The sequence below is a fragment of the Lampetra fluviatilis genome, chromosome 32 (assembly GCF_964198595.1).
Source record: "Lampetra fluviatilis chromosome 32, kcLamFluv1.1, whole genome shotgun sequence".
In the NCBI taxonomy this organism is placed as follows: Eukaryota; Metazoa; Chordata; class Hyperoartia; order Petromyzontiformes; family Petromyzontidae; genus Lampetra; species Lampetra fluviatilis.
This window is the reverse complement of record NC_136306.1, coordinates 10,783,933-11,072,290: the sequence shown is the minus strand read 5'-3', so window position 1 is coordinate 11,072,290 and position 288,358 is coordinate 10,783,933. Positions and strand designations below refer to the sequence as shown.

Here is a 288,358-nt window from a genome sequence, read left to right as displayed (position 1 = left end):
CTTGTACAGAATAACAACAATATTTTCTATATAGTTTCTTGGCAAATATACCACGCAATAAAAAAAAATCCACATTATTTGCCAATTTTTTTTATCAGGTTTCATATTTCTGAGCGAAACCTCAAGGTCAACCACCTGCTTTCACAGTGGCGTCTGTTTAACATCTGTGATGAAAAATGTGCATCTTATTCCTCAAAATCAGACAGCATATACCTAATTTTGTGTTCTCGTAGAGCTGCACAGTATATAGTGTACACCACTGCATATCTAACCGTCACGTGTCCACCCTGACCATCTAGCTGCTGTCACCTGTGCATGGTGTTAACTAAATTTGTCTCAGGATATTGACAACATCCGACCGTTACGTAAAGTCCACTGGTGCCTTCGTTGAATACGTAGTAGGCTTTCGTGACCAATATTATCCACAAAAGTTTTTTGGGGTGAGATCGCGTAAATATAAATGCGTCGTTAAACCCGCCACCACCCGACACAGCCACTCAGTAAGTGTCTCACGTAAACAAAACGTGCCAATTAGTTACAAGTTCAGCACACCGCTTGTGTGTTGGAGAGTAAACCTTTATGCACCAGTGAGTTGGATATGCGACGTACTGTAGATGTTAATATTATTGTACTGTATTTCACAGATATCGCCCTGTAAAGTCCTCAATGTGGTTTACACAGCAGCAATCGACGCTCTCCCGACTGGCAGACTAATGCCCCACAGGACACTCTTGAAAATGAAACTTTCCTCGTCGCTTTGAGTTCTTACCTGGTTCAAAAACAAAAAGTACCAAAGTAACTTCACAATCAAACGCAAATAAATAAATGAACTTACAACATTTGCCGCGTCAATGTTGAACGTGGTGAGTTGCTTTTTGCTTCATCCATTTAAAATGTCCTTCAATCGCTGTACTTGTTTGAAAAAGGTTTTGATGCCTACTTCTTTGGAATGCCATTTTTTTCTTTCTAATGCACATTAGGTACAGCTATGCCGCATTAAAATGCGCCGCACTGTTGTGCGCATTCCTTTCAATTACACACGCGCGCTCTCAGGCCTTGCGGGATCCCTCGCTTATATGGCCTCGTTTCTCTCCTCCAAGACTCATTCTCAACGCGGTGCCAGAGAAAAAGCCACCCATCGTCTGGAGCCTTCATCACATCTCCTGCCCAATTAAAAACACAAATAAAGGCATCTCTGTTGCGTGCGCGTGACCTGCGCGTGTTGCACGCGCACAGTGCTGGTTTTGTCGACGTGAATGGCACGGTGAAAATTGGCCTCGCAGGAGTCACTGTGGAAACTTGTGGCCAGAATGTGAGCAACATCAATGACGGAATTCAGCATCGAATGGTGAAACTCGAGTGTGGTGAAGGTGGAGCAACTACACCAGGGGGCCCATGGGTCGGAGCGGATACGAAGAGGGGAGGAAATTGGACAGGGGGCACCATTTTACTCTTTGCACGAGGGCCCATGCCAGCCACACTACACCACAAGTCTCAATGCACAATCTGCACATTGCCTTTGTTGATAGGGATTTTTGTCATTCTATGATTCGACATTTAAACATTAATTTGAACATTTTCAAAAATTAACCAAAATATATAAAATATTGAAAAGGTACTCAATTCTGCAGTATCGTGAACACATATTCTTGGTTCTTTCCCTTCTACGTGACTATTCCGAAAGAACCAAGAATATGAATCCCAGCAGTCACAAAAGCTTTAAATCGTAATTTTATCGTGAACACGTCTGCTAATGCTGAAACAACAACAATCTTCAGGAATAAATATGCTTAAAGTGTTGTTTTAAAGCTGGGTAAAGAATTCCGTCATCTCAATCCAATGGGACTGGATTCCACAGATGTGGCCCTACAATTCAAAGGCACTGGAGGCACAACGCAAGCCCTTGGGACACTGTGTGAGCTTCGCCAGTTCCAAAAACAGTGCTTATATTTAAGAACTTGCATCTTGGAATCCCTGTCTCACTTGATACAGCAAATCTGGCTGTGACGGTCCCACCTGATGACGGAGACTTGTGTTGCCTCCGAAACGTCGTAATTTTTTTATTATTATTTTTTTATTAATTTTAATTTCATTTTTTTTACCTACGTGACTTTACCGAAAAAACTAAGAGTAGTAGTGCTACGGTGAACAACTTAGTCCAAGTTATGGAAGCCAGATATTCTAGAACTGTGTGGAGAGCTCAGAAGCTGCTGTTGGGTCTTAAACTGGCCACGACTGGTGATCAATCCTGAAAAGCCACAATCACATCGCTCTCATCATCAACCAATAATTTTAAAAAAAATTACATCCTTTTTTACTCCACTGCTGGATTAAGTGTGTTGCTTGTAAAAATGGAAGGAACCGAAAATCGAGGAAGACCTAACGGAGCATGGCTTGACGACGACATAAGAGATCAGTATAGAAAGTTGTAGCACTACTTGGGCATATTGGCACAAGACAGAGGAAAGTGGAATCAAATGACGAAATGTGCAGTGGACATCTGCGGGATATCTGCCAATGGATCGTGATGATGATGATGATGCCAGATGAATGCCTCCAAAAGCTATGGCAAACAAGTGCCAAAATAGCCGACCATGCTTCACCAAATTGTTCAGTCCAGGTTGAGGGAACCCAGGACCAGTTCAGATGTCACTCAACACTGATGTTAGCCACGGCAGGAAATCGAACTCAGGTCACCATGGTGTTTGTGTACTGCATTAACCACTGTGCCACTTCTGCCATATATGATTAAAAAAAAAGCGTGTCTATGTGTAAGCTCGACTCCAATCGAGAGAACAGAAAATTGAGAATGTGCTCTTGTGAAGCAAAACAGAATGCCTGCTGAGAGGTTATCAGACAAAGATTACAAGAAAGCCATGAAGTATGCTCATACAAGGGTCATGATGTTATGTCAAGCCATGGATTGGAATTCCTTCTTCATTAACCACTTGATCTCCCTCATAGCTAAAGTTGCCATGCTCAGACGGGCGTCTTACTCTATTCTGTGCTGTATATAGAACGGCACACATTGATTATTATTTTAAATGTTGCGTCACGCGCTCGAGAAGACAATGATATGTGGCCAGTGGGTGCGTGATTTGCAATTAATTGAGGTTGAATGGCACCTTTTTAATTAGACTCTCGGCTAATTAAAACCAGAAACCACACTTTTCCTGAGCACAAAAGGGCATATTGAGACCTCGCTGCTCCCCACCCGAGCAGACTGCTCGTATGGCGAGTTGCCAGACCGGCAGGGCTGTCGCCACTGCTACGACTATCAACCTGGGATCGGGTGTTTTGGCACTTGCCTTGCCAAATGAACCAGCCCGTTTGTGAAGTACACACACACACATTCCATAGTCTCCGTTGAGACTGTAGCCTAGAACCAGGGAATGGCAACTCCGGGATTCTGGGGTCGAGTAGAGCTCATCTTCCCATGTCTCCCGATCGACATGCATTAGTAATGGTCGATGCTTTGTGTTTGCAAGTGAATGGAGAAGAGTGAGTGACATGGGAAATATGAACTGTGGTCCTCACTGCCTGGAATGGTCCTCTAAGCCTTTTCTGTATTAATACTTTATGAATGTATATATGTAGAGTACACTCTTTACTCAACCATCTGACGACCCATTGAGATCCATTCCCAATTCATCAAGGGGAGTTTATGGTTACATAAGTTTAGCGACGTTTGCGAGAAGTTGTTGACTATGGGCACTACCACGACTCACGGAAACTTCATCGAATCAATGATGAAGGTAAAGTCTCTATCACCAACTTTATATTTCACGTTTTGTTTTAAGATTACAATGCTCCCATGCTGTATTTTATTTAATACCAGGTCTGCCTTAAAAAAGAGAGAGACACAGAGACAACAGTTTTAGTCTCAACAGACTCGTACTTTCTCATAAATGAAGGGCCTAAATACCAAGCAACTAGCAACAACCAGCACCATTGAAGGTGCAAAAGGTAACACGAAACACAATTCCTGAATTGAGCAACGTTGTAAGAACTTGGAGAAAGAGACGATGGGAAGGAATTCCAAAGTGGAGCGGTGAGAGGAAAGCGGCAAGACACACACGAGTGGAGGAGACCTGGCAGACAAAGTCCTCAACTCAAGTGGAGAAATCACCAAGTGAAGTTGTTGCGAACGGCAACCCTCTTAGTCGTGATAAGAAGTGGGAAAGGGAGGCGACTCATTTCTTGACAAGTTGCCATGCAGCTGTAGTGGTAATCGAACCACTGACTCTGCTAAAAATGGTTTTAGTGGCAGGTGAGCTCACCACATGCATTCCCAGAATATACATCATCACCCATGGTCAATCCACTGCCCAGAATATTAAAACTATATATACCCCATAGTTGTGTGTATATATACACGCACACAATTGACGTGTACATATATATGGATTGAAGACTGGCTTGTTGTGAGTATGCCAGCCGGTTTTACGTACGCAGCAATCACATTCCATTTATACGAAGAAAAACAGATTCTTTGAACGTTCGTCTTAGCTTTACAATGTAGTGGAATGCACATGAAAGTAATGAAAACTACATTATACACATACATAAAGCAGTGGATAGATCATGTCTGGTGATTCTTTGAGCACAATATGTACATTAGATATATGCCTCTGCAATAGCGGCAGGCATATGCAGTGTGTATGTGTATGACAGTCTTGCAATTATACAACACACTACGGTACTTTACACAGTATGTATATTCATATACTGTGTGTCGATTATGGCATGTTTTGATATATATGTGATTGTTGCAATAAATTCATCGACATACATTATCTCACACGTCTGCTATTCATATGTGCGTGCCTTTTGAAGTTCACTTAAGTCTTAACCATACCCTGCAGCATAATAACTGCAGGGCTACAAACAACATCCCATCACTGTGAGCGTTATCCACGCTGAGATTGCCACCGTCTTAAACGTGCGTGGCAAGATTTGTTTGTAGGCGTTCTGTAATCAGGAATCCCACTCACCGATGATTGCCGAGCTGACGTGCGCGCGTCCGCGTTCTCTGCCTTGTCGTCCAGTTCTGTTGAGAGAGGAGAGGCTGGCTGTTGTAGAGGCGAGAGGCTGGGGGGGGGGTGGCAATGCGGGGAGGAGACGGTGGGAGGAGGTGTGTGGGAGGAAGTGGGTGAGTTTGTAGCCTTGAGCGTATAGTCTGGGAGTTTGTGGACCCTAAGATCCCAACACAGATACGACTCCCATCATCAGCAGCAGCAGCCTTCCCTCAATGGTAGGTCACTCTTTCCTGGCCGCTCCCATTGTCCATCGATCTCGAGCTGTGCATACCAATGGCTGTATCTATGTATGCCCGAACTAAATGTATGTTTTTGCTGTCACCCATGACTATGCATTTGTTATTGAGTAACGTCCTCCAACAACCTTGATTTTAATCTTTGTGAACTCATTACACATTTCAAAAGCCATGCTACCTTCCAAAATAGATTTGCTCTTCGTAATTCAGCTGCTATTACAATAATGGCAACCCCTTTAAATTATATATACAGTATATATATAATGTAATGTTTTTTTATTATTACATTTACAGCATTTTGTGTTTATGCGCACTAGTTTGTCTATTTACTCTTTAATATACTGTATTACTGGCTAAATATTTAATTTACGATATGTCATAGAGTATTAAACTTGTAAACGATATCGTTTACGTGACTTAAATGGTCAATCTAAACGTGAGTAAGTCTTACAATATATATAGTACCATTGTTTTACATACGATACTGTAGTAGATGTACCAAATTATTTAGATAAAAAAGGCACTGGAGGCACAACGCAAGCCCTTGGGACACTGTGTGAGCTTCGCCAGTTCCAAAAACAGTGCTTATATTTAAGAACTTGCATCTTGGAATCCCTGTCTCACTTGATACAGCAAATCTGGCTGTGACGGTCCCACCTGATGACGGAGACTTGTGTTGCCTCCGAAACGTCGTAATTTTTTTATTATTATTTTTTTATTAATTTTAATTTCATTTTTTTTACCTACGTGACTTTACCGAAAAAACTAAGAGTAGTAGTGCTACGGTGAACAACTTAGTCCAAGTTATGGAAGCCAGATATTCTAGAACTGTGTGGAGAGCTCAGAAGCTGCTGTTGGGTCTTAAACTGGCCACGACTGGTGATCAATCCTGAAAAGCCACAATCACATCGCTCTCATCATCAACCAATAATTTTAAAAAAAATTACATCCTTTTTTACTCCACTGCTGGATTAAGTGTGTTGCTTGTAAAAATGGAAGGAACCGAAAATCGAGGAAGACCTAACGGAGCATGGCTTGACGACGACATAAGAGATCAGTATAGAAAGTTGTAGCACTACTTGGGCATATTGGCACAAGACAGAGGAAAGTGGAATCAAATGACGAAATGTGCAGTGGACATCTGCGGGATATCTGCCAATGGATCGTGATGATGATGATGATGCCAGATGAATGCCTCCAAAAGCTATGGCAAACAAGTGCCAAAATAGCCGACCATGCTTCACCAAATTGTTCAGTCCAGGTTGAGGGAACCCAGGACCAGTTCAGATGTCACTCAACACTGATGTTAGCCACGGCAGGAAATCGAACTCAGGTCACCATGGTGTTTGTGTACTGCATTAACCACTGTGCCACTTCTGCCATATATGATTAAAAAAAAAGCGTGTCTATGTGTAAGCTCGACTCCAATCGAGAGAACAGAAAATTGAGAATGTGCTCTTGTGAAGCAAAACAGAATGCCTGCTGAGAGGTTATCAGACAAAGATTACAAGAAAGCCATGAAGTATGCTCATACAAGGGTCATGATGTTATGTCAAGCCATGGATTGGAATTCCTTCTTCATTAACCACTTGATCTCCCTCATAGCTAAAGTTGCCATGCTCAGACGGGCGTCTTACTCTATTCTGTGCTGTATATAGAACGGCACACATTGATTATTATTTTAAATGTTGCGTCACGCGCTCGAGAAGACAATGATATGTGGCCAGTGGGTGCGTGATTTGCAATTAATTGAGGTTGAATGGCACCTTTTTAATTAGACTCTCGGCTAATTAAAACCAGAAACCACACTTTTCCTGAGCACAAAAGGGCATATTGAGACCTCGCTGCTCCCCACCCGAGCAGACTGCTCGTATGGCGAGTTGCCAGACCGGCAGGGCTGTCGCCACTGCTACGACTATCAACCTGGGATCGGGTGTTTTGGCACTTGCCTTGCCAAATGAACCAGCCCGTTTGTGAAGTACACACACACACATTCCATAGTCTCCGTTGAGACTGTAGCCTAGAACCAGGGAATGGCAACTCCGGGATTCTGGGGTCGAGTAGAGCTCATCTTCCCATGTCTCCCGATCGACATGCATTAGTAATGGTCGATGCTTTGTGTTTGCAAGTGAATGGAGAAGAGTGAGTGACATGGGAAATATGAACTGTGGTCCTCACTGCCTGGAATGGTCCTCTAAGCCTTTTCTGTATTAATACTTTATGAATGTATATATGTAGAGTACACTCTTTACTCAACCATCTGACGACCCATTGAGATCCATTCCCAATTCATCAAGGGGAGTTTATGGTTACATAAGTTTAGCGACGTTTGCGAGAAGTTGTTGACTATGGGCACTACCACGACTCACGGAAACTTCATCGAATCAATGATGAAGGTAAAGTCTCTATCACCAACTTTATATTTCACGTTTTGTTTTAAGATTACAATGCTCCCATGCTGTATTTTATTTAATACCAGGTCTGCCTTAAAAAAGAGAGAGACACAGAGACAACAGTTTTAGTCTCAACAGACTCGTACTTTCTCATAAATGAAGGGCCTAAATACCAAGCAACTAGCAACAACCAGCACCATTGAAGGTGCAAAAGGTAACACGAAACACAATTCCTGAATTGAGCAACGTTGTAAGAACTTGGAGAAAGAGACGATGGGAAGGAATTCCAAAGTGGAGCGGTGAGAGGAAAGCGGCAAGACACACACGAGTGGAGGAGACCTGGCAGACAAAGTCCTCAACTCAAGTGGAGAAATCACCAAGTGAAGTTGTTGCGAACGGCAACCCTCTTAGTCGTGATAAGAAGTGGGAAAGGGAGGCGACTCATTTCTTGACAAGTTGCCATGCAGCTGTAGTGGTAATCGAACCACTGACTCTGCTAAAAATGGTTTTAGTGGCAGGTGAGCTCACCACATGCATTCCCAGAATATACATCATCACCCATGGTCAATCCACTGCCCAGAATATTAAAACTATATATACCCCATAGTTGTGTGTATATATACACGCACACAATTGACGTGTACATATATATGGATTGAAGACTGGCTTGTTGTGAGTATGCCAGCCGGTTTTACGTACGCAGCAATCACATTCCATTTATACGAAGAAAAACAGATTCTTTGAACGTTCGTCTTAGCTTTACAATGTAGTGGAATGCACATGAAAGTAATGAAAACTACATTATACACATACATAAAGCAGTGGATAGATCATGTCTGGTGATTCTTTGAGCACAATATGTACATTAGATATATGCCTCTGCAATAGCGGCAGGCATATGCAGTGTGTATGTGTATGACAGTCTTGCAATTATACAACACACTACGGTACTTTACACAGTATGTATATTCATATACTGTGTGTCGATTATGGCATGTTTTGATATATATGTGATTGTTGCAATAAATTCATCGACATACATTATCTCACACGTCTGCTATTCATATGTGCGTGCCTTTTGAAGTTCACTTAAGTCTTAACCATACCCTGCAGCATAATAACTGCAGGGCTACAAACAACATCCCATCACTGTGAGCGTTATCCACGCTGAGATTGCCACCGTCTTAAACGTGCGTGGCAAGATTTGTTTGTAGGCGTTCTGTAATCAGGAATCCCACTCACCGATGATTGCCGAGCTGACGTGCGCGCGTCCGCGTTCTCTGCCTTGTCGTCCAGTTCTGTTGAGAGAGGAGAGGCTGGCTGTTGTAGAGGCGAGAGGCTGGGGGGGGGGTGGCAATGCGGGGAGGAGACGGTGGGAGGAGGTGTGTGGGAGGAAGTGGGTGAGTTTGTAGCCTTGAGCGTATAGTCTGGGAGTTTGTGGACCCTAAGATCCCAACACAGATACGACTCCCATCATCAGCAGCAGCAGCCTTCCCTCAATGGTAGGTCACTCTTTCCTGGCCGCTCCCATTGTCCATCGATCTCGAGCTGTGCATACCAATGGCTGTATCTATGTATGCCCGAACTAAATGTATGTTTTTGCTGTCACCCATGACTATGCATTTGTTATTGAGTAACGTCCTCCAACAACCTTGATTTTAATCTTTGTGAACTCATTACACATTTCAAAAGCCATGCTACCTTCCAAAATAGATTTGCTCTTCGTAATTCAGCTGCTATTACAATAATGGCAACCCCTTTAAATTATATATACAGTATATATATAATGTAATGTTTTTTTATTATTACATTTACAGCATTTTGTGTTTATGCGCACTAGTTTGTCTATTTACTCTTTAATATACTGTATTACTGGCTAAATATTTAATTTACGATATGTCATAGAGTATTAAACTTGTAAACGATATCGTTTACGTGACTTAAATGGTCAATCTAAACGTGAGTAAGTCTTACAATATATATAGTACCATTGTTTTACATACGATACTGTAGTAGATGTACCAAATTATTTAGATAAAAAAACGTTTCAGAAAATAAAACACACCCCAGGCTTGTGCCCAGTGTCAATAAAGTTATCCACAAGTTGTCAAACACACACACACCTCGCAGACTATCAGACGCATCCACAACTTCTGCTTTACATATCGGAGGAAATGTGTAGAGTATTTTGTTCAGGTATTCTTTAGAACATGTTTTGTTCACTCAGAGGGCTGTCATCAAATTTAAATACGTAAAATGAACGTTTTCACCGACCTCACCCCTTTGTCTGTCCACGTAAATGCCTCCTGCTGAAGAGGGCATCCAGTGGCTGGGTCTCTCCAGGGGTCACTGCACTCCCCACTTACAACCACTTTCCACGGAGTTGCGAGTTAGATTCCCATCACTGGCCCCTATTCATTGCCGATGGAAATGACAAACATTTACCATTGCGTAAAATAAAGAAAAAACGGTACTGTACATATATTGCAAATGTCTGTCATTCCTCCCTACGCCATGACCATACTTCACCACGCTGGTCAGTACATGTTAGGAAAAGTTGTTGGAGGTAAGGACTGGCGCTGAAATCACTCACCACTGATGTTAGCGGTGGCCGGGAATCAACCTCGGATTGCCGGGTTCATAGCGGCAGCACGCTCACCGCTCCACCGTAGTATAAACTCGACACCGCTGGACATTAATTACAGATGCCGTGGCATTCTTTTCGTGACATTATTTACAAAAGCAAAGTATGTTGTGCCAGTGACATATCTCCCCCCCCCCCCGTCGCAAATTTTAGAATTACTGGCTAGCAACACATAAAATAAAAATTAGCAACCAAGACTGTGACTGAAGAAAGAGATTACAGATTCTGTTACATCGCCATTAGATATACGATCATTTATTTATATACATCCCAAAGAGGACCTCCTATCTGCTTAAATAAAGGACAACATCAAGTCACATTTATTTTACATTAGTCTGCTCTTATCAATTATAATCACCGTGCTCTCAAACGGTAAAAAATTAATCTGTAAAAACAAAGTTTTCACTATAAATCCTTTATATGCGTGACGGCTAGAGTCCTCTCGTCCTCTGGCTTGAGATGGCTACCACCTATGGGTCAGATGATTGCTTGCCACCATTAAGCAATTGGTAATTACATATAATTTTTTTTTCCTAAAAAGTGTAAAATTTTGGGGGGAAAAAATTCACGAAAATTAATTGTCACGCACAACGAGTCTGTGTGCAAAATGTCAGCTCGATAGGATCACGGGAAGTGGGTAAAAAAACGACCGAAAGATTTGCACGGTCGTAAGCGCGCAAGCAAATAAGCAAGTGAACTTATAATATAAAGGATTTAAAAATGGAATGTCGGAAGACATCCGTCGCAATGGAATCTCACCTGCTTAAATTAAGGGTGTCACATCAAGTTAGGCGCAAGGCATTTGTAGTTTTAACACCGGTGCCAAAGCTATGCTCTTGACAACTTTGAGAAATTAAAATTTTTACTCCATGTCTGTGCAGACGCTATATGTACCTTACATTGTTGCGCAAGATCACGTGGGTGGAAACGGGACCGTAAAAATGATTTATATGTGCTTAAATAAAACAAGGCAGCCACATTGCACACAGATTAAAGCCATGAAGGACATTTACGACTGGCACCTGCATGGGGCGTGGTTCTGTGTTTCTAAAGGTAAATTATTAATACAACTTGAATGACAATCCTAGAGATAAATAATAACATTCATGTATATTTTATTTTACGTTAAGCACTGAGAATCCTTTATTTATGCAAATAAGGATATATTTCGATTTGAAGCTTTCGTGACTGCAGGGATTCATCTTCTTGGTTCTTTCGGTAAAGTCATGTAGAAGTGAAGTAATAAAATAATAAAAATAAAACATAATGAAACAATTTATTATTTTATTACTTCCCTTCTACGTGACTTTACCGAAAGAACCAAGAAGAAGGATATATTTGTTGATATATTACTGCACTTATTAATCGGTGTCACAATTAAAAATGATCTTCGCGTGTTGAAATGAGCAGTGGGGGCAGTGATCTTCTCTATTGGTGGGTCCGTGGCCACTGGATTCAAATTTCACATGGTGGATGTCTGTCCCTTCATGACGACTGTTGATATCTACACACTGTCATTTGTGTTATCAAGCCTGTGGGCGGTGGGGATGGGGGTGGCCTTAGATGACCGTGAAATGTATTTGATTTCACAGCCTAGAGATGGTGTGATTCTTAACTTACTCTGGAAATCCTCACCGAATCCCATTGCTATATTTTTCTAGGCGGGAAGTTTGGCCATTTTCCAATTGAGTATTATTTTTTTCACGTGCAGAGCAAACTTAAGTGCCTTTTAAAATATCCCCGTAAAACAAGGTTGCATCCCGCATTATCCTGAATATTGTGCACAAGTCTGTTCCCAAGACAACCTGCGATGATTTAACACAACTTGTGACGCCCATCTCTTACCCACCTGGCACTCACTCACTCTCTCCCTCTCTATCTGCGCACCTGCATCGGTGAAAATGCCTCCGTGTGGAGACACGGAGCTGACAGCCCTCGGAGGGAGGGAGGGGGGGCTCTCGTGTGGGATTACGTACTCCCGACTGAACTCTCCCACATCCAAGCGGCGGCGATTTCAATCATCCGTGCCCTCTATTTACAATCTCGTTCCACCCTAGCACACGAACGTCGCGGTTGAAAAGATCGCAGTGCACTCGCATCGTGTCGCGTGTGGCAGGTGCCTCGTTATTTACCGCTGCTGCATTCTCTCTCCCAGCCTTGTGGTCAAGACGTCTGAAAAACGTGGAATGTGCCCCGTCCAGGTGTTCCACTCGGCAACGATCTCACTCTCTCTCTCTCGGGCTTTATGGAAGGGTCGTTGCTTTAACGGGCAGGTGAGAAAGGAATAGTTTTCGTGTCCAAAAAATGATTTACTGTTCATCTCCATGTTGTGTATGTTACTTAAGATGCAGAGGTTCAATTAGATATCCCAGCAGTATGCAACAGTGGTGCAAGTTTTATAAATACCACCCACCTCCCCCGCCTCTGTATGGATACACCACAACCAATTGGCAGGCCGCGTGAGGTGGGGCAAAGTGTGGGTTCACCGACCTCGTCCAAGACATCTGGCCAGTGTGGAAGAGTAGGCCAAATATTCCCAAGAGGGACTCTCGAGAGCAGGGGTCGGCAACCAAAATAACAAGAAGAGCCATTTCTTTCCAATTTGGTACAAAATTCAGTATTTCAAGAGCCGCAGTGCATCTGAGTACATACTGTACATACGTACATATCGTCAAGAAGCAGCCCGTAAAGAGCCGCATGCGGCTCCGGAGCCGTAGGTTGCCGACCCCTGCTCTAGAGCTTTCTCGAGTGGAGGCCCTTCTCCAAGCAGTGGCGTGACCAAGGAATTGCAGGGCTGCACCTGTACCTATTTTTTGCTTGTTCAGCATAACACAGTGCTACCGTGGTGGTCGTGTGGAGGAGGGTGCTGCACACATGCTGGATGACTGCTCTGTACGTGCCGGACTCCCCGGCGTTCTTCTCAAGCTGAGCACTGCTGTATCCACTGCTGGATGAGTTCTTCTTAAGCCGATCACAAGTTGGCTCCGAGGCCGCTCAATGGCTCGAGACGATGTGCCCCTATTTTGGTGTTCATGAGCCTCATTTTGTTTGTCTTGTCCACGTGCATGACGCCCGGTGGGTCAGTGGTGCAGTGGTTAGCATGATGCGCGATGAACCCACCCCTCCAAACCACGACGCCTGAACCAACCCGCATTGCCTTGCGTGGTGAAGTGTGGTCAGACAGCCACATTCACTCACGTGGCGTGGCTCAGCCTTCGTCCAGCAGTGTATTGACCAAAGACTCGAACAATGCATGACACGGAGAGGAAATGTGACAAATTGCTCTCGTGTCCAGGATGGAATACTTGTTTCTGGGAATGGTGTGGCGTGGTCAGGACAGTACGAACCTGGCTCATGTTCATAACCGCACTGCACAATACCTAATTTTAGGCTGAATATATCTAGGGGAGGGCCAAGCCAGGTTCCGATAACGAATGCCACTCGTGATGTAAGTCATGAACTGGATTCCAGTCTGGGTTGGGGAGACTGTAGCACAGTGTGCCGACACCACAATACCACCACTGCTCATAGACCAGAGAACATGTGCAGCCCGCTCATCGCTCCACTGCTGGATGAGGACCTCCCCACGCCATGAGGGTCGGGGGGACTATTTGACCATACTTCACCACACTGGTCAGTGTGGGTTAATGAAGGTGGGGAGTATAGGCATGGGAATATAGAAGTACAGTACAGCAGTGGATTTTACTGAACTGCCCACAATGTTGCCCCGCAGCAGCCTATAGCCTGGTAGCAGTGGTAGTGGTAACGGTGGTGGTGGTAGCGGTGGTGGTGGTAACGGTGGTGGTGGTAACGGTGGTGGTGGTAACGGTGGTGGTGGTAGCGGTGGTGGTGGTAGCGGTGGTGGTGGTAACGGTGGTGGTGGTAACGGTGGTGGTGGTGGTAGCAGTGGTGGTGGTAGCGGTGGTGGTGGTGGCGGTGGTAGCGGTGGTGGTGGTAGCGGTGGTGGTGGTGGCGGTGGTAGCGGTGGTAGCGGTGGTGGTGGTGGCGGTGGTAGCGGTGGTGGTGGTGGTGGCGGTGGTAGCGGTGGTAGCGGTGGTGGTGGTGGTGGTGGTAGCGGTGGTGGTGGTAGCGGTGGTGGTGGCGGTGGTAGCGGTGGTAGCAGTGGTGGTGGTGGTGGTGGCGGTGGTAGCGGTGGTAGCGGTGGCGGTGGTGGCGGTGGTAGCGGTGGTGGTGGTAGCGGTGGTGGTGGCGGTGGTAGCGGTGGTAGCGGTGGTAGTGGTGGTGGTGGTGGCGGTGGTAGCGGTGGTGGTAGTGGTGGTGGTGGTGGCGGTGGTAGCGGTGGTAGCGGTGGTAGCGGTGGTAGCGGTGGTGGTGGTGGCGGTGGTAGCGGTAGTAGCAGTGGTGGTGGTCGCGGCGGTGGTGGTAGCAGTGGTGGTGGTAGCGGTGGTGGTGGTAGCGGTGGTGGTGGTAGCGGTGGTGGTGGTAACGGTGGTGGTGGTAACGGTGGTGGTGGTAACGGTGGTGGTGGTAGCGGTGGTGGTGGTAGCGGTGGTGGTGGTAACGGTGGTGGTGGTAACGGTGGTGGTGGTGGTAGCAGTGGTGGTGGTAGCGGTGGTGGTGGTGGCGGTGGTAGCGGTGGTGGTGGTAGCGGTGGTGGTGGTGGCGGTGGTAGCGGTGGTAGCGGTGGTGGTGGTGGCGGTGGTAGCGGTGGTGGTGGTGGTGGCGGTGGTAGCGGTGGTAGCGGTGGTGGTGGTGGTGGTGGTAGCGGTGGTGGTGGTAGCGGTGGTGGTGGCGGTGGTAGCGGTGGTAGCAGTGGTGGTGGTGGTGGTGGCGGTGGTAGCGGTGGTAGCGGTGGCGGTGGTGGCGGTGGTAGCGGTGGTGGTGGTAGCGGTGGTGGTGGCGGTGGTAGCGGTGGTAGCGGTGGTAGTGGTGGTGGTGGTGGCGGTGGTAGCGGTGGTGGTAGTGGTGGTGGTGGTGGCGGTGGTAGCGGTGGTAGCGGTGGTAGCGGTGGTAGCGGTGGTGGTGGTGGCGGTGGTAGCGGTAGTAGCAGTGGTGGTGGTCGCGGCGGTGGTGGTAGCAGTGGTGGTGGTAGCGGTGGTGGTGGTAGCGGTGGTGGTGGTAGCGGTGGTGGTGGTCGCGGCGATGGTGGTGGTAGCAGTGGTGGTAGTAGCGGTGGTGGTGGTAGCGGTGGTGGTGGTGGGTGTCGAGGAGGTGTCATCCACTGGCTCGCCAGGAGAAGGCGGTACAGCAAGTCGACTTATCGCCATCTGTTTCATCGGTACGGGGGATACAGCGGTGCCCCCTCACGCGCGTGGATTGTCTCTGGGAGCTCCGGTTTCCTCCCACCGCTTTGTGTAGACGCAACTCATCATTAATTGGCTAACAACATCTTACAATAAAACCCAATGTAGCAGCGAGACCCTCCTGGATAAGAGTCCAAAGACTCAGTGTGACCTTCCTGGACAAATATGCAAGGTGAGCATCCATCCAAACACTACTTAGGCTCAAACCTCCTTATCGTCTGAGATCTGACAAGATTGGGAACATTCCTCGTGATTTGGTCAGCCTACAGTGGTGTGTGTATATACGCATGGTATTTGAATCCCTAAAACAACATCCTTTACACAGAGCCTACTTTCAAAAATGTGCCGTGTGAGTGTCAGTCCACATCATTGCCGGATGAACACTGCTCTGCCACATACTTAAACAGGACCTTTACCCAGCGGGTATCAGCACAAGTTAGTGGGCTTGCAGTAAAGAGCCAGTCTCGGTAACAGCGTGGTCATTAACGATGCCTTCGAATTGATCACACACATAGTCTGCGGTGCTATCACACGATGACTAACCCAAGCCATGTAAGTATATTACTAACTATGTCACTAACTATATCACTAACCCAAGCCATATAACTATTGAACCACTCTAATTGAATAAGTCATGAGACTATCACTTAACACTAGCCCTGACCTCAATTCTAGCCCTGTCCCTTGCTCCAGAACAATCGCTAAAATAACACAAATAATATAATCATAATCCCCATGCTGATTTAAGGTCTCCCCATACTGTGTGAGTTATGGGGGTTATTTGACTATACTTTACCACACTGATCAGTGTGGGTTAGTGCAGGTAGGAGGGTGCTTAATAAAGGTTCAAATAACACTTCCTACTATGTTAGAAATGGCCTGGAATCAAACTGAGGTCGCGAGTCCTAACCATGACGCTTACACATTGGCACCAACATCAACCCTAGCACGAACCTGAACTCCAACATCAACGATATCCACAGCACTAACTATAGCCCTCGGAATAACCCAATAACTAAACCTTATTCCTAATCATAGCGCCAACGCTAACTCTCGCCACTCACCTTTGACCTAACCCTAACCATCATTACTTGGTTACACCAGAATTCCTCAGCCTGTGAATCAATGACCTATCTTAAGAAATGCAGAATCGGCTCCCATGGTAAAGGAAACAGGGCAATCATTTACATCGCATCTCCGCGCTGTACGTCCCCGTGACAGAGCCCTTACGATTGACAGCCACTTCTGCTGAACAGTGTGCGTCTGCGTAGCCCGGGGGCATCTCCGTGGCGTGGCCAAGGGAGAAAAAGCGTTGGTCTGAGTAACCCCCAGCCGGTGAGCTTTCCTGCCACTTCAATGCGCTCCTGCTCACGCCGTTTTAATGGATGAGCTCTTTACATCTTAAAAGCCCTCGTCGCTGCTTTACTGCGGCTATAAAAGCCACGATGTTAGACACTTCAAAGGAGGTATTTCCTTTTTTGTATCAGTCGTCTGAGACTTGCCTGCAATATATTATATTTGTTAATGTTGTAGCCTTCTGGAACACACGCCGTGGGATGTTATAGTAGCATTGCAAAGGGATACATTAACTACACAATCCTATCGTCTAATCCTGATTGAGATTGATCTGCCTTTTTGGCCAGATTCCAGGTTCCATGAGGATAAACCTAATTTATGAAAATGATGTATATATGTATTCTACTGGAAAACTATGATTAACCTAATGTTAAGCTTATATCACTCTAATCTCAATCATAGAGTTAAAAAACCTCGTCTCATTCATTGCTTAATAGAATAGAATATGCGTATTCATTTTAGCGGTGATTGATGAATTATTCTGTAAGTTTACGAGTCTACTCACTCATTTAAAGCCCACCATTACATGTTTTATTCATGTTTTCTCATATACACTATACCATATATAAAACATTTAAATACAGTATCTCTCTGCTCACAAAGGCATTTGGGGCAATGCTTATACCATCGGGGCCCCGAAGCAGCCCTGGAAATTACATATTCTCATGCTGAGGCCAGCCTCTCTACGGATGGCCGCTGTAGACTTTCTGCAAGCGGTATGAATTGTATTGACCCTGGAAAGATGATTGGCTTGAGCAGTGAACTCACGACCCACCATTTGTGAGTTGAGTGCTCGAATCACAATGCCGCCCATTTGGATATTTACACGAATCTATTGGAGGCTAAAGGCAAAGGTGGAACCTTGCAATTGCGTGCGCATGCCACTGCCGGTGAAAGAGCCTCCATGAGAGGGGAGCTCTAGAGAGCCCCTCGAGTAGGTATTAGGTCTACTCTTCCTCACTGGCCAAACATCTTCAAAGAGTTGGGCGCACTCACACTGAACCCCCACCGCATTCGACCTGCCGACTGTATCTGCGGTGTGCCCATTCACACTGCTGGGTGGACAGACACGGTGGCATTTAAACAAAACGCGTCCATTGTCTCCCTGGCATGCCGGGAGATTGAACTGACGACCTCAGGAAGACCACCAGTCTGCTCGCCATTACGCCCTTGCAACGTTTCAGACAAAGATCCCGGGTTCGTGGCGGAGAGCGCGAACCGCTGCACTACCAGCTTCCCGCAGCATCTCGCAACATACTGGGGGCCTTAACATTGGCATTATAACATCGCACTGTACGCCACTGTGCACGAATGCGAGGGTGAATGACATGCACGCCTGCGGTGCAAAACGCTGCGCATTGGTCAGATGGGGCTCCATTTAGCCCCGTGCGGCGAGGGCTTCGCTCGCCCAAATAACTGCGACCAGCGATTCGCTAAGCAGGCCGCTCTGTGAGCGGGCACCTGTCATGGGGAATGTTGCACGCAGTGGGAATTCAAGACCGAGGGCGTCAATGCAGCCCTGTGTGGAGCACAGGGCTCGATGGAAATCCTATTGGACACAGGACCCAGATTTGTGTGAGTCAGTCAATGTTCCGCATCTTGAAAATTTGCTCCATTTTTTGGTAACCCAAAAATGTTTTCAAGATGCGGTGTTCTTTTTTGCCATTTCACGTGAATCTGGAACACAAGGCTGCTGTGAGGTGGCCTGGATGTAAAGTATCAGTACAGCAAAAGATGCTTAAATCGAATTGTTGTGCCAAGCTGTTATCGTTACCCACGTACATGTACAGTATTTGTTTTCTTTGAGTATATTGATTGCCTCAAATGTGCATAAACTTGTTAATATAAGATTGGCCAAATATACAAATACAGGAGGACCCTTCTGATATAAGAGGCTTGAGACTCAGTTAGGCAATCCTAATCAAATGTGATTTTAAATATATATCAGTGCTCTTTTGAGCATTTGACACTAATAGTTCCAAATCAATCGTGTATATTCCACATTTGTATGTGGGTGACAGTGATTGTTGATAATGTATGTTGAACTTGTATGTACGTATGTTGAACTTCTTTTGCACCACACGTAGCCAACCATGCTACTCGGAGGTGGGGGTAAGGACAACAAACTAAACATAAAACGCAATTCTAAAGAAATTAGTTTGTCAATCTAGATTATTTAAAAGTGCACAGCTCCAGTGGTTTCCTAATATCAGAAGGAAGAGCGTTCCAGACGGCTGCATAACTGCACCTGAAAGCGCGTGATGCAGTGACCGTTTTTGTTCAATGATTAGCCAAAAGCCACTGCGAGGATGACCGGAGTTTGTGTGATGATTCATGCTCCCTGACGAGATCAGATCAGCAAGGTGTTGTGGTTCATTTGTGGCAAGCACTTTGTGTGTGGCTACCTTGACCAGGATCTTAACTCAAAATCAGGAGTCCAGAAATCTACAGAGTAACGTGTACTTCTCCGTATATACAGCAGCTGCACCCTACTGTTACATATACCGGCATGTTTAATTTAAAAATGGATTAACGACCCCTAGCAAAGTCATGTCAGCATAAATTAGAGCTTTTTTGTATTATTTAAATGGTATCTGGATAATCCCTTGAGATGGGACATCTCGATTGCAAGGGTGTGCAAGGTGTCAGATGACAAATGCATAGCAAACACGTGGACCTCATATGTTGGTCTATTTGTGGATTGTACAGCAGAATATGAATGGGGACGTTATACGAACATTACGCTTAGATGGTTTATTAGCTTTAACGAATTTCTGCTTACAATTCAAAAACACAAATGACATATCTCGATTCAGGTTTAACTTGAATTAGTTCATCTCCCATGACCAGTTTCGTCGTATATGTCGCTTGGGGCCATGTTGGCCGCTCTGGTCATGATCCCCCTCCACCCTTGTTCAGGCCTCAACTTCAGGGATCACAGCTGATTGTGGCTTAAGCCCGTCCAATCTGTGATAAATGTGAAAAAAGAGCTGCATAGCTCATCGGATTTCTCCAGTCCAAATAAATATTCTGATGTCAATTCAATCTGCGAAGTTCAGAATCCCAGCCTTCCTTGGTGGTGAACATGCAAACAAAAACATGCTCTGCTAATATATGGCATTGTCTTTGAAACGGATTTGTCTACACCAGACAGACTTCCTTATGGCCTAGTCTCACCAGTGTCAGAACAGAGAACGCCAAAAGGCAAACAGACTTTTCAGGGCATGTTGTTTTTGTTTGCATGCTCACTACAAGTACGTGTGGTTAATGCAGACATGATTCCTTGCAAAAAGTTTCTGTGTGCTGTTTGAACCTCTTAACACCTGCTGTTTCATTGCCAGAAAGGGTAAACCCTATTCTTATTTTTTCATACTTTGATACTGGCAAAAAAGGGTCTCATGTTTTGGATGGATGTATTCATCGTGTCCATGTACGCCACTTATTGTCAATCTACCGCAAGGCGAGGGCCTCACCTTACGCCTTGTGAAGCGTGTTGGGGGTTTTTTGACCATACTTCACCACGCCGGTCAAGGCGGGTTGGTGAAGTCGTGGAGCAAAGACGTGGGGACATCGAAGTAAACGAACACATTTATTTTGCTGCACTGCCCTCTGTTGCCCACAGCATAGCACCGCAGCCACCTTCAGTCCTGGTGGGTATCCATCCAGTACTCGACCCAGCATCACCCCCCTTAGATTTCCGAGATCGAACGAAATCAGGCGCAGTTTCAGGTAATTTGGTCATCTCTTGAGTGTTAATGCATCATATTGTATGTATCATATTGTGATCAGCCATGGTCAATCGACTGCTGGATGAATGCTTCCTCAAGTTGTCTCTGTCTTGCGATGTAGTAATCCAATGAAGCGCCTGCATACGAATTTATTTAATTGCTCCATCTCCAAGGTAGACGTGTGCTCAGATGTGTTCCATTCCTTTCTCTGCCACATTTGAAACTACTGGACATCTGTAAAAAAAAAAGAGCTTTATAGCTTATCGGATTCCTCCAGTAAAAATAAATATTCTCATTCTGTAATTGTTTTTTACCATCGACCATCATCACTATGAATTATACCGTACACGTATGTCATGTGTGTCATGTATGCCATCGGACAGCGGGTATAAAGAGAACATACGTAAGAATCTTCTTGGTTCTTTCGGTAAAGTCACTTTGAAGGGAAATAATAAAATAATAATAATAAGCAGCCTTGCGTTGTGGCCGAAACGTCGTGAGAATTATTTTATTATTTGTTATTTTTTTTATTTTATTATTTCCCTTCTACGTGACTTTACCGAAAAAACCAATAAGATGAATCCCTGCAGTCACGAAAGCTATACATCGAAAAATACGTAAGAATGATTACAGAAATACTGAATAGATTTCTGGGACGTAATCAGAAAACAAGAGACTGAATATAACGTTTTGTCTGGGAAAAGTATAGGTCTAAGAAGCAGTGGAAGACAGTAAATTAAGTTCACAATAGTGTTTTGGGTTAGATCTCGTAAATATAATTGTGTCGTTTACCCACCACCACCCGACACGGCCAATGAAGTAAGGTTTGACACGTGAACAAAACGTGCTAATTAGTTACTACTACTACAGCTCATCGGTGTGATGGCGAGTAACGACACATTTATATTTTACGCGATCCAACCCAAAAAAGACCTTTACAATTAATAATATTGGTCGCGATGCATACGCGTTAAAGTCAATTAAGTTACATAGGCAACGTGATTGCTACCGGGGATATCTAATGCAACGTTCTTGAGTAATTATCATGGACAGATCTAAACGGACGGCCACGATTTCCGGAGTCTTTGGGAAAGGACGTGGCCACTCGTGAGAGGGGGATTGTCATTCCAGATACAGTCCACAGGTTCAACCTAGCCGTACAATAGTTCATCTTTATTAACCGGGTGGCCATAGATACGCACTTTGGCCTCTCTGCAGTGTCACAATCGGGAAACAGTGCAATGTCAACAATCGAGAATTGTAGGATCATGATTACCAGCAGATGGCAGACCTAGATGGAAAAAAATGATCAGTTGCTACCAGAGGGCGTAATGACAGCCATGATTCGAATAGTCAATCGAATACGGTGCTGTAAGAATACTAATTGTGTGTGGATCTGGGTGAAATCACTCGATTGCTGTTATTACTAAAAGATTGCCAAGCTACGAGCGGCTGCGCACAATCTCTTTGGACGCTGTGGCCTGGACCGTGAGTGAAGACACGCTGACAACGTCAACAACAGTACTGCAGTGTGGCATTATGCCCTCTAGTGGCAGCGTTTCAATTAATTCGATCCATACAGTATTTGATTTTGGTCGAGGCCACAAGGCAGAGAGCCACTTAAATATTTTGCGTTTGTCTCCGACGTGGCAAGAATAGTGACAGCCAAGGTATGGAACTAATCCGAGAGGATGTCCTCCAAAGATCGAGTGATTCAATCAGCCCGTGTGCGGGTGTTCATCCATCCAGCAGTGGATCGATCATGCCCGATAATGATCATGATCTCTCCCCACGGTCTCTCATGTTCACCTTGAGACGCTGGACCGTGTCTCAGCCATGGTCTTACCAATTTGCCGGGCCACCCCGAGGTCGACTTAGCCTAAGATTACAATACAGTATCTACTTAGGGAACGGAGAGGATGCACTTGATGCTCTGGCCACATTACCGCACGTCGTTCTATCCCAGTCTTGCTCATAGGTGTTCTCTCACAGAACTTGCCTTGATAGTCTATAATGGGGATATCTAAATACATTTAAGGTTAACGTCTTGTCGGTTTACCAATTTGTATTTCCTATGAGGCGTTAATGATGCCATGAGCAGAGGAACCCGTTGGGAAATCTTGCACAGCATCTGGACGCCTGTGAAAAAGAGCTTGATAGCTCATCGGATTCCTCCAGTATCGACAGTATCGATACTATTCCGATTCTGAGAGCAGTACGGACACCCGTGTGGAAGTCATTCTTCACACTTCAGCCCTTGATGGGTGTTGAAACAATGGTACTGTATTGTAATATAAATCAGCACCCTCTAAGTCACGTGGGACGTGTTTAGCAATCATCAGCCACGTGCAGCGTTTAAATGTTTAATTTGTATACGAAGGGATGTAAATTGGTAGGCGGGGGGTGAGGAGAGGTGTGCAGTTCTGTGATGGGTCAAGGGGAATGGGCGTTTAGGAAACTCGATTGTTATGTTGGTCTCAATTAGTCAATTACAATTTAATCATATACAATGATAACGACAACATGAACACCCTATGTATAGTAAAGTATAATTAAGCGGTCTGTGTGTGTGTGCGCGCGCACGTACACTGATCAGCCACAGATGCACAATTGTCTTTGGGTATTGATTTAAGACAATAAGAACGGTTTTCGTACCAGGGAACTCGGCAATAGACTACTGAAATTTGTATTTTCCAGAATGGTTTTTTTTCCTGGTGATTCCTACTACTGTAGTTGTACAATAGTCCTTAAGGGCTCTGTACTCATTCTCTGCATTCATTAGGTTTTTGTATTTGTTTCAGCTGTGCTAAAACGCACCACGAATCTCCGTTGTAAAATAGCCGGGAAACTGGTTGGACGGGTTAATCTGTGCAACAAATCTAAATAAACTTACAATTCAAAACAAACACATGCTGAACTTATTTCGCACCGTACGTTGCCAACGTTTTGTGGGGGAAGGGCAACGAAGTCTCAAAGTGTGTGTGTGGCCAGATTGAAACAAGGGTTCGGATGATCCTCTTCTCTGTTGGCAGTTCTTATCCGATGGTGGAAACTCCACATTCCTTCGTGGAACAACTCGTGCCGATGTTCCACAAGACGGCCCATCGCTCATTGCTTCCTAGGAATTGTGAGCTGGGATCAACTTTCGCCTGGGATTTGAAACCTCCCCTCCATCCCATCCAGCGTCTTCACATAACAGCTCTCTCGCTTTGTATTACAGATCCTGGGCCATCGCGAAGGAGTGTTTAATCCAGCGTTATCCTTGTCTTGCACAATTACGTGTTTACTACATTTATATCATGAAATGCAGTTGAAGTCCATGCCCAAGACGGTGTATAAAACAAATTAAGGGCTTCTTTTTCAGTCCGAGCTGTCTGGAACTAAGCTCCATCTCCATAAAGGGGTTTGTTACCCCATCCCTCTTTCTTTTGAGAGATTAAGAGAAAATGAATAATCCTCTAATGATGCACATCAGTCTATTGATTTCACCCTGTCAAGTGATGTCAGGGCAATGCTGCCTTACTTGCCTGCCCGGTAAACGAGCAAAACAACATTAATCTCTGTCCAGGAATTTCAAAAAAAACAACCTTTAGAAACCACTAAAAGGTTGGCAAGGGGTTAGAATCGGGCCACGTGTGCATTTTTACATTTTTATTGGCAAACCACGTCTGTGGGTTATTTGACCATACTTCACCATTTTGGTCGGTGAATGTGGGGAGCAGTGATACGAACATGGTAAAACAATACTGTACTGTAATTGATTTTGCTTCACTGGTCACAAAACTGCAATCGTGAACAATCGTGGTCGCTAGAGTTCCCACCTGGTAAATCAAAATAAGCCTGAACTAAACCTTAATTTGGTCATGACTGGAACATGCGTGTTTTCTGATTTTAGCGAATGTGTGTCCCGTGTGAATGTGTGTAGTGTGTGAATGTTCGTCCTGTGTGATTGTGCGTCCTGTGTATTCTGTCCTGTGTACATGTGTGTCCTGTGTGATTATGTGTGTAGTGTGAATGTGTGTACTGTATGTACTGTTGAATGTATGTAGTGTGTGAATGTATCTCCTGTGTCAATGTGTGTACTGTGTGTTGTGTGTGTCCTGTGTCAATGTGTGTACTGTGTCGTGTGTGTCCTATATTTACTGTGAATGTGTCATTTGTGTAGTGTTCCCTGTGTCAATGTGTGTACTGTGTCAATGTGTGTCCTGTAAGTACTGTGAATGTGTGTAGTGTATGTGTCCTGTATGTACTGTGTGAATTTGTCACCCGAGTTCGATTCCAGCTCACGGCCACCAACACCAGTGGCGATTATCTGAACCGGTCCTGGCCCTCCTCCCCTAGGTCGACTCAGCCTCAAGCGATTACCTGGTGCGGTGTGTAAAAACATCGCCACTGGGGAGACAAAGGCGGCCGGGCGTGGTGCTGGCCACCCAACCCCCTAATGTGCCGTACCGACCTTCATAGGTGCTCACTAAAAGCACTTGCCCCAACAGTCTGTTACAGACTATATAGGGGATCTTTGTCTTTGTGTTGTTTGAACATTTGTGCTGTGACTGTGTTAATGTGTGACTGTGTTAATGTGTTGACGACGTGTGCTGCGTGAGTGAGTGTTGACTGTGAACGTTGTGAATGTTTGCCGACTCTGCATCGTGCGTGGTGTGTTGTGTTTTGACTGCTCACCGTGTGAAATGTGCTACGTTGGAGGTGTGTGTGTGTTTGAAGTGTGCTACGTTGGAGGTGTGTGTGTGTGCTACGTTGAAGATGTGTGTGTGTGTGCTATGTTGAAGATGTGTGTGTGAAGTGTGCTACGTTGGAGGTGTGTGTGTGTGCTACGTTGGAGGTGTGTGTGTGTGCTACGTTGGAGGTGTGTGTGTGTTCCGTTGGAGGTGTGTGTGTACTACGTTGAAGGTACGTGTGTGTGAAATGTGGTACGTTGGAGGTGTGTGTGTGTGAAATGTGGTACGTTGGAGGTGTGTGTGTGTGTGAAATGTGCTACGTTGGAGGTGTGTGTGAAATGTCCTACGTTGGAGGTGTGTGTGTGTGCTACGTTGGAGGTGTGTGTGTGTGCTACGTTGGAGGAGTGTGTGTGTGAAATGTGGTACGTTGGAGGTGTGTGTGTGTGTGTGCTACGTTGGAGGTGTATGTGTGTGTGCTACGTTGGAGGTGTGTGTGTGTGAAATGTCCTACGTTGGAGCTGTGTGTGTGTGCTACGTTGGAGGAGTGTGTGTGTGTGTGAAATGTGGTACGTTGGAGGTGTGTGTGTGTGTTGTGCTACGTTGAAAGTGTGTGTGTGTAATGTGGCACGTTGAAGGTGTGTGTGAGAAATCTGTTACGTTGGAGGTGTGTGTGTGTGCTACGTTGGAGGTGTGTGTTTGTGCTACGTTGAAGGTGTGTGTGTGTGTGAAATGTGCTACGTTGGAGGTGTGTGTGTGAAATGTGCTGCGTTGAAGGTGTGTGTGTGAAGTGTGCTACGTTGGAGGTGTGTGTGTGTGAGAAATCTGTTACGTTAGAGGTGTGTTTGTGCTACGTTGGAGGTGTGTGTTTGTGCTACGTTGGAGGTGTGTGTGTGCTACGTTGAAAGTGTGTGTGTGCTACGTTGAATGTTGCCGTGTGGCAGTTCACCCACGGCACGAGGGTGGCTGACTACGCCCCTGGGGCAAGCCTCGGCACGTTTCACGACAACAGCCGACGTCGTGTTCGTGGGTCGTCTTTCATTGCCTTCCTCACAGTCTATGGCCACATGTTTAACAAGTGCCGAACGTCAAACAGTTCCAAGTGCAGCGCTGTACGATCCACTCACACCGCACACTATTACAGCATCACAAACGTGCCAAAAGTCGATTTTATTCAAAGATAATTGTAAAAGATGTCCACCCCCATTGGGCCATCCCTCCTGGTAGACGGAGGCCTCCTCCAACACGGCATGGCGGTCAGGGGCGAGAATGTTCGACCGTACAGTGCTGTGCCATACTTCACCACGCTGGTCACTGCGGGGTGAATGTGGAGACCCACGCCCGATGCTTGGATGTCTACAATCGGCCACGGATGACGGCTGTGGATGATTGTAGACCGTGCAAGTGATCGATTTGTCGCTGTTGTATATTGAAAGGAAGAAAACTGTCCATACCCAATCTAGTATAGCGTCTCAACTATCTTGTTTGCTACACCAACCTCCCCTGCCCCCATTGACTTGTCGGCAACCTTAACTCGGGTACACGGCGATTGAATTCCCGAGAGGAAGTGTAAATGGGGCTCCACGCGTGAGTGGACTTTTGCGGTTGAGGAATGTGACGCCATCTCGTCACTGGCCGTGGTTGGTGGTGGGTGTATGTGGTGGTGGTGGGTGGTGATGGGTGGTGGTGATGGTGGGTGGTGATGGGTGTGTGTGGTGATGGTGGTTGGTGGCGGTGATGGGTGGTGGTGATGGTGGGTGGTGATGGGTGTGTGTGGTGGTTGGTGATGGTGGGTGGATGGTGGTGGCGCTGTTCTTGTTGTTGCTGCTGCTGCCTGTGCCTGTAATGGAGCCCCGGGTCTCGTGATGCAACGTCGCACCAACTTCGTTCGTGTGAAACGTAAAAAACCTTTCACGCGAACACATACCTCTCATTCCCCAATCAGTGCCTAACCTTATTACAGACTAATGCAAAACTTATTTGTCGCCCCGTGCCCTTATAAATCTCAAAGTTCATCCTATGAAGTCCCATCAAGGGAGATACATCTTTGCCCGTATTGAAACGGCTGCACGCCATTTGGACATGAAAACTGTTTAATTCGGGGTATACATCGTATGGGTTGACGTGGTATGCGAACACCCTGGTGAATTTTAACTTCCCCACGGACCATGTTTAACACGGGCAGAATCGGCGAGTACAATTCCTCGTTACATCGGGACGTGTTATTGCCGATGTACATTTAACTTTTCAAGAAAAACGGCAACGTCCAAGACGTGAATGTACCGCTGTAACATCTTTTGCCACTATGTAGCCAACCGAGCTAATCCGATCATTTGGTTACGATTCAGATCTTCGAGTTCACATTTCCTGGAATGGTTTTCATGTCAACAATTGGCTACACGAGTTGGCAAATGGTCTACCGTTTGTTTTCTATCGAATATTTATACCATTTGATTTTTAGGCAGCCTACGTGGCATACCAACGTACCTGTGCTTCATTGTAGGTCTCCCAAACTCATAAAAACAAATCGATTCAAGTTATTGCACGCTCAAAACCAATGCCACGAACTTAAGCCACTTAAACTGGACAAGACATTACAGGAACAAAATAATTTATTCAGTTAAATCAACCGCAGCGGTGAATTCACAACACAAACCATCCACGTTCCAATTGCACGCGTTTATGTACAAGCGGCCCATGACCACTCTGGGCCTCGCTTGAGCAAAATCAAAACCTTGTTTTTACAAAAGTGCACAGGACAAGAGACTCCCCCCGCGTTTTGAAGCCACCACGAGTGTTGCACGGTTTTATTACAAGGACGGGCACACACCTCGCCATCACAAACACGGTGGCCGCGAAAGCCGAAGTCGTCCGGAACGCGACAAATGAACAAGAGCCCCTCAACATTCGCCCGTCGGAAGCTTTGTACAGCCAAGTGCAACAACCACACAAGTGTATCACACACAGCTCTCATCATGGGGAGGGAGGGGGGACATGGAATTAACATCACAAGTTAAATAAAAACGACAACATACGGGTGGGAGGTGGAGACCATTCAACAATTTCCAAAAAGATGACAATTCAAGCCTTGCATCAAAAACACACAGCCACTCTCCCGCAGCAGCAGCACACGGCGCGTGGAGCAGTCTGCATCGCCAGGTCCATCACCACCCGCAACAGGGGGGGTCCATCACCACCATCAGGGGGGTGTGCGGCCACCATCAAGGGGGGTGCGCGGCCACTGCATGTCCCTACTGTGGCAGTACCGCCACTGTCCGCCCCCAGCGTCTCTCCCCTCGGCCTCACGCATACCCCGCTTCTCTGTACACAGCTGCGAAGTCGCGCTCCATGAAGTCCTCGGTGCGCGACCAATTATCGTCATCGTCATCCGCGGGCTCGTATCTCGCCTCCGCCAAGCCGGGACTGTCCCCCCCCGCGGCTCCTCTCGAGCCCCAGTCTCCGGGCACGCAGATGGGCACCACGAGGCCGCCCCCCCAGGCACCGCCGCGGGCTCGTTCCAGCGCCCGCGAGTAGCCGTCCAGGTCGCCCGCATCGCGGGGGGCCGCGGGTCCCGTGAGGTCGGCGCGGAGGCGCTCCCGCCTGTACTCGTCGCACATGAGGAACTGCGTGGTGTTGTGCGGTGCTCGCAGCCCGGCCACCAGGCACCCGTTCACGTTACGCGGACGAAGCTGCCGCTGCTTCTGCAGTCTCTGCTGTTGCGACAACCGCTGGCTCCGGGGGGTGGGAAGACACAGCAGCAGTGGCTGCTGCTGCTGCTGCAGCTGCCGTGGCTCCCTGCGCCCCCTGGGGCGGCGCCCGGGCACTTGGAGCCGACGCCAACGTCGCCCGCGGGCGGCCACCGCCACCGCCGCCGCCGCCTTCCCGTCTAACCTGCCCATGGGGGGCGCACACGCGGCCGTTACAGCGGGGTGGGCGGCTCGCACGCACGCAGGGGACGGGGGGGGCAGGCAGCACGGGGAGGGAGGCGGGATTATGTAGAGTGCCGCGGGAGGCTCGGCCCCCGCGGGAGGTGAAGTAGGCAGCGGCTGCTGCTGCTGCCGCCGCCACACGCGGCGCCGCTCAGGGAGCGGGGGTAAGAGAATCATGGAACACACGAGGATTAGGTTGGGGGGAGGGGATGTAGGAGTCGCGAATGCAACAACCAGGTTGAGGGAAGGGGGGGGGTGGAGAGGGACGGTATGGAAGGGGGAACTTGTGAAAACTTCCAAAATCGTGGACAGACGAATCGTCGCTACACTGTACGTACAGTGTGTATATACACAACACGGTGTCGTGCTGGTTTAAGACGAGGGCGAAAAAAATAAAAAAAGTTTTAAAAAAATAATAAAAAGTAGAGAAAACGTCACTGGCGCCAATTCAAAACATTAACCAAACTTGTCTTTGCGATGTAAGCAAGTTAAAGTTATTCGAGTCGGCTAACGTATGAGATTCACCAGAGGGACCCATACACACCTTCTGTCGACGAGCTCCCCGCGAAGGAAATGGCGGCGTGTCACTTTGCTGCAGGTCCTTATGTACTCGTCGCTCGGTCACGTGACGCAGTTCGGCTGCTCGACAATTTACGGAAACATTCGGCCGACTCCGTTGGCCAATCACCGGTCGGTATCGCCAGGGCGGGGAGGGGTAGGGGGCGGGGCCATTCCGTTCGGTAGCCAATCGAGTCTTTCCGAGGCGTTCGGTAATCTTCGGCGTTTTCCGGAAATGTGCGACGTTGCTTGTTTCGTTTGAGTGCTGTTACTGTGGCGGGCGACAAGCGATTCGTCGATTCAATTGGAGTATAGTGTGTTAGAATCGATTATCGTTGTTTGAGATATATTTCATCTAGTCGTTCCCATAACAACGTATATGTTGTAATGATTTATGTAAGTCGTACGTTAAGGTTAGTATCAAGCACTAGAACTAACGTGAAAGCAACAAAATCAAGAGAGAAAAATAACAATAGAGATTTGAATCGAATCGTTACCCGGAATCGGTTTGAAAGCGATCGTGGAATGGTGAATCGATAGATGCATACAGCTTCATTGAACGATTAATAATTGATTACTTGATTACAATTATCGCATGATTTCAATGTTACGATGCAGTGAATCGCGTTTTTGGAATCTACTGTCGATCCGTCCGTCTTTGTACCGTCAATGAGTCGAATCGACCCTCGCAGCCGCTAGAGGCCGCTACATTCACAATGTCATAAACAATCGATACCTTTTATCGATTGATTATACGGCCTCGGTCAAATCTTTACTTCTGTAACAGTTATCGTAGAATATGTTTGTGTGTGTTTTTTAACCCCCTAACACGTTTCGTCAATAGCATCGTTATTATATAATTATCAGGCAGTGAAATCGACGAATATTGTCGACTAATTAATCTTAGTCCGCGGTGCTTATCCGCGAGTTTAACTCCGCTTAAAATCGCTGATAATTGGGAGGGTATGGAGGAATGGTGTAAGGAGTTGTATTGTTCATTTGCACAAAAACAAGCGAAAGATAAAATGCAAATAATGGGTAAAATAAAAGGTTAGGTTGGAAACGCAATAGGGCTTCTATGAAAACCACACCAAAAAAGAACAATGTCATAAAACATAAATTGATCAATCGAATCGAAGAATGCTAATTACAATTAAACATGTTTAACTCGGTACGGAAAAAAAATAAGAATAGCTTTTTATTCTTTCTGGCAACAAAATAGGCGTCAAGACGTCCAAACACCAAACAGAAACATTTTTAATCTCGATTTGAAGTTTTCGTGACTGCAGGGATCCATACTCTTTGGTTCTTTCGGTAAAGTCTCGTAGGTAGAAACTAAAATCAATAAAATCACACTTTATACCGTCGTGACTTTACTGAAATAACCAAAGAGTATAGAAACATTTTTGCAAGGAATCAAATACTGCATTAACCACACACAGTGATGAACATGCAAACACACATGCCTCTGTTTAACACGTCGGCTTTCGCGACCAATATTATTCATAATCAAGTTTTTGGGTTAGATCGCGTTATTTCTAAATGTGTCGTAACCCTCCACCACCCGACACGGCCAATCAGTAAAAAGTGTCACGTTGACAAAAGACAAATAGTTCACTACTTTAGTTCACACAAATAGTTCACTACTTTAGCCCACCGGTGTGTTGAAGCGTGAAACCACAACATTTACAATTTTTTAAAGTGACACGAACTACAAGCAATGTACTGATATCGCCAAAGGAAACGCTTGTTAAAGTGTCGACTTATATTATCCCGTGGGACGAAAATTCAATTAACAATGGGAGTGGAGTGGCACAAAAGGAGGGAAATCATCGGAGAGGACGTTCCCTGCGGAGATGGAGCGATGAAATCCGGATTATTAATTACATGGCAGGATCGTGAGTGATGGATAAGGGTTTGGGAGGCATACATCCAGCAGTGGCTTGATCATGGCTGATTTAGTTTTATTCGATTAAACTGAAAAATCCAATACTCTGCGTATACTGGTTAGAGTTTCAGGTTTTTCGTGTGGCTACCGGTAAACAACTACAGAATTGTGTAATAACTGTGCGATGAAACCCCCGTTTACTCAATGTACAAGTATTAAGACTTTACATCACACCGCAATAATACGATGCTGAGCTATCATTTGTTGACCAATCATGTGCGGCCAGGTCTGTATGTGTGCTGAACTTCTTTCGCACCGTACGTAGCCAACCATGCTCATCTGAGGTTTGTTTGTGGGCCTTGCCAGGTAGAACAAAAAACGTTTCGTCGTAATAGTTTCAAGCAGTACTTTTACCAGGAAAGCCTCGCCTGAGCCTGAAGGCATTTTTGCAAACCTAGAGAGTAAAAACGAGACAAAAAAGCCAATTACTGAGTGGAAACGTGGCCTGAAATTGTGAAAATTCTTGGAATTGCTGGTGGGATGATGGGGGCGGTGAGTTAATCTATTGTTGCCCAAGATGAGCAAGTCACGGACTCCAAAACCACCGTATCATGGTCACCGCATATTTGACATTGCAATGGTTTTTGAGCGATGTTTATCAACCTCAAAACATTCGCCAATGGCACTCGCGTAAAGGGAAATATGTTAAGTGATGGCTCGGGTAAGTGACCCTCCTTCACAAAACATCGATATTTTTAATCCAATAAGTTTGCGTCGAGTCTTTCTACCATGTACAGTCTGAGAAAGGAGGAAACGACAATGTTTCTCGCCATGGTTACCAAACAAATGAGTTTGCAATCGCCAAACAAAAAGGGGTTTAAACGCGTCCTTCATCGCATGGATGTAAGCTGATGCTGTTACTTTTGAGCACTTGACAAACTACGTTAAATTCTCTCCCGCCGTGATCGTGATGAGAGATTATACCGGCTAGAATAAAAACAATCGGGGACGATGTTATTCTTGAGAAACAAATGCCGTACAGTATTCCACCTCGACTCCCCATGAATACTGTATAATTAAAGCCACAGTTCTGCCCATATTTCATTATTGCTACGCCACCTACCGCCTAGCTTCTGTATCCACATGCAAACGTCTCATTCCATTATACCCACTTTATTGGGGGTGATATTGGCACGAAAAAACAGGTCCCTGCGGGGTGGGCTGGTAGGAACGAACAAATGAATGGCTATAATAAAATGAAATGGCGGGGGTACGATACGAAGGGAGAGTTTGAGGCCTAGTTCTAGGCTTTAGGCCTAGCTGTAGGCTTTAGGCCGCTGTGAGTTAATTTTTAATTTAAATGTTTTAATTAAAAACTATCTCAGAGAATTATAAGAGAATGTTACACTTGTTTAGCCAGGAAAGCGTCACCGAGTCTAAAGGTTTTTGTAGGGTCCTGCCAAGTGTTTGCAGTAGGGGGCGATGTTGCTACACCTAATCGGACATCGGACGGACGGACGATATACTCCATTGTAGGCTGGTTCACTTCATTCCTACCAGTATAAAGGTCATCTTAAACAGCTCCGCCAATTAAATCAAGGACCAATTAGTTCATATCACTCCCGACTATAGCCTCAGAAGTAAACTAAACTATATTTACACTATGAGACCTCCTTTACCAGTGGCAAAATATAGTAATAGGTTTTTACCCTTTCAACTGGTACAAAAACTGACACCTTTATACAAGACGTCATGTTTGCAATAACCACAACACAAGCAGTCAAAATGCAAACAAAAAGAGACAACTCTGATAATGATATGCACTGTCCTTGAAAGTGATTGGTCCACACCCGAGACGGCTTTTCTTAGAGCCTAGTCTCCACTGGTGTTGGACCAGATGACGCACTGATCAGACATCTCAGAAGAGGTGTTGAGTGTGAACAAATAGGAACAGGTTTTACCCTTTCTGGCAATAAAACAGGTGTTAAGATGTTCGAACACCAAATAGAAACATTTTGAAAGGAATCAAGTCTACATTAGCCACATGTACTTGTGGTGAACATGCTAACAAAAAACATGCTCTGATAATAATTATATATGGCATTGTCTTTGAAAGTGATTAGGGGCCGTCCATAAATGACGTCACGCACCTAGGGGGGGCAGACATTTGTGACGATGTGTGACGAGGGGGGGGGGTGAGAAATGTGACGTCACGTGCAACTTTAAATAAATATAGAATTGTTATAACAACACTCCTACAACATCAGAGTGCAGCGCCACATTAAATACCCACTACAATTACAATAGTTTAAAGCGATTTGAAGCATGTTTTATTTTCAAAATGGAAATATGGTTTTGGGGGGGGGGCAGAGCTTTGTGACGTCTTATTTGAGGGGGTGTCTGACTTTTTGTGACGTCGTGTAACGAGGGGAGGGGTCAAAATCGTCCAAAATCGCGTGACGTCATTTATGGACGACCCCTTGGTCTACACCAGAGACATCCTTCTTTAGGGCCTAGTCTCACCAGTGTGAGACCAGAGAACGCCAAAAGGCGAACAGGTGTTGAGTACCCACACTTTACCCCAATACACACAACGATCACTCATTGTGATTAACCTATTTGTACTGCTGGGTGGACAGGAAATTAAGGGCTTCAGGGAATCAGCTCAGTGTTTAATTACGTCATATAATGGGTAGCAATTCATCCTAATTCACTTTCACGCCGTTTGAGTGATCATTTAATTGTTCAGCTGTGTCTGCTAATTAGAAAAAAAATACTGTCTTTTAATGTATGAGTTTTGCACCATTTCAGAGATAGATACATTTGTTATGTTTTTTTAAGGAATACATTTTTAAGTATCAACAATATGAAATGTAAACACAAAACTACTCTTATTTACAAAAAATATCACATTTTTATTGGTTGTGTGGAGAAATGAGGCTGCAAGGGGATGATTTACTTCATTGGTGTCAATCATTCACTCACTCATCATTACCTCCTTCCTTATGCTAGGCTTCCAGAATAAAATAAAGTTGACAACTGACTGAAAAATATCACTCGTGCAGTATTCCACATAGGACTGGATATCACATTGTATAACGTATACAGCACAGTAATGAGTGGTGATCTGGCCTGGCAGTAGTGAGTTCGCCCCCTGCCACATAATAACCATGATGATAACAACTACGCGACGTCTGCTTCACAGCGAAGGCTAAATACACATCCCTTGACGTCATTCGCAAGGGTAGGCCACATTTGTCAATTCAAGAGGACCCATAAATCACTCCGTCTGGATTATACATAGCAATCATCGGTACTGACAGACTTATGCCCCAGGGTTCGTCTTGCAAACGAGACTATCCTGGTCTATTTAGTTTCACACCTGGTAAAAATATAATAAACGTGTACATCTACAACCCTTTTGTCAATCCACTGCTGGATGAGGGTCTTCCCTAGTATGAGTATTTCACCACGGCTCATCATACTGGTGAGTTGGTGAAGGCATCAAGCATATGCACATATATTGGAACATAGATCTACAATACAATAATGCATTTTACTGCACTGCAGTCTGCTGACACGCAGCACTGCAGCAACCTAGAGCATCTGGCTGGATGAAGGCTTCCCCCATTTCACATTGGTGGGTATTGTACTAATGGGTAACCAGACAATGATTCCGTATTGTTAGTTACATGTAGTCCTCCCCTATTCCAGCATTATGAGATACATTATTTTGCTTCCCATGATATGCCTTGGTTGTGAGCAAGGCCGTAATTATAATAGAAATTGGGGGGGACACCCCCCCCTCCCCCAATATTCAAATGTCCTTAAAATGTCCCCCCCAATATATTGCTATAAAATATATTTCTGTTTATATGATTGTGGTTATGGTTGTACTTCATTCATTCCTAATCTCTGCCATTACATACAATGAAACAAGAAAAGGTAAAAAAGAAAAAACTGAGCAATGTAATACAATACACTATTAGACATGATTGTAAAAAAAAAAGTCCATCCTATGTGTTAGTGCATTGTTTTATATTTTAGGCAGGAAATGGCAGGAAATGAGTTTTCAAATTTAGATCTTTTTTTCTGGGGGTGGTCCCCCCCAATGTTGACTCCATGGCTACGGCCTTGGTCGTGAGGACCTCAGAGGCCCCAACCCGATCCCTGGCTGCCTGCGAGCCTCGTTGTGGACTTGCCACGGTCTGTTCGTGCCGGTTGGGGGCAGTGTTGTACCTTTGTAAATTAGTTTGTGACGCGGTCTCCCCACATGAACACGAAGCGCCCACTGAGCCACAACTGGCGAAACGTCCGTTCGTTCGCGAGTTGTGGCCCCAGAGAGAACGAGGAGAAACGAGATCAGGTCACTGCTTTGTCTAAATTATTCACTCAGGTGTGGACACTGTGTCCTCCCAGTGTCTGCACCCACGTATCCTTTTACGCGAGGGATGATCCCTGACCAAAGTGACCGACGGTGAAATTAACGTGGCCTCCCTGAACTGGACCACCGGTCGAACAGTGTCGGATTAAGCTGGTGCGGGGCCTGTAACATGTGATAAAAGGGCCCTAAATAAAAATACAAATATTAAAACACATTTTTTTTTACTTGCATAGTAAAGTCATTGCATTTTTTCATTTGCTATACAGCCAGATAATATGACAAATCGCTAACCTTAAACACCCATAAGAGGGTTTTTTGGGTTAGATCGCGTAAATATATAGATGTGTCGTTAAAACCCGCCACCACCCGACATGGCCAACTAGTAAGGGTTGTCACGTAAACAGAACATGCCAATTCGTCACTAGTACAGCACACCGGTGTGTTGGAGAGCTAAGCCACAACATCTACAAACTGAGTACGACGTTTCGCCAGTAATTACAACTAGCTTCATCAGGCGACAGCCAGATTTGTGGAGAAGTCCACCTGTTTCGTTCCTTGTATAGAGGCGTAGATGTGTTGACCACCCGTCTGCGCTCTTGCACATTGTGGGGGGGGGGGGTTACTGAAGCAACGTACATTATGCAGTGACGAATTGGCATGTTTTGTTTACGTGACAACCCATACTAGTTGGCTGTGTCGGGTGGTGGCGGGTTTTAACGACACATATTTACGCGATCTAACCCAAAAAACCCTTTATTATGGATGATGTTGGTCGCGAAAGCCTACGTGTTAAACTTAAACACCCAGTCGTTCATAAAAGTTGAAGGCAGTATAGCACGATAGCAATAGCGCAAGTGCAGAATCGCTGAACCGGAATTGATAGCTTGAAAATATTTAGCGTGGGGCCCTTGAAAGTGCGGGCCCCGTAGCTACATATGTAGCGACTTTTGCTACTAGGATAATCCGGCACTGACCGGTTGAACAGTCGTATTGCACCTGACCGATTTCATACAAACTCATCGTGAGGAATGTCATCCAGCAAGATTTGTTTTAAGCAGTTAAATCCTGGACCGGTTTCCACAGTCCAGGACCTCATCAGCAGAGTCAAGTTTGTTCAACCAATGTTGCTGGGTTACCAGATGATCTTGGGAAGATCACTCTGTCTTAACAACAGTGACTCTGTTCAACAGCATTCTGTTGCATATAATTGCGTGTGTTTTGCTAAAATAATCCTCAAGGAAGGAAACATTAATTCCAGGCTTTCATTCCTGACTTTCATTCCTATATAAGTTCACGTCGGACCCAGCCAGCTAATCATCTGCCCTGTAACACAATTGTTATTTGCAGTATTAAATCAGATGAACACATTCATAGTGTGGCATGCAATACCAAGCAGTGCCATAACGGGATTCAAATTGTGAATGAACGACCAGTGTTTTATTTTAGTTAAGAGTCAAGTGTCTCCCTAGCACACGTACAACCGCAGTGGCTAATCTGTCAAAGAGCAATTATAGTTTTAACACAGCCGTTAAATGGAGGTTATAGTCAAGCTGAATATGTATATTTTCACGATAGATTTTAGTTTTTCGTGCAGATTCTCACTGACATGTCTGATGTGGTATAAACATAAAGTATGTTAAGGTATTTGACTCTTTGTACAGTACTCTTTGACTTAAAATTTTCGTGACTGCAGGAATTCATATTCTCTGGTTCTTTCTGTAAAGAAACGTCGATAGAAAAAACAATAAAAATAAAGTGATTAAAACATCACGACGTTTGCGATAGAAACGCAACACAAGCAATAGTACAGGGTGTCTCAAACAGATGGACCCGATTTGAAATCGCTATATCTTTGAAATTGGGTCCATCTTTTTGAAACACCCTGTATTATTGGTAAACTTTATTGTTTTATTAATTGATATACACGTTAATCTTAGCTGTACATCCCTTGTGTGTTGTCGGGTCCCTTCTGTATTGGAGTGCATTTCAATTACCATTCTAAGTGGGGCAAAGGTGTGCATTTCGCACAAGACGCAGGGAAAACGGGTTTCTTGTTAGATTCAATTCGACTGAAAGCTTTCTGTAAGGAAGCGCCTAGTTAGCAAGGTAGACAGACACAGAGGCGGTACATTTGCTTCTGTTAAAGGCAGGCTGGGGCATGAGCTCGTATTGCACGGTGATTATCTAAATTAATGAATGCAGTGGTGTCAGCGTAAAGGTTGCGTCTTTGTCTCTTTAGACTCAGGGGTGGGGAACCTTTTCCTTGCCGAGGGCTGACTTTGGGCAGATGAATACATTTGGCAGGCCAACACATTGCTTGTAGTTGTCGCTTAAACGTTGCATTGATTTGTGTGGTCACAATCACTTGGGAGACAAGTGACTGAGCCTGGTAAAATTAGAAAGTGTTACCGTATTTAGAATACTTTTCTCTGGTTAGTACCTGATTAGTGCAGCCAAGATGCTTGCAGTGACCTCATGTGGCTGTGCGAAATGAAGTCATGGTTCGTATCTGGCTGACAGCTGTTGGCTCTGCACCCATGCTTCAGAGAGCAGCGGTGCTGACCTAATGCAGTTGCTGGAGATGGATGCCTCATCGATATCGTCAGGGTTTTTTTACAATCATTGTATCGTATCTAATTGTGGTACATTCCAGTGGTGAATGTTGGTGGGCGGTGGGGGGGCAACTCCATGATTGTGAGCTGTCGTTTCGAAGAGACTTTAATACCAACTTGGTGGCCCTACTGGCTTGCATTGTGTGCATCAGTCGGAACAATAAACTGCTCACTTTAATCAGAGTTAGCAAACACAAGGGTCTCCTAGTTCACCGTATATAGAGCTACATTGAGTAAATAGAGCTATGTACTGTATCTGTCATAGGGTTGTTGACCGATAACCGCCAAAACCAGTGACCGTTTTCAGAATCGATTGACATTTCGAAGGTCCGGACCCCGGTAATCATTTTCAGTGCAATCTTATTAATGAATGCACTGATGGACGTACACGAACGTTCAAGCGGCATGCCGCCCTAAGTCACCGTACGGCTCCATTATTTTTCCCCTCATATGTTAAAAGGTAAAAGCGCAGCCCCTGCAATTGCTTTTGCTCACGCCACTGCTCGCTAAAGGCCCTGAACTAGAGAGCTCTAGAGGGCATTTCAAGTTTACTTTTACAGGCTAACCGGATGGGGTTTTTTTGGAAGAGGCGAGTGTACTATACCCACAACTATTATATTATCCAACCACACGTGACTTGCCTGCCCATCGAGGTATTGGGGTGCACCAATTGTAGACTCCTACGTGAAATGAAAGGGGAGGATGTACGAAACTTGCCCCATTGTTTCAGTTGCTGCCCTGGGAGAGCGAATCGACCTGGAGACCCCTGGCTTGCACATCCGGTGCACGAACCCATTACATCATGGCAACGGCCTTCGTATGTCACTTAAAAAGGTAAAAAAAGAAAATTTATGGGAATTTCTGCACATGCTGAAAATCAATAGCCATTTTTGTTTTGCGTGGCGGGTACCATAGGGCAAAACAAATATTTTATTCACCCCAATCTATCGTATAATTCACAAGAATAAAACTGAGAAAATAAGCATATTATTCAAACAAAACATTTTTATTGAATCGTGTTATCAGTTATTTCCCAATAGTGTTATTGAACTTGTGTGACGATGTGAAGCAACAACCTTTCTGGAACGCTCTCGATCCACAGAGTCCAGCGTCGTTTTCAGGGAATGGAGCTGTAAAGTGACACCGCAGAGCAACTTGTGGTGTCACGTCCATTCGGCTCTCTTACTCAACTCTAAAGCTAAACAACACTCGCTCATGCTCTACAAAAAAGTTATTCATCATGTGTCAATCTTCCTGAACAGCATCTTAAAACTACAGCCAGTCATCATCCAGATATTTGAACCTTATACGCCTTTTACACCGCGCCCCCCTTGTTACGGTGGCTGGGTTTAGAAGCAGTCTGGCTTATCCTGAGTAGCGTGAACTGGTAACTCACTCTCTGATGTGTTTTCGAGTTTTACCAAGCGTTGTCCGGCTATTATGTCCTGAAGAAGCTCCCAGCACATGCAGCGAAACGTCGGGCCTTGTGGTTAACCAACACGCGGTACAAGGATGCTGTTGAACTCGTGAGTTAACACGGAGCTTTTCGAAGCCATTATTATGGATTTTTTTTCTGACTTCCTGGATCTTGCCCTGAAGATGCTTGAAGTAGTGTCAAGTGAAACGTATCTAATTGCTGCTAAATTTGTTTGTGAGAATTGCTCTTCAACTAACCGGTGTGAGCTGAAACAACGCAAATTGACGCCTGAAAGACTTGCAAGCTTGACGAATTGATTTGTTTCGCTATGTCGGGTGGTTGAGGTTCTTGACGACACAACTTTGACCGGATCATTAACGTGGCCTAACCCAACATTCATTTGTGGATGGTGGGATCTTCGAGGCATTTCTTTAGAACAAGACGGAACTTCCGAACTCAGCAACAACAAACACATTCCTCCTGCGGAGGGAGCTGGTAGGAACGTTGGGTCGCTCGGTCAATGGCCAGGGTCAACGGCGGCGTGGTGTATTCCGCAAATATGCCCGACTGTGAGGGCGGGCACAAGCCGGTGTGAGTAGGTTAAACGTTGAGATTTATAAGGGCACCACGGGGTGACCAGCCCCTCCCCACCCAGCCCCACCCCTCCCACCCCCCACCCAGCCCCTCCCCACCCAGCCCCACCCCTCCCACCCCCCACCCAGCCCCACCCTACCCTCCCCACCCAGCCCCTCCCCACCCTCCCCTCCCCACCAGCCCCTCCCTCCCCACCCAGCCCCTCCCTGCACGACGGACGGACGGACACAATAATCCCCTGTGGGCTGGTGTAACTAGGAGGTTCCTACCAGTATAATTTTGGTTGAAATTCAGCGGACGACATGGGGGGTGGGGGGGGCATGAGTCGCTCGTAAATAATGCACGACTGCCGGGGCGGTCGCCGATTCACTCATTAAGTCACGTAAATATTTTCGCTAAATAACTTGGGCTGCTTTTGAGAGAGTCAACGAGGCCCATCACGCGTCGTGGCAGTGTCGCCTTACAGCGTCGTCATGCACTCGTAATGCCGCGCTCACCGCCACCAGGGCTCGAGCTCATGCGAGCCATCTTCACGGCTCTCATCAAGCTCAGTGGCCCAACAGCCACCTGCCATCGCAAAGTCACCAATCACACTCCTACTCTCTTTTGCAATGGAGACCTTAGGTACAAATGCAAGTGCAGTACTGACAAACGAGAGAACTATGAAATGTACCAATATCAATACGTATATTAGAAACACTATTAAAATGTAACTATTAAGCTTTTTTTATTTACCAGGTAAGGCCCACTGAGCCATGTAGCCCTTTTTCAGAAGAGACCTGGCCTAAAATGATAGCTCAACGAAGTGGCTTATCATGTGGAAAATGTATTGCGAGGAAAATCCTCTAAAAGCATGTTGATTCTAAATATGAAAAATCCATATGCTCACCCCTGCTCCGGTTAGCCTCGTGGTACAGTACAACGTCGCATATCCGACCGTCACTGATTTGCCCTGACTCATTAAGCACCACAGCCAGTGCAGTATCTGTGCAACAGCGCAACTGTTATTTTCTGTACAAGTTCACAATTAATCATTTTCACATATCTTCAGATATCTCATTCCCCAACGAGGTTGTGCTGTAAACACATTTTTCATGAGCTGAGTCGTGTAGCAAATTCGTTCTATTTTTACTCGCGTTCATCCACGAGCAAGAAGTGCCCCTGGAATTGGTCACCACAGACTATTAGCATCGGGACTTATTCCCACAGATAAGAGGAGTCATGCAGGGAGCTGATTCTATACGCCACATTTCCGCGACTAAAATTGTCGCTGCAGTCACTAAATCATCCCTATTATTCACACCTTTCACCGGATAAGAGGAGCTCCCCAGAAGTTGTGCCGAATTCATACTGTTATTCATATTTATCTAGAGATGATGAAGGTGATGTGGAAAGAATAGGTATTTTCTCATGGAAAAACAGGGTTTGCCAATAGTGTTCTCCATTAATCATTCTACTGTTTAAAATAATCTGGGCCTCGAGTTTGCTGGCTGGCTGGGCTCCTCTCTACCCCAACAGTAGCTCTGTTGTTAGTGGTTGTTGGCCGTTGCCACCGAAGCTAGCTGGGTAACTGGCTACAGGGGATTTTCCATGTAACAAACATTGAATTGAATTGGCAGAAGGAGTTCAGAAGACATAGTAGCGAAACACCGATGAAGTGGCAGTAATGACCCAAGAATATGAATACAGAAGACTGGCACGGTTCATTTATAATAAACGTTTTTGGGTTTAGATCGCGTTATTTATAAATGTGTCATAACCCTCCACCACCCGACACGGCCAATCAGCAAAAAAGTGTCACGTTGACAAAAGACAAATAGTTCACTGCTTTAGCCCACCGGTGTGTTGAAGCGTGAAAGTCTACGTGTTAAATTGGCACGGTTCATTTAAATTACTCTAACATTTCAAATTGTGCTCCTATTAATGGAATTATTTCACCAGAAAATTCTTGAAATCCTAGAGAATAAAAAAAAGATCTCACCATAAGTATTATCTTGGCATTTTTTGCATAAAAGAGCAGATTACTTTCAGTGCTCCGAATAATGTATTTTGAGAAAAGTATGAAAATGACAGCTGTGTCTTATTTTGCATGGCAGAACCACGGGGGCTCTCTACGAGTGGAGATAAAGAGAGTTATGTTCCACTGTAAGATAGCCAAAAATATATAACATGCAGGTCAAGAATCGTAAACCGTAACGGACTACAAAAGAGTAATAACCCATTGTGTAAACACGTACAACTTAAATTTTGATTTAAAGCTTTCATGACTGCAGGGATTCATATTATTGGTTCTTTCTGTAAAGTCACGTAAAAGGGGAATAATAAAATAATAAAAATATAAAACAAAACAAAAATTTTAACCGAAATAACCAATAATACGTACAACTTAATTGCAAAGTAATGTATGCCTGCCTATAACTCTATTTATCCGTTTAAAAAAGGACCGTAACGTTTTTTTCACAGAGTCAGTTGAATTATTTACTTTTTAATTATGTTACTTTGCACTGCAATTGTACCACTCACTCACTATTCTGTGCACTCTTTCACGTTCATTTGTTTAGCTATTTTTTGTACTGCATTTTTGGACTGCGAATTATACCGTTTCCTCCTCCTGCTCGTATTTGTAGCCCTGTAATCACCTTGCGCGAGAAGTTGGCTCATAAGACTCTCGCTTGGTTTCAAAAATATTTATAACAACATCAAAAGTTATGGGGGGGAAATATATATTGTGTGCACTGCTTATATTAATCGCCGCGTATTAACTGAACATTTCACCTTTCCACAGAACAATTGATATGGAGATGAACAAACTTAATTTATTGATAATGTAAGCAATCGGAATGGTTTTTTTCTCGGCATACATTTCCAAACTTGAGATTACGCTCATGGTGGAAAATGACACGTTGCGTTTTTTTATTTTATGACTATTATGATACAGCAATGAAAGGCAGACATTGGCACCTAGATTATGGTTCCATTGACATAGTGTGCACTGGTCTGTGGTTTATGTTTATTTTATATGGGCAATGAGACCAAAAACATGGCAACCGATCCGGACTTTGCTTGTTTTGAATATTGCTGAAATCATTCACTCCCAGAAGGCCGTGTGGTTGAATGAGTTGTGTGAGGAATACTTTATTTTTGCCGGGAAACAGACATATGAAGAAGACATTGTCTGCCTTGGTGTAAGCAGGTGTGGGGCTCGCAATACAGAATTCGCCGGTGGAGCGGTTGAAATTTATTCTAGATTTGAAGCTTTCATGACTGCAAGGATTCATACTCTTAGGTTTTTTCGGTAAAGTCATTAAAGAGCTCTTTACTTGATACAGCAATAGTGCTGTGACGGTTCCACCTGAAGACGGAAGCTAGTATTGCCTCCGAAACGTCGTGATTTATTATTTTATTTCTATTGTTTCTTCTATTATTTTTATTATTTATTTTTCACCTATGTGACTTTACCGAAAAAACCTAAGAGTACGGTTAAAATTATTTGTTTAAATCCCCCCGTCTCTGTCCACCCAGCAGTGCCAATGGGTACAACACAGTTATTCGATCGGCAGGTTGTGTACGGTGAGGCAAAGTGCGGCTATTCCAACACCTTCCAAAGGATTCAGGCCAGAGTAGGCTCAAATAATGTGGAGCGCTCTCTAGTGGAGGTCCTTTCACCAATTGTGGTGTGAGCCATCAAGACATTTCAGGGGCGAACGTTTTATCTTTTTATGATGCATAATTGCATGTGCTTGGCATTCTTCAGGGAATTCAGGGTATAATGGTTATTCTAGCAGCGTGTATGCAGACTTTGTTCTCTTGAGCAATGGCAATTTCTATTGGTAAAGTTTATTGTTTAACACACATCGGTGAGTGTCAAGCGTTTGATGGATTTGTTGCAATGTCATCAGTAAGTCAAAGTGGTACTCGTCTGCACTTGAAACAGCGACATTGGGTCGCATTGACCCTCAGCAGGAATTTTAAATGGGAACTTTCAAATTGTCCGTTCTGCAACTATGTGTGGAGGTCAACAATGCAATTGTTGCCCCATGGGGAGGAGAGAACCTGAGGTAGCTAAGACTCGTCACGAATGTGGGGACGCCACGCCATTCGATGTAAAGCAAAGCATCGCAGAAAGGCATTTTTTTCTGTGATCGCAAGCCGTTCCTGAGCACAAACTCTTGCCAACTGTTGGCAGCTAGACGCTGGCACACTTGGTGGTGCACGAGAGGTGAGTGGCGTGTGTGATTACATCCAGCGACGGAGGTCATGGCGGCATTGAAATAACTGGCGCAGGTCTAAAACTAAACTATATTTATATTACCAGGTAAGGCCCACTGATGCTATAAAGCTCCTTTTCAGAAGCGACCTGGCTACACATGATTGCTCAACAAAGTGAAGCCCAATACTCAAAATGCATGTCTCTAAATGTGGAGGGAAAAATCGGAGGACCCGATAAACTATTCACGCGACCACGGGGAGAACATGCAAACTCCAAATATACAAGCGCCAGGGTCAGAATGGAACCCACGACCTCCTGTACACCAGGCGAGGTAGTTAACATCTCGCCACGGTGGCACCCACAGTGGAGGCCGATGGAGAGACACTCGTTTGCCCGCGACTCGACCACCACCACCACCACTGCCATCGCTCATTGTCGTCAGACGATGCATTCATTATTCAGAAGAGGACGAAATTGCCCTCGCGCTGGCTCGAGTGGCAGGGAGAGGGACAGCTGGGACACCTCTCACTTGACAGCTCTTGTCGTCGCCACGGCCCGGCAGAAGTCCGCAGAAGCTGGCAGAAATCTGTGGAAAGGGAAATTATTTGCAGTGCTACAAATTGGCCATTTTGTTTTACCCGATAATTGTTTTGTTGTGAGGTAATAAGGCATCGCATGAATCTGAGAAGTTTGACCGTCGCAGAGATGGAACAAGATCCCGTTCGTGTGCAGGAAGCAGCGCTGCACCGAGAGGGATGGCGACGTTGTGGGGATAAACTTCTTCCAGCAGCGGATTGATAATGGCTGGCAACAAAAATTAACCCGTAAAAACAAAGTTTTTCACTCTAAATCCTTTATATGCGTGGCGGCTAGAGTCCTCTCGTCCTCTGGCTTGAGATGGCTGCCACCTATGGGTCAGATGATTGTCTGCCAGCATTAAGCAATTGGTAATTAAATATTTTAAAACATTTCCCTAAACAGTGTAAAATTTAGGAATTTTTTTTTTCACGAAAATTAATTGTCACGCACAACGAGTCTGTGTGGAAAATGTCAGCTCGATTGGATCACGGGAAGTGGGTTAAAAAACGACCGAAAGATTTGCACGGTCGTAAGCAAGCAAGCAAGCACGCAAGCACGCAAGCAAGCAAGTGAAGTTAATATAAAGGATTTAATAAAGGAACAGCCCTCTGAGTCACAAGGGTTCTTCACAAACGTCCTGATTAAAAATGACATGGGAACCCATGCCAGTTTATCGTGTGGAAGGCACGTCGCCTTTTGCCGAGGACAATGCGTGTAACATTTTAGAATGTGTTGCATATGTGTTCTACTTGTCTTTGGTAGTCTAAAAAATACACACTCAAACAGGTGACAACAACCTCTGTTCATGGTGATGACCATGGAGCTTGTGCCAGGCTAGGTGCACTTAACGATCTTATGAAATTTCATGGTTTGCTGGTAGATCACAATACACACCCTGGTCTTATGGATAAATCAGAAGATGTTTTTATACGACAGGAATCCGATGAGCGAAAACACTCTTTTTCATAGATGTCCAGTAGAGACCAGAGTAATTGGTAATGCAATGCAGATACAAATGACCATTTAACCGTGCCACGTGTAATTTAGGCATGAATAAATAATTACTTTGAAGTACGTAATTTAGATACCAATTACGAATAGAATTTCATTACATAATGCCCATTAGATAATGCCCCATCTCTACACTGTGCCACCTCACTCTGCTCATTGTTGCGAGTGCTGCACACACAACAACATGGCACTGTGGAAAATCGCTAAACTCAACATTGATCGCGGTGGTTGATTCAGCCCATCGTCATTCCATAATGAATACAATTGTGTACTATGTTGTTGTTGTCCTACAGAGAGACTGGCCTCTACAGTAGCGAGGTAGAATTCCCAATTCTCATTCAGGCCGCCAATGGGTATTAGTAGCACCCAGTGCCACCGTGGGTGCCATGGTGACAATGCGTTAACTACCTCGCCTGGCATACAGTAGGTCGTAGGTTCGATCCCAACCCTGACGCCTGTATATTTGGAGTTTGCAGTGTCTCTCTCTCTCCGTGGTGGTCGCGTGGATTTTTATCCGGGCCCTCCAGTTTTTCCCTCCACATTTAGAAACGTGCGTTTCGAGTATTTGGCTGCTTTCAATTTCCACGTGATAAGCCACTTCGTTGAGCTTTCATTTGTGGCCGGATCGCTTCTGAAAAAGAGATATAGAGCTCAGTGGGCCTTACCTGGTCAAATAATAAATTGTTTAGTTTGCACGGAAACACTTTCACATCCTTGGGTCAATGCGTTTGCTCAAGGCGAGTCAAATGCATGCCTCGTTCCATGTTGATAAAACACTGCAATCGTGGGGTGGCTGGTTGACTCATAGGTCAGAGTGCTAACCTGGCACGGCTGAGATCCGGGGTTCACATCTCGGCAACTTCTCAAAGTCTCTTCCCGGTCACCACGTTAAATTTGTTTCTGAAATTATGATTCTCCTAAGTCCACGTGAGACTTTTTTACTCTCAGTCATAGAGCCTTTGGGAAAGTGCTGCCTCCTACTTTTGTGAAGCAAAGGTGACTTGAGGATATCTCTGCGATACCCATCTCTGCAGGCGCTTCTCTGTCACGAATGTTCGCGCTGCTCTTTGAAAGATCCGATTCGATACTTCGTCTCGTGATGTAACATCGACAAATAAAATATTGCGCAATCGGGATACAAGAAAGACGATGCGAACGGTGCACTGAAGCGATGCAAATAGTCACGTACGTGTTATTGAAGTTTCTCCTATTTTGCTCTGCGCATCCAGTGGCGTTGTGCCCACCAGGGAACTCCTGTGAGGCGCACTCACCGTGCCTGGCATCGCCTTTCGCATTGCGATCAGCACCTGGCCCCTATCCCATGCCGCCACGTGTCGCCAGCTGACGCACAGCGACGGGCCGAGCAAAAGGAGCCAGAAGCAAGAGACTTGATCACCGACATGATACGTCGGTGTACTCGAGTTGTGGGGAAATAAATCATACCAACTCAAGTCAACTCAAGTCAACTCAGGTTCATCTTCTTGGTTCTTTCGGTAAAGTCACGTAGAAGGAAAATAATAAAATAATAAAAATAAAACATAATAAAATAATTCTCACGACGTTTCGGCCACAACGCAAGCAGCCGTCTTCAGGTGGAGAACAGGTCTGTCCTTCTACGTGACTTTACCGAAAGAACCAAGAAGATGAATCCCTGCAGTCACGAAAGCTTTAAATCGAAATTCAACTCAGGTTGTCTGTCCCATGAGCTCCACCTGATGAGGCTTGGTCATTGGTTTGGATGGCAGCATTGCTTGCATTGAGAGTGGTCACCACCGTTGGAATTTAAAATCTCCACCAATGGTTCAGGTTCAGCAGGGGAGCAAGCGGCTCGCAATTGGCAAGTTGCGAGTTAAATTCTTGGTTGGCAGTTGACTCAACCCATCATCCTTTCAGGGATGATACAATAGGTACCACTTTGTAGGGAAGTCAAGAGGGGTTGCCTTATGGATACATTCGTCCCCGCCATAGTAACGTGGAATTTCTACCACCGGCTCAAGGTTGTAAACAGAGGAGCACTACCCCAATGCTTATTCGAGCACGAAATAACTTTGTTGGTTTCGGACCTCATGAAGATACGCAACAATTAACGTGTTAAACAGTTAAAGCATCAGTGAACAGTATGGAACATGTACATTGCTTAATACAGCACCGTATTTATACATGGATATATACTGTCTTTTTATTCTACAATTGTATCGCCTTTTGTCATACCACTGCTGGATGAAGGCCTCCCCATGCCACAATATTCGGGTTGGTAACTGCACGCTGCTCAGCGTGGGTTGGTGAAGGATGTGCCGAGGAGCAGTTCACATATCACTCGCCACTGATGTTAGCCGTGGCCAGGAGTCAAACTCGCGTTTTTAGGTTCACCGTGCAGAGCACTTGGCAGTGGTCGCTGCTCTCCCCCAAAAGAAGTATACAATGTTTGTCGTTAGAAATACATTTCTGACTACATTTTTGCCAGTATCAAAGTATTAAAAATATATAAAAATGAAGACTAACTTATTGTTATGTTTTCATGTCTCCTGTTATTGTAATGTGGTTAAATTTTTACAAAAATGTACCCGATTGAAATGGATACACAGTAAATGATTCAACAGATGAGTGTACACATCTAGATAAACATTAACAAGGGTTGACCGTAACGTGCCCATTCTGGAAAATTGTGGTTGAGTCCAGACACCTCCCGCGAGCAATAAACATCGACCAGATAATAAAATGTCATTCCTGAGGTCGGTTCCCATGGGATCACAGAGTCCAAAGAGCAATAGGGGAGTGTAAACAGTTAACTTTTGTGTACAAAAAAATGGTGGCCAATTCCAATGCACATCCACACGTGTACATTGTTTAAGAGTGTAAAGATACAGTCCTGCTAATTTGTTGCTAGTGCCACTATTGGAGGAAGGGTCTCCACCAGAGGGAGCTCTAGAGAGCCCCTCTACAGAGTATTTGACCTACCGGACTGGCCAGATGTATGTTGAACTTCTTTCTCACCGTACGCAGCCAACCGTGCTAATTGGAAGAGGTTGGGACGAGGGGGAGATATTTAGGTAGCTTGCCCCATTTCAAGTGCCGTACAATGATATTGCACCGCAACCTCTGGTTTACATGTCCAGTGCAATAACCGCCACACCACGGCAACATGCCATATACAGGGTGCATCTATTTACTGCCGCCAGATAGTACCGCGGTTAAAGTACTCAACTCGCGATTTGAAAGGTTGTAAGTTCAAATCTGTTGTCGGTTGAATTAGTTCTTTTGAACATTACAATGTAAGGAAATCAACATTGCTGTGAATGTGCCCATTGTCATCGTGTCTTGGAAGCCAAGTGGAGTTGAGCCTGGCTAGTGCTTGGACAGGAGACCTTGGGGGAATACTCGGCCTTTTAAACTCGGGCTGCAATGTAGCCCGGAGATGGTGGTTCAACAATGCATTGAACTCATCTGTGCGGAGTTTTTGAGTGAGTTTTATCGCTGGTTTCCTCCCACATGCTGAATACCCATTCATGGAGTGAGCCAAACACCCCAAAGCAGAACTTTCCTAAAACAAAATCAAGTATTGAAACTCAGTGAGGATGATCTTCTGCGTGAAGGACATTAATGTTGTCATGCTATGCAGAGATTGGCCCCCCAACACGCAAATGTGAAGTTGACACCACGGGCTCAAGGATGCAAGTCACATGATTATCAAACACTCGAGTAAAACAAACAGGGAGAGACTTGCACTTAACGATTGCCTCTTGAGTGCCTGCCCAGTTTTGTCCCTCCAACTACCATTCTATTCTTTATGACAGTTATTGTTCATAACTTTACTTTAATCATTTACGTATAATTTTTCCCAATGTTGCGGCGTTTTACTTTGATGGTTGTTTCAATGACTATGTCCACAGAAAATATCAGATACAGTAGTTAATACATTTGTATTGCTTATTTCACCAGTTTTTTCGTTTCTGTAGGGGTATGATTTGTATTCTGTCGCTAACTTTGTGTAATGTTTCACCTCCAATTAGCACGGCTGGCGACGTACGGCGCGAAGGAAGTTCAACGTACATAATGTTACAGAAGTGGTTGCTTACTTGTACATTATTATGGTATTTTGTAATATATCTTTTTGTAAAGGATTTTGTTTGTGAGAGCTTGGAGCGAGTTTACAGTCGGAACTGATTGAAATGTCTGTTATGTATACAGAAAATATGTGGGTATACCTAGGGCAGTTGTTGAAGGTGGATCAAGGGCAAAGTGATTATATGAAATGGTGAACTAGAGCAGGAAGGGGTGACTCTGGAAATCTGTAATTGATAATGATAAGCAACATACTATTGTGGTCTAAGAAGATCGCTTTTATTCCGTGGTAGATAACCCACGAAGACATGGATAAGAAACGTGAACATTGACAAATTAAATGGCCTTCATACAGAAAACCCCTAAACATCACAAATATTTACATTAATTTTAGATTAGTGTTTCTGCATATATTGCATTGTTTTGCTGTGTAAAATTTAAAACGAAATTTTTAAAAATTAATTTGCTTCTAAACCATGGGGAAACGTTCAGTGGCCCCAAATAATAATGATTAAATACAGCCTTGGTCAAATCACTGCTGGATGAAGGCCTTCCAGCGACGTGTGAGTCATTCGAGTTGTCTGCGCCACGTTTGTCAGTGTGGGTTGGTGAAGGGAGGGGGCAGGACCAGTTCGGATGTCGCTCGCTGCTGTTGTCAGCCATGATCGGGAATCAAGCTCAGTTCGCCGGATTCACAATTCAGTGTGCGGGACTGCTGCTTCAGCGCCCCACCACAGACATTCAAATGCTCGGGTAAATATCTTAATGCTCTTAGGTTTTTTTTCGGTAAAGTCATGTAGGTAAAAAAATAAAAAAAATTAGAAATAATAATCATCATAATAATTATTTGTATCTTCTTTTATTTATGTTATTTTATTATTTATTTTTATTTTTTACCTACGTGACTTTACCGAAAAAACATAAGAGTATGACATCCTTGCAGTCACGAAAGCTTCAAATCTAGAATTAATATCTTAATAGTGGCAAAAGTATAACTAAAATTGTTTCATGTTGTGCCTATTCAGTGTGAAACCTTTATCCAAGGATCCAGTCGATGAGCGGGGTTGTTCCCCCCCCCTTCCCTCCATCATGAAGCGAAATGTGAAGGGAGTGTTGCGTGTGGGCGCTGTGGCTCAAGGCAAACAAACGCCCCGAGCAACAGGAGGGGCACAGCCGTCCAAAGTCCGGGCCCTTACAATGGCCCAGCGGGGCAGGCCACCCTGTGTGGACCGGGGGGGGGGGCACGCAAATCCTTGAGTCTCCTCTCACTCCACTGCTTTTTGAGACATTTTTGCTGCCCTTCGCTGCGAGGATTTTTTTTCTTTCTTTCTTTCTCTTTCCCTCGCGACCAAACGCGCACAGCAACATCGATCGTCCATTGCGGCACTTGGTCGATTGTAGGCGAATTGTAGGCAAGCTCGGTGTATAAATGCGACTGTTCTACGGGTGAGTTGGTAACACGCCTCTGCGTTGGCAGTGGAGCGCAAGCACAGGGTAACCCCCCACCGAAAAAAACCTCAGCACATGCATCAATGCACACTGCCGAGAAATAGTAGATTACAGAGAGACGTTTTTGGGCCATGGCCCTTCACGTCACATCGAGAGACTCTGCCTCTCTCTGAGTGCTGTGAAGAAGGGCCATTACCCGAAACGTCGACTGTTATTTATTGATTACGGCCACAGTATTATTGACGATTTTGTTGAGTTTTTGTTTTACTACGGACACGTTTCCTTCTCCGGAGCTGTGGTATATATCAGCCGCATTCTGTCGGTGGCATCGCTTGCGAGCGTTGCCGATTGTGTGCCCGCTTGCCAGGGTCATGGTGACAAGAATCGTCATTAATAATGTCCACGTGTCTGATTTTCCTCCTCAATTCTGCAGTGCTCACGAGTCGCATTAGAGATGACGAGCAAATGAGGCCACGCTGCCACGGGGCAATATTTGGAACGTGAGCGCTGATGATACACGTGCTCGATCCTGCAGGCGCGTAACGCTCTGCACACATGCCTAACGTTAACTTAAACCAAGTTTGGTCTCTGGCACATCAATAATTAACGCGTTCATATACTTTTACGGCACGTCAATAATGCATGGTGTGTGTGGGGGGGGGGGGGTCGCGACGACGAGTAGTCATGCCGACCGGCTGACCCCCCCCCCCCCCAAAAATAAAAAGGGGGGCCCCATTTCCTTCATTTCTTAACGCCGGTGCCACGTGTGGCGAGGTTTGCAATGTGCAGAGAGCGAGAGAGAGAGGCGGGTGAGGGCTTTAGGAAGTGACGTGAGGTGGTTAGAGACAGGTCTGTGTGTGTGTGCGTCTGTGTGTGTGTGGCTCAGAGAGAGAGAGAGGAGGAGGTTGAAACCATCGCAGAAGCCAGGTGTCACCTGGACTTGCATTTAGGTGGATTTTGTTTTGATTCGGCGTTTTTTGTTGTTGCTATGTCTCATCAAACGGGTATTCAAGGTAAGTGCTGTGTGTGCGCTCATGTGTGTGTGGTGCTCGCTAACAGCACTTGCACCAACATTCTGTTAAGGCTATATGGGGAATCTTTGTCTTTGTGTGTGCTTAAAGTGGTTTATTCATTTCAGGAAAAGAAAATAAATCTTAAGAGAATAGGTAACGTCTGGACTGAACACTGTCAATGCAATCAATAGGTATTATCACATATTTGTGTTGCGTGCGATAGCTTAAGATTTCAGAAAAATCCTGAGATAGTTCACATAATAACGTTCAAACATAATGACCGAATAAAGGGGACGTCGTGTGGTTATTGTCTGACCGTGTAAGTGAGCACACCGACCAGTGGACGAGTGTGGCTCGCTTTCACATCACGTTTCCTTTTCTCACGCGAGGGGTTTATTATTTCGCCCTCCCAGAACGACTCTTATTTTACTGCAGCCAGATTTTGTTAAGTTACTTTGGCTTTTCTACTCTGTGTGTGTGTCTCTGCTCAAAGTCGTCACTTTGTAATGAGTTCCCAACTTGCCGGGCAAACGTGCTGGAGCACAACGTGAGAATAACGACAAAGGGACATTTTAGATTTGTTAAATACTTACCTCTTCGTCATTACCATCATCATCATTAGCAGCAGCATCCATGGTTCATCCACTGCTGGATGAAAGCCTAAGCACGCCCTCGCCATCCCCTGCAATGTAACAATCCACGCAGCACCTGCACACGAGCTGATTTCATTGCTCCATCTCCCTGGCAGACGTCTAGTCAGACACGTTCCAATCCTTGGGACACCATTTTTGTCACTATTCACGGTTAGCCAAAGAATGACATACAGATTACTGCTCAAGCTAAATTTGGTGTCTGAAATATTTTTTGGAATCACCCCAAAGTTAAAATGCCAGAGTGGTTGCATACTCAGACGAGCATGAATGATGCTCATTTGCGTTAACGTCCCTAAGACTGGTGGAAATGCCACGCGCCTACGGCAGGGAGAAATGAACACGATACAATCATCGATAAATCCTGAGCTACGTTTGTACTTTATTTAAAAATTACTCGTGCTCAAATTAGACGGAAGGTCAAGCATTTAACACGTTGCTGTATTCATAACAGAAATGTTGGCTATTGTTAATATTGTTTTCCTTAGTTATGGTATTGTTAGTTTAGCGGTAATTAAAGTAAAACTACTAAATTACTTTTCAAGATCCTTCTAGTCATGCGACATGTTGCGACCTTCCTTGACACGGAACAATACCTTCGTATTTTATTCGATATTCATAATTATTTGTGAAAAGTCCAAAGAGTAATATTTAGATGTGCTAACTTAAATTTAAATGTAAGTGTGTGTGTGTGTATGCTAGCCTATTACTTTGTTGTGCGCGTTGTAAATACATTGCATGTTTTTACTAAATACTCGTGAGTTTTATTGGTGATTTTTATTTTCTCGCCGTATGCTTGTAGCTGTTAAACTAAAAATATACTGTAGCCGGCGTATTGTGTGTAGCCGTGTATTGTTTAAACAGTGCAGTTTCTGTGGCCACTGTTTACAATAAAGTGTAGATCTCAATAGACGTATGTTTATAAAGTCTAAGGTGTGGCATGTAATATTATACCTTTTAACAAAAGAAGCATCCATCATTACGCCGCCTATACTATCTACTTATCCTCTTTCAAAGAAGGAAACGCATATCTAATTTCGTGCCGGGATACACTGTTAGTCAACAGGTGATGTGTATTATGTTCAAAGGTGAAAAGTCAGTGTGAATCAGCTGAAGCAAACGACACTAGTAAAAACAAAAAAATTTGATCCAGATCAGACCCACTGAGCTCTATAGTTTTTTTTTCATAAGCAACCTGGCCACAATTAATAGCCAAATAAAGCGGCTTGCATGTAGAAATTTATTGCAGCCAAATACGTAACTCTAAACGCGTGTTTCTAGCTCAGTCCTCTGCATGGATGGCCTCTGTTGACTTCTCGTTTGAACACGGTTTTGTCATTTCCCCACAATGTTATCCCGATGGTGATATCAGTGTCATGAGACTGAGTATCCATGTGGACCTCTCGCAAAGCGGTGAGACCATGTGTGTTAGAGAATGGACTCACTGAAGCCGATATCACAGAACTACCGCTGAGAATCGTTCAAGTGACTTTTGTTCCATACATAAAGGGCCCAGGACTTTAAAATCATCTCTGGCGTCTGCGAGTAATGTTCATCGCATGACAGTCAAACTGATTTTTACTTCTCAAAGCTGCAATTTAGCTAAACAATGCACGGGACCAAAGTTAACGTCATTTTTTTTTGCCTAATCATTGGTGACCGGCTGAGACCATGAACTTACTGCACTCGAGAACATGGTTTAATCACAGACGGCTGCCTGGATTCGAACCCAGGCTCTTAGCAGTCGGCGCTCAACGTTCTAAGCATCTGAGCCACTCGGCCACCTCCAGGCTGGGATAATTGTATCCAACCAGGGATGGATTATGTGCCGAAGTTGACTCCCCAAATTGCGATTTGAATTCGTAGCCTTCTGATTGAGAGTCAAGGATTCTAATCTCGGTGCCACCTGGCCGGACAAACTGGCACTCTTCATACGACTGTGGAATTTCCACCAGAGCCACGAACTCATGCTACTCTTTTGAAAATTACACTTGTAGCTGACCTGGGACGTGTTGTTGTTGTTGTTATATAGCACGCTTGCTGTATGTGGGAGAGCGATATCTGCGGCACGCACACTCGAATTGTTGGTGCGAAGGTCGAACTGAAGACCTCGCGAGCTGTAAAGAAGGCCGGGAACGCACCATAGATGCAACCTTGTGAACAGGCCCGCACTAAAAAGAGAGATGAACGCTATTTGAAAGCTTTCGAAGACCTAAGAGGTTCGTGCGACGTTTAGTAACGGTTGATTATTGTGAATTAATGATCGTTTTTAAGTTTACGGCTTGATCCTCATTTAGGCAAAATGAAATCCGCGGTGCTCCGTAAGCACAGCGACAACAAAAATAAAAACCTCAACAATGCAGAGAACAAGTACGGGGTCTGGAAGGAATATTGAGCAACTAATAAACACGGGTATTTGACGGCCGTAAATACAAAAAAAACTGTGCATTGAAATTACACAACGTTTGAAGTGATGCAGTACAGTCCCAAGGGATGCTGCTGTGGTGTAATGATTTAAGTTCGCACGCTGGACTTTAGCGCGGTGAGATTTAGGGGTCGTCGGTTCAATTCGATCTCCCCGTGCGAGACGTATAAAAACAAAATTCCAAGTTTCTAAATATTCCACCGTCTTTACCAGCCAGCCACAACCTCAGCCAGCCGATTGGCACAGAATAAAATTGTGCAGAGCACTGGTGAAGACTAGGGTGGCATATGACCAAAATCTTTTAGAGTCTAACGCAGGCACTCTGCATCGGGTGCTCACTTTAGGCTGAGTAAACCTAGGGGAGAGTGGTGGCAGTGGTAACACAGTGCGCTATGAACCTCTGAGTCCTGAATTTGATTCTGAGCCACAGCTGACACCAGTGGCGATGGACACCTGAACCTCTCCCCCACACTCCCCTTTCACCAACTTGCGCTGACCAGCGTGAAGTCAACAACCAGTGAGGTATGGTGAAGTATGGTCAATCAAGCCCCGTGACCAACACAATGTTGGGAGTCCTTCCTAGGGACGACTGGGTGAAGATTACGCACCAAGGGGCGCTGGTATCATCGCAACGGCTTGAATGACACAAAGACAAAGGATCCCCATATAGACTTACAGACTGTTGGGGCAAGTGCAGTTAGCGAGCACCTATGAAGACTGGCACGGCGCTTGAGGAGGTGGTGTGCGCAGAACGACTCCAAGCTGCCTTTGTCTTCCCACTGGTGACGTTTACACGTCGTACCAGATAGTCAATTACGGCCGAGTTGACCTAGGGGAGGCCCAGAACGGGTTTATATATTATTATTATTCGCCACTGACGTTAACCATTGGCAGGAGTCCATCTCAGGTCGCCGGTTCTGTAGTGCAGCGCGCGAACCGCCGGGTGACCGCTCCTCACTCTAAACACACAGAACGCGTATAGAGGCATACATTCAACGTGCTGTGTGTTTTATCCAACATCAACAGACCCTAAAAATATCAATCCACGGACAACGTCAAACACCCGGCTTGGCACGATGCCGCACCCATGTGTTTTGAAAGAGTTTATTTTCACGGATCCCAGCTCCCGTCTGGCTGACATCTCCTATCGCAGACCTCTCTCCTGCCGCGGACTTTCACATTCGCCAAATGCCAAACGCCACAGCGCCGTAAACACAGGGCAAAGGTTTTAACCGGTGCATTTTACTGGACAAGAAGATCATTATGACCGTTTGCCACGAAGCCCTGTGCAACTTACGGTCTCTGTGTGCACTGGACAAACCCTTTTGTCGATTCACTGCTGCAGAACGAGGGCCTCAATTTTGCTGTGCAGGTGTTGGCCATTATTTGACCATACTTCACCACGCTGGTCAGTGCACGTTGATGAAGGTGGGAATAGAAAAAAACACATCTTGAGGCTCAGTGTGGCTTCTTCCTTGGATGTACCGTAAAGGACATTATTATTCATCAGCAATTACTGTGGCTCATTTCAACTTTTTGATTTGGGCTGTGATACTGACACCCACCAATGCTCCTCTTAAGAATGATGTCACAGAATCTTCGATGGTCACTTTTGCAACAGAACAGACAGGAATTCTACAGAATTTACCAAGTGGCTGTATTGGTGAGAATGAAACCAATCAACTCCGACAACTGGCTAAGCCTCGGACATTGGAATCATTCGCAATCCCCATCATTAGTGAACCGTGTAATTCACCTCCCGTGCAGTGTGATTCTAAATGTCAACAGAAGGTGGACAGAGTTTCCTCTGGGTTACCGGTATATACGGCATGTGGACATCAGTTGATCATCATCCAATGTCACGAAAGCTGCGTTTGAAATGTGCTGAGAATTAAATTTTGGCCGTCTGCCTGCAAGTCTACCAGTCTGTGTGTCTGCTTGCCAGTCTGCCTGCTCTGCATGCATGTCTATCTCTGTCTGTCTGCCTGTCTCTCCCGAGCAATGATTTATTAAACAACAGTACCATGGTCACACAACACTAAGAATTTCAATGTGTTCGTTGCTTCTGTTTCTCTCGCGATATGTACATGACACGGTCACAGATTTGTATCGCACAACTGCATTTATACTCGCACGGTCATTATAACAAGTTGAGAGGATAAATATATAGCAGCAGCGCAACTGCAGCAGCAGCAACTGCAGCAGCAGCAACTGCAGCAGCAGCAACTGCAGCAGCAGCAGCAACTGCAGAAACTGCAGCAGCAGCAACTGCAGCAGCAGCAACTGCAGCAGCAGCAGCAACTGCAGCAACTGCAGCAGCAGCAACAGCAGCAGCAACTGCAGCAACTGCAGCAGCAGCAACTGCAGCTCCCTTTGATGCTGTTAATCCTGCATAATGCACATGCATATGTAGTACTAATCACATTCCTGCATTTCCCATAAATATGCTAAATTCCTCTTGATATGCAAATTCACTCATTGATATGCTATTTTTTTCTCTAACCCCCCTCCCTCTCTCTGCGTCCGCCCTCCTCTGTCTATTTAAGGCCACCCCACAGAGACGATCACCTCTCTCTGTTACCTGTGTTGCTCTCTCTATGTATCTTGGTGATATCTGTCTGCTAATATGTCTGTTTATAGTTTTCTGGTTAGATTTTATGTCGCTATTTCATTATACCTGATGATGATTGCTTGTGTTGCAATCGAAACGTCGTATTCTATTATTTAATTTAATTTATTATTTTATCTTTAGACGTGACTTAACCGAAAGAACCAAATAATAATTCCTGCAGTCACGACAGTTCTAAAATTAAGATGCAAATTCATTTGTCAAGGCGCCCAGCTTATATATATGCTCAAAGCTCGTGTGCTGTTTCATTCAGACTGTCGCCTCGACGGACCTGGTTTTCACCTGAGGACAGCTGCTTGCGTTGTGGCCGAAACGTCGTGAGAATTATTTTATTTGTTTTATTTTTATTATTTTATTATTTCCCTTCTACGTGACTTTACCGAAAGAACCAAGAAGAAGATATCGGGTATAGTCTGAGGCTGGACCGGGGCTTGTTTACGAGACATCGGATTGGGCATCTACATTACTCAACGGGTGGGAACAGCGCGGTAATCGCGTGCCCTCCGCAATGGAGCGCTGTGTGTGTGTGTAACTACAGCATTGTGCAGTGGCACAATAAGAAACATAACTTCGCTTTAAAAAAAAATACTCTAAACGCGTGTTGATTCTAAACGTGTAGGGAAAAATCAGAGAACCCGGAGAAAAATCCACACGACCACCACGGGGAGAACATGCAAACTCTAAATATACAGCAGGCGTCAGGGTCAGGATCGAACCCACGACCTCTTGCACACCAGGCGAGGGCGTTAACATCTCCTAGCCACCGTGGCGTGATGCAGTCACAGGCAGGCAGTGACACAATGAACTTCACTCATTACTCAATTGGGACTATGCATAAACAACCATTGCCCGCTACTGGCAGACTAATGCCCCAGCTCAATTTTGAAACTGAGACGACTCTTGATATCTCGACTGGTTAAACAAAATAAACCGTGAAACTCATCGATTCCGCCACACACGTTGATGACTCAATTGTACCGGGTTGTCTGTGCGTCCAATCACCACACAGCAGGTCAACACATTTCTCATGTTGCTTTTTTCCTGCTCAGTGACTTTGAAATTCTCTCCCATCGTCTCTTTCCCCAAGCTGACAATAACGTTGCTCAATTAAAAAAAAGTGGTAAACTCTTAACTATTACAACTCCGATCGTGCTGTTGATTGCTAGCCGCTTGCTCTTTTGAGCCTTTGATGTCCTGTGCTCAGCAAACATGTTTATATACAAAAAGGGACAGTTACAAAATAAGGAAACACAGAGAGAAGCTCCGAACACGTGGAGTGAAACGTCAGGCATCGTGCCGAACGACACGCGGTAGACATCACAGAGTTCCGACGAACTTCAGTCGGACAGAGATCTGATTCACCATCACCGACACCTTCAAAGAGTATTTAGGACTCTCCTTCTGGAAACCTCAGTAGTTTCACAGATAGCCAACCACGTGGGCGAATTGTCGAGATCTGCCTGTCCTCCCCGTGGCAGTATAAACAGCTTTATATTATAAAAAAAAACATAATAATTAACCCGTTATCTTCCTGTGCTACACTCGCTCCATTGTGCGCAGTGTTGTTCTGCACACTTTACCATCGGTACAAAGTGGTTTCACTGTTGACATTGTTGAGAAATGGTGTTGTTTGTCTGTAATCGAGCACTTTTGGAGGCGCAGGGTTGATAGTGGCACAGTGATTGTCATGTGTACAAGCTGCGCGCCTTGTAACTCTCAATGGCCACTTACCTGTTTAAACGAAGGATGGCCAAACGGTGAATCAAATCGGTGTGCTTGAGGTCTGAACGTTCAGTTAAGTTCATTTATTAGGTGTAGCCCTGTGAGCCATGCGGCTCTTGACTCGGGTGCAACCGCAACAAACAAAAACATGAACGAAGAACATCTTAAAGTGACTACACGCAACAGAAAAATCCAGGAAAAAACAGCAAAAGTCTTCCAAAAAAACCCACCGTATATCAATGCTGTGTGCAAAAATCCCAGTGGGATGCAAGTCAAACAATAACAACCATAAGACATCTTCTTAGGTTTTTTCGGTAAAATCACGTAGAAAGTAAAATAAAATAAAAACAAAAATCACGACGTTTCAGAGGCAACACAAGTCTCCGTCATCAGGTGGGACCGTCACAGCCAGATTAGCTGTATCAAGGTACAGCTTTCTACGTGACTTTACCGAAAAAACCTTTAAAAAAAAAAAACTTTACCGAAAAAACCTAAGAAGATGATTCCTTGCAGTCACGAAAGCTTCAAATCTAGAACCATAAGACAATTTAGATTAAAGTTATCAGGCTAACTCTGTACTTCAACAAACAAACATGGCTTAACCATACGTTTTCGAAATCACCAAAATAAAGCTATAAAAACAATGTAACAGTGATCATAGGAACTGTGATTCAAATGTAACAATAAACGATATACATAACATGCACGAAGCAAGGATGTTAAAGTTTGTTAAAATAACTCAATTTAGAAATGAAAGGACATGTTTTCCAGCCTTCATGCTCGCCACCCTGCTGATAACTAAAGACGCCACGTATCTACGTAGTAGGTTGCCGATCGGGAACTGCAAGAGTTGAGTCTTCATGCCAGTGGAGGGATAGAGTATGTTTGTAACAAAGTAAGTGGCTGCGTATTAATTCATCACTCTGGCTCGTGGTGGATTTTGCCCAAGCCCGCTCCTTTGTATTAACCGTGAATACGATGTCTCAGAATTGTGTTTGTTTCCTGATCCACGTGATCTCCCTTCTCTCTCTCCCGTGTAATTGCAGGCATGCGCCTCTCCCTTGCTTCTCTGCGCTCTTTTTAGCTTTTGTTCCATTTCCCTTTGTGAGTGGTCACGTTTCTAAGCCCAGGTCATAGTTGGTAGTACACATGGAAAGAACTCTTTCCTCTTCGGCCACAACGGTGCGTGGCTGTTCGCCGTCAGGGAAACCTCACTGGGTGTTCCAAGACTCATCTCCAGGAGGCTACTGCATTAACGGGATGTTTAATCATTTATGTTTAAGAGATGTCTCGCATATGAGAGGGAACCGGAGTGCCCAAAGAGAAGACACATGCACACGATGGCACACTCAAAGGTCCGCACGGCTGGGTCGATGATCCCACTTGCTGTGCTGCCATCTCCCGGCGACCTCGCAGCCCGGCGAGTTTGGGAGTTTCACGAACTCTTGCCTCCCCCGGACGGTGCTTAAATAGATGAGCACCACCACACTAGGCGTGTAGTAGTAGTATCCATAATAGAGGTTTTTTTGCGTTAGATTGCGTAAATAAATTAATGTGTCGTTAAAACCCACCACCACCCGACACAACCAACTAGTAAGGGTTGTCACGTAAACAGAACGTGGCCAATTCGTCACTAGTACAGCACTAACCGGTGTGTTGGAGAGCCAAGCCACAACATTTACAATCTGAGTACGACGTTTCGCGATCTAACCCATGGATGATATTGGTCGCGAAAGCCTACGTGTTAAGCCAGTAGTAGCATTATTATCATCATATGATATTATTTCAGCCCTTTGTCAGTCCGCTGCTGGATGACGCTGGTCAATGTGGGTTGGTGAAGAAGGGCGCTCAGGATCGGTTCAGATATTGCTCACCGACTGATCTAAACCATGGCAGACGCTTTCCATCTTTTGCGGAATTCATCGCCTCTCATGGAGAGACCCCTTCCAGATTAGTGTAACGCGTGGGCGGCTTCCCCGACCAAAATCATCCAAAATACAGGGGCGGGGGGGGGGGTTTCTTCCAGGTCCTCACATTGTCCCACCAGCTGATCCGTTTCCCACCAGCGCTTTCCATTGCGCAATCACCTTCGTTATAATTCCAGCTGACCCTCTGAGGACGCGTATGCCACCTTCCTTCTAATCAGACTTCTTAGTCATTCCTGCTTGTGGCCATTCCCTCTGAGCACCTCTTCAATTGTCTTTGTATCACACCAGCTCCCTCTTTCCATGCTTCGGTAATATTTCTCGACCACGCTGCAGTGTTAATATCGAAGGTTGGTGAATCGTTTACGTGTGGTGCTTTGGGCACTGGCTTGTCAGCGGGGTTAATTTGTATGTGCAAAGAAGACCTTGTTATTACAATCCACGCCGTGTGTTTACGTGAAGGATATTGCCGCTGGGATCGCTCCGTCACGAACCACCACTCAGATTTATCTCACCAGAGGTTATTCCTGAAACTGGCATCTGTACAGAATGAAGAGTGTCACTCGACAATATGAAAATATTTCAGGGATGGCAGCGAGAGCGACACATTTATTTGTTTATTCAGTACAATTCACGTTTAAACAGTCCCTTATTCAAACAAAGTCACACACACACACGTTCATTAATTTGCTTTATTACAAACCTTCACCGGTCTGTATTTGTCATACAATCTCACTCTCGCAATGGAAACTTGGACATGTGATATTTAATCAGCGATGTAAGCAAGTTAAAATTAATTTGCCCCAGACAGATACATAATTTCGACGTTACATAATCAAAAACGCACAACTCGTGATTTGATAACCTGGGTTATACGATTTGCGCGTTTATAAATGTAGTGACTTCCCTACTCGAGGTAAATATTTTACTAACACGAGGATCGGAAGCATGGCTGTGAGTGAAATATGCATCTCAACATCAAGTTTGTACAAGCCCAGTCACGCAAATTGCGTGGAGACTAACTCGGGACGAATGTTTTCGATGCAAAGTTGTTGCTTGAAGCGGCATCAACAGCTGGATCTGTCAGACGGGCAGAAAATCAATCCCCGAAAAAAACATCAACAGCTGGAAAGTGTTTTTAGACCAAAGCCAAAAATAAATCTCCAGAAGCACCACGTTAATTTCTGTGTAGACGTTTCCCAATTTTGGCAGATTCGTTTTTTATGCTGAACTTTAATATTCTACATGCAATTGAATAGGCTACGAAACAGGCAGAGGGTACACTTCCATCGTGGGATAGACACATTTTATTTAAGCTAAAGGATCATTCCTAAGGACTTTCTTTTCTTGCCCTGGATTACTACCGTCATTATTTACACGTAACGTATACACGACCAGCCTACGTACGTCATCGGAAAGTCACCGAGAGCTGCACCAGACACTCACAGAATCAACAAAGCCATTTCACGAGGCAGACTCCTTTTTCGGACTTGGAAACGCAGCCTCGAAAAGCAGTGAAACGCCAGGCTTCACGCCACACCGTCTGCTACTCACAATACTTACAATCACCCACATTCCATAACCGCTTGTGGATATTTCTGCTTAGACCTTGTCACAAGACCTTGTCGTCTGGCCTGCGGTCCGCACGGAGTGGGTTATATTTAGTCCATGATAGCATGCGCCTGAGCCGGCGATACATAAAGCGTCTTCAATCCGGCCGCCGTTATATATTTAGCCTGTTGTCCCAGTGTGGCTACGCAAACGCTGTCCCCCCTCGGCAGGCCACCCAGAGACCCCCGGCTGGAGACTTCCACGTCCACGCGCGCACAGAGAGCACCGCAGCTTAGGGGGCCCGTGCACACCTCAGCTTGGCAGGCGGACGACATCCGACTCGAGCCAACGACGCGGCAGCTGGAGGCCCTGCGAGTGGCACGCGCTCCACCGTCGCGCGTCGTTTTTTTTGTTTGTTGCTGCGTGTGGCTGCTTGTGCGACTCTTTTGACTGCGACGGGCAACCTCCAAGTTCGTGGCTTCTCAGCGGAGGGTGTCTGAGCCCGGCTGAGCCCCAGCCAGGGCCTCTATATCTCCCCCACCGCCTCCCCACCAACACCACCTCCGATTAGCACGGTTGGCTTGGTACGGTGCGAAAGAAATTCAACGTACGTGAGGTGGGTCTGCTCGCTGCGAGGTTCGTCTAACGCGGCTGGCGGCATGTATCTGGTGCTCGTAGCGTCCACGGAGCTCAAGGAGGTGTTCTCCAAGGCGCGTGATGGAGAGATTCGCCTCATCAAGGTCTCCATCAAGGATGGTGAGGGCACAGCGCACCGTGGCACACCGCAGCAGCTTCTGTTGAAAGCCGCGACAAAAGTGATGTTTCCCAAGCGTGGTACAGATGTCTTGTGACTCCGCATTTAATTATCCAAATCTTCATTGACTTTTTTAAAGTAATGCTTATTTCCAACAGAAATGATTGTGCAACGGAAAAAAAATGCGAGGGGTCAATTAATTTGGGGTCACGAGACATCTGGACCACCGTGTAGATGACGAGCGCTTTGGTCCATCCTATTGTTGGATGAGGGCTTCTCCACGCCACGTGAGTTTGAAACATCACCACGCTGATTTCGCGCAGGGTTGTAAAAACGGGGACTCATAAATGTGGGAGCATAGAAGTATGGCGCAACAATTGATATTGTTGCCCAGCTGTCTGCTCCTCACCACGGGAGTGGAGGAGCTACGACATTGTCGAGAGAGTGGGTGTCTCCCCATACTCATTTGTGCCTTGGGCTCTGCTCAACTCCATTGGTGGTCCTCCTGGCCCGGGGGTCGGCAACCTGCGGCTCTTTAAGGACCGCTTCCTGAATATATTGATGAAAGACCACCGTCACGTATTCACCGTGTGCATTGCGGCCCTCGAAACATTGAGTTTGTTCCTGAATTCTAAGGGGAAAAAGTGGCCCTTCTTGCTCTGTTGGTTGCCGAACCCTGTCCTGGCCAGCCGTGGGAATTCCGCACTTATATGGTGGGGACATGTCTCACCATGGGACAGAATTTAATTCTGCTCGTATTTGCTTTAACCCATAAAGTAATTAAGGTCTCCCGGTCGTAGAGCACAAAGCAAACCATTAAGTTGCTAAGTGTTTTTTAACAGCCTGAAACAGTGGCAGTTCGTTCACATGTGAGCTGAATTAATGTTCTCACGCGGGTGATCTAAGGCACTGTTTTATAACAACCCGGGCACAAGGTGTAACCAGAGGGTCAAGTCTTATTGCGTCGTCCGTGTTGACGCAGCCTTCACACAATTGCCGGGATTTTCAAAGAAGAGAAAACGTTGCTACTTGATCACCGCGTTCCACCGATATGTGAAGAACAAAATAAACAAGCGGACAATAGCTCTACAATACAACTGAAAATAACTGGGACCCCCATAACGTGAAGGGCGGGCCTTACCTGTAAGAGTGGAAGTTCACCAGCGTTGATTCAAGCAGGCCTGCCCCTGCCGACGAGGTATTGTGTCAAACCGAGTGCAGAGTTTGCTTTTTTCGAAACAACGGTGATGAAACTGTGCACTCCCAGAAGGCCGTGCGGCTGGTGGGTTGTGTAAGAAGTATAAATATACATATATTGAACTCTTGACTTTTGGATCGTGAGTTGCGAGACCTCTAACCGCGAGCACTACTCAGCTGGACTTTGATAGAAGTGCAGCAGAATCCATGCCCGTAGAGAAACACAGCAATGTTATCGGTTTACTCTCCTACACACCGGTGTGCTGAGCTGGTAATCAATTGCATGTTTTGTTTACGTGACAAACCTTACTAATTGGCCGTGTCGGGTGGTGTTATGTTTAACGACACATTTATATTTACGCGATCTAACCCAACAACAAACACAGCAGATGGAATGTTAATTCAATCACTTTGTGCCAGATAAATTACATCTGGTCAGCATTTCGCTCAATAAATAAGCTATAATTCAAATGTGAAAGCTATTCTGCGCAAAGGTGTTAATCACTCGTTGCTATAGCCCAAATGACGGCTAATCTAAAATACGTTCACAGTCACACAATTATTGTAAACAACAATTAAGATGCTTTGGTGACAAAATCCACTCGAGGCAGCCCCCGAGGACATTTTGCGTCTGCAGTAGCTGCAGCCGACAGATGCGAGCCAATGCGGACTGCTGCCAAAGCCGTCGTGCCCAGACTCTGCGACCAGGAGAGGAGAGGTGGCGGATTTAGAGTGTGAACCAGTGGTGATGCCATACACTTGAGCTGTCTGCTAGTGGCATCTGTGGCCACTCGTTTAACAAAAACCTTGACGTCTGGGAGGACTGAATTCGAATGTGCTCCGGTGGAATACGATCATTATTGTTGATTATTTCCAGTAGTCAATGTACGTCCTCTCTAAAATAACGATTAACGGTGCTCACTCTAATTGGTTGTCCTCAATCAGTGATGGAAATTCCACACTCCCAAGGCAGCGCCATTGCACACATAGGACAACCGCTATTTACTTGTTACAAAGTGGTACACAATTGTGTGGACTGTAGACAGATAATGAGTGACCCCCCCCCCATAACACTGACCAGGACTTGAACTCGGTTATGGGAATGTCGTCGTCACGTACAAATCGAGTACTCATGTGGAAAACAAACCCACGTCGTTAATTAAAACATTCACGAGCAGTATCGCAGGCGCTTGGCTTCAGCTGATCGGCTCTCGGCGTGCCTTGCGTGACTGACTGCGTCTAATTTAGACCGTTAGGTAATGGACTGGCGAGTCGCACGGCCCGGCAGAGTGACCGTCAACAAACACCGAGTCGCTTAGCGACAACGAAAGTCGCTCGCGCATTCGGTGAGCCCCGCTCACTTCATGGCTTCGCCGGCAGTGCAGCTTTATCAAGGGGTCACCACAACCCACCACTTTGTTCTCTACCCTGCAAGTACGACACCACAGGTGGGGGAACTCGGTCCTAGAGAGCTCTTCGATCCTGCAAGCGTTCATGAAAGCTCAACACATTCGCCAATGATTCCCATTACCTGATTCGTCACCTGTTATACAGTACATTTATTCCTTTTGAGTTTTAGTTTTTTTGTGCTTGCGAAGCACTGTCAATTCAGTAGATACTCACTTCATCACTACATGATGCAAATAGCACAATTGAGACATGAATGGTAATGAAACACAATAAGATACTGTAGCGTCAAAATAAAATATACGCTTTTGAATCTTTCCATTGGTAACCTACATAACTTAATTTCAGACCAGAAATGCGTATTTATATCTGGATTTTGGAATGTTTTGTGGACTGTATATTATGTTTATGTCCTTGGACAATAAATGATAATTAACATTTTTAATCACTTGGTTTCAGCCATTGACGGAGCCATGGAAAGAGCAGGTGGACAGACAGATGTACTTAATATTACATACAATTAATGATGATTTACTTAATCATCCAGGAAAGCCACATTGACTCATCCAACTCTTTTACATCGGGCTTTTATAATAGAAGATGTTGTGAGCCAAATAATGATGAGTTGTGTTCATACAAAGCGGTGGGAGGAAACCGGAGCTCCCAGAGAAAACCCACACGCGCAAGGGGACAACGCTCTATCCCCGTACCGATGGAAACAGATGCCGATAAGTCCACTTGCTGTACCGCCTTCTCCTGGCGAGCCAGGGTATGGCACCTTCTCGATGCCCACGGGTAGAAGGGAGTTTCACAACGACATCTGTGCGACGATCCGCCAACCCTCGCTGCTACCTAAGCAGCGCTGGGTTAGAGACCGAGTGCAGCAGCAGAGCCACCGCCGCCCGGCTCAGATGAACGGGGACGAACGGAGGGATGGGTGGCTCTGCACGAACGAGACGCATCTAACTAGCGTGTGTGCCGACCGCTTCCGCTTCGCAGAGAAGCTGGTGCTTGCTGCCCAGCGGCGGCCGGGGGGCCCGTGGGAGCGCGACTATGATGCGCTGATGTTGCCCTTGCTGGAGGACAAACAGCCGACGTACATCCTGCTCCGGCTCGACTCGCGTAACGCCCAGGGCTACGAGTGGCTCTTCATCTCCTGGTCGCCCGACCTCTCGCCGGTGATAACCCTACCCAGCAGCAGCAGCAGCACCGCCACCGCCACCGGCGCCACCAGCGCCACCACTGGCGTTAGACTGGGCCAGTTACACATTTCTTATCGCACAAGGCTATCACGAAGGCACGATATTTCTCAGAGGGGTATAGTCTGCTATTAGGGGTGCTATGTTGCTGTGTGATTTGACCCGATTGAGTAATTTTTTTTTATTTGCACTATGGTGCCAGTTCACGTAGCCGACTGATTTTTTTAATAACGTCATGGGATGTTCAATATCCATGGTTATGCAAAACGCCACATATTTTACGGAAAATACACCCGCAATAGTAAGCAGGGCAGCCTGGTCTCAAACCACAAACCTCTACAATATGCAGCAAAACGCGCGACCACTAGCCCGTGTCACCACCAGTGACAGACGTTACAGAGTCTATAACAGTTTTTTGTTTAACATCGAAGGCCCCGTGACAAAATTCGCGACTGCTGGCTGGCCGTTGTGTTCCAGTGTCTTGACCAGGTCGAGTTTAAATGCGAACTTTGCTGTCACCCATGGTCTTCAGGTGAGACAGAAGATGCTCTACGCTGCAACCAGAGCCACGGTGAAGAATGAGTTTGGTGGAGGCCACATCAAGGAGGAGATGTTTGGGACAGCCCTGGTGAGATACACCTCACGCCAACACAAGGATTTCACTCCGGTGTCCTTTGTGACATTTCAGAAGTTGGTTCTTGGCTCTCTCCGGTGTGGTTTCGGTTTGTACCGCGTGTTGTTCAGCACGATGGTTTGTCGAACAACGCAAAGTACAACCCGAAAACACACACCACCACTATATACAGCACGACCGCAAAAACCTATGCGGTTAGTAGTGTTTCTTGTATTGTCGTTATGGTGCATGTAGCGGCCTCTAGTGGATGCAGGAGTCACGTGAAGCTGTTACATGCAGCACGTACAAGTACAGAGTCATTAATTCTCACGTGCATCATTCTACGCATACATTTTGAGCCTCCGAATCGCTCCTAGTAGGTTTAATGAGGTTTAAGGGCCATTTCCTACTCCGTGGAGCCTGCTGTGTGTTGTACTTTTCTGTTTAAAGCCAGTGGCAATGGCGAAGGCGGTGTTTTTATTTTTGTTTTTGAACCACCACCACTGGCACCGTCTCTTCACTTTTAACTCAGTTCCTGGTGAAGCAACTCTGTGCCACTCTGTACAAATCACCCTGGGCTTGATACCCGACCTGGGCGAGTGGGCGTCTGTCTGTGTGTGTGTAGTGTGGGTTCGATTCCCGCTCAAGGTCAACACCAGTGATGATTATCTGAACCGATCCTCGGCTGCCCCTAGGCCGCCTCAATTTCAAACGACTACCCGGTGCGGTGTGTAGTAAACATCGCCACTGGGGAGATAAAGGCGGCCGGGCGTTGTGCTGGCCAGCCACCCCGTCATGTGCCGTGCCGGCTTTCATAGGTGCTACTCGCTAACAGCACTTGCCCCAGCAGTCTGTTAAGGCTAAACGGGGGATCTTTGTCTGTGTGTGTGTCTGTGTGCAGGACGACGTGTCCTACAACGGCTACAACAGACATCTACTCGCTCGCTCCGCGCCAGCTCCTCTTACGGCAGCGGAAGAGGAGCTGCAGCGGATAAAATTGAATGAGGTGGCGCTCCCCCCCCCCCCACCTCATAACATCATCGTCGGGGGTCTTGAGATGAAAAAAAATATTTCTTTGGCTGCCCAGAAAAGATTTATTCAGTCTCAAGAATCATTGTTAGGATACTGGCTGTACCCAGATGCTGTGCAAAGCCGGTAACAGTGCCTGTGACCAAGTCATCCGGAATGCACTCAATGTCATCATATCTCAAAATCAAAGCAGGCCTGAGCTTGGATAGTGCTTGGATGGGCGACCATCGTGCATGGATGGAAGTCTATAGACCGGGTCGCTCCGTGGTAGAGGTGGCAGAAGGCAGTGCTGGACAATCCATTGTTGTACTGTTCGTCTGTGATCCCAAGGATGTGAAATAGCCATCTCTCTGGGCCCTACGAGTTAACAGTCCACATCGCACCGGCCACTCCCTCTCCAATTGAAAATGAAAATCTCCATGAATGGGGGGGGGGGACTAATATGTAATTTTTGTTAAAGTGGTAAATGCGGCCACATTTCGCCGGAATTCAACAGCTCAAAAAAACCTTTCAGGTGAACACGGACATCAGCGTGGACAGCAAGCACCAGACGCTGCAAGGCGTGGCCTTCCCCATCGAGGAGAGGGCGTTGGAGGCGCTCTACCGGCTCAAGACTCGCAAGATCAACTACGTGCAGCTGGTGAGTACGGCGGTGACGGTCGGGGCAGCGTGGCTACGGAACGCTGGGGAGCACGGCGGCAGCAGATGTGAGCCTGAAGCAAGAGGGTGGCCTGCCACGTGAGAGTAAAGTGATTAACTGTGAATATTTTTTCGATGGAAACCTGGGTAGTCATCAATAAAACGACACATTTAATATGTCGTTTCATGGACATTGCAGATCAATAATGCTAATTGTAAATATATTGTCCACAACGGGTTACCTGGATCTTTCTTCATTTCTCAAAACTACTTTTAGCTCTCAATTCAAGCAAGTGCTGTGACCGACAGAATCGCATACGGATGAATGACGTTTTCCATATGTACAGAATATTTTATTTTATCAGAAAATTTAATTAATCCTGGAGGAATCCGATGAGCTATGAAGCTCTTTTTCACACATATCCAGTAGGGGCAGGTAAGAACGTTACAACAACAAACAGTACAAAAATACGAAAGTAATCCAAAGTAGAAGAAAGATAATCAAATCACCCAAACGCATACAAATCAAACTGAACCATCCCCATCCTACCAGGTGAAGCCCACTGAGATATTAACTTATTGTTCAAAAGCGGCCTGGCCACAAATGATATCTCAACAAAGCGGCTTGTCAATTGGACACTTATAGCAGCAGCAGAATTATCTAAATCAGTCTAAACACTCGCGTACGGAGGGAAATTAAATGATTAAATGGGAGAGCGTAGCCTCGGTCTCTGAGTGTGGACGCACCGATCCTCACGGCCGACCACCACCCTGTGCCAGAGCATCGACCTGAATCTGGAGACCATCAACCTGGAGCACACGGAGCGCACGACCGTGGACGAGCTCCCGTGCCGCATCCCGTCGGACGCGGCGCGCTACCACTTCTTCCTCTTCACGCACATGCACGAGGGGGAGCAGCTGCACTCCGTCGGTACGTGCTAGCACCACGACGCACCTGCCACTCGGCGTAGCTGGCTCGAGCCATCTGGGGGGAGTTCTAGAGAACCGCTATGGAGTTCATATTCTTAGGGTTTTTTTTCGGTAAAGTCACGTAGGTAAAAATTTTTAATTTAAATTAATAAAAGTTAAATTAAAATAAAATAAAAATCACGACGTTTCGGAGGCAACACAAGCTTCCGTCTTCAGGTGGAACCGTCACAGCACGATTGTTGTATCAAGTAAGAGGAGTTGTTATTGGCCTTCTCTTCCGTGCTCGTCAGGCGTCTTGGAATAAATGTGAGTGCCCACACTTTACCCACCAGATCCGACCTGTCAATTGAGGCGCAGCGGTGGTGAGATGTTATCTCCCTCGCCTGGTATGCCAGAGGTCGTGGGTTCGATCGTTGACCCTCACACCTGCTGGATATTTGGAGTTTGCAGTGTCTCTTTCCCCGTGGTCGTGTGGATTTTTCTCCGGATCCTCCTGTTTTTCCCTCCACATTTAGAATCAACATACGTTTAGAGTATTTGGCTGTGACTATACATTTCCACGTGGGCCTTACCTTGTAAAATAAAAAATAGATTGTAGTCTTTTTATCTCGGTGAACCCATTTACGCGGCTGGGTCGACAGAGGCTCGGGGTTAGGTGGGGGGGCAGGGGGGGTTAATAAACTTGCCCCATTGTTTCAACTGCCACGCCGGGAGATAGACTCAAACCGGTGACTTCTGGGTTGTGTGTGACTTGGAGACACCCGATAATTGGATTTTTACCCTTCTATCTGGCAACAAAACTGACACCTTTTTTTACAAGGAGTCATGTTTACATAGACCACAATACCTGCAGTCATAATGCAAACAAAAAACAGTGCACATTATCAGAGTTATGTTTTTTGTTTGCATTATGACTGCAGGTATTGTGGTCTATGTGAACATGACTACTTGTAAAAAAAGGTGTCAGTTTTGTTGCCAGATAGAAGGGTAAAAAAACAATTATCATATTTTTACTGGCAAATGAGGTTCCATTGGAGACACCCGTTAAAGTGAGCACTTTTCCGTGTCGCTCGATTGCGCCAAGGGGACACTGACTGAGCAGCCCTTGCCTGGACGGCCTGTGAGGCGAATTGTGGTGTCTTGTGTGTGTGTGCGAGTGTGCCAGTGTTAGTGTTTATTGTCGCTGTTTGTAATCATGCTCAGACTGGTGACCATTAACGTTCAAACCAATTCTAACCCTTTCTGTAAACGATGACAAACTGAAAACAAAGAAGGGTAATTTCACACACGGAAGGTGCAATTGTGGCCATCGCACTTGTCTCTGGCTTGAGGACCACCCTTTTCACGCATTATTACCGTTCCGCTTACCCTTAGAGCTGTTTGTATACATGTGCAGCCTGTAGTCCAGCAGCTTCGAGCGTTTACGCATCCGTGCGATACATCAACCGTTGCCTCCAAAGTTCTGGATCTCATGTGTGCACACACTCCCGCACGCCATCAGCCGCAGCAGTAGATTAGCGTGGTTGGTATGGGCCCCGGTGCAAGAGATTCAGAATCTTGATTCATGCTGGAGGAGGAATCCGATGAGCTGTGAAGCTCTTTTTCGCAGGTGTCCAGTAGGGGCACGGGGTAAGAAAAGTAACAACAACAAACAGTACATAAACACGATAGGAGTGCAAAGTATAGGAAAGGTTAACAAATCACACAAAAAGTGATGAAAGGGGGTGGCTCGAGATACATTTCATCTCATAGACCAGCACCTGGGCCCCTTCGTCTCATGTGCCCCCGTGCAGTTGCACCGCCTGCACACGCGGTAGGCAGCTACGTCGCCCATTACGGGTGTGCACGCATCACTGCATTCACGAAGTGGTGGGGTGCTTGCCAGAGGTCGCAACCGGGTACCCGATACCCGTACCCTACCCGATACCCGGCTACCCGTACCCGGCCGGGTACGGGTACCCGTTTGCGACCCTGGTGCGGCCGGGTACGGGTACGGGTAGGCCGTGAGTCACCGTTTGTCACTCATTTCGGGTAGGGTACGGGTAGGGAACGGGTACCCATTTGCGACCCTGGTGCGGCCGGGTACGGGTACGGGTAAGGAATCAAAACCCGTTTGCGACCTCTGGCGCTTGCTCGTTGAATGGTTGACATCGTCGTGGTGGCTGCCTCCACCCCACAGTGTTCATCTACTCCATGCCCGGGTACAAGTGCAGCATCAAGGAGCGCATGCTGTACTCCAGCTGCAAGAGTTCGCTGCTGGACGTCGCTGAGAAGAAGATCGGCCTGGACGTCGCCAAGAAGGCAAGCGGGTTCCCTCAGAGCCACACTCACGGCGGACACAGCCGCCTCCTGTCACACAGCCTCGATCATACAGCTGTCCCCTATCACACAGCCGCTCCCTCTCACGCAGCCTCCCCCTATCGTACAGCCGCCCTTGTCACAATGCCCCCGTCTGTCGCGCAGCATGCCCCTTTTACACAGTCACTCCCTCTCATACAGCTGCTCCCTCTGTCACACAGCCACCCTCTATGACACAGCTGCCCTCAATTGTAGCTGCCCCCTCTCCAATGGCTGCCCCCTCTCCATCCTCCTCTCACAGCTGCCCCCTACTCAGCTTCCCTCATTCTCATCGCCCCCCTCTCCTTTCCCACAGACAGCCGCTCTCACACCATCTCACATGTTTTGCACCTCCAATGAGCACAGTTGGCTGCGTACGATGCATACACATACAGCCATCTCCACCGGCCATGTGATATGGAAGTAAATAAGAATGCAAAACAAACAATATTAAACATCACACACCCATGGCTCTTACAGCCACCCTTTCACATCGTAACCCTCTTTGCAAGCACCACCTCTCAGCAACCCCACTCCCCCTCACCGTTATCCACCCCGCACAGCCATCCTCCCTTTTGAGCAGTCCCTTTACAGAACCGACCCCTCCTAAAATCACCCTCCTCCTCCTCATTGAGAGTCAATCTTAGCTGTGCTTCTCGCAGCTGTGTCCCCTCGATTATCCTCGGCGCAGTAATTCTCTCTCTCACGACGGCCATCTCGACGATGTCCCCACAGCTGCTGCTGCTGCCCTCCTCATCAGCGTCCCCGCAGCCACTGTAACCACCGCTCACCCCCTCTGTCACCCTCTTTACCGCTGACTCACCCCTCATAGCCGGCACTCCTCACAGCCGTTACCTCTCACCCACTCCCCTCTCAGGCACCCTTCCCGAACAGTCGTCCTTATAACAGCCACCATACCCTCACAGCGGATCTCCTTCAGATGTTAACTACCGCGCCTGGTGTACAAAGTGGTCGTGGGTTCGAACCTGACCCCTGCATATTCACCCCTTGACCTCTCCCTTTCTCCCTCCTTGTCCTCACCACGCTTCAGCTGGAGATTGACGACGGCGCGGAGCTGACGACTGAGTTCCTTTACGAAGAGGTCCACCCGAGGGAACTTGCCTACGCGCAGGCGTTTGCCAAGCCGCGTGGGCCTTCTGGCAAACGCGGACTCAGGCGCATCATCCGCAACTCGGGTCTGTCGCAGCTCTCCGACGAGTGAAGGACGTCAGTGGGCCGAGGGACGCGCTCGCGCCTGCAGCCGGCAGGACGGCGGGGGGGCATTGATGGGGGTCACGGGTCGTTGTGAGAAACGAACAGCAAAGGAAATGGGCCGTGGTGGTTTGGGCCAGATTTTTGTTTTGTTCTCTTTGTGGTGGGGGGCTGGGGGGGGAAAGGTTCATGGTTCAAGAGGCCCCTTGCTTGAGCTTCGTTGGTAGCAAAATGTGTCTGAGACGGCCCAATGAGCCACTTTTTTTCTGTCATGGTGGCAGAAACCATGCCCTATATGTCTGCTGTTTAGGAAAGGAACGGATCTCAGTAACAAAATTTGTTGAGAAAATACGAAAAAAAACTTTACTACAGATAGTGCTTGTACATGTATTGTCGCATACGAGTGTCGCGTTTGGAACATTTGTCGCGCGAGGGTATCTTTCTGCGTAGTTTTTTTTGTGTTGCATAAGGTAAAGTTAAATAACATCATTGAGAAAAAACACATTAGTTACTAATAAAGCCGCAGACTCATCGACCGTGAGAACTGAGAAAGGTTTATAAAAGCAAATCGGTGGTTTTAAAGCAGAAACGATGGTGTGAAAAGGCGTTTGTCATGCGGTGTAATGAGCGATGCTCTTAAGAGATTTGTGCGTGAATGCAAAGCAAAACATATATGGCACTATTTTTGTTGCTTGACCGAGAAGTGACTTTAACCACTAAGTGCTATCATTCCAATGTCTGTAGACCTGCACAATGACTTGATTTAAATTGGGGGTGTTGATTTACAGCATTTTTTTTTACTGAAGCCAGCTGCATCAACATTTTCATCAAAATGTTGATATCCCAGTTTAAAATGCAACTCTAGAAAACAATAATACCACGCTACCTTATAATTGCATAATGATGGGTTCTTTTAACAGTGTGGCCTTCATACGTTATGTTATTGGACATTTTGTGTTAGCCAGTGCACCTTTGTTTCAGTTCTTGGGAGTTTTATTCAATATAGATCAAGCTGATGCCATGGTTAATTCGAGAGGGAGTTTGAGTGGTACTGTTTATATTTTACACTGAATTACACATTCAATATTATATTCTCATAATCTATCTTGTAGCTATATCTCAGCCTCATAACTCCGATGGACAATGATTGGAACACAAAACAGCGAGCAATGTCTGCCTGAACTGCTTTGGTTTCTAACACTGACAGTTGAACACAATGGGCAATCGGAAGTCTGAGTAACATGAAATGGCATCATCGCATTCCCATGTTTAAACGAACACTGGGCAGTGCTTATTTTCATCGTTGATCCTGAGCCAGTGGCAGAAATTCCACATTGCTATGGTGCAGCCTCAGTGGACGGTGCTTGTATTACCAAACTGCAGAGAAATTATGATGGTTATGATTGATGATGACGGTGATAATTGACGGATTGCGTTGACCCTGACCAGGATTTAAACTCACATTCTCGTAGGTGTGAGCCCTGCTGCTCTACCCACTGAGCCACATCATTTTTCTTCGATGCAATACCCAACATTTATATTTAAACCCTTCCATAATAAGATTCTATACATCCAATATTGTATGATATTCATTTGTATTTCTATGCACCGGTGATGTGATAAACTAAGTGAATTGATGCTAAATTCGTTTCTCAGTCCGCTTGTCCTGGTGAGGGTCGTGGTGGCAGCATGTTGAGTAGGGCGGTCCACACCTCCATTGCCCTGACGACAGACTCCAGTTCTACTACACTATACGCTACTATACACTACACTATACGCTACTATACACTACATTATACACTACTATACACAGACTCTAGCTCTTCCTAGGGAATTCTCAGGCGTTCCCAGGCCAACCGAGCGACACGGTCCCGCCAGCGTGTCCTGGGCCGGCCCTGGGGTAGAGGTCGCAATCGGGTACCCGATACCCGTACCCTACCCGATACCCGGCTACCCGTACCCGGCCGGGTACGGGTAGCCGTTTGCGACCCTGGTGCGGCCGGGTACGGGTACGGGTAGGCCGTTAGTCACTGGTGAGTAACCGTTTGTCACTCATTTCGGGTAGGGTACGGGTACGGGTAGGATACGGCTACCTGTACCCGGCCGGGTACGGGTACCCATTTGTGACCCTGGTGCGGCCGGGTACGGGTAAGGAATCAAAACCCGTTTGCGACCTCTGCCCTGGGGTCTTCGCCCAGTGGGCCGTCCTGCCCGCTAGAGTTCCAGGGGGAGTCTACCGGGGGGGTATCCTTACCAGGTGCCTGAACCACCTCACTGGCTCCTCTCGATCCTGATGTTGAGTCGGTTGTAGAAATACAAATGTACAGCGCGACGTCAATCCTCTTGCTGGATGAAGGCCTCCCCATGCTCTTGGTCACATGGGTTGGTTGAGGAAACTTCACACTGGTCGATGCAGGTCGGCGAAAGAGGGAGTCCAGAACAGGTGCAAATATCACCCGCCATTGAGGTTAGCCGTGGCTGGGAATCGAACTCAGGGCACCGGGTTCGTAGTGCAGTCGGTTATGTATAAAACTAATAAGGTTATAAGTGTGAGCCTGTGATTATATAGTGTTCTATTGTTAGAACTTTATGACCACCCCTTGTGTTGACCAATGTTAATTATTTTGGCTCCGGGCCAGAAATTTGGTGGTCATACAAAGTCTTGCTTTACAGGTCTATCAAGTGACTAATTTATGAAAGATATATTAATCTACAGTACATATTATTAAGTAGCAACTTCATCGCAATTGATTGATAGATTGATAGACTGAAGAGATCGACTTTGTGGCCTCAAGTCCTGGAGCGTGTTTATCCTGCTCTACTCCTATTTTTCTTTTGTTAAATGCAATTGTATTCTGCATGTGTGTATGAAAAGGGAGTGCCTTTTCAAAGTTGTTCATAAATTGTGATAAAATAAATAAAAGGAGTTTGTTAAATTGTAAACATAACGTTATCCATTGTTCTACAGGCATAATTATCTATTAATGTTTTGAATAAGGATCTGTTTAATAATGCAACCTGGAACTAATTAGAGGCTCAGCAAGGTACCCCAAATATGAGCATGGTCAGCCACATTCAATGTCGTGTACACAAATAATAGTAGCGTGCAGCAAATGCTCAAGTATAGTTTATTTATCTGCTTCACAGAACTATTGCAATAGTATTAGGAATGGCGTAAGTGGCATTTCTGAAGGAGTATGTAATTAAACACGATTTTAATGTCCAGTGAGTCATGTGTCTCAGATGGTTAAATAATGATCTCTGTTAACAAAGATATGAGAGCGCACACCACGCACGATGCATCTGCATTGTAGGCATCTCGTCATCAGATGTTGCTTAAAGTTTGTTGCGTATCATTGCATTCGCTTCGTTAGGGTGAGGGTGGTACTGTAACGTGAATAAACTTCAATGGATTTTCACCAACTTAGGGTGCGATTTTATGGGGAAGGAGGGGTGTGTGAGGATTTTCGTGGCTTTGTGTTTTCTTGTTCTGTTCTTCCCAGGCCCCAGATTGAATTTACAAACCCAGAGTTGAGCCTGGTCAGTACTTGAACGTTGCATGGTTGGGAGCTGGCTCTGAGGTGGCCACCAGATGAAAGTACAGCAATGGATTCGTGAATCTCTCTCTATGCGGTGCTTTGAACGTGTCACCCCGTGCTTTATGCATAGGGGTTTTCTGCGGGTTCTATGGATTACCCCCACAGAATGCCAAACGCTCGTTATTACAACTTGGTCAACCGTCCCAATGTAGCAGGACTCTCCAGACTCAGCTGGGGCTCCCCAAGGTATAACGCATTACAGCATTAACATTGCTATATCAAAATGCATCTACTGCACCACATTAAGGCAATGCCAACTGCTTTGTGTTCTATTACTATTTTCAGTTTGCCAATCTATCGTAATGAGTATAATTATTATATTGAGCCCCCTCATGCCGTGTCAATCACGGGTATTGCTTGACCGTGTGTCACCACACCGGCCAGTGCAGGGTGATGAACGCCTTTATCTTTAATTCTCACCCCTATCCCGCTTACCCTGACCAAACTTGTTTTTGAGGGCCTCTAGAATAGTGCACTTGCAATGGTCAGAATGTACCCACGAATGAGAGGGACGAAATGTGCCTTTAGAATTCACCCATGAGTAATCCAGCTCAGCTGCATCGCTGTAGTCCTAGCTATAAATAATGCGTGAAAAGTCTCTGCATACGTGATGAAAATATAACACGCGCTATATTTTTGTCGATACAGTACGGGTACTTCGAGGGACGTGTTTTTTAAATATGCTTTGGTCGTTTGCATTGTTGTCAATGGCAAAATTGGCCTGATTGCGTCAGGCCAAGAAAGGCTATATGCAATGTTCACATACATGCACACATAATGCAGCGTACAGAATTAAAAACAGTTTCTGAAACCAAACTAAAACTCGCAGGGTTTTCGTGACAGTTTAGATGCGTTGTTTCAAATGCAGCAAGTTATTATAACCATGAAGCTCGTCAAGTCAGCACTAAAACACAATGCTGACAAAACCATCCCGCACGAATAGCCTTGATTATGATAATTAAAACCTTATTTTAGCAATGGTCTGTGCACAACTTGGCCACAGCCAATTAGTAATTAAAATGGTTTTCATATTTCTCTTTAGTCGAAATGTCGTTAAATTCATCTGATCTCGACATGGCATTCACTGCAGGGGAAGTGAGGATTTCAAGGTAGGGATGGCTAGGTAATGACGAAGTTACGATATGGCTTTGTCTCAGCTGAAAAATGTTAAGGAAGGGGCAGTTGGAATATTGTGAGGATTGGAATGTGATCTTTACACAGATAGTCTGGTTGTATGACGAACAGGTTAATTCACATTCTTATTCTTGGTTCTTTCGGTAAAGTCACGTAGAAGGGAAATATTACAATAATAAAAATAAAACAATAAAATTCTCACGACGTTTCGATTGCAACACAAGAAATCATCATCAAGTGTGAAACCACAGCAATAACATGTTTTACCACCACCAAGAAGAACGCAAGAACTCCATGGTGATTAGGAAGTTTATAAAACAAGACCAGTTGACTAAAACGTCAAGATCTTTTGTTTTCTCGGTGACAGTAAGATAAATCCTGTTATGCTTAATTAAGTCATAATCATCACCCATGGTCAATCTACTGCTGGATGAACGTCTCCCCATGGTGATCCTACAATGTAATAATTCACCCAGCACCTGCACACGAGCTGATTTCATCGCTCCATCTCATCGGTGAAAGTCCCCTTCAGACATGTTCCGTTCCTTGGCTGCCATTCCATCACTGTTCTTGCATGCCCTGCCCAAGGCCACTTACTTTCCTGACATAAAATGTATTCAAATTTTATCTTGAGTATAGATTTGATGAATCAGCAACCTCGTAGCTTTTCTAATTCATGAGGACACAGAAATAACTTCAGCTCATATTCAAACCAGTGTGCATTTTTTTCTTAAGTGAGGGTCTCCGCATGGTCCTGGTTTTCCCAACAAGAGACGTTGAGTACCCTCATAAGCCAACAGCAACCAGGATGCTCACTTCTGAACATTTCATTTGTCCTCCCATTGGGCTTCAGGCTCTTGTAATGTACTCACAGCACCTGCTTAAGCACTGTTCAACAGCAGCAAAGCTACTGTGCACACGATTATTTATTTGATTGTATTCACAAGCGTAAACAATCAATAAAATCCTTAAATTGAACCAGACGAAATCTCAATGATATTTGAGTTAGTGACAAGAGAGACTTGGAGTGAAGTGAGGTGTGGGAGACTTCGCTGAATTAATAAATTAAAACTTTCAGACAAGTGGAATAATGCGTCCAGGATTTTCTTTAAAGAAGACACAAACTTTCAACACTTCAATCGATATAGAGAAGTGTAAAGGGGCCGTCCATAAATGACGTCACGCACCTGGGGGGGGGTCAGACATTTGTGACGATGTGTGACGAGGGGGGGGGGGGTGAGAAATGTGACGTCACGTGAAAATGCGCAAATTTAAATAAATATAAACAACACGTTCTACTTAAATAGACTTTTTAATAAACGTTTTCTTCTACAACATCAGGGTGCAGCGTCACATTAAATACGCACAACAATGACAATAGTTTAAAGCGATTTGAAGCATGTTTTAGGGGGGGGGGGCAGAGCTTTGTGACGTCATATTTGAGGGGGGGTCTGACTTTTTGTGACGCCGTGTGACGAGGGGGGTGGGGTAAAAAATCGTCCAAAATCGCGTGACGTCATTTATGGACGGCCCCAAAGGACAAATGGAAAACGCACATTCAATAAACATTGTGCTCGTTGATCAATTATTGTACAATATATAACGAGTCATATTAAATGTAGTGCATCAAAGTCCATTTTAGGACTGTACATCATGCTCCAACGTCTATGCTTCCTGCCTTCACCAAAGTGCATTGTCCAGCATAGTAAAGAATGACCCACCATATAACTCCCATGTCCTGCATGGCAGGGGGAGGCCCTCATCAAGAAATTGAATTACAAAAAGAGCTGTAGATGTGCACGTGGTGAGCAGCAATCTTTCTATTAGACGACTCTGACTTCTCGTATGCAGAGCTATCAGATTGGATATCACATCTATGGGCTGTAAAACAATCGAGTTTTTTTTTACCCAGGATGGCAATTGGTACAATCACTATTTACTGAACTTGCCAATTCAAATCCATTGATGAGATTAGTTCAAATGTCTTCATGGTCTTAAAGTGAAGTATAATCGTTCAAAGAAAAGTCAATACATCACTCTTTCTCTCTGCTCTGAAGAATGGGAAATGCCCAGAATAGTGGACTATTTCATATTTTTGGTACAAGGCATTGTTAATGAAGCGTTGTCCATTGATGCTTCAGCACCACTGCCAAGTGATCCTTATGGCGGTACCCGGGGTATCAAATAATACAAACTGGCCTAGGCAATTAAATATTCAAATTTTGGGACACTATTTTTTCAGGCGTGTACTTAACTCCGCGACTGGGGTACCAATCAATCCGAAATCGGTGCCACACTCAGCGATGTCGAAACGCAGCGAGGACGATTGGACCGAAACCCTGAACGCTCGTACGCACCGTAGTGGTGCATCGTGTACAGCTCGTCGAGATGAGTCGATTGCCGCATCGCCGACCATCAACAGGCTAAAAATGACTGCATCACGGACATTGTGCGAGAGCCGGGGTACTATGGTACCCCGGGGTACTATGGTACCCCGGGGTACCGCCATAAGGTTCAAGTCACTAAATTGGTTTGCCTCGACTTGGGAAGACACTTGTGAGGGCTGCACTTTAAAGTGGTTTATACCAGGGGAGGGATACATTATTGGTACACGAACTGTTTACTTACACAGATTTCAATGGCATCGCGAATGCGTGAAATAAGTGAGGTGCTGCCACCACGAGTTTGAGGCTTATGGCTGAGTGAGCCTTGTGAGCTCTGTGGCTGGCTGCTTAACAACTCAAGTAAGTGGTTTATTTATGGGGCTGTGGTATGGCCAGCAGATAGTGGTGGGTTTCAGTGATTCTCTGGTAGATGCATGGGTTTCCTCTGCATACTCTCGTTTCTTTTCATGTGCCACTTTCATCATATTGGCCAACATTCCAAAGCAGTGAATCCTCCGATTAGCAGTTGGCTACGTACTATGGAAAATAAGTTCAACATACGTACATAAACACTAAAACCTTTAAAATATTTGCAGTTAACTAAATATGAATTAAAGGTACAGCCATTTATTCACTGCTGGGTTGAGGATCTCTACAAGCTGTCACACATGGGCGTTGTTTGACCATACTTCACCATGCTGGTCAGTGCGGGTTGGTAATGGGTTTGTACAATACTGCGTAACAAATAACCACAACAAACTGGTAAATGAAGTCCACAACAACCAGGTAATTGTTTTTAAATTTGGGGTAGACCCCAATGCTGAGGGATGTCTCTCAATGGTGGCAGCAGAGGAGTGACCTGCCACTTGCATGGCCTTTTATTATGCAGTGCGACATTTTAATTGATTTATTTGCACCAAACTGAGCTTCCACTGAGGCAACAATAAATTATTCTGATTGCAATCGATCTGAACCTGGGCTCTGAACATTGGGGTCAATGTGTGTGTGCACTTTTACGACACTTCCATGAGACTTTACGACACCCAATCAGTTTTTTTGTATCTTTTACCGCTAATTATTTTGTTCTTTCGGTAACGTTGATAGGTTCTTTGAACCTATTAACCTATCTACGTGACTTTACTGAAAGACCCAAAGAATATTAATTCATGCAGTCACAAAAGCTTTAAGTCAACGTTTACGGCAACCTCACGCTTCACGACACCTCGCACCCACACTTCATGGCATTTTACGACACCATCGACTCTTCACGACACTTAACGTCGAAGCCTTACGGCAGCGCCGGGGGGGGGGGTGTGCCGCGCGCACGACGGTTTATCTTTTTTACGACTCTTGATGACGTCGCACAGCGCTTCACGACACTTGCAAATGTTTACGACGCTGCCGTAAAGCCGGTCGGAGGGGGTTTTTACTTCCGGGCAAAAGTCGCCGCAAGGAAGGAGGCAGAGCGGAGACCGCGAGCTCCCGCCCAAGTCGCCTTCCTCGCCACCCTCCTCACCACCCTCCTCGCCCTCCTCCTCACCACCCTCCTCACCACCCTCCTCACCCTCTCCACCTTCCCCACCCCTCCTTCGAAGCTCTCCGCTCATCGTGCCGACTCGGCGCCAAGATGCTGTACCTGGAGGACTACCTCGAGAGTGAGTATCGACCACCACCACCACCACCCGTGGCGTGATGTTGTCTGCCTCGCTCGGTATGCAGGAGGTCCGTGGGTTCGAGCCCGACCCTCTGATGATGCCTGCTGCTGTGTAGTTGGAGTTTGCATGTCCCTCTTCCCGTGGTCGCGTGGATTTGTCTCCACATTTAGAAACGGCACACGCGTTTAGAGTATTTGGCCGTCTATGTTCACACTATAAGCCGCTTCGTTGAGCCATCGTTTGTGATGAACCAGATCGCGTTTGAAATGAGCTCCGTGGGTCCTTACCTGGTAAACATGAAAACAAGAGTTGAGTGTAAAGTGGGGGCTGAGCGCGCGTGCGGCCTCTGCCTTGCAGTGATCGAACAGCTGCCCATGGATCTGAGAGACAGATTCACGGAGATGCGGGAGATGGATCTACAGGTGCAGAGTGAGTATCGATTGTGTGACAATTTGCGTTGCAATCACAATTTTGGTGATACATTTGCATCACTATGAAAACCACACGCTTTCGTCACAGAGATACGCACGGACCTATACAAATATACTTTATGTTCGCATTAAAATCGTACAAGTATATAACCATAGAAATAGACTTTGCAGATTATTACACACATACACGTATATTGCAATAAAAATGCACCAATATTAGAGAATATTACGGGTGAGTAATGAGGACAGTACTGACTATTTATACATGATAATAGCAATACACATACGTCTCTCTGGTCTTGTGCGAGTGTAATGCTGGCTGACAGAATTGTGTTATTTGAACAGTACACTGAAACGAGACAGATTCACTGAGATGCGGGAAATAGACTTACAGATGATACAGATACATTGTCTCCTCACCTTGCATTAATTGCACTTGTACTAGAGACCATTACATTCAAACAGGAGACGAGTGAGATGGAACTGTGCATGCAGAGGGACCCTTAAGATTAATTGTCCTCACAAGCCTGTATTAGAGATGGCTAAAATTGACCTGCATGTGAAGAGTTATGCATCTGCACGAGTATTAATTAGGATAACATGCATTCAAGATAAAGGTGAATTTAAATGAGATGGGCACAGGAGATAAATGAGCTGGTGCAGAGCGATTGTCTCACCTCGGCATCTATGATGTTGGCACAGGCAATGTGAGAGATGGATTTGTGCAGTGTGTCACCACTCGTGGTCATTACACTTCCACGTGTTGGAGCAAAATAGCAACTTTAATATGATGGATTCGTAGTTGCTTCATGAGTCCTGCTTCCCCCAATAGTCACGTCTTTCATACTCGAGTAGACGGACCTTTAGGGTTTGTGCAATGCGAAGATTGTTCTGCAAGTGGTTTGAATCAATCCCTTAGCATTAGTTACACATTCGTTGACGAGACTACGGGGACCAGATTACAGAAATGGCAGTGTTTGTATACTGCCATCTCTGTGATCACAGCTCAGCAGCACTACCTTGTGATTATTTAAATATACAGCAATTAAGCAAACTACACTTGTCTAGAGAGTATTTTCCTCGCATAGGTGACTGTCTAAACTCTGCAGAGGCTTCTTAAAATGAACTGGAGGTGATATTCTTTGTGCCTGATGCTGTTATCTCACCACCGTTGGGATAAATGAAAGCAAAAACATTAACATTTTGAAAAAGGAACAGCTGAAATGCATCTTAATTATTATTTTGATTGAAAGCTTTCGTGACTGCAGGGATTCATATTCTTGGTTCTTTCGGTAAAGTCACGTAAAAGGGAAACAATAAAATAATGAAAGTATATTTTTATTATTTTAGAATATTAATTATTTTTTTATTAATACTCTCGAGCAGATGCCATGGATGAGTTGGAGCAGCGGGTGAAAGAATTTTTTGCGAATGCCAAGAAGAACAAACCCGAGTGGCGCGAGGAGCAGATGGAAGCCATCAAAAAGGTACTCGCAAGGAGGAGAGTCGTCGTGGGCAGAGACTGGGGTGACATCGCTGTGCTTACACACGCCTCAGTGGCGATGCTCGATCACAGTACCCGTAGTTCGTCGCTTTTGAGGTTGGGTTGCGGGATCATACAGATCGTGTGAAACTCCAAACCTGCAGGAGTACGAGGTTGCCAGTAGATGGCAGTACGGAAAGTATATGTTTTACCCGATATGTACTATTTGTTAAGTATTATCCCTATATATGCCTCATGTATTTTCCCAACCGCTTGTCTAAAATTCCTAAAGCTGCATCCACATCACAATGTTTTGGTGCTTTGTCAATGTTGAAATTAATGTCATTTGCAATTGCTTAAGTACGTGCTCAGGTTTGTGTGAGTGAAACCCCTTTGAAGCATCATTGTTTCTCCTTTCAGGATTATTACAAAGCTCTGGAAGATGCAGATGAGAAGGTGCAGTTATCTAATCAAATCTACGACTTGGTAAGTCCACTTCAGATGTCATGCCCTGAGGTTCCCTTTATGGCAGGGCAGTAACCTAAGGATGATGGGCTGTACCCAGCCTGTGAATGTTTCATACAACCTGCAGCACAGTTTGGAAAAAAAAACCGCTAACAATATTTATTCATCACTGCAAGCGACTTGGCTGCACTAATTGGGTACTGGAGGCGAATATTTTCTACTGAGCAATACTGTATTTCTGATTTCAGCATCCCCAGAGACTGTCACTGTGACTGAGATGTATGTTTACGTGTGGTGTGCCAAAGATGTTTGAAAGTTGAATTGACCCTCAGCGAGGAAAATGTTTCCTACCCCTGCTTTAAGGCAACAGTGAGTCATGCTGAACTTCTTTCGCACCGTACGTAGCCAACCGTGCTAATCGTAGGTGCTAATCTGTTGTTTTCCATGGCCTTGCGCTGCTAAACGAGACCGCGCGTGGTGTTGTTGCCGTGCCCCAGGTGGACCGGCACCTGCGGAAGCTCGACCAGGAGCTCGCCAAGTTCAAGATGGAGCTGGAGGCCGACAATGCTGGCATCACCGAGATCCTGGAGCGACGTACGTGGCTCCACACTCCCGTGCCCTCGTCCTGACAAATAATACATTAACAATATATATTTTCTATATATTTATACTGGACATCTGTGAAAAGAGCTTCATAGCTCATCGGATTTCTCCTTCAGTTGAAATAAAGATTCTGATAAGTGATTTCTCTTTGATAATTGTTTTTTTTACCCTTTTATCTGGCAACAAAACTGACACGTTTTTACAAGGAGTCATGTTTGCATAGGCCACAATACCTGCAGTCGTAATGCAAAAAAAGGGTAAAAGGATAAAAGGGTAAAAAAAACTATTATCACATTTTTTCTTCTGGCAAATGAGGTTCCAATGGTGTAAATGATTTCTCTTTTTTGATGTGTTCTGATTGATGTTTCTTGCCCTCCACAGGATCCCTTGAACTGGACACCCCTGCACAGACTCTCAATAACCACCACGTTCACAGCCACACGCGCACTGAGAGTAAGTGTCGGCCTCCATGAACACGCGCTCACGACTATTGTGCTTCTGCTACCGTAAGACTCCAACCCCTCCCGTGTTTGATACGCATGTCACGGACTTGTTGATTAAACTCGATTCTTGTGCTGTCAATGTACGCGGGAAATAGCTTGTGTAAAAATGGCTTATTTGTAACGAAGGAAATCCGATGCAAATGTTACCTGTAGGTAAATTATCAAATGAAACAGAACAAACAAGACATTATACACATGACAGAGTGTATATTTGAAACTTATTAAGGCAGAGATATGCAAATGCACATTAGAAAGTGTTACATAAGCCATGCTTATGTGTGCTTTTACCAACTTGCAGAGCGCAAAAACACCGCTAGCCCGTCACCCTACCTCATTGCCGAACACCAGGACAAGAAGTTTAAGTCAGAGGCTCTGCTGTCAACCCTCACAGCTGACAGCAGCAAGGAGAATACTTCAGGTACGTGCGGAACATTGTGAGTATCTGGATTCAGGTCCCCTCTGTGGTTTATTTTAAATAAATATACATGGTGATCCATGTATAGATACATCACTAAAATAATGAGACATTATTGAGTAGACCACATTTTCTTTCAAAGCCTCTACATGTCATATTCTTGGTTCTTTCGGTAAAGTCACGTAGAAGGGAAATAATAAAATAATAAAAATATTAAACATAATTAAATAAAAAACTTCTACATGTCCCCCGCCAATCTCAATATACTTATGAAATCATTTAACATTCTCCATTAAGACGTTGAGCTATTGCTTTTACAATATCCAGTCGCCTATTGAAAGGTACATGGTCATTATAACATGGTCATTTTAAATCAGTGGGGTATCTGGGAATGGATCACCATATCTTGTGTGGTTGTTTTATATCGATCACTGACAAAACTCAACTATTCACACTAGTTCCCTGTTGGGTGACCAACCATTGTTGATTTCATATAATCCAATACTACTGATTGGGCTGGGATTAAATTCCGAACCAATCGTCATTGAGCAAGTCTTTATGCCATCGGTTATCTTTAATAAGTGGGTTTTAATTGGAGAGAGATTGAACCCATTGGAGGTTGTTTTGGGGTAGTGGGATAGTGGAGAAGGAGTGATTTTGCTGCAATGTTTATGCATGGTGGTCACCCATCTAAGCACTACCCAGGATCAACCCTGATGCAATCGTGGGCATTCTGGGTGATTTGCTCATAGGCATACCGAGTTAAGTGGGACTCGGTCTGTTGAAATCAAAACCCCCAACGTGTATGTTAAATATAGAACGTGGGTTTTTTCCACGCAGGCTACCGCAACAGCACCAGTGGCACTGCCGCTGCAACAGGCGGTAACGCCGCAGCCTACCAGCTGACCACGTCACAGCCGCTGCCCTCCTACAGCCTGACAGCCATCCCAGGCGGCATGGGGGCCGGGGCCATCACGCTAGCTGCTGCCCATGCCGTGCAGGCCACAGCTCAGGTACAAAAATGCCCCCCCCCTCCCATCCCCTTCCCCACAGTCGCTGATGTCACTCTCACACGGCCAACAGCTGTTCTTCATTGTCACTGTAAAAAGACTTGTTGTGAGCCATGTTTGATATTGCCTAAATTGCAAAAGGCAATGAGGATTCAGTCAGTACTGCTGTTTCATGGCTGGCTACCTTGCATCCCAGCGGGTTTGGAGGTTGAATGCAAATGTGTTTGATCTATGATTCATCACCTCCAAAATGCGAGACTCGGATGATAACAATGATTGTGGTGGTGCTAATGACGGGAACTATAATGTTAGTGATAATGATAATACAGTATTGTGGATGCTCGTGATGCTAAGCATGGTAGTGATGATAACAATGGAGATAATTACGATGGTTAGGATGATTGTTATAATGATGGTGGTGACGGCGATGGTTACGCTTGTGTTCCTGCGCTTGCGTCGCGCTCAGATGAAAGAGGGCCGCCGCACATCGAGCCTCAAAGCGACATACGAAGCACTGAAGAACAGTGACTTCTCGTTGGTGGAGCGAGACTTTCCACTGCCGCGTGAGGGGCCCGGCCTTGTACCCGCGCTCGCACAGGCGTCCGCCGCGGCCTCCTCCGCCTCCGCTTCTTCAACGTCTGACTCGCGCAGCGGCCGCAAGAGCAAGTGCGTCGTGCGGTGGTCGGCAAAGCGGACCGCGATTGTGTCTCCTGTGTTTTGCGAACTGACAGACCGGAGCCACTTCAATAGGCCTGTCTTAACTGACACCTGCAAAGTGCTTGCCACAAGTGAACCACAATACCTCGCTGATTTTGTCACGCGAACTCCGGTCGCCCTCACAGCAGCAGCTTTTGGCGAGCCATCGAACAATGATGGTCACTGCATCACGCGCTTTCAGATACGCTTCTGTGGCCATCTGAAATGCTCTTTCTTCCGATATTAGGAAAAAATTTGTATTGAAAACCCATTTCTTTAGAACTGCTTTTTGTGTTTAGGTTGTTGTCCTTCCCACCTCTGATTAGCACAGTTGGCTACGTACGGTGCGAAAGAAGTTCAAAATGCATAATATGATGCTCTGCTGAATTAAGGTCTTTCATTGTCTCATACCTAATGGAATGATTCCAATCCATTCCTGCTGAGGCTAGTGATCCAAATCTAGATCAGTGGCCACCGCAACTCATTCGATCTTCTAAGTCGATGAATTATGTAACACTTTGTGGTAATCATTTTCATCATGGGACCTCCTTTGCCAGTACCAAAATATGAGAATAGGTTTTCCCCTTTTTTCTGGCAACAAAACAGGTGTTAAGATGTTAAAACACCAAGTTGAAACCTTTTACAAGGAATCATGTCTGCATTAACCACAATACTTGTGGTCAGAATGCAAACAAAAAACATACTCTGATAATATATGCATTGTCTTTTAAACTGATTGGTCCACACCAGAGACAGCTTTCTTTCGAGCCTAGTCTCAAACGGTGTTAGACCAGAGGACGCCAAAATGCCGAAAGGGAAGCAGTGCAGCAAAATCCATTGTTATGCACGGTCACCGAAGGAGACAATTACCACCCGACACGATTCTCCTTTCACGCTGGCCTTTGTGGTGTCGCACGTGGAACTTGATGGTGAAGGAGCTTCACGCCTTTGTTGCTGTGCACAGGGGCAATAAGGCTGCAGCCGCGGCAGCTGCGGCAGCGGCGGCGGCTGCTGCGGCGGCGGCAGCAGCAGCACAGCAGCCCTCAGCGCTGGCGCAAGAGCTGGCGCAGCCCGACATGGTCATTGCGGACGCAGAACTCAGCGACCAGGTGGATTGGACGTATGACCCCAACGAGCCGCGGTACTGCATCTGCAACCAGGTGTGCCGTCTCACTCAACCCACCACACACAGTCCCACGACACAGACAAAGATCCCCCGTATAGCTTTAATAGACTGTTGGGGCAAGTGCTGTTAGCGAGCACCTTTGAAGGCCGGTGCGGCGCAATGAGGGGGTTGGTGACCAGCACCACGCCCGGCTGCCTTTGTCTCCCTAATATCGATGTCAACTCTTGTTACCATTAGGATTGTCCTTTTGTAAAAACTTGTGTTTATGTTTCTAGGTTTCTTATGGAGAAATGGTTGGCTGTGACAATCAAGACGTAAGTACCTCAAGCAACATTTTTTCTTTATATAGTGTTAGTGCAAAACATATACTTAAATGCGTGCATTACGATTTATAAAGAATGATATGTCTGGTAGTGTCGACATTGATTTTGACTTTATCGTATGTTGCTCATTAAACAGTGGAATCTGTTTCTTGCCGACTGGACATCTGTGAAAAAGAGCTTCATAGCTCATCAAATTCTTCCAGTCTAAATAAAGATTCTGATTCTGGTCATATCTGAACAATTTACACCCAATAAAAGTGTTTTGATCAGTTAGGAACCGTAAAAACGATCACTCTCATGGGTGTGCAAACCGTACATTTTTGGGAAGTGGTGAAGCCTCATTTTCTCCTTTTTAATCCTCTAAAATGTTGAGCAACGATCCTTCTCTGAGAATCATGATTGCCATTCATACTTTCTGACAAAGGAACGAATAGGGAAAACAAATGTCTGGTGTGCATGTCTTTTTTAAAGTCAGTCGTCACCTATTTTTTTATTCATGCTATCCCATTCATGGGATAGCATGAATGGTATTCATATGCTGCTCTTGTCCTGATGTTATCTGTATGTCCCACTACCTTGCATTGCCTGACCCCAACTGTGTTCTCTGTTCTCTCTGCAGTGCCCCATCGAGTGGTTCCACTACGGCTGTGTGGGGCTGAAGGAAGCCCCCAAGGGAAAGTGGTACTGCCCCCAATGCACTGTGGCCATGAAGAGACGGGGCAGCAGGCACAAGTAACTCCGTTACTCTGCTTCATCAACGCACTCCCGTACGACTCTGCCAAACCTTCCTTTCGATGGACAGCGTTGTCATGGTCGTTATTGTTATCATCGTGATCCGTCATCAATCACAACGTCAACAGCAGCGGCTGCTGCCATTCGTCAGGCTACTGCCGGATGAAGTCTTCCCCCCACGTTGGTGCCATTGCCTCTGGTCCTGTGCGACCGAGGTTTTTTTTCAACGCCTCGCTCTCTGGGACTGCGCGCTCCTCCCGCACTCCTCATAGCCCCCCACGCCATTATGCGCTTTTGTCACCGTCGGTTTGTCACGCTCGCTCACGACGCACTTAATATCAAGGGCTGCAGGTGGCGCGCAACCGTGAGCGTGCACGCACGGAGCCTTCCATTTTGGCAGCGGTGGGGAGGATTAGTGATAGTACAAGCACCCTTGCCATACACGTATGTAAAACAAACTATTGTGTGTAAGATATAAAATGTATACTGCTGTGCACCTATACTCTTAACATGTCCACTCAACTGAATTTACTTCATTTAACGCCTGCAACGTAAAAATCTTGGAACAACTAATACGGCAAATAATAACTGATTGGCTGCAGGATGAGAATTATTTTGCCTTTCAGTGGCCATATGATGGGCATATCCAGTGTCATACAGATTATACTTTGATCAAATGGTCAGCCGAAGTGTGAATTAATGTCGCTAGATACTTAATGTTGTTATAGACATACATATTAAAAAGCTTAAACATAGCAGTAAACTGAGCCCTCTGGACAAAAACCCAACCGGCACCTTGTCCCTCTTGCATTTGTGTTTATATTTGAATGTAAAATATTATCTTGCGTTGTATATACTTGTATCCAGCAATTGGTAAGATTTCATTGTGTGAGGTTTACTTTTTGCATGATACACCTTTGTGTTTTTGCGTTCCACCCACATAGGGCATTATTTGATTGACTCAAAGTAATGTGTTTTTTGTCTTACCAGAAGCAGAGGGCTAATATAAGGTCTTTCATCAAGGGACATGGCTGTAATTGGCATAGAGAGATTTAGAACAAGGCATGTGGGTGTCATTACATATACTGATAAAGCAAATTTAAGTTGTATATGGTCATTGGAATTAATGGTGGGTGAACACATTCATGGTTGTAGGTATATCTAGTTCTGATTCAGCCGTCCATCTGTAATATAATCAATGTCTCCTTCCATAAATCCTACTTGTATTTGTCAGATTTCATTAGCTCCAGACTAAACTGTGGAACAAACTTGTACAGAGATTTTTACCTTTGACACACAGATACATATTGGTAAGTAATTTGGACTTAAGCTGCAAGCAGATTGTGAACAATTGGAGATGTCTGGAACCTCTGAGGATGTTGCCGTCTTCTATAAAATCTTAGGTTCTCAGGAGAAGCTTACAAACTTGTACAGGAGACTGTGACGACTACCCTTGAGTGCTGAATACATGGTGTTGCCGCATTAGATTGAGGAATGCTTCCGCCTCTGTCCACCCAGCAGTATGAACAACACCACAGTTCATTGGCAGGTCTAAGGTGTTACTCTTCCAAGACGTTTGGTCAGCGTGGAAAAGAATTTAGCCACTCGTGGACGGGCTCTCTCTAGAGCTTCTTGACTGGAGCCTCTTCCGCCCGGCAGTGGCGTAAGCAGGCAATTTCAGCGCTGCACCTTTGCCGCCTTTTAAACAGACTGATTATACCAGCTTTAGTAAAGTTTTGGAAAACAAAATTGACAACTCGATAACAAAATATTGCTCTCAGAAATATGACATTAATTTTAAAAGACTTTCTATAAATCCCTTAGTAAAGGTTGTGTGATTATTTTGGTTTATAAACCAGCTGTTATAAAGTGGTAGCAATATTTATAGCTTCAATTGCAAAAATTGGTCCGTTTGTCGCTCATGGTGCATGCATTTAAAGTTATGGGAAACTTGAGTGTAATATACTTTTACGTTTGTGGTTGATGAGAATTGTATTAAAAGTGTTTTTATACATGACCATTGTATTGTACTATATATATTTTGCTCTTTTTACAATATTCTTCACGCTAATGTAAATTGTTTAATTTTTGGCATGGTAACATTGTGAAAACTGTCTAGTATTATTTCTAATTGTTTGATAAATTGGGTAACAGTTTTGTTTTCTTGGTGTAGTGCAACCGCCTATGCTTGGTTAAATAAAACGACGTTTTACCCAACTGGTATGCTTCCATCAATTACGTTTACCATATTTACTGAAAGAAAAATCATTCGCTGGAGTATCATGGCATTTTTCTTCAGTACAGTCTTACTGCGTTGAGCTTTTTGCTATTTCCTGTTTATTGCACTCTTGCATGTGGGAATAGCGAAGCGCCACGCATGTGCTCCTGTTCAGGCATACATTGGGCTAACCCTAGGTTTTCTCGGCAAGAAATGCATGCAATAGATCCGGCGACAGCCGACACTGGTGCATTTAGGCTTTAGCATTGCTCCAACGTGGCTCCAGGTCAGGTAGTTAGGGGGATCTGCCTCGGGTTTTCCAGGAGAACGGGTCTGGCAAAGTCACTGGGCATATTCTTTGTCTCTTTCGGTAAAGTCACGTAGATAGAAAAATAAAAAATAAAGTGAAAAAAATTACACTAATGTAGAATGTCGCCTGGTTCTTAATCGGAGTGAGTACTGGCAGTCTATAATGTAGACTGTAGCCGGGTTCTTTACCTCGGTGAACGTACTGGCAGTCTATAATGTAGACTGTAGCCTGGGAATTTTCACACAACACATGATATGTCAATGTAAGCGTGTTGAAATGGATTGTCTTAACTGCCACATGAAAAGTCTTCATCGACATAACGTGTCGACTGGAGGTAACCACTCGGGAGAGGTGGAAACAGGTAAAACGGTCAATGTCAACATAGGAACTCGTGAAGAGTCTTTTGTAAGGAATCAAGTCTGCATTAAGCACACGTACTTGTGGTGAACATGCAAACAAACATGCTCTGATAATATCTGCAGTCTTTGAAACTGATTGTCCTACACCAGAGACAGCTTTCTTTACGGCCTAGTCTCACCAGTGTCAGACCAGAGGTCCCATGATACAGCTGCTCGCCCCAAACTATGAATGCTCTGATACATTGTCTTTGTCCTGTTTGCCTTTTGGGGTTCTCTGGTCTGACACTCGTGAGATTAGGCCATGTCAAACTGGGGGACGACGTCCCGATTTTCACAAATCCTTTACGGGTGTAATCCTTGCTGAAGCCACCATACATGACTGTGCTGGGCAAATTGGGATGTTTGGCAGATTCGTCCACTGCCCCGTGTTCCTGAGCCATATATTTCGGCATTTAAGATGCAATATGTTTTTTTCCTTTGACGAATATGTTGAGATTTTTGTATGTTTGTTTCTCTTTTATAAAAAGCTTATATATCGCTCAGTGGTCCTTACCTGGTAAAATAAAAAGTTTCATATAGTTTATATATCCATACCTGTGAACCCCTATCAGTGCCCTACCTTATTACAGACAAATTCAGACCTTATAGGCCACCCCGTGCCCTTATAAATATCAACGTTCATCCTACAAAGTCACATCACAAGGGAGAAACACTAAAAAAATTACAAAAAATATTTTTTTGACGGAATTTTCACAATAAATGACATAAACAACATGTACTACCAAAACCCTGCAGCCATAGCTGGCTGCATGAGTCACTCCACAACAGCAGGAGCATCAATCGGAGTATTATAATTTTTCAATGCACCATTAAGATCAGCACACGAAATCAAAACACAGGTCATACTTTGCAGCGATCATCCGGAGCGAAACATTTTATTTTAGGCCACTGAATAGTACTGGCAGCTAGGGGTATACAACTCCTCTAGAGCAGTTTTGAGTGAAGATCTCATAGTTAGTGACTCAAGTTGCAATTTATTGGCAACAGCATTCCAATAGGGAATATGAAGCTGGTAAATGAGTGTCGACCTTAGGTCAAATTTGTTCTTTTAAACAGAGAGGAAATCCAGCAGGTAATCTGCGGATTTTTTTGTAAGTACATCATGAATAAATAATATATGGTGCACAAGCCGTCGAACATTCAGAGATGTTAAGTTTGACCCAATGTAGAGATCACAGTGGTGAGTCCTATATGGGCAGTTCAATGCAAATCTTAAGGCCGAGTGATACATTGAGTCAAGCTTCTTCAGTACAGTACTTGGGGCTGATTTATACACAATGTCACAGTAATCAATTAGAGGAGGTATGGTAGCTTTTATCAATTCCAAACGGAACATAGGGGGGAAGCAGTGCTTGTGTCGATACAGAAAACCAATTTTAATTTTTTGTCTTTTTCCCAATATAATCAATGTGATCTTGAAAATGCAGTTTTGAATCCAGGACGACCCCAAGATACTTATAGATCTTGACTTGCTCTATTTGATCATTATTTAAGGAATGTAATTGGGGGGAAATAACTTCCCGCTTTAGTCCTGGTGAGAAGCATAGCACCTTGGTTTTGTCAGGATTTAGGACTAGTTTAAGAGTAACTAGCTGATGTTGTAGTTTGTTGAAATCACTCTGGAGCTTAGCAATCACGTCATCCGGAGAGCGGCCAGCAGTATTCAGTACCGTGCAACTTGGGCAGCTCCCCCCTGTGAGTCACGGGGGACTTTCCCAGGGCGCAGTGCGGGCGGAAGAAAAGCGTCTCGCTCGTGCCTCCGTCGTTTCCGCAGTCTTAAAGTTGTTGCTGCTGTTGTTGTTGCTGCTGCTGCTGTTGCTGTTGTTGTTGTTGCTGCTGCTGTTGTTGTTGTTGTTGCTGTTGTTGTTGTTGCTGCTGCTGCTGCTGCTGCTGTTGTTGTTGCTGCTGCTGTTGTTGTTGTTGCTGCTGCTGTTGTACTGTTGCCTGTCTCTCTTTTTTCCGTCCGTGATGTCCGTCTGATCTTCTTTCGCGCCCCGTTCGTAGCCCACCGTGCTCATCGGCAGTGCCGGCGGGGGAGGAGGCGAGGGGGGTCGACAGCGACTTCGCTGTTCAGTCCCAAGGCTCGTTGCTGAAGTCGTCGTCGTCGAGTGCCCGAGGTTACAGGACGCGCTGCTTGAAGGTAAAGTTTACCGCGGCTCGTCTCAGTTGCTCGTGGTGGAGATTCCATGTGTCTGTGACGGGGCCCAGTATGGCCATAGTACGATGTTATAAGTGCTGTTTAAAGGGAGTTTTTCCGCCCCCCCCACCCAACTCACAATTTGTAGTAGTATCAGCACCAGAGAGATGGTGGTGATGATGAAGATAGGGTGGTCATGTTTCAGGAATTATCGTGACGATTGACGGTGGCAGTGATCAATATACAGTCATTGTTATGATCATGGTGGTAATTGTACAGTGGTGGTGGTGATGATGGTGGCAATCATTATACAGCCGTGGTTATGATGGTGATGGTAATAGTATGGTATTGGTGATAATGGTAATGTTGATAGTGCCAACATTACCGTGGTGGCTACACAGTTATGATGGTCCTGTGATGATTAGCGATGGTGATGTAATGATGGTAGTAAGCACCATCATGATGATAATGATGGTAAAGTAATGATGGTTGGTGGTCATGAAAGTGTTGGTGAAATTATTGCGGTGAGTCTGAGTTGATGATGACCACGGCTGAGATTTCAACTTGTCATCTTCCCCGTGTGCCGGAATTTCCGCGGGTATTTTTCTTGAGTTGTATGTCAACTTCGTGTACGTCACCGTACTGTAACGCATAAACAATACCAACGACGCAACACATTTGTTCATAAAACTGGCCATAAAATCAAAAGTTTATAATTAAACAAATGTGTACAATTAGTCTATCAGCAGGTTGCGTATTGTGGCATTAAAGTATTGATACTGCCATCTCTTACAAGACATCTGGCCACCATGGTAGGCCAAATACCCTCTAGGCCAGCGTTCTTCACAAATTTTCAGAGGGGGGGTGCCACTTCCGCCGATAAGACCTCATCAGTGTGAGGGCTGCCACACATTTGAAACCATCGGAGTTTGACAGCAGCACCATGATGATGGGGGTTGTCTTCACGTGTTGTGTATTGTCGGGCGCCGCACGTCAAGAGGCCGCACTAAAGTCCGCCAGGGGCCGCCAGTGGCCCGCAGGCCTTGCGATACAGAACACTGCTCTAAAGCAGGGGACCCCAACCCCCGGGCCGCAGACCGGTACCGGTCCGTGGCCTGTTAGGAACCGAGCCGCACAGCAGGATGTGAGTGGGGTGAGTCCATGTGTGGCCCACCCATTATTTTATTTCCCACTTCCGTCCGCGCCTCTTTCCTGCACTGCACACTTGTCTCAGCCACAGTTTTGGTAAGCCCACAAGCTGCTAACCCCTAGTAGCCAAAATGAGTAAAAAACAAACGTCGCTGGAGAGCTTCTTTGAAAAGGGGGAACGACCCAATGATGACCCCCCCCCAGTCCGTGAAAAAATTGTCTTCCATGAAACCGGTCCCTGGTGCCAAAAAGGTTGGGAGACCGCTGCTCGTCTAAAGGGCTTCCACGAGAGCACCCTCTGATGGAAGCCTTTTTCGCCAGCAGTGGCTTTAGTAAGACATTGCAGAGCCAGAACCATCACCTGCACCCTTTTTAAATGCGTGAAAACGTGTTCTTTTATATCTCTTTTTCAGACCCAGCATTTTGTGCTCAGCTGCCCCTTGAATTGGTCCAACTGTGGCCATTTCGGACAGGCCCTGTTGAATGACCGTGAAACGGTTGCCGATGTGTTGCTGAGCATCAGGCGGCTATTTCCCTTGGCACCACAGCAACCAGAATGAGCCAAGTACCGATCAGCCGAGAGACGCTGGTAAGGAAGCTGGCCTTCAGCCCACGGGAGAGCCTCGCCTCGCTGCTGGATCCAGACGACGCCTGGAGAAAACTGGCAGCGCAGATCCCCAACAGTCTTGGCCAGCCACGGTACACGATGCTGCAGATCAGGTGAGGTGTGCGCCACTGCTCTGCCAACCGGTGCGAGTTGAGACGATGGCATCTCTGTGGGACCTTTTTTTTGCCTTCAAACAGGTGTTCAGATGTTCAAACAACAAATAGATACCATGCAGTACTTGTGGCAAACAAACATGCAAACAAACATGCTCTGATAATATATATGCATTGTCTTTGAAACTGATTGGCTGACACCAGAGACAGCCTTCTTTCTTGTCTCACCAGTTGGCATTAAGGAAATGTCTGTCCTTCACTACCCAGGTCAGGAGCCATTGGTATGCGAGACATAAGCAACACGGCCATTGCTCTTCTTTATCCATTTGTGTGTTGATTTTCCTCATAGCGCTGCAGTGTTCTCCAGCATGGTGTGATTGTGCAAAGCACGATGGGTCTTCCACTCATGCCTTTGCTTGTCACGTGACGTGACTGGACTCTGTGTATAACGTTTATTATCTCACGATGGAAGGACTGATCTTCTTGTCACAAGCGTGACTTTTGCTGTCTTTAGATCACATTTTTGTGCGTGGTATTATTGAGTTTATTTCCAGTTTGCACTCACTTTCATGTCTGATGCATTTAAAATAATTTAGAGCAAGTTTTACAATTCGTTTTGAAAGTAACAGCTGAAACATCCCAAGCAGGGCCCTCAAAGTTTCTTTAGACTCAATGAGCCTTAACTTGGTAATTAGCATTATTATCCAAAATCTTTTGGCAGAATTTTCAAATTTTATCTGCAACTTCTGCACGCAACGGCCTACTCATGCACATTTAAGAGCAACAAAGTCTTTAAGGTTGAATTTGCATCAGATTTGTCGGTTTGGTTATTCGCTTCAAGCATACCAGATGTTGGCTGCAATTGAATAGATTGAAATCACACAAACTCATGATGAAGCATGCTGACAACTGCCATCCAGGTTCTTTGATTTGTGGACGCACATTAGTGTAATGAGGTGGAGCAGTGACGTAGGGTTTGCGCACTGCACTATGAACCTGGTGACCTGAGTTCAATTCCCGACTATGGCCACGGCTGTTATCCTTATAAAAAACACTGTCCCATCTACTGCTGGATGAAGGCCTAACCACACCATCAGGGCTAGTCCAGTGTTGCTGCTATTGTCGAACTCCTGCGTATGAACTGACCTTATCTATACAAATATCAGTGGCCCAATCAGTGTGTACCAATTGAAAATGTGTTTACAGGTGCATTGTTGTGCTCCTTTTCATTATCGTGTTCAACTATTTCAAAGGCACTCCATCCAACTTTTGTTCTCTTTATTTAATCGTTTTGATCCTGATCCACCTTTATTAGCTGTCTTAGGTGTGCATTCTGCTGTCAGATAACATCAGTGGAAAGTACTTTAATATCTTAACCTGTCCCCAGCTTGACATCCCTGCTTTGGCTGTCTCCCCAGGAGCATGTGTGTATCTCTCTGTGTGTGCATGTTTGTATCTCCCTGCATGTGTATCTCTCTGTGTGCATGTGGGGGGTGCCGCGGTGGTGAGCTGTTAAATACCTCGCCCGGTATACAGGAGATTGTGGGTTTTTTCCCGACCCTGACACCTGCTGTATATTTGGAGTTTGCGTGTCTCTCTCCCCGTGGTTGTGTGCATTTTTCTTGGGGTCCTCCGTTTTTTTACTCCACATTTAGAATCATGCGCTTCGAGTATTGATCTCCTGCTATAAATTTCTATGTGATAAGCCACTTCATTGAGCTGTCATGTGTGGCTAGGTCACTTCTGAAAAAGAGCTACATACCTGATAAAATAAAAAATAGTGTTTGTGTTTTTTTTTATCCTTGTGTGCGTGCCCGTGTGTGTCCTGCAGGAGGTTTGAGAAAGTGGTGCAGGCGGGAAGGAGCCCCACGATGGAACTGCTGAATGATTGGGGCACCCAGAACTGCACGGTGGGGAATCTGGTGGACCTGCTTGTAAAGCTGGAATTCTACAATGCGGCTGACCAGCTCCTCCCCAGTGCGTCACTCACTGGGCCCACGGACACCCACCACCTCTCTGTAGTTGGAGGGGGGAGGGGGTTACAATAACGCTCGTGAAAACTATCCAATATAATTTTTAGTTGAAAGTTGTGGCGATTAAAAACATTCGAGTGAAACGGATGCCACTTTGGGCAAGATGAAGACAGATAACGTCACACGACTCGTGGAGCACGACTGCACGATATGACATCACCGTGAGCGAGTGCGATGCGACTGTAATAATAATAATCCATCTACGCTTGCCCCACCCTAGGCTCGTACGAGCGGCGGGATCCCTTTCGCCATATCACCGCTGTTCCGCCCTCGTCAGACAATGGCAGCGTGTGCGAGAGCTCGCTGCTCTACTCACAGCCCTGCTGCTCGCCAGGTGAGTGGGAGGCTTGCGTCGTCCCGCCTCTCTACACCTGCCTGGGCCCGCTATACACCGCCATGGAGAATGAGGAGGAGAAGGAGGAGGAGAAGGCGGCCGGGGAAGAGAGCGGGAGAGGCAACGTCAACATCGCAGGACTTGGAGTTGGGATGTCGCTCTTATCCACAAAGAGGGCTGGCAGAGAAAGCGAAAACAAAGAGGAGCGTGTGGTGGAGCCGACATCGCCTACCGAGCTCACGGTGATTGGGATTGAAGCAGGTACGGCACAAGTCACCTTAACTTTACTTATGTCAGTCCACCCGTCTGATGACCCTATTTTCATGCAAACTCCATAAGTCCCCCAACCAATAGCTATAAGACTTACCACGCAACTTTCCACTACAATTGCTCAAATCTGTTTTTTTTATTTTGGCAACAAAACATTTTAATTCTATTTAAATGTTCTTAAATTGATACATTATATGTCACTGCAATTTGTGCAAGTGTGTTAGAAGCCATTATCATGGGTGTTATTTCACTCAGGTTAGAATGCGAACATGTGGTTGTCTGCGTTAGCCTGATGTGCGTGTCAAACTGAGTCTGTCTGTGGACATATTTATCTCTCCACAGGTGAACCAATTAACAATCTTGATGTTCCTTTAATACTGGTTTTCCAGAGTGTGTCTTCCACAGGGAGATGCTATTAGTGACAAGCATTTCCTCGCAGTCATAAAATCTTCCTTTAAATGGAATTGACAAAATATCCAAGGCAAGGCCCTCTTGATAGAGAATCTCGAAACTCAGAGAGGCTTTCGTAGATAGATAAATAAATAACTTTCTTGTTATTGACTCAAAAGGGGATTCCTGGACAGGATTGATCTTTTGTGACCTTATGACTGTTACACTATGCCAGAATGTGTAGTATGTTTTACGTATTTTGTGATGCTTGACACATCTGGCTTACACCGATTCCTCTGCCCATGCCTCAGACGTGGAGAAGTTTGAGTTCACGGCCCTGCTGCGCATGACTGGCGGGTTCAATGACGCCCCGTTATTGCAGGGCGGCAGCAAAATAGGCGAGGGAGGCTTTGGCCTGGTGTACCTGGGCCGCATCGGCACAAACGCCGTCGCTGTCAAGAAACTAACGGCCGTGAGTAAATGCTATCACTCGACTATCTGTTGTCAAGGCTGCATTGCCTTTTATACTTATGTAATGATCCTTCTTGAGACGGCTTCGGAATCAGTCCTTTTTATTTCCACTCCACAATACACTTTACTCACTCACTCTCCGTTGCTGGCAGACAACGGAGAGAGGACAGACTTCGCACTAAGTCCCCACCGCGCACGTGGCACCCAGAGCCCCCGTCCGCGCGTGACCCTGCTCTTGTCGGTTTCCAGTCTGCTCCCGATCGTTCTCTCTCACTCTCTCTTAATCCCTTCGTCACGTGGTCCCCCCAGCCAATCGTTCATGGACAGCGTCGACCATTCTCGATGGTTCCCTGTCAATCCCGGGACCACGCCCCTCATCTGGCTCCCCATTAGCTGGGGCCCCGAATGGCTAGGCCAATCACTCCTGATGACATGCCGTGATCACGCCTGGGCCATGGTCCCTATCTCAACCCTTATTGGCTACAAGCAGGACCGGCAAGCCAATCCCCACGTGAACCCTCTATGGCTGTTATTACACTTACATGAGCTTGTGTTTAGGCTTTATAAATACAGACAATAATGGCATTTGAAACATTCAAATTTTACTCTTACATTCAAAGTGCTATCAGGCTCAAGCCGTGAGTACATCCATGCAGCTAGATCTTAGACACTTACATGAACCTGCTCACAGGATACTTGTGCAGTTACATCGCCTAGTGGTTGAGTGTTCGCTGCCCATCGCAGAGGTTTCTGGTTCAATATCCAGAGGCCACCCTGATTGTTACTGCGGTGTGTAACAACCAGAACAATACTCGCCGTCTGCGTCACAGTGGTTGTTGAGGATCACCTGACATAATTCACAAGGGTAGGCCATTGTATGCCAGCGTCAGGGTCCAAATTTGCCAAACTCAAAAAATTACCGACAAATTACACAACTGGGATCATGCATCACATTCATCACCCCCATATGGCAGGTTCATATCCCAGGTCTCTCTTGGAAATGAGACTTTACCCTGGTCTCTTTGAGTTCTCACCTGGTGAAACAAAAAAAACTTGACACTTGGAACTAACAACATCAGAACTTTGTAATCATTCGACTGTGAGTAGATAACTGTGAATCCACGAGCGTACGGCCGATGCACTCGTGTCACAAAGCAGTAACCTGAATTCCCGACGGTGTATCTACTGCCAACTCTGACAGTTTTGTTCCCCAATGTTTGTTCCGAGAGTTTTAGTGCCCCGTGTGTGTTTTCTTTTTTTCCTCAGCTCGACCATGTGTCTATGGACAGCATGAAAACACAGTTCACCAAGGAGATACACACACTCAGCAGGTGCGGCCACTGGCAGCAGCACACACAATAGTTGTCTATAAGGCTAAATAGGGGATTTATCTTTTCTTGTATGTGACTATGTTTATTTAAGCGATTAATGCGCTGCGCTACGAACCCGGCGATCCGAGTTCGACTCTCACGGCCAACACCAGTGATGATTATGTGAACCGGTCCTGGGCCTCCCCTAGGTTGACTCAGCCGCAAATGAGTACCCAGTGCAGTGTGTAAACATCGCCACTGGAGAGACAAAGGCGGCTGAGCGTTGAACTTCTTTCGCACCATATGTAGCCAACCATGATAATAATCGGAGGTGCGGAGGAAGGACATAAACTAAAAACAAAGAGCAGAGTTGAGTGAGTGTGAATGTGTATGTATGTAATGGATAGCGGAGCTGTGTGTGTGCGTGTGCCCAGCTGTCGGCACGAGAACCTGGTGGAGCTCCTCGGCTACTCGTGCGATGGGCCCCAGCTGTGCCTCGTCTACCCTTACATGTCCAACGGCTCCCTGTCCGAACGCCTCGCCTGCAAGGTCAGCATGTCACCATTGGCACAAGCAAGTAGAAACACAATTCATGGGAAAGTGGTTCAAGGGGTCATAATGGCCTCGTCAGAGCACCATGTAGTAAACCGTTTGTTCTGTTGTGTCCATTCGTACTCTTCCACCTGTATCATCTCAGGGTTGTATTACGAACAACAAATGTGTTGTCCTAATGGGCTCTTAAAAGGTTTAAATAACCTACCCATTTAACTCTCCACTTACAAACGTATCTACTTAGCTGCATACATGTCTACATACCTGCATATCTATTTGACTTTACAGTTTTTTAGATAGGATAATTTTTTCGGCTATCGTTATCCACTTTGCAAGAGCATTTGACATGGTTAATCATAACATTCTTATTTAAAGATTCAAGGACTGTCTAATAGGGATGGGTTTTGGATGTAAAAAAATTAGATTTTAAGGACCGTTCGAGATCTTTTCGGATTTTAAGATTTTTAGATCATTTACATTATATAGTAATAAAAAATATCATGGTGATAACAATCGTGATATCACCCATTGCCACGGAACACCACCTTTGGCAGTAAAAACAATACATCATATTAGCAATGTCACTTGGGATCAATTCTAATTTTCATCAGTCCATTTTTTCTGCTGCCGATCTACATACCTATTTACCTATCAGTGCCTTAACTTCATATTTACAAACCTAACTACCTGATTACCACCTACCAACCTAACTACTTAAATATCTACCCACCACCCTTGCACCTGCCAGTGATTACTTTCTGACCGTTTCCAGGATAATACCCCTCCACTGCCTTGGGCCACTCGACTCAGCATTGCTGAAGGGGCAGCCAAGGGCATCGCCTTCCTGCACGCCAACAACCACATCCACCGGGACATCAAAACGTGAGTGGGCAATCACCGCGCACATTCCATTTATTCACTCGGTTTGAGTAAAATCCTCATGGCTGGCAAGAGTAGAGGCATGTTTCCATCACGAGGAGATTTGGGCTCATCTGTTGGCTCGTTTATTTAAAAATGAGTCTAAAGTTTTGATGCAGAATTTGGCTGAGTGGCACTGTAGTGAGGCACTCGGCTCACGGTTGGAAGGTTACAAATTCAAATAATGTTTGGTGTTGGCTCAACTCATCAACCATCCCGGGATGATAAAATAAATAAGACCCCCATAGTAAACTGGACTTCCATGGTAAACTGGACTCTCATCGTAAACTGGACTGGACATTGGCAGGTGCTTGCACACAGAGGCCTTGTGCCACACAGACACAACTGCAACTGGCTGTCCCCTTGGATAGACAGCAACAGAGCAATAGAATTGTTGAGATGAGATGTGAAGTAAGGCACTTGGATCCGCTGTGCCATCTAAGCTACTTATAAATGCAAATCCTTACGGGAGTGTGGAATCACTGGCTCATGGTCACCATTGGAGATGTATGTATGCTGAACTTCTTTCGCACCGTACGTAGCCAACCGTGCTAATTGGAGGTGCAGGGGATGATTGCTTGTTCAAGCATGTGGACACCTGCAACCTTGCTGTTCGATCGTTCTCTATCTCCCAGGGCGAACATTCTGCTGGACAATGCTAATGTGGCGAAGGTGGCGGACTTTGGGCTGGTGCGGGGCTCCGGGCCGGGCGGTGCGACCGCCCTCACGTCAGTAGTCGTGGGCACTGCGGCCTACATGGCACCAGAGGCGCTCCGTGGCGAGCTCACACCCCGCGCAGACACCTACAGCTTCGGGGTGGTACGGGTCACGTCCACCGCACTCGCCACGAGCACCGCACTAACCACGACCACTGCACTAACCACGACCACCGCACTAACCACGACCACCGCACTCGCTACGTTCGCCATGACCACCTCACTCGCCACGACCACCACACTCGCCTCGACCATTGCAGTCGCCATGCTCGCCATGCCCAACACGCTCAATCATGTACAACGTGCTCACCGTGGTTTAATATAATCACCACACTCAACACTCGCCACGCTCAACACTTACCAAGCTCAAGACGCTCGCCATGCCCTGCCCAGCACACTCTATCATCTACAACGCTTACCCACTCATCTAAACCTTGGGTTTGTATTTCAGGTTCTTCTGGAGCTGATCACAGGTCTTCCTGCCTTTGATAACAAGCGCACCCCAGCTGTAATCGTAAGGACATCATCAAGTTTCACTTAAGGAGATAAACATGTGCAGCCTTTTTGTTTGTCTCCCCCCACCCCCGCCATGCAGGTCGTGGGGTTAGGTGACTATACTTCACCATGCTGGTCAATGCAGGTTGGTGAAATTAAGGGGCATACATATGGGAGCATAGTATAGTACTTCAATAATGTGTTTTGCTATACTGGCCGTCTTTTTTAGCTTGAGATCTGACAAGATTAGATGGGCCTATAACCAAATCACCTGGCATGTGCCAAATCTCATCAGATCTCACAAACTTATTCAGTTTGAGCCTGGATAGTGTTTTAATGGGTGACCGCCATGCATGCCAAATTGTCATAGGCAGCTGTGGGCTGTGCCACATGGTGGTCAGCAAAGAGCACTGCATCAGAATTCAAAGTTGTCATTCAATGCTCCCATGTTCACGCTCCTCGTCTTCACAAACAACTCGCACTGATAAACGTGAAGTATGGTCAAATAATCCCCACCGACCGCACAGCATGGGGAGGTCCTCATCCAGCAGCGGATTGACAAAAGGGACTGCACATTTACATATGACGGATTATGTAAATACAACTTTCAAAAAGTCAAAACTTGATAATAAACTTGCCAATAAATCTTAGTAAATGCCTATCGGTTGCAATCAACGGAAAGTGAGCGTATCGTTGCTTGTGCAGAGCAGCCTACCAGAGGAGTTGGAGGATGGCCCGCACACACTGCAGGACTTCACGGACCCACACGTTGGCACAGTTGATCCTGAGCGGGTGGACGCAGTCTACCAACTCGCCCTGCGGTGCCTGGAGGATCGCAAGGGGAGACGGCCTGCAATGAGCGAGGTGCGTTCTTGCTGACATCCACCTTTATCGGTTAAGGAGCCCTGTTCTTAAGGAATGGTCAGTAGGGTCAGTCGTTGGTTCTCATTCGTTTGTTCACAGACAGGGGTGGCTGAGTGGTTAAGGGGTCTCGTAATGCCTGTGTCAGATTGCTGAGTTAGTACTGCACTGTGGAAATCATGAATTGAATCGGGGCAGCTTAATGGTAAACTTGGAAAAAATGCTAGAAGATATGTTGACAAGTTAGGGTTGGAAAGGGATAAGAGTTGAAGCAATGTGTTATATTGTGTGATTGTTGGCTTCTGCAGGTCTCTAGCATCCTAAAGGAAATGTCAGCAACTTGCATGGAGGCTGCAGGAGAATGAGGACTCGAGTGAAGACACGAATGACTCATCCTCAAACATATGTCTATGCGTGTGTGTGTGACGAGTGGTGGAGAAGTTGTTCGTACATTGCACTTAAATCATTTTGACCCAAGTTCAGTTTTTCGCCATGGGTAACATCAGTGGGTCTTTCATAGATTATTTCAGCAATAAGTGAATATCTGATGAAGTGTAAGCACTGGAGAGAAAATGGTTTCCAAGCACGATTCTGATCATGCAACATGTTGGTCTGATTACACGCTGACCAAATGTACTCTGCCCCAATGGTCTACATGGCAATACGGAGACTATTTGTTTTTGTGTACATGTGCGTAGCAATGGAATGTAGTTACACTGTGCTATGATCCTGACAATTCATGTTCATTTTTTGTCCACTTACCATTATGTGAATATTATTTTTGGCCTTCATAGGTGCTCGCTAACAGCGCCGCCTCCCAACAGCCTGTTAAGGCTATAAGGGGGAGTTCTTTGTATTTTGTGATGGTGATGTCACCGCCACTTCATGGCGAATGGCGGCTGCTGTTATTATTGTGTCATGTGCCGGCTTTAAAAGGTGCTCGCAAGCAGCGATTGTTGCGACAGCCGGAGGCTAAAAATGAAAGGTTTACATTAGGCGATGCTTTGGGCAATGGTTATTATTCATGGCACATAAAAGAACGTCCATTGCCCAAATTGTTGCTGAGGATTTGTGCTTGTGCAAAGGCAGTATTACCAAATAATGATGGCAAAAAAGGTGGTCTTCATGAGGGATGGTTGCGATAGTGTAGTGATTACACCATTAACTTAAATTCAACTCTTGGTCGCATACGAGTGCCAGTTGGTATGAAGTTGATTTGGATCTCCCATTGGCCAGCTCTGCGTTAGAAAAATACCTGATGTGATATGAACATCAGTATTGGGGACGCAAAAGTGGTTAAATGTGGAAAGTGCTGAAACAGCCACCCTATATGGTGTGCATTAGCAGAAGCAATACTAGTTGCTTGGTAAACAGCACTGAGAATAGCCGAAATAGGTTTTTTCAAGTCTCGATATTTTGTACGATAAAATGTTTTTCTCAATAAATTTTATATGAATCTGCCTTCGCAAAGTGTCTTCGGTAGAGGCTATGTAAGTTTAATAAAATATGTTTTTCCCATCTCGCATTTTTATATTTGTAGGTTTACATGTAGACAATGTGTGCAGAATAGATTCACCCAATTGTGTATCTTAAGCAAGCGGTGATGATTTAAATCCCTCCACGTGAATGCTCATGTATTAAATATTTAAGAGAAAGCTATAGACAAATTATAATAAAACACAGGTCCAAGACAGCATTGCTGCTCACAGAATTACTGATTTTTGCGCATCTTCAAAGGTGGCCTTCGCCATTCGTTTAAATTCCACATTGCCATGGCAGGGGCCAGTCCGTATTCCTCAAGTACAGTCCGGTATGTTAGTGCATACCTGTAGTTTCATACGTTGGGTGGCTCAAGGTCCCAAATTTGCAGGGCTGCAATGTGGCCACAAGATGGCAGTACAACAAATGGGATCTCGTCTCTTGCCTCGGGGTATTTTCCTTTCTTCGTCGAGGCGTTGCTGGGCTACTCTGACTTTCTCTCTCCCATATTCCACACTTTTGGACCAGACATCCCAACGCAGGATGAAAAGAGGGTGCTGTACAGTATTGAGATTTAATGTGGTCTCATCGCTAAATAAATGGCATTGCTGGTTCGGGTATTGGGCATTTAATACATTTGTCCATTGATAGAAAAAAATGTTTACGCTCATTATACATGCATTGAATTGTGTAAATTGTATTATAATGTAACATGTAGACTAATGGAGAAAACAACTGCACAAGGCAGGAGAAATGAGAAGATTAAAAAAGAAACATTAAACAGTTGAATTGTGATATCGCATTATAAGTGGGTGGTGAATCGTTGTGTGCTTAATGTTTTATTCCAAGTGTGTGAGTTTAAATCACAACCAGGGCAAACTCTTACCCCCCTGTCATCAACTGGAAGGGTGGATATAGTGAGCATCGCCTAATGAGGCCTGTGCCACTTGGTGGAAATTTAACAATTGAAACTGGACATTGCCATAGAAATGTACACCACTTGGTGAGAAGTCAAGGGTTGGCTGTTGTGCTCAAGAATCTCAAGTTCCACCAGAGCTGGGTGCCAGTAAACCATCAGTTTAGAAGCCAGGGTTGGTGGATGACACAAGTTTGTGAAATGTTCAAACGTGCTAGGCTTTGAGGTGGCTAGGGAGAAGGTAGTACAGGCAGTGGGACGAAATCGATCTGTGCGGAGCTTTGAGTGTTATCCCCTTCCTTGAGTTGATTTTATCTGGGCGATATATTCCTCCCAAATGCCACTCGATGGCATACCTGTTAACCCATATGGTTGACCTGTATTCTTGTACAGGGGAATTTGAGTTATCAGGTCCATCCGGCACAGCCGTTTCAATACGGGCAAAAAAACATTTTTGTCTATTTGTGTTTCTGCCTTGTGATGGTACTTTGTAAGATGAACGTTGAGATTTATAAGGGCACGGGGTGACCAATAAGGTCTGAATTGGTCTGTAATAAGGAAGGCACTGATGAGGGTTTTTTCAAAATGTGAACAGTATTATTAGAACCAAGAAAAGTGCTAAATATTGCCATGCTAATGTGGAAATTCCACTGCAGAGTCCTGGGTGTTCACGGCTTCGTTTTTCACTAAAAAATATTCCAGGTTGCTGGTAGACTGGAGTATCGATCTTTATTTATACTGGAGAAATACGATTAGCTTTCCAGCTCTTCTTCACACATGGGTGGGTCAGAACGTCACAACAAACAATACAAAAACACAATAGGAGTGCAAAGTATAGGAAAGATAAGCAAATCACTTTAAAAAAAAAATACAAATAAAACTACATTTCTATCTAACCTGGTAAAGTCCACTGAGCCATCAGCTTATTTTTTTGGAAACGACCTGGCCACCCCAAACGATAGCTCAACTAAGTGGCCCACCACGTGGAAATTTATATCAGCCAATTAATTTTAATAATCTAAACGCACTTTGATTCTAAACGTGGAGTTGGCAAGTGCCTCTGTCCGGTGTGTGCTGGGTAATGAAACGTTTCCTACGTTATCGACCGGGACAGACGACAATAATGCCCTCCTGTACACAAGTCTTTTGGTCAACATTAGTGGAGCGGCACCCTTAGATTATACTTCCAACTAAGGAGGTCTAATGATGTAGATGCTCACCCCGAGCCCTCATTACTTTGATAGTGCAGCATTGTCTTTGAGCTGTACACCTTTTGGCGTCCTCTGGTCGAGCACCAATTGGGTCGAGGCTCAAAAGAAAGCCGTCTCTGGTGTGGACCAATCAGTTTCAAGAACAATGCATATATTATCTATTATCATAGTATGTTTTATTATGTTTTATTTTTATTATTTTATTACTTCCCTTCTACGTGACTTTACCGAAAGAACCAAGAAGATGAATCCCTGCAGTCACGAAAGCTTTAAATCGAAAATTATCATAGTATGTTTTTTGTTTGCATTTTGACTGCAAGTATTGTGGTTAATGCAGACATTGAATCCTTGTAAAAGGTTTCAGTTTTGTTGCCAGAATTTAAAACGAAGTGGTCGCATTACTAAGAATACATAAATACCGTTACACTGTCCCCCTGCGGTACAGTACATTATTTGATTTATATGAATGTAAAGAGCTTGACAGCTCATCGGATTCCTCCAGCCTCGACATCTGAATATGTAAACAACCGCATTGCGTGTCCGTGCTACCATTTCAACTCGCGCCTTCAAATTCCGGGCAGCCGCGATCACATTTACCACTCCGCTTAAGCACGCCCCGCCCACCCCTTGTTTCACGTCGCTCGACCAATGGGAGGTGGCGTAACGGAAGCGGCTTCGTTGCGGGCGACGTAACGCGCTCGCTGATTGGTCCCCGCACGCCCCGCCCCCCCCGCCCCCCTGAGACCACACGGCCTGCATATTAATGAGGCAGGGGGGGGTGGCAGAGACGATTTGGTGTCTTCCATGAAACTCACCCCTCGAAATCTCTCTCTCGGTCAGTGTCTCTCTCTCTTTCTCTCTGTGTGCGTGTGTCCGTGGGGCATCTCTCTGCTCGCCAACCTAACGAAGAGGTGGGACGGGAGTTCGCGACGGTGCACTAATTCATTGTGAGTCGTAACTTTTTTTCGAAATGGTTTCATTTATTGTTGTTTTTAATGAAGTTTCCCCCCACACAGACACAGACAGACATCGCCTACCCCTCGTTGTGACTGCATTGGTTGAGTTGGACGAGTCGCAGGCAACACGTGTGCGCGTGTAACACGTGCAACAGATGGTCCACACACGCGTGTCAACGCGTCGGTACAATTGTTGTTTATTAAAGTGTATACAAGTATGCGGCAGAGGTGTGGACTCGAGTCATGTGACTTGGACTCGAGTCAGACTCGAGTCATGAATTTGATGACTTGCGACTCGACTTGGACTTGCATAACAATGACTTGGTCCCACCTATGAGATGTGGACTCGAGTCATGTGACTTGGACTCGAGTCAGACTCGAGTCATGAATTTGATGACTTGCGACTCGACTTGGACTTGCATAACAATGACTTTGTCCCACCTCTGGTATGCGGTATACACAGCGGAATGTGTTACTAGACCACTCTTGTCGATGCTGTGCGTTCGGGAGCTAAAATGCCAATATCGAGGACTGCTAGCCACTCACTGGGCTTCAGGAGAGAGCTGGAGGTTCGTGGAGTTTTGCTTTTCCTACATTGAAGGAGCGCAAACTACAGCGGCATTAATATACAACTTCTAACTACACCAATGTTACATGCGCCGTCAGCGTGTTATACAAAACAAGTGTGTTTATACAAGTGGCTTACTATGTGTGTGTGTGTTTACACATTGGACACTTGCCATGTGTGTGTGTGGCTGGCCATACACCACAAACACAGCATTGCTGTGTGACACATTGGGAATACATGAATGCAAGTCGTGCTGTAAGTGTTACTACGCACGTGTGTATGTTGAACTTCTTTCGCACCGTACGTAGCCAACACGTGCTAATCGGAGGTATAATAACAACTCGCATTTGTAATGAGTGGCGCACGCGTAGCAAAACGCTCAGTGTAGAATTACAACTCGGAGAACGGGGAGGAGGAAGCAATGAATACGATGGTTGTCACTAATAATGCTCTCCGTGTTGCCAGCGATTTAGTCACAAGATACGTAGCGATGTTTTAACGAAGGCATGCTGCCCAGTATCATACAAATAGCAGGTAAAGTTAAGCGTTCAGCGCCCTGAATCAATTTGCTGTGTGTAAAACTTGGTTAGAATGGGTAAAAACAAAAACAATTACTATATTTTTTGGTAAATTTTCTAGGGATGCCATTCCAGGTATGGTATTATAGGTTAACTCCTGTGTTGTTTGAACGTTTGGTATATCGTCTAGGGACCTGGGTAACAGGAATGTAGTCGGCATCCTGTAGTCAGTTTGCGATCTGCTTTGTTTTGACCCCGATGTAAATTGTCTCGTGACTTGCTTCCTGGTCGAGTGTTTGTTACAAGATGTGTCTTTGTTATAAAGTACAAGGTCGCATATCCACCGTGATCAATTAACCGACTTACACCCCCAGTGCAATGTTTGGGTGATCTCTGTCATCTTCTGTAGATGTTCACATATCCAACCCATAGCTGCCAACCCATTTGCAATGCCCTATCTTATTACAGACCAACTCAGACCTTACTGGTCACCCCGTGCCCTTTATAAATCTCAGCGTTCATCCGACAAAGTCCCATCACAAGGGAGAGAAACACAAAGACAAAAAAAAATTTGGCCGTATGGAAACGTCTGTATGCCGTATGGACCTGAAATCAATTTCCATATCCAGGAATACGGGGTGAATCGGATGGGTTGACAGGTATGCAACCTTGGGTTGTGCTGTGCGGTGTAGCGTAAGCTTTGATTTTACTCTGTTTATTTTAGCAGGTAAGCCCTCCCCCACTGAGCTATGTAGACCTTTTTCAGAAGCCACCTGGCTATCACAAATAATAGCTCAACGAAGTGGCTTATCATCGTGTGGAAATGTATAGCAGCCAAATACTCTTAAAACTCGTGATGTTGATTCTAAATGTGGAGGAAATAAACCGGAGGACCCGGAGAAAAATCCGTGCGACCACAGGGAGAGAGAGACACGCAGACTCCAAATATACAGCAGCAGCAGGCGTCAGGATCGGGATCGAGATCGATACCCACGACCTCCTGTATATCAGGCGAGGTAGTTAACATCTCATCTGGGTCAGGATCTAACCCACGACCTGTATACCAGACGAGGTAGTTAACATCTCATCAGGGTCAGGATCGAACCCACGACCTCCTGTATACCAGGCGAGGTAGTTAACATCTCCTAGCCACCGTGCCACATGTTGTATCTTCACGCCCTGACCCGTATTGCATTACTCCCTGTGGCTTTTGGACCGAATACATTCGACACAAGGCCGGCCAGTGTTACAGCGTGGATGAATGTGCCAATGTGAATGGGTCTGTGCATGCTGCTATGTATTCAATACGTGTTGCAATGTGGCAGGATATGTTACAAGATCATTTCACCGCTGCCAACAGGTGTGTTTAAGTCACCAGTATAGTCATCTCGTGAGACCAGATAGAATAAAAGCATAAGAAGGTCTCGGCTTTATTATTTCGTGCATTGTAAGCTTAAATCATTTAATGAGTGTGGGAACTGAACACGGGGTTGGAGTTACAGAAGCCAACACGCAGGGGCCCTTTTATCTTGATTTCACAAACACGGATCATTTTGCCTCGGACGTGAGAAGTATCAATGCAACGTTTTACCAAATTACTGCAAGTTCAGATTGACCGCTGGGAGCAAATTGACTTCTGTGCTTATCAGCCCGCCGATCCCAGCTTGATGCCGACTTTAATCTGTCGCGTGGAAACATTGCTGCCGTACATTGGTTTATTGCTGTCACTGTTCATTTCTCACGAACCCTTGCTTCTGTTAAACATGCAGCAGATATATATTTTTTGTATCTGAATGACTTCGCTGTAAAAACAAAGTGCGGCTCTCTTGAAGTAACCCTTCACGTTTGGTTGGGGAGTCGGGGAATGTTTTAAGAGTGTGATGCTTACATCTTTTCCTAAAATTAACTTTGTACTCCTGTGTTGTGGTTATCGAAATTACACAGTAGAACTACTCCGCCGCTTCGTCTTGGTATTGGGAGGTGTGGCAAGACGGTCTTATTATTCTGCGCATTCCACGGCACACTTTTCGAGCTTGCCCCGTGTGATTTCGTGGCCACGCTGTTTGCTCAACTGCGCATGGGTGACCCAGGTGAATTGAGAGGGCCGGGGGTGGAGGCTGACGGTTGTCTGCTGGGCCACGACCAAGTGGGTGGGTGGGAGGTAGGGTGGGTGGATCGGCCACTGAACGGCACGGGGAGTTCATCTGTCCTAGCGTCCGAACATTTTAGGTTATTTACTTAATTCCAAAAACACTGCGACACACACAGAGACACACGACGGTAACACCGGATATTGGGATGAATGTTGTCACCACTTTGTTGGGTTATTCATCTTACGCAGGCGTAAGTGAGGATAACATTTCAAAAAGTATTTTATCTCAAAAGAAACGAATGATGATTAATGTAATGCCCCTTCACAGGCTTCACGGATCGCGTGACCGTTCTAATCACCGCCCATGGGTCAGCTGTTTCTGTCATGTGAACTCAAACAGTGCAGAAAGTGCTACACATTAAGACAGATTACACTTAAATTCCCTACATTCTGTAGTTAATATTTTGTAATGAGTAAAACGCTTAGTACTGTACGCAGCTTATCTGGAGCGCTGATTAGTTATTTGAGAATATAACATTGACGTAAAAAATAAAGACATTTGTACTGTAATGTAAAACAGCTACCAGAAAAAGTATACAAATAATATGGAAAATTATAGTAACTCTAATTGACACGAAGCCTATTCGATTTAAGGCTTGTTTTATATGTGTATATGGATAGCAAGGAGAAAACCTGTAACGTCACTGGATAAACGATAATAGGAATATGGATGTGTTCTGGTCCTTGTCATCAACATGTAGAGTTCATACTTCACCACTGGCACAAGACTGCCAGGTAAGATGAGCGTTGATAAATTGGGCATGCAACCATTTTTTTACCTGAATTTTGTTTTTTAAGCCTATGGCGTGTGTAGGAGTTTAAAAAAAATAGCGTACATATTTTGAATTTAAACATAGTTTCCAACTTCTCAAGCCGGCACCTTTAGCCTGTAAATTACATTACAGTACTGTGCTGGCCTTTGACGGTTATATTTTTTTCATATTTCTAACGAAGTACTGCCTTGCGAACCGGAGTAGCCTTACTGAATCGTGGCACCCGTACCAGATGGGTACACGGTGAGACGAAATGTCCTAATAATGATGATGATGATTGCTGTACACCCTAATTTTGCATGTGACATCTAAGTACAGTGAAGCATTGTTGTACCGTGTATGACTTGGGAGTGGCAAGCATAGGTTGTGTTTCCCTGAAGGTCTGCAATGGTTAATTTTACACGCAAACTAACCGCTTGAGTTGAGCAGAGAAGTGAACAAGCAAATTGTGTTTTATGTAGGGACGGTATATATTTTTTATGAAGCTTCAAAACGATTTGACCAAATAATAAATAATAATCACTCGGTAATAATGTACGCCCTTTTTTTCAACTCGCTGTTGGATGATGGCCTCCCAACACCAGGTTGTGCCATGGTGGTGGTGGTTGACAGATACTTCACCAGCCTGGTCATTGCGGGTTGTGCCATGGTGGTTGACAGATTCTTCACCAGCCTGGTCATTGCTTGTTGTGCCATGGTGGTGGTTGACAGATTCTTCACCAGCCTGGTCATTGCAGGTTGTGCCATGGTGGTGGTGGTTGACAGATACTTCACCAGCCTGGTCATTGCGGGTTGTGCCATGGTGGTTGACAGATTCTTCACCAGCCTGGTCATTGCTGGTTGTGCCATGGTGGTGGTTGACAGATTCTTCACCAGCCTGGTCATTGCGGGTTGTGCCATGGTGGTTGACAGATTCTTCACCAGCCTGGTCATTGCAGGTTGTGCCATGGTGGTGGTGGTGCTTGACAGATTCTTCACCAGCCTGGCTATTGCGAGTTGGTCCCCCAGAACGGTTAAGATATCCATAGCAGGGAATCAAACTCAAGTTTCAGGGTTCATATCGGGAGTGCTTCAACCACTATTCCACTCTTCCCCTCCTGACCAAGTTGCATGTAGACTACATTCAATGCTGTACGTATGCTAAACTACTTTTATACATGTAGGCTTTCACGACCAATATGATTCATACATTTTTTTTGGATTAGATCATGTAGGTTTAATGTCAGTTGGTGGAGGGTTATAGATTTGAATCGCATGATAAACTCCTTTTTTGGGTTCAGAACCAGTTCACGACAGTGACAGATATCGCCTTGTCCCTTAAGGGTACTTCAGCCAGCTCATAGTAGTCATTTAGTCAGTAGCGTCGTTCAGCCTTCTTGGCCTATTGTATTGCACACAAAGCGTCACACCATTGGTCATCGATCTAGCCTCTTCCCATGTGATATCCAGCAATTGAAGATCCTTGGTTATTGATCTCTGCGAGTTCATGCGCCACTCTTTTTCCAGATGGCAACCCACTCCATGTATGATCGTACACCTCTGTACATAACACCTGTGTATGATCCAGGTAGAGTTATCTGCTTTAATAGGGGGGAGAGAGAAAAACATGTCAGCTGACTAAGAAGTCCAAGTTGTGTTGATGGAGTGTTTGGTCAAGTTTATTTGCCACAGGCAAAGTCTTTTTAAAAGTTAATTCTAAGTGGGTGGTAATCCATTCGACTTGAATCAACACAGCTGACTGATGTTTTAAACTCCTCACACAGCCTTTGGGTAGTTTGTAAGTAATTGTATTTATAGCAGCGTATTATTGCCTTACATAAATTCTGGCGGCCTTTACCTTGCAAAAAAATGTTTACGGTTTCCTTTGCGTGAAATGCTGCAATAAGTGATATAGAAAGTTGTCTGGCGGCATTGGCCTTGTTTTATAGTAAGTAGTAATGCACCACAGTATTTGCACTCAAAGTTGTCAATGCTCGCTGACAAATGTCATCGGGCATTTTTGATTAACAGTTTATTGGTTGAGCAATTTTACGTTAACATCTCAAATGTTAAATATCACATTAAAAGCATATTTTAGTAAGCTATGTGTAAATTCTCCAATATCGCACAATGCCGTTGAGCATTATACATAAGCCCATTTTGCATAAAACTAATAATAATTCTCTTTATTCATTTAAATAAGTGTTGCAGCGGCTTCATACTATTGTTCAAGAGGGTCCTGCATTTAGATGTTTGGCCAATTTCATTGCTACGAGTGATTGGCATGTCAGTAAACTAAGATCCCCAGAGAAAACGTGAGTGTACGAGGTGGGAAGAACAACACTGTCAGCTCTGTACAGATAGATTTTGCCATCTCCTGGGCACCTTGTACATAATACTTGACTTTTAAATCTAGATTGAAAACTCTGTTTTGTGTTTAGTTTGCTATCCTCCCCCTGTAACCTCTATCTAATTAGCATTGGTTGGCTACGTATGATGCGAAAGAAGTTCAATATACATACAGAACACATGAAGCCTACTAGGGATTATGGAATTATAAAGCTGGTCACGAATGTCAGCGGGCTATTTTATAAGATCAAATAACAGGCATCACACGATAGAGGTTTGCACTGCCTCTGATAATGCAGTCGGTGTGCACGATGTGGCAGGAAGCCAAGCAAGCACGTGCCCTGCTGGTGATCTCCAACAAAGGTGAAAGCGCTGCACAGAAACTAGTGCGTGTGATCATTGTTATAGCCGTAAAGGGATATTTGATATTACAAGGCCACTTGCCGACAATGAGTAATTGGATTTGGATTCCCACCGGGGAGTGCTGGCCCCGTGCCTGTTTGTGTACGACGTAATTTGGACTTGTCTTGCGATCTGCCGAGAATAATTAGCAGACTGCTCTCGTGACAGCGATCCTGAACTGAATACATAATGTGATGGCTCAGAGGTCAAAGTTGAGGTGGTGACCCCGTTAATCCTACAGACAAGGGCGCTATTACACTACGCCTGCCAGCTGTCCTTAAGAAACAGACCTTTGTCCTTGTGTGACTTGACCGTTTCTAACATTTATGGGGCTTTTTAGTAATGTTTTACAAAGCAGGAGAATGGTCAACTTTATTTGGCTCGGTGTGTAACACTGTCATGCCGATATTGTAATGTTTGAATATTCATAAGCGGGAGTCGTTGTCGTCAATCAGCACTCCATCCCTCTGTGTGTCAATAGAATGAGTAGCACTTGGTTGTGAGTTGGTTGCCCTCTGGAAATGCTCACCGCCTGCCAGAGGAATGGGGATTTCCACCAATGGCCAAGGGATTTTTAACAGGAGTCGAGTACCGCTCCAGACCTACCTCTTGTGCAAATCCAATTAATTCAACGTCTTTAAAAAAAATGCAAGGAATTAATGTGGTGAATGTGTTGTTGGAAAGGCAGTTTATACTTTTTTTTAGCTGCACAAAAAAATCTAAATCCGTGGAAAAACCCCATAAACGATTTTGCCATTTTTCCCACAAAATACTTTATCAATAAAAAATATTTTCTACCCATACTCTAGCCGCTGTCCTAGGGCTTCAAAGAGGAGTTGAATACTGACCGCCCCCTGTTCAATTGAGCGAGTAGCTACTTGATATTTCATGTCTCCGTCGTCTTTTACCGCTGTAGTCCCGCTTTGCTTTCACTGCTGGCAGTCAAATCACGAGTCTGCAGCCTGACGAACACGAATCGCACTTCGATGCAAAATGTGTGTGGTTTCTTCAGGGACCAAAAATATTTCGTGGGTGCTAAATGTGAACGAGCCTGGTATTTGAGCTGAAGAACTGTCGAGTAGTCATGAGCAAGCTTAACCTGACCACATACATTAGTGCACTACAGTGCACAAAGTATGGTACAACGAAAACTCTACAGTTTTACTAACGGCACCGTTCAGTTATTTACACCGAAATAGTATGGTCGTATAGATGTGCCCATTCCTACAGGCTGCAGTGTATTGGATATTAGGTCGGAGGCTTCGATACGTGTCTCAATTCAAAGTCGTCAGTTCACATGAAGCGGAGTGAATGTCCAAATGGAACCTTTTCTTAGCCAGTATCAAAGCATGGAAAAATAATAGGTTTTTACTCTTGCTGGCAATAAAATAAAAGGGAAAAAACGTATTCTAATAAAATAGGTGTTAAGATGTTCAAACACCAAATAGAAACCTTTCGCAAGGAATCATGTCTACGTTAACATGCACATGTACTTGTGGTGAACATGCAAACTAACATGCTCTGATAATATATGGCATTGTCTTTGTGATTGACCTACACCAGAGACAGCCTTCTATAGGGCGTAGTCTAACCAGTGTCACACCAGAGAACGCAAAAAGGCGAACCCACACCTGTTTTATTGCCAGAAAGGGTAAAAACGCCGCTTATTTTTTCAGATTTAATCTGTTGAAAAAGCTGATGCAGCTGTACCATCTTAGTCACATTTATGCCACTATCGCCGTATACTCGAGCTTAAGCGAGTGTTTTTTTCATTCTTTAAGGCTTCAAAGTTCATGCTTAATATACACACAAAATACAACACTTGTAACTTATTTCCATGCGTTATGAGTATGGGGAATCATTCACCTCATGACATATGTCTAATAAAGCAACAAATGGTGTCTTAAATAAAAACGATACGTCAGGCAAAGCAGTCTTTTATCCACGTAAGTAGAGTACTGTATAGGGTATATTGTACAGTTGTTTGGTCAAATCTTTATCTTTAAAAGGCCTAGTTCCTCTCTGTGTGTGTGTTGTACGCCCATGTTCAACACATTTACCAGCACAGTCAAGTGCACGAGGCTGAATCCAGCTCCGTTAATAATTGTAACTTTAATTTCACAGGTTACAAATAAAACAATCCTTTCAAATTATATTCTCAAGTAAGTGCTGTCATGTGTTTACGTTTTAAGCGGTGTGTTTGTTTTGCGCATTCTAAAACGACTGCTTTTACAAGTGATTCCCCTTATAACCATCGTGCTTTACTCGTTTGTGTCCGGTGATGTTGACACTTGCCGGGCTCTCTCTGTCTCACAGTTCCTATGATCACTGTTTCATTACTTTCATGGCTTTATTTTGGTGATTTCGAAAAGTTGATTGGTTTGGCCATGTTTGTTTGTTGTAGTACGGAGTAAGACTGATGGCCTTAATCTAAGTTGTCTTGTGGTCGTTGTTGTTGTTTGACTTGCATTCCACTGGGATTTTTGCACACAGCGTTGGTGTACGGTGTTTTTTCTGCAATATGTTGCTGTCTTTTCTTGGATTTTCTGTTTGCACTTAGTCACATTCACTTTAAGATGTTTACTTGTTCATGTTTTTGATTTTTGTTTGTTGCGGTTGCACCCGATTCAAGAGCCGAATAGCTCACAGGGCTATACCTAATAAATGAACTTGAACTTGAACTAATGGCTCACAGGGCTATACCTAATACATGAACTTGAACTAATGGCTCACAGGGCTATACCTAATACATGAACTTGTCTCTTGGCCTTGCACGACTTGGAGGAAACACGGCCAACGATGTTTCCCAGTACAGTATCCACAATCAATGGAATCTACTTCAATTTGAAGACACATACTCTTTGGTTCTTTCGGTAAAGTCACGTAAGTATAAAATCAAATACAGTGACTTTACCGAAAGAACCATAGAGTATGGATTCCTGCAGTCACGAAAGCTTCAAGTCAAGATTGAAAACACATCTCCCTGTGTTATATATGTACTTTATAGATGCTACACCACTTACGTGATTTGTTTAATTAAAATCTGAATCTGTATTTATCCTGGATAAATCCGATAAGCTATGAAGCTCTTTGTCACAGATGTCCAGTAGGGGAGGCGGCTCAGAAAGTTACAACAACGAATACGGTGCTCTGGTATTTGTTTCTAGATTCGGTGTGACGGTGGTTGACTCAAAAAGCCAAGAGTTCACATCTCAATCAAGGATTTACTCAAACTCGCATCCTATCCTCCAGGGTCTATAAAAAGGGTACACTTTTGTGGGAAGTTAACAACATCACCGCAGAGATGCAGCGATGAATTCGGGTGGCGTGCCGGTGCTGGCTCGATTGTTGCATCAAGAGACTGTCAGAGATGGCGACAGCTTAGGGGTGCCTACAGCCAGCAGTGGATCGAACGTGGGTGCTGCTGATGATGATGATGGAGAAAATGAACCCCCACTTATGGGAATGTGGAATTTTACACCACTGGCTGAGAACCAGCAATGGGCTTCTTCTGTTGAGTACTTTACTCTTGCTATAATAACAACTTGAAAGGTACTTGCAGGAGACTAGGTTTCAGGCCACCATGTGTGTGTCGACAAGACGTGGTCTATGGCTTTTCCCCAGACATTCATAAAAGCAAGTCCTTTCCGCTAAAAAGTGCCACTGATATTTGAGAGTGAAGTTTACCAACTGCTTGGAGCACTTGAAGTGCCCTTTATTTATATTACGTGTTGCCTTCACACATTTTTGTTTAAGTAGGAAATGGAAAAGGAGCAGTACACTACTCTCTTCCCTTATTGCTAACATGATTTCACTGCAGTGCAGTATTTTTTTTATTCACCAGCCCTCTCACGATGCAACAATCCACCAAGCACCTTCAACGGAGCTGATTTCGTTGCTCCGTCTCCGTTATCGCCGTCCTTTCAGGCGTGTTCCCTCCCTTGGCTGATAATCTGTCGTTGGTCTCGACCAACAACCCATCATCCCTTCCAGGGACGTGCCTTGTGTATGCCCACTTCCTGTTATTCACACCATATTTTCCCCATATGACGTCTTTATTACTTGCGTACAATGTCTGATGCATGCGTTCCTCTTTCTCTCTCTTCAGTTTAATTCCGCGAATGCATCTCGCCGTGCTTTTTTGCGTAATTTTCAGCACTCGTTCCTGTTTTTGTAATTTCCCAGGTTTCAAAGCAATGTGTAAAGGGGGTAATGCTGATTCTAGATTTGAAGCTTTCGTGACTGCAAGGATTCATATTCTTAGGTTTTTTCGGTAAAGTCACGTAGGTAAAAAATAAAAAAAAATAAAAAATCACGACGTTTCGGAGGCAACACAAGCTTCCGTCTTCAGGTGGAACCGTCACAGCACGATTGCTGTATCAAGTAACGGAGCTGATTTCGTTGCTCCGTCTCCGTTATCGCCATCCTTTCTGGCGTGTTCCCTCCCTTGGCTGATAATCGTTCGCCCTTAGGCTCGTCTGGATTTTGCTTTTATGCTTTTCCTTCAAGCAGCTGGCACACCGTACTTAAAAAAAAACTGCATCGTAATCTAGCACAAGATTATTATTTTTTGCACAATCCAGGTGTGGCTGATGAAATAAGCAGGACCTATAATAAACAGATAATCCTCATTAATGCCATCAGATCAGCAGTCAATCTGAATACAATGGTACTTCAGTTATCCCTTCAGGCCACAGCGCAATGCGTGTGCACGTGTGCGTGTACTCCACGTGGAAAAAATTACGACTGAGATTGATATCTCCGCATGGACAAAATCAGCAGTTTTTGAGATGGATATCAAACTGTGTGTGTGTGACTGATTGCTGTTGGTCGCTTGTTACGACAAATAGATTAGTACAATAATACTGCATGTAACTGGTTAGTGCTCGGTGTGCATTCTTTTGAGTTTAAACCTCGTCCAAGGGGTTGATTCAGCCCAGCACCGCTCCAGCGTCAATTCAATGACTACCGCATTATTGGGAAGTGAACAGAGGTCACTAAATTGACAACTCATGTATTTTGAGCAGTTTTTTTGTGTTTAGTTGTCATTCCCGCACACCCTCCCATTATCATGGTTGGCAACGCAAGAAGTTCAACATCCACGCCTAGTCCTCATGTGGAGAGGATTGGCCCCTGTCATTGGAATGTGGAAATGCCACCACGTCTGAAATCGGGCACTCCCCCCCCCTCCCACATTGCTCGTTTGAGTAGCTATTCTCGTTGATTCTGACTCGTTTCTTATTGTGTTCGTGTCGGTGCCAACATAGTTGACGACATTCCGCACAGGTAGCATCTTCCCCACAGGCATAAACCGCCGTCTGCAGAGAAGACGCCCCAAAGACGGATAGAGGTGCCCGATCGTATGACTTTGCCACCACTTGTTCTGACTGCAAGCCAAGCGTAGATGGAGGCATTGAAAGGACTCGCTGGCTTTTCAGCGAGTGCTTTGGTATTTTTTTTCAACAGCACCACTTTTCTCACTCGTCATTGGCTGTATGGCACTTGAATGGCAAAATTGTTGACTGACCGGAAAAAAAACCCCACCATTAGGATTCTTTAGTTGCCACTTATCTTGACAGCATCATTGTATAATTGATGATGCATGATGCCCATGTCAAGTCTGTCGGATGTACTATTTCTATTCCTTTACATTGGACATCCATTTTTCCTCTGCCCATGACTGACTCTCTCAAGAAAATATGCCCACTGTTTCTGTCCAGCGTCTTGAGATGTCACATTTTGTTAACACTCATTAATTGGCAGACCACCCTAGTATATCGTGGACTGCAGAGCTTGGCACTGGCTCGCCATGTGGCTGCCTTTCCCACTCACCTGTGGTTCATCCTCGGCCCTCCGAGTCGTTCTCTGTCTTCGAAAGTGAGCGAACACTGTGTGTGTTACAAGTTTAAATTAATATTAAACTTCAAATGCATTGTACAAGATAACTCCTTTTATCTGTTTCCCTATTACATATGAAACCTATTATCCATGAATGCTGCAAACACTTCAATTACCCGCGGTCCTAATTTTCTTATTTTGGGCAACTTTACCATGGAACGGCATCCCATTACCTGCAATATTTTTCATGGGTAAGATTCGCTGCGCGGCAAATTACGCCAATCATCCGCGTTTTTTTGTCGCGCATGAGCGTAGTAAATTTGCGTGTCATAGTATCGGCGATTACGGTTCGCCATATCACAACGGATAAGAGGAGTTCTGTATATAGCACCGAAAAACGAGTTGTGCGTGTGGAGTTTTGTACTTAATGTACCACGTAAACCACCGGTACCATTTGAGGCAATGCAATTGCTTTGCGCCGCACCACAACTCAAACCACGTAACCCAAACAACCCTCGAATGATTTTTCGCATCCCCTGCGGGGTCAGAAGCGATTGCGTCATCGCCCCAACGCTGACACCGACGAGTGAAGACTGCGAGTGTCTCAGGCCCCCCCCCACCGCGTCTTGCTCAATGAGACTTTGTACAAGAGTGACGCAGACCCACGTCCCACGAGCACCACACAAATGTCCCGTGTTTGCGCAACCCCTGACGATGCTCATTTGCGCGTTCACGTCGCCCATGTGACAGCTGACCGGCTGGACTGATGGGTCCGAGTGGCGGTGGTGTTGGCGCGGTGAGTTTAATATTCGCCGTCAGTTGTGGTCACTGCTGAGGAATTGATGGGTGGCTTTTTGGTCGGAATAATTGGATTGTTGCATTGGTAAGAGCCAGTTGTGTTTTGCCGAGGTCACGAGCCCCCGATGTAGTTTTAACTCGCTTGTTTTTGTTTTAAGTTGTGTCGTTTAAATCGCAGGCTGGAGTTTTGTTGCAGTCCTCAATTTACCAGTTCATGTGTGGGATATGTATGTCAATGTGTTTTGGTGTTTCAATTTGGTTCACGTGTTCTCTTATATTTTAATGCCTTTTTCGCTTTTGGTCTTAAACAGAGCAAGATGACGTTAACACACCGGTGGGCTGAAGTAGTAAACTAAATGGCACGTTGTTTACATGACAAACCTTATGGGTGGTGGAGGGTTACGACACATTTATACTTACGCGATCTAACTAAAAAACAACTTTATTATGAATAACATTGGTCGCGAAAGTCGACGTGTTAATGTGAAGTTACTTCCTGTTTCAGGAGCCACTTTGCGGTTCGTTTGTACCAGCAGGAACCGGAACGTGGGTTAGTTTACGGTGATGTGAAATATGAATGCCATGTACTGTATAGCTAGGGGTGTTTAATAACTTATTTGTCAAAATGTAAAAAATTCCCGTTTTCAAATGAAACAAGGCCTACAAGTGACACACACAAGTCCAATGCTTGAAACGTCTATTTAACAAAGTAAATGCATTTTTACCAGGAACTCTTAATTAGTATCCCAACAAAAAATACTACGTACAAACTTTGCTACGGATTGTCACTTCTAATTCACGTCATATGTACGATTACTCCCAACGTGTTCACAGCCCCAGAAAAATAATCGGGCATGGGAGATTATTGGTAAATGAATGCCCCTGGTATGCATACGCAATACTCATTTATCTGTCCTTATCATCGGCCTGTGTAAGGAGACGTTGAAATTCATATTTAAAAATACAATGCTAACAGGACACAGCATAATACAACACCTGCGCAGTGTGTAATGCAAGTCCTGCACTTTTCCAGGTGTGTTCTGCGGCGTCGTGTTTCATGATAAGCAAACGCTCGTGAACATATGATCACGTGTGTTTATTTCCCAACTTGACCCCTGTAAGCATTGTTGTTGGTGGGCGTCCTGCTCTGAGTGTGACCCCTTTTCCCCACATTACCCTCTGCTTCTGCGTTTTAACGTTCAGTGCCACCTGCCTATCAAAGTACAAATGTTACAAGTGATCCCTCCCACCACCCGATTGATACATCGTCTTAACATACGGAACTGGTTTCTAATTGTCGATTAAAAGATCGGTGCGGGTCTATCGCGTAGCAAGAAAATGTCGAGAATTTTACAGAATTTTCAGGTTTTCGCTATTTTGTGCTGTTTTTAAACTAATCATCTCAGCTAATCGTTGTGGAGGATGTCGTGAAAACATTCTTGGCTCACGTCATCGCATGCCGTTCGTGGCTCTTTCGTATGGCTGATGTAGATGCAGAACAACTACAATTTCACATTCAGGTGGTCAAGCCAGATAACCTCTTCAGGAGCAGCGGAGTAGTGTATCGCTGTGATGTCTTCTTCATATATTTATGGATCGGGGCATTGCCTCGTGATAAATTGTACTATCTGTTCTGAATGACCACAGTCGTACACTGTGCATCAGGTATCCGCATCTACTGTCATGGTTGGTGCAGTGGATGCGGTTTAGAGGGGGTGGACCATGAGCAGCTTCGTGGAAGATCAAACCCAGGGATGTTATGCGTTGGGTTTTCACAACAAGGCGGTGTTTGTGCGTGGCTCTGCACAGTGCTGACTGACCGATGATGGCGTCGTCGCCTGCGAGCGTGCCGGCTGGAAGCGTTCTGCTGCTGCTGCTGCTCTGCGCCCTGTGCGCCTCCCTGGACTCTGGCTACCGCAGTAACGCAGACATCGAGCGTTACCTGAAGGAGGTCAACGGAAAATTCCCCAACATCACCCACGTGTACAACATCGGCAGGTCCTCGCAAGGTGAGAGACGTGCGGCCCCGTCGACAGCTAACGTAGTTTTAGCTGCCCGCTCCAATTATCCTCGTCATCATCGTTTGGTCGTCTTCACCATCATCATCGTCCTCGTCGTTGGTCGATACCATACATGGCAGCTGTCATCTTCTACGATTCCATCGTCACCGTCATCCTTGGTTATAATTTTTGTCTTTGGCGACTGTCATCATCAACCACAGTAACTGTCATCATCATTTTTTTAATTATTGTAATGTATTTTATTTTCATTCAGTTTCAAATCATTTGTTTTTTGTGCACTTTTTATGTAGTTGACACTTAAACACGTCTTATCATACTATTTTATTTAGATTATTTGTAAAAACAAATGATTATTCGCAAATGCATAGTTACTTTTGTAATCATTATTCTTAGTCATGTTCAGTATCTTCAGCATCAGCAACATCGTTATCTTCATCTTCCTTATCATTTTCGTCATCATCTCTGTGACATTTATCATCACCGCTATTTTCAAATACTGTCATAATCATCATTATTTCAAGATAATTTTAGCATCCATTTGTTCCCAACAGGGGTGACTCTGTGGGTCATTGCGATCGGGAAACACCCACAAAAACACACCATCGGCATTCCGGAGTTCAGATATGTGGGCAACATCCACGGAAACGAGGTGAGTTCTATCCACGCCTTGGTGACACAATGGCACGCACTTACGGGTGAGGAACATCTGTACACACACGTTGCTGCTGGACTTCGATGTATGTTGAACTTCTTTCGCACTGTACGTAGCCAACTGTGCTAATTGGAGGTGCGGGGGTAGGACAACAAACTAAACACAAGCATATGCTGAATTCCTCTTGATATGCAAATTATTTTGCCTAGGCGCTCTTCTTCCCACCTCCCCCCCTCTAACCCAGCTTAAATATACGCTCCAAGCTTGGTGGTGTTTCATTCTTCGCCTGAGGACGGCTGCTTGCGTTGTGGCCGAAACGTCGTGAGAATTGTTTTATTATGTTTTATTTTTATTATTTTATTACTTCCCTTCTACGTGACTTTACCGAAAGAACCAAGAAGATAAACACAAGCAGTTCGAAAGAAATTAGTTTTCATTGCAGATTTAAAAGTGCATAGCGCCAGTGGCTTCCTAATAGCGGACGGAAGAGCGTTCCAGACGGCCGCATAAGCATATCTGAAAGTGTACGATACAAAAAAAATGTAAGTGCGCACAAGCCTTGAAGACGACAACGCATTAAACAGCTAGTTAACATTTGGTGGCACGAGGCTACGCGTCTTCCCTCTTGTGTCCTTTGCTGTACAGAGGCGATTCTGGGATAAAAATGGGCCCACCACCGAGAAAGGGAGGACCATTTATAACGTGGGGGAACCGGTATCCACACCCTTGGCGTCTTATTCTAAGTGGCATGGGACTGTAAGAGCAGACCTTGGCAGTCAAGATGACCTCTCGAATATACATAACGCAAAGTAATAGTTTGCTTGTATTCAACCAATAGGATGTGTCGAGAGACAGGTGTGGAAAGGAGGCGAAATGGCAACTCGTGTATCTTTAATACACAGCTATAATTTGAAATTGATAGGAACTATATGTAGCCACATCTCAATATATCCTGGACAGAAACATTAGGTGTATATAATTATTAATTTTCTTGACGAGAGGCATTTGGTAGCAGAATTTAAACTTGAATTCCTCACCAATCACCCCATGCCCTCTGAATGTGTTAGGATGTTATCTCCCTCACCTGGTATGCCGGAGGTTGTGGGTTTGATCCCGACCCTGACGCCTGTTGTATATTTGGAGTTTGCATGTCTCTACCCTTCGTCATGTGGATTTTTATCCGGGTCCTCCGGTTTTTCTCTCCACATTTAGAATCATGCATTGAGATGATTTAGCTGCTATAAATTACCATGTGATAAGCCACTTCATTGAGCTATCGTGTGTGTCCAGGTCGCTTCTGAAAAAGAGCTATACACTATAGCTCAGCAGGATTTACCTTGTGAATAAAACAGTGGAAATAAAGTACATCGATAAGTCGAGGTTGCAAATCCTGTCTTCGGAGGACGTCAAGCGTACACCACGCGTGTCCTTGGAGAACACTGTCAGTGGGCGTCAGTTCACGGTGTGTTCCGCTTGTCTCTGCAGTACTGCACCGCAGTCGCATTTGGGTGTTGTTTTCGCTTTCCGTTTGTGGAAAAAAAAAAACGAGGTTCCACCTTCCGTGGCCAGTTGAGATACGATTTGACGTGGCTCGTTGCTTGCTGATCGGCAAGTTTCCAGATTCGGTGGCCTGTGAAGACCCACTCTTTCGGGAATCAAGTTTCAGCTGGTGTCATCTTCCCGTGTCTTCTCTGCAAACATTTATAGAACACCACAAGCATCCCATTATAGCCTCCTTGGCAAGTTACAAAGGGCCCACTGAGAATTGGCCGCTGATTGACCACTGTTAAACTTTACCTTTGGTCGGGGACCAAAAGGGAGACACCGCTGTCTATTTATAGATATGAGCACGAGCCTCAAGGTTTGAGGTCTCAAATGCCCTCACTTGTTTGTGCCACTTTTCACAATGAGCACGGTGTCCAGCACAAAAACACTGCCCCAACGTCAATTTTCTTCCAATTTGTTCGCGGTCATACCACTGCTGTTGATCGATTAGCCGATGCCATAATGATGATTGTCCAGTACATTTCGTATTTTGCGCCGTTCTAATAGCGGAAGGGTTATCACGAAGGCGCTCTGCATTTTGCAAGTCGCGACCGACTCTTTTGGAACTCAGAGAAACACCAGAGTGTAAAGGACTGTTTACAAATACGCAAAACGCGTTTTGCCCCGAAGCTGCCCATCAGCTTCCGTACTGCTAATTACAAGCTTGCTGAGAAAACCACTTGTTGGAAAGCGTGGCACAATCCATGCCTATGCACGGTTATATCCAACACTTGTTTGTAAATTATATTTTCCCTCAGGTTGTGAGTCGCGAGCTGCTGCTCTTCCTGCTGGACGCGCTGGTGGAGGGATACGGCCACGAGGAGGAAGTGACGCGGCTGGTGGACACCGTGCGCATCCACCTCCTGCCCAGCCTCAACCCCGACGGATTTGCCAGCTCTATGAATGGAGACTGTGACAGTATCATCGGGAGGTCAGCCGCTCGCTCCTTCGTTCATTCATTCATTTGTCAAATTTTTTTAGTAAGAACTCGCCCCAACTAAAGAGGGCATCGAAATACTTTACAGTATAAATTAAATGAAGGTAGTCCTACCTATCAAATCAAGACACATATATCAAAATGAGGGGGACATACTCGAGGAAATGCTCCAAGAAAAAAATTAGTCTTGCAGAGTTTCCCAAAACTGTTCGGTGCTCGGAGCCAATCTGAGGACCGGCAGAAGAGAGTTCCACATCTCAAGCGCCGCACTCACATAGGCCCCTGCTACCGCCCAGCGTAGAATGACAAATTCTAGGTTAAGCGAGCAGGGCCTGGCCTGAGGAGCGCGAGGTTACATCTTGTTGTAATCGGTAATAATAATGATAGAAACAATGAATATGCATGCGTCCCCACCTTCATCAACTCACACCGACCAGCATGGTGAAGTATAGTCAGACAACCACCCACATGGCGTGGGGAGACCCGCACGCAGCAGTGGATAGACCCAGAGCTGTAAATTATAATTATTATTTTGCATATATATATATATATATGATGTAATAGTAGCAAATATCAACAGTTGTGGGGGCCAGGTGGCTCAGCAGATCATGGCTCCGAGAATCTTGCGTTTCAATCCAGGCAGCCGTCTTTGATTAGACCGGATCTTAAACTGTAGTGCGCTGATGGGCTCGTTCTCATCATCAATTACTTGCACCAATAATATACCCGGTGATAGTAAATTTGATCCTGAACTGATTTGCCCAAATTCCCGAGGAGCCGACTGGAATCAAATTAGTTTCAATCTCTGAGAATTTTAAAAAATGGTTTGTCATGCAGCAAACATTGCCCTCTGTAGTGGGATGTGCGGGAAAGTGCTAACCCCTACTGTGCGGAGCAGAGATGACCGACCATATTTAGAAATGTTGATAAGAAATGCACTGGCTCTCACAGACAAGGTGATTCATGAGCTTATCTTCGCCTTGCCAAAGGTATAACTCCAACGGGAAAGACCTAAACCGAGACTTCCCGGATCCGCTGAGCCTGCCGAGCTCGGCTCCCCGGCAGCCGGAGACGGTGGCTGCCATGCAGTGGGCGCTGAGCGAGCCGTTCGTGCTGTCGGGCGGCCTCCACGGCGGCGCCGTCGTCGCTAGCTACCCCTACGACAACCTTCGCGCTGGTAGGTCCAGCGTGTCGCGCACGCTCAATAACAACATCAACTGCCATCCGCCCACTAAGTGGCGGTGACATCACTGCGGTGCTTGTGCCGTGCTATGTGCCCTTTAAGGCCTTTTAAGGTCACGTGAAGTGTTGAACGCCCGCTAGCAGGAAGTCACGGGACACACACACACACAAAGATCCCCCATGTAGCCTTAACAGAATGTTGGGGCAAGTGCTGTTAGTGAGTAGCATCCATGAAGGCTGGGGTGGGTGGCCAATATCATACCCACCGACCGCCTTTTTCTCCCCAGTACTGATGTTTACACACCACACCAGGAAATGCACTGGCTCTATCATTTAAGGCTAAGTCGACCTAGGGGAGGGCCAAAACCGGTTCAGATAATTGTCACTGGTGTTGACTGTGAGCGGGAATTGAACCCGGATCGCCAGATTCGTAGCGTAGTGCGCTCACCATTATGCCACCACTACCCATATCAATACCTGCCATTTGACAGACTCTGGTGCCATGGGTTGACCGATCTGAGATAACTGGCAGATGGACCAGCTGTGCCCCCTACTGTGCCGACTCGCTGTATTTAGCTGCCCGGCGCTCCGCTCGTTGTTGTGAGCGTCGCTTCTCTGCCCTCCGTTGTTGTTGGAGGGCGACTACCTCCAACTGACCAGTAGTGTCCTTCACGAGCTTTCCCCATAGACACCGATCTTGACACCGCTGGTACCGGTCTTCGGCAAGTCCACTCAGCTCCACATTCCCACACACACACACGTGACAGCCTGCCAGCTCACAGGTTCGACCGTAACCCTGGTCCTAACCCCAACCCTAACCCTGATCGTAAATCTGACCCTAACCCGAACCCCAATCCTAATCCCTAATCCCAATCCTAACCCTAACCCTGAATCTAACCCCAATCCTAACCTTTTGGTGGACGGCACTGGCACAAAGCTGGGATCCTGACATGGCCCAAATCTTAAACCAACCCTAGCCCTGGCATGAATCCTCACACTAGATATAGCTTTAATCCAAATACTAACCATGGCTCTGCCAGCAACCCTAATGCGGACAGCAGTTTTGACTGGCAATAGACCTCGATCTTCGCTATCAGCACCTACTGCTATCCAGGTAATGTTCATCTTTTGTCTGTGTGCATGCGTTTGTGGAGAGAGGTGGCACAATGGTTAGTGCCACTTGCTGTGAACCCGGCTACCTGAGTTCGATTCCCAGACACGCTTAATATCAGTGGCATACATTTCAACCGGTCCTAGCCATCCCCTCAGGTCGACTCGGCATTAAATCAATACCTGTAGTGGGAGACAAAGCCATCCGGGGAGACAAAGGTGGCCAGATGCGGTACTGCCCACATCGCCTCCTCTCACGCCATGCCGACCTTAATAGGTGCTTGCTAACAGTACTTGCCCCAAGAGTCCATAAAGGTTGAACGGCGGGGAACTTTTGTCTTTGTTCACGCGTGCGATGCGTGCGTGGATGTGTGGCGTCGCGAGCAGGCAGCCCCAACTCGTACAGCGCGTCCCCGGACAACGACGTGTTTGTGAGGGTGGCGACGGTCTACGCGTCCAAGCACGGCTCCATGTACCTGGGCAACCAGTGTGGATTAAACTTCCCCGGAGGCATCACCAACGGTGCCAACTGGTACCCGCTCAGCGGTACGGAGTCGCAGCCACTCACTCCCATCCATCCCCGTAACCCACACATCCCGGCCACTGCACCCCGGTTCCTGGCACCACACGCGTCCATATTCGGGTCCAGGCGTCGGTAACGTCGCCGCTTTTTTGTACGAGTTACAGCACTTTTTGTTAATCCGCTGCTGGATGAGGAGCTCCCCCACGCTGCGAAGTGGGTCACGCAGGTTACTTTGCCCGTACTTAGCCGCGCTGGTCAGTGCGGGTGGCGAATGCAGGTGGCATAGAAGTGCAGCACAACAACGGATTTTTCCGCACTGCCTCCCGCTGCCCACCACGTGGTTCCGCAGCCCCGCATTGACAGTCGCCCATACAAGCACTATACAGGCTCAAAATTCTGCTTAGCTTGTACAGTATGACGAGACGGGGTGCATTCCAGGTGATTTGGTCATAGGGAGCCGCTTGCGTATCGGCTGCGTGTGCAGAGCGTCGTGCCACACGCTTGCAGTGTGGTGCCTGGGAGACCGAGTTTGTAGTTCACGCAGAGATCGTTACATTTGACGGCTACTTTGCAAGGCTATGATGTGGTTAGTCGTTGAGGTTATATGAACCATAATTCTAGATTTGAAGCTTTCGTGACTGCAATGATTCATACTCTTAGTTTTTTCGGTAAAGTCACGTAGGTAAAAAAATCAAATAAAAATTAATTTTTATTTCATTTTTTTTTGCGTACTCTTCCCCACTGGCCACAAAATGAAATAAAATTGTATTTTTATTAATTTTTATTAGATTTTTTTACCTACGTGACTTTACCGATAAAACTAAGAGTATATATGAACCATCTTTGTGGATGTGTGAGTTTTATCTGCGTACTCTTGTTTGCTCTCGCACGTGATATATTCAATAACGCATGAGCCAAGAATGCGAAGCCAAACCCTCTTAAAATGGTTTTGAGACCTAGCAAAGGCTGACCACATTATTAAGTGCCAAAAACGAATTGTTATTGCCTCACATTCCAGTGAACTTTGAACTTTAAGACGTAGGCTTTCGCGACCTATATCATTCGTAATAGAGGGGTTTTTTTTGGGTTAGATCGCGTAAATATATAAATGTTGTGGCTTGGCTCTCCAACACACCGGCGTGCTGTACGAGTTACGAATTGTCCACGTTCTGTTTACGTGACAACCCTTACTAGTTGGCTGTGTCAGGTGGTGGTGGGTTTTAACGACACATTTATTTACTCGATCTAATCCAAACCCAAAAATAACTTTGAACTTAACAAAGACATTTATAGTATCAAAGCCTGGATCATAACATTTCTGGATTAATGTAAACAGTCGTTTTACATTTGAGAAGGCTATCATGCGTCAGTTGAATTGCCAGCAGTTTACTTGTAAAACCTGTCCGCTATTTATATCCCGACAAGAATGTGTTATGTGTTTCCTGGCCAGGTAGCAATCTGTCACGAACAAAAAGAAGCTCTCATTGCATGATATGGCCACTTCTGCCCTATAAGCAACTTTGGCCGCTTATTCTGTTTTCAGTAAAGGTTTTTGCTTAGTGGAGATTTTTGCCGTGATGTAATGGGTTAGCACGCTGGCCTTGCAATCCAGAGCTCGCTGGTTCGATTCTCCCTGCGAGGAAGTTGAAACCATGTGCAAGTTTCTTAAATACCCCCGCCCCCCAATCCCCCCTATACCACCCCCCCCCCCCGTAACTTCCATGTGTGGTGGAGACGTAGGCGGCATGCAGGACTACAGCTACGTGTGGGGCCAGTGCCTGGAGGTGACACTGGAGGTGAGCTGCTGTAAGTTCCCTCCTGCGAGCAGCCTGCCGGTGCTGTGGCAGGAGAACCGCGCTGCCCTCATCGCCTACATCAAGCAAGCACACCTGGGTACGAGGTGGCGGCGACAATGATTTCCACTCTTTAGCCTCGCTGAGCGTAGTAAACTATATATATATAAAACTATGGTAAAACTACACCCTTGCAACTGCTTGTTCATGCCACTGCTGGCGGAATGGCCCGACACTCGAAGGAGCACCCGAGATCATTTTTTGCATCCTCTTCCCCACTGGCCACAGACGTATTTGAGGGAGGAAGTTACCCACACTTTACCCCACCGCGACTGTCGCGAACCGTTGGTGCTGCTAGGTGAACAGAGGCACGGGTGTAGTTATGAAACTTGGCCATGGTTTGCAACTACCTTGACAGGAGATTGAACTTGCGACTTCTGGATAGCAAGTGCAGAGTGCTTTCATTAAACCAGGCTGGTCTGTAAAATATATATATAAATTTACAGCCCTTTGTCAGTCCACTGACATTTAAAGACCTGCCCACGCAGCGTCGGTTGAGGATTGTTTAACCATACATCACCACACCGGTCAATAAGTCACAAGTTCCAGATGGTTTCACTTAATATAGAAACCTGAGAAGTTTGAGGCCTCCAGGGAGCCATTTCCTGGCGAAGTGCCTAAAAAAAATGGGACCATTAAATTTGCACGTGGCTCTCTCCTTGTACGCAGGGGTCAAAGGTCGCGTGCTCGACAGTAATGGCAACGGGGTGGCCAATGCCCAGGTGCACGTGGTTGGACGCGCCAACATCCTCCCCTTCAACACGACCGCGGACGGGGAGTACTACCGCCTGCTGTTGCCTGGCCAGTACACGCTGCAGGTGAACGCACGCTCACGGGCCCACGCGTGCCAGCCGGCTGAGCAGTTTAAGCCATAATTGTTTTTTTACCCTTCTATCTGGCAACAAAACTGACACAATTTTTACAAGGAGTCATGTTTACATAGACCACAATACCTGCAGTCATAATGCAAACAAAAAACATAACTCTGATATTGTGCACTGTCACAAGGACAGTGCACATGACTCCTTGTAAAAACGGTGTCAGTTTTGTTGCCAGATAGAACGGTAAAAAACCAATTATCATATTTTTACTGGCAAATGAGGTTCCAATGGTGCAGTTTAAGCCAGTCGTGGGGGTTCTCAAGGTCAGGAGCCACAAAGGCCACAGAAGCCTTTTAAGGTTGTGGCCAGTGTTGAGCCCACTCAAGCCTGCTGATGAGCTGTAATACGCAGAGCTCGTGTTGCAGCATGCAAACTGACAAATATTTTAAAACAAATTTGATAACTTATATAACTCTCTAATTGACCTCACGATGTTATTTTTAAAACAAGTTTTTTCGCCTGATTTAAAATTCGCAATCGGGAAATATTTAAATTTGTAGCATCAAAAATAATCTCAATAACCTAAACGCTGGTTTTCACTTAAAATGAAAACAGCCCTCACCTCACCCACCACCCTTTTGCCCCTCAATACCCGTGCCAGGTGATCGCCAACGGCTTCCAGCCGTTCTCGGTGTCGCTGCTGCTGGAGGACGGCACGGAAAGCTACGCGGCTACAACGCGCGACCTCATGCTGACGCAGTCGAACGCGGTGCCGGCGGTGATCGCCAAGGACGGCAAGGCGGCCGCCGCTGCCGCCGGGCCTTGCCACCCCCTCTTCCCCATCGCTGCCGCTACCACCGCCGCACTCGCCCCCGTGCTGCTCGCTCGGTGGCACGCGTGACCGTCCTTATAAGTCCGCACGTGGGATATTTATTTGCAGTAAAAATTAAACGGAGCACAAGTGGGCATTGTTTGAAATGAGCACGTAGGAAATGCAGTCGTGTAACCCCTTTTCAGGTTCTGAAGGGTCGGGGGCGTGTGGGTCGTAGTAATGTCGCGTGTGTACACAGCGACGTCGTGGCGTGGTTCGTTTGGGCCCTGGCGCAAGGAATTAAATGAGGCCCCCTCTGTCCACCTGACAAGTGTGGTGCTAATGCCAATAGGTGCTCACAAGCAGCCACTGGCCCTAACTCTTCAAAAGCTAAATGGTGGGATTGTTGTCTTTGTTATATATGTTCACACATTTACTATACACTTATATTGACACACCCTTATACATGTATACAAGTTGAGTGTATGTGTATGTGTTTGTATTCTGTATCAGTGTGCACATGTACATTTGTGGATGTGTAATCATGTGGTCAAGTTTAAAGTGAGTACCATGTGTGAGGTCGGCAGTGACTATCCTCCACGTGGAATGGTCTCTACCATGGCAATGTGGAATATCCACCACTGGCTCAAGATTATTACCAGTGCTCATTTGTGACTTGACTTTGAATATTCACCTGCGTAACATATTAAGTGAGCACATGAGATTTTGTCTGGCGCATGTTGAAGACTGTGATCGGTACAGTATTGGGAGAAGTAGTTCATAGCATCATCGCCGTCACTATGTCAAGGACTTTACCCATACATTGGTGACCTGGTCTCATTTGTACAGAATAACTTGACTTGCAGCTCCATATGAAGACAACTAGATACAGAATCTGCATGTTTGTTGTGAGATCCTATGCTATTGCACCATGCCAAAATTAATTTGCATAATTGTAACATTTAACATCCATAACTACGTTTTTTATTAACCGCAAACTAATTGTGGAATTATGTGCATAGCATTTGTAATCGGCCACGGTCAATCCACGGCCAGATAAAGGCCTTCCCAAGCCACTTCCACTTCTCAAAATCCTGCGATGCATTGTTCTCAAACACCTGCATATGAACTGGTTTCAACTCCATCTCCTCGTCGACGTACTCTTGAATGCGTACCGTTCCTTGGCCTCCACTCCGTTATTGCGGAGCATTATAATGCTTGCACCAACACGGAATAAGCTTTTGTAGAGATGTTGAACAGTTTATCGTTGTTAATCATTTTGTGCCAGTAATTTTCACCTCGATATACTGTACCGTCATGAAACACTGTTCGATGGAATATTTTAATTCCTGCAAATACCAAAGAGCGTCTGTTTTCGAGGAGTCACTCCGGCTTTCACGCATTAGATGGTGAATCTGCAAAGGATATACTTGTTTACGTTTAAGCTTTGTAAAATGGTCTCACTGGAATCCAAACATGTCTGAAACTAAACTTTTTTTTTTCAAAAGGCTAGAGATCGCTGTCCTGGGGAAAATCTGTCATCCCACGATAAATACAAAGGCTCAACTTTTCACGAAAAAATAATATCCCCATTCTACAAAGGCAGCAACAATTAATTATTGGGGTTTTTGTGTGTGCCTGGTACTGCGTTTCATTACAAACCCATGCCTAAAATGCACGGCGTTTTGGATGCAATAAACCGAGAAAACAGCGAGTATGCAATCGCGTGCCAAAAAATACTATAGCAGGGATATGGGTTGTGAACTGCTGACCCTTTCCTCCATATCCTCTCGTAATATATATACAGTGGTAAACCATTTCTGGAAGATCAATTCCATAGAATTGTGGATATGAAAATGCAATACAGATATTTTGCACAATTACACTCATTAAAATCTTGGCTGTATTTGTGGAAGCGCGTATGCACCTTTATATTATATATACTAAAACATAAATATAGATCTTCTTGGTTCTTTCGGTAAAGTCACGTAGAAGGGAAATAATAAAACTAAAACATAATAAAATTATTCTCACGACGTTTCGGCCACAACGCAAGCAGCCGTCCTCAGGTGAAGAACAGGTCTGTCGGAAAAGACAGCGTCTGAATCGAAAAATAAATATAGTTGTCATTTTGTATCAATTTTGTATCAACTTTTTACCATTGCCACACCACGGAAAAGGAGACCATAGACAGGTGGTAATGGATGGGGAAGGGAGCGAGAGCAAGAAAGTTGGGAAAAAATATTAAAACGAATGGAAAAACGTGGCCAAACGGTCTGGAAAGATGAAGATGGGGAGGAAGAGGCGACTACCTCTGGGCCTTGACGCTGCACAGTGCAGCGTCTGGTTTCACGGGGGCGGCAGGGGGATGAGAATTCGGAGTGGCAGTGGCCAACGCATAAGTCGCGTGATTTACGGGAGCCTCGATGTGATTTGTATACAGTATATATATGGATTACTGCTGTGAAATGTACAGCATGCTTGGTATAATTTGAACTTTTGCAGAACACATTCTTTTAAGGTGACACTTGTGAAGTGTGCTCATTCAAGTTTTTCTGCTGTCTTGGCAAATGATTTATGAGCACATTTAAAAGGGGGTTAATTGAAAACAGGTTTTTAGCATATGGGCTTTCCAGTTTAATTTTACAAAGCATTTTATGAAATAATACAGCCTTGGGCTGGTATCAACTGCATGGTTTCTCATCGGCAAGCTGTGTCCTCATAAACCAATGCCACTGGGTAAGATGATGTTATGAGCAGGAGCCCATTTGGCAATATCTGATATTGAAGCAGAAGCATTTGTAACACCCATCATTTCTGACGATGAAATATTTTTTAAAGGGTCTTTCAAAAATCCATTCGTGGAAACATTCAATTTGTCAGATTTGAACCAAAGAACTTCAATATCCTTGCTTCCTGAGAAAGCCAAGTGCAAAATGCAGGATAACTTTTTTTTTTTGGCGAAGGCCACATTTTTGTCAATAAACCCTGCACGAAAATAATTGACTGAATCATTACGCGGCCTACTCCACAAATGAATTATGAATCGTAATATTGACTGCGAAAACCTGCATGTCTTGACGGATAACTTTGATAAGAACACGCGTTCTACTGAAAACCGCAGTTACTCGATCAAAGAAGACAATGTAGTGTCGTGTTTTTTTTACTGCCGTCACTTCCATTTACTTGTGATTGTACATCACTTGTTTTGCAATGCTACACGTGTTTACGAGGCGTGTGTAACGTAAGTTTTGTTTTCCTCACCCCACTGGGTATTGCCATTTAACACGTCGGTTTTCGCGACCAATATCCATAATACGAAACAGGAGGATTTCTCCACAAATCTGGCTTTCCGTCTGATGATGCTAGTTGTCATTACTGGCGAAACGTCGGACTCAGATTGTAAATGTTGTGGATTTGCTCTCCAACACACCGGTGTGCTGTACTAGTAATGAAGTGTCACGTTTTGTTTACGTGACAAACCTTGCTAATTGGCTGTCGGGTGGCGGCGGGTTCAATGACACATTTACACGATCTAACCCCAAAAAAACTATTTTGGAGGGTATTGCCATGTTAATGTAGTTTTCATCTGTTGAACACAACTACAACAGATGCGTTATTGGGGTATCCCGTATAACAATTTGCTCAAGTAGAAAACTAAACAATATTGACACTATGATGATTTAAAATAGGTGTTTTGGTCGAGGGTGGTGTGGGTTTACTGTGGGTGAGCTGTGGGTACGGTACCTGCTTTACCAAACCCGTTCTGTTTAAGTTGCAATAAAGCACACCTTGTATCTGTGCCAGGCACGGGTCATTACAGAAGATGGAAAAATGAAAAATTATTGTTGCCTTTTTTTGGAAAGGAATTTGGTGCTTGTGATCAGATGGGATATACTCATGGGTAGTGTTGCGATTCTATCGTTGGTCATGGGAATTTAATATTTTTTTTCATTAATCTATTTGACAGGAGAATGTGCTGCTATCACTGCGCACATGTTCGTGTGGATCTTATCTGTCACAGAAGGCAGCATTGAATCATATGATGTTACCAGTGTGTTTTAAAATAGTACTAATATGCAATCAAAAAACTATTTCAAATCGTTAACAAAGCTATATATGCAACAGGTGTTAAGGCTAATGACATTACATAATTGTTGCCTCATTAATACGCTATTTAACGACTTAAGATTTTATTTTCCAAGGAAAATCCATTTCTTACATGCCAAAGTTCTAAAGATAGATTGAATTTATTACAGCACGAAGGACCCCCAATGATCTTTTGGGGTCTATTTCATGGGTGTCCTGCCACGGTACTGATGTTATACAGTACAGATCTTGGTTACTATCATACTTACATAGATCACAATACAGACAGCAAGTATCGGTACAGAAATAGGGAATTGATATAAAACGTAAAACAAAAATACATGTTAATAAAATACCTCTATGTAAAGATTTATATGGCAATTATCCAAATATGCACCACGTAATTGTGCATTTTTGCACGCTGGCAAATTGCCTTGAGATTTAAAATTACACAGTTGACAACCTGCAGGGACCAATCTTTTAAAATGGTTTCTTGATGAATTCAGTGTAGTTAATACAGGTCGTGAAAGGTTTGCCATACTACGGTATTTTTGGGTTTCTATTATTTTCGAAGAATTCACATGCAGTGTGCGTTTGCATCTCGGGTGTTTGTGTGGGTGTGTGTTTGATTTTATACTTGGCATGTGTTTGACCAAATTATCACCAAAGCAGAGTTTTGCACATCTTTTTTTACTCTTCAAACATTTAGAATTTAGAACTACCTTCCAATGTTATGCCATGTGCTGTAATTTTGTAATAATTCACAAGATTATGAATATACCATATCGATGAGTTTATGTAACAGAAATGTTATTTTAATGCTTCTATCCACCATGGTTTGTATCTATATATTCAAACTGAGGCCATGAATGTACATACACGGTGTTGTGAATTACCCTACTTTGATACAAACATCTTAAATCTCAGGATAACACCAATCGAATCTGTGACGTGTCAGTTTGCACGAACCCTTAAGCTGTGTTCACTTTCATGGTGTTGCCACGTGATAAACAGGTATTTCTATTTATTTATATGAGCTGACCTGACACAATATGCCGTTTATTGTAACAAAAAATAAAACCACCCCCAAATAAACTGCTACTTGTCTTTGAATGAATGGTTGTGTTGGATTTCTGCATTTTTCTTCGGTGAATGAGGCATGTCTGTGTTGTCTTGATCGCGAATCGTCCCACTCATCCCCTCTCATGAACTCAATAATCTCCGCAACGTGCAACACAGATTTAATCAAACCATGAGCACTAATGTCGCATATATTGGCTGTCGACATGCCAAGCCTACGGCTCCTGGGGTTAGATGAAGCAAAGTGGAAGGGGCTATGTTTCGGGTACTGTTCAGCCACAACAGATTAGAAAACGTGGCTAGGTGTTTTTAATGATAATTCATTTTGTGCAAGATGCCAATGACTATCAACAAACACCAGGTCTATGAAGAATAAGAATAGGTTTTACCCTTTCTGGCAATAAAGCAGGTGTTAAGATGTTCAAACACAAAATATAAATATTTTGCAGGGAATCAAGTCTGCATTAAACACATTCCTGCGGAGGGAGCTGGTAAGAACGTTGGGCTGCTCGGTCAATGGCCAGGGTCAACGGCGGCGTGGTGTATTCCGCAAATATGCCTGACTGTGAGGGCGGGCACAAGCCGGCGTGAGTAGGTTAAACGTTGAGTTTTATAAGGTCACCACAGGGTGACCAGCCCCTCCCCTCCCCACCCAGCCCCACCCCTCCCACTCCCCAACCAGCCCCACCCTCCCCACCCAGCCCCTCCCCACCCTCCCCACCCAGTCCCACCCCACCCTCCCCTCTCCACCCAGCCCAACCCCTCCCATTTTTGGATGCACGACGGACGGACGGACACAATAATCCCCTATGGGCTGGTGGAACCAGGAGGTTCCTACCAGTACCACACGTACTTGTGGTGAACATGCAAACAAACATGGCTCGGATAATATCTGCCATTGTATATGGAACTGATTGGTCTACACCAGAGACCGAAAGCTTCTTTATGGCCGAGTGTCACCAGTGTCAGACCAGGGAACAACGACAAAAGGCAAACAGCACAAAGACAATGCACGTAACAGAACGTGAAGTTATTTATTTTATAACAAGTATTTTTCATACTTTGATACTGGCAAAACAGGTTCCATGATATAGCTGCAAATACCAGATGTATTGTGACTCAGCTGCAATCACTCGCAATAGGCAATTGGGATTTAATTTGATCTGAAAATGTGACGTCACATCAAAATGCGCAACTTTAAATAAATATAGATAACACAATGGTAGGTTTTTACCCTTTTAACTGGTACAAAACTGTTAAAAGGGTAAAAACCTACCATTATATTTTGCCACTGGTAAAAGAGATCTCATAGTATAGATAACACGTTCTACTTAATTAAATATACTTTTTAATCAATGTTTTCTCCTACAACATCAGAGTGCAGCGCCACATTAAATACGCACTACAATGACAATAGTTTAAAGGGATTTGAAGCATGTTTTTTTTGGGGTGGGGGCAGAGCTTTGTGACGTCATATTTGAGGGGGGGGGTTCTGACTTTTTGTGACGCCGTGTGACCAGGGGGGGGGGGTCAAAATTCGTCCAAAATCGCGTGACGTCATTTATGTACGGCCCCTGTGGAGTGATGAGCATCGGCGCGGTACAAAAAAGTATTGTTGGCGTTCATAAAAACTGGTGTGTAATGATCCATCAATTACAATTATTCTGAAAATAATACATGTGTAGAGTTCAAATCAAGATTGTACAGAGTTCTCGTGCCGGGCCGGGGGGGGGGGGGTCACGCAAAGGTCAACGAACGACGCCCGGGGAGATCATTAATTAGAGACGGTCAGTGGGCAAGGAAGACGCGACAAAGGGAATAGGGGCTTAAAGGGGAAACCCAAAGAAGATACGTATTGGCAAGGAAAGAGAAGGGGAGGAGGGGTGGGTGTTTTTATAAAGGGGTGGGGGAGAGAAAGGCTCGGGCAGAATTAAAGGCTGGTCGTTAGCAGTGTCCGTACGCCGCAAGCGCGTGTCTTGATCGGCACAATAAAGTCCCCTTGGCAGAGATGACTCGCGCGCGTGTGGACTCCCTTCAACACGCGTTGAAACATGTAAACTTTAACTCGTGATAATCGTACTTCTGGGAGCAAAGTAAACAAAAACTCAGCACGTACGTGATTAACACTTCGCTAAAAGGAACAATATATTATCGTGTGCTTGTGCACGACTATATATTGTTCCTTTTAGTGAAGTGTTAAAATATGTTTTTTGTTCATGTTTTTGTTTTTTGTTTGTGTTGCGGTTGCACCCGATTCAAGAGCCGAATGGCTCACAGGGCTATACCTAATAAATGAACTTGAACTTGACTGCCAGTGCAATATCACCAAATGTATATATTTTTTACGACAGTGAATTGTTATACGTCTTCTAAGAGGTGGATCAGAAAGCTGCTGCTGCTGTACTGCCTCCTGCAGGAGTCACATTGACTTACAGGTGTTCATCACACCTTGTCTCTAAGTGGTAGTCTCTTAAATTCCAAGTTCTCGGAAAGTATGTTGGGGCATTTCGTTAATACCAATTAAATTCCATGTACGGTACTTGATTTATCCAGGGTATTAGTTTGTTGAACTTATCTCCGTTTTGAAGCACATCTGAGGAATTTGAAAATCATGATTGCGGTACAGTATTACACTTTGGATATTTATATTAAAATAATTATTTGTAGCCTTTGTCAAGCTACTGCTATTACGAAGTGCTTGGCAAGATAACCCCCATGACCTGTACAATGTTGGGAGGCCCTCATCCAGCACTGGATTAACATAAGGACTGAGCGTGGATAATAATGTCATTTATTCAGGAAGGTTAAATTGATTTTCAGGTCTTTTTTTACGAGGGTCCTTTATTGAGATGTTTGGCCACTTTCATTAATTTGCTTGTGGGAGGAAAAATATTGACAGCAAATATTAAGAGATAATCCACAGATGGGTTCAATCCACTTTCTGTACTGCCATCTCCTGGGCAAATTTGAGCCCTGCGGTTTTTGAAGTTGTAATTACACGTCTACGATATGTGAACCTGCCTCCAGTGTTGGATTACAGCTATGATGTGACCAGGACTGGCTCAAATTCAAAACAAACACAACGAACAAACATATTAGGGTTGATTGTTGAGAATTTACCTTGGATAATTGTTCACTATTTAGTTTTCCAAATAATTTTAACCCAAGTTTCTACATTTGCTCTTTTTTACTGTTCTCTTCTCCCCCAATTTTGTCTCAACTGGGCCATCAGTGTCATGTCCTGAGACACATAAAATGTGCACCTCTTTCACAACAGTGTTAGAGACTGACCCACAGAAGCAGATATTATAGATCTGCCTCTGAAATCCCTTCGAGTAACCTCTGCTGGGAACAGTAGGGAGTAGCACTTTCCTACCCATCCTGCCACATTCATCGCATTACAATACTATTCATCACATGACAGTCAAACTAATGTATATTTAATTAGCAGAATTTGAATAGCCAAATTAACTGCAGCATAAAATGTGATACAATGGGATGTTTAATTTCTGTGCAGTCATTGGTGAGCGGGCTGAAACCATCGACTCCCTATACCTGAGAACCCGGCTTCATCACCGGGTAGCTGCCTGGATTCACACCACGGATCTCAGTGGAAACAGCGCTGAGCCTGCGGCCACGTTAACACTTTCTGAATTTCACGCTGCAGGGATGGCTTAATGCTGACCTCAATGGGGAGTGACAACTTCTTTGCAGAGCCTCAGATGCAGATCTCTAATCTGAATGTGTAACTGCCGAGACAATTGCTGGGGATGTTCAGACAGGTCCAAGAATAGGACTGCATCCTTTATGTGGTGATTGCAATCCCTGGTGTTTGTTGTAAGAGTTTCATAGAAACTTAAACACGTAAAAAAAAACTATTAGACTATCATGGGACCTCCTTTTCCAGTAACAAAATATGAGAATAGGGTTTACCCTTTTTTTCTGGCAACAAACAGCTGTGTTAAGATGTTACAACACAAACTGAAACCTTTTAACTAGGAATAATGTCTGATAATTAAATATACAGACATGATTCCTTGTCAAAAGAGTTCAGTTTGGTATTGTAACATCTTAACACCTGTTTGTTGCCAGAAAAAAAATGGGAAAACCTATTCTAGTAGACTGTATATGTCTGTACAGTATTGCGGAAATTGATCAGCAGGCCCCGCCTTGCTGAAACAAAAGCAGCACCACAATGAAAAGTAAAAACCTTGAAAATCACCCACTCATTCTTAAACCCAGCAATGAGGATATATATTTTTAAATTAAACTCAAATCAAAATTTGAACTTTTGTTAGTATCAAAGCATAAAAAATAAGAATAGGGTTTTACCCTTTCTGGCAATAAAACAGGTGTTAAAATGTTCAAACACCAAACAGAAAACGTTTGCAAGGAATCAATTCTGCATTTACCACACGTACTTGTGGCGAACATGCAAAGCATGCTCCGATAATACTGTATATGACATTGTACTTGAATCTGATTGATTTAAACCAGACAGCCTTTTTAGGGCCTAGTCTCACCAGTGTCAGACCAGAGAACGCCAAAAGGCAAACAGTGCGTAGACAATGCCACTATCAGAGCAATTTCTGCTCGGGGTGAGCAGCTACAACATGGGGCATTTATTACCAGAGCATGTTTGTTTGCATATCCACCAGACTTGGAGGCAGGGTTGGTGGATAATATATGCCAATGAATGATGTACAATCCTACACCACCTAAGCTATTCCATGCCCATTGACTTCCAGTCATAGGCAATGTAAAGTCTTAAACATTTCATAAGTAATATTATTTTTGCCACTTTATAAACAAAAGTATCATTGTCATCCATTTCATTAAGTCACTGTTAGTCGTGGTGTCAGTCCGCCGGTATCCCTATTCGTCATGTTTGCTTTTGAAACACATAAACAGAATATTTAGTTATACTGGAATAATCCGATTAGCTACAGAACTCTTTTTTCACAGATGTCCATCCGGGGCGGGTTACAACGTTACAACAACAACACTGTTGTGCTACGGCAGGCTATCTGTTTACACCTTGACCACAATTGACACAATGCACTTCAATCACTTAGGCAAGCCTGGGCAGGACAGGTTTGGGCAGGGTCAGGCCATCCCCCGCCACCACGCCCCCACGCCCGTGACCCCTACCCACGTCAACAATAACCCCGCCCACTTTCACACAGGCTCCGCCCTCCCCTGTGAACGCCCCGCTTCTTTTACCTCTAGCCACGCCCCTATTTCACTTGGCCCCGCCTCTATTCGGCCTAGCCCACATCGACAATAAACACGCCCACTTTCACACAGGCTCCGCCCCTCCCCTGCGAGCGCCCCGCCTCTTTTAACACTAGCCACGCCCATATTTCACTTGGTCACGCCCATATTTCACTTGGCCCCGCCTCTATTCCGCCTGGCCCCGCCCTTATTCGAATAGACCACGCCCCCTCCCCGCTTTGGCCCCGCCCTCGTGGGACGAACCCTTTTTTATTTTTCCCCTTTGGCCCTTTGATTTTCAATCCTGCGCCACTCCGCATCAGCTGTTGCCACCGCAGTAGACACCGTGATACGCAGACGACAACAACAACAACAACAATAGCCACAACAGCTGTAACAATAACAACGTTAGTAAGAATACAGCTGCAAGGTGAGTACTGTCATGTTGGTCTTAGCGCAGCTGACCTGCATTGTGTGTACGTGTTGAGTGCAAGGCAATGACATGACAGAGAGTATACCCGGGGGGGTGGGTGGTGATGATGACAGTACAGTTGAAGCAAAGTGAATTCTTAACCACGTGTGAACGTAGCTGCTGCTGGTGGTGGTGTTGTGTAAGTCTTCACATCGTCTCTGCCTATTTTAATTCATGTCCGGTGGTTTAATGCGGTTTTTTTATGTTCTTAAACATGAGTACTCGCTGTACCGTCTCATAATTGATTGTTTGGCTTCGGCCGCATGAGATTCATTGCGTGGCCTCACCCCAAAAAAATCAGCTGAACATTGGCGACCAAAAGAAAAACCACGTTCACAACTGCTGCGTTGGTGTTGTCTTGGCGTTGAACGCCGATTCACGACAGACAGGTACAGTACACCGGTCACACACGTGGGCATCTCTGTAGCGACTGCTGCACGGTTTGTCATCTTTATCAACTGGTTGTTTCCGTGCACACGATACTAAGTTGTGACATTGGGGTTGTTGTCACAAATCGACATTCGCCACTTAAGTTGCGGTGAGGTCACCACGGCGTTCGTGCCAGGCTGGGTGCACTTGGGATGGGGGTCACGGGACAGACTCGGGTGTGATGGCTTGAACCGATACGTCTGCAAGATGCGACGACTGTGCGCACCCCCCCCCCCCTACTGTGTCAACTCCCTGCGTTATATCCGCCCGGCGCTCCGATCGTTGTTGTGAGCGTCGCTTTCTCTGCCCTCCGTTGTTGTGTTGGAGGGCGACCGCCTGCAACTACCCCAGTAGCAGCAGCGTCCTTCGCGAGCCTTCTTCACGAGCCGCCACTGACACGGGGTTGACGTCCAGCATCCCGTGTCTCTGTGTGTGGTGGTGGGGCACAGCTGGTGGTGTGCATCTACCGGTCATCTCAGTCAGCCAACACATGGCACCTGCTGGGGCTGTCCCGTGACCTCCTCCTGTCAGCGAGACTTCGACAACTTCGCACGATAGACTCAAAGTGCACCTAGCCTGGCACAGGCGCCGTGGTGACGACATCGTTACTTGTTGGCGAATGTCGCGGTGTTAGTGGTGGTTGCCAAGGACTGGTACCAGCGGTGTCAATATCGGCCTCTATGGAGGAGGCACGTAAAGGACGCTGCTGCTGGGCAAGTTGGAGGCTGTCGCCTTCCAAAAACAACGGAGGGCAGAGGAGCGATGCTCACAACAACGAGTGGAGCGCTGGGTGGATAAAGCACAGCAAGTTGGCACAGTAGTGGGGCACAGGTGGTGCATCTACCGGTCATTTCAGTCAGACAATGCATGGCACATGCTGGGTCTGTCCCGTGACCTCTTATGTCAGCAGCGAGCCTTCGACACTTCACGTGGCGGCCTCAAAGTGCACCTGGCCTGGCACAGGTGCCGTGGTGACGTCACCGACACTTAGTGGCGAATGTCGGGTGGCGGTATTGAGACTACACGTGTGTGAGTGTCATGAACTGCGTGGAACTCATGGGTCTTGTCCGGAGCCAATTCTCTAAGCCGAGTCAGAATCGGAATCTTTATTTATAGTGGAGGAATCCGATGAGCTATAAAGCGCTTTTTTCGCAGATGTCCAGTAGGGGCGGGTCAGAACGGTACAACAACAAACAGTACAAAACACGATAGGAGTGCAAAGTATAGGCAGAAAAAATGGGAAAACCTAGTTTCAAGGTAAACAAATCACTAAAAATATGTACAATTAAAACTAGACAGTTTTTTTTCTTACCAGGTAAAGCCCACTGAGATAACTTATTGTTTCAGAAGCAACCTTCCCACAAATGATAGCTCAACAAAGTGGCTTAGGGGCCGTCCATAAATGACGTCACGCGAATTTGGACGATTTTGACCCCCCCCCCCCAATCGTCACACGGCGTCACAAAAAGGCAGACCCCCCCTCAAATATGACGTCACAAAGCTCTGCCCCCTCCCCAAAAATAAAACATGCTTAAAATCGCTTTAAACTATGGTCATTGTAGTGCGTATTTAATGTGCCGCTGCACTCTGATGTTGTAGGAGAAAACATTGATTAAAAAGTCTATTTAATTAAGTAGAACGTGTTGTCTATATTTATTTAAAGTTGCGCATTTTGATGTGACGTCACATTTCTCAAACCCCCCCCCTGGTCACACATCGTCACTAATGTCTGACCCCCCGCCCCCCCTAGGTGCGTGACGTCATTTATGGACGGCCCCTTACACGTGGAATTTGATAGCAAAATAATTATAAACAATCTATTTATAGAACGGAGGGCAGTGGAGACCTCGATCGATTCTGGGACTTGGGGTATCCTAGTCGGGACGGCGACAACTCGCCGAAACGAATTTGAAGGAGGATTTTTTGTTGCATGATCATGGGAAGACGCCGGGAGAGAAAGGATTGGCGGAGCATGTGAACGAGCATGGGGGTGAGGTGAGGGGAGCGGTGGCGCAGCGGTTAGCGCCCTGCGCTCCGAACCCGGCCATCAGGGTTCGATTCCCACTCACGGCCACCACCAGTGACAATTATTTGAACCGGTCCTGGGCCTCCCCAAGTTCGACCCAGCCTCAAATGAGTACGTGGTGGGGTGTGTAATCATCGCCACTGGGGAGACGAAGGCAACTGGGCGTGGTGCTGGCCACCCACCCCCCCTCGTGTGCCACAGTTCCGGCCTTCATAGGTGCTGCTCGCAAACGACACTTGCCCCCAACCGTCTGTTAAGGCTATACGGGGGATCTTTGTTTGGCGAGGTGAGAAAGGCAAATGAGAGAGCGAGGTGGGCAAAACAAGACACGGGGTCTTGGAGGGACCAAGGCTGGGAGACGGTTGGGAGGAATAAAGTTCTCTGTTGATGAAGGATGCCTGGGCTGAGTCACAGCACACAGGTGTGCACCGGTGTGCGAGTGTTAAATGTGTCCACACTCTTTCACACGGGTGGACTTTACACAGCCAATAAAACAGAAATTATGTCCGAGGACATGTCTTTAAGACCAAGGATGGGCAATTCTAGGCATTGAGTCAAAGTCCGCAGGTCCCTTTCACCTGTGAATTGTATGTACAGAGTTGCGTGAGTGTTATTGATTGACCATGGAAATGTCGCCACGAGGGACAAAAGTGTTTAGATGTGCCATGCCTTGCTATTGACATATCCACTGCTGCTTAAAGGCTTCTCCATGCTGACGTGCATCAACAATGTGTAAACAATTGCACTCGAATACAACAGGGACGTTTGTACACAAACTTCAACACGTGGCTGTGCGGAAATGCATTTCTGTGTATAGTTCACCAACGCACAGGCTTCCAGGTTCTCAATAATACACTGAAAGCCCAGTTAGTAGTGGACAATTTCAACTATTGAAACATTTCACTGGGAATAATTTGTTCTTACACTTACCCCAGTTTCGGTGTTCGACCTCTGTCAACAGAAGCCAAAAGCTATTCAAAGCCATGGCACCAAAGCGCAAAGCAGCATCGGCAAAGGGCAAACGGCAGAAGAAAGTAAAAGCTGAGGTTGAACCCGAGGCCCCCCCCGCTGTGGACAAGGTCACTGAGACTCGCAAAGCTCTCAAGACTGAACCTGGCAGCAAAGCAAAGGCCAAGATTGACTCCGCTTGCAATCTGGCTAACAAAACGGTAAGGTCCTGTTATATACCGTGTTGCGAGGGTGGTGATGGTAGTTGTTGCTAAATGTTGGTGTCGCACTGCCCGCGATTAGCACTACGCTGCGCTACGAACCTGGCGACCAGAGTTCGATTCCCGCTCACGGCCAACAACAGTGACGATTATCTGAACCAGTCATGGGCCTTCGCTAGCTAGACTCAGCCTCTTATGAGTACCTGGTGTGGTGTGTAAACTTCACCACTGGGTAGACAAAGGCGGCCAGGCATGGTGCTGGCCGCCTACCCCCTCTTGTGCCATCCTGGCCTTCATAGGTGCTCGCTAACATCACTTGCCCCAACAGTCTGTTCAGGCTATATGGGGGAATCTTTGTCTGTGCCTTGCAAGATATGCCCCTGAGTGTTGCTGGGTGTCCTCGGCAGGGCCTCGAGGTGCACGAAGACTATGACTGCATGCTCAACCAGACCAACATCGGCCACAACAACAACAAGTTCTACATCATCCAGCTCATCGCAGGCGATGGAAAATTCTACACGTGGACACGCTGGGGCCGTGTGGTCAGCATGATGCCTTCCTCTACTCACACCACTCCACTGCCAATGTGCAGTGCTATGCGATGTCTCACTGCATTGCCAAAGGCAAAGTGTCTGCCTGCTGAAATGAGTGTGGAGTGGTGCTCATCTCCACTGGTGGCCCAAATCCAGCAGTGGGTGATTCCACATTCGTATGAGGAGTCAATCGCTCCATATGACAATTCCACCGTGTGTTTTGAACATGCGTAGAATATTGTAGGTTCTGTAATTTTCAAAGAGTGATGGTTTTCAGTGTTTTGTCAATCCGCTCCCTCGACGAAGGCCTCAATGTGCAGTGGTGGTCATGAGGGTTGTTTGATCATACGTCGCCGTCCAGCCGAGTGGATTGGTGAAGGAGGCATTCGGAGCTGGTCCTGATATCATTCGCCACTGTTTGCTGTCGCTAGGAGTTTATAGTGTAGCGTGCTAACCACTGCATCACCAACTTGCCTCTATATGTACACACTTAAATGCAGCACTTATAAGCATTGGATAATCACAGTATATACATTTTCTTTGTGCTCAAATACATGTCCATGTATACGTGGAGGTTTTATTTTTCTCTCCCCCCCCCCCTCCTTCATTCTTGCCTTCATCTCTTTCTTTTCATGTATCCTCTTCCTGCATCCCATCGTCCCCTTGTCCGTCCACGTGACTGCAGGGCGAGGGCGGACAGAACGCCATGAAGACCTTCGGCAATGAGGCCGAGGCCATCAAAGACTTCGAGAAGAAGTTCAAGGACAAGACCAAGAACAACTGGCAGCAACGTGGCGAGTTCACGGCGCACCCTGGCAAGTATACGCTCATCGAGATGCAGTACGAAGAGGATGAGGAGGAGGGAGAAAAACCTGTGGTCTCGGTGAGTCCTTCCCCACCACGTTTCAGAGGCAGAGGTGGTTGCAAATAGCCACACAACTTGAATGAATAAATAAATCGATCGATAAACTAAATATAATTATTTACTTTGTCTTTTAAGGAAGGTAAATGTGCTTGGGCAAGACACGTCGCTAGAAGGGATGATGATTGCAAAATCAGAGCACCATAAGAGTTGGAAATTGCTTGGGGAGGCCTACTTTCAGCAGTGGATTGATCATGGTTGGTGATAATGATCTGGGAAAGCCTCAGGAGATCTCAAGATGATAGTATTTTTTTGGAAGGCACTGCCTTGAGATTTCCACCCATTTCTTCGTCATCATGTGTGTAAACCAGAGTAACTAAATAAAACCAATGCATTTGGCAGGATAAAACTCAATAGTTTCACACGGATCGCTTGATGAATCCACTTTTTGTACTGGTCCGAGTCACCTCAAGTGCAAATGTGCATTTCACAATTATCTATGTTATCCACCAACCCTGCATCCAAAACTCTGGATTACAGGAGTCCACCTTCTTACCTGGCCATTGAACATTTTGCACCTGTAGGAGAGGGCATCATCATCATTATTAACAAGGCTGTTTTGTCACGTTCAGGTGGATATTGTGGATGGCAGCCTCACGAAGAAGGTGGTAAAGCCCTGCTCCCTACCGAAGCAGACACAGGACCTCATGTCGCTCATCTTCAGCAACGACATGTTCAAGGATGCCATGAAGGAGATGAATCTGGGTAAAGAGGCATTGGTTGGATGGGTCAGGGGAGTGATGTCTGGAGCACTGAGCCAATACAGCTGACGTCCTGGGTTACAGTCTGGGTGGCCACCAGTTATGGAACTGATGATTATGTATATTGCACATTCCTATTGTTGGGAGAAATATATTCATAACACAACACAACTACCCAAACTTCCAGTCAGAAATAAAATCAGCGTCTCCATGCTTATCACTGGCCACGGTTAACATCATTGGCAAGAATTCCACATTCCTATCTCTATAGAACAACCGCTGGTGACTTCCCACAAAATGGAAAATCTCATTATTAAAGCTCGGATTTATTATCGCCAAAGTCAAACCGTGCCAGTGATTTGAACCTGTGACCGTCCAATTGTGAGTTGGCCATTCTAACCATGGCATCACCCGACCGGTGCCTGTATTACAGTACAACGAATTATTACGAATACAGATTTTATAATCTGTTACAATTTGAGTTTTCGATGCAAGATTGGATATTTTTTTTTCTCGTTTTCACCACCTCGTTTGTAATTTCCATGTACATTTTTTTACAGCTGTTTACTCCACATCAGCATAAATGCTACATTCCTATAATTCCCACACACACACAAGTCAATACACCAACATTTGCCTATCATTTTCTCCTGTCACCCCTGCTACAGACGTGAAAAAGATGCCCCTGGGGAAGCTGAGCAAGGCTCAGATCGGCCGTGGGTTTGACGCCCTGGAGGCCATCGAGGAGGCCCTGCGTACGGCTGCGGGTCAACGCAACCTCGAGAGCCTCAGCTCCACCTTCTTCACCATCATCCCGCACAACTTTGGGCGCATGCGGCCGCCCGTGATCAATTCGCAAGAGATAATCCGTAACAAGAAGGACATGCTGCTGGTAAAAAAAAAGAGAGAGGCCAAGGGGACAGTCGTGCGAGGCAGTTTGGGGGCGTTGAAAATAATCATGTATGTTTGTTTGTGATGGATAAGGCTCGCCGAGTTGCAGGACTCATTTCCAGAAGGATCCTGCGTTGAGATATTTGCGAGTGAGAGGAAACAAGAGTGGTCAGAGAAAATATATGCATATGATGGGATGAAATTTGCAAAGATCCACACAGATGGGATTCACCAACTAATGCCTCCAAAGTGCTCCATTATAGGTATTTTCCTACACGGGGATGGCTGGAAACAGCACAGATCTACAAATACACGACTTTTATTGTACATTAAATCGATCTAAGTTCTCTTTCCATTGGGCAAGGGTCCTTGTCTGTAAACATTGGGCAACTTGCCAATATTGGTTCAAGCAAGCTGGACTGCTGATAAGACATTGAAAGTGAATTACAGATCCAGAGCTTGCTACAAAACAGATGCTGCTCATGATATGCGCTGCCAGAAGGCTTTGTGGCGACTAGGTTGTGTAAAAATAAATGTTTTTATGTGGAAAGACAAATATTGGAGGGAATCATTATTTATTTTATGATGTTCACTTCATTATCAGCTCATGAGACTGCAAAGTCTTACGATTCAGATTAGTTTAAAGCTATACAATCACTAACATTTAATTGAACCCTAACCTCTGCGTCAGAGTCTCTGCACTCAAATTAGCAATGATTCGTGCTCGTCTGCATTTTCCAAGTCTCATCGTTCCCGTCTCATTCTCCAAGCATTATTTTCACTTCCACGGTCACCACGTCTCATTGCTCTGTGCTCTACCTTCTCCTGCTCTCATCCTTGGATTTCTGTCATCCCTGTGTGATGCTGTCCTTGCATTTCCTGTTTCTGCCTCGTCTGTATCTGGTGCTCATGTCTAATCCCTGTGCCTGTGTCTCATCCTTATGTCTCATCATCATCAGCTTTGTCTTATGCTCATAATTATCTCATCCTTGTGTTTTGTTGTGCGGTTGTCACCAGCATTTCCCATGTCTCATCCCTTTATCTTATTGTTGACGTGTCTCATCATCTCCCATGCATCGGCCCCGCGTCTCTCCCGTCCCCGTGTCTTTCCCGGCAGGTGCTGGCAGACATCGTCCTGGCGCAATCGCTCCAGGCTGACAAGGATCGCGCGGCAGCAGCGGCAGGCGGCGAGGGAGATGTGGGCACCGTCGTGGAGGTTCCACACCCCCTCAACGCCGACTACGACCTGCTCAAGTGCGAACTCGAGCTGCTGGGGGAGGACTCGCACGAGCTCGCAGTGAGTGCTCACACGCGCGCGCACACTCGCAACGCACCCCCACTGCTGGCTCAACGACGAGCTCGAGACTGCCCTGTACGCACACGCCCGTGTGCACTCGCACGTTGGCTCACATGCATTTATGCTCTCACGCGCAAGCTCGCAGCAAGCGCCCGCACACTCGCTCACACTCACGAGATTTCAGCGAGTGCTTGCTCGCGCATACTCACACGAACGGGCACGAAGCGTGCGTGGTACTCGTGAGCGCTTGCGTCGTGGAAGCGGGCGTCAGTCGAGTCGCTTTGTGTTCATTAACGGAAGATGCAGCCCACAAAATAAGAACCTGTTATCTTGCTGGCTCGGTATTGTAGCCAAGCTGTGTATCATGGGCTCTCAAGACAGTGGGCTTGAATCATGGCGGTCACCATGGTAATGCTCTCATTGTATCATAACTAGACCGCTGTCGTGGTGCACCTAAATATAATTGTAATGTACAATTTTTTCTCGTTTAACGATGCTTCAAAGTCACGTTGGATAGACGAACGTTATGAATGGGATACAACAAGATAAGGGCTGCGTCTCCTTTTACGCTTATGCTGTTCAGTGTGCACGTGGGGAGCGGTAGTGTAGCGGTTACCGCACTGCACTACGAACCCAGCGACCCGAGTTCAATTCCTGCTCACGGCCAACACCAGTGGCGATTTATGCTCAGTGAAACCGGTCCTGGGGCACCCCTAGGTCGACTCAGACTCAAAAGTGTACTTGGTGCGATGTGTAAACAACGCCACTAGGGAGAAAAAGGCAGTCGGGCGTGGTGCTGGCCATCCACCCCCTCGTGTGTCATGCAGGTCTTCAAAGGTGCTACTCGCTAACAGCACTTGCCCCAACAGTCTGTTAAGGCTACACGGGGGATCTTTGTTTTTGGACCCGCCAGCCTAGCAGGTTCTTTCTATGTGCCACTGCAGGTGATCAAGCAGTACGTGGCAGCCACAGCGCCCTCCTACATGAAAGTCAACTGCGTGTGGAAAGTCAACAGAGAGGGAGAGGTACTCGCACATTAACCCCCGAGCTAATTTACAGATCTTACTTGTGATAATAATGTGACATTTCCAACTTTGATGGAGAGCTGCCTTCATATATGAGCACGGCCTAAGGTGACATGACTTATTAACTTATATAAATCTTTATGTGCCACCTCACCCCGTGTATTTTTATAAATGCTATATTTAAATATTTTTATTTCAGTCAGCTTTGTTTCATGGTCTTCCACTGATACTCAACCATTGTCCCCTCCTGTCTCTATATCTCTCTTTCTCTTTGTCTCTTTTACTTTCTCCGTCTCTCTCTCTCTCTGTGTCTCTCCCTATGGTTCTTTGTTAAATTGTCCCTCTGTCTTCTCTCTATCTGAATCCTTCCCTCTGTATCATTGCCTCTATATCTCTCAATCTCTCTCCCTCTCTGTGTCCCTCCATCCTTCTGTTTTGACGTATCTGTATTACTTTCTCCGTCTAATCTCCATCTCGTTCTCTCTTCCTATCTCTGTCACTCCCATCCGCGCCCCCTCCCTCCATCTCCCTCTGTCCGTCTCTGTCATCGACAGTGCGAGCGATTCAAGGCTCACGAAGAGCTGTCGAACCGCCGTCTGCTCTGGCATGGCACCAACATTGCGGTGGTGGCAGCCATCCTGAAGAGCGGCCTGCGCATTATGCCGCACTCGGGCGGGCGGGTGGGATGCGGAATCTACTTCGCGTCGCAGAATGAGAAGTCGGCACAATACAGTGCGTGCTGCTGCTGCTGCTGCCGATTGATTTTCTTTTTCAATCTGCTGGTCAGAAATTCATCGGGATATCTCTCCGACGTGATTTCGGGTTGCGCAGCATTTTGTTTGGTTGCGGAAGAATTAGTTCAGTTCTCGAAGAAGCTGCCAGCGTGTGGAGAGCAAAACGTCAGACATCATCCTGAACATCGCGTGGTCCAACCCGAAAACACTTTTGAGAGCATACTCGTAATTTGTTAAGATAATTTTTCCAATTACATTTGTTTTTGTCTCACAAATAATGGACTCTTCTTTTTCAGGATATTAGATATACATTATAATCCAGTCCTTTATCAGTCCACTGCTAGATGAGGGCCTCCCCATAGCATGGGGGTTGTGTGATCATACTTCACTATGCTGGTCAGTGTGGGTTGGTAGGTGGGTGTGGGGGATGTACGACCGGATTGGTTATCATTCACCACTGATATTAACCATGGCCAGGAATCGAGCTGGGATCCATAGCACAGTGGTCTAATCACTGCTCTTCTGCACCACCCATACAGATTAAAAGTAATTCTCTTTTCAAGCCATGTCTTGATATTTACGAAACATTTATGAATCCTTAAAATCAAATCTTTGCAACGTGGGGGGCTCATAATGGCAATGGCAGATTGTGAAATAGTTCCTGATGATGAGTTTACGTGAAACACTTTCATCGGGATTACTTTCATGCTGAACAACACGCGGTACGACCAGAAAACACTTCAAGGATTATGAAATGCTACATTCTTTTTTTTCAGGGGATCCTACTACTATGAATAGTAATGACTTTTAATGTATGTACTGTATGTATGTTGAAGTTATTTCGCAATGTACGTACACAAAAAGCAGTTCTAAAGGAATGAGTTTTCATCGGAGTAAGGTAGCATTTAACTTGTTGTCGTTGTTGTTGTTTATCTTCTGCTTGGCAGTGGGCTATGCCTGTGATGGCCGGGGAGTGATGTTCCTGAATGAGGTGGTGCTGGGGAATGAGTTCACCATCACGAAGGATGACAGCAGCTTGAAGCAGGCGCCCGCAGGCTACAACAGCGTGGTGGCACGCGGTCATGTCGAGCCAGGTACGGATCGCCAGCACCGTCGTCGTCGTCATAACCCCTGTCCACTCGTGCAAAAGAGGCGTTCTACTGTGGTAACAAGATTTTAAGCAAAGAAATAATAAAAGTAACAGCCTTGGTCAGGTATGCGCTTTTAAAACTGCTATATGGGGAGCAGGTTGTTTAGAAGAACACAGTTATACCTCATGAAGAGTTAAAGGATGAACGTTTGACCATCAAAATTCATGGGGAAGCCTCTCTTTCATTCTCCATTAAGTCATCGAGAAGGATAATTTTGTTTCTATGTTGCTATGGTGGAAGGCTGACACCACAGTTTTCACAGGGTTAGGTTTTGGGTACTATTTTTGGAAAATATTCTTCCATATTTAGTTAATCAGCGGTGAGCCCTGCCTTGCGTTTCAATGGGCGATGTGGATATCTGATGCACAAGTGGCGATTAAAGGACAATCCGCACTGCAACTGTGGCAAACTTCAAACAACGGAAACACATCGTGAACAGTTGCCCCTTTAAGTCACTTCCCGGTAGGACATCAAAATGTTTCGCCACATCTTGACTGATGTTCATGACTGGATATCTGAACTCTATCTACATTTTTAATGTTGCTATTTTCATATGACAGAAAAGGATTCTATTTCTGTCTCTTGGCCTCATTCGCAACCTCCTTCCAGAACTTTCTTCTTCGAGCTTCCACCTCTGAAGTAGATAAGCATTGCAGGATTTTCGACCCGAGATTTTGCACTTTTGTTACCACCCATGTCCCAGCCAGTAGAGTGGGTGGCCCAGTGGTTAGCGCACTGCACTATAAACCCTTCGATCTGAGTTTGATACCCGGTCATGGCGAACAACAGCAGCGATTGATGTTTGAATCGCACTGACCAGCGTGGTGAAGTATGGCCAAACAACCCCATGATATACAACAGCACGGGGATGTCTCCATCCAGCAGCGGTGGATTCACACAGGGCTGTAAAGTTGTTCTTTGTAACATTAATTTATTGTTGTCATCGTTTCCATGGCAGACCCCAAGAAAGACGTGACCCTGGAACTAGATGGAAAGCAGGTGACTGTGCCCCAGGGTCGCCCGGTGCAGGTCGCAAAGTTCAAGCAGAGCAACTTCAGCCACAGCGAGTACCTGGTGTACAACGAGAACCAGTGCCGTATCCGCTACCTGCTGCTCGTCAGCAATAAGTGACCGCACCACGTGCCAGAGCAGAGTGCTCGACTACGCGAGAGAGGTGGTGGTAAACGACGTTAATGATGGTTCAACACAGGTGGGGGAACACATACACGGGGGCAGACGTGGGTGGAGGTGTGTGTGTGTATGTATACAGTGTGATAAATACACACACTATACACATATACTGTAGAGTTGATCTATTTATGCAGGGTGTCAATTATTGCTATTTAATTTAAATTTAGAGCTGGGACTATGTCGTTAAATCCACACACTCGGTAGCATGAAAAATGTTTACCACTTGAGATTTTTCGCTACAAACCTCGACATGCTCACCGCGGCGTTGACGACACACTCGGGTACCGAGATTTGAGAATAAAAAAGGCGCTCTCTGACATCTTGGATTTTATTGTTTCGAATGATTATGTTATGTTGAAGATCACTTGAGCTCTTTGGTTGATGTTATTATTGCACTTATTTACCCAGCAAATCCTGAGTCTCATCACTTTCAGGAGGGTCCGGCCAAGTTTTCTCAGTCGGGGGTGACGATTACTATATATATTTCAATTGAGTATTTTGCAATTAATGTTTCAAACATGGCAAATTTGGACCATGATGCTGGCACACAATCGCCTACTTTTGTTAATGACGCCTCGGGAACTTTAACGTCCACTGAAGCAGATGGCGTGTATATGTACGGTTAATACACCTGCTTTATTAATCAGGGCAGCCACTGGATTCAAACCGTGAACTTCTGCAACAAGAGACGAACTCGCTACCCCTAAGCTTTGTCGCCGGTTTAAAAAACGATGTAATTATGACTCCCAGGACTCTCTTGCAAAGGAATGAATCTCAGTGCATTTCCCATGGTTGTTAAAAGGTTTCACTGGTGTGTGTACTACACGATTTATACAAAACACCGTATATTAACACCCTCTGTCTACAACTGTACATGCATACATTCTTGATATACACCCGTGTATGCACGCTCTTGATCTCACTATTAAGAAGTAAATATACTTCTTATCTTCAATTGAATCCAATGTGCATGGTAAATTGATATAAATTTACAAAACAGTTGATAATGTCGTTTGAATAAGAGATAATGAATGTTTACACGTTATCACCTGGCATAGGCGAATGTAACCTGTATGGGCTTTATGTAATGAATCACACGTATATTGTGAATGGAGTTTAATGATGGCCATGGATTGGACCCATAGACTCACTTTACTGCACAATAGGCGATGCCCACGAGTGGAGTAATCCATTCAGGGTACAGGGCACCTATTAAGATTCAGATGGCCACTGTACAGGGATTGAGCAGTGAGGTGCTGTGTCACGTGGGGTCGATTGGTGTGCATCCGGTGATAATGACAGATGCACGAATGCTCCTCGGAAGAACACTTTGAGATAAAGAGTCGCCGGTCCACAACTCTCTGGTGTCCCTCGGTGGTGGAGTCACTCAATCCTCAAGAGGAGGGCAGAACACGATGCAGAGTATTCACCGGTGCAGCGTTGAGTCGATGGTGCATCGCTGAGTCTCTGGTGCAGTGTTGAGTCTTTAATAACCTGTCTATCCCCTCGTTACGATCACGGGAAGATGGATAGGGCGAGCCGGTTACGCTAAGTAAGTTGAACGCACTAAAATGTTATACAGTACTGAAAATTGAAGCTCAAAGCATAGCTTGAAAATGTGAATAGTTTATCTTTTTTTAATAAATGTTTTTTGCCTCCCCCCCCACAATTGTATCTGCATCATGCTATCGGCGTCGTATTACGAGACAATTCATTCGATGTATAATCGAAAGCAGTGCAACTCCACAGAAGTGGAAATCACTGAGCTACTTTTCATCGCAATCACTTTCAAGATATTTTCAAGTGGCCCTCTGGCGGACACGTTGGAGGGCAGCACTCCAGTCGACTGTCAATCTTGATTTGAAGCTTTCGTGATTGCAGGAATCCATACTCTTTGGTTCATTCGGTAAAGTCACGTAGGTATTAAAAAAAAATCACGACGTTTCGATGGCAATACAACCTGAGGACGACGGCTTGTGTTGTGATCGAAACGTGAGATTTTTTTTTTATACCTACGTGACTTTACCGAAAGATCTAAAGAGTATAGTCGACTGTGTGTTGCACGATCGGCACACCGATGTTTTTCATTGTCAGAGCTCGAATTTAGGCTAATACAACAGCAGACACCAAAGATAATATAATCATCCAGAAGCCACCCAATCTTATCAGATCTCGTAAACTGAGCAGGCTTGAACCTGAATAGTTTTGTGATTAGTTACCACCATGCATAAACGATGTCATATAGGCTGCGGGGATTTTTGATGGGCAGTAGATGGCAGTGCAGCAAAAAATGTCCACGTGGTAAGCCACTTCATTGGGCTACCATTTGTGCCCAGGTCGCTTCTGAAAAAGAGCTAAATAGGTTAGTGGGCCTTACCTAGTAAAATTTAAATAGTTTAAAAATATATATACTGTAATTATATATTCCCACGTCTATACTGCCCGCCTTTAATCTCCACTGACCATCGTGGTGAAGTATGATTCAAACAATTCGCACAGCATGGGGATGTGGGTTCGGCCCTCATCCAGCAGTAGATGGGCAAGAAGGGCTGTAGGTGTACACGGTGGTAGGCGGGGCACACCAGCACACACGAGGGTTGGAGTGTGTGCTTTGTTTTAACGAGGTGAGAACTCGTGAAGACCAACAGAGGCGTCATCTGCAAGACTGATTTGGGTCACCAAAAATTACGAAGGCATTAAAAAGGCAAAGTAAATCAATCGGAGCAAAAACCAAAAAAAATCGCATGAGGAATCGATTACTGTGTATTGCAAACATAGATTAATGTTCGATCTTGATTTTTAAACGTTCGTGACTGCAGGAATCCATACTCTTTGGTTCTTTCGGTAAAGTCACGTGGGTAGAAACAATAAATAGATCACGACGCTTCGATCGCAACACAAGCAATCGTTATCAGGTGTGAAACGTATTTCAATATTTAGTTTTGGTTTAACATTAATCTATACTCTTTGGTTCTTCGGTAAAGTCACGTGGGTAGTAAAAATAATAATAAACACAGCAGTCGTAGAAAAAAATAAACAGAGCAGTCCTACTGCTGTGTTTATTATTCTTTTTTCTACCCACGTGACTTTACCGAAGAACCAAAGAGGATAGATTAATGTTAAATAAAAACTAAATATTTAAATACGTTTTTAAGTGAAGTATTTACCTTTCATATACGTTGCACTCCTGTCGTGTTTTGTATTGTTTGTTGTAACCTTCTGACCCCTACTGGAGATCTGTGTGGGGGGGGAAGAGCTTTATAACTCATCGGATTTCTCCAGCCTCAACAAATACTCAGATTCCAAAACGTGCACGTGTTCCCCATTGTGAGTCATAAATAGAATTAGCAGAGCGCATAAGCAGCGCTTGCAAACGCCGGGTGCCGCTTATCCGCACTGGGAATTCTGGCGGCGGGGCGCGTGCGCTCGTGACGCCGTAAAGCGTCACCGGTTGGGGGCGTGGCCGCTGTCGTGAAGTCGCTCGCGAGTTCGGCGGAGTCGTGGGTAGAGCTTGGGGAGACCGCCTCGCTAACCAGGTGAGTGAACCACCGCTCTCCCGTCGGAGGAGGGGAAACTTGGTTGTTTGTACGGCATCCGTTGTTCCGTCCCGTCACCCACACATCCGAGTGTCTTTTCTCAGGCTTGGGGTGTTGACGAGAGAAGAGTAGGACGCGTAGGCCCAAGCCTACGGTCTGACCTAGTGGTTTTGCCGGGTTTGGCGAGACGTCCCCTGTAGGACGTGCGATCTCTTGCCGGTTTCGCCTCTCGGTGTGTTTACTTAAAAGAGTTAATGTTTGAGTGATTTGTGGCGATTACAAAGTCTTGCGAAGACAACTATGGCTGGTATCACAAAGTGGTAGTGTTTGATAGACCATGTAGAGGTTGTAGAGGAAGGGATGGGTTGAGTTTATTCGTACTGAGAACATGTATTGACTGCTCTATATGTAAGTAAACACAAAAGTTAAGCAGAAAGTTGTACGAAATGATCGATCCTGCGAGATGGTAAGCCGAGTCGGTTTCAGTTTTCAGTTTTATTTATTAGGTGTAGCCCTGTGAGCCATTCGGCTCTTGAATCGGGTACAACCGCAACAAACAAAAAACAAAAACATGAACAAGAAAACATCTTAAAGTGAATATGCGCAAACAGAAAAATCCAGGAAAAAACTGCAAAGTCTTTGAGAAAAAAGCACCGTACACCAACGCTGTGCAAAAATCCCAGTGGGATGCAAGTCAAACAACAACAACCACAAGACAACTTAGATTAAAGCCATCATTCTAACGAGTCGACCCTATTCCACGTATGCAGTGTGTACTGTAGGTTGGACTTCTTTCGCACCGTACGTAGCCAACCGTGCTAATCAAACAGCCCGTGACAGACGACTCCGTGTTAAAGGGATCATGGTAGCCACACAAGATATGCCTCCACAGAGCGTAGCGTCGTCGTCCAGTAGAGTGTAATACAGCTCCTCGCTTTAGCATAGCCACAGATTTTCCTGTGCGCTTGCACGATAGTTAACGCGAGTCCTGTTCAAGTTCAAGTTCATTTATTAGGTATAGCCCTGTGAGCCATTCGGCTCTTGAATCGGGTGCAACCGCAACAAACAAAAAACAAAAACATGAACAAAAAACATCTTAAAGTGAATATGTGACTGAGTGCAAACAGAAAATCCAAAAAAAGACAGCAAAATATTGCAGAAAAAACACCGTACACCAACGCTGTGTGCAAAAATCCCAGTGGGATGCAAACCTGTGGATGTGAAAGGACTGGTACATTACTGTGATTTTAAAGGACACTTAAAAAAAGCGATGCTTTGGTTTGTGAACACGGAAACGATAGAGCCAGATCGACAACATTTTTTGACCTGCCATTTGAAGCAACTACAACAAAAACTTACGGTGAACTGAAATGCCACACCCGTGTCGTTTTGCAAATTAAACAAAACGTGTTTGAATTCAAGTTGGAGTACAAGTCATTTTAAGCTTATTTACTGATACAGCTCTAGAGATACACAGAAACATATTGCCTAGTGCAGTAGAGGGATTTATACAAATACAATGAGTGGAAATGTTACCAATGTGATCACTTTTGTCAAACAACTGCTGAATGAGGGCCCTCCCCTGGCTCAACATTGAGAGGCAGTGTTTGCTTGTAATTGATCTGAGTTCCATTAGTTTATTAAAGTTTCAATCATGCTGGCAATGGTATACAGTACTGCTAATTTGTGTGTACAATACCCCACAGATTGTGTTTAGTGCTGTATTATGTAAGTGTAATAACAATGGGAATTTGAATTTCGATTTAAAGCTTTCGTGACTGCAGGGATTCATCTTCTTGGTTCTTTCGGTAAAGTCACGTATCTTCTACGTGACTTTACCGAAAGAACCGAAAAAAGGGAATTTGTATATATTTTTTTTATTTTTCCAGGGGCCATATTATTTTATTAATGAACACCATATTTTATGAAATGCTGTAAAGTATATATTGTTTGGTGTACGATATTACGATGGTGCGTTGCATCACAACCTGCTTGTGTTGCAATCTAAACGTCGTATTCTATTATTTAATGTATTTTCTTTCTACGTGGCTTTACCGAAATAACCAAAGAGTAATCCGAGTACTTTTTGGTTCTTTCGGTAAAGTCACGTAGAAATAAATTAAATAATAATATAATACGACAGTTCGATTGCAACACAAGCAACCATAATCGGGTACAAATGAATGAGAAATCAAACACAGTAAACTTGGAAATATAGTCATCCAAGTATAGCCTGTAAGTCTGTCGTGTATTTCCACAAATGTGTCACATTTTGTAATATTTAAACTCTTGGGGTTGGCAGATGTTGTAATGCAAGGCCATGGTTATCAAATACTATCACGGGTTATGGAAATTTCTACACATTTGTCTACAAAAGTCGGTACATTTTGTCTAATATCTATGTGATAACGGAGGTAAGCAAGGTAACAATGACTTTTTTTGTTTTGAGAGATAGTCGAAGGGTCTCTTAGTACCCAAGTGACTGCAGTAAACATGGACGTTTCACTTCATCAAATGTGTGCAGTGTTGTGTATTACATTGTGGAGTTTTTCTATCTTTGACATTTGGCGTGTTAACGTAATGCCGCAAGTCAGTCTTTGCCTTTGAGAATTACAATGCAACTCGCTGCCATGAATCTGGAATGAGGAACTTCTAAATGTACAACTGATTCTGTCGTGTGATGTGTGTGCACTGCATAATAATGGAATGTGTCGTCTTAATAATGTAATTTTCATACCAAATGTCTGTATGCCTTTTCTTTCAAAATAATATACTTTGTATTCTCAAACTGTGTATAAAATCCATGGTAAAGGATTACCGAAGACCACAAAACAGCCTGAGATCACGTACACATGCAGGGAAATGAAAATTTCCTTTTGTCTTGTAAGAAAAATGTTAGTTTGTTTCATTCAACAATTATTTATTGGCAAATGCTTTGAATAATAAGTGGGGTGGCTGAATAATGTTTAAAAAAACGAATTATCGTGGTGTTTTTTTGTGTGCTGGCTGAGAACATCATGCGAATTGCACATGACAACTTCTGTTATTTGCGCTTCGCTGACCGGGATGCACTCCAACGTTCCTAGCGATGCTAACTCATTGCTCTGACACAAGAAAAGAGATTTGTGTCATGAGTCATCTAGCCACCTCCTTAAAATGTTATTTGATTGGTTACTTTGCATACGTTACTTTACTCCATCGAGACTGGCCAGGTGGCAGTATGCTCAGAGAAATTGACTCACAATTATTGGAAGGTCGAGATCACATCACGGTCAGGGGGTTGTGGAAATCCAGCCCAACATCCCTCTTTAGTCAATTTAATGAGTACCACTTTCTGAGAAATCAACAGTGGTTGCCCTGTTCAGAGGCTGGCTGTCATCATATGGACAACACATTTCCACCATGGGCTCAAGGCGAACAAAAGAGATTCCCACTGCCCACATTTGTCATTTGAGCAGTAGATCTCTTATCTGCGTTGATTTGGACGGAGTGGGGGGGGGCTATTCGTGCATGTTCGTTTGATCAACATGACCAAGTGTGGATCAAAGGATGTATTTGCTACCACTTCTCGATTACTTTTATGCATGTGTTGGCACTTCTAAAAGGACGATCTATGTAAATGACGGAATACACTCTCAGGTCAACTGTGTTCAAGTCAAACTCACAAATAAGTTTAGATAATACCCATGATATCAAATCACCTTGATCCTGTCAGGTCTCGTAAGCTAAGCAGCTTTGAGCCTGTGTTGTTCTTGGATGGGCGGCCACGGTGCACAGAGACAATCCAGAAGCAGTCGGCGTTGTGGGCAGTAGAGATCAGTGCAGCAAAATCCATTGTTCTGTTCTCCCACCCACCACGTTCACCAACCTGTACTGAACCAGCCTGGTGAGATATGGTCGAATGACCCCAGCGGCCTGCACGGCGTGAGGGTTATATTGGGACGCGGATAAGAGGAAGGGCCGATATAATAGGGTGGATAAAAGGACTTTCCCCCTCTCTATGACGTCTATCATCACTGCAGCAGAATGTTAATTTACCAATACTCCTACTGTTTATATGATAGAATGTAACCAACATAACAAATTACTTAATAAAGAATGCTGCATTCAGTGTGCTGGTTACGTAATTGTGTTGGTGTGTTCTGCATGATCACGTGCTTATGTGATGTCTTTTCTTGTACAGGCCATAATTACGAGTTTATATGTTTGGACTTGCCCGATTAGAGTAAATTAGGCTCAGCTGTGTCTCTTGCCTGTGTGCTTTAAATGAGTCACAGTTGCACATTATATTTTCACAAGTGTATCACGTGGGTGATTGCGGTTAAAGCTGGAGCGTTCGTTGTGGTTTGTACATGTGTTGATTTATATATATTCTCCTTTTGAAGAAGTAAAAATGCAGAACAATAATATGCAATGACCGTAATGGCAATGTTGCAATTTTTTTTGTCTAAATTTCGGGCCAAGGTATGAATCGGTTAATGCATTTATTCTCAAACACAATCTGAATACATTTTAAAAGGGATAATTTTTGACGAGTAGAAAAAATAACACATTTGTCGTCGTTTTCTTTTTCATTTGCAAGCTTGTAATCCTCATGTATTCCATATCTTGTATTTCCTTACGTAGAATTTATGACCAGAATCTATCCCTTGTGATGAGCAAGGGAAACTTGGCAAGCTGTCACCATTGGCTTTTGGCCTTTTAAATGAACACAGTGAATATATATTATATATTAAAAACAGCATAATGCATCCTTGTGTCCATGGCCTCCAGCCAACATTAACGTTTTGTAGCGTGATAATTTGAATGATTTATAGTGTGTGGCTTCACGGTTGCAGTGTTTTTTTAATGTGAATGCGCACACTTGGTCGTTACACTGTCGTACGTGTAAAACTTAATCCATTGCTCGTGTCGCGTGTCCCCGCTGTCCCCTCTAAAAGGCAACACTGCCTCTTTATCTCCAAACAGCTCCGGGCCCTCGCCGCAGCTTCCTGCATTCTCAGCGCTCGTGCGTGCCCGGCCCTCGTGCACCTGCTGCGTGGCGAGATTCTGCACGCGCGCGCCACCGTCGCCGCTTTCGTTGGGCGGAGCGGAGGAGCGGAACGACTGAACGCGGTTGCCGTGGTGGTGGTGGTTGTGGTGAGGAGAGGGGAGGGAGGAAATCCCTGGGATGAGCCGCGGCGCGCGGCAGTGAGGTGTGGTGGGGGGGGCCGCCCGGCAGACGGAGCGCGCGCAGCATGAACGAGTCGCCTTCGTACGGCACGACGACCCTGCCCGAGAACACGCCATTGTTCGGCGAGGCCTCGCGCAGGGTGAGTAGCCGTGCCCACCACCGGCCACCTTCCTTCTCCATTGCCGACGGCACCCGCTCGCTTTGGAACCTCGCAGCAATTCGGTCGGCCGGTCGGTGTGTATCTGCGCGGACGAGAGAGGGCTGCGAGTGTCGCCTGTGTGCCCTTGTTTGTAAAAGATGGCGAGAGCAAGCGTTTGGTTGAGTGAGTGAATGGGCGGATTAGGTCGGCGGGCTGAGCTTGCAACGCTCTGAGATTCTGGGTTTTGATCCCGACTGCCACCCGCCTGTGGTTATATTTGGTTCACAAATGTAGTGAGTTGACGGTCTGAATGATTGGTCCAAAAAGAAAGATGATATTAAATTAGTTTTCTTGCTTATTGTGGATAAATTACAACTGACAATGTGGTGAATATTACTCTGTATATATAGCATGGTGGGGTGGGAAAGTGCTTCCCTCTACTGTGCGGAGCAGGTCACTTGAAGTGATTTCGGAAGTAGTTCTATCACATCCGTTGCTGTGGGCTATTCTCTATCGCGTGGTGTGGTAGCACTGCTCAACGAGAGCTCCGGATGGATTCTCTGTCTCGTGTCGTGAGAACCACGGGTGGTAGTGCTCCTCTTCTTCTATTAGTGATCTTCAGCCGTTGTTGAAAATTACACATTTGTACGCCAGGATTCAGTTCTTAGGACAACCACCGTTCATTTCCTACGATGTGGTGCTTATTTTACTGACCGCAATTAGACATTTTGCTTAGTTGGCCCCTGGTAGGTCATTCAACGTGTGGCCTTCCATTAGACCCGAGATCCGTTATAATTACCATTTTATCCGCTTTGTTAGCTGACATCACAATTACGGTTTTATTGCAATTCATTACGAATGACACGATTACAATTGTATTTAACCCCAGGTCTGCTTCTCTGTGAATCGAGTGATCTGACATGGTACTACCCAGCTGAAAAACTGGGGTAACCTGTTGGTCGTGCATATTAAATGTGAATGTAAGGGACTGTGTTGGCAGTGGGTCTACAACACATTGCCTCTAACTTAACCGCATATAATAGATATGTGCTGTCTTGGCAGGGAATAAATCACAAAGGGCTATAAATAACATAAATTTTTCTTGGTTTCTTGGTGTTATGAGGAACCCCTTGTCCACCCAGCAGCACGCTGCAGATGAGTCTCAAAGAGTGGAAGTCGGTGCAAGATTTGCCGAATTAAAAAAAAAGTTGCTGCTGTAGAACTTTGTCCTGTAAGATGTATTTGTTTGTTAAAAAAACGCCCTTGTCAGTTTATTTAAACAATACATAATTAAACCCCGTTTATGGTAAGGGCCCTTCTCTTGGTTTGGAAAAAGTATTATTCCATAAGTGGCGGTGTGGCTCGGGATGAACGTCTGCTTTGTTATTGCCACAGAGTTGACATTGTGGAAATCTTGGGTTTATATGGAGGCGTCATCAGCCTGTAAGGACATTTATTGTTTCCGCACCTCTGATTAGCTTGGTCGACTATGTACGGTACAAAAGAAGTTCAACATATGTACATAGTCGTTTCTCATCATGTGACACCGACATCTCAATTGGAAGATAAACATAAGAAAAATGGCACAACCCAATATGGTTGTTTACTGTCTATTATGGTTACAAGGCAGTGTTTACAGCGGTAAGGTATTTTTTCGCCTGTGTTACGTAGGGGTGGTTGGAACCTGATGACATTAGTTTGATTCCCAGCCACGGCTACCATCAGACGAGATTTACATCTGAACCCATCCTGTGCCCTCCTGCACATTTACCAACTCGTACAGACCTGAGCGGTGAAGTATGGTGAAACACCCGCAATGACCAACACAGCGTGTGGGAGGCCAGTAGTGATCGATCGTGGGCTGTAAAATGTAAATTGTATTTAAAAATCTGTTATATAGTGGCAGTTATTATTTACTTACAAGGTCATGTGTGGGAACTTTGCCAATGACGCACACTGTCCTGCTCTTGTGAAAGATGCCACGAACTCCTGATTGTCCACTCATCGTTTTGTAACGTGCTACATGTTTTTTTCATTTACAATAGTTCACTCGTAACTCATCAAAGTGTGGTTTATGGGATATTTGAAGGGGCCTGCTTAGTGCTGCTGTGAGGCAAGACTCAATGGCAAGCTCTGTTCGTCGACACTGATCTAAGCTGCAGCAGGGTAAATTAAGCGATTAGTGTTTTCAGGGTAATTGGGGACATTTCTCAATCTCTCTTCTTAGCTGACGTCAGCCGAAAAGCACGTAGTTAATCCACGTGGTTTAAATCTCACCCAGTGAAGCAGCTTGTGGCAATAAGGCTGCCCCTCACCTCAAAGTGTGCACATTGAGCAGTATAACCCAAAGTTAAACCATAAACTAAACAATTTTTATTTTACCAGATGAGGCCCATTGAGCAATATAGCTCGTTTTCAGAAGCGCCCCGATCACAAATGATAGTTCAACGAAGTGGCTTATCATGTGGACATTTATAGCAGCCAAATACTCTAAACGCATGTTTCTAAATGTGGAGGGGAAAACCAGAGGACCCGGAGAAAAATCTACGCGACCACAGGGAGAGAAACATGCAAACTCCAGATATGAATGCGTGTCCGGGTCGGGATCAAACCTACGACCTCCCCGTATACTAGGTGAGCAAGTTAACATCTCGCTAAGCCAGAGAGTGGAACACGGCAATGCCCTTCATTTTCCCAGGGAAATCATGCTTGGTCACGAGATTAATGTGTTTGGAGGCTCCTGCATTTAGATGTTGAGCCATTTTATCTCGGAGTGTTTTACATGTTGTGGTTTTGTTATTCTTATTCGCTGTATCATTACACAATTACAATATGTATACGCATACTTAATAGATGCCGTAATAGTTGTTTGTTGTGTAGACTCGCACGTTCACTGTGGGTTAAGCTCGGCACCACATGCTTGCTGACATTGCATTTACAATAATTAGTACGTACATTTACGTACGAAATATATGCTTGCACACCAGGAATCTCTCTTGTAAAATAGCCAGACATCTGGCTAAACGAGATCATCCGTGTGACAATTAAAAACAATTCAAAGGTACTGCTGAATTCAACGTTTTTACCGTGCATTATTTTCATTTGTTAAAACCGTGGTAAAATGAGTTGAAAATAGTCATTGCAGGCAGAAGCTCTTTCTTTTTGGGTAAACATTGGAGAGATAAATCAGCATTGATGTGTTTGCTAGGCATGATTCTTTGTAAGTTTAAACTATTATAACAACGTTCAAATGCCTTTTAATGAATGGGTTACCAATTCAAATATGAGATGAAGTGGTTTGTTGTTGTCTTTCTAGGATCGAATAATCAACCTGGTCCTTGGCGTTTTCACGTCTCTGCTTGTTCTTGTAAGTTCACTTTTATCCACCATTATCTCACTCGCCACGTTATATTTTAAGCACACTCTTGATTGTACATGCTATTCAATATCCTGCTGCTCTTTTCAAATAGAACGCTTGAACGCGTATTTCATAATCATGTTCGTACAAGTTCGCTTGTTATTTTGTGTTAAGGTTTATGATTAGCTAGTTCACAGCCTGTCTAAAAAAGTTTTCAATAAATATAATAAATAACCTGATATGATTTTTTTGACAATTTTTATCTACGATCAGATGCTAACGACTTAATTCAACTTGTATTTAGAGACGTACCCATCAGAAACCGCTCAATTTAAATATTCCTTTATTTTTTTTATTAGAAAAAACATAAATTAATAAACGTAATACTCTGAGGGGAAGTTTCTATCATTTACCGTTTTTTTTTATTATTCAGTTAAGAACTGCTAATTATTTGCTGATTAATGAACTATCAAAAGAAAAAACCCGCAATTTAAATATTCCTTTATGTTTTTTTATTAGAAAAAACATAAATTAATAAACTTAATACTCTGAGGGGAAGTTTCTATCATTTACCGTTTTTTTTTATTATTCAGTTAAGAACTGCTAATTATTTGCTGATTAATGAACTATCAAAAGAAAAAACCCGCAATTTTATATTTTGAACTGTTTCTGAATGACATGCACAGACATGTTTATGGGCCACTTAAGATCGGGATTTGGGGGTCTTAAAATGAAAAATCTCAGATTATCAGATTTTTCTGTACAAAATGTCAGTTTTCTACCTTGTCGGGAAGTACCATAGAGGTTTGAGACATACATACAGATTAAGGTCTTATTTATATAGATTAAAATAATAAGTTCCTGTTTAAGTGTTCTATAAGCTTTGTGATTAGGTTTGCCTGCTATAGATTTGCATTTGCTTGCATTTTTTGGTTTACACAGCACTGCCTCTTTCTAAATGTTGTCCCACTTAAGCGAGTTGAAATTATTACACCATTTTATATATATAAAGAATGCTTGTTCATTTCATTACAATACTTTTCATAAAACAGCATTATAACTAAAAACCTCACGACGCCAATCCATCACAAGGTGATTATTTTCTAGAGCCTTGATTTTCCTGATTTTAAAATAGATTTAGTCACGATACTCTTCTACATTGGTGGTTTCGAACAAGGGGGTTAGATATTCCACATTCTTATGGCATGGGCCAATACGTCCCCTACGCAAGCATTGTTGACATCTGACAAATTGGTGCACGGTTCTATAAAGCCTAGAGGGAAGGTGAGCTCATGCGAATCCCTTCCTGTGAACCAAGTGGGGTGTCACATGTACCAAATTCAGATTATATATTCGTAGAAAATGTATTTGCACGCATAATTGATGCAGGTTTTGCGAGCGTAGGTCTCGGTTGTAGTCAATTAATTGAGTCATCGTTACCTGGCCAGTGAGCACGATATCCCTTAGCGGTGTCACCTGTGATTCCACGTGTGAATATGTAATTTTCACTGAATGTAGTTTTTCGCGCACAACGAGTAATCGACTGTAGCTGAGTGTGAAGGGCTCATCGCATAGCCACCAGAAGAGGCCCGGTGTGTCTGGCTCTGAAAGTTTCACACCGACCTCGTTTTTTCTAGTTGCCTGTCAATACGCAGCATTCCAGCGATAGGTACGATGCTAAATTAAGAGTGCCTCATGTGACACGTGGCAGTGTGAATTTGGCCTTGTCTTGGGGCTGAGGTCATATTGAAAGCAATGAACCCAGGATTCAGCAACCAGCGTGTCAAGCACTAGGGCCACCCAGCCACTTCTGATTGGTTTTCCTTTCCCGTATCTTGCCCTGCTGTCATGTTTCTGTATTGTTTGTTGTAGTAACGTTCTTACCCGCCCCTACTGGACATCTTTGAAAAAGAGCTTTATAGCTCATCGGATTCCTCCAGTAAAAATAAATTTTCTGACTTTTACGTGGTTGTACATTCCATTTAAATGAACCGTGGTTTGGCCTTGCCGTTGTGCAGACGACGCTGGTGGCTGCGTTCGTCCTTCCCAAGGGTGGCAGCTCGCACATCCGAGGCGCCAATGTCTACTTCGCTGTGTGCATCCTGCTCAATTGCATACCGATGATCGTGCTCGTGAGTCCTCGCGTCTCCCCGTGTTGTTTTGCTCCTGACTAAAGGCATGCAACTTAAGTGCACATTTCTTTAAATTTGAGAGCATGCTTTGTTAAACTGTTAAAGTAAGTGAATGTATGCGAGATTAAGAATACTTTATTTGAAAACGTCAGATTTGTGAACATCTATAGAAAATGTCAATGGGAGCTTTTCACACATACTGCACTGGATGCGGGCGGTTAATTTGTGAATTCACTTAGAGTTTTGACTGTTTAACTCGCAAACTGTTTTCTGTTTGCTTTTGTGACAACACGTGGCGTGCTCTACAGATAATCTGGTACCGGTTGGGTGACCTGGAGCCCAAGTTCCGCACTCTGATCTACTACATGTCCTTCACCATGGTGCTGCTCTGCATCTGTGCCATTCTCTTCTTCAACAAGGTTGGGGATTGACGAGGGAGTGGGGGGGGGCCTTGGGAGAGGTGAAGTGACGTCTCAATTAAACACAAGGTTTGCCCGGATGTAGTTGGGTAACGGTCAACCCTAACGTGTACCCTAACGTGACTCACACACAATCGTACAATTGTATACAAACGGACCACCTCAAATATTTGCGCATTGTGATCGCCTGGCTGTGCACTTTGAATTGTATTTTTCCAACTGAATACTGACAATGATCCCTGAGCCCCCAGAGCTATTGATTTCCTATTTTTTTCTATTCAACAGAGGAGCGTGTGAAACATTACAGCAAATGTGTGTTTACACTGAAAAGTTGATTCAACGGATATATAAGACCTTTAATTGCTGGCCAGTTTCTTGATAGTCCGGTCGGTCGAACGTGTTTAATTGTTTTGTGGATTAGCAATAGTGTAAATGTTTTCCTAAAATATGGCCGAAATTTAAACTCTCCTTGCTCATCCTCTGTCAGCGGTCATGAACCATTGGCAGAAATTTTACATTTCCATGGCAAAACCAGTGCTTTGTTAGTCAGCATAGTAGTCTTTTTAGTTTAGTTGATGACAACCTGTTGCTAACGTAGAAAACAATCACGAAATTATCATTGCGTCCAGTGTAAATACGGTGAGCATTGAATGGCTATATAAAGTCCACAGACTGCGACGTCACTAAAGTTCCGTCGGTTATCGTCGACTGAAAAATACTAATGTGCCAACTTAAACGACGCTGGTCAAAACGCACTGCACGAACGTATGGTGTCCCATGTTGATGGTCGGAACTCATCAAAACGACAGCACGCAAGAGTCCTTTTGTTGCATGAGGGATAAGCCAGTGTTATCTTGCCGTTTAATTTCTCATGTGCAATTGTCATTTGTTATGTCACCATATCTCTTATTATTTGTGGCATTCAATAAAATAAATGCTCTTTAGTTTTCTACATGATTACACGAGCAATGCATCATAGACGTTCTGCTGTGCCAAGTATTAGGCATGTAACTATGCACCAATTTAAATCTGATTGTTATGCTCATAGTACAAGTGCTCACGATCCACTTGTACGTGTGTGAATAGATTATTTATGACTAATGCAAAATGTATGTTGATCTTATTTTTGGCGTGAATGAAATTGTACACAAATGAGTCGAGCAAGATGTCTGCCGACTATATTCTTGCTTTCAAATTTGTGTCCTTGGAAGCCTTAACGTGAATAATCATCATATAGTGAAACAGGGTAGTGAGTGGGCACTGGGCTTCTCACAGATGCACTTGTTCGCCTGTCCTCTGCCGTGGGTTCCAGCCATGTGCTCGTGCACGCATGCTAGTCAACACCAAAGCACGAGCCCATCTATGCATTGGCTGGGCCACAATAGCGGTAATTATCTCCAGTGCCCTTTTGGTCAAACACCCCACAGATCCACCTGCAGTCTGCCTTAACAGTAATTGTGTCTTGTGTGTGAATCCGAGTTATTTTTCTTTACGTGTTTCCGTCAATCTGAATGCTCATGGCCGTGCCAAATTGTACGCACCAGAGTAAAGTGGCAACTCGTTTCGGCTCGGCACGTTAGCGGGTGTGATGCGTTCACGAGGTCATGACTCGTACCGATTCATTTTGCAATCTTCTATGGCAAAAATATGCGAACAAATCGGCCATCTGGTCTTCGTCAGTTTGACACTGAACAAGACGCGTAATGAAAAATATTGGCTCTTTATTCCTCGAATGCGTTATGGGTTTTTTTCTTTGAACTGACATGAGTTATGAAGTTGTCATGATCGAGAGCGTGTTTGTGTCTGACGCTGACAACTGGGCCTGAAATGAGGGAATTTTGTTTCTTGCTGCTGCAAGACTTGCTAAAAAAATGACATGTGTTTATTTATCTCTGTGTGTGATCATACGGATCCAGGCATATGGCGATTATCCAGCAGCCGTCGCTCGAATTAATCTATTTGTTCAGATTTTCAATAAGGAAACACCGTATTCGTGACCATTTTTACTGCACGTGACATAGTTTTGCTGCTGCTGGATTCTATCAGAATTGGTCATTTGTTGAGTTTGGTCGTCTGTTCTGGTCCGCGTGTTGGATAACTGTTCAGCTTATATTGTAATGCAACGAGCGTGAATCAAAATATTGCAGGAGTTTATAATGTTGTGATGTATAGTGTACAGCCCGAAGAGATTTAATATAAAATCATATTTTTATTACAGTGACAATGACAAGGAAGCGGTAACCGGTACAATGATGCGTGCAACAATCAGCATGTAAAATCTATTTTTTTTATTGATACCGTCAAATACACGACAAGCCAACATGCATGTGTTCACTGTATTACACAGCACCTCCAGAAGAATATCTGAATTGTTGTTCACTTTATATCGTGTTCCTTGCAAAATACATGGAAATCCTAGAACAGTTGTGTTAGTTTGTGTGATCGCACTTGGTACTGAAATAACACTTGATAAAACACTAACTTGGTAATGCCATCAAATATGTTTTCTGTTTGTCAATGTGCTTCACGATAAAAATAATTATGCTTAATGATAACCTCACTCGCTTGCTCTTTCATTCCTGCGACATGCTGCCTCCGCACCGACTCAACAGTCTTTTGAAAATCTTGACCTATGGTCAAGATGTTAAACATTATTGACAAACCAGCTCATGTCCTCTTACGAGTGGATCTAGAATCTAAAAAATCTGGCAGCCTTTTTTATACCATTCATGTGTTTTGGCAGTTAACTTTGATGTTCACAAATTTCTCATTTTATAGATACCACAATTTGTAAGTCGGGCATTTCACTATGGTTATGGCAAGAAGATAATGTCATGATAATCCCTAACAAATATGTAATTGGGTGCATTTGTAATGTTGCTTTACCTACTGCACTGGAAATGTATAATGGGCACACTTTTAGTCGAGGTGGAATGATGAGTTGATTCATCCATTAATATTGTTTCCTAATCTTATGATGCAAATGTTTATTTCTTATTTTTACCTTTTTGTATGCAATGGTGTCGCGTGATGCTGCAGCCATTGGACACGTTACCATTCGCATTTCTTGAATTCAGTTTCGGCAATTAATTGAAGCTCTGGGGGGAATTGATCATTACATCCCTAACTTTGAGCTCAGTGTGTGATACAACTGTTCTGTATTACCCCGGTACAGATATTCTCAACTATTTGTTCATGAACCCTCTAAACGAGCCTCAGATGCTGTTAAGGGATTTGCCAAAAGCTTAGTTTGAGAATCTCTGTTCTGGCAGGTGTTGTGATTTTTTTCCACTCCGTTAATGGCTAAACAATTTTTGACACGGCCTGTTTTTTGTCTTAAAAACAGCCTCAATAATTAACTGAATAATAGAGTAAGTGACTATTTACAGAATGTATTTTCTGCTGCCAAGCTTATACCTTGTGGATGAACCTATAAACATAGCCCCTACTTAATGAACAACAAAAATCCTGAAAGTATGGTCTCACATGACAACCTGGGATTTGTACACCTGGCCAAAGATTCACTTGACAATCTGCGAGAATGTGCTTGGCAGCGTTGCTTATACTCACCTTTGATAAAAAAAAACTGTTTTATAAGGCTCTGTTAAAATAAAGTGCACGAATATTTGTTTAAAGGTGTGAATATTTTTGGAGCAGGTGACACGGTGTACTTAGTGGTGGGGCAGTGTGTAGGATTTTTGGTTTTGTTTCAGTCCATGTAATAAAATAGATTGACGTTATGGTATTAACAGTATCGTAGTATGGTTATGTTTTGTTTATACATGTTTTTAATACTAAATTGATGCCATATTTCACAAGTGTACAGCATTTCTTCTACAAACCCAAAGTTTAATGGGCAGTATTGACGACACCGTTGCCTCTGACCGGCCAGTCCTGTGGGTGATGTTAAGCAATGATGGATTGAACAACCTTCCTTTCTAATAGGCTTATCAGCCAGGCTGTGTCTGCGCATCTAGCTGTCCTGTTTCAGGAAACAGATATAGATTAAGCCTCTGTGCACAGAACACATTTACCCCTCTGCACTGTATAGCGCCGCTGTCCTTCAATACACAAGCCCATTCCGCATAGTTTCACAATCGGTCAAGGTGATCATCAATTCCATTGCTTTGTGAGACATGTCTTAGCAACCAGTTGCAACGTTGCAAGGCCGTTACTTTGAATACAAAGTGTAGCATTGAACGTTAAGTTTGAATTTGCAAGAGTTTGTCCGATCCGAAATGGAATTGCGATGTTTAACTCTTCGGTTAATGCGTGCAAGTACCAGAGTGGCATGCCACCCCCTCGTGGCATTACTTGGTTATGGAACCCAAACACCGTACGGCACTTTATAGTAAAAAAAAACACACTAATACAAAATTGGGATAATGTGTGTTTAGAAAGGGTTTTATTGGGAGGGGATTTGCACTTGGTGAATATGATTATATTTTTCTTGGATTCTAGATCCATTGGGGCTGTATAGAAGCCACACAAGAGAGAAGTCTAATCGAGGTTATGTATGTGACCCCTTTTCGTGTTCTGCTCGTAATCTGGTACGAGGCACTCTCTCTCTCTGCCCCGTGTTCATCGCTCTTCTGCTTCTCCTCATCTGTCTCTACATCCATCCTTGTTGAACATCGCCTATCATTGCCGTTCTTTGTTTTTACCCTCTTGGTCTCTTCCTAAAGAATCTTCCCTGAAGCCCCTCCTCCAACAATCTGTTCCCTCACGCCACTATCTTCACAGTCTCATTTCCTTCGTGTTTATATTTGAATGGGTTCACGTTTTTCTTCCACCTGAAGTAGCATCTTATTATGAAGTAGCGTCTGTTTTTTTCTGTCTAGCTTATTTTCATAACCGTCTCCAAATCCGCATTTCAAAACCCTCCAATCTCTTTACGCTTTACTTTCGTATTTTACATGCCTCGCACAAACACGGCACCACACTCCCAACATCGCTTTTCGTTATCTTTGACTTTAATTTGCTATCAAAACCTTTTATTCGACTTTTTTTTTCCTTTCTCAAGGCTTTATCAGCAATTCCAAATTCATGCAATTTTCAAGCACAGAAAGTTGCTCACCTTCATTAGTGGACAAACCAGTGGTGAAAAGTGCCCACTTTCTTATGACGGCGCTGGCTCGTACAAATGTTTCCACCGTAAAGGTTGTCTATCAGTTTTCTTGCCACTCGACAAACATAATACCATTAAACAGAAGAATATGCACCCTTGTTTACAAGCACAAGCGCCTTTTCCCATATGTGCACTCTTTCAATTGTTTGCTATGAGAATGGGAAAGTTTGCTTAAGATGATTGACGTTCACTTTCACACCACGACTACCGTTTGGGTTTATAGGAATTCAATGTGATCCCGTGCCTAATGAGGTGAGAGCTGATTGTGATTTGCTGTCGATTAAATTGAGAGACCTGGGGTAATTAGTTCTATGCCGTGATCCTGAGGGTCGGTGCGTAGTTTTCAGGTGAAGATGCAGTTGTGCAATTACTTCATGTCACCGCTGGTGGAAAAGGGCCTCCACGCGAAGGAGGTCTCGAAGATAATTGGTCTCCTGCCATGCTGACTAGACCTCTGGGTAGAGGTGGGGGTACCCAGACTTTACCACACCACGCACGGCCTGCCGATCGGCTAACTGGTGTACCCATTTAAACAACGTTTGTAATACGCAACGTAAGATGTATACACCTCGTGTTTCTACTGGGAGTTGGTTCACCACCAATTCTAAAGATTCAAAGGTGCGTTGTTTTTGCTGCATGTCGCCCGAGTTTAAATTCGATTCGTATTAATGGCAGTGCTGCTGTAATTTCCAAATCAGACGCATATTTACAATTCTGTGACTTAACTGCAGTGTTTTTGAATCTTAAAACGTAATTCGTTTTAAGTACTGTGGATTTTCAGTAGTTCAATGTTTTTTACTTTCCTTAATTGTTGGTTTTGTTGAAGGGTTTAATTGCATAGCTGTGTGGTCAACTGATTTTGTACTAATAAAACACTGTTGATGCATTCTTTTAAAACTTTGGTTTTCTTGAAAAAAATAAAACCAGACATGAAAGACTTGTGTACATGTGTTGAATTGTCTCCTAATTACGAATACCACATTAACTTAATTACTTGTGTTAAGTCCGCTGGAATGCAGGTACTCAATGGATTGCTCCATGGCAGGGTTCGGAGATGTGATGGCTTTGGGAAGGCCTCCATCCAGCAATGGATTGAATATGGATGATGATGATCATTATAATTGGTTGTTCTCATATACTGTAGATATGAAACATAATTTGGTATTTTTCAGTTACTTATGTTCGGGTTTACACTTTTCAAATAGAATATTGAACCAAGTTAATAAGCCGTAACCAATATTAACATTTGCTTGCCTAACATTGTCTTGCCTGATGTTCCGCACTTTTTTGTTAATTGGATTTGAATAAACCATTAAAGTATTCAGATGCTTTAGGAAAAAAGTACATGCACGTGTAAATGAACTATTTAATGAGAGAATACCTTCTGTGGAGCTTAACCACACCATATTTCATTAGGTGTTTTGTAGGTAATGGATGTATTGGTAAAATATCCAGCATTAAAGACGTATTCACATACAAGGGTTTGTTACGATCTGAAGATTCAACGCCTGCATTGCCATGAAAAACAGTCACAGTCATGCTCGTGATGGAATGTGTTTTATTAAGAGCGTCTTGAGAAATACATATCTCTATAAATTGTGATTTCAAGAAACGCCTTGCTAGAAATGCTATAACGCCACAGCAGTCACTAATCGGATTATAATTGTGTTAGTAGCTCGGTCGACTCGAAATGAAATATGCACCTTGCAAGAATGGTGCTGGCCACTCAAGTCCCAATAATTAAACACTGTTTCTCACAACACCAGTAATACTGGATTCTTCTGCGATAGTTCTTAATACTTGTAAATGTAGTGTAATCTAGCAAGGTTAAGGCAATGATATCAAGTAGAGTATTTCATTCAAATATATATTCATATATTGAGAGTACTGAAAACTGTGCTTAAGTTTCAAAAACAGCTCTGATTAGAGATTACATCTAGAAATACAGAAAAGGTCAAATGTAAACAGCTACAGTAACCTCTGTATACATTATTTAATCAAGGAAGCGGACCAGGCATTGGAACAGCATCCGAACACAGCGATCCCAGGTGTCATTGTGCAACATTCCACGGACAACGTGATTACTTATTGTTCAAGTCATTGGAATTTCCCTCAATTGAGCTCAGTTTAGCAACTGTCAATCCAATTTTCTCAATTGATTGACACTAATTATCATAGTAATTATAATCCTCTTTAAAACAATCGACATGTTAATTAAAATGCATATGTAAAGGTAGCACAATTAAGAAACTTTCTTTGGAAGACATTGCCTTTACTTAATTCAGGTGTGAGCCCATCGAGATTCATGTATTTAATAGGAAAGTCGATATCATGGGACCTTTTTTTGCAGTACCAAAGACAATGCATATATTATCAGAACATGTTCACCACAAGTACGTGTGGTTAATGCAAACTTGATTCCTTGCAAAAGGTTTCTATTTAATTTTTCTACCTACGTGACTTTACCGAAAGAACCAAAGAGTATGGATTCCTGCAGTCACGAAAAACTTCAAATCCAGATTTTCTATTTGGTGTTTGAACATCTTAACACCTGTTTTATTGCCAGAAAGGGTAAAACCGGTTTTTATTTTTCATACTTTAGTAAAGTCCTGGGCCATGTATAATTAACATTTAAAAATGTCGGAATGGGGTATTTTTTCACCGCCACTTCGAAATGCAATCCACAGCGTCCCTGTGCAATTTGGGCGAACGTTGAGTTTGGATTGACACAAAATGCAGGTGGGCTTCGTCTGGAAGACTCTGGGCACCTGCGTTCCCCGCAGGCCAGACGAGTCACGCTCTAGGTGCAGTAGAAACCTCCGTCCTGCTTGCGCGAATATCCGCGGTTGGTGGCGGCTGAGTGGTGACTCTCTGTGCACACGCAGAGGCGAAGATCACACCCCTGTTCAGTCGTACGGGAAGATGCCCGTGGCTAAACTGGCTACTCGGGTTAAGTGAGTTGGCCTCTCAATGAGAGTTGATAAAACGTGTTTTTTTGACGTCGAACAGACACTTTTATTTGTAGATGCATAAAGAAGGTGTGCCTCTAGTGTGGATATCTGTGAAAAAAGACCTTCATATCTCATCGGATTCCTCCAGTCTAAATAACTATTCTGATGAGTATAGAATAGTTATGAATATAACTTCTTTGCCTCATAACATGAGACCAATATTGCAATTGGAATGTAAATGTACAAGTGCAGCCCTGCAATTTCCGATGCCACTGCTGACAGAAAGGCCTCCACTATATGAAAGTAGAAGGTATTTGGCCTCCCATTCGAACCGGCAATCTCTGAATGACACGTCCAGTGTGCTCACCATTACACCATGGCAGCATTCCCGAAACTTAATTGTGGAAAAATGGCAAAACAAATGGCAAGAATTGTGTCCCAGGATGCATTGCTCACGGATGGCCCCAGCGATCGCATGGATCGTTTCCTTGTTGGGGACGGTGAATCTGCGCAGGGACAGGCCGCTCGGATTTCCGCTGTCGGGATTCTCCTCGACGCGGGTCTTCAGGGCCCACCTGCAGCCCCCCAACGTGGAACACGCAAAGGGTTTGTTGCGAAAAGGCAAATGTGGAGGAGGTGGCCCGGAGACTTAGGAGGGCGAATGCGGTGTCAAAGCACTGGGCCGGCACCCGCTGACATCCTGGATTTGAATCTGAGCAGACCTGTGATGAATAAAATAGGTGTTCAAGTGAAACGAGTTGATGGTCTAATGAATTCAGTCACGAATTAGTGCATAACAAAAAAAATACCCACGTTAAATAGAGTTAATATAGTTAAATAAAGTCTCACTCAATTCATAATATTAAATCAATTAAGACAAAAAAATTGGTTTGCCCTTCAACGGGCAATCTTTGCAAGACATGATAAAGGTGTGCCACAGATTACGCAACTGGATAAAATCGCAAAGCAACATTACCCCCGACTGAAGCATGGCGCCTACATGATAGACCGGTGCAAATACCAAATGTACGAATTTACAATTATCGCATGCACAAGAAAGGTGCTTCAGAAATAGCATCATGATGTCATTCTGGGAACTGCTTTCTTACTCGCACTGCTCACTGAAAGCTGATTAAAAATTTACTTATCATGACAACATGACACCGATGGTACTGCACAAATTGTAATCACGACAACAATTAAGATCACATGAAAAAAGACAGATGCTCCTCGTGATTTATGGGCATGTTATTAATTAAATTGGCTGCTGAAGACAATTGATGAGCATGCATGCACACGCACATGTAGTTTAATGATTTCACAAGGCGCGTGTAAGCATGCAATTGATGACTGGGACAATTTCTGTTGATTAGGTTCCACTTTAAGGTTTCAAATTGGCACTACCGTAACAAGACTCTTCTATGGAGCTCTCTGAGGCTTTTCAGTGAAATTATATACCAGACTCTTTTAAAAGGGTTCTCTAGATGAGTCATCACATGTTCTATGGTTTTAACATCTAAAATTTTCTACACTAACTTTTAAAAAGTCAAAATGGTATCCAACTCAACAGAGAATTGTTTTTATCTTTTGTTTATAGCCGTGAGCCAACCGTGGAAATTTCACATTTCTATGGCAGGGCTAGATCCTTTATCTTGTGTTCCTCTAACCTTTCAAGGATAACCTCCAGTTTGTCTTTTCTAGTCTGCCACATCTTAAACTTGAATGTGCATTTATGTTATATTAAAAGCACATCAGCGTGTGTGCTCCATACCCATCCACACTGTTCACAGTTTCCCTCTGCACCAAGGTCTCATTTTTCCCCTGCAGGAATCCAGAGTGGTGATCGTACAAGGACTGGAGGACGAAATCCAGACTGTCTCTGGGAACCTTGAGTTTGAGCACAACACAGCCAGTTAGTAACGCGACACACCATCAAAACGCACACCACACAGGCCCAGAAGCACAACGCGCACATGCAGACACAATGTACAATGAAAGCTACATCATTGCAAAAAAAATACACTATCTATGAGTGTAAGCAAACACATGGGCAAGTATTTGTGTGTAGTTAAACGTTTGTTTGCGTGTGTGCACAAGTTTTCACGTGTGCTTCCACAAGTGTGTTGGAGAAAGTGCTGTTGTCGAGCACATTATACATGTTTATAAAGCTTAATGAGGGACCTCTGGATGTGACAAGCACCAAATCGTGGGAAACCAACAGCGGCCACGCGATAGAAATGCAGGTTTATACCAGCCTATGCGTCAAACCGAAACCCTGCGTGTTAAATTATTCCATTAGAATATGGAGTTCACACCACTGCCACATCCTTTCTCACGGACGCTGGCGATCATGGCTTTCCATTTACCTCTATCCACGATATATTACTAAAGAACTTGCATTAGATGCTCCTTTTTGCATCCAATCGTTCAAATTGCTTATCCGTACTATAATGGAGCAAAAGTGTGAGTTTGTTACTCCAGATTCGGTTTTTTTACGAGGCAATTTTTTTTTGAGCGCAGAACATTTGCGAAACATTAACAGTCAATCAAGTAGTGCTTTATTGTATATTGAAGCGTCAGTTAACACACAAAAAATGTGAAAGTAAAATTTTGGAAACATTACATCCGGTTTACGACATCCCGATTAGCGACATGCGTTTACGACGTCTATTTAAGGCCACCGTGGATCGATTTATGGCACAGAATCTACATTCAGGGCCCATCTTCCCACACGATTCCGACTTCGTTTACACGGCGATGATTCGACCGTGCAAACGGAGCAGAAAGTCGGCGAGGATTTATTTTTCTCATAAGGTCAACTTCATCGGGCAGAGGAAGGAAGAACACGAGGTGAGAAAATATAATTTATAACGATTGCTTTTGTGTTAATTTCATCAGTATTAAACGTCGTGCAGTAAGTCCTGCACTGTTCGCTTACCACTTGGCCTCTGAATTTTTAGCGCGAGGGGACTGTTTTGTAACAAGTTACAGCATTCAGACTGGTTATAATACGTTGGCTTTTAAAAAAAGAACTATTCCTTACTGTTATTGTCTATTCTTGTCTTACTTGGAGTAGATTAGACTTCACTATTGAGGTTTTGGCCTCCTAGGTTCGAATCGGGACCCGAAGGCTCCCCCCCCCAGTCATCCGCAGGCCCGAGGGGGATGATTGCCTCTCGGTCTCGTCGACTAAATGTGCCGTCTTCCCCGGCTGTTTGCACCTCCTCGTTATCCTAAGTCAAAATATTAGGAACGTTACATCTCGTTTGGTGGTGCAGCAATCTTGTACGTGCGCAGCATCATCCCCATGGCCGTGTAAGCAGAGACGACAACAAAACCACTTTGCCTTTTGACTGCCGTCAATGGGGCATCTTTGCTGCGTGTGTGGAGTAGTTATCTTTGACGTTACGACGTGCCCGTCAACCCCTTATCAGTGCCCTACTTTATTACGGACCAAATTCATACCTTATTGGTCACCCCGTGCCCTTGTAAACCTCAACGTTTATCCTACAAAGCCCCATCATCACAAAGGAGAAACACAAATCGACACAAACAAATGTTGCCCCTATTGAAACCAAGGGTGGCACAGTCGGGTTTTTTAGGTTTAATTGTATTTTTATATTAAACCCGATCATCTGAGATTGGGAGAATTCCGGTTTAATTGGTTCTAATTGTAGAACCGCACTTCTCAACGATGGGCTTCATCCGTTCCAAGCTAAGGAACTCACTGGCGCCCACGATTGTGAAGAAGCTCGTGTTCATCACGACCAGCCTGTCCGCATTCTATGACTACCCCGTGCCCGACGATAACAGCACCGACGAGGAAGCAGCCTAAGCCTATCAGAGTTTCGTATTCATTAAACCCGGTTTTAATTCCCCGACATCGGATTTAATTGTATTAAAGAAAAAAAACCCTATGCCTGCCGCTGGAAAAATCGGGTTTTTCCCACCCATGATTGAAACGGCTCTGCGCCGTATGGACATGAACTCTCAATTTCCCTGTACAAGAATACGCGGTGTGACCCGCATGGGTTTGTTGACGGGTTTGCTTCAATGCACGGCGGCACCGTGCGTGTCCCCGTCGCCACCGTGGGGTGCGGAGAGGGCACCTGATGGTGCTGGCCTGCGTTGCGGCGGTGGGCGCTGGCCAGGGTGTTGGAGCCGTGCAGCCTCTGCCAAGGCTCTTGCGACTGCCCCATGTACGCCGGCTCGCCGTACCTCTGCGTCTGGACAAACATTGGCGGCACAGTGAGTGGCTACTTTTGTCCCATGCCACACGGTGGGGCCAAGATGACCACAGCCAGCGGGCCGGGGGGGTCTTTGTGTTGCTCGGCCATCGAACAAAGACGACGGCGCTTTCAGAGATGCGCTTTTGCGGTCGTCTGGAACGCTCCTTCCAAGGCCACTGGGGCTGCTTGCTTTTAAATCGTCGTCTTGATTGAAAAAAAACACCAATTTCTATACAACTGCTTTTTAGTGTTTAATGTGGTGTCCTTCACCCGCATCTCCGAGTAGGACGGTTGGCTACGTACGGGCACGAAATAGTTAAACTTACGTACCAGCTTTAACTGGTCATTCAAATCAATGTTTGCCTCGGCCCTCGGGATACGTTTCCCATTGCAATTTTCAATGTCTCAGGCCTAATTTCGGGCCTTTCTTTTAGCTGCACTATTGTGAAAAGGTGTGTTTTTCAAATCGTTAAAACCATTGTTGGAGTAATTTAAAACGTGAAGTTATTAGTAATGGGAGCGGTGAAATAAGCTAATAGAGTTGAGATTAATGATGGTGATGTTACCCGATGCTTAAGACAGTTTTACGTTTGATGATGATGATGATGATATAGTTATTATGGTGGGTTTGATGCGAGCTGCTGATGTCAAATGATGATCATGATACTGATGATGAAGGTAATAGTGGTTAATAATGATGGCAATTACGTTCATACCGGTCTATATATTATGGTGATGGTGTTGATTAATGACGCCTGCTGTATATTTGGAGTTTGCGTGTCTCTCTCCCCGTGGTCGCGTGGGTTTTTCTCCGGGTCCTCCGGTATTTCCCTCCACATTTAGAATCGTGCGTTTAGATAATTTGACTGCTATAAGTTTCCACACGATAAGCCACTTCGTCGAACAAGCAGCATCTGTGGCCAGGTCGCATTCTGAAAAGAGCTACATAGCCCAGCTGGCCTTATCCTGGTAATATACAATAAACAAGTGAGAGAAGTAATCAATGACTTTTTTCGATTTGAAGCTTTCGTGACTGCAGGGAATCATCTTCTTTTTTTTCGGTAAAGTCACGTAGAAGGGAAATAATAAAAATTTAACATAAAATACAATTCTCACGACGTTTCGGCCACAACGCAAGCAGCCATCCTCAGGTGAAGAACAGGTCTGTCGGAAAGACAGCGTCTGAATGAACACCACCAAGCTTGGCAGCGTATATTTAAGCTAGGTTAGGGGAGGAAGGGCGCATTGACAAATGAATGTGTAGGAGGTGGGGGGGTCTTAAAGTCATATTATGCCCGTGCATTGTAGGATTAGCAGCAACAAAGGGAGGAGGTAGGGTTAGCAGTAATAAAGGGAAGGAATTTTAATAGTAAGGAGCTGTAATGAGGCTACTGGCGGCGATGATGATGATGATGCTGGCTGATGCCAACACGGTATTAACACCACGCGTAAGGTCACGGCCACCTCCCGGGTCAGACAGAGGGGGGGGGAGACAGAGCTGAGAGGTGCAGCGGTCACTCACGGTGTGTCGCAGGCGTGTCCCCGTGAAGCTCTCGTCATTCTCCAGGGTCGGCATGGGGTAGGGCTTTCTCGTGGAGGTCCAAGAGGCGTCAACCATCTCGCTGGATTTTGGTGGTGGTGGTGGTGGGGGCTGCCGGCGTGAGCTCCTCTGGTGCCGGCCAACGAGGCGAGCGATGGGGCTCTATGGTGAGGCACTCGTGCCGAGAGGTCTCGAGAGGTTGTTGAAGCGGTGGGATGATGAGAGGGGGGTGGGGGTGGCGTGCCGTGCGGGACTTATGCGAGAGAGAATTTGGAGCGTACGCCGCGGCCTTGCCTGCCTCGCCCACCGCGGGGTTTGTTTGTAGCCACGTGGCAACGTAGTCGTGGCAACAGCAACCATGGCAACAACAACCATGGCAACAGCAACAACAACAACCATGGCAACCATCGATCAGCTGGCTGGGGCATTTAAACGTGGAGGTGGGGAGCGTGGCCCATTGAACCGAAATCAACCGCGGCGCCGGTGCCAGGCCAGGTGCACCTTGAGGCTATCGATCCGAGAGGAGACGGAGCCGGCTCGGGTTCCTGTAAACGATTTTGGGAATTCCATCCAGAAGTGTTTGTTGTTGTTCGATTATCACAATCAAAGAAGCTAATAGCTCAGTGGGCTTTACCTGGTAAGATAAAAATATATAGTTGAATTTTATTTGTGTATTTTTTTTCGAAGTTATTTATTTACTTCTATACTTTGCACTCCGATCGTGTTTTTGTCTTTGTTGTTGTAACGTTCTGACCCGCCCCTAGTGGACAACTATGCAAAAAGAGCTTTATCGTTCATCGGATTCCTCCACTATAAATAAAGATTGTGAATAATGATTTTTTTTACGACGATGCGTACCGGGAGCGCCCCCCCATGAGAGGGAGGGGGAGCTGCGGCTCAGCGCGTCGCTCTGCCGTGCGGGCATCAGTACCCCCCAGTGGGGGGCGATGAGGGAATGATGAACGATGGGGGGGGGGGGGGCTAGGGAATGATGAACGATGGGGGGTGGGGACTAAGGATTGAACGATGGGGGGGGGGCTAAGGAATGATGAACGATGGGGGGGGGGGGCTAAGGAATGAACGATGGGGGGGGGGCTAAGGAATGAACGATGGGGGGGGGGGGGGGGACTAAGGAATGATGAACGATGGGGGGGGGGGGGGGGTAAGGGGGGGCCTTTGTGCTGAGTTTGCGGGAGAGTGTGGTGCTAAGCAGAGGCTGCTGCTGCTCCCCCGCTCATCCACAACCAGCGACTCGGGGCTCATGTGACAGAAGTGATTCGGGAATTCTATCGAAACTTGCATTCTGATGTTTTTTTTATAATTACTGCAAACATATACTCGCTGAAACCCAAAACGTCTCCAGATAATGGCCAGAAGTGACATTTTGGAGTGAGGCTCAATCCATGTGTGAATGGGTCTGGTCTCCCACAATCTATTAGGTGCCTCGTTCATTTAGAAACGTGGTGCTGACATTGTTTTGTCCATACCTTGGGAACTGATGCAAGTGTTTCGGGAATGTATTTGCAATGCTCACAACACATTCAGTATAAGTGATGCAAAAAAATGCAAACGCCGCTTGGGGGTGGATCACTTTCTTTAATGAAACAATTTTTAAGTATATGTTTGCTGTGAATCTTGACATAGACGAGGTTTATAATGTTTAACTTTTGTCCACTGTTCAAAAGTCTGGAACTACGGGATATTATAGGAAATAACATGTTTTCCTATTGCAATTTGCACATTGTGAAAAAATAAGGCACGGTTTTTGCCTTGGTAAAAAATGCATTAGCGAATACAAATGACTAGACATGGCTTTTAAAACTGAATGTACATTTGCACAAATGCATTCACACTCACGGAATGAGTGTATAATTTAAACATTACTATTTATGATTTTCTAATGTATGTAATGTACATGTTATATGCTGCCAATTCCCATTGTGCCAAAATGCATATACAGTAACACACCATTCCACGTAATTAAAACAAATCATTGTAAACAGCATTAATTGCGTTTTCTGATTGGATAAAACAAGCGCACGTGTAAATTAACTAGTTTGAGATTTCACAAACAATACATATGGACATACATCAAAATCACACAACGCGACACATTATCCGTGCACTACAATGGCAAGGGCTGGGACGTGGTGATGAATCAGTAATTTGCTCCCTTGTATTGTGTCCACGTAGGCGTTTTGAAATGTTTCACCTGGCAGCACTGGTCACATTCCCATAATAATAATAATTCAGGACTCCCATACCGAAAAATCATAAATAACAGAGCAGCTTTCTAATATGCCACGGGAGTGCTTCATCAGTTCCTCAAAATATGCCTCCTGCCCATTCATGTATAATGATTTTATTTTATTTACATGCCTAGCTTGGCAAGTCGAGGTAATATGAATGTTACAATAGCTAAGTTTTATTTAACTTGTTATTATGAATTGCAATGCGTGCACATACATGAAGTAGATTGTAAGGCACCACGGAAAGCTCTTTTCAGCCAATATAAGGAAAGTCATTGTACTTCATTGAAGACCAAGCACATACATTTCTAGTTTCTGCGCATTATGAAATAATTCTGCATATGTACACAGGAATGCTACAGCAGTGCATGGACAAATGGCTATACATTTTTATTTTAAAATATACACGTGATCATTCATTGTAGTTGAGATATCATTAAGATTACTTGGGCTCTGAGCGTATGCTATTTAAAAAGGTAAAGTTACTAGGTTTATATTTACACGGCAAAGCAAATTCGGGGAATATAGAGAAATGCTTGTACTAAAAAATAAGAAAGCTCAATACAAAATAAATTGCTCTATGTAAAGTGTCACTACATTAATCAGAGGGGTGCATTGCTTCGTCCCTATCAGCAAGCAGTGCATGCTATATATTCTACCATGTACTTGCTTTAATACACTTGCCCCCGGCAACTCAATGATTGTAGAATTGCAAAAACCCTCCCAGGTTAATGTGCACAATTTAAATACTCGCCGTGATAGTGCAGCCGCTTGTCATCCCTGATTGTATTTTAGGAATTGAATGATTAACCTTCCACCCACGCGTCATAATTTGGGATCCTGATTCAATCATGAAATAAATTAGTCTAATTTTAATAGATTCATATCGTTTGTCCTCAATCTAGTTCGACCACAAACATAAATCTAACATTTACATATAATCTGTGTGATTCATAAATGAACAATTCTTACCCACATGATAGGATTCAAGTATCACTAAGTGCTTTATCCAGGGCTTATATTCAACCAGGTCTGCCCAGGTGGGTGACCCGAAAAATATTTTTGCATCCGACTCACCACATCCAGTATACCGATCTCTTTGGCTGTGGCTACTCATCACATGCCACCTCCTGGTCTGACCATGAACATTTTCAGTTCAAAATTAAGCCACGGTTACGTCTACTGTATATGCAGTATCTTGTCACCAACAATGTGGTAATCACACTTGATTTTAAAAAAACCTTTTCAACTGTGTGTTTTTTTACCAGTGGCATGCCTAAGCCACAGAAATATAGGAATTCTATTTTTTCTCCACACTAAAATTCCACAACTGTAGACGTACAGAATTATCTAATGATCTACCATGAGGTGCGGCGTTACGTGATTTATACAGCTCGGTCCATTTACCAGATCACATTTCCAGTAATTGACAAAAGTTGCGGCTCTAACATAATTTTACATATATGCATTTCCATTAAGTATTCCCACCATGCTGAAGCAACTGCAAGCTAATCTGTCTCAAGTTTTTCCCCCCCAATTATTCTTTGGGTCGATGAATTCCAATTCCCCACCCTGACTTTCCCACAGGAGGTTGTTCAACCAATCTCTGACCCTGTTCTTCTGACCAAGTGTGGTAGTTTTGTCGTTGTATTTTCTACAGACCAAGTATAGGTGCAGCCCTGCAATTATTTGCTTACGCCACTGGTTTTTGTATGCATGTTACAAGGGAAAGCTACTGGTCATTTTGCAATTAATATACACCCAGTTGTACGCAAACATTTACAGTTATGCACTGTTTCTAAAGCATTTAAGCAAGCTGTTGCAAACGTGCAATATTTCTCTAAAAACACAATATTGCATTAAAACGTATGTGACCTCATAAGGGTCATCAACAAGGCCTCCCCAGTACTGCTGTTTGGGAAGCAAATAGCAGTCATACCCTTTTTCCACTGACACATCCAAGCCAAGCCAGGGCGGGCCCTCGCAGTACGTTTAGTTTTCCACTGTCGATTTGCCGTGCTGAGCCTGAACCAAAACTGTGCTACGCTATCCCCAATGGCAAGGTTATTGGAAGATTGACTTTAGATAATGCAGTGGAAGCTGCGTCGAGGTATACGATGTGGATCACAACTGGTTCTCATTGTGAGTAACTTCAGTAGTCACGACTTAGCCCCTGGTTGAGCTATCATTTGTGGCCAGGTCATTTCTATAAAAAAAATTATATCTCAGTGGGCTTTACCTGGTAAGACAAAAATAATGTCGTCTTATTTGTATATGTTTAAGTGATTTGTTTATCGTTCCCATACTTTGCACTCCTGTCGTGTTTTTGTTTTGTTGTAAAGTTCTTACCCGCCCCGACTGGACATTGCAAAGAGAAAGCTTAATAGCTCATCGGATTCCTCCAGTATGAATACATATTCCAGATGCTGTTTGGGAAATAACCTGGTGCCTCTGAGCTGTGCCAGGCTGGCTTGGCACAGCCCTGGCATGGCTCGTTTGTCCAGTAGAAGAGGTATAAGAGAATATTCAACGCGAGTAATTTTTGTCACAGTCATAACATGCATATGCTAGGGAGAGAGCCTATGTACGCTTTTAAAAACATTGAAATGTGGATAAATATATTTTTCTGAGAATAAGCATGCAAATGTCGTCTTCTGAACGGGACAACGTGAACAGGATGACAGGTAGAATGTGTACGCTGTTGAAAACGTTGATGATAGTAAAGTCACGTGACTTTACCGAAAGAACCAAAGAGTAATTCCTGCAGTCACGAAAGCTTCTAATCAACGTTGATGATCGTCTTGAATGAAAAGTTAGACGAGTGTGGAGGTTTTTTGCAGTTGTGCTACGATGCCAAAACTTGGACATGGTATCGGACAATGAGCAGCACAACCCGAACTGATAGGAGTGATCCGTAGGTGATGCATCTGTCCCACTGCTGTGATAAGTGCTGTCAGTCACTCGTCATTTACAGTCAACTGTAGGCATTTTCAGAGGCAACGTTGAGTATATTCAGTACTTGTTCAAAGGTCCACTTGAAATGTCACCATCCGAAGCCTGTTTACATTAAAAGTAGAAAAAAAATGCATTAAAACATACATTCACGGTAAACACTCTTTCCCTGTAGCGTTGGATATTCCGCCATAGATAGTGGACTCGCGCATATACTGTACTGCTAGGCCTTCTAACAGACCATGCTTAACTTGATTACCACGGTGGAGCATGCCATTTTTCCTATGGGGGTGTTATCAAGGAAAGCCTCGTTGTTTTTGCGTTGCACATTTCTGCAATCGTTTTTGTGCCAATATATTCTTGGTTATTTCGGTAAAGTCACGTAGAAGGGAAACAATAACATAATAAAAATATAAAACAATAAAATTCTGTGGATTTCACACGTGATGATGATTGTTTGTGTTGCAGTCGAAACGTGAGAATTTTATTGTTTTTATATTTTTTATTATTTTATTGTTTCCCTTCTACGTGACTTTACCGAAAGAACCAATAATATGAATCCCTGCAGTCACGAAAGCTTTAGATCGAAATTTTGTGCCAATATGCTCAAGAAGCGCACGTATTTCCAGCACCAATGTATTTTGTCACCATCAAGCCATTCTCTGTTAGGTCATCCTCTCGTTCTGGTTCCTTCCATTTTTCCTTACAACAACAACACACAACATTTTCAGTGTTGTTGTTCATCCTACATGTGTGTCCAAATAGTGCCAGTTTCATTCTCAACACTGTCCAATGGGTATATCGGCCTATTATTCAACGTTGGCCACAAGTGTTTAAAGTGGTAAGAGTACCCACACTTTACCCCACCACACATGCCATTCGACTAACTGTGGTTTATCTATTGATACTGCTGAGCAGACAGAGGCAGGGGGATTTAAGAAACGTGCCCAAAGTTTCAGTTGCCGTTGCTGGGAGATTGGCGACCTCTGGATTGCAAGCCCAGTGTAGTGATAATTATGATGGAATTTTAGCACTTAGGGTGAAGCAGAATATATTCCAACCAGGTGCCTCGGTGACAAGACTAGGGGATTCATTAAGACCATCATCCCTTCTGTGGTCGATAAAAAGGGTACCCCGTTGTGGGGAAGTCAACAGTTGTCCCAAGAAGAGACTGGGCCCCCACCAGAGAAATGTGGAATTTCCACCACTAGCTCAGGACGGCACCACTTCCAATGCTCATTTGAGTAATAAATCATGGCCTCTGCTCAGACAAATGAACATTAATAAATTGTATTGCACTTACATTTTTATCTTCAAATACCAAGGTCAATCGAATAGTAGCCATCACTTAATGTGAAGCTTATGATGCCATAATCAATGTCGTTCTCTCGTCCAGGAATGTGTGCTTTTAAGTTGACGTAGACCATGCCGATATTGAATCGATGTCTCACCTGGCTCCAGTAGTCGGGCACTGCGTACGGTTGGCTGGGAGTGTGCGCGTTAGCTGTACTTCCAACCCCAACCGCGGGAGCCTTGGGTCTGCAAACACGCACGCAGATCGAGCGTCAGTTTAACACCTAGGCTTTCGCGACCAATATTATTCATAATCAACGTTTTTGGGTTTAGATCGCGTTATTTATAAATGTGTCGTAACCCTCCACCACCCGACACGGCCAATCAGTAAAAAAGTGTCACGTTGACAAAAGACAAATAGTTCACTGCTTTAGCCCACCGGTGTGTTGAAGCGTGAAACCACAACATTTACAATTTGAGTACGACGTTTCGCTGGTAATTGCATCCAGCATCATCGGGCAATTCGCCAGAATGGATCGAGCGTACTCGTGAGCAGGGTTGTTGCCGTCTCAAGAGGAATGGGCGAAACGCTCGGACTGCGAGTCTACATGTCTGTGTGTGTGTACGGGGTTGGAGCGCATGCCTGGGAGGGCGGCTGGGAGGGTCGTTCCAAGAAGGTCCTGTGGTCGAGGGGTGGCTGTCCCAGTCCGCGGGCGCTGCTGGTGCATTCTGGCCACGCACACTCGGTGTCAACTTACAAACGTAACACTGACGTGATCTCACTCCGACACTTGAGGCACACTCGTGAACAGCAGAGAGACCCTCGCTTTTTGGACAGCAGAGACCATTAACATTAGTTGTAAAGCAGTTGAAAAAAAGTGGAGACTCACCCAAGGTTTTTGCGGTGCGTGGGTAGACCCCGCAGGTGGTTCTGGGTTAAGCTGCTGAGCATTGTTTTGAGATCTGTAGCATAAACATTTACCAGGGTCACTTCATGTCGTCACACAGACACAGCTAGCTGTGTGGCCATTGTACTTGTGCCAAGACAGCAGGTTGCACAGAATAAGCAGGCTCGAATCGTTATTACAAATACTAATTAATACACGGTGGAGCTCCTATATCTCCTTGTAAGTGGCCAGTGATGGAGACCAATGGCAGCCAAGGGAGGGAGCACGTGCGTTCACAATCCTGATTTGGAGAAGTCGACTTGGACCATCATCCCTCCGGGGGCCGATAAAATGACCACCATTTTGTGGGTCATCAACAGTGGTAAATCCTGTAAAAATAGACTGGGCGCCAACATGGGAAAGTGGAATTTCCAGCACCCCAGTTGGTCATTTTCAGCAGGGGGAAACATTTTTGTTCTCACTGATGATGAGTGTACGATTCATCATCGTCGTCGTAATCTGTCCCTTCCGTCAGCTCATTGACGATAATGGGGCCGAACGAACGTCCACCATGGCCCTCTTTCTTTAGCCATTAATTATCTTTAATTCAATCTTAACAATGCTCTTCTACATATTGTGCCACCCTCGTCTAGCCACCTGCTTTTCTGTCTTCCCCTTCTCTGTTCCTCCATTTGTGTGCGCGCAGTTCACGAGCACTTGAGCGCAAACGGGTGGCCGAGTGATGTGTATATTTGCCCTGCGATAGCAACTGCAAGCGGACGAAAGGAGGGCAAACGAGTACCTTTTTTTGTTGCTGTAATTTCTCCTGTAAAGGTAGATGGCTATTCCTCCAACGATAAGCAGCGTCACGGACAGCGGCCACAGCCTGCTGCGCTCTGGAAACAAATGGCAAAAAAAATAACACGCGCACCACTTGGCAACCACAAGCCACGTGTTGCCTCGCGGCAGTTTGGTGCAGAGGAGATGAAACCGTGCTCCCAGCTTAGAACAGGCAACAAAGATAAGAGCTCTGGGAGGGAATTGTTTAGCCATTGATTGTTAACCAATCTGTGCCTTCTTTGAGTCCTAGATTTGAAGCTTTCGTGACTGCAAGGATTCATACTCTTAAGCTTTTTTGGTAAAGTAACGTAGGTAAAAAATAAATAATAATTTAATTAATAGAAGTAATAATAGAAATAAAATAATAAATCACGACGTTTCGGAGGCAACACAAGTCTCCGTCATCAGGTGGGACCGTCACAGCTAGATTTACTCACTTGATGCAGTAAATTTAGCTGTGACGGTCCCACCTTCTTTGAGTGTTCGCTCTTGCGTGTGGATTAATGCCATTTTTAAATGAAGTATCCTTTCACATCACTCGCAGAACAGCACAACCCTTCGTCTTAGAGAACTGCCCACGGAAGTGGATATCAAAGAGCTTACCTCTAAGATCCCGTGAAGTGAGCTCTGGGCCATACAGTAGAGGAGGCAATACTTTCCCACCTGCACTGAATACGAGTAATTTTAATCCCGTAACAATCAAACCAACATTTTAATTCTCAGCGCTTGAAAATAGTGAGATATGGTGCAGAAACAACTTGAACGCGAAGTTTTTTTGGGAAGTCAAAGGCGACCAGTCTGAGACTGTCAGCTCGTTACAGATGAGAACTGGGTTTAATCGTGGGCGGCTGAAAACCTGGGTTTGAACCAGAGGTCGCAATCGGGTACCCGATACCCGTACCCTACCCGATACCCGGCTACCCGTACCCGGGCGGGTACGGGTAGCCGTTTGCGACCCTGTTGCGGCCGGGTACGGGTACGGATAGGCTGTGAGTCACTGGTGAGTAACCGTTTGTCACTCATTTCGGGTAGGGTACGGGTAGGGAACGGGTACCCGTACCCGGCCGGGTACGGGTATGGGTACCCATTTGCGACCTCTGGTGTGAACCCAGCGTCTTAGCAGTGCTGGTTCAGTGCTCGGACCTCAAAAGAATCGTAAAGAACGCACCGTCAACTTTACACGTGTGCCCACTTACTTTGGGGTGGTGACATGTCCTTTGTGGAAGGACATTTGCCGCGTGTTGCATCGAGTCGGGGTTCGAATGCAGCGGCCACCCTGAATATTACTGTGGTGTGTAGTAACCGCCATAACGTGCGCAGTCTGATTCACAGTAGACGTTAAAGATCCCCTGACATGTATGTTGAACTTTTTTTCGAACCGTACGTAGTCAACTGTGCTAATTGGAGGTGCGGGGGAAAGACAACAAACTAAACAAAGCAGTTCTAAAGAAAAACATGTAAATCTAGAGAAATTCGTTTTCAAGAGTAGACATCATTCACAAGAGTAGGCCATCGAGTGCCTGCGCCGGATTTAAAAAAACGACCCCACAATTTGCTGTAATGAGATTAGTCACATCAATCATCAACCTGCCCTCGCCTCCTCTCCCCACTGCGGGGTCATCCTAAAAAAAAAGTCGTGAGGCTTTCCTGGATTAAACGTGCGCGTGAAGTAACAAAAAACCCCCAACGTACTCTTGCAGGTGGGGCCGCTGTCGACGGAGCCTCCACATCCCGTGGAGGAGCAGTCTGGCGGAGCCCATCCCTCCGCGCAGTGGCAGTGCTTGCGGTTGTTGTGTTGCTGCGACGTGTGGGCACCAACGAACAAAACGAAGCGTTAGGTCTTGATTATCTGCGGCTTGCGGATTAACCACGCCTGCGAAAGAATAAATCGAATACCTCGATGCGCATGCTAGCTTCAATCTCTCTCATGTCCACTGCGATGGGGGCACTGCTACGGTTTACACGACCGCTGTGAAATTCATAATCGGAATCAGAATATTTATTTATACTGGAGGAATCCAATTAGCTATAAAGCTCTTTCATAGATGTAAAATAGTCAAATGTCCAATTACTCCCTTTGGCACCTAAAATTCGATTTAAACGAACATTTTTGAAGGTTTTTACTTATAATAATAATAATAACGGTCAGTTAGCACCTCACTACTGATGTTTGCTGTGGACAGGAACCAAATTCATGTCACCAACTGTGGCCAGGAACCAAACTGAACTCCGCTCACCAATTTCAAGCCGAGTTTATGTGTTGCCACTAGCCCCATGCCCAATAGGTTAAAATTGGCTAAAATGCCCCACAGTGGCACTTATGACCCATTGGGAGCTGACTGTATGTATCGAGTAATAACAACATATATTCTTACCCCATGGCCATTACATTCGCTCGTGTAGTCAATAGAATAGTTTAATACTCTTGCATCTTGACATTGTTGATTGAAGCACACCTGAAACAAAGGTTAAATGGTCAAAAGGTTAAACCCTATTACAGCTTTATCCACGGACAACGGATCATTTGTAGAATGTTACAAATCTCTAGCATGAGTGCGAAAATTACATTGAATTGTTTGGTTTCTTCTCCCCCTCATCCCCACCTCCGATTAGCACGATTGGCTACGTACATACGATGGGTGATGTGGCCAAGACAAGTATGTGCAATGGGACTGATCCAAAGGTACAGATATCTTATGAACTACTCATCCAAAAAAAAAGACACCACCAATCACAAGCTTTCTAAATGCATGCGACACAGACTACCTAACTTCTACCAATCCAACATACATTTGAAAGTTTTTGCAAATACCTGGTTTATAAAAAGACCAGAGTAAATGATGCACACTGCCGATATGATCCAAGCTAATGTGACGAAAAGTTAATGAGTTTTGGACCAATCACAATTTGCCAGCAAATGATCACAATGTCCATACGGGCACACAATGTAAATTAAATTACTGGCTCCAGTTCTGTTTAATCTACTCCAGATCAGCTTTCCAAAATGATCAAAAATGTATTAACCAGGCTGTCCATTGATGTAAGCAATAACTGGTGTGTGTGTATATATATAATCATTCTGGGGTTTGTCTATCATAAGCAAATCTCATAAAAAAAATTCACCATACGGGCTTTTCCACATCCATTTCCTTCATTATTCTTCGAAAAAGCTCTTCCCAATGCTTTGTTTAGCTTGTTGTCCTTCCCGGCATCTCCAGTTAGCACGGTTAGCTATGTATGGTGTGCGTGCGAAATAAGTTCGACATGCATTTGCTGGCCGTGAACTCTAAACGACCTCTGTCATTCCTCAACCGACCCCAGGGCTTCTGCTGCAGAAGCTGCTCACAACCTGCCTCCCCGCTCGGTGGGCTGCCCGCCGCGTTCGTCTCCCCGCACGCTTCACTCACCATGCCGTCGGCGCACTTGGTGCCGGACTGCACGAGAGCCGGGTCGGGAACGTCGCTGCCTAGGTTGTAATCCACCGCCCGGCACTGGCCGTAGAAGGCGAAGTTTGGCACCGTGTGGCCGATGAGCGGCTGATTGCTCTTGCTCTCACAGATCAGCTTCCCGCACTTGACGTCCCTGGCATGGCACAGGGGGCGGCAATGTCCAGTTTGGGGCCACAAGAGGCAGAGATGTGTAATGTTTTCAAACGGTGAATGTACGTTGCTATATCGTAATTACTGCTGCAATGGTAACAGTAACTGAATTGCAAGAGTAATAGCCATAGTACAAGATCATCAGGCCTGGCCAAAAACCGCCTTACAGGGGTCCGCTGATGAGAAGAGGCAACGTTGGAAGACCAAATACTTACTAGCTCCATAACATCTGAGAACGGACCGAAGCTATGCACGATAATCTCTTAAATCGCTGCCCAGGAGCCCACGCGATGGAAGGAAGATAACGTCAGTGGCGTGTAGGCGTTGCCCCAACGAGACGGACGAACAACAATAATAATAATAAGAGAGTAGGTGAGATGCACACCTGCGGGAGCAGGACTTGTACTTGCCGCTGGGGACCGTTCCACAGTTGCCAAACTCGTTGCCTTTTGTGTTGACGGTCAAGAAGCATTCGTCAGAAGCAGGATTTGATTCTGAGAAACGCCATCAAAATCACATCACCATTTTGTTTGTATTGCGACTTTCAAAACAAAGCCTCACAATGATTTAGGAAAACTGGACTAGGGGGTCAAAGCCAAGACAACCGGCCAGTACACAAAGTAATATAAAACAACATTCACAGCTCTGCCTGCGGTTGCCTTGGGGTGCGGGAGTGGATCTGAGGGCTGTGGGCTACCCACCGGGACCCCAGATGGCCTCGCACTGCGACGTGTACGTCTGGCAGACGCCGTTGTAGCAGTAGGCGGCGGCGTTCTGGCAGGGGTGGCCGTTCTGCAGGAACGAGTCGTCCGGGCAGGAGGCGGCCGAGCCGGAGCAGAACTCGGGCAGGTCGCACACGCCCTGGGCCGCTCGGCAAACCTCGCCCTGGCCCACAAACTGCCAGCGGCGCAGCCAACACAACAAACATGTGCCTTCGTCATATCTCCATTCAGTCACAGCGATCGTCTCATCTGTGGCCTCCACATTACCCTCACATTTTATCTCCAAATGATGCACAACATCTCTGCCATATATCACCCCACCAGATCAACCCTCATCTACTCTTTCCCTCTCATCTTACGCCATTCCCCTCCATGTGTTTACCCTTCAAGCAACCGACGCCCTCTGTCAAAACCTTAACATATGTTCAAATGGGAGGCCGCTCCCCTTCTTTGTTGTAGTTCCCTCTCTAGAGTTTCTCCTGGCTCTCCGCACTCTCGATACCGTTTCCCAATCTAGGTACAGGCTGAAGGCCTTCGTTTCCTCCTGCCTATTATAACCGACTGCCGCTTCTCTACGAAGTTTCCATTGCTGCCTTGCTCTACCATACGGTGCAAAAGAAGTTATACATACATACTGCCATCTCCTTTCCTTCTCTGCGCAGTACAGACAATTCCATTATTGCACTGTTGCTATGCTCCGGGCATTCACCAACCCGTGCACTGGTCAACATGGCTAAGTATGGTCAAACATCCCTGATGACCTGCACGGCATGATGACCTCCGACCCCGCATTTGCCCGACTTGTATGCAAGAGTAAAAGGCCACTTGACAATTATAGGTATGATTAAACCACGTCTTGTCTAACACGTACGACCGGGAAATCGTGAAGCTGTTCAGTGGAACGACCTCTGACCTGGCAGTCCTTGCAGCAGGAGCCGTAGGCACAGCGCGCTCCGGATCGCAGCCGGCAGGTGCGGGCGTCGCAGCACTTGTTGTCGCACTCCTGCAACACAAAGACAAAGGTCACCCATATAGCCTTCAACGAACTGTGGGGACAAGTGCTGTTGTAGTGAACTACAGGATGCTTCATAAAAATGTTAACACTTCTGGGAATTTGCAACAACACCACATGAAATGTGCCTCTGGGCTCTGGAGACCACCTGGAGAAGATTCCAGGTACGTGTCGACAATGATGGCGAACAAATGGAGACTGACTTTTTGAAGCTATTAACATTACATTTGTTATCATGTTACAGTGTATTATACGTTCTTTCTCCATTGAAAACGATAGTCCCATGTAAGTGGTAACATTTTTTTGAAGCACCCTGTAGTGTTAAGGTAAGAATGGCACACGAAGAGGTGACGTGGCCAACACCACCCCTGGTCGCCTTTGTCTCTTCAGTGCTAATGTTTATACGCTGCACCAAGTACACATGGCTGAGTCGACCTAGTGGAGGCACAGGACTGGTTCAGCTATTCATTGGTTGTGAGCGGGTATCGAACGCAGTCACCGAGTTCTTAGCACCGACCACTGCTGTTTGTGAGCACCTACAAAGACGTGTTAAAAATTATAAAGAATAAAATAATGTCAGCGAAGATGGGTAGCACTCACCTAAAACCAATGAACGACCACATTAACAAATGAATGAATGAATGTCCAGATGCACGAATAAATAACCGTATAATAACAAATGAACAATAAAATGAGTGACTCGTGGAATGAATGACTGGATCCAGGCGGGCGGCCGCCTCACCTCGGGGGAGCCGCAGTCGCACTCCTCGCCGGCGTCCAGCATCTTGTCTCCGCAGACGGGAGGGCGCAACGCCTCGTCTGCCTTGGGCACGTTCAGCAAGCAGGTGGCCCCGTTCACCAGCCCCTCCAGGTCGTCGGCGCTGCAGCCACTGAACACCGTCGCTGGTGGCGACCTGGGCGATGGCGCACCGCAAAGATCCCCCCACCGTGTTGCCTTTAGCAGACTGTTGGGGCAAGTGCTTTTAGCGAGGAGCACCTATGAAGACCGGAACGGCACACGATGGGGCGGTGTGGCAAACAACCACGCCCGGCCGCCTTTGTCTCCCCAGTGGCGATGGTTACACACCTCACCAGGTACTCATTCGAGGCTGAATCAACCTAGGAGAGGCCCAGGACCGGTTAAGATAATTGTCACTGCTGTTGGCCATGAGCGGAAATGGAACTAGCCGCCGGGTTCATAGCGCAGCGTGCTAACTGCTACACTCTCACTCCCCACACATCCAGCTAAAGTCGTGGAAAGATGTTATCTCCCTCGCTGGGTACGCAGGAGGTCGGAGATGCGACTGCGCGTGTGTGAAAACTGCGCGCGTTATGAACCCTACAGTGTTTTTGGATGCAATGTGCATTAATGATGCTCAATAAATTATTTTAAAGCTCATCATTACTGTCAGGAGTTAGTTACCCCATGACCGCCCCCATGATGCAGCCGTGCTCGGCGGCGCAGCTGCAGGTGCGATTGTCGTCGTGGCTCATGCCCAAGTTGTGTCCCAGCTCGTGGGACAGCACCGACGCCGTCATCAGCACACTGCTCCCCACCAGCTGTGATTTACACAAGCACACGCAAAACACAAAGTTCCTCCGAATAGCTGTAACAGAATGCTGGGGCAAGTGCTGCTAGCGAGCACCTAATGAAGGCTGGCATGGCACACGAGGTGGTGGGGTGGCCAGCACCACGCCCGGCCGCCTTTGTCTCCCCAGTGGCGATGTTTACACACCACACCAGGTACTCATTTGAGGCCGAGTCGATCTAGGGGAGGCCCAGGACCGGTTCAGATAATCGTCACTGGTGTTGGCCGTGAGCGAAAATTGAACTCGGGTCGCCGGGTTCGTAGCTCGGCACGCAAACCGCTGCACTGCAGTCCACACGCACAATACAATGGATTTCGCTGCACTGCCCTCTGCTGGCCACCACTGAGTCCCACAGCTTACAACATTTGCTATTGGTCCAACAGTTCCAAGCACATGCCGACGTTGGGTCATTGCCTTGCTTCACGCCACTTACCGTGTTGATTCCACCAGATGTTGCTCGTAGGCAGACCGTTCCCACGTACGCCATGCCCAGGATGCTCTGAAACTGCCGTGCGCTGCAGGCACAAAAGAACGATCGGTTTAACCGCTCGCGAAAGACGTTTACGGGTCACCGACTCAGACACGCGTAGCAGGCGTGCAACGACACCGATCGACCAATCGGTAATTGAGTTTTACGCTCATCTTACACACACCACATTGTGCGTGTGAGAATCGGTTATTTATGATTTGTGAAAAATAAACGCCGGTGTTATGTTTGTACGCCAACACTATACGAATGAGATGGAAAAAAGCATTGCATCAGAAACAATACCATCGAGGCAATCTGAACGAGACAAAAAAGCATCTCTTCCCGAATCGAATCACAAAGCTAAACAATGGTAACTGATCCAATCGATGGGAGGATTTATCAGTGAACACCTGTCAACCACAATGTTTTGGCAATGGGTGGGTAGGGGGGGGGGATGTGTCCCTGTTGTGACCTTGTCACAAAAACTTGGGGGGAGGAGGGCCGACACATTTTAAGCATGTTTTAATAATTTTCTGGTTTTGTCATGCATTCTGTTCTCGCTCTCACCCCGTCAAAAACGAAGAAAGGCTCCGACGCCCATGGCTCATTGCGACTGGTGTTAAAACACTCCGCTGACATCTTTTGACTTGACAATGGATTGTTGGGGTGAGATCGCGTAGATATAGATGTGTCGTTAAACCCGCCACCACCCGACACAGCCAATTAGTAAGGTTTGTCACGTGAACAAAACATGCCAGTTCGTTACTCGTACAGCACACCGGTGTGGCAGGTTTAACGACACTTTATATGTCCGCGATCAAATCCAAAAAAATAATATTGGTCGTGAAATTCTGTGTGTTAAACTGATCTTTTCACTTGACGTATGTACGCTATGTGGAACTTCTTGCGCACCGCACGTAGCCAACCACGCTAATCGGAGGAGCATTTAGAAGATAGGGCCGAGCCGAGCCTTTGACAAGGTGAGGGGCAGCTTTGCCTCCTCCAGGTCTCCCCGATCCTACGGCGGTGCCGCCGCCGCAGCGAGGCTCACGTGATGAGCTGGGCGTTGTCGTGCCGCTTCATCGAGTCCAGGTTGCTCTCGCGCCACTTGAGGAACTTGCCGAGCACGGTCCCCGCCGAGTCACCCTCCGCCATCACCGCCGCCTCCTCTTGGGCCGAGAGGACGTGCACCCCCACGGGCACCACCCGAATGTCCAGCACGCGGTAATACTGCCACGCGCACGCGCACGCGCACGCGCACACGCATGCCGCCACATGGAGTCCCCTCCTGTGAAAAGCCTTCACAGTGATTAGTGTTAATATCGTTGTCCTTCCCCCGCACCTCCGATTAGCACGGTTGGCTACGTACGGTGCAAAATAAGTTCAACATGCGTACATACAACAGACTGTCGGGTCCAGTGCTGTTAGCTAGCTCCTATTAAGGCCAGCACGGCACGCGAGCGGGTGCATGGTCATTACCAAGCCCAGCCCCCTTTGTCTCCCCAGTGCTGATACAATGGGGCGTCCACTGCACCCGATACCAGATACTAATTTTTAAGGCTGATTTTGGCCTATGGGAGCTTCAGAAATTTGTCACCGATGTCGGCTTTAAAATCGGGTTGTCGGGTTCGTAGGGCAGTGTGCTAACCACGACACCGCCGCTCCCCACACTCACACATGCTCATCTTCGCACTGCATACACGAGGTCGTAACCAGCGTTCATGTATTCACAGTTTGGGTCTAAATCTATACTTTTTTTATTTTAATGAGTAAACGAAATACCTAGACGAAGATTTCGGTGACGAAATTCACACTGGTCGTCCAGAGACGATACCACCTTTCGCCATCATTTATTTTCTGCCAAATTTCTCAGATGATGCGGAGTTGATAACCGTACCTCAACGTCTGCTCTAACAGTTTTTAACCACGTGGCTTTTGGTCTTCCCATTGGTTGCCAACTTCCGGCTGCCATTGTAATGCCCAGCTTGGTAAACTGCTCGACCCATAAAAACCTCGTTTTCCTGACGACGTGTTATTCCATCTGGCCCTCGATACAAAGGGGACAGCCTTGCGCTCTCAAGAGTCTCCCGAGCTGCAGGGGCGAGTTGGAAAGAAGCGGTGACCAGTCACTCATGACTCACCGAGTCCACCAGGTTGGCCAGCTCGGCCATGTCGTGAACTGCCAACGTCTTGTTGGATTGATATTGTCCAGTGTACTACGGTCACACATGCACACAACATCAGAACAGGGCGTCATCAATATCATAATCGTCGTCAGCAGCCAAGATCTATCCAATGCTGGATGAAGTCTCCCCCTGTTGTCGTATTGGTTTGAAGCGGGCCCCAGCCAATGGTCATGTAGGCAATACAAACATAGCTACGATGATCATTTTTATAAATTAGTTAATGGCTGGCAGACAAAACTAATGATGGGAGTGGCAGCTAAAGGGGAGAGAGCATGTCCCAATGGACATCCACCGCGGCGAGGAAGCGATGTCTTCTCGTCGTGGGCAGGAGCTCTATGGGACCGTGCGGGGTGGGCTTGGAGAATCCTTCATCCAACAGTGAAGTGATCATGGCTAATGCTAATGAAATAAATCATCAATTTACACGCGTGCGAATCAAAATGTGTTTGTTTCAAGCACCGCAAAGTCATCGCCTCCTCAAGGTGGGGCAAGCTTCGTGTCTTTGAGGCCGGGTATCCGGTGTCCATTACATTTAAAATGGCTGCTCATTTCGCCATTGATTCATAGAGGTGCCAGTTTCCACTTACCAGGGTGTTGTCCAGGACGAAGAGAAGCTCCACGTAGCGTGTGCTGGGCAGCACGTTCCGCTTCCTCTGCAGGGGAACGACCGCACACCGTTCTGTTAAAACTCACCGATGACCCCCTTCTGCAAGTGGTTTTCAGGTCGGTTACACTCCCCCATTTAAATCTTCATCTTCTCCCCAACATCATGTCGGTTGGCGCAGCGGATCCCGTCTTTCCCCCCACCCCCATATCGGACTGCGATACCCCGTCATCCGAGCCGAGCGACGTGCTGTATCGGGCTCTCGCCGATGACGACGTTTTGTATATAACTGCACTGCAATTTTAACCAAAACCTACTTGAGTCATTCCCACAACAAAAATACAAATATCCCACATATAGCCAGACTGTTTGGAGAAAATGCTGTTAAGCGAGCACCGATGAAGAAGGCTGGCAAGGTAGCTTTCGTCTCCCCAGTTTGCCAGGTGGCTCATTTAAGGTTAAGTCGACCTAGGAGGGGGCCCAAGACCAGTTCAGATATACACCACTGATGTTAGCCGTGGTAGGCAATCGAAGTACGGCCACCGGGTGTGTAGCACAGTGCTCTAAAACCACAATACTACCGCTCTCCACAATACACACACTCATGCAATTCCTGGTTCACGTGAAGTCACAGGTGGAGCGGAGTGGATCTGGCAGCGTGACCGACCCGGAAGTGGAACTGCTGCTGCTGGCCCCCGAGCGGCTCCAGGGCCGGATCGTGGTGCAGCGTGGGCTCCTCCGGATGGACGACGCCGCAAGCGGAGGAGGAGTTCGAGGCGGGGAACGCGTCGCTCAGACGGAAGACGCGGTGGAGGCTCCCCACCCTCTCCCCCGCCACGCCAGTCCCCCCCCACGGCTCCACCCCGTAGCTCACGTCCCCCACGCTGAAGTGGCCCCTGCACGCAGAGGGAGCGGTTGGCCGTCGGTGACCAGAAGCGCAATTAGTCACCCAGTGGCAGCCACTAGGGGCCGCTATACTCAGGATTTTGATTTAGACTGGAGGAATCCGATGAGTTATGAAGCACTCTTTGGCAGATGTCAAGTATGGGCGGGTCACATGCCTCGTATAACAGGAACCTTCATTACTCAAAAGTTGTTGAGTGGTGTTCGCTCTTAAAAAAAAAAAATTCTCCACACAACTGACCGGCACCTGGATTGCTGGTCGCAACAGTGGCGCATTCACGTGACCAAACGCCGTGCCGTGCAGTGGCTCACCCACCTGAGCCCACGGCAGGTGCTCAGAGCCACGGCGGAGCCCCTGTGCCCCTCGACGTGGCCCTGGTAGAAGCAGTGCTCCTGCAACAGCCAGAGGACAGTGGCATCGGCAAAAAAAAGGCCAAGCAGATTGACAGGAGGGGTTTGGGCGGACGGGGTGGGGGGAGCACCATTTCATAGATTCATAAAGCAATGTGGGGAGCGTGGGTGGCTCTTCCCTTCGCAGTGGACAAAGTGTAACCGGTAATGATGATGATTATAGTTACATCTCACAAATACCTGCTCAATACCTCTGCCCAGTCTGAGTTTGTCTAAAGGATAAACACTACTGAGGTCGTCAAAAAAAGTGGTACGAAATTTTATCGACCCTGGAGGGATGATGGGCTCGGTCAACCCCCAACCGAGAATTGAGCCACCTGGCCAGTTAACGAGGCATAACGTTACGCCTCGTTGTCGTGTAGTTTTATTATTCAATGATGTCAGATGTGGCTCTATATAAGTATTACCAAAGTTAACTCTAATTACAGTATGAGTGTAGTAAGTAGCAATTATTACTGTAAAAAGACATTTATACTGAATCGGACAAAAAAAAGCAACTCAATGAAGACCATAAGTGTAGTGGCAGAAACATCCAAAGCCATCTTGTCAGTTCCCGTGTTAAATAATGTTCTACTACTTATTAAAATTAATTCCAAAACACTTACGCTCCTGTTTCCATGGACATTGTTGGAGTTGACGAGGCGTGAAAATTCGGCATCTCCCGAAAATAATAAACTGCACAAGCACACACAAAACGCACATCATTAATAGAGATGTAAATGAACTGTTATGCTCATGACAAATTAATTAAAAAGTCTGTGGCAAAATGCATGGTTATCCCCTCTTTTGCATGAGTTTTCTCCACATACTCAGTTTACTCCCACTAAATGAAACTGACAAAACATCCCAATGCAAAACACCCTGCTGAAAAATCTTAAAAACCAAGAGACTTTCCTCAGAAAATAAAGGGGATTCATTATGAAATACTTTGCATGTGATTGGTCCATGTACACACCAAAGGTTAATGGAAACAATGCAGACAGTATACATTCTACACACACCGCAATGACAACAAAACTTGGCTCAATAATATAGTAATGCTTAATTGTGGCAATTCATGGAGTCTTAAACAAACAATTGTATACAACCTATTATCAATCCACTCATGGATGAGGTCCCTCTCCCATTGCCTTTCGGTTATGGGGTTTGTTTGACCATACCTCGCCACACTGGTCAGTGCCGGCCCGAGCCTCTTGGGGGCCCTAAGCAGAATTTGATTTGGGGGCCCCCCTCCCACCACGCAGACTCATCTGTGCTAGAAGATTATTGACACAAATGTCACACTATAATGTTATAGCGAATATTATAAACGAATACAGTGAGGTTATGTATTAATAAAAAATAAAAACAACACTTAAAATACTTCACTCTTTTATTAAAACTTCTGAATACAAACGGTCACAAAAAACATATTAAATAAATTATTTGCAAATGTGCATTAAATGTGCAATCTTTTAAATAAAACCAAAATAGACAAACATTAATCTAATCAAAAATAGAATGTTACAAATCACTTGTTTAAGTTATTTAATTGTAAAAAAAAAAAAAAAAAAAAAAAAAAAACGATTCGGGGGCCCCCTGGTGGCCAGGGGGCCCCAAGCAGCCGCTTAGTTCGCTTATGCCTCGGGCCGGCCCTGACACTGGTCATATGGGGGTGGTTTAATGGGGTACCTAGGCCTGGCACAGATATGGCCACAGCGAAGTGATGAATCAAACTCACGATAGCTGGGCTATTAGCACAATACGCGAACCACTGTGCGCTTCCCCGCACCATCCCTCAAATCTCAGATTGAGTGAATTGGCACAAGCATCATAATGGGCAATGCATCTTTCTAAAATATGGTAAATACAAACTAGGGCTTTAGAGAGCAATGCAGTCTCATCTTTCTCATATGAACTCTGATATGGCCAGGCAGCTATGTAAAATTTCTCATCTGTTGCTGCTAGAGTTGAGGATGAGCAAATGTGCCAATATCCACTTATGTGCAAGGCTTATCGTTGGTTTTGCTGACACTTGTGCAAAGACAAAGCGATGCCAAACAATGCTCTATCAGGAGTGCTTTTGCATTAGCTGGTGGAAAAACACCAACATTTCAATCAGCATGTGCCACTACACACTAAGTGCTGCAGGGGAGAGCGCTGTGGCTCGCTAACGACTACGGTCACGTGCAGAGCGCTCACACACACATTTATGCAAAGACAAAGCGTGTAAAACTCTGTTGGGGCAAGTGCTGTTAGCGAACACCTGTTAAGGCCGAAACGGTACATGGGGGTGGGTGGCCAGCACCACGCCCGGCCACCTTTGTCTCCCAGTATTGAGGTTTACACACCATACCAGGTACTCATTTGAGGCTGAGTCGATCTAGGGGAGGCCCATGACTGGTGTTGTTGGCACGCTCATGGCCACCAACACCGGTGACGATTATAATCGTCACCGGTGTTGGTGGCCGTGAGCGGGATTCGAACCCACCCCCTCGTTTTGCCGTGCCGGCCTTCATAGGTGCTCGCTTAACAGCACTTACCCCAACAGTCTGTTCAGGCTATATGGAGGATCTTTGTCTTTACGTATGTGTAGTGACATAGAATCGGACACTTAGCAGCATAGCGCTGGCTGCTGGCAGGGAAGGGGATCTGCAGCTACAGCAGCCCTGGCTGACAGCAGGCCACGTGATAGACCAGAGAGAGGGATGTAGGGGAAAGGTCACGGAAGGGGCACGTCGAGAACCCGCTAGAAGGTTCCAGAAGGGGGGCGTGGCCGGGGGCGGAGCCAGGTCACGTGACAGTATAAGAAGGGCCCCGGGAGGGGACCTCGGGCTGTCGTTTGGAGTGGGATCCCCGTCGCACTGCTGCTGGAGTCTTCACCGCCATCACCGTCTTCACCGTCTCGGCGTCGCCAGTCAGCCAGTCTACCGGCTGTCCTGACTGGGAGCCGTAGTTAACCAGTGTGAACTGTTATGGCCGTTTAATAAACAGAGTGCCTCCTACTCTTCGTGTCTCTGAGTCAGTCACTACATATGTAAGATGTCCATGACGTTTTTGTAGGTCACTGTTACAGAGTCATGTGCCCTTGTTATTCCTTACCCCATTGATAAATAGTTACACGTCCCTGTTTGACACAATACTCTGCATGCCAAGCGTGCATCGGCAGTGCTGAGCAAATTAAACAGCCAGATCATTCAGTATTTTCCACATTAACCGAACAGTTTGGTCAATAAAAACGACATCAAACCTGTTGCGTCGAAGAGACAAGATGTACTGAGTCCCCTCCACCTCAATTATGTATCGAACCCTTTCTGGGTGCCGTCCCTAAGGAGGGAAGAAGAAATAGAATAATTGTAAACGACGTCATCCTCACGGCATAGTTTGCTCTGCAGCAGCCCGGCACAAAGATCATATACAGTGCCCACAGTTCCAGCAATCAATCCATAAACGACAACTTCATATTTGTGGATAATTTCAGAAGGTACCTGTAATAGTGGCACATCAAAACGATATCAGATAATCATTAATAACAAGGATCGATATTTACTTAAATAAAATGCTAAAAGGAATGCATCTCTCAAGGCATGGGTGTGTTTCTCACAGTTGTGCTCACTTTGAAGATACAACCCAAAAAAAAATAGCCGCTATCTTGCAGGCATGAACGTAGGATGTTTGTCCTGGGCTGTCCAACATTAATTTTAGATTTGAAGCTTTCGCGACTGCAAGGATTCATATTCTTAGGTTTTTTCGGTAAAGTCACGTAGGTAAAACATTTTTTTTTATAAAAGTTAAAGAAAAATAAAATAAAAATCACGATGTTTCGGAGGCAACACAAGCTTCCGTCTTCAGGTGGAACGGTCACAGCACAATAGCTGTATCAAGTGATACAACTATCGTGCTGGAAGCTTGTGTTGCCTCCGAAACGTCGTGATTTTTATTTTATTTTACTTGTATTAATTTAAATTTTTTACCTACGTGACTTTACCGAAAAAACCTAAGAATACAACATAAATTTATTTTAGGTGATTGCCAGGTACACTCTATAGAAACATCACAGTCGTGATATTAAAAAGGACTGCACTCATGCTACAGTGATGTCATTGGAATGCTCTGGAAATTGACTTAACTTTAATAATATTTGGTCTCGGTATAAAGTTTGGACAAGCCTGACCACACAGCCTGCTGAATGGATGCACAGTCTGTCTAAAAGATAAGATGACTTGTGGTGTGTGAAATGAATCATCCTTTAAGAGCCTCCAGCCCACTCTCATGGCCTACATGAATGGCTAGGAAAAAGTAAAGTGTGTGTGCCCACACTTTATCTCACAACATCTTATCAAAGATGTCTGTGGTTTTTAATAGCCTCGACTGGGAAGTAACGCAAGTCCCCTCTGCGAGCCTCTTTCTCAACTCTAGTCCCAGAGCCCCAACCCCCCACCCCAACACTTTACCTTTGTGCGAATACGGTACTGTACTAATCATATAAATTATTCATTTGCAAATAAAGCCACTGCATACTGCACGCACCTGATATTTTTAACGCCGTATGGGGGGGGGATCACGATAACTGGAGTTGAGAAACACTGATAAAGAATCACAATGCAGTACTTTGGGGAACTGCTGATGGGTTTTTGCATAATGCACAAAGGCTGAGTACTTCTTATCCATGTTTTTGTGTGAAGTATGAAACACGGTCTTTTTGGACCTGCACTAATTTTTCTTCTCACGCTATTTTTCATTTCCTGATTTGATGACTCGATTAGAATGCAAGCAACAGCGCGCGCGTTCTCTTGGAAACTCCCATTAGAGTAAGGAAACGGACTACGCTGGGTTTTTTTCCACAACTGGAGCCACAGTGGATTCTTACCTTACCACATTTATCACTTTTAGCACTTTTCTCGGAGGAAATGAAATCTGTCTACACACGGTAGACACACGCAAATAAGTGCTCTGCCTTTATTTGAATCGCAGTTCTCTACGTCACGTGAGCCGTACGTACTAACAATCATTCGACTGTGCAGTGTGTAGCGACAAAATGTGCGACTGTATATCTGGATTAGAATGGTAAATGTGGAACGTCATGGGCACTGGACTTTTAGAAGCCCTAAACCAAGGGTGTGGAACCTCTTCCTTACCGAGGGCCGAATTTTACTTTCAGATACCGCTGGCAGGCCACACTTGAACAAACACCACAATCACTTGTTTCCAGAAATTACTGAGTGCACTACAATTAGAAAACAGTGTGTTATCAGCTTAAACAATTTCCCCCTCTCGCGCCCGATTAGTGTAGAAAAGCTGCTTGCAGTGATGGTTAAATATTGATCGCGGGCCATTGAAAGGTGGTTGGCCGCATGCGGCTTTGAGCCGTAGCTTTCCCACCCCTGTGCTAGGCCCTAGCGATTGCAGGAGAAGGTCAAACTCACCCGCGCGGTGGCATCCGCGACCTCCCGCTTGTCCCGTCCAATGAGCCGGTATGGAACCGTGACGTCCCATCTCTGTGGTTCCCCAGTCACCAAGCCCTGGGAGTTCATCCGCTCACCAACTTCAGCACCTGCTCACATCAAAGTCAATGCTTACAGATGTTTCTACCAGCACAGTCGAACTCAGTTACGGACTCCAAAAGCGAACTTTCCCAACTTCGAGGTTTAGGATCGTTATGCGATGTTTCAAAGGCCAATATAATATGTGGATAGTTCTATAATTTACATCATGAGGCCTTCTTTGCCAGTACCAAAATATAATAATAGTTTTTTCTCCTTTTTTTCTGGCAACAAAACTGAAACCTTTTAACAAGGAATCATGTTTACATTAACCACAATACCGGCGGTCAGAATGCAAACAAAAAACACTCTGATAATGTATGCATTGTCCTTGAAATTGATTGGTCCACACTAGAGACAGCTTTTCTTAGAGCCTAGTCTCAAACGGTTATATTTTGGTACTGGTAAAGGAGGCCTCATTACTCTGATAGTGCGTTGTCTTTAAGTTGTGCGCCTTTTGGCGTCATCTGGTCGAACACCATGAGACTAGGCTCTAAAGAAAGCTGTCTCTGGTGTGGACCAATCAATTTCAAGGACAATGCATACATTATCAGTGTGTTTTTGTTTGCATTCTGACCGCAGGTATTGTGGTTAATTTGTTCTTCTTGCCGTCTCTCAGTGTAATTCCCAGCATGCATCTCTTTGTTTGACTACTTTTCATCTTTTGTTCCATTGTATTTACCAATAACCATCTTTCTAATCTATATCCCAGTGCAGGTAATATTCACCCATTTCAAAACGTTCATTCTTGTGCACAATGGTGTGATACTCCTTTAATCATCACACTTGACAGAGACCTCTGCTCGTTTCGTTAACATCTTTTACGTCACTTTTATTTCGCCCGTACTTCTCTTGAGCCTCACTTTTCTGCCTTCCCATTGAAGTCCTTCCATCTTACTCCTCTAGTTCCTTGCCATTACTTCATATATAACGACTCTGCCACCAGAAAACAAGTACAGTACAGTACTACATTTGACAAATCTTGGTAACGTTCGATGTAGCTTCATGCACTGGGATATATCTACCATCGCGCAGCGCTCTCAGATGCGCTTCTGCGGCCGTCTGGAACGCTCTTCCTTCAGATATTGGGAAGCCAGTGGAGCTTTTAAATCTAGTTTGAAAACTCATTTCGTTAAGAACTGCATTTTTTAGGTCTCGTTTGTTGTTCATCCCCCGCACCCACGATTAGCACGGGTGGCTAGGTACGGTGCGAAAGAAGTCGATAATGCGCACATACCACGTGTCACACATTAAATACCAACGAGAAACGTTGGGCACTTTGAAATAAAAATGCGTGCGAAAGTTTGGAAAGTGCACAAAGAAACGAGAGGGTTGGACGGGTTGCACGCTCGAAATGTCACACCGAGTTTAGTTTAAACTGCGGGCAACTAAAACGAGACGCGGCGTGGAGAGGACACATCGAGTGTAGAGGCACTTCAGATCTGCTGCTCAGACGGGACACGTCGCTTGTAGCAGGGATGATGATGTGGCGATGGACGTCTGTGTAGAATAAAAGAGCTTCATGGCTCATCGGATTCCTCCAGGTCTAAAGGTAAAGATTGATTCCGGACACGAACCGTTTCGTTGCGCCGTCATTTGTGATGATGGCGAGGTCGCTTCTGAATAAGAGCGCCGTAGCTCAGTGGCACTACGCCTTACCCGGTCAAATTAAAAACAAAATGTTAGTTCTGTGTAGTCAAACCCACGTCAGCGGCCACAGCAGGGAAATACACCGCGGATGAAGCCTTCGCCTAGCGGTGAGTACGAGATTCATCCAGCAGTGGATATAAGATTGCCACCACGAGTTGGTCAATGGCACGAAACAGCTAAAGGCAAAGATCCCCCGTGCAGCCTACAACAGACTGCTGGGGCAAGTGCTGTTAGCGAGCAGCACCTATGAAGGCCGGCACTGTGGCACACGAGGGGGTGGCTAGCACCACGCCCGTCCGCCTTTGTCTCCCCAGTTGCGATGTTTTTACGCACCGCACCAGGTACTCGCTTGAGGCTGAGTCGACCTAGGGGAGGAGGCCCAGGACCGGTTCAGAGAATCGCCACCGGTGTTGACAGCCGTGAGCCGGAGTCAAACCCGCAACGCGACCGCTCCCCACAGAGACAATGGCACAACACCGTACAACAACATCAACAACAACACCACCACCACCACCATCCCACCCCAACAGCTCTCGACGCAACGCCGAGAGGAACGCCGCGGGGCGTGCGGTCACCTCCGAGCTCATTGGCATCTCCACTCGCGAACGATTCCACGCTCACTGCCCTCACGACGCCACCACCACCACCGCTACCTGCCACGGGCTGGCAGCAGCAGCAGCAGCAGGCGAGACACAGCAGCAGCAGGAAGGAGACGAACAGCGACGTCGTGTGAGCGACTGCCGATCGCGAAACGCCGCGCGGCTCCCGCCTCGGCATGGCGAGGTGAGTCCAGCAGCAGCAGCCGCCGGGGTCTGGAGTTCAACCGGGGCCAGTGTGGGTGGGAGGGTGGGAGGGGCCCTCCCTCCCGGAACCACTCTGATGCCCTCTCCCCTCCCTCCCTCTCTCTCCCTCCCTCCCTCTCTCTCCAGATGGAAAGCTTCCTCCTTCCGTCCCTCCCTGAACCTCCCCCACTCCCCACCACCACCACCAAGGCTGGTTTGTTGAACGCTTCCAGGGTTTGTAGTGAGACATGCAAGGCGCCAGAGGGAGCGATTCTGGCTCTGGCAGCGATGGGGTTGGCTGTGGAGTCTGGAGCAGTGATCATCATCATCGTCACGATCTGTGGGCGGCAGAGAGCCCCCCGCGCGGGTGTCCACTCCACACCTCGTCACCCATCACCGCACTTCACTGCCCCTTGTCTTGACATGCCTCAAGTAGCGCAACATCTCTCTGGCACCAATCCCCCTCTGTCATAGCCGGCAAGCCCCCTTATCAGTTGGCCCGACCTGAAATTACAGACCAATTCACATCTGATTGGTGACCCCGTGCCCCTAAAAAATCTCAACGTTCATCCTATAACATCCCATCGTCACAAGGGAGAAACAATCAAATAGACACGAAAAATGTGCCCGTATTGAAACGTTTCCCGTTTAGAGGGCGCTTATGTGCTTATATAGGATACAATTATATGGTGGTGGTGGCTTTCAAAGAAATAAACATAACAGGCAACGATTCAGGCCAAAACATTACCTTTTAAGGCCACTGTTATTGACGAATGTTTTGAGTTATGTTATAACAGGTCACTGCTTTGGCTCGAGTTTTTCTTACGGGTCAGCTGCTGTTGACGTCCTGCACAAGTGTACTCGTGTATCCGTCGCCTCTTCTGGAGAGGTTTCTATCACCCAGATCTGGCCGCGTTGCATTCCTGCTGATCTCACACCATTGGCAAACACACTTTCTAACTTGGTTGAAACTTCCCGAAGTCGAAAAAATATAGAGTGAAAGAGAATGTCATGGGGTTGAGTCACACCGTTCTTCTGACGATTAAGATATGTCCACAAAACAAGTACATCTCAACATTTCTACGAGAGACATCTGTGAAAAAGAGATTTATAGCTCATCGGATTCCTCCAGGCTAAATATTCTGATTCAATGCTTCCATTGTCAGTGGCGAAGGCTGACACTAACATACATGATACATGCAGACCCGAATCAATTGATTACCTGTGATCATTTAGATTTAATATCCGTTTAACATCCATTGATGGTTCCATTTAATTTGTCACGGAGCCATCAACTCGATGAAATAAAGCAAACGCATGCACACAATGAACAGCCAAAGACAACTTTATTCAGCTCCATTCACATCAAGTACACCTCTTCAGATATCTCAACCTGTACTTTTACAGTATATACATACAAAATATTCTCGAACCTATTAAATAACCTGCATCTGCAATTTCATTAAATTCTGATACACCTTGGATCATTAAATTTGCATAAAAGCGTTCGTAACAATATTTACAGCTCAATGGGACATTCAAATTCAAATCGGTTGACGGCGTTCTGTTATTATAGTGGTTGTATATCTTTAATGATTATTAAAATGCTCTCAGTACATAATTTGAGGGTAAAATTATAGCAGTAAAAACCTTATTTAAAACATGTTTAAATATTTTTAAATCAAGTGGCAAAACCTATGCAGACTGAAAATTACACAGCAGCCATCAGCTGCAGTCAAAACATTAAGTGCACAGGCTTCAGACATTACATAACCACAGTACAATAAGTCTTAACATTTTTACTCGTGTGGTACAATCTATTTCAGTGTGTATTTCTCAATGTTGTGACAGCCCACACACAGTGTGTAAGTAGTGGAATGTGTAAAGGTCAGATACATTTTTGTCTTAACATTGCCGTAATATTTTAACAGCAGGTTTAGTTGCCAATAACAGCAGTAGTTTTCATTGTTGAGCTTGTGTGATGATTTAAATCTCAGTTCTGCCCTATTCTAGATTTAAAATAATCCTTGAATAAAGGATTGTGATCAAATCCATCCCCAGGACATTACAGCAAGAATAGGCATGCGCATGTACATGTGTCTACAGGGGGGAGTGGTGGTGTAGTGGTTAGTGTACTGCGCTATGAACCCAGGTATCTGGGTACGATTCCCAATCACCGCTAACATCAGCATCCCGTGACATTTGAGCTGGTCCTGGTTCTCTGCATTAGTAAACTCAGCCCAAAACGTGTAATTGGTGCGGTGTGTAAACATCGGCACTATGGAGACAAAGACGGCCAGGCATGAGGAGCTGTCCTCCGCGATTCCTCATAGAAGCCCACCATCAGCACTTTTTGTATTTGTCTCCGTGTATAGAGCAATGAATTTGGCAGAACATATAACATCCATCCATCACAGTTGAACTGTGGTGCTCTGCCTTAAAAAAAAGTATACATACAAACATTACGCACACATGCACAGAGCATACAGTCAGTGCGACAAAAACGGACGCGATGTGGGACAAAGAATTTGGCAAATAAAATAAAAAACATGCACGCTGTAATAAGAAAAAAAACCGTTTGACACACTACCATGAGTTTCATTACTAATGCTATTGTACAGGCTGTCATAATGGTAAAACGTAATACATAATGTACGTCTTTAAATGTGGATTTGCTTGGAGTGCACATCTCAAAACCGCAGACACACATGTGGTGTTATACGGGCAAAGATCATGCATTTGGAATGCGGGCTAATGCAACAGCAGCATTGCACAATGGTCGGAATAACAGGGACATTACAGTGAGCTGCGAACAGGAGAATGAACCCGAGTGTAACGCAAGCCGTCTCATGACATCTGGCGGCTTGTAGCTGCAGTGTCATAACAAACTCCACCTCGTGTCTCTGCCAGACTCAGATGACCCGTCGTTGCTGGGAGTTTTAAGTGGTAATCGGAATGTGGACTGATGAATCCGCAAGTGGAATTCATTCCCTCCTTCAGTTGGGAGTCAGAAACTACTGTGGCTGCCTGCCATCGTCTTTTTTGTCAAATTCTGCACCAACCAAACGTCTGTGACCTCACCCAAAAGTTACCTTGGACATCAAACAACAGGAGCATTTGGTAATCCCACATGATGCCGATGGACATTTATGATCTTATGGATCACAATCGGGTAGAGCGGTAGCACAGTGATTAGCGCACCGTATTATGATTCCGGTTACCGGAGTTCGATTTCTCTCCACGATTAACATTCGGTGGCGAAAGATACCTGAAGCTGCCCCAGGCCACCCTTCACCAACCCGCACTGTCCAGCGTGATGAAGGATGCTCATGCAACCACCCCCATGACTGCCATGGCGTGGGAAGGCCTTCGTCAGTAAAATTGACTGACAGCGCTATACATCGTTATTGTTAACAGATAACAAACAAGTTTACGTTTTCAGCAGGGTGATGTTCCAAAGTTGCCTTAAATACTGAGCACTATGTTGGCATTTCCGAATAAATTTAATGGATCACAAAGCTATGGAGAGAAAACTCATAAACTGACATAAAACATAACATTTTTAATGACTACCCACCTTGCGAGACTTATAAAAGTCGTAAATTAACGGTTAGTTTTTTCAAGGGAAACCAAATCTTACAGGTGTTGTTTCAATGCTTATCATACGTTAATGTTTCATTACTTTCATTGATTATTCTACTTCTGCTCTGACACATGCGTTAATTAACTCTACACTATATTTTTTCAGTAAGAAAAACAGGTAATCCGCGATCACGTGTTTATATGACGGTTTTGGCATTTACTCAGGTCATAATATACATTTTTTAAACCATTTGACAGCTTTACAGGAGTAATACCATTATTCATTTAAACACTGTACAAATGAAATTAAAACATGGCTGAGAAGTAAAATCACATCAAGTGTCAGATCTCATTTTAAAGTACAGTGGTTTGCTTTATGTGCAAGTTCAGACCCATTCACGTCAATATTTCTTCCGTTGTAGGAAATCAGTAGCGCGTACGTACAAACAAACGAGCCGAGTGATGCCAGAAAGCAATCACATCTCCAGTGCACGTTTCGTATTCAAGAGAATGTGGTATAGCCCTTCGAACTATAAAGAGCTCAGAAATATCCCTGCTGAGTATTAAGCACGCATGTGTGCAACATGTCAACGTTACGGTATCTGTGCGACTGTAAAACTGCACCTAAAACACAAACTTTGCTCATCAAAGAAAAAAAAAAATTCTACCACATTGGGCCGGATTCATATCGTGGCAAAACAGTGGAAATGCACCACCTTTGGCGATTGTCCCTATCGATGGTAAAGGAAACCTTTGCTTGGCTTTGCCAATATATATGTATATGTAAATATATAAAAACCGGGCATTCGCCAACACATCAAACGAGCCCAATATTTTAATTATAGATCAGATGCATAAATCTTGACTTAAAGCTTTCGTGACTGCAGGAATTCATATCAGATGCATAATCGCGCCAAATAACTTGTGCAATGGGTAAAACCAATGTCAACTTTAATAATAATGCAGCTCAACGGGGACCTGCATTTGCATATAAGGGGAACGGCTGGGAAATTTACAAGGTAGCCCAGACCATTCAGAATGAGCTCAGTGTTTGTTGTTGTCCTTCCTAACAAGAATCCACCCGCTACAAACGACTCAAAAGTGTTGATCAAACCAATGGCAAAAACGTGGCAACGCAAGCAGGTAGCGTCTTGCTGCGAGCTTGGAATTTCAGCCTCATGCCAAAAAAACCTTACATTGAGAGTACCCTATTGTTGAAGAATATTGCATATGCAACATCGGGAAAAAAATTCTGCGCATGCAGACGTGCAATAATGAACCATACATACCATAACAACAGCCCATGTTCCCATGAATGTAATGTTACGAGCCTTACATGGTCTCAAGTGTATTTTGTCCCGTTTGCTACCATCAGACGCGTCGCCTCCGACGAGCAGACGACTCAAACTAATGATGGCGTGAGGTTGCCTGGCTTTGGCATCAACGCTGGCTTAGACGACACCCTGCCTCGTCACACACAGGGCGTCACACACACACACACCGAGTCAGCGGAAGCAATGTGCAAACACAGCCACTCTTTGTGGCAGACTAATTTGAAAATGTTGCCATCTGCTATAGGAGAATGGTACGTTGTAATATTCACACACATTATAACATAATTCTAATTTGTGTGTGTGTAGCCTTGATGATGATAATGTGCTCCATTGTTATAGATACCCCAACAAAAACAGCAATATGATATTCTTTTTATATATATAAAGGACCGTATTAAATCCTTGAACACTATTCTCTGCATGATGTTCAGCCATCACGTTCACAACAGTGAGAAGAGGCTCATTAGAATCAAATGGGGTATCTATAAAAGGGATCACCCTGTATATTTAACGGCCTAAAAAAACTGTTTGCTAGTGCAGGCACAGTATAGCGAGCACCCACCTGGCACCATGACCACCCGAGACGTCATCACGAGACCCCGCCACGGCTTCTTTATTGATCTGTGATTGTCGACATGGGCAGAGAGGCGCTGCGTTACAACTGGCGGAACCTGGACTACACGAAAGGGAGGAATACCATAGGTGTCCCTCCAACGGTTATCACAGTCATCCAAGATAAAAACAACGTGAGATACACTCTTGAACCCATCCTATTAAGTGGGGAAATTAATTTGACACTGTAGGATGTGCGAAATATATGAAAGAAAAACATTTATAGATATAAAAACGAATTTTATTGTTTTTAGGATGTTATTTGTCTGACACCGAAGAATTGTTGTGCAGTAAGTGACGGTTGCATAATTAAATACATATTTGAGTGTTGTGAACTGCAGGGATATTAAAAACCAAACAATAAGTTTTCAACAACACTTGTGTTCGTGTGGCTGGGACACACACACAGAGCTTTCCCCTCTGTTTTCTCACTGTGACTCCTCCGATGAGCACAGTTGACTTTGTACGTTGTGTTAAAGAAGTTCCACGTACATGTGGCCAGAATGCTGGTCTCATAGGACAGAGTTTCTAACCAAACAGCAGTTCCATTCCTTCTAAATTTGAAGCTTTTGTGACTGCAAGGATTCATACTCTTAGTTCTTTCGGTAAAGTCACGTAGGTAAAAAATGAAAAAAAAAATCATTGATTTTATTATTTTATTAATTTTTGTTATTTAATTTTTTATTAATTTTAATTTCATTTTTTACCTACGTCACTTTACCGAAAGAGCTAAGATTATATATAGCAGTTCCATTCTCTCCAAAAGTCAAGCACCCACCTGCCAGGCATCCTGCTCAGCCAAGTACTGAGGTTTTGTATGCCACTGCTGTTGCGGTTCTTCTTGTCCCGTAGCTTTGGATTTGCCTTGCTTGGAATACATAGGCACCGACGGGGGAGGCCTGCATATGACGTGAACCGCGAGACACAGGTGGGGCACAGACGTGTTATTAACACTACAGCGCCGAACTGCTGATCCAAATCATTAAAAGAGATATGTTTCCCGAACGTGCAGGTGGTATGACCGAGATGTGTCGGAGGGAAGTGCGAGGATTTCGAAAGCATTCAATATTTACTTGGGCAACGACCTGCACTGCCCAGTCCACAACTTAGGGCTCCCGAAATTTACGGTGCCCGCGTTGAGACACGATATAAAATACGCAACCTTATTCTGACAATGTGATAAAAGCTGCCCGCTAAGCGGTGAAAAGGGTGGTGGATTTAAAGCACAAAGGTTGTGATGCAGATGATGGCGGAGGGCCATGTAAAGTGTGGTTGAGTGCTCCGTCTGCGGTTTCTCATTAGTTCCTGTAAAACAGAGCAAACTGCCAAACTTGAAATGGCCCATTGCCAAAGCAAGACCGTTAATGCCAAATTAGGCTAATTTCCATCGCCCGTGGTAGGATGTAACGAATCGCCCTCCCACAGCAATTCGATAAAGTATCACAATTCAGAGTAACTATTTGACAAAAAAAAAAACTTAGATTTGACGATGGTTTTTAACAGATTGTAATTATAGTTGAATATTTCATTTCTTGTTTGATTGAGTTTGTTTTGTTGTTAGCCAAAACTCAACGTTAACTCATCACTTGCATACGATTTGCATTAAGTGTAAATGATCGTTCATCACACACAAGATTCAATGCATATATCGTGAGTGTGAGGATCGATATTAATTTGTGAATCGATGAATCGTTACACGCCTATCAAAAATACTCCTGTATTCACGTATTTTACGATACAATGAACAAGACAGGATGCGCTTATTTAATACAAGCTCACCTTGTGGGCACTATTGTAGAGACTTCAGAGCCATTTGTAAACTGCAATGGGAAAATGAGCAACAAGACAATCACGACTGATATCATTTCACAATATCACAAATACTGATAAAGTTCACGTGTGTGTGTGTTTGTGTCATCATTGCTTAGTGGCAAAGGGCAGCTGTTGTCATTGTTGTTGTACCAGAACACATGGAGGTTATGGACAGAGTAAGAGCTGAATGAAGACATTTATCTGAACAACTTGAGACTGGTAACCTACGTGGACTTGGCTTTGAGTCGCTGAGGTTTTGGGAGCACTGGCTTGAGGTGGAATGAGAGGTCTAAAGAAACACAATTCCACATCAACAACATCAAGGTTTGCATCACTCAACTGGTAATATAGATAACGTTCAAGATTGTTTGTCTAATGCCTTTTCAGTGTACTGAGCAGGCTAGCGCCGAGATCCTCGGCTTCAGTCCAGGCAGCCGCCAATTAAAAAACCAGGATCTCAAGAATCAGTGGTCTTAACCCGGTCACCAACGACTGCACAAAAACTATGATATTAAACGTGATTGTCCATTAAAATTTGGCTTAATTCAACTTTGAGAACTAATGATTTGCTTTGACATGTGACTATAAATCTGTGCACGATTGGAACCTCCTTGTAAAAAAAAGGTGTCAGTTTTGTTGCCAGATAAAAGGGTAAAAAAACAATTATCATAATTTTCTACTGGCAAAGGAGGTTCCAATGGTGTAAATGCTTACCCCGAGCTCTCATACTCTGATGGTGCATTGTCTTTGAGTTGTGCACCTTTTGGCGTCATCTGGTCCAACAGAAAGCTGTCTCGGGTGTGGACCAATCAATTTCAAGGACAGTGCATACATTATCAATGTGTTTTTTGTCTGCTTTCCGACCGCAGGTATTGTGGTCAATGCAAACATGACTCCTTGTAAAAAAAGGTGTCAGTTTTGTTACCAGATAAAAGGGTAAAAAAACAATGATCAATCTGTGTACGATATCGAAATGGTGTGCCCCTATTGTGGATAAAGAGGCTGACCAAAGTGACCACGGAAGTTGTTCAATGATATCATCTTTATGGGTCATTCTCTGACACGGGGTCCTGCACTGCCAGCTGCTTGGGTGTTCAACACAAATGTCTACTATGCCTCAAGACGTGACGGCGATAGCGCAATTGGTATATACGCAATTTGGGGAAACACGAAAGCTATGGTTAGTTAAAGACAGTGAGTAAAGTATTGAACCATTACCTCTTGGGTATATTTGTGCTGCTGGGATCCGATGCCTTGCCATTGTGATCGTTGTCTTGAGATGATTCCTAACAAAGTTAAAAGAGTGTGAACAACCGCACTCACATTGGCTGGCCACTAAAGAAGTTATCACGGCATAGGCGAGGCCACTCACTCCTATAGCAAAGCAAAAGTCACGGCATGCGAGTGTTGTTTATATTTCAACAGAATTTCGAGATGCGGTCACATTTGGATGCTGTACAACTTAAAATTCTCATATCAATTGTCTTGTCAAAAAAAATAACGAAAGCATTATATGCCAATCGACAAATATACATTTTTATTGTAAAATGTCAAATCAACTTTTCTACAGACATCCTGTTACTGGTAGGAACCCACTGGTTCCACCAGCCCACAGAGGATTATTGTGTCCGTCCGTCGTGCAGGGAGGCGCTGGGTGGGGAGGGTGGGGTGGGGCTGGGTGGGGAGGGTGGGGAGGGGCTGGTGGGGAGGGGCTGGTGGGGAGGGTAGGGAGGGGCTGGTGGGGAGGGGCTGGTGGGGAGGGGTGGGGAGGGGCTGGTGACCCCGTGGTGTCCTTATAAAACTCAACGTTTAACCTACTCACGCCGGCTTGTGCCCGCCCTCACAGTCGGGCATTTTTGCGGAATACACCACGCCGCCGTTGACCCTGGCCATTGACCGAGCAACCCAACGTTCCTACCAGCTCCCTCCGCAGGAATGTGTTCAGTTCCTTTGTAAACGTCAAAACAGCGTACCATCAACTGCGACGATGGTTGAAATTTGGATTCTCCTTTGGGCGTTGCTTTGGTGTTGCCAGAACTGTAATGGGGAAAAAAGGTTGTGCTTTTCACAAACAATATTGGCATCGGAGAATCAGTGACACGAATAACATTCCAACTGACGAAGCGTGCGGCAAGACGGGTCGGGGCTAAACAGGTGTGAAAGCTGTTTAACGATGGGGGTTGTGTTTGAGAGATGAAAGTGCATGGACTGATGTGTATGCAGATTAATCTGTTACAAAACATATTTTCAACAAAGCCTTTATACACTTCTCTAAATAGTTTTTTTATAAATAATGTCACGCTATCACGCACGCTGGCATCGTGGTTCACGCACTGCACTTTCAACCCAGCGACGTGATATCGATTCACGGCCACGGCTAACACTAACCAGTGCGAAGAATGACAAAACAACTCTCATGACTGGACGCAGAGTGGAGAAGCCATCGTTCTGCAGTGGATTATACGTATGTGGAACTTCTTTTTCGCACGTTACGTAGCCAACCGTGCTCATTGGAGGTACGGGTGAAGGACAACAAACTAAACACAAAAAGCAGTTCGAGAGAAATTAGTGATCAATCTAGATTTGAACCTTATGGCGGTACCCCGGGGTACCATAGTAACTTAGTACCCCGGCTCTCGAAGAATGTCCGTGATGCAGTCATTTTTAGTCTGTTGATGGTCGGCAATGCAGCAATTGATTCATCTCGACGAGCTGTACACGATGCACCACTACGGTGCGTGCGAGCGTTCAGGGTTTCAGCGCAATCGTCCTCGCTTCGTTTCTACATCGCGGAGTAGCACTGATTTTGGATTGATTGGTACCCCAGTCGCGGAGTTAAGTACACCCCTGTAAAAAGTAGTGCCCCAGAAATTAAGTATTTAATTGCCTCGGCCATTTTGTATTATTTGGTACCCTGGGGTACTGCCATAAGGATCATTTAAAATTTACAAAGGAGCTGCATAATAAATATAGGTTTGGGATTTATCACGATCAATCATGAGTGTGTGTCAATTTCAGGATGTATGCGTCCAATTGTCATTTAAGTATATTGAACTTCTTTCACACGTTACATAGCCAACCATACTAATCGGAGGTGCGGGGGAAGGACGACATTATATGCAAGCAATCAGACTGAGGAAGCCCGAAAGAGCTGTGCATGGGGGTGAGTCCTCACCTGCACTCCTGGCTGCGTTGCATGCGCTTTCTGCGTATGTACCGCCGTCTGCCGAAGAACGCCGCCACAGCCAGCACCGGAAGCAGCAGCAACAGCAGCCACAGTAGCTGGGATTTATCTGCTTTAGCATACCAAGGCAGCGCAGAAATGTGCAGTAGAACGCAGTACGAGCGTGAATGTAGCACAAGGCAATGATTGACGCATGCCACTCATCCATCCACTCAACCGTATTGGCAGAATCTTGGAACTCTCTGGCAAATGGCATTATGGGGGGGATGGGGGGCGGGGAGCATCCACACCCCACAAGGGTTGCAAGAGCTCAAGGAGAAGGCCCCCAGCACCACCACTTTAATTTTAGATTTGAAGCTTTCGTGACTGCAAGGATTCATACTCTTAGGCTTTTTCGGTAAAGTCACGTAGGTAAAAAAAAATTAATATAAGTAATAATAGAAATAAAATAATAAATCACGACGTTTCGGAGGCAACACAAGTCTCCGTCATGTATCGCAATTATGACGGAGACTTGTGTTGTCTCCGAAACGCCGTGATTTATTATTTTATTTCTATTATTACTTCTATTATTTTTATTTTTTACCTACGTGACTTTACCGAAAAAGCCTAAGAGTACACCAGCACAATTTGGGATGGGCAATAATTGCCGTATTACAAGCAATGCCCAAATCACCCCCCAAAAAAATGATATAAAACATGAAGCTTGGGTCATGACCTCTTCCACTTTCCCAGGTCTTCAACCCATGGATCAGCTGCTTGTGATTAAAGCCCACCCAGACTGCGACTTTCTCAATCCACAGTCTTCCTTGGACACCCTCTGTTTCTAGTTTGTAAAGATTGCTGGATCTATTGATGTGCTTAAACAACCGCGTATTTGTTTGTCTAATGATGGCTAGGAGATAATTGTGGTCAACAGAATTTCACGAGTTGTGTGTGCTGTCACAGTAACTTTTCCAAAGCATTTCATTTCGAATCCTATTTGCTGTTGTCATCTTCCGTTGACAAACTCCATTCCCTCTTTACGTGACACCCATTAGTCTACATTGTACTCAACCAAGCCAATGCAGCAGTATAATGCAACGTGACAGGGCACGATATAATAGAGCTGACACAGCGCAACAGATACACAAAGAAACCCAATAACATTCATGCTAAATGTAACGTCACGCAACCCGACTTAACTGTAGTGTACACATTTCTAAAATATTTGTACACATGCCATTACATGTTTACGATGCGTGTGGTCGGCCAAAAGTATTTCAAAGTCCTATTTGGCCCTTAGTAAATGATACGTTTACCACTGCTGGCTTATGGAAGCCCTGAAGCCACCGCGTGGCACCATAAGACCAAATAATAATAATAATGGTATCGCAAATTGAATCATTGAATTGCGAAGGATGTACATCATTACATCCCTTGTGCATGGCGTGTGTGTACGTGCGTGTGTGCGTGCGTGTGTGCGTGTGTGCGTGTGTGTGTGCGTGTGTGCATGCGTGCATGCGTGTGTGCGTGTGTGTACGTGCGTGCGTGCATGCGTGTGTGTGTGCATGCGTGTGTGTGTGCGTGCGTGTGTGTGTGCGTGTGTGCATGCGTGCATGCGTGTGTGCGTGCGTGCGTATACGCACACGGCCATGCGTACCTTTGCAAGTGGGCCCGCTGTCTAAGGAGCCCCCACAGCCTTTAGAAGAACAGTCCGGGGGGGCCCAATCCATGGAGCAGTGGCAATGCTTGTGGTTGTTGCAAACCTGGCATGGAATTGACCAACGGGTATATCCCAACGACAGCAGTGAATTCCACAAAGGCGATCCAAATACTATAATTGCGATACATTGCAGTTATGTGACAGCACCTCCATCTTAGTGCGGCTGGCTACGTACGGTGCGAAAGAAGTTCAACGGACATACAATGTATCAGTTTAACACGTAGGCTTTGTATCGCAGAAAGAGTGGGGGTGTTTATTTTTGCACGGAGAGACAGCTAAGTAAGTGGCTTTTGAAAAAATATAATGATGATTATTAATTTATCCATAAATGCCACACTGGGTACAAGCACTCTTTTTCATGAGGATTCCTGCTCTATAGAGGTTTTTATTTTAAAGCGGTGCGCCCGGAGAGAACGCACCACGTGCGAGGAAGGACAAAAACCACACTCACCCCACGGCCGTTGCACTTCGTGGTGGTGTTGCAGTCGTAACCGAGAATCGTGTCACTTTGGCACTTTTGATCGTAGCACACCTGTGCAGACACAGAAGGCAAGTTAAACTCGCCAAACATCGCGAAACCTGTCGATGACTCGAAAATCGGCACACTATCCCAAAGGACCTTCCCCTAAAAAGACTTTTGCATTCATCGCCAAGTACATTAACTATTACACGGACATTACCGTAGTCTACGGATTATAAGATGCTCTGGATGAAAAATTTAGATTTAAAGCTTTCGTGACTGCAGAGATTCATATTCTTGGTTCTTTCGGTAAAGTCACGTACCGAAAGAACCAAGAATATGCTCTGGATGGTTAGATGCACCCCAAACATGTGCCCGGAGTCAATACAATTTTACAAATCTGGTCGCACAACACTTTTCACGTGATAAGATGTACACCCCAAACATATTCTTTCAAATACACAGAGAGAAGTGTTGTCCTATAATCCGGAAATTGTGGTATCTTAATCTACACAGTTAATTCTACTGGATGTTGATATGGCAGATCACCTGACTCACAATCTGAAGCTTACAGCTTCAAATCCTGGTTAGAAATCACTCGGCACATCATTCCTTCCTTCGGGGGTCGATAAAATAAGTACAACCTTGTAGGAAAGCACAACAATGACCATCCTTGAGAGAAACCAATCCCCAACATAGGAATGTGGATTTTCCACCAATGACCCAGGACCATCAACAGAAATGAGCACCTATCAATAGTCAATTGAACATGAAGACACTTGGGGTTTTTTAACTTGTGTATATCAGAAGCATGGACGAGGAACACAGGCATTAGGGAAAGTACGCAGGCTAGAGACATCATATGGACTCATCTTCTTGGTTCTTTCGGTAAAGTCATGTAGAAGGTAAATAATAAAATAATAAAAATAAAACATAATAAAATGCAATTCTCACGACGTTTCGGCCACAACGCAAGCAGCCGCCCCTTCTACGTGACTTTACTGAAAGAACCAAGAAGATGAATCCCTGCAGTCATGAAAGCTTTAAATCGAAATTTAGGGGCATATCATTAGATATGGCCCAGGGATCGGAAACCTGTGGGCTCCTGAGCCGCGTACGGCTCTTTAAGGACCGCTTCGTGATGTTATTTATTCAAGGACCACAGTCTTGCATTCACCACACAGTGCATTGCGGCTCTTGAAAGATTGAGGAGTTTTTTTTACCGAATTCGAAAAAAATGGCTGTTCTTGTTCTTTGGAATGCCGACCCCTAATATGGCCGGTTGGTTAATATTAACGATGGAATGGCAGCGGAAAACTGAGAACACGTCGGGCAGGATGTCTACTACGGAGATGGAGTGATGAACTCGGCTCGCGTGCAGGAGAGCTAAAGGATTTTTGCATCGTGACTTCATCTGAGAAGGCGACGACTTTGGGAGGCATTCATCTACCAGTGGATAGATGATGATGATGATGATTATAATTATGAATGTGGTTGAAGGAGGCAGCATCTCACCAGGCCAGAGCCACAGCTGGTTCCTGGCTGCACAAGGCCCGGGTCTGGAACGTCGGGCCCATAGTTGTAATCCACAGCACGGCAGCCCTCGTAGCTCACGTAGTTGGGAATGTGTCCGATGAGCGGCTCGTTGGGAGTGTTGGTGCAGATCAGCTTCCCGCACTTGACGTTCCTGCAGGGCCAAAAGTGTTTCACGGTGGTGAGATGTTAACTACCTCGCCTGGTATACAGGAGGTCGTGGGTTCAATCCCGACTCTGATGCCTGCTGTATATTTGGAGTTCGCATGTCTCTCTCTCTCCCTGTGGTCATGTGGATTTTTCTCCGGGTCCTCTGGTTTTTCCCTCCAGATTTAGAATCAACATGCGTTTAGTGTAATTTGGCTGCTATAAATTTCCACGTGAATGTACAAAAACCGTAGATGAGGTGGTGGGCAGGAGGGCTCAGCCCCCTACGTTTTTCTTTATGGGAGAAGGGGATCGTGTAAAGCGTATCATGTGCACGGGGCACTTAACGATGCATCGATTCATTGATTGAAATTAATTCTTGTAAAATCCCTTCCCCCCCCACTCCTCTTCCTCCGCCTGCTCGGATGAGTCCAGGTGTGCTCCATACCATCGATGCCCCTGGAACTACCGCCCAGAACGTCAGAATGTTGATCAATATCCGTCAATGTATGATGCGAGGGAGGATGTGGAATAAAAAAAATATATTTTTCATCAATTCTTCTGTTCATGATCCAAGCCCTAAACCACGAATGTGTGACTCAAAAGTGTATGCTGTCACATTTATGCTAGAGGCGCAAAAAAACTATAGAACAAGAAACGATAGAAATATGAAGGTAAAAGTGAGAATCTTGAATTGAATCACAACTCTCCAATCGTGACAATTTGTTGAATCGCTGGGAGAGGGAGAATTGTTGAAATGCCATACTGGATACGATGCTGAGAATGTCGCTACTGTATTACTGAACGATCCACGGTCGCTGATCATTGCACGAGCACTCGCTCACTCACCGTGACTGACAGGACACAGGGGTTCCAGCGGCGTTCATTCCACAGTTCCCAAACTCATTCCCCTTCATGTTGACAATTGTGAAGCAGTGATCGGATGCAGGGACAGCTCCTGTAAAGACCAAGCGAGGACAATGACCGTGGTCAACTTAACTCCAGCCACTTCACTTTCAACACTCGACGAAGCACGCTGAAGAAGGTGAGCACATTTACAAAGCCCGTTCTCAATCGACTGCTATAAAAAAAAATATCTAAAAAATGTTATTTTACCAGGTAAGGCTCACCAAGCTATATAGCTCTTTTTCAGAAGCAACCTGGCTACAAATGATAGCTCAACGAAGTGGCTCATTACGTGGAAATTTATAGCAGCCAAATACTCTAAACGCATATTTCAAGTGTAGCGAAGGCTCAGGGTGTGGTTAGGCACGTACTGTGGTTAGGCTCAAAGTATGTTACAACTGTAGCTAGGGCTGTGGTAAGGCTCATGCAGTGGTTAGGCTCTGGCTGTGGCTATGGCTGCAGTTAGTCTCAGGGTACGTTAGGTCTGTGGTTAGGCTCAGAGTGTGTTTGGGCTGTGGTTATGACCGAGGTTAGACTCAGGCTGCAGTTGGCTCGGGAGAGGACATGGAGGCTATGCGCTACCCACCGGGGCCCCAGATGCCCACGCACTGCGACGTGTACGTCTGGCAGACGCCGTTATAGCAGTAGGCGGCGGCGTTCTGGCAGGGGTGGCCGTTCTGCAGGAACGAGTCGTCCGGGCAGGAGGGGGCCGAGCCGGAGCAGAACTCAGGCAGGTCGCACACGCCCTGGGCCGCTCGGCAAACCTCGCCTTGGCCCACAAACTGCCAGCACCAAACACAAAGGTTAGGATCTCCTCTGAAGCAGTGTCCTTCATCGCAAGGCCCGCGGGCCACTGGCGGCCCCTGGTGGCCTTTAGTGCGGCCCCCGACAATACACAACACGTGAAAACACCAACCATCATCATCGTGCTGCTGCCAAACCCAACAATGGTTCCAAATGTGTAGCGGCCCTCACACTGATGATGTCTTATTGGCGAAAGTGCCCCCCACCCCGCTGAAAATGAGCGGATGCTGCATCTGGGCTGGACCCACAGAGCGACCAATGTAGAAAGAAAAAGGTTGCACGAGGAAGAAGACTTGATACGGGCAAATTTCTGATGGGCTCAACCAGGACACACAGTTGACTGGCAGCCCCTCACTCTCTTCAGCCCCGCCTGCTTTTTTATGGAGCCTCACCCACTTGGTAACTAGCCCTGCCCACCGCACAATGGGAGTGTCTCTCCTGTCACAATTTCTCATGTTGGCCCCACCTGCTGCTCACAGTTCTAGCCTACTCCGCTGCCAGCCCCCCGGGGCTCTTTTCCCAAATCATGACAAAGATCTTTTTAAGTATGAGCCAACACCCCGATTATCACAAATGCTTTGGGCCAACTAAAACAGGATTTTTAAAATCCAGAACTAATAAAAACACATAAATATTTTTTTATTACAAAGCTACAAAATGTTACGCTAAAATGACCAAGTTACGTGGCGTTGTCATGGGTGACTGGGCAGAGACCAAAAGCTTGCTACACTTGAGAGCCTGGTTGATTCACAGTCGGCTAGCACCTCAAAGGTTCAACTTCATCTATTTAGCAAAGAACAGTGCAATGCGTGCGATGCATAGGAAGGCGTAACCACTTGTCCGTTAAGTAAGGGAGAAGTTTGCCAACGTTTGTACTTTGGACCATGAACTTCGTAACGACTTTCCCGCAGATAAAATAAAAGCAAAACAATAAATCGTTGAGTGAGAGCAACGGTAACGAGGCTATATGGATGTGCGCACGAGGGCTCTGCTGCAGGCAGAGCAAGAGGGGGAGAGGGAGAGTGAGGGGGTGACCTCTGACCTGGCAGTCCTTGCAGCAGGAGCCGTAGGCACAGCGCGCTCCTGATCGCAGCCGGCAGGTGCGGGCGTCGCAGCACTTGTTGTCGCACTCCTGCAACACAAAGACAAAGGTCACCCATGTAGCCTTCAGCAAAGCCCGAGAAGAGTTGTTATAGTCTGCAACGATTAAAGCCAACATGGAGAATGAGGGGGTGGGGTGTGGATAGCACCACATCCGGCCACATTCACCTCTCTCAGTGATGATGTTATGTATGTACGTGTGTTGAACTTCTCTCGCGCCGTACGTAGCCAACCGTGCTAATCGGAGGTGCCGGGGAAGAACAACAAACTAAACACAAAAATCAGTTTTAAAGAAAAGAGTTTTCAATCTATACACACCACACCAACGACTGCGTCACACACCGCAACGGTTACTCATTTAGTACCCAGATTACTTGCCTCAACTCGGAAGAACCGGTGTAATTAACTAATTAATTAATTAATTACTTTATTGTGGCACAGCCAAGGCAACTCTTATGACGGTTGCTTCTTCTTTGGTATGGCCGATGTAGATGCAGCGCAACAACTACAATTTTCGCATTCAGGTGGTCAAGCCAGATAACCACGTCAGAGCAGCGGAGTGTACTGCGGTGATGTCATTCGTATTTTTGGATCGGGCATTGCGTCGTGATACGTTGTACCGTCTCTGCTTGGGATGACCACAGTCGCACACAACTGGAGAGTTTTTAATTTTTCATTTGTGCATCAGATTATCCGCATCTAGTGCCCTGGTTTGTGCAGTGGATGCGATTTAGGGTGGACCATGAGCTCCGTGGAAGATCAAACCCAGGGCTCTTCTGCATTGGGGTCTTTCACAACCGAGGCATTTGCTTGCGAGTTCTTTTCGAACTCCATTCAGCTCTCAAGCGAACGAGCGAGCGCCCGAGAGGCCGGGGCGGCCGTCTGTTCTCAGACCTCGGGGGAGCCGCAGTCGCACTCCTCGCCGGCGTCCAGCATCTTGTCCCCGCATACGGGCGGGCGGAATGCCCCGTCCGCCTTGGGCACGTTCAGCAGGCACTTGCCGCCCTTCCTCTGCACGACCAGGTCCTCGAAGTCGTCCGTGCTGCAGCTGCTGAAGTTGGTCGGCACCGGGGACCTGGGCACGCGGGAAATGCGGCGGCGATGGTGGATAAGAGGAAGGGCTGCTGCTCTCAACGACAAAGATCGCCCCCTCCGCCTCCACCGTGTAGCCTTAACAGAATGCTGGGGCATGAACCTTTGCAACAAGCGTAAGATGCACAACTGCTTGAAAAATAGAGCAACACATTGATCAGTGGGTGCATGTACGGTACATTCCAAGTGTCATAAGCCTATACAGTGTGTGTATATATGCTTGCAAGGTACCGTTGTGCTTTCCGATTGTGATGCTGCACTGTGTATATATTTTTCACAATAATGTCAGGAGGTTATTTAGCCAAGTGCCCAATGACCAATATGCCACTTTTATAAGAGAGACATGCATATTACTCAATACACGTATACAGATAGTGCACGAAGCCATAAATACAGACAAAAGGACAGGCAGGCAGGCAAGCAGGTGGATGGTTGGACAGACAGATAGGCAAATAGATCAGCAGAGAGATGGATGAACAAATCGACAATTGGACCACCAGATGGACGTAAAAATAGAAATTGAAAAGTAGACACACGGACAAAGAAACCGCCATGAACATGTACGAGAGACCAATGGATAGCCAGAGTGATACACAAACAGGCAGAGACAAAGAAACATCCATGTAAACAGGCACAGAAAGACAAACATGGCAGACAGACAGACACACACGCACAAAGATGCGGACACGCAGACAGAGATAACCAGGCACACACACAGACGCACAAACACCGAACACTACGGTGGCACCCGACTTCTGTTGTGAGTGCAGGAAACCCACGGGAGCGATCCCACCATGATGCAGGAGGACTTGGGGCAGCTGCAGGTGCGCCCGTTGTCGTGGCCCATGCCCAGGTTGTGCCCCAGCTCGTGTGCGATCACCGAGGCCATCACCACGATGCTGCGGGATCCCAGCTGGGGACAAGCAAAGGGACGGCATGTGTCACTGTGTCACTCGTGTGTCCACCCGTACTTTCGAACTGCTTTTGTGCTCAGTTTGTTGTCCTTCCCCCGCCCCTCCGATGAGCCCGGTTGGCTACGTGCGGTGCGAAAGAAGTTCAACATACATGCACACATCCTGGCCAGTTCACCAAATAGTGCAATGATTACCTTAGTTGTGTGTAATATTTTCTCTCACTTGCTTTGACTGCGAATGTTTTACAAGTATTTTGACCGAGCCAGATTATGTTGCAGGAATTCTGACTTCCTGGAATTCATTATGCCTTCCCTTATTTTTCTGAAGATGCTTGAAGTAGTTTCAAGAACAATGTTGCATCTAATTTATGCTATATTTGGCTGTGAGAATTGTTCTGCAATGTAAAGAATAATAACGATTGGTGCGTTAAACATTTGTATACCCCAGAAAATGTCATGTTTGGCTATGTCAGGTGGTGGAAGGTATTTGGCCAAATGATTATATGGCCAAACCCCAAAGTTCAATATTAGTGGCTGAGAAAACCTATGCGTCAGGACATTTTATTTAAAATTTAAATATATTTGTGCAGTCACTTGATTCCTCCTGTAATGCGATTGTTCTGCTTTCGATTTTGTTTTATTTTCCTCACTGTTTTATTTTTATTCCTTTTTTTAACTCGGGGACCCAGGTCAACACTTACCAATAAGACTCATTCTGGTCTCTTGAGTTCTTACCTGGACACACAATATATAAACTAGACTAACTTTAACCTGCTTCCTCCAGCCTCTGCCAATTGCTTCTCAAACCCAAGATAAAATCACACGAATCCCCTACGATACATGGAGCAATGTGATGGGTCTCTTTCCCATTGGTGGCTCCATACCACCCTCGTCATCATTACCAGTCATGATAAATCCACTGTTGGATAAAGACTTCCTAAAACTGTCCATATCACTATATCCACAAAATTAACATTATAGGGCAGTCTTGCAATGTGATTTAAAAATATTGCCTCTTTAAACATTTTCTATAAATAATAAGACGTTAATTTCTAGTCAAGGCTCCCAGCTCGTGTGCAGGCCCGGCATGGATTGTTGCATCACGTCATCATGAGTGGTGGCGACGGCTTACGGCAGCCTCCTTCATCCAGCAATGGATTGATCATGGCTTAAGATGAAGACGATGAAGAATTGTACTTTGGATATAGTTCATGAGATGTCATGTGTCAGTATCCTCTTGCTCAAATGAGTGCAGGGCGGTGCTCATTTCTGTTGGAAGTTCCTAGCCAGTGGTGACAATTCTGCATTACTCTGACAGGAACCAGTACCTGCATATGACACCATGAACGCCTTCACACTATAGTTGGAGCTCATTCACTCCACAGGAAGGAAGGAAGGGGCCGAGTCAACCCCAGCTAGGGTTTGAACTCACCACCTCCTTGCTTGCAAGCCATGCTGCTCTCACCACAGGCTCCAGGCCACTAGGCATTTAAAACTGGCTCCTCCGTCAAATAATGTAATCAATTATTTACCGTGCAGCCTGTGCTCTAGTCTAGCAGGTGTGTGTGTGCTTTAGTTGACACCGTTTAGCTGTAGTCTCAAGAGCTGGGTGCAGCTGCGTTCAGTCCAGTAACTGGTTCATTGTTAGATACAAGGCCGGCCTTTTGTGCACGTGCGTGTGTGTGTGGGGAGCGTTAGTATAGCGGATAGCGCGCGGAGTGGCGAATGCGAGTTCGATTCCCGCTCACGGCCAACGCCAGTCACAATTATCTGAACAAGCCTTGGGCCTCCCCGAGGTCGACTCAGCCTAAAATGAGTACCTGGTGCAGTGTGTAAACATCACCACTGGGGAGACAAAGGCGGCCGGGCATGGTGTTGGCCACCTACCCCCTCGTGTGCCCAACCGGCCTTCATTAGGTGCTCGTGAACAGCACTTTCCCCAACAGTCTGTTCAGGCTATACAGGGAACCTTTGTCTTTGTGTGCAGTATTTACGCTGTTCACGCCCCCCGACGTGCTTCGGGAGCAGATGGTCCCCACGAAAGCCATGCCCAGGGCTCCCGAAAAGCCATTACTGTTGGGAATTGTATACGCACACAGACACACACACGTATGAATTTAATAGAGACATCGCGTATAAACACAACAACAACCACTGCTCGTTCACCAGTAAGTGGCGGTGATGTCACCATGGCACTTGTGCCAGGTGAGCTGTACTCTGTATAAATACGAAGATCCCCGTATGGCCTTCACAGACTGTTGGGGAGAGTGCTGTTAGCGAGCACCTATGAAGGCTGACACGGCACACGAGGGGGCGGGTGGCCAACACCACGCCTGGCCGCCTTTGTCTCCCCAGTGGCGATGTTTTTACACACCGCACCAGGTACTCATGTTGAGGCTGAGTCGACCCAAGAGAGGCCCAGGCCGTGAGCGGGAATTGAACTCGGGTCGCCGGGTTCGTAGCTCCACTACCACTCCCCATATATATACGTCCGCTCCGCATGTATAAATACACACACACACAAACATGCACCCTGTACAGACAGGCATAAATGCTTACATGTTCACACAACACTTACGATTAGCACGGTTGACTATGTATGGTGCGAAAGAAGTTCAACATACATACATACATAAAACACTCGAAGGGAGGACTTGCCGAACTGATAATGACGTTCGTGAGGATTCCACAATGAGGATGACGTTGAAGATATCACCACAAAGATAATGATGGTGACTCCACAATGATGATGCTGATAATGATGAGCATCACAAATTCTACGACGAGAACATCGACGACGAGAACATCGACGACGATACCTCACGATGACAACGACGGCGATACCCCACGATAACGACGACACCTCACGATGAAAACAATGACGATACCTCACAATAACAACGACGACGATACCCCACGATAACGACGACACCTCACGATGACAACAACGACAACACCTCACAATAACAACGACGACGATACCCCACGATAACGACGACACCTCACGATGACAACAACGACAACACCTCACAATAACAACAACGACGACACCCCACGATAACAATGATGCCGATACTTTAAGATAACAACGACGACGATACTTCACAATAACAATGATGCCGATACTTTACAATAACAACGACGACAATACTTCACAATAACAATGATGCCGATACATTAAGATAACAACGACGACGATACTTCACAATAACAATGATGCCGATACTTTACGATAACAACGACGACGATACTTCACAATAACAATGATGCCGATACTTTACGATAACAACGACGACAATACTTCACAATAACAATGATGCCGATACTTTACGATAACAACGACGACAATACTTCACAATAACAATGATGCCGATACTTTACGATAACAACGACGACAATACTTCACAATAACAATGATGCCGATACTTTAAGATAACAACGACGACGATACTTCACAATAACAATGATGCCGATACTTTAAGATAACAACGACGACGATACTTCACAATAACAACGATGCCGATACTTTAAGATAACAACGACGACGATACCTCATGAGGTGTGCCACGTCGTGGCGCGGCAGGGTGCGCAGATTCGACTCTCTCCACTTGACAAACTTCCCGAGGACGGCGCCGGCCGCTTTGGTGGCCATGATGAGGTTCTCCTCGTCCATTGTGAGAACGTTCACGGCCACGAGCACCACGCGCACGTTGATCGACTTGTAGAACTGCACACACCGCCGCCGCCACCAGCCAGCCAACACAGCAACACCAGCATCACCACGACGACCGTGGACCCATCAACGTCACTTCAAATAATTCCAGCATTTTCAAACCGTTTACGCATGATTTTCACTTGGTTCTTTTTTTGGGGCTTTGCCTGAAGGCAGGTCCTTGGCTAACACCTTGTCCATCCGTCCCTCTGATCTAGTCACTCCTCTTCATTCACACAAACACCTCCTTCCTCCAGCTCCTTCAGTATGCCAATCCTTGGCCTTCCTCTCATTATTTTCCCTCCCGGTCTTCCTTCGAGGAGGTCCTTCATCAAACCGTGACCTCACAGGATGCGCCAATCCAGTTCTCCTTTCTCATTCTGATGACTTGCATGATCAACGTTCTTCTTTCGTTAATACCACCAAACATCCCTTTGATGGTCTTCTTTTCTTCTCTGAATAATTTTCACAAATTGTAAATATATTTCCTATAATTTGCACTTCAATCGTATTTTGTACTGTTTGTTGTTGTAACTTTCTGACCCCGTGCCCCTACTGGACATGTGTGAAAAAGAGCTTCATAGCTCATCGTATTTCTCCAGGATAACTAAAGATTTCTATCCTGAAATAATCCAAAATCAATCGGTTTTAATTAACGTATCGACGCATTGCTGCGTAACATCGTGAGATGTCTAATTCTCTCACAATAAAACGTCCATCTCACCAGTGAATCATTCTATCCCCCTCCTGTAACGCACCCGTAACGCACCTGGCTTCGACGAGCTAAGGCCGTGTATCGTCACCACAAGTGCTCCAAGTGAAGCGTGGCTACCATTGATTTTTTTTTGCACAAATGTAAGTCGACGCTCAATAACAAAAGCTCTGGAAGGGCAAGTCGGCTCCCGCAGATTACTTTCAGACAATTCTATTCTTGCGTCGTCTAGAAATATGTTCAGAAGCTGAATGCCAATGTCCAGGAATGCTAGGCACGAGAAGGCTTCAGGAGAGAGAGAGAGTTCGTGTAGTTTTGCTGCTCCTCCGCTGAAGGAACGCAGACTGCACTGCGTTTACTATATGGTCCGTAATTAAGGTCGCATCGATCAATCTTCATTTTACGTGCCAATTTTGTCCTCGATAAAGGAGGCATCAGTACACATTTCAGCAGTGGCGATTGGTGCGAGCCCACTAGGGGCCCTAACCGTTAATTATATTGGGTGCATCACCTGACCGCAACCATTACATAATGAACGGGCTACATCATTCCATAATGCCCAGTCGTGTGAAATAATAAAGCGAATCACCATGCAAATTACGTGAATATTATTACACCTTTAAATGTTTTTGTTGTCACAAGGATCTGCACGGCCTCAATGTGCTGTCGACTCACCGAGTCCATGATGTTGGTCAATTCTGCCATGTCGTGCACCATCGCCGTCTTGTTTCCCTTGTACCGGTTTGTGAACTGCGCCACAGCACACAAACATCTTAAGGTTAACGAAATACACAATCGACAGCTCTGTGTCAACCCACTGCTGTATGAAGGCCTCCCCAAGCAGCAGCAGTCACAGGGGTTGTTCGACCATAGTTGACCGTGCTGGCCGGTGCAGGCACACTAATTGGGGGGGGAAGGGGAAGAAAGAAGGCACGGTAGCGGTTTGGAAATCGCTCACCACTGGTGCCAGTCGTGACCAGAAACCACACCCAGGTTACTCGGTTCCGAGTGTAATGTGCTAAGCACCATCACGGTTTCCCCCTCCCCCACCAATGTGAGATTATTAAGAGTGATTTAGTGATCTTTAAACGAAGGGCAGTAAAAACCACCAACTCTTTAATTGATAGGGGATTGAAGGGTCCGGTTTTTCGAGTTTGCCAGGACCAGGTGTGGCTCGTGGCAGATGACATATTGTATGCCTTTCTCACGTAGATCGGATTACCCGTGGGGTATGCAACAACTACCCTGCTGGCAGAGCCAGCACGAGTGGGTTTTTTTTCATAAAGGTACTGGAGATTGTGATCTCCCTTGAACAGGCGCAAAGCGCATTTTGTCTGCCGATAAGATCATTCGGCACCAATCCGTCAAGCAGCTGAGAGGATAATCAGAAACAATTTCCAGCGCTGGGGTGACGGTCCGACATCACCAGGAATAACCACATTTGGTCGTAACTATACAAGTGGCTGCTCCATTCCACCCAAGCGGCTGTTTACCCAGTACACGTTTAGAGGGACTACTCTGTGTACCATATATATGTCGATTCGCTTTATAAAAGTCTCATCGATGTATAACGAGTGCATGGCGGCCTGTGTATGTGGAGAGAACGGCACACATCAAAGGGGGGCAAACACTCAAAATTTCTGCACAAATAAAGAAAATCCACAGACAGACCCGACTCATCGGATCTACATGTGGACAGAGCTCACTGCTGTCCTGCCATCTCCTGGGCACCTTGCAGCTCCACGTTTATAACACCTGGTATTCCCGGGAAATACACGGAGAAAATGGAACAATCGCTGAAACTTTCCCAAAGTAGCGAGGAGAGATAAGTAACCCGAATGACACTGAGAGAGAGGAAGAGACGCACTGTGAGGAACACACACACACACAACTCAGATGCATTGATAAGTAGCCTTGGGGTAGGAGACATCACTCGAAGGTTTCCTAGCCAACGAACAAGAGAGTGTGACAGAACGACGCTTAAAAGGAGGGAGCGTATCCAAGAAGAAAGCCACTGCGGAGATGCAGCAATGAGATCATCTCACATGCACAAGTGAGATGGATTGTGACGTCGTAGAACTGTAAGAAATGGCGATGGCACGGGGAGACCTTCATCCAGCAGTGGATAGAGAATACCAATCTGACGGTTAACAGAGTTCGGGTTCTCACGTTTCATGAACAGCAATGAAAGGGGCTTTCAAAAGCTAACTGCCCAATCTACATATGAATGCGGCCGCTATTGGGAGACTTAAAGAGCTCAGCAGTGGCTTTGAGGATAATAATTTAACAAGTACTGTGTTAAGGGAAGGTGCAATGCAAACCGCCATCGGTTTTAAGCGGCCACCAACTTGGCATTACCCGCCCCCCTCTTTGTTCACACTCCAAATTTAGACTCCCGGTGTGTGAAAGAAACAAACGGCTTGTTGGGAGACGATGCTGTGTGTGTGTGTGTGCAGGTTGACGTTAAACGTCTGAAGATGCACAATTACATTCACCGCATAAAACAGGTTTAAATGCCCCATGCCCCGCACGATAGTGGATAACACACGTCCACAAAGGAAGTTAACATCTGCAAGTATAATAATTTTGTCAATCAGCTGATGGATGAAGGCCTCCCCTTGCAATGCGGATCGTGGGCGTTGCTTGACCATAATTCACCACGCTCGTCAGTGCGGGTTGGCGAAGGCAGAGGCGGGGACATAGAAAGTACAATGCAACAATACATTTTGCTGCTCTGCAATGAATGGGTAATATTCCGAAAATCCAGATGGGAATCGTTACATACACTCATAAGGTGCAACCGAGCGGGGAAAATCAGTCGATTAAGCCGACTAACCAAAAACTGTAATCTCTCATCCTGAAGGCAGTAATCCCCCTCCTCCCTGCAAGCCAGACCCAGTGTGACGTGGCCGACAATGCCGATGACATCACCAAGCCCAGAACAGCACCTCCCGTCATGTTATCTAATTAGTCGAGTGATCGAGACGACGTCGACGACGGCTAGAGTCATCTACCGACCGCGCCTGCCGCAACGTTGTTGTGACGATGGTGTGGCCGCCCCCCCCGGGGCGCGTGTGCCGGCGAGACTCACCAGGGTGTTGTCCACCACGAGCAGCAGCTCCACGTAGCGCGTTCCCGGCAGCACGGCGCGGCGCACCTGCGGTGGGAGGGGAACCCGCCATTCGTCTGTTAGCCTCAAACCGGCTCAGATACCGATTGGTTCACGCGCGCGTCTGCACGAGCCGGTACGAGCCGGACTTATGGGTGGGAGGGTGAAGCTATTTTGAAACTGCAATGCTTGATTAACAAAACTGCGTTGCCTCGTTACATTTCGCCCTTCACCCACACGTCCAAACTTTCGGTCACATATTCCTTTAACCTAAGTTAAAGGTCATCATCGAAGACCACAGGCTCCTGGTTTTCTTCCAATCGGCGGTGTGATGCAGTACTTTATCCTGTACAGCTATATGTCCTCAAGTGCTGTGACGGACTGTCTGACTCACAGATGGACATCACGTTTCTTATAACGCCTTGCATTTGTACACAAAGCCCCCTTTGTCAATCCAAGTCAAATAAAAATGTGACTTTTTCTTACAAACGTGTGGCGCCATTCTGGCACGAATCAGACACTCGAAGCGCCATCGCCACGTTAACACTGCCGGACGAGGGCCTCCCCCGACACAGCGATGTCACCGAGCCCATAACTTGGGGGATGGCCGTGCCGGCGGAGCGGAGTGGGCATCTGGTGCCGCCACGAACCCGGATGTGGAGCTGCTGCTGCTGCTGGCCCCCGAGCGGCTCCAGGGCCGGATCGTGGTGCAGCGTGGGCTCCAACGGGTGGACGACGCCGCAAGCGGAGGAGGAGGAGTTTGAGGCGGGGAAGGCGTCGCTCAGACGGAAGACGCGGTGGAGGCTCCCCACCCTCTCCCTCGCCACGCCAGTCCCCCCCCACGGCTCCACCCCGTAGCTCACGTCCCCCACGCTGAAGTGGCCCCTGCACGCAGAGGGAGCGGTTGGCCATAGGTGAACAGAAGCGCAGTGTGTGTGTGTGCGTACGTTTGTATGTTTAACTTCTTTCGCACCGTACGTAGCCAACCATGCTAATCAGAGGTGCGGGGGAAGGACAACAAATTAAACACAAAAAGCAGTTCAAAATAAATTCTTTTCAATCTAGGCTTCAGGCTCCAGTGGCTTCCTAATATCGGAAGAGCATTCCAGACGGCCGCATCGTTACAACACGACACAATGTGGCATCAACATCAGCCACGTTCGATCCATTCTGATCACAGGCCTCCCCAAGCCATCGCCATCTCTCATGATCTTAAAATGTGCTATTTCTCGTAGCACCTGAACTCAAAGCTAGTTTCATTGCTCCGTCTCCTCCGTGAACAGCCTCATTCCATTCCTTGCCTTCCATAATTATTCTTTCAAACAAGTGCCATAGTTATTTACATGATTTCCTGGGTAGACATGTCACGTGTTATTATTATTATTTACTCAATATATTCATATTTATATAAAAGTGCTTTTATTAATTTAATTGACCAAATATGCAAATACAATGTCACATCGGTCAGAATCCTGAAAACTACCACCTAATGCAGCCCACCTTTGACAATCATCGAATCCTAGAAAGTTCTCTGTGTGCTGAAAGAAGCGTGGCAGCTGCCCTGTGATGGCTTCAGCGCTGCCAAATCCACGCTTGAAAACAGCTCGCATGAGAGAATGCAATGCGCTGCCTTTTAACAGCCAACTTCGATTTTGCTTTCACGAAAAAAAGACCCCGTTGCCAGTTCCTGCCAGCAACAACAAAAAACTAAAGCCGACAGCGTAAACCATTTGACGTCGCTGTTTCTTTTTGTTTATTATTGAAAACAAGACAGCAACGAAAAACATTCGTGAAAAATACACTAACGCAGGGACGTTTGCGCTGTGGTGTAAATGGTCAGGGCACTGGGACTTGCTATCCAGGTCACTGGTTTGATGCGATCTCCCAAAACAACGGTGCAGGTTTCTTAATTCCGCTCCCACCACCTCTGTCCACTTCGGCAATAATAAATGGGTGCACCGCAGTTAGTAGTCCCGCCACCTCGGATGCTTCTAGCCGGTGTGGAAAAATAGGCCAAATACTCTCTAGAAGCTCGCTCTAAGTGGAGAGGCCCTTCCATCAGCAGTGGCATGAGCAAGTAATCTGGCCTATGAGAAAATCACCCTCAATACGGGTGATCCTGTCAGACTTTGGAAACTAAGCAAACTAAAATAAACGAGTTTTTATTTTACCAGGTAAGCCCCACTGAGCTTCATAGCTCTTTTTCAGAAGCGACCTGGCCACAAACGATAGCTCAACGAAGTGGCTTATCACGTGGACATTTATAGCAGCCAAATACTCTAAATGCACGTTGATTCTAAATGTGGAGGGGAAAACCCGGGGAGAGAGACACGCAAACTCCAAATATACATTGAACCCACGACCTCCTATATAATAAATTCGGTACTCTCAATGTATTCCCGTGTAGCCAAACACATACAACTGCAGGACCTTGGATAATAGGTGTATCATTAATAATATTACAAAGGTAATTAATGTCACACAAATCTTTACCTGAGCCCGTAGCAAGTGCTGACACTGGCAGTTGACCCCGATTCACCTTCAATATCACCATGGTAGTAGCAGTGAGCCTGTGGATAACACAAAAAGCGCTTAGACAGAACACATTATTATAAGACCACAAGAAAAGAAACAATTCTTTATTTACTGAGGAAAGCCTCAGTGAGCCTATTTATTTCATGTCATTGTGATGACAGATGCTTTCCATCTTCAATAAACTGCTTCTATTCCTCTCTTATAACAACCCCCATCTCTTTTCCCCGAGTCCATCATTCTCCTACTCCCTGACCCCGCCCCCCAGCTATGACCAGGCCTACCACTATAATTACCCCTATGAATACCCCTATCAATACCCCTATCACTACCCCGATCACTACACCAACCCCTATCATTACCCCTATCAATACCCCTATCACTACCCCTATCACTACCCCAACCCATATCACTACCCCTATCACTACCCCTATCACTACCCCAACCCAGATCACTACCCCAACCCAGACAACTACACCAACCCCTATCATTACCCCTATCAATACCCCTATCACTACCCCTATCACTACCCCAACCCATATCACTACCCCTATCACTACCCCTATCACTACCCCAACCCAGATCACTACCCCAACCCAGACAACTACACCAACCCCTATCACTATCACTACCCCAATCCATATCACTACCCCTATCACTACCCCAACCCATATCACTACCCCAAGCCAGACCACTACCCCAATCCCTATCAATACCCCTATCAATACCCCAACCCATATCACTACCCCAACCCAGATCACTATACCAACCCCCATCACTACCCCTATCACTATCACTACCCCAATCCCTATCAATACCCCTATCAATACCCCTATCACTATCCTTATCACTACCGCAACCCATATCACTACCCCTACCCATCACTACCTCAACCCCGCCTTAACCACTCCCACCTGTCCTCCTTACTGTCACCATGACTACGCCACAACTTGTTTTCACAACCCCACTCTATTTTAACCATTATTATATTGCGTACAATTGTTGTAAAGCGCATTGGTTTAAGGCGCTGCTAGAAAAAATGTCACGGCCTGCACCGTCTACTTCCCAGGATGGCTACTTCTGTCGGATGGCCCTGTTTTGAGAACTCAGGCAAATACATTTTTAATGATTGAAAAGTATATGGGAGTAAACGGGAGTGGGCGGAAGACCCCAAGCAAACGAATGGGAAAACACTCACACCGCACTGCACTCTATGTGGCGGCTTCTTGCCTAGAACGTTGTACAACTACCACCAAACATAATTTGTGTAATCGGCCACATTGTACTGATAAGTTTCAGAACCCTAAAACAAGTTCAGGTTTGGGTGCTTAAACAAATACAGCTGGAAAACATTGCTCCAGGAAAAGAAATGCATTGAGCATTTGACAAGTTTACTTTAAGAAATGTTTACATCTGAGATATTTGAAAAGTATTTTAAGTTAGCCGTCATTTCGGTTGACTAGTCAGGAAGGCGTACAGTTAAAGTTACGTCAATACATGCTCCTGGGTGTGTGAAACAATCCAAACTACAGCTACTTGAGACTGTGTGATACCGTGTACACTCCGAACCTACCACAACAGCAAGACCCTAAGGGATAATCCGACCTTTCCCAACACATTCCTGCGGAGGGAGCTGGTAGGAACGTTGGGTTGCTCGGTCAATGGCCAGGGTCAACGGCGGCGTGGTGTATTCCGCAAATATGGCCGACTGTGAGGGTGGGCACAAGCCGGCGTGAGTAGGTTAAACGTTGAGTTTTATAAGGGCACCACGGGGTGACCAGCCCCTCCCCTCCCCACCCAGCCCCACCCCTCCAACCCCCCACCCAGCCCCACCCTCCCCACCCAGCCCCTCCCCACCCTCCCCACCCAGCCCCTCCCCTCCCCACCCAGCTCCACCCTCCCCACCCAGCCCTTCCCCACCCTCACCTCCCCTCTCCACCCAGCCCCACCCCTCCCATTTTTGATGCACAACGGACGGACACAATAATCCCCTGTGGGCTGGTGGAACCAGGAGGTTCCTACCAGTATAACATCCAACTGAATATGACTGTATCAGTAGGCGGTACTGATTTCTGCAAGTGACTGCTCTCAAACATACCACTACCAATATTCATTGAACAGCAGGTATTATAACATCATTCCTCTCAGAGAGGTACAGCCAAAGGAGATGTACAGCGAAGCTGAATTAAAATACTTGTGTATCAATATATATGGATGTTGAACTTCTTTCGCACCGTATGTACTGTACTATCATTAGCCATGATCTGTCCACTGCTGGACGAAGACCTCCCAAAGCCGTTTCCATCTCTCACGGTTTAAATTGTCTACCACTGTGCCAACAATTTACCCTTTTGATCTTTACAGATATCAATTTATTTGTTTTCAGATTACAGACGTGGGTTGTAGATATATGTTAGACACCCATTTGCTGTACTGCCTTCAAGTCGATGAATGAAAGAGCATGGACCACTAAACTCTTGTGTAGGTAACATTTCCTTTCTTTTAATCTGGCAGCGAGATCAGACAGCCTTGTGTAAGATCTGGGAGCGTGCGAGGGTGGTTTAATTTATATATTTTTACCTTTGTATATATCAGGGCATGAAACACTTTGTACCAGTCTGCACAATTTAGTTCCAGCTGACTGAAATGCGCATCAGCTCGGAACGATGTTAAGCTATACTGGTACGAAGTTCGCTTTCTCGGTTGTGCCATTTCGCTCTTTGATGCACTTCAGGGCTACACTGCGTCACGACGTCTGACGTTCTGCTCCATATGCTGACAGCGACATCAGGAACTGTCTCTCAATCCAGTTCCCCAAAGAAGCGCCCAGCATGCTGGACATCACACCGAATGACAAAGTGGCAACAAGCCAAAAATGCGACTGAGATCTAACGACCTTGTTTGTTTTTCACTGCCAAACCTTTTTAATCGGTGACCCTTGGACTCTAAACAGACGAGTGGTGCGTGATTTAGCTGAAATCTCCTGCACATTGCTCATGAATACAAAAACGAAAACTTTTTTTCACTATTTTTATTTTACCAGGTAAGGCCCACTGAGCTATATAGCTCTTTTTCAGAAGCGACCTGGTCACAAATCATAGCCCAACAAAGTGGCTTATCATGTGGACATTTACAGCAGTCAAATACTCTAAACACATGTTTCTAAATGTGGAGGGAAAAACCGAAGAACCCGGAGAAAAATCCGCGCGACCACGGGGAGAGAAACATACAAACTCCAAATATACAGCAGCAGGCGTCAGGGTCAGGAGTGAACCCACGACCTCCTGTATACCGGGAGAGGTAGTTAACATCTCGCCACCGTGTAAGCCGCAAGTAGAGTCTGCTTCGCATAGAGCCATTCCACAGATGTTCTGCAGATTGTGAGCATATACATTAACAACCACACAAATGCTAAATAATGAAGAGAGTGGTGGCACAGTGGTTAGTTCACTACACACTGCACCGAGCGACCTAAGTTTGATTCTCAGCCAAGTTGAATGTCAGTGGCGAGCAATAATCTGAACCGGTCCTGCCCTCCCCCCAATCCCCCACCACTCCCAGTAGTGGATTGACAATAGCTTGAAAATTATCCTGAATATTAAATATCCTGGCAAACGAGGGCGTTATGTAAAAAAAACTTACGGTGACATTTGTAAAGGAGTGTGCTCTTCCTGTGTAGGTTGTTATTAAATGGGCGGGTAGCAGGTCCCTACATCGCACGCACAAAATAGTAACACGATTAAACCAATAAACATACGTGTTCATTTGTTGTTACGCATTGCACCAAACAATGAAAATGTACTCTAGTACTTTGCTCTTACACATTGTACAATACAACACACTATTTTACATTTGAACATGGCTTTTAAATAAGCTATTTTACTCTTTAAATTAGACGTTATGTGTTGCTATTGTGTGTACATATATATTCCAACGTGTATATATATACACGTGGGTAGCGGTAGTGTCTATGTGGGAGTGGTAGTGTAGTGGTTAGTCTGCTGCGCTATTAATCTGGCAAACAGAGTTCGATTCCTACTCATGACCAACATCACTGACTGTTATCTAAACCAGTCCTGAGCCTAGGTCGACTCAGTCTTACAGGAGTAACTGATGTGCTTTGTAAACATCGCCACTGGGGAGACAAAGGCGGCTGGGCGTGGTGCTGGCCACCCACTCCCTAGTGTGCTGTGCCGGCCTTCATAAGTGCTTGCTAACAGCACTTGCCACAAACGATCTGCTAAGGCTATACGGGGAATCTTTGTCTTTGTATGTATGCATCGATGACGACGGTGATCACCTGTTCCGCTCGAGGTTGAGAATGAAATCCTTGTCATCCACACGCACGACGTACTGTACCCTGTCTGGGTGCACTGCCTGTAAGACACCAAGCAGCACACGGTCCAAACACAGTACAGTACTTGAATATCAGAATCAGAATATTTATTCAAGCTCGAGGAATCCGATGAGATATAGAGCTCTTTTTCATAGACCTATGTATGCATGTAGAACTTAATTCGCACCATACGTAGCCAACCGAGCTAATCGGAGGTGCGTTTGCACCACTGCAGTACCTGAAGTAAAACTACCCACAAGGATACCCCATACAAACTGCAGCATTGACATAGCAACCATACCACCCTCCCCACACACACAGCATGTTGACAGCAAAGGCTCATGAATGCAACAGCCTCAAAACGCTTGTTGAGAAATACACAGCGTACAAGCCGTACCTTGGGAGGAATGCTGTGGCGTTCTGTGATAAGAACAAATTCCCATGGGGGCTTTCACTTTTACCCACAACCCCCAACTGCTTTGACTACCCCAAACACTTGCAGCAGAGGAGGTATTACCACCCCTGTGAAACTTGACAACGCGGTACGTGAGCCAACGAAGAGCGTGGCCGTACCTCAGGGCTGGCGGGCTGGATCTCACGCTTGTGCCGTCCATCCAGCCTGTACGGCTCCGTCAGGCTGAAGCGCAGAGGCTCGTAGGAGTCAGTCCCTGGGTCTGCCATCCGTAACGCATCCTCAGCTGCGTGTAGACAACAGCGATGATGATGATTTGCATTGATGAGAGTCCGAACCGATGGACTGTCATTCCACAGGTCGTAGAGTGAATGTAGTCCCACCTCTTCCAAGACGTCTGACCAGTAGACCAGAATAGCCTCCAAAGGAGCACCCCTCTAATGGAGGTCCTTCCACCAGCAGTGGTGAGCACGTAATTGCACGGCTGCGCTTTTAATTTTACCTCATTGCGACCACAAATGATAGGTCTGGACCAAATGATTACCTCTTGCAAGGCGTCAAGTCTGCATTAACCACAAGTACTTGTGGCAAAGCATGCACACAAACATGCTCCGATATCACAAAGTACAGTACTTACACATTGTGGCTTTATAACAAATAAAAAGCCACTTTGTGCCCGGTGCCACTCCGGTTATTTACTTATTTACAAAGCACGTCCACTTTGTCATTCGGCGTGATGTGTTATGCTCAATTCATTAACGCAACCACTTTTTTTAGCGATGTGAAAAACAGGTAAGGAAATCATTATGAGGGGCAGAGTGGTGGTTCGTAAGCTGCGATCTGAACCAGGCAACCCGGGTTCGATTCCTGGTCATCGCTAAAATCAGTGGTGAGTTTTATCTGAAGTTCTATTGAGCATGCCCCACCCTCCATTTGCCAACCTTCACAGACCAAAATAGCGAAGTATGGTGAAACAATCCCCATGCCTCGTGATGTGGGAACGCCGAACAAAGGGGCCACAAATTATATGATGAATTACGACGAACAATAGTTGCAGGGAACCAAAACTTAATATGCCCAGAAACATGTCTTCAAGAAAACAAATTAACACAATTTTCTTGAAAAGGTGACCTTGTGTTCACACAAACACAAAGGGCTGTTATGAAGTATTTGACGTGTTGCTAAATGAACACTGCGAAAAGCATTTTTTCCTGCAATTCAAGATTCAATCTCAGTCGTTGCCAACCATAACCATACCGACACATTTTCCTCCGACAAGTTTTCTTAACCCTCTTTTTTTTAATCGGATAATAATCCGGATGTAAGGGTGAACTCAAGTAATTGTCTAAATCTTAAACGTAAACTCTATTTGAAATCCCATGAGTCAGATTCTAAGGAATTCGGTGTTTGAGATGTGGGTGGAGACTTTTTTTATTGCATTTTAGGCGGTGAAAGGTCCTCATTTTACAGGCTGTAACTCGTGTTGTTCCGCATATTGTTCGATGTTTCGCTTTTTCAAGAACTGGACAATTCAGTTCCCCGAAGAAGTGTGCTGAGCATGTGTGGAGCACGCAACGTTGGGTGTGACATCGTGATGAACAACAACGTGCGGTGAAACCCGAAAAAAACCACACAAGTCGTGTAAAGTGTGGCGAAGGCGTTCCAACACAAACTTGAAATTAGAAGGGGAACGGATACAAATGAAAGACCCAACACAGGGACATCCAAAGCGAACGAGGCGGGAAATGTTTTCTCAGAGCCCATGGGATGCTACTTATAGATTTAAAGTTAATAACCGTAGAAAATCTCATAACAGAAGCCAATAACGTGGAACATGCTGCATGTGCACTTACCTGAGTTATGCAAGTAGACTGGTATTAACTAACGTCTGTTATATACCACTGTATAACTTCCCTGCGTTGTTTTTTTATGAAGGCACTAAAGTATATTATATTATGGGAAGTTAAAATGTTATTCTGGGATATTTATGAACATGAACAAGCTCGCGATTATAACAGATATTGAACTAATAATTTTTCAGCATACATTTTCGTGGATGGGGATGGAGTGGTGGTGCAGTAATTAGCACACTGCGCTATAAACACGGCCACTGGCCGAGTTCAATTCCTCACCATGGCCAACGTGAGTGGCAAATGATATCAGAACTGGTCCTGGCAATTTAAAGCTTTCGTGACAGCAGGGATTCATATTCTTGGTTCTTTCGGTAAAGTCACGTAGAAGGGAAATAATAAAATAATAAAAATAAAACATAAAATAAAATTCTCACGACGTTTTGGCTACAACGCAAGCAGACGCTGTCTTGCCGACAGCTCTGTTCTTCACCTGAGGACGGCTGCTTGCGTTGTGGCCGAAACGTCGTGAGAATTTAATTTTATTATGTTTTATTTTTATTATTGTATTATTTCCCTTCTACGTGACTTTACCGAAAGAACCAAGAATATGGTCCTGGCAACTCCATTCCCCAAACCTGCACTGACCAGCGTAGTGAAGTATGATCAAATAACTTCTGTGACTTGGGCAGAGTCGACCTGACCATCTAGCAGTGACTTGAGAAAGGGCTGTATGGTAGTTATATTTTTACGTTAAATTGTACAGACCACCTTTATATAAAAGACCTACCATGCGGTAATATACATTGCTTGTGTCATTATGTACATCAATTTTTCGCTTAAATTTTTTTGGGCATTTTACCCACAATTTGTTTGTCCAATTGTACTATTGCTATCATGCCACAACACACGCACAAACAAAACATTTGGAAATCTCAAAAAGAAGTAATAAGTGGTGATCAGGCTAAGTCCATCAACCAGCTACACTTGAGAAGCCAGCGATATCAAGAGCCCATGTCCCAACCCAGGCGCTTGGCAGTGCAGGCTCAGAGCTCTGACCTCTGACCCCATCCGTCCATCTCCACAATACATTATCTTAAATAAATAACTCATGCTGTATGGAAAACCATCCATCAAGCTGTGCCAGTATTTATCTTCACTCAATGCGGGTACTCTGGTACTGTATTGTGAAACGCATGCCAACCCAGTTTTCTAAGCTGCTGGATTAAATTCAACTCTGTGACCAAAATCTACAGAGTCGAAAGTTGAGAAATGTGAGAAATCAAAGTTTGCCCTGCACCTAAGAGCGTTAAACAAATTACGTGGTGATGCTGTGTTGGTAGTGATGCACAAGCACAAGTAATAAAACAAATCTCAACACATTGGTCACTCACACTGCCGGGTCATCGGAAAACATTAATATATATACTGCACAGTAGTTCTCATCAGGCCCCAATGTGTTAAGTTCAGTCTCCAACTCAAATTATCCACTTCGTATTTTTTGGCCTCTCCATGTATGTGCAATGAATAACAGTAATTGCCTGAAAATGTCACCTGTTTTATAAGTTTCCTTTTAAGGCAGTGTTCAATATACAGTATTAGTCATCGAGATATCACATGAGCCTCCGACAAACCACAAGTATAACTCACACAGAGCTTCATGTCAACACGTTCCCAACTTCCTTTGATAATGCATTATGAAATAGGAAGAGGTTTACATCAGCTCTTTATTGTTATTTCAAACTGTTTGCACACAATTCTTACTTCGCTTACTCAAGAAGATGCGTTTCCTGTGTGCTTTTAAAATATTGCATGTCTCAAGGAGGGCAACTTACTTTATTATTCAATGGTTTCTTTATTTACTTTCTTATACTGTATTGCAAGTTGGCCTTATTCCAAAGGCAAATAATCTAACAGCCAATGAACGTGCCACCACTGGTCCAGTGTGAGCCAAGCTTGTGGATCAATTCCTGCAGTCACCCAGTAAATCCTGAGATACATTACAAAAATGTGCTGTCTGCAAAGAGGACAAACAGTAATAGTACTCAAGTAATTTAATAGTAAATATGTTTTCTCCTATTGTCAATGAACTGCTGGATGAAGGCCTACCCGCACCGTGTTGGTCATCAGGGTTGTTTGACCATACTTCACCACGCTGTCAGTATGGACTGGTGACAGGGGGGTGGCCCAGGACTGGTTCAGCTATCACTCAACACTGATTGCTAGACGTGGTTAAGGAAACAAACTTAAGTTGAAAAGTTTATAGCTCAGTGAGCTATAATATATATTTATATATAATACATTATCAAAGACCTTAAGATAAAATAATTTGCATAGTCTGGAGACTGAATTGAGCCTTAATGCAAAAGCAATGAATACTATCATGACTATTATTCTTATTTTCCCTGGCTTCAACATTTTTTGGCCAATACCCTGGTACAAAGACTGCAACATAAGTGTGACACCTTCCCCTTGCCAGAGATGCCGCTTGTGTGCCACGCGTTAGCCAACAAAGACAAGTCTTTCGACTGTGTACTTGGCCACTCTTAATTCCCCCCAGGTAATTTTCCGTAATATTCGGTTCACGAGACAAAAAAAACCCATAATGCCATTGTGGCCAGGAAACACATTTATTGAATGTATAGTACAGTAAATATATGACAGTTGTGTTTGTAAATTCACATTCTATCAACATACACTGCACTAATACAGTAAAGTACTGTATTGTATTGTTGGCAATACTGCATTTAAGTATCTGCCCATCAGCTGTCTTACAACGACACTACCATACACTATAGATAGGCAGATATAGATGGGCAGATGTCCTCTTCATAAATGTCGTCTCTCCACATCAAAATAAAATGATTTACACAACCTATGAACTCTCTGGTAGTTCCAGATGTTAAGGGCCCCATGCCTCTTAATATCTGGAAGTTCACCAACATTGGTTCAAGCAGGACTGACTCTGCTGATGAGATGCTGTATGTCAAAATCGGTCCAAAATGGTTCTCCATTTTACGTGGCTAAAATATTAGCTGTAAGAAATGTAAAGCATGAGTTTTAATGTCATGTAATGAACATCACTTGAATGCAGTGGTCGGGAAGTTTCTGATTCCCTAGAATGTGAACCAGAGGTCACTTAAAATGATCTCAGAGGTAGCTTTGTAACATCTGGATTCGTGGGCAAGCCTAGGCACGTAACCAGTTACACTGCTTTCACGACATGACATCGATAGCAAAAATCGGAATAAAATCGGGGGTTCAAAATAACAAAAATATGTAACCATACTATAAATTTACTGAAGAAAATGTGTGCCTAGACTCATGGGTTGTTCTTCCATTCCTTTGCAAAACAGTCTAAATAAAAGGACATGAAGGTTCTTTTGCCAAGCACAAATTTACATCTAGTTTATTATTGAGAACGTGTTTTTCCATCTCCCTGATATCAGAGACGGATTTAAAGATAAAATACAGCGATATGATCGTTCATGGGACTCTGGCAATAAAGTAAGGTGGAGGGAGCTCTGACCACATTACCCAATTACCTCTTACACTGGTCCTTAATGCCATCTGACTACACACATTCCAAACAGACTCCCAGTCCCCCTTAAAACTATTGCACCTGGATGTAGTGCAAGTGCTATAAAATGCAGAGCCACTGTAATACACACAGTGTATGCTCAATAGCATAGTATGTGAAAGGGCTGGGGTGGTGGTGGCAAGTGATTCGCACATGACACATTAAACCTAGAGCCTTGAGAGTTAGATTCCTGGCTACAGCTAACATTAATTAGGAGTAATATCTGAATTGGCCCTGGGTTCACCCTTCACGAACCCACACTGACCAGCGTGGTGAAGTATGGTCAAACACAGCCCATGACTAACACGGCATGAAAAGGTTTTCATCCTGCAGTTGATTTTAAAAGGACTGAAATTAGATATTGTATCTGTAAAATATTACAACAGTTAGCCATCCCCGTAATGTCTTACCCAGCAGGTTTGAACAAAAATACTGACCATCCAGGCATTTGTCTGGTAAGCTGGTTGCTGGAGTTGGGCCATCACACGCCAGGTCCAAAGTGAATTTCAGCTTTTCACCACTGCGGCCATTGGTGGCTTTCAGGCGACATTGCCATATTATAATTATTTTTTTATCAATTCGGTTACAATCATGTTGGGAGGTTGGATATAATCAATGCAGAATTTCAAAATTAACATTGTTTATATTAAGCCCCTTTTAAAACTCTGAAACAGCCATTTTAACGTCTTTTTATATCAACAAATTCAATTTAAAAAAATCCAGGTGGGGCACCACCCACATTTATTCTGTGACCATTTCGTGCATTTGGGTTATTTTCCCCCAACACCTCAGCTGTGCATTTGAGTAAAAAATGTCTACCAAAATCTTAGCGTGATAGATAACAGTGACATTCTATTCATGCGTATGGCAATATGTTCAGGAACTAAACTCCAATGTCGATGTCTGTTAGCCACGAGAGGGCTTCAGGAGAAAGTTCTTATAGTTTTGCTGTTCCTCCGTTGAAGAAGCGCATTCGATCGTGGCTTACTAAATGGTCCATAGTTTGGGTCGCATGGCCACAATTCCAGGGTGAAAAAGGAATTATAACAGGACACACTGTACAATAAGTCCTCTATTTAGAATATACAGAACATCTGCTGAGACAGTGTGTAATGTTATTATAGAAAGCCCAACACACTGATACACGTAACACATATACACAGGGTTTGTTGTTGTTACAAAGGGTTTTATTAGTTTTGCAGCTAACCCAGACAGACTTTTCAGTTCGCTGGACTACGGCTTTCCCCCATTCGCTTGGCCAGACGGGGATTTAATGCCATGACCCTTACCAATCAAGCAGGCACCAATTGTCTCAGCAGATGTTACTCACACTGCAGTTAACACTGTAGAGGTTTCATCATGTTCCATATTTTCTCGCAGCAGCTGCTCACTAAATAATTAAAAGGTTTTGTCGCCAGGCACGAGACTGTCTGTGTAATGAGGAATCACGATTAGTGGGGTAATTGGGAATGCCTTAACGACACTGGGCAATTAACAATCCACGAGGCAATTAGGAACACGGATTTTGCGAAATCGTGAATGAAGAAAGGGCTCAAGTCACTTCTGCTCCAACATACATTGGCTGTGCTTTGGTCTGAGACTAGCAGCTTTGGTGGACTATTAACACCAGCACAGTGCTTAGTAATAACACGGTCGTCTATCGGGCATTACGACTGGGTTTACCAAGTGGGCAAGAGAACGCATGACCACGTCGCTCGATTCGATGAACAGCAGCCGTGGTTAAGGTTGACATCGACGGCACCGTAAATAAAGGGGAAATAGGCCCGAGATGACTGCCGCTGCGGGAGATGGAGCGACGAAATCGGCTGCTGAATGGATTGCTTCACAGCTTTGGGATCGTGACCGCTGGAGGTGCCCTTCAGCCAGCAGTGGATATAGCCCCCCCCCCCCCGGGCTGACGGATGTCAAATATGTGAGAGCGGTGCGAGTGAGAAAGGTGGCCGTGGAGGGCCAAGATTGTCATCGGTGGCGTCTGACACGTGAAGTAACCCGCATTGACCAAGCTGGTGAAGTATGGTCATAACAACCTCCCACCCCCTTGGCAGACACGGCTTTGGGGAGACCTTCATCCAGCAGTGGAATTTTAAAAAATTGGCTGCATCATTAATACATTGAATTGTTTGTCGTGCAGACACGACCAGACAGAAAGTGCTGTACTGTAATAATGAGTAGATCAAAGCTGATGATGATGGTGGTGGTGGTTGTCATGATGACTGCAGTACCTTTAGCGAGGACAGGTCCCTGGCAGACGAACGCCACCAGCAGCACAGAGACACCGACACGCCGCTTCCACAGCCTCCAGGAAGACCGCAAGACGCCCGGCACATCACCCGCCACGGTCCAAGACGTCTCATGCCCTCCCCGTCCACCTCCCGGTGCCACGGGCATCTTCACAGCCTCGCTGATGGGCAGCACCGCCGATGTGTCCGCGAGAGACAAAGCTGTGATTGACGACACTGTCGCTGTACTAACAACAACACCACCACCACGGTGCTGATTTGTGTAGCCCACGGTATGTCGCGCACACAGACACACACACAGTGGTGTACAGACAGGTACACCTCGCCTTTAGCTCGGCTATACGTGGTGTGAAGATCGATAGACTTCGGTGGCGGCAATAAACGACATCGTTGGAGGCGATTGTGGCGTCGTGAATATCTGTGGCCGGAGTTGAGGTGTTTGATGGTGACGCTTCCTCGGCCACCCACTCCTCCTCCTGCTGCTGCTAATGCTGCATGTGGCTCGACTGGAATGGGCTGCATGAACCCCCGTGTCCCACGCTCTGTTGTGAGATCAGAGGGTAGAAAATCCTCTAAATGCACTTTACTCTTGGGTTTTTTTTCGGTAAAGTCACGTAGGTAAACATATAAATACATAATTAAAAATAATAATAGAAATAACATAACAAATAATATTATAAAAATAATAGAAATAATAGAAATAAAATAATAAATAATATTTTTTGTTTGTTATTATTTCTATTATTTTTATTAGAAATAATAATAGAAATAAAATAATAAGTAATAGCATTTTGCTTCTATTATTTGTTTTTCTTTTTATCTACGTGACTTTACCGAAAAAAAACGAATAGTATGAATCAGAGGTGTGGACTCGAGTCATGTGACTTGGACTCGAGTCAGACTCGAGTCATGAATTTGATGACTTGCGACTCGACTTGGACTTGCATAACAATGACTTTGTCCCACCTCTGGTATGAATCCTTGCAGTCACGAAAGCTTCAAATCTAGAATTAAATGCACTTTCTTTCTCTCGTGGGGTGTGTGTGTGGTGTACCTATTGATGTTGTTGTTGTTGCGTAAATTGTCATTGTGTTCAGTCAGTTTCATTTCAGTTCAGTTTCATTTATTTCGTCGGGTTGTCAGGAGCCAACCGCCCAATTGTCGAGGTCTATCAGCCACGCCGAGAGGGCCTCCGGAATGGGTTTGGTGTGGGTTTTGGTGTTCTTCCTCGGATGGTAAATAGTCGTAGTGTTTGGCTTGCGTGGCCACAATCGCATTAATGTGGCTTGTCTTCTTTAATTTTACATTTACGAAGGTGATTTGTGGGAAAATGTTGCATGCCACGTGTTTTTATAATAGAAATTCAGATGGCATAAATAAGTACGGTACATTGGAAATGAAAACAGCTATTTTATAATGCAGACAACATTTCAAGCACACGAATGACCATGGCTCTGAGATGCAGAGCCAAGCTTCAGTAGTTAAATTTTATTTAGTTCCATCATTATAATGAATTAGTTTTCTTAACCTGATCTCATCCACCTATTTATTTAGTAATATTGATAATTAAATTAACTACCACCGGTGTACATGTGTTTTTCATTCATTTCCCTCCCAACAAGATGTATTTAATTGTTTGGCGAGCTTATAGGAGTACATATTTTTTATCAGACCGTTTCTGCCTTTTTAACTTCTTCTATCGTGTCCTATATGTAGTTTATTTCAATTGCTTGCAATTATGGACTTCGATGAAAAACAGCTTTATAGCTCAGGGTACCCCTCCAGTATTACTACATTTGTGGGTTCACTCTCCGACACGCCGGTGTGCTGAACTAGCAACTAATTGGCATGTTTTGTTTACGTGACAAACCTTACTAATTGGCTGTGTCGGGTGGTGGCGGGTTTAACGACACATTTAAGCAATCTAAGGGGCCGTCCATAAATGACGTCACGTACCTGGCGGGGGTTCAGACATTGGTGACGATGTGTGACGAGAAGGGGGGTTTGAGAGATGTGACGTCACATCAAAATGGGCAACTTTAAATAAATATAGACAACACGTTCTACTTAATTAAATAGACTTTTTAATGTTTTTTCCTACATCAGAGTGCAGCGCCACATTAAATACGCACTACAATGACAATAGTTTAAAGCGATTTGAAGCATGTTTGATTTTTTTTTGGGGGGGGGGGGGGAGAGCTTTGTGACGTCATATTTGAGGGGGGGTCTGACTTTTTGTGACGCCGTGTGACGAATGGGGGGGGGTCAAAATTCGTCTAAAATCGCGTGACGTCATTTATGGACGGCCCTTAAACCCCCCCCCCCAAAAAACCAACTTGTTATGGATATACATAAATATTCTGATTCCGATATATATCTTCTCTTTCTCTAAATGATAGTGTAGCCTGAGCCACAATACTCTAAAAGTGACTTTTATCGAAACACTATCCTGCAACACACAAAAACCCCATTAAAAACACGTGTTTGTTACCTGTTGGGGGAGGGGGGGGGGAAATCCTCTAGTCTGGCACCGCAAGTGAGTTCTAACCCACCACGTGATCGCCTCCGACGAGCCCTGACCCCTTGGCCTCACCCACGGAGTTGACGTCATCAATTCAATTCCTCCTCAAACATCACACAATTGCATTGGCTGTGTAACCCATTGCCACGTTATTCCTCAGCGCAATGTATATGTATAGTGATGCGACGTTAATGTATCATGCTTTATAGAATTGCGAGAACGGCCCAATTCACTAATTGGCAGTTGAGGCATTAAACCAAAACCCAATCATTTTAATTTGTGGTGTCTCTTTTGTAAAGTTGTCACAATATTTGACAGAGACCCTCTTTTTTCAATTAGCCTGAACAAGACAGCAAGCCACAAAGCAAGCACACACGGCACTGATATGCAAAAGTTTGTGCTTAGTCACATTGCATTATCACTGTACAGTAAAAACAAATTGTGTTTCACCCATACCGGCCTTACACCGCCCTCTGCAGTTCACAGTGCTAATCTGACAGCTTACAAATTTCTCCCCTTGAGCTGTAATCATTATCGCAACATCCTATTGTCTGCAGGGTCATTCGTGATTTTACTCCCACTTTAGGGTGCAATTTGTCAAAGACGTATCTTTATTGTCTGTTGAAATGTGTGCCGATGCCTTCTTTATTGAGGAAGATATTAGCTCATAAAATAATAAATTAATGATAAAGATTGAGATCACCTGGGCAGGTACCATAACCACCACAGCTTGAGCTACTTTATGAATCCGAAAGGGATTCTTTGCCCCGTGTTGATGCCTCGTTGAGGTTCCCAGACAAAAGAGGGCTGTGGGAGGATTGACAAACTGGTATCTTTGTTTTGGCATTAAATCTCGGTGGGTTTTGATCACAGCTGTTCGTAACTTAGCCAGTCACCATCATTGGTTTCTGAGATGTCGACCGCTATGGGTTTTAGGTCTTTGGGCCTCTGCTCAGCAACTTTTACAACAAAATATTAAATTATAAAAATCGGGCAACTTGCAGATAGTAAGAAGAAATAGGCCTAATGATATAGTTTTCGTGGCCCCAACGACTGCTAGGGATAATAGGAGACGCGGTTAAATGGGTTAAAGTTGAGTGTCGTTTTAGTGTGGTAATGTCTTAATACAGGCGTAATCATTTGTTCAAAGGTAGTAAAACAATAGAAAAAATGTAGAGTAGATTTTTGTTCTTATGGATGTGGTTATAATGTGAAGGCGTAGTATTAAATGTACGATAAACAGGATGCAGTGGTTAGCGCACTGCACAGTAAACTTGTCGAGTTGAATTCAATTCCTGATGACAGATAATATTCTTGGTGAGTGATGTCTGAATCGGTCCTAGGCAACCATTTGACTAATATGGCATGGGGAGGTCTTTATCGAGTGATGGAATAACAAAGGGCTGTAAGTTATTTGGTGTGTTATGTAATGTACTTCATTGCATACAGCCTCGACAAGTTACTTCAAACCCTTAAGTAGGAAATAATAACCACAGTCACACAATGTAATGCACATCACTTTATTTTTTGGTGCATACAGTACCATCAATCATTGCAATAGCCCCTGAATTAAACCAATACCATCATTTAAATACTTTAATGGCAAGCGCATAAAAGTAGGGCTTCAACATAATTGGTTTTGTGTGACTCGTTAAAAGAGTATTTAAACACACTATGACTACTCATAATATAGGTTTTTGGGTCAGATCGTGTTATTTATAAATGTGTCGTAACCCTCCACCACCCGACACGGCCAAATAGTAAAAAAATGTGTCACGTTTTTCAAAGGACAAAATAATTCACTTCTTTAGCCTTTGAAAAACGTGACACATTTTTTTACTGTTTGGCCGTGTCGGGTGGTGGAGGGTTACGACACATTTATAAATAACGCGATCTGACCCAAAAACCTATATTATGAATAATATTGGTCGCGAAAGCCTACGTGTTAAACACACTATGACTACCCCTAGCATGGTTCTTCTTTAAGCAGGTTATACCAGCCACCATTTATTTCAGAATACATACATAACCATTGCGTGCATCATTCATAAAGCATGGACAAGACCCTGTCACCATGACATCACATTTCCTAACTCGACCGATGTAAGAGGTAGACTACCCATTTTTAAACCCATTTTCTGCATGCTGATATTTAAAGCAAAAATTGTCAGATAAATAATATTTTTTAACACAGTGGTATGATTAGTTTGGACAGTTATTTTTCGGTAAAAGGGTTTAAAATTTGGCAGCCTACCTCTTAAATCGGTATGGTTGGGCGGTATGCAGGTTCCGCTGTATTCTTGTTACACATAGAACTTGACTTGGGTGTCTTATTACAGTGCAAGGAGGTACTCTCTGGACAATGGAGAGGGTATCCTGGAAACCAGACATTACAATCCACTTTTGATACTTTGTTTTAACATATCAACTCGTCACAAATGGCAACATAATTAAATTAACAAATCACTTTTTCATCCAGATAAATCGCTCACTTTCAACAAGAGACTATTTTTTGGACACCCTTCAATTGACCTGAACCAAAATTCATTATTTTTTTTTATTTTTTCCTGCCAACCCTCGCCATAATTTTCGCGTTGGAAGCAGCTTGTGCTCGCTGGCTATGGGCAGCCCTTGCCAAGTCATTGAGGATGCCGTAGACTCGCGTCGGAACGTCCAGGGACAACGAGATGGTCGGCCCTCGGTGATGCACATGTGCGGGTCGTGCATTTCGGGTCCTTCTCATCTTCAAGCTGCCGAGGCCTCCACCGATTCCACCTCCCGTTGCGCCTCCATTGTGACCTGCACAGTCTCGCGCGGCCCGAATGCCACGGGTCCTTCTTCGCATCCTCAATTTGCCACGACCTTCATCACCAATTGCACGTCCAGTGCTTGCATCAATGCCACCAACATCACCACGCCCATTGTGCCTTTGAGAGACTGCATCATCGAGCTGACACAATTCTCTGATGTAGAACATATAGAGCCTTGACTTTGCGTCCAATACATTCATCAAGTCGAGGTGAATGGTGATGTCCTTGTGAGCCGATGCCCACTTCAAGAGTTCAGCTGAAAGAGCGGCGGCATTTAATGGAGAAATCGGAGCAGTTGCCTGCCTCATCGTGGCTCGAGCTAAACGCTTGAGATCTTCCATTTGAACACTGGAAGACACAATGGCGCAGATAAGTGGCCACATGTGGCTCTGGATGAGTTGAGGAGATCGCGGGACCACAGAGAGAAGACGTCTTCTGCTGGGCACGTCGCCATCTGCTTGGCTGGACTCTGGCTTGATAACCGCCCCGGAGGTCTCCGTTAGGCTGATGAGCAACGTTGACGCAAGGAAAACTGTGCACAACATTTTACGTTGACACACGGTGCCAACGGTATGCACAGGAGGGGTTTTATTTTTTGTTGAAGAACAAAACGACCTGTAATAAAAAAAAAATGGAATTGTTACTCTTGCAATATTTTCATCATTACATTGCATTTAATTATTATGAATGGGCTTTAATCTGCTATACAAAGATTCCACAAGTTATATTTAGCACACATTACATTTGAGCACTTTGAAATTTGGTAGCATTTAAGCTATCAATGAATGCAAATCATAATCCTTTACACGTTGTATCATCTAAATCAATTGGGACAAAAAATCACTTTGAAAACAACGTGTGTGTGTGTCTTTATTTATACCGTAACATAATTAAAGAAAAAATGTACATTTCGCTTATGATTGATATTCCAGCTACTTTACATTCATATGAAGACGCACACATTGCAAAGCACTTGGTGCCCTCAAGCTCACCTATAAATGATGCTGACCACAGCACAAAAATAAAAGTTGCTCTCGTGCCAGCCAAAAGCTTTTCCTCTGCTCTCCTCTTCTCGCAAAGTCCAACACCTGCACAGTGGCTGGAGTTTATATATATTGTGTCTATCGTGCGTTCATCTGTGACACATGAATAGACCCCACTATATTGCATTGTACACCTGTGGCATCCGGAAAATTGCGGACAGATCTGGCTGGAGCTGCTCGTACCGGGTACTGTATACCTGCTGCAGCGGGATATTGTCGTCTCTGGATGCGCAAGGTCTTTTTCTTTTACCCATGGACCAGAAAACACCACAAATAATTCACCGATCTGGTTATGAATGAAGATAAACTATCGTGCGCTAAATAAATAAAAGGAGCGGCGTTATATTTCTTCGTACGGTATTGTATATGTTATTTTGTGTGATTAATAAGCAGGTGGAAATACCGTTTTTAATAGATTTGTGTCATTGTGATGGAATTATATAGTTGATGTCGTATTGATATTTAGTTTAGAGAGATCTGATAACAGTACGGTAGTGTCTTTTAATTTAGATTATTGTGCTGTCATGTTTTTGTTACTTGACAATTAAAAATACGTTTTCCTAAATATAGTTGCATGAATGTTTAAACTGCACGATACGTTGTTATTAACGTATTTGACATCAAATATGATGCGTGTTCATTTCTTTTTTTCATGTACAGATACCCCACTAAAAGCATCAAGCTTCCATTACAAGCGCGATCACTTTAGTGAGATCTCCACACATTGTATGTATGTTGAACTTCTTGAATACGCCTTGCATCGTCAGCGTTGTCCCACTACTAAATCTGAAGTAATGGGCTTCAGTGTTCCAAAAGCAGTGCCTCTTCAGTGCCTTATATACGTTTGTTCAGCTACACCCATGAGGTTAAACGTGCCATTTGTATAGGTTCAAGTTGACTTATCGCAGCGGTGATTGGAAATCAGCTGACGCATTTGCAATACTTCAAGGACTTGCAGGCAGGATGAGAGAATTTAAATCAGTTATTTATTTAACTGAAGGAACTTAAAAAATAAAATATATGTATATTCCCAACTTAAAATTAACTCACCATTTGTGTATTGCCAATATTTATAGGCGTGTTCCCATGACATTATTCATAAATGCGTTAGGAAATGTGAAACAAAAAATATGCTCATGCAGCATATGCAAATTACTTTACCGTATAAGCATAAGACAAAACATGCCCACCCCATCACTAACCTGCACTGATCATGCTGAAGTAAGGTCACATAACCCTTATCATCAATATGGTATGAGGAGGCCTTCATCCAACATAGTATTGAGGTTTGGCAGATCACATCAATTCGTTAAACTCCCATCATCTGGCTTGCCAGGGTATGACAGTACAGCAAGTGCATGGATTTCCATCTGTATTCCATCTGTACCGAATACTGTTTCGGGACTTGTTTTGCTTGGCCACGTCGATCTCGCATTATTTAGGCCTAAAACTATTCATAGGACCATCGGAATACTGTATTGAGTTCAATAAAATAATCGAGGAATGGATAGGGGTGTGAAACATAAGGTACGCCAAGCTTCTGCCCATGGTGTATATTGCCCATGGTGGACTCTGCCCATGGTGGACACTGCCCATGGTTGACTAACCAAGGTGGACACTACCCATGGTGGATACTGCTCGTGGTGGACTACCTATGGTGGACACTTATCATGGTGAACACTGCCCATGGTTGAAACTACCCAAGGTGGACACTACCCAAGGTGGACACTACCCATGGTGGACACTGCTCATGGTGGACACCACTCATGTTGGACACTGCCCGTGGTAGACACTACCCTTGGTGGTGGACACTATCTATGGTGGTGGACACTACCCGTGGTGGACAATACCCAAGGTGGTGGACAATACCCAAGGTGGTGAACACTACCCTTGGTGGACACTGCCCGTAGTGGACACTGCCCAAGGTGGTGGACACTACCCAAGGTGACCACTACCCACGGTGGTGGACACTACCCATGGTGGACACTGGTGGCATTGTCACCCCAGGTGGTCACGTGAGGGAGGGAGTTGTGAGGCGTTCCCACGCGGGCAGATTCAACAACTCCGCGCGCATGCGCAGAGCGAGCGCGTCGAGCCGGCGGTCGTGGTGAAGGCGGCCATTGTTCGGCGGCGGCGGTAGCGTTGTCTCGTCGCGGTCTCTCCTGGTAGCGTTAGCAGCCTCACTCGCTCAGTTCCCAGACATGGCGCAGTACAAGGGAGCCGCCAGCGAGGCTGGCAGGGCCATGCAGCTGATGAAGAAGCGCGAGCAGCAGAAGGAGCAGCTCGAAGCGCTCAAGATAAGGATTGCCGAGGTGAGTAGGCCTCTGCGATGCCCGAGGAGTTTCCTAATTCCCCCCCGCCGGGGGACACATGACCCCGGGCTCGTGTCGTGGGTGTGGGGGCATGTGGGAAGTTCGGGAAACAATGTAAACATTACCGTTAAACGTTAATGTCACGTAACGTGGTTCCTTATTTGTTGAAGTGGAAACGTATTCTCTTGACTTGTAATCAAATGTGTTGAACGCCGTCTTGTGTAGAATAAGCACGTTTGTTTTGTAACTGCGACACGTTTACATCTTGACCCTTGATAAAAGCCAGTGAAATGATGCACCGTGTAGTGATGCGAAAGTTATCTATTACGTATTAAATGAAGACAACTTACGCAATAAATACACGAATGTATTGTATCGGAGATACTCGAGGCGACGTGGTGGTCAGTAAGAGGGCAGTCCATCAAGTTGCACTGTTGTATTAGATGGTTCCATGCCTATGCTCCCGTTACCAACTCTCTTGCACTGACCAGCGAGGTGAAGTATGGTCGTATAACCCCCACGACCTGCATTGTGTGGGGAGGTCTTCATTCAGCAGTAGATTTATAAGGGCCGTACATGTACAGTATATGGATTCTGAGAGGAAGTCTAATACAGTTTTACACTATTTTAAGTTGAATCGTGTTAGATGGCGAAGCTGTGCTGTTCATGTGGTTATCATTGTCGCTGATCAATTAAAGTCAACAGCCGAAGTGTCCTTGCTATAACGATGTTTTAAATGGTTATCCAAATGTACAGCCCTGAACCAAATTTGTTAATTGCACATTCCTGTAGTAGGAGCCAGGTATACCATTGGAAAATCATATGCAATAAGAATGTAAACATGTTGTGAATGATTCATAATCAACATTTTTGGGTTTAGATCGCGTTATTTATAAATGTGTCGTAACCCTCCACCACCCGACACGACCAATCAGTAAAAAAAGTGTCACGTTGACAAAAGACAAATAGTTCACTGCTTTAGCCCACCGGTGTGTTGAAGCGTGAAACCACAACAATTTACAATTTGAGTACGACGTTTCGCTGGTAATTGCATCCAGCATCATCGGGCAATTCGCCAGAATGGTGAGGCTCTGCTGTGTCTCCCGTTCTTATATACCAGCGAAACGTCGTACTCAAATTGTAAATTGTTGTGGTTTCACGCTTCAACACACCGGTGGGCTAAAGCAGTGAACTATTTGTCTTTTGTCAATGTGACACTTTTTTTTACTGATTGGCCGTGTCGGGTGGTGGAGGGTTACGACACATTTATAAATAACGCGATCTAAACCCAAAAACGTTGATTATGAATAATATTGGTCGCGAAAGCCTACGTGTTAAACTGATGTTGTAATGAGCATATAGCTTTGTCTTTGGATGACAAACAAAAATAGTGGTGTTGCATTTGGGGTTGATGATGAAAACACAAATCTGTTTTAACAAATGCATCATTGTTCTTGTCAGGAAAACTTGGCCAAGTCCAACATTGACAGAAAATTCTCAGCACATTATGATGCTGTGGAGGCGGAACTCAAGTCAAGTACAGTGGGTAAGCACTATCGCATCAGTTGTCATTATATCACTGATAAAAACAACATGCACGTGTTTTATGGCTATAACTTGATGTAAACAATTATATAATTCAAATTTACAAGTTATTGGTATCCAAAGTTTTAATAGAAAAATTCACGCCTACTTACGTGGTCCAGCAATTAAGTCCTAATGAAACATCACACAGCGTAAGTTTCTGAGCAATGTGGTGTGTTAGTGTACCGAACAATTCTTTGATTTTTCTTTTCACCATCTTTCCTGCCACTTGCACAGGTCTGGTGACCCTGAATGATATGAAGGCGAGACAGGAAGCGCTTGTGAAAGAACGTGAGAAGCAGCTTGCCAAGAAGGAGCTTAGCAAGGAACTATTGCTGTGAGTGCAGATGCGGATGAATTGTGTGCATTCCCACACTTGCTGTACAGTTGCCAAAGAGACGTCACCGCCATAGTCTCTTTCGCCAGTTATTACAAATATTTTTGGAAGTTGCTTTCAAGTTAGTTTATGTTAAGTGTTACCTAAACACAAAGTACTCAACGTTAAAACCCCCATCATGAACCCCCTACCACTAGTGTAGGATGAATTTAAAGTAGATTTTCTTGATAGTAGGTTTTCCCCTTTTTTTTCTGGCAACAAAACAGGTGTTAAGATGTTAACACCAAACTGAAACCTTTTAACAAGGAATCATGCCAGTAAATTTTTGCTTAAGTCCTGTATTGCTGCCCTGATCACTACCTGCTTTCAACATTGCAGAGTTTTCATTTCATAAATGAGTTGTGAGATATTAGCATGATGGAAGTGCTTCCTGCGCAAAAGCCGATGCTGAATCATTACCATCAATGCAGGAAGCAGGAGCTGCAGCGTGAGAAGGAAAAGAAGATGGAGCAGAAGAGAAAGATCGCCAGCTTGTCGTTCAGTCTGAACGATTGCGAGGAAGATGATGAAGACTACAACAGCAGCCTCTCTGATGAAGGTCTGTCTGAAAAACTTGACACCTTGAGCCTCGGGCACCCCTGTAAAAGAGGTTATCTTGTTACACCGTTGCCTGCTTCCGAATGACCCACGAATGTGCATTGTAATGTTTGAAATGTGTATCCACTCACTTTTGATGCTTCCGTAATTTGGATGTTGCTGACTGGATATTTCGTTTTAGAAATCGAGTACCCGGTGAAAAAGAAAAAAATTGGTAAAAATCCAGATGTGGACACCAGCTTTCTTCCGGACCGGGGCAGGGAGGTCAGTGTTGATCATTGCTTGTCTTAACCATCTTCTGCCATGCAAACCTATTCTATGCCTCCATTAATTTCCAATGCTGTACTTTAAGCAGGAGTAGGGGTTTCTTAAAAAAATCGAAAAGAGTTCAAGCTTCTTGCAGGCATTATTTTAGCGTTTAGTATAATGATTTCACCTATGATCAGGTCATTGATGATGCTTCTGATCTCATCAGTGCTCAGCAAATTTGTGCCTGGATAGTTCTTGGATGGGCGACCACCTTGCTTAAGTTTGTATAAGCTGTGGGACTTCGTTGTGGCCAGCAGAGGGCAGCTCGGCAATATCCATTGTCCATAATAGTTTTTATTTAGGTTAGATCGCGCAAGTATGTGTCGTTAAACCCGCCACCACCCGACAGACAATTAGTAAGGTTTGTTAAGTAAACAAAACGTGGCAATTCATTACTAGTTCAGCACACCGGTGTGTTGGAGAGTAAACCTACAACATTTACAATTCGGGTACGACGTTTCGCCGGTAATTGTAACCAGCCTCATCAGGCGACAACCGGAGTTGATATCCATTGTAGTGTACTCGTTCCCACATCAATTATCTGTCTTCACATGCCTGCTTTGACCAGTATTCTGATGTATGGTCAAATGACCCCCATGACTTGCATGGCATGGAGAGGCCCCTCATCCACTATTGGCAAAGCCTGCATATGAACCTTATGGCAGGACCCCAGGGTCCCGAATAAACGGAAGTCAAAATCGTAATTTATTTATTTTTGGCGACTCTACCCCACCGCGCGCAAAAACGCTGCGACCCACCCGGCGCAGATCATTCAGTTATGTCATCCAAGCGCAGCGAGGACGAATGCGCAGAAGAGCTTAACAAGCGAATGCACTCCATGCTCGGATATGGGCAGGATCATAAGTCGTATCCAAAGCTGCTCAAACTGCCTACACGACTTAAGTCCTTAATTTGTCATAACAGGATGCATAATACAGTGAAACTGCTCTCTTATCTTCATTATTACGTGTGACCTACCAATGTCTGCAGCCAGGATCAATCGATGACAATCCTATTACCTGCAGATATTTAACAGATGAGATGCGTTGCACCGTTAATTCCTCTTGTTTGATAATACTCTCTTGTCCGTATGCATCTGTGCAGATTGGCTTAACCGCAAAAAAAAACATTAGTCCCCACATACCGCTCGCATCAATGTGGATAAGAGGAGCGGCGACCCACTACTCTGTAGAGTAACATTGGTATAAACGCTTGTTACAATATGAACAGCGCATTGAAAGCGCGTACTATTTTATGTACTGTTTACAAAGTGTGTTCACAAATCCACACTGAGAAACACGATGATTGACAGAGGGGTGTAAATTATTTTTTCGATCGTGTATTTAAATAGAGGTACTGCAAGCAAGTAGTTTTCCATTTTAAAGGCATAGTTTAATAAGATGGCACTTGCCACCATTCCTTTAAATTTATTGGTGAAAAAGAGCAAAGTTTTTGTTTACATTATAATATAATGTTTATGCGAGAGCCCCCCGGGGGCTTATGGGACCCCAGGGTCCCGTCATAAGGTTCATATGTACACATAATGATGTCAAGTAGGGCAAACACATCAAAGTGGTGAAGTAATGTCTGTTTATCTTTTACATTGTGAATTTGCTATTTGCTTGTAGCAGAATGGGTTTGATTACAGAGGGTGAAGCATAGATCAGATGTTTTCTTAGCATTGTGCTGAGGCGCTTATGGACAACTCGTGCTGTCGCTGACATATTTTACCTGAATTCTCTCCACCTTGGACATTATTATAGCTCCTGTGGCACTCTGACAAACAGCCGAGTTAACTTTCCTGCCCTAAATGAAATTCTACTTAAATACCGTATCAACACATCGATTATAATATAATCAGCCCAACTTATAGGTTCATCTTGAAGGAACAGATTATCCACTGTTAAATCGCAAGTGAATGCTTCTCTAATTTACGATGGATTTGTGTTCAACCTGGCTGTGTTTCTTGTTATAATTTTCGTAGGAGGAAGACAACAGATTGAGAGAAGAGCTGAGACAGGAGTGGGAGAGCCAGCAAGAGAAAATCAAAAGTGAGTGGTGACTAACACCAGCAAAAGCATGTACCTGGATTATTAGGGCTTCTTTGCATTGTTTTTTGGTCTTATCAATAACTCGGTAAATGTTATGTTTACTTGAATAATAATTACTGCTTATGTTTTTATATTGGCACCATGGAATTGAGTTGTTTTGTATGGTTTAGGTTGTGCATTTATTTAAGGATATGGAATTTATTTTTGCATAAAAAATATGACATTCTGGTGCGAAGTGCTTTTCTGCGTTTTAACTTGTATTAATCCACTCAGACGAGGAGATTGTGATCACCTACAGCTACTGGGATGGCTCTGGGCACAGAAAGACTGTCCGGGTACGTAGCGTTTATCTGTTCCTCCTTAGAATGATACATCAGTAAAATTAAGACTTGGCACACTGGACTCGCAATGCACCCAGACCGCAGAGAAAGGGGCCATAATTCACAGCACCCTGGGGACTATCCATATCGAGACCAGAATCAAAACATTGCCTTGATTTAGCCATGATAAAACTCGAACAAAATTGTATTGTTTATGATCAGTGTTACAACAATAATGTCACTGCTAAGAGTTATTTTTTATAAATCTGTGATTTGTATCCCAATAAACTAATTGTAGTTTTTCTCATGGTCTGACATGGGTGTATCATATGATAGACTATGTTTTTAGTGAAAGACCTTTTTGGTGAATGCATTGCGGATTGAATCTCATGAGTTTGTGACGATTGTTCAAGCTAGACTCAATGTAGTCATTACATAGCACGTTTTCACCATCCTGTGCAAATGCCACATGTTTTACTTACAGATGAAGAAGGGAAACACCATCCAGCAGTTCCTACAGAAGTGCCTAGAAATGCTGCGGAAGGACTTCAGTGAGCTCAGGTGATGCTTTTGATTACACAAACTATTTCACCAAGGGATCATCACTGGAGTTTACCATGTGGTTTTTGGTAGCTGCATTGGTCCCATATACATTGCAGTGATTGATTAACGTCTGTCTTGCTTTGATATTTTAAACGTTTTATTACACTTGGATGTCTCTATTTGTTGGCGTTTCATGTGTATTAATTGCGCAGCATTCCCTACAGCTTGAATTATGCATCTCATGTTCTTGTTATGTGATTTGTTCCATTGTTTAGAACTTCTGGAGTGGAACAGCTGATGTATATCAAAGAGGATTTGATCATTCCTCATGTAGGTATTACCCAGGCACAGGTTCCAATGCTAATCAAATTCGCATTTATGTCCTTTGTTATTGTATAGGAATACATCTGCAAAAATATCCATAAGCAGCTGCAAAAACACACCAAGCTTTTCAACAGGCATATCATGTTATTGTAATTTTTTATGTGTTTTAATTTCCTTGCCAGATCTGCACCATACCTTTTTTAAGCATCATACTTTACATGCTGCAATTAGTCACAGTGAAACATGAAGCTGTTCTAATTAGGTTTACAACCAGAATTAAATGATATAGTAAAACAATACTGCACCCTTTTTAAAAGCATTTGCACGAAATTGGGTTGTTTACTCAATTCACAATGCAATATTTTCTTGGGTGCTTATCAAAAATTGAGAGCCAAAACTTAAAGACATTTATGTTAACAGCCATCCAGGCAGTGACACAATGCATTATAGTAGTTGTCGACTGAAACCAGCTTTTGTTTTATGTGTAGCTTGAATGTGCATCTGTAAAATATCATTGCCATATTAGGTTATTATGTCATCAACTGATGAAGTTATTTTTTGTGGAAATTATTGGCCTTGATACTCCAGTCTACTTCACCTTGCTCAATTGCTCGCATGTTGTGTAGACAAATTGGATGTGGATTTTTTTTGTACATAAGGTCATGCTTGTCATCTGTTCAGATCCGGGTAAGCAAAGCAGGGCACATTAAGAAGATGTAAATACCTTATTAAAATTGATTTGCTAAGGACAAGCTTGTCTGGGATTGACCATGATAATGAATTATCCAGCAGTAATACCTGATGGATGTTGATTAAGAATCATGAAGGACGAAAACACATATAAGCCATGCTTAGATGACGATAATGCTCCGTGAACTTGAATGACCCCTATGCGTTATGGGTCTGTGCTGCTTGCCTGTAACACTAATTATTCCCAAGTAACATTAATCAACCAGCAACAGAACCATCTGTCCCTGAGATGAGAATATTGTGTATAACCAGCAGTGACAAGGGAATTAATGAATGCAAGATGCCTTGCTTAATAATTATGTTTTATTGCAAAAGTATATTTTTTAAAAAACAAGATTTTATTTGACTGAAATTAAATGTACCGTACTTTGAAACCAACTACCTGAATCCAAATCTGTTATGCAGACTGGTTACATTAGATTGTAAGCAGTTTGTTTCAAGGCTGGATGAAATACAGTGCACATTAAAATGTTATAAAATGGCTCTTCTATTAAGTCCGTGTGGATTAGTGCAAAAAATTATTTATCTCTAGCCTTGAAGACAAGATCGAGCAGCAATATTGTAATGTTAGCTATAACTAATTCTATCAAACGTACCCGCAAGCACTCTTAAAAGTTCTAAGAAGCCTTAATGTCAAGCAACATGGCTCTATGGCTTTAAATACAATGTGCTTCACTGTTGCACGTAAAATGGCATTTACTTGATTAGCTGACATTAAAACAAAAAAACTCGGTACATAATAACTATGCACAAAACATAAATAGCAAAAGTGTTAATTTAAAAAGTCTACAGATTCAGCCAATGAATGTACTTGCAAAGGGTGTGAAATCGACTTTCTATGAATACTTAATGTGTTTTCTAGTATTTGAGATACGTATGTTACAGCTAATGCAGTGCATTTACTATCACATTGCTACGTCTGTGCAAACCTGTCTGTGGTGTGATAATTTGTTGACTGGTATTGGGGTACATTTTCGTTAATATTGCCCATTCCTTCTTGGCCAATTTCTCATTGTTTTTGGCTTTCTCAAGCATAATGAGTTGATGTTTGAGGGTCTTCATTTCAGTGTCTTTATGCTTCTGTTTACAGCATTATTCCTTTTACGATTTCATCGTGACTAAAGCCAGGGGCAAGAGTGGTAAGTGAGGAAACTTTGTGTTTGTGTGTGCCACATTTGTGCCGCTGCAGTAAAATCCTTATGGGAGTTCCGTCCCCTCATGCATAATTGCCACACTAAGAGGTTTTGGCCTCTTTCCAGTCCAGGCTATATTCTTACAATTGGCATCATTCACTGATACCCTTCAGAGATTTTATGTGACGTAAGCATGCGTTTTGTAACATCTACACAATCTGAAGTGAAATTCTAAATGAGTTGGGGAATGTTTTGTGTTAATTACTATTGTCACCCAGCATTTTTTTCCAGAATTATATAAAATGAGCAGATGCTTGTGACCTGGCCATTAATAATCTGGTTTGTTTTAGTGATAATGAGGACATTGTGTCCTGTCTTTCATCAAGTATTGTGAACTGATTGATTTTGTAGTTTAATCAGATGAGAGCCCCTTATGATTCAATACCAATTTCCCCATTCCAACTAGCCTTTGGGTATTAAGACTTTGCAATTGTTTGGCTGGCTGACCATAGATTTCCATGCTTGCCCACCTGTCAGTGTAATCGTTTTATAACTGAAAAAGCTAATTGCATCCAACGTCCATTGGTACACTGCCCCTTTTGTATTTTTATATCGTAGCACTGCTCAATGGAACTGTTTGCAGTTACAGAAAATTACAATTATAGTAGAAAAATTAATGCAGCATCAAACATTTCACATCCACTGACTGATAAAATTACCTGTAAATGCACCCAATGTAATAGTCAGAAGTTAAAGAGGATAGAACCTGCATAGTGATTGGATGGAAGGGGGGAGGCCCTTATCCAGCAGTGGTTTGACAAAGGGGCTGAATGTGCAAGGTCTGATACTGGAATCTAGTTTGAAGCGTTCATTGTATACATTTTTATCTGTCCCTGTGTTCAGGTCCGCTCTTCAGTTTTGATGTTCACGACGACATTCGGTTGTTCAACGATGCCACGGTGGAGAAGGACGAGGTAAGCGATGGTGATTTCCATTCGGCGACTCGGCATGAACATCGTGGTCACCGTTGTGCAATGTAACCTTGGAAGATGCAGCAACACGCATACAATACTCAAGAGTGTTATCGACATTTTATTGAACAAAATACATGAAACTTTAATCAAAACATACACGTGCATGTAAAGAAGAGGAAAAACTGAATAATTAAGATTGAATAATTAACTTTTTCTCTAGTTACTTGAAGATAGTTCTCCATTTATTCCCAAACAAAACTGCTCAATTTGGTAAATATCCCAAGAAAAACACCTCCTTAGAAAAAATGTTGAGACTTTCCTGGATATAGAATTCAAATCGTTATTAAGTGTTACATGTCAATGCTTAATTATACAAACCTCCGATTAGCACGGTTGGCTACATACGGTGCGAAAGAAGTTCTACAGACACGGGTGATGATTTTCCTTGTTTTCCCAGTCTCACGCAGGCAAAGTGGTCCTGCGCTGCTGGTACGAGAAGAACAAGCACATTTTCCCAGCGAGCCGCTGGGAGCCATATGACCCCGAGAAGAAGTGGGACAAGTACACGGTGAGTTGGACTTCACACACTGCACAGAACCCCTACCCCCCCCACGCCCGCTGTTCACCCACAGAGCTGTAGAGGTCCTCGGAGCAACGGGGATGTAATCCGTTGACAAATGGGGTTGGCAAGAACTGCCTTACTGAAAAACCGTATTGTGTTCGATACCTGTCCAAATGCATTCCCAGATACAAACATACCTTATATTGCACTTTTATGTCGGTCGTAAATGCGTGCTAAAATGCACAGTTCAATTTCTGCACGGATTACAAAAGCAGTGTCACTTATATCTACAGCCCTTTTGTCATGCCACTGTTGGATGAGGTCCCCTCAAGGTCGTGGGGGTTATTTAACCATACTTCACCATGTTGGTGAATGCTGGTTGGTGAATGCTGACAGGGAGCATAGACTTTTGACTACAGTACAGTGTGACGATGGATTTTGCAACACCGCCCTCTGCTGACAATGTAACTCCTTAGCCTATAAAATCTGTGTCATACATATTGTCTGCCCATCCCAAGCACCATCTAGGCTGAAGCCTGCCGCTTTGCTTCTGAAATCTGATGTTATCTGGTGCATTCTGGGTGATTTGGTCACGGACAGGAGCAGTCTCAAATGTTATGATTTTAAATAATTTAATGAAATTTTATTTCAAACTGAAGCAAGGGACCTGGTTTATGTGGGAAATTTGAAAAGTAAGCCTTATTGAAATGTAGACTAATAGTATATGTCTCAATGGAATTACAGGGCTTGTGGCTGGCATGGAAAGTTTAATTATTGACAAAACATTACAATAATTAGCACATTTGTAGCTCCGTGTTTTTTTTCATTGGATGTAAAAACTTCCCTGATGTGCTGCAGAGAAGCAACACGATGCTTCATTGCTGCCAGTTCACCACCCAGGGTTCTTTGACCATAAATACTTCGACGCTTCCAGAAAGCCAAATGCAGCCAAAGTAGCACAGCATGTACACAAAGCAGCAAATGCATCACTGCCATTTATGCCAGACATTTTCACTTTCACCGAGATTTGAGTTTGAATGTAGAGTGTTACCCTGGTATTGCACTCATTGGCATGCTGCCAAACGTGAGTTTTTTTTTGTAAAAGAGTAATGAATCAATGTGACACTTTTTCGTTCGCAGATAATTAAGCACATAGTAAATTATGTTCGTGTTTTAACATACTCTCTTTGCCCCCCTCCAGATTCGATGATTTATTTTGAGTTTTTCATGGAGCCTGGCCCCAGTGGGAATGGACGTTGCCAAGAGGAAATATTCAGAAGCTGCAGACTGGTCTCTCTACAGTCTTTCAATACATCACGCTAATATTTGCTGTTGTGAAAGTCCTTGAATTGCTTATGTATAGATGAATTAAATCGTGTATAAATTAGTCCACTTGTGTCATATATGTATTTGCTTTCATTTGTAAAATGTCAAATAAAATTTTAATACCTCGTGTTTTTTCGCGGGTGATTTATATACCTAACTTTTATGTAGCCTCAATTCTGTTACAAATTAACTAAATTAATTATCGGAACAGTATTTTGTTTGAACTGTACCATCAATGCAGGGTTACATGGTATTGTCCTATTTACATATTTCTAAGATATACTGCCAACAATTTGCCTAAGATCTTAGTTGAATAACTTGGAGAAAATCAATATATAAGCAGGATGTTGCTATTTTCAAGAGGAAAATGTAGCTTTTCTGCATATTGTCAGCCAAAGAGGTGTAAAATTGATAAATTACTAACCTACCAGCAAACTCATTGACCAAAAAATAGTTTAAACTTGTGAAATGTTATAAGCTCATCTCACTGATGCCGGTCGAGTTAACCGATACATTGGCTTAGCCTGCCGAGGCCTTCCCAGCAGCAGCAGCAAAGTCTCGCTTATAATAACCGTGTCAACACCTGAAAGGGTTATTATTACCGAGATGCCAATGGAATGTGGCAAGACATTTGTAGAGTCGGGGGCAGAGCGGAGCAGCTCGACTTACGTTTGACTTTGCTTGGCAGCGGCGCACGCTACCCAAGTCGCGTATTATTAGTTTAAAACTTGCTTTACTTAACAAAGTGCGCTTCCGTCCAGATCTGCGGGGAAATCAAGTTCTCCCGCAGCGCCTGCCTACCAGCACGTGCGTCCCAGAGGGGCCACACTTTTTAACGCAGCCGTAATAATTCCCGTCACCCCGAGACCTCGCGCTCGCACCTGGGGGACTTCCCTGTGCTTCCTGCTTCGTGAAGGCGCTATGGGCTGCCTCGCTGAGCCCACTGCCAGGCCCAATCAAACCCTTTTGGCAGATCTGTCCTTAAGGTGCCTTAGGCAATGGATGCATGAAGCCTGATTTAAAATCTACACGTGTGTTTTTTTCATAAAAATGACTGTACTTTTTTTGTCGACGTAATTTTCCACCCACGTGGTTTTCAAGGTGGTGAAGGCGCAGGCCTGCAATTGCTCACGCCACAGCTGGTGGGAGAGCCTTACTAGAGGGAGCTCTAGACAGCCCCACTAAAGGGAATTTTGGCCTACTCGTCCACGCTGTCCAGACATTTTAGAAGAGGTGCGCGTAGGCATGCTAAACCCCACCAAGCTCGACCTGCCCATCAACTAAAGAGATTGAAAAATTCACAATTGAATGTGCCTATTATTCAACGATGACATTTCTGAAACAAACTCGCGTTATGTCATTCAATTCAAACTATTGCACTTGCTTTAACGTTGATTTTTCTGTACACGGATGCTTGATAAGTATTGTATAATTGTTTTGTGCCGAAGAAAGGATTTTCATTTAGAGGCAATTCATCAACCCGCACAGACCAGTATGGTGAAGCATGGTCAAACACCCCCCCCCCTCCCCACGACCTACACAGAATGGGGAGGCCCTCATCCAGCGCGGTTTGACTAAGGGCTGTACATTAGAATTGCTTTACAAACGTTGTACTCATAACTCGTGCTGTCAACATAATACCACACTGCACTTGAGTGTAGCTGGGTAATGAGATATATGTATCCTTAATAGTTACACTGAAATTGAAGACTTTTTATTAGCATTTGCCATCTGGTCTGGTAAGGAGTGTAATCACGTGGCTTAAGTTGTTAATACAGCGCTAACAGTGACAATGCATCTGCTCTTCGGCCACTTGAGCTCCTAACATATAATTACAGTACTGCACAGATGGGCTTCTCAATACAAAAGCAATTTGTGGCAATGCTTGCGGTGCACCGTTTGCTGTAATTGCCAGCTAATTATAGCGTAGCACCTGTAATCTAACCTGTGCATGAGAAGTTGTAATGTTCAGGTATTGAAATTCATCATTTACAATGCAGCTGTATGCAATCTGGCTAAGTGGCACTTGGCGGTGACTCGACTTGATCGTATAAAGATGCGAGTTCAAATCCCTGTCGGGTTCAGGAAACTCATTCCTCATGGGGTATTGACATGGGTACGTACCAGATTGGGAAGTTAACAGTGCTCATCCTATGGTGGGACTGGCCTCTGCCACAGTAACTAAACTATGCTTTTTACCAGGTAAGGCCCATTGAGTTATTTAGCTCTTTTTCATAAACGACTTGGCCATAAATGATAGGTCAACGAAGTGGCTTATCGCGTGGAAATGTATCGCAGCCAAATACTCCAAAAATGAGGGGAAAATTGGAAGACCCTGAGAAAAGTCCACGCGACCACTGGGAAAGAAACATGCAAACTCCAAATATACAGCAGCAGGCGTCAGGGTCGGGATCGAACCCACTATCTCCTGCATACCAGGCGAGGTAGTTAACATCTCGCTTTCGTGGCGCCCCGGCCTTGTCGTGTCGCCCCCAATTCGCATCGACATGAACAGAGATGAGTGCTGCAGGCCTCATAGCTCTTTTGAATAGAAACACGAAACAGCTGACCTTAAAGTACAATTTCTAATCTATACACTGTATCGTCAGCAGCCGTGATCAATCCCCAGGCCGTTGCTATCACCCGGTCCTATGATGTGAACCTTGCACGTGAGGCCGAGTTCATCGCTCCATCTCCATGGTGGACAACATGCTCTGGGTGTAGGCCAATCAGTTTCAAAGAAAAATTCGTATATTCTCAGAGCATATTTGTTTACATGTTCTGCCACAAGTTCGTGTGGTCAATGCAGAGTTGATTCCTTGCAAAAAGTTTCTATTCGGTAGTTGAACATCTTAACACCTCCTGTTTTTTGCCAGAAAGGGTAAAACCAATTCCTATTTTTATTTTTATCCCAATCACTGGGCATCATGCCTGCGTAGTGACGTCTCATAGCCAAGCCAAGTGAACTTGTTAACTGTGCACTAACTTGTTAACATAGGAAGCAAATTGGAGCACTGAACTTGGTAGGCAAGAGTCTACCACTGTCATCTGAAACCTGTCATCGTTTTTGGAATTTGTCCATTCCTCATTCACTTTCCTTTCCAGTTCCTTAAAAACCGGTTTTCAAACCCATGCACTGCTGTGGAGCATAATGGGTAAGCGCATATACAAGCAGAAATCCGTTATGTGTCTCAACATAAGTGGTTTTAATGACTCCTATTGACTTTTAAGACCAATATTATCCAGCAGCATTCGTTCAAGCAAGAACGTTTCGAAACTGGTCCAGAGTTCGCTTGCTTTAACGATTAGCACGGTTGTCTGCGTACGGTGCGAAAGAAGTTCAACATACATACGCACAAATTCTCGATAATATTGGTCTGCAAAGCCAAGAAAAGAGGCCGATGGACTTAAAGATCTGAACATCCGAGACAGATATGTTGACCTCAGCATTGCCCCTGCATCATCATTGTTATGAGTCGCTAACCTCTCTAGTATCAAAAAATAACAATAGTGTTTACCATTTTTATTCGATTCTAATTTTTTCATACTTCGATACGGGCAAAAAGGTCCCATTTTTTGTTAAATAGTCCCCTCTCGTTGCCATCCCAGCTTCGCAACAGCAAGACCCCACGCATCAATGTAATGCCAGGATTTGGGCACAAGGAGGCGGGTCATCCACACGGGTAAAGTGGCTCACATCCAACATCGGTTTCTCACCGGGTGTCCACTTGGGAGGAGGAGGATGGGTGGGTGGGTCGGGGGTCATCGCTCCATGTGGCTGCGTGTGAAAGTGTTAATCGGAGACATATAATGAAATAATCACACACACTCCCTCCCCTTTGTTTCGAGACAATGCATTCATACCGGCCATCCACTCCGCATGCCCCCTTTTTCAAAACAAGTGAGCCGGTGAGTGTGTTCTTCCGATGTTGTATTCTGGACTGTCGTATCGTAATGCCACACGTGCAATCACGTGGCCGTGGTTGTGTTGTGTTGCTGATAACACACGTGTGGAACTCATTACGTGTGCGAGTGGACCGTGGGGCAGTTTAGACACACGTGTGTGTGTGTGTACGTGTGTATTCGTATGCGCACGTGTCCTCATGGTGACCTCTTTATCGTGTTATCCACCATTATCAGACGGTCCGGAAAGTAAGACGCACCCTATGCTTCATGTGCCCGGTGTCAATCGACTTTTACGAATCTGGTCTCACGCAAAGACAACCCCCGTAGCGAATTATAAGACGCACTCACGACTTTAGCACTAAAACAGATGGGGGTAACGTGCGTCTTATAATCCGGATAAAAACCGCGACCTCTTGTTCACACAAACATATATTTCTAGTCTGAGATCGCTGATGTGTGTGTAATGTAACGAGTAATTAATTACTTGTGTGCACGGTGTGATGTGGTTTATGTGCATCTCTGGCACGAGTTGAACACTTTCAATTGTAAGACCTGTTGGAGGTAACAACGTACAAATCCTGCAAGTGGCATGCACTTGGGAAACGATGGTGTCACGATTGATAAATAATGTACTGCAATGCCTTGTGTCCGTAACGCGTGTGCCGTGCCGGCCTTCATATGTGCTACTCGCTGACAGCACTTGCCCCCAACAGTCTGGGAAGGCTACACGGGGGGTCTTTGTCTTTGTAACGCGTGTCTTGCACCACAGAGAGGAACTGCGGCTCTTGAGTACTGACAAACGACGTCTCATTGGGACCAGAGACTTTTTGACTTCTGAACAACTTTTATTGCCGCCAGCAGCAACAGCACTGGAGTCGATTCCGATATGAAATACACAGTCACCAGCAAACAAATATACAAACGCTATAAATCCACGTACTGTGGTGCTAAATGCACCGCGCACAACACGTGGTGGTGGTGGTGAGAAATCTACCGGTTATAGAAACTCGGGATTTAGTCGAGCAATGCTTGTAATGGGCACGCAGGGAGTTAACCGATTTCAAATATGAAACCTTTTTTTCACTCCAGCATCAATGTTAAATGAGAGTACAATACAAGCATGATTTCTTCATGATTACAGCGATTAGCTCACAGTAGATCTGATTGTTCTCGCCGTCGGACATTGTTTACTTGTTTCGACACAACGCAAGGCAGTTGTATTGAAGGGCACTGCTCAGAACTACATCGCAGGGCTCAGTTTATCATCGAATATTTTCCAGCGACGGCCAATCTTCCGAACCTCCCACTCCTCCCAACACTTTCCTCGATGTTTTTTTCTTTCTTCCCGGGGCTCAGCCCTGGAAAACTCCGGATGAAATGACATCACAATCGCAACTTAACCGTACAAAAATTAAACACAAGAGCTGTGTAACAAAAATGACCAACGTAGTGGAGTTGCCAGGATTACGTCTGCTTGGAAACGTTTAATAATGTCAAACAAATATATATAGGGCTTATGCCATCGCTAAGAGCTACGACTTTTTAAACCACTATAAAAAACGAGATATCTGTGATAAACTTTAGGCATCGCAGAATGCGTGACCGAGATTGCGCTCAATTAGTTTTTTTTAAATTTGAAGACGAGTACGACAATGAGGCTCAAATTTCGATTTAAAGCTTTCGTGACTGCAGGGATTCATCTTCTTGGTTCTTTCGGTAAAGTCACGCCGAAGGGAAATAATAAAATAATAAAAATAAAACATAATAAAATACAATTCTCACGACGTTTCGGCCACAACGCAAGCAGAGAATGAACCAAAAGACAACGAGGCTCCTTCTCAATTTCCTAGCGCTGAGCCTTTGTTAAGTGTCGCAGATGCATTTCTAGCTTTTAAGAATGTAAGCTGAGATGAAGGCGCGCAATGAAGAAGAGGATGTTGATTATTATTATTAATATGACGATGAGAAACCGGGCACGTGGTTCCGAAAGCGAAAGACTGAATTAAGTGGGACAGCTGTAGCTGTTAGTACCCACGAGGTTCATTGCCATTGTGCATGAAAAGTTTCATGGCGAGAACCCCCGGGGTCCCGAATAAACGGAAGTCAAAATCGTAATTAATTTTAATTTATTTGTGCCGACTCCGTCCCACCGCGCACATGAACGCCACGACCCACCCGGCACGGATCGTTCTCTTGTCATGTCGTGTCGTGTCCAAGCGCAGCAGCGAGGACGAATGCGCAGAAGAAACAAAACTTTGAATTGTTGATGGGCGCACCGCGTAGAGCTCGTCGAGAGGAATAGATGGCCGTGTCGTTCGCCTTCGACAGACATAAAATGACGTCGCAACGCAGTTTGTGCGAGAGCCCGGGGCTTATGTGACAGCCAAAGCCAACTAATACGTTCAGTAACATGCGCTTTTCGTATACAATATATGAATGTGTGGCTATTGTACGTAGGTGTTGCTGTGCTCTGTTATTCCCGTTGTCTGTGACCAAATCACCCGGAATTCGCCTCGTCAGATGTGGAAATCTAAGCAGGGCTTGAGCCTGGATAGCCCTTGAATGGGTCACCATGCAATACACGGGGGTCCTCTTCAAAACGGCACCACTTAGTTCACTAAGTGCAGTGTAGCTGTACATTTCTAACGTACAGTGCTGTGTGATATGTGTATGGTGTAAACGCATTGGCATATTCAACTGAAGTGCGGCAATGCAATATACAGACAACTGCAGATCACTTCACCATTTAGATTTATGGCAATGCCACCCAAACTGTGGACTATAACACGTGGGTTAAAGGCTGTAGTTTCCCCCCCTTCAATGTAGGAGAAGAAGCCAAAGCCACACGGACTCTCTCACTCACTCTCCTGAAGCCCTCTCGTGCCCGAGCTGACCTCGATCATTGTTGCCATCTCGCTCCGGAATACACAGGCCACAAGGCACGGATACAACACAGCAGCATGTACAACACGTAGGCTTTCGCGAGCAATATCCATCATAATAAAGATGTTGTTGTTGTTGTTGGGTTAGATCGCGTAAGTATAAATGTGTCGTAACCCATCCACCACCCTACACAGCCAGTAAGGATTGACACGTTAACAAAAACGAGCCAATTAGTTTACTACTTCAGCCCCACCGGTGTGTTGGAGAGTAAATCCACAACATTTACAATTTGAGTAGTTCGACGTTTCGCTGGTAATTACATCATCGGATGAATTGTAACTTTTGTGGATTTACTTCTCCAACACACCGGTGGGGCTGAAGTAGTAAACTAATTGGCTCGTTTTTGTTAACGTGTCAATCCTTACTGGCTGTGTAGGGTGGTGGAGGGGTTACGACACATTTATACTTACGCGATCTAACCTACAACCCTTTACTATGAATAATACAGCAGTAGTGCACATCTTTAGCATACGCCGCTTTGCACAATATACATAAAACAGTGTTGCAACCCAATAAGGTATATCTACACACACACACGCGTACATGATACAACAAAGACAAAGATCCCCCGTATAGTCTGTAACAGACTGCTGGGGCAAGTGCTGTTAGCGAGCACCTATGAAGGCCGGCATGACACACGAGGGGGTGGCCAGCACCACGCCCGTCCGCCTTTGTCTCCCTCCGTGGAGATGTTTACACACCGCACCAGGTACTCATTTGAGGCTGAGTCGACCTATGTATACACACACCCACACGTGCGTTATGAACACACACACACACGCACAAAGCCAATTCGAGACAAGACTTTGAGCAAATCGCAGTCTCACACACACACAGAAATATGTCAATAGTTAAAATAAGCAAAAAGGATATAAGAGTAATGATGGTGGGCCACACGTGTTTACACAGCAGGTGCACCTGACGTCAAGGCGAGAGCTCACAGCAAACAATAACAACACGTGACATGCGCCACTCTGTCCAGCACAAACAAACACTTGTTTCCCACGTCCCAACAAGAGCAACCACCACCACCACCATCATCATCACAACAACATGCAACCACCCACCATGTACCCCCATCCGTTGGCGGTGGTTGTTTGGTGTTGGGCTGGGGTGTAGGGGTGGTTGTGTAGTGTTGGGCTAAGGTGTAGGGTGTAGGGTGTTTGTGTAGTGTTGGGCTAGGGTGTAGGGTGTAAGGTGGTTGGGGGTTACTGAGTTTTGGGGGGATAAAAAAAGTGCCGTGTGTGTCCCAGTGTGAGTATGTCTCTTCTTGCTCTATCGTACACACAGCACACCACACACACCACCCATTCACCACCTCCACGTGCATCACACCATTACCCAGCCACAACAACTGCGGTGTGTTGTGTTGTGCACACACCACACCACACACCACCCAGTCACATCAACTGCGGTGTGAGTGTTGTTGTGCACACACCACATCACACACAACACCCATTCACCACCTCCACGTGCACCACACCACCCAGCCACAACAACTGCGGTGTGTTGTGGTGTGCACACACCACCCAGCCACAACTACGGTGTGTGTGTTGTTGTGGTGTGCACACAGCACCACCCAGCCACAACAACTATGGTGTGAGTGTGGTGTTGTGCTGTACACACAGCACAACAACACACTACACACCACCCATTCATCACCTCCATGTGCATCACATCATTACCCAGCCACAACAACTACGGTGTGTTGTGTTGTGCACACACCACCCAGTCACATCAACTGCGGTGTGAGTGTTGTTGTGCACACACCATACCACACACACCACCCATTCACCACCTCCACGTGCACCACACAACACAGCCACAACAACTACGGTGAGTGTTGTTGTGTTGTGCACACACCACACACACACACCACCCAGCCACAACAACTACGGTGTGAGTGTGTTGTGCACACCACACACACACACCACCCAGCCACAACAACTACGGTGTGTGTGTGTTGTTGTGCTGCTGTGCATGGCTGCTGGGGTGAGGGAGGGAGGGAGTGAACGGCTGTGGGGGGTGTGGAGGAGGAGGAGGTGGCGATGGTGGCGGCGGTGGGGGTGGAGGGAGTTTAGTGGTGGCGGTGGTGATGATTGTGGCACGGTAGAGGGGAGAGTGGGTGGTGGTGGTGGTGATCGCTGATGTATGTTTTATTTATTTATCGCGTGCGCCTTTAACTCCACTAATGTACAACACCCCCCCTCCCCATGCACAACTCTCCACTGTGGCCGGACATCATTCGCAGCGTTCGCTTCCACGACAATTGCGGTAAGTTCGCGTGCTCGTCTTGGCGTGGGGTAACGTTGCAAGTTTTGCTTTAATTGGTGATCATCATTAATTACTTCCCCCCCCCCACACCATACCGAAGCATGTACTTGGCTACACGCTGCGTAACACTGCAAAGTGTTGTGCCGTGGGACTTCCAGTGGCGTATTGCCGACGCGTAACAAGTTTGCGATAACGAAGCTTTGCTACAACAAGAAGCATTGTATCGGTCGCAAGCACAGTTACGTAGTACTGTAGTAGTATGTATATATCTCCTTCTGTGCCGTGATTGTATTCTTTCGTAGCGAAATAGCGCAATTATTTAATTGCCAGGAGATTAACCAAAACCGGAGCTTCTCAATGAGATGATTGATGGTGATTACCAGTCGTGTTGTTGATAATGTCTTGTGTTTAAAAGCTGCTGCTGCTGTTGTTACCCTGGGCTTATACACCCAGGAACGAGAGAGAGAATGATAATCTTTAGTTGTCCTGGAAGAAGCCGAGAGAGAGATCGTTTATTGAGTTAAGGCGATGGATGGATGGGGAACGGAATCGCAGAAGGCGATGCGTTGTTATGGATGTCTCTGTGTGTGTGTTTGTGTGTACGGATAACAACGGCGTGGGTATGGGCCACCACGGACGATTGATGATGGTCTTGGTTGTTGTCTTGTTGGTTGTTGTGTGTAGGTTGTTGTGTGTGACTGTGATGCCGTGTGCTCGAGAGGACCGCCAAAATCGTCGTCGCGGGGTTTTTAAAAATGATTCTTTAGAAGCGGTGCCGATAAATCTTAGGAGGAGGATTGAGGCACAACGCTGCCAAAACTCGTGTGCCAACGCAACATCCACCACCACCCAACACAACAACCACCACCACCACCACACTCATCCACCTCAACAACCACCACCACCCAACTCAAAAACCACCACCACCCAACTCACCCACCACCACCCAACTTACCCACCATCCAACTCAAAAACCACCACCACCCAACTCACTCACCCACCACCACCCAACTCACCCACCACCACCCAACTCACCCACCACCACCCAACTCACCCACCACCACCAAACTCACCCCCACCAAACTCACCCACCACCACCACCACCCAACTCACCCACCACCACCCACCCACCACCACCACCCACCTACCACCACCACCACCACCCACCTCACCCACCACCACCACCACCACCAAACTCACCCACCACCACCAAACTCGCCCACCACCACCACCACCAAACTCGCCCACCACCACCACTCAACTCACCCACCACTCAACTCACCCACCTACCACCACCCACCTCACCCACCACCACCACCACCAAACTCATCCACCACCACCCAACTCACCCACCACCCAACTCACCCACCACCACCACCTACCACCACCACCACTCAACTCACCCACCACCACCAACCTCACTCGATCTCTCCCACGTGGCATTGCCCTCCTCCTGCTGCTGCTGCTGTATTAGAACACGTTCACTTCCTAAGGCTAAACCACTTAACAACTTCTTACACCGCTGCTTCGTCCCACTTTTGGCAGACACTCTGTGTGTGTGGGGTGCAGTAATAGACCGTTGTGTTATAGGAGGACATATCGTAGTACTGTAGTTTTATAGTTTAGAGGAGTTATGTGTACACGTAGACTTGCCTTTTCGAGAGCTCGTGTGTGTATTGTAGAGGCTCGACTGTTATTGTGTTATAGCTGAGAGCGGCATTATATTGTAGGTAGGAGGCTGTTCTATTTTACAGCTGCATGTGTAGTGTATATAGACTGCTGCTGTTTTTTATATCTTAAAACGAATAAATTGTAGGATAGACTAGCCTTAGTTTAGAAAGGAGTATAGACTGTTGCGTTTTTGCTTCTCACAGTATTATAATGTAGAGTGTAGATGATTCGAGTTTACTACGGTGGAGACTTGTGTTTTAGCTTAGAACAATATGCATACTTTATAGACTTCTAGTTTAAGACTTATATGCTGTGCCCCATGGAATGCTCTAGTTTAGTATGTATCCTGTACTTATTATTTATAACAATGTATACTGTAGGTAATAGACTGTTGCTGTGTTTTAGTTTAGACGAGTACTGAATGTATACTGTTGCTGTGTCAAACATTACAGTCGTATGTGACAGCATGTATACTCTTGTACATATACTGTTTTGAAGTCAACAAATATATCCACTTATCTAATGTGGACAGTTGTATATTGTCGGTGTGCACACTGCGTATATGTACACGGGCAAAGTAGTTTCTGTATAAATAGGTGCAAGATCAACTCTACTTAGTTTAAAGCAGTTTGCATACTGAATTACGCACAGGCGTACATAGTATT

The 288,358-nt window shown here is 45.1% G+C and overlaps 12 protein-coding genes and 1 long non-coding RNA gene across 20 annotated transcripts in view; 8 read left to right on the top strand and 5 right to left on the bottom strand.

The window, feature by feature from the left end:
* The window catches only part of LOC144943840 (PAK4-inhibitor INKA2-like), a 9,262-nt gene extending 4,236 nt beyond the window's left edge, over window positions 1–5,026 (bottom strand). Inside the window, exon 1 of the mRNA XM_078871688.1 lies at window positions 4,995–5,026. The gene's annotated coding sequence lies outside the window, so the exon portion shown is untranslated. The remainder of the gene's footprint in view (window positions 1–4,994) is intronic.
* A 22,901-nt stretch (window positions 5,027–27,927) lies between these two features.
* Window positions 27,928–47,917, bottom strand: LOC144943816 (uncharacterized). Its single transcript, XM_078871663.1, has 3 exons — window positions 47,823–47,917; window positions 29,807–29,878; window positions 27,928–29,224 (listed from the first exon to the last, which is right to left on the bottom strand). The coding sequence occupies exons 1-3, from the start codon at window positions 47,915–47,917 to the stop codon at window positions 28,636–28,638; spliced, it is 756 nt and encodes a 251-aa protein (XP_078727789.1). The 3' UTR covers window positions 27,928–28,635.
* A 4,900-nt stretch (window positions 47,918–52,817) lies between these two features.
* LOC144943764 (twinfilin-1-like) lies at window positions 52,818–78,649 on the top strand. Its single transcript, XM_078871567.1, has 9 exons — window positions 52,818–53,039; window positions 64,620–64,697; window positions 68,299–68,477; window positions 69,031–69,126; window positions 70,013–70,117; window positions 70,655–70,780; window positions 71,560–71,710; window positions 73,889–74,010; window positions 75,098–78,649. The coding sequence occupies exons 1-9, from the start codon at window positions 53,015–53,017 to the stop codon at window positions 75,266–75,268; spliced, it is 1,053 nt and encodes a 350-aa protein (XP_078727693.1). The 5' UTR covers window positions 52,818–53,014; the 3' UTR covers window positions 75,269–78,649.
* Window positions 78,650–83,796: 5,147 nt separating this feature from the next.
* On the top strand, window positions 83,797–93,997 carry ING3 (inhibitor of growth family member 3). The gene is made up of 12 exons (XM_078871566.1): window positions 83,797–84,030; window positions 84,388–84,459; window positions 85,848–85,948; window positions 86,365–86,430; window positions 86,907–87,003; window positions 87,394–87,465; window positions 87,814–87,933; window positions 88,771–88,943; window positions 89,407–89,606; window positions 90,601–90,796; window positions 91,038–91,076; window positions 91,705–93,997. The coding sequence occupies exons 1-12, from the start codon at window positions 84,003–84,005 to the stop codon at window positions 91,819–91,821; spliced, it is 1,281 nt and encodes a 426-aa protein (XP_078727692.1). The 5' UTR covers window positions 83,797–84,002; the 3' UTR covers window positions 91,822–93,997.
* A 2,519-nt stretch (window positions 93,998–96,516) lies between these two features.
* IRAK4 (interleukin 1 receptor associated kinase 4) lies at window positions 96,517–108,581 on the top strand. Of its 2 annotated transcripts, none has more exons than XM_078871565.1 (12): window positions 96,517–96,904; window positions 98,599–98,770; window positions 100,602–100,747; window positions 101,024–101,398; window positions 102,109–102,269; window positions 103,535–103,599; window positions 104,013–104,127; window positions 104,903–105,012; window positions 105,684–105,867; window positions 106,216–106,278; window positions 106,965–107,123; window positions 107,429–108,581. In XM_078871565.1, exons 2-12 carry the CDS (start codon window positions 98,607–98,609, stop codon window positions 107,483–107,485), a joined length of 1,599 nt encoding a protein of 532 aa, XP_078727691.1. In that variant the 5' UTR covers window positions 96,517–96,904; window positions 98,599–98,606; the 3' UTR covers window positions 107,486–108,581. The 2 variants fall into 2 exon arrangements, with proteins under 2 accessions (XP_078727691.1, XP_078727690.1); XM_078871564.1 differs by having other exon boundaries at window positions 98,464–98,770.
* A 2,949-nt stretch (window positions 108,582–111,530) lies between these two features.
* LOC144943761 (carboxypeptidase M-like) lies at window positions 111,531–141,566 on the top strand. The gene is made up of 9 exons (XM_078871563.1): window positions 111,531–111,673; window positions 126,869–127,068; window positions 127,632–127,729; window positions 130,036–130,208; window positions 131,204–131,391; window positions 132,894–133,052; window positions 134,770–134,922; window positions 135,552–135,700; window positions 136,365–141,566. Exons 2-9 carry the CDS (start codon window positions 126,882–126,884, stop codon window positions 136,602–136,604), a joined length of 1,347 nt encoding a protein of 448 aa, XP_078727689.1. The 5' UTR covers window positions 111,531–111,673; window positions 126,869–126,881; the 3' UTR covers window positions 136,605–141,566.
* Window positions 141,567–147,171: 5,605 nt separating this feature from the next.
* PARP3 (poly(ADP-ribose) polymerase family member 3) lies at window positions 147,172–161,107 on the top strand. 2 transcript variants are annotated; one of them, XM_078871562.1, is made up of 12 exons: window positions 147,185–147,327; window positions 147,671–147,758; window positions 150,786–150,993; window positions 151,401–151,535; window positions 152,212–152,409; window positions 153,021–153,153; window positions 153,818–154,041; window positions 155,158–155,337; window positions 156,282–156,362; window positions 156,917–157,094; window positions 158,044–158,190; window positions 159,206–161,107. In XM_078871562.1, the coding sequence occupies exons 3-12, from the start codon at window positions 150,808–150,810 to the stop codon at window positions 159,376–159,378; spliced, it is 1,635 nt and encodes a 544-aa protein (XP_078727688.1). In that variant the 5' UTR covers window positions 147,185–147,327; window positions 147,671–147,758; window positions 150,786–150,807; the 3' UTR covers window positions 159,379–161,107. The 2 variants fall into 2 exon arrangements, with proteins under 2 accessions (XP_078727687.1, XP_078727688.1); XM_078871561.1 differs by lacking the exon at window positions 147,671–147,758 and having other exon boundaries at window positions 147,172–147,327.
* A 7,013-nt stretch (window positions 161,108–168,120) lies between these two features.
* TMEM243 (transmembrane protein 243) lies at window positions 168,121–180,230 on the top strand. The gene is made up of 4 exons (XM_078871559.1): window positions 168,121–168,286; window positions 171,603–171,653; window positions 173,663–173,776; window positions 174,085–180,230. The coding sequence occupies exons 1-4, from the start codon at window positions 168,212–168,214 to the stop codon at window positions 174,205–174,207; spliced, it is 363 nt and encodes a 120-aa protein (XP_078727685.1). The 5' UTR covers window positions 168,121–168,211; the 3' UTR covers window positions 174,208–180,230.
* Window positions 180,231–180,875: 645 nt separating this feature from the next.
* On the bottom strand, window positions 180,876–188,385 carry CFAP276 (cilia and flagella associated protein 276). 2 transcript variants are annotated; one of them, XM_078871558.1, is made up of 5 exons: window positions 188,026–188,385; window positions 186,384–186,494; window positions 184,046–184,161; window positions 182,731–182,849; window positions 180,876–182,194 (listed from the first exon to the last, which is right to left on the bottom strand). In XM_078871558.1, the coding sequence occupies exons 1-5, from the start codon at window positions 188,119–188,121 to the stop codon at window positions 182,124–182,126; spliced, it is 513 nt and encodes a 170-aa protein (XP_078727684.1). In that variant the 5' UTR covers window positions 188,122–188,385; the 3' UTR covers window positions 180,876–182,123. The 2 variants fall into 2 exon arrangements, with proteins under 2 accessions (XP_078727684.1, XP_078727683.1); XM_078871557.1 differs by having other exon boundaries at window positions 186,384–186,500; window positions 188,026–188,383.
* LOC144943758 (uncharacterized) lies at window positions 184,460–199,674 on the top strand. The gene is made up of 3 exons (XR_013639529.1): window positions 184,460–185,124; window positions 198,878–198,947; window positions 199,586–199,674. It is a non-coding gene; the product is annotated as an uncharacterized LOC144943758 (long non-coding RNA).
* Window positions 189,550–215,773, bottom strand: LOC144943755 (disintegrin and metalloproteinase domain-containing protein 9-like). Of its 4 annotated transcripts, none has more exons than XM_078871554.1 (23): window positions 215,508–215,773; window positions 213,166–213,293; window positions 210,990–211,066; window positions 208,366–208,435; window positions 207,666–207,742; window positions 207,114–207,342; window positions 206,430–206,495; window positions 205,798–205,872; window positions 204,708–204,886; window positions 203,621–203,702; window positions 203,021–203,157; window positions 202,340–202,511; window positions 201,499–201,588; window positions 200,565–200,760; window positions 200,249–200,357; window positions 199,672–199,846; window positions 198,640–198,720; window positions 197,957–198,062; window positions 196,227–196,320; window positions 195,428–195,500; window positions 195,181–195,266; window positions 194,696–194,783; window positions 189,550–193,349 (listed from the first exon to the last, which is right to left on the bottom strand). In XM_078871554.1, exons 1-23 carry the CDS (start codon window positions 215,707–215,709, stop codon window positions 193,305–193,307), a joined length of 2,637 nt encoding a protein of 878 aa, XP_078727680.1. In that variant the 5' UTR covers window positions 215,710–215,773; the 3' UTR covers window positions 189,550–193,304. The 4 variants fall into 4 exon arrangements, with proteins under 4 accessions (XP_078727680.1, XP_078727682.1, XP_078727679.1 ...); XM_078871556.1 differs by having other exon boundaries at window positions 215,586–215,773; XM_078871553.1 differs by lacking the exon at window positions 189,550–193,349 and adding an exon at window positions 193,697–193,946.
* A 1,278-nt stretch (window positions 215,774–217,051) lies between these two features.
* On the bottom strand, window positions 217,052–257,929 carry LOC144943754 (disintegrin and metalloproteinase domain-containing protein 9-like). Of its 2 annotated transcripts, none has more exons than XM_078871551.1 (26): window positions 257,386–257,929; window positions 249,874–249,998; window positions 249,265–249,341; window positions 248,607–248,673; window positions 244,926–245,002; window positions 243,083–243,317; window positions 242,415–242,480; window positions 239,999–240,073; window positions 238,451–238,626; window positions 236,894–236,972; window positions 234,766–234,899; window positions 233,789–233,969; window positions 232,836–232,925; window positions 231,576–231,771; window positions 230,933–231,041; window positions 229,919–230,090; window positions 228,395–228,475; window positions 227,881–227,986; window positions 226,230–226,350; window positions 225,028–225,091; window positions 224,273–224,340; window positions 223,283–223,343; window positions 223,022–223,062; window positions 222,021–222,141; window positions 221,193–221,251; window positions 217,052–220,759 (listed from the first exon to the last, which is right to left on the bottom strand). In XM_078871551.1, the coding sequence occupies exons 1-26, from the start codon at window positions 257,549–257,551 to the stop codon at window positions 220,699–220,701; spliced, it is 2,808 nt and encodes a 935-aa protein (XP_078727677.1). In that variant the 5' UTR covers window positions 257,552–257,929; the 3' UTR covers window positions 217,052–220,698. The 2 variants fall into 2 exon arrangements, with proteins under 2 accessions (XP_078727677.1, XP_078727678.1); XM_078871552.1 differs by having other exon boundaries at window positions 226,230–226,347.
* Window positions 257,930–265,860: 7,931 nt separating this feature from the next.
* Window positions 265,861–277,026, top strand: FAM50A (family with sequence similarity 50 member A). The gene is made up of 13 exons (XM_078871550.1): window positions 265,861–266,089; window positions 267,551–267,635; window positions 267,911–268,010; window positions 268,481–268,608; window positions 268,789–268,871; window positions 270,901–270,967; window positions 271,241–271,302; window positions 271,772–271,848; window positions 272,106–272,160; window positions 273,995–274,043; window positions 274,941–275,011; window positions 275,469–275,579; window positions 276,775–277,026. Exons 1-13 carry the CDS (start codon window positions 265,979–265,981, stop codon window positions 276,781–276,783), a joined length of 1,008 nt encoding a protein of 335 aa, XP_078727676.1. The 5' UTR covers window positions 265,861–265,978; the 3' UTR covers window positions 276,784–277,026.
* The last annotated feature ends 11,332 nt before the right edge of the window (window positions 277,027–288,358 follow it).

Coding starts and splice junctions, on each gene's coding strand:
- LOC144943816 (XM_078871663.1), bottom strand. CDS start 47,917: ATGTCGGTGATCAAGTCTCTTGCTTCTGGCTCCTTTTGCTCGGCCCGT. Junction 29,879..47,822: donor CGGCATGGGATAGGGGCCAG/GTGCTGATCGCA, acceptor CACGTGACCGAG/CGACGAGTACATAAGGACCT. Junction 29,225..29,806: donor GGGGAGCTCGTCGACAGAAG/GTGTGTATGGGT, acceptor CCCCATGGGCAG/GTTAGACGGGAAGGCGGCGG.
- LOC144943764 (XM_078871567.1), top strand. CDS start 53,015: ATGTCTCATCAAACGGGTATTCAAG. Junction 64,698..68,298: donor CAAGGTCTCCATCAAGGATG/GTGAGGGCACAG, acceptor TCCGCTTCGCAG/AGAAGCTGGTGCTTGCTGCC. Junction 74,011..75,097: donor GCCTGGACGTCGCCAAGAAG/GCAAGCGGGTTC, acceptor ACCACGCTTCAG/CTGGAGATTGACGACGGCGC.
- ING3 (XM_078871566.1), top strand. CDS start 84,003: ATGCTGTACCTGGAGGACTACCTCGAGA. Junction 87,004..87,393: donor CACCGAGATCCTGGAGCGAC/GTACGTGGCTCC, acceptor TGCCCTCCACAG/GATCCCTTGAACTGGACACC. Junction 89,607..90,600: donor CGCAGCGGCCGCAAGAGCAA/GTGCGTCGTGCG, acceptor TGCTGTGCACAG/GGGCAATAAGGCTGCAGCCG.
- IRAK4 (XM_078871565.1), top strand. CDS start 98,607: ATGAGCCAAGTACCGATCAGCCGAGAGACGCTGGTAAGGAAGCTGGCC. Junction 103,600..104,012: donor GAGATACACACACTCAGCAG/GTGCGGCCACTG, acceptor GCGTGTGCCCAG/CTGTCGGCACGAGAACCTGG. Junction 106,279..106,964: donor AGCGCACCCCAGCTGTAATC/GTAAGGACATCA, acceptor TTGCTTGTGCAG/AGCAGCCTACCAGAGGAGTT.
- LOC144943761 (XM_078871563.1), top strand. CDS start 126,882: ATGATGGCGTCGTCGCCTGCGAGCGTGCCGGCTGGAAGCGTTCTGCTG. Junction 127,069..127,631: donor CATCGGCAGGTCCTCGCAAG/GTGAGAGACGTG, acceptor TGTTCCCAACAG/GGGTGACTCTGTGGGTCATT. Junction 135,701..136,364: donor CTGGCCAGTACACGCTGCAG/GTGAACGCACGC, acceptor TACCCGTGCCAG/GTGATCGCCAACGGCTTCCA.
- PARP3 (XM_078871561.1), top strand. CDS start 150,808: ATGGCACCAAAGCGCAAAGCAGCATCGGCAAAGGGCAAACGGCAGAAG. Junction 150,994..151,400: donor GCAATCTGGCTAACAAAACG/GTAAGGTCCTGT, acceptor TGTCCTCGGCAG/GGCCTCGAGGTGCACGAAGA. Junction 153,154..153,817: donor CATGAAGGAGATGAATCTGG/GTAAAGAGGCAT, acceptor CCCCTGCTACAG/ACGTGAAAAAGATGCCCCTG.
- TMEM243 (XM_078871559.1), top strand. CDS start 168,212: ATGAACGAGTCGCCTTCGTACGGCACGACGACCCTGCCCGAGAACACG. Junction 168,287..171,602: donor TCGGCGAGGCCTCGCGCAGG/GTGAGTAGCCGT, acceptor TTGTCTTTCTAG/GATCGAATAATCAACCTGGT. Junction 171,654..173,662: donor TCACGTCTCTGCTTGTTCTT/GTAAGTTCACTT, acceptor GCCGTTGTGCAG/ACGACGCTGGTGGCTGCGTT.
- CFAP276 (XM_078871557.1), bottom strand. CDS start 188,121: ATGGTTGACGCCTCTTGGACCTCCACGAGAAAGCCCTACCCCATGCCG. Junction 184,162..186,383: donor ACGCAGGCCAGCACCATCAG/GTGCCCTCTCCG, acceptor CTCAAACTCAAG/GTTCCCAGAGACAGTCTGGA. Junction 182,850..184,045: donor ACTGTGAACAGTGTGGATGG/GTATGGAGCACA, acceptor GGGGGGCTGCAG/GTGGGCCCTGAAGACCCGCG.
- LOC144943755 (XM_078871553.1), bottom strand. CDS start 215,709: ATGCCGAGGCGGGAGCCGCGCGGCGTTTCGCGATCGGCAGTCGCTCAC. Junction 201,589..202,339: donor GCGACTGCGGCTCCCCCGAG/GTGAGGCGGCCG, acceptor TTTGTGTTGCAG/GAGTGCGACAACAAGTGCTG. Junction 200,761..201,498: donor CCTGCTGCAAGGACTGCCAG/GTCAGAGGTCGT, acceptor CGCCGCTGGCAG/TTTGTGGGCCAGGGCGAGGT.
- LOC144943754 (XM_078871551.1), bottom strand. CDS start 257,551: ATGCCCGTGGCACCGGGAGGTGGACGGGGAGGGCATGAGACGTCTTGG. Junction 227,987..228,394: donor CGAAGTGCAACGGCCGTGGG/GTGAGTGTGGTT, acceptor ATTCCATGCCAG/GTTTGCAACAACCACAAGCA. Junction 222,142..223,021: donor TCTACAATAGTGCCCACAAG/GTGAGCTTGTAT, acceptor CGTCATATGCAG/GCCTCCCCCGTCGGTGCCTA.
- FAM50A (XM_078871550.1), top strand. CDS start 265,979: ATGGCGCAGTACAAGGGAGCCGCCAGCGAGGCTGGCAGGGCCATGCAG. Junction 270,968..271,240: donor CCAGCAAGAGAAAATCAAAA/GTGAGTGGTGAC, acceptor TAATCCACTCAG/ACGAGGAGATTGTGATCACC. Junction 275,012..275,468: donor CCACGGTGGAGAAGGACGAG/GTAAGCGATGGT, acceptor TTGTTTTCCCAG/TCTCACGCAGGCAAAGTGGT.